This window comes from Malaclemys terrapin, chromosome 9 (assembly GCF_027887155.1).
Source record: "Malaclemys terrapin pileata isolate rMalTer1 chromosome 9, rMalTer1.hap1, whole genome shotgun sequence".
Taxonomy (NCBI): domain Eukaryota; kingdom Metazoa; phylum Chordata; order Testudines; family Emydidae; genus Malaclemys; species Malaclemys terrapin.
The window spans coordinates 89,860,526-90,132,328 of NC_071513.1; the positions used below are offsets into that span (position 1 = coordinate 89,860,526).

The 271,803-nt window shown below is 42.1% G+C and overlaps 7 protein-coding genes and 1 long non-coding RNA gene across 12 annotated transcripts in view; 7 read left to right on the plus strand and 1 right to left on the minus strand.

Moving 5' to 3' along the window:
- SAMD7 (sterile alpha motif domain containing 7) overlaps positions 1-3,459 on the plus strand; it is a 16,218-nt gene extending 12,759 nt beyond the window's left edge. Inside the window, exons 6-8 of the mRNA XM_054040878.1 lie at positions 1,151-1,272; positions 2,035-2,145; positions 3,187-3,459. Coding sequence (XP_053896853.1) covers positions 1,151-1,272; positions 2,035-2,145; positions 3,187-3,459 — 506 coding nt within the window. The remainder of the gene's footprint in view (positions 1-1,150; positions 1,273-2,034; positions 2,146-3,186) is intronic.
- A 14,727-nt stretch (positions 3,460-18,186) lies between these two features.
- On the plus strand, positions 18,187-46,709 carry SEC62 (SEC62 homolog, preprotein translocation factor). 2 transcript variants are annotated; one of them, XM_054039179.1, is made up of 8 exons: positions 18,187-18,263; positions 26,971-27,079; positions 32,728-32,833; positions 38,201-38,417; positions 38,831-38,923; positions 42,407-42,467; positions 44,283-44,402; positions 46,109-46,709. In XM_054039179.1, the coding sequence occupies exons 1-8, from the start codon at positions 18,228-18,230 to the stop codon at positions 46,579-46,581; spliced, it is 1,215 nt and encodes a 404-aa protein (XP_053895154.1). In that variant the 5' UTR covers positions 18,187-18,227; the 3' UTR covers positions 46,582-46,709. The 2 variants fall into 2 exon arrangements, with proteins under 2 accessions (XP_053895154.1, XP_053895153.1); XM_054039178.1 differs by lacking the exon at positions 18,187-18,263 and adding an exon at positions 26,087-26,173.
- Positions 46,710-75,492: 28,783 nt separating this feature from the next.
- GPR160 (G protein-coupled receptor 160) lies at positions 75,493-86,018 on the plus strand. The gene is made up of 2 exons (XM_054039591.1): positions 75,493-75,720; positions 83,837-86,018. The coding sequence occupies exon 2, from the start codon at positions 83,891-83,893 to the stop codon at positions 84,896-84,898; it is 1,008 nt and encodes a 335-aa protein (XP_053895566.1). The 5' UTR covers positions 75,493-75,720; positions 83,837-83,890; the 3' UTR covers positions 84,899-86,018.
- A 10,734-nt stretch (positions 86,019-96,752) lies between these two features.
- Positions 96,753-192,856, minus strand: PHC3 (polyhomeotic homolog 3). 3 transcript variants are annotated; one of them, XM_054039587.1, is made up of 16 exons: positions 192,816-192,829; positions 189,425-189,572; positions 186,320-186,478; positions 183,124-183,201; positions 179,852-180,010; positions 175,539-175,637; positions 126,971-127,211; positions 124,390-125,264; positions 118,818-118,968; positions 116,898-117,151; positions 115,746-115,905; positions 109,057-109,171; positions 102,347-102,497; positions 102,024-102,255; positions 101,738-101,855; positions 97,035-97,155 (listed from the first exon to the last, which is right to left on the minus strand). In XM_054039587.1, exons 1-16 carry the CDS (start codon positions 192,827-192,829, stop codon positions 97,134-97,136), a joined length of 2,976 nt encoding a protein of 991 aa, XP_053895562.1. In that variant the 3' UTR covers positions 97,035-97,133. The 3 variants fall into 3 exon arrangements, with proteins under 3 accessions (XP_053895561.1, XP_053895563.1, XP_053895562.1); XM_054039586.1 differs by lacking the exon at positions 101,738-101,855 and having other exon boundaries at positions 96,753-97,155; positions 192,816-192,856; XM_054039588.1 differs by lacking the exons at positions 101,738-101,855; positions 175,539-175,637 and having other exon boundaries at positions 96,753-97,155.
- Positions 137,554-139,926, plus strand: LOC128843073 (A-kinase anchor protein 4-like). Its single transcript, XM_054039590.1, has one exon. The coding sequence runs from the start codon at positions 137,554-137,556 to the stop codon at positions 139,924-139,926; it is 2,373 nt and encodes a 790-aa protein (XP_053895565.1).
- Positions 157,122-161,098, plus strand: LOC128843075 (uncharacterized). The gene is made up of 3 exons (XR_008446178.1): positions 157,122-157,237; positions 157,724-157,834; positions 159,386-161,098. It is a non-coding gene; the product is annotated as an uncharacterized LOC128843075 (long non-coding RNA).
- LOC128843072 (A-kinase anchor protein 4-like) lies at positions 165,456-168,108 on the plus strand. The gene has a single exon (XM_054039589.1). It carries the CDS (start codon positions 165,625-165,627, stop codon positions 168,106-168,108), a length of 2,484 nt encoding a protein of 827 aa, XP_053895564.1. The 5' UTR covers positions 165,456-165,624.
- Positions 192,857-206,872: 14,016 nt separating the features above from the next.
- PRKCI (protein kinase C iota) lies at positions 206,873-263,224 on the plus strand. Of its 2 annotated transcripts, none has more exons than XM_054039674.1 (18): positions 206,873-207,296; positions 227,246-227,367; positions 231,794-231,883; positions 234,306-234,356; positions 236,539-236,624; positions 238,671-238,811; positions 240,008-240,062; positions 242,704-242,762; positions 243,174-243,350; positions 243,840-243,937; positions 245,224-245,310; positions 247,352-247,487; positions 252,873-252,960; positions 254,597-254,722; positions 255,556-255,635; positions 257,902-257,991; positions 258,308-258,423; positions 260,303-263,224. In XM_054039674.1, exons 1-18 carry the CDS (start codon positions 207,166-207,168, stop codon positions 260,388-260,390), a joined length of 1,821 nt encoding a protein of 606 aa, XP_053895649.1. In that variant the 5' UTR covers positions 206,873-207,165; the 3' UTR covers positions 260,391-263,224. The 2 variants fall into 2 exon arrangements, with proteins under 2 accessions (XP_053895649.1, XP_053895650.1); XM_054039675.1 differs by having other exon boundaries at positions 207,220-207,296; positions 227,290-227,367.
- The last annotated feature ends 8,579 nt before the right edge of the window (positions 263,225-271,803 follow it).

Genomic DNA, 271,803 nt, shown 5'->3' on the forward strand with positions numbered 1-271,803 from the left:
AATGAATTCATTAGCTTGCAGACTTGCGTTACATGTTTGTTTCCTGTCTGCAAAATGAATTTAGGTTAATGCAATGCCAAACAAATCAAACAAAAATTGCTGAAGTTTCTGAACTAGCCTCTCTCTTCTGCCCATACTCTTTCTGCATGCATTTACAGCAGATATTAGTTATGATGGGCTGAGTCTGGGTGCATATATAATCTGTGTATAACAGCGGTTCTCAAACTTTGGGTCGGGACCCTGAAGTGGGTCACGATCCTGTTTTAATGGGGTCGCCAGGGCTGGTTTACACTTGCTGGGACCCGGGCCAAAGAACAAGCCAGAGGTCTTCAACCCTGGGTGGCTGGGCTCAGGTTACAGGCCCCCTACCTGGGGCTGAAGCCCTTGGGCTTTGGCCACCCAGCCTGGGGCAGAGGGGCTTTGGCTTTGCCCCCCTCCATCCAGGGTGGTGTGGCTTGGGCAGGCTCAGGTTTCGGTCCCCACTCCTGGGGTCCTGTAGTAATTTTTGTTGTCAGAAGGGGGTCGCGGTGGAATGACGTTTGAGAACGCCTGGTGTATAACATGCATTCTGAGCTTTGTTATATTTTTTATGAAGTGCTGTTTTGTCATTTTACAGAAGATGTCCCTAGTACAGTGCTTCACCTAGAAACTGATGTGCCTTCAAACAGTATAGAAGATGTTGCCTTTTAGTATTTACCTGGAGACTGACACACATAATGCAGTTCATGCTTCATCAGTACCGTGATATGAATGAGTGTGACACAGAGCACTGTTATCGGCTTGCCTATTTGTTCACTTGAAATATTAGTCAGTCAAGTTAAAATAGTGGTAAGGTATAACAAACCAAAAGCATCAGATAATGTAGTCTTTAGAGAAAATGCTGCGGCGCGGTAGGCATGTACAGTACCATCAGTAGAGAAAATAAAAGTAATCAAATCAAAGAAAACACCAAACCCTTCAGAATTAGAAAGTGATGAGTGACTATTTAGTATGTTGCTTAGGACTATGCTATATGTTTGTGACCACATTGTATTGTTAGTATATGAAGTAGGTCCTGTAGATGTGTATAAACTCTTATTTTTAATAAGATTTTCTATTGTTTTGCCTGTTGAGATCATACAAACACAACATTTATGTTTCCTTCTCAAAGGAGCGCATGGCCTGATTTTGAGTGGAGAAGATATTTCTTCCATTGAAGATATTCGCAAATGGACGGTTGATGATGTATACAATTTTATTATTAGCCTTCCAGGTTGTTCAGATTATTCACAGGTGACCACAAGTATTAATCATACTTACATTTTTAGATGTTTAAAGATACATGCCCTGGATTTAAAGTTCTGCTAACATTATTTTATCTACTGAAATTAAATTATTATTACTATTTATTATTTGCAGTAGAGGATCTTGAGGCCCCTTTGTGCTAGGCAATGTGAAACCACGCAGTAAAAGATAGCAAACAATGTAGGTTAATGCTCGTTTGTGGTTGTATGCTGCAATACAGAGTGTTCTATCATGGCGTAATATGAGAATGTTAATAGGAGAGCAACTGCATAAGGAAAGTGTTTTAATACCCCACCCTCTGCCAGTATAGCACTTGCACAACTTTCAAACAGGCAGAAGCAATTGCATGTTCCTGTGATGTTAAGCAATGTTTTAAGCAATAGTGAAATTACTTCATTCAATTTCATGAAAAATCATAAGCAGTGTAAACAGGAGGCTGAAAATCTGCATATTCATGGATAAAAAATGAATGACTAAGATGTGAGCCTCCCTTTAATTGATCACTTTTGTTAAAATAATAAAACTAAATAATGTTGCAACATTACACAGCTGGAACTCTCTGAGAGCAAGTGGATGTGCTGCAGGCACAGATGACGACAGCCACATCCATCTGCTCTCAGATTATTATAAAGCTGAATTACTTCCATGTTACTGTTTCCTTCCTTTATTGTCTGGGTATCACGATTAAAATAGAAGTCATAAAAGAGTCTGTTTTAACAAGCCATTGTGTGCATTTTATTGTTTGATAAGATATTTAAAGATCATGCTATTGATGGAGAAACCCTGCCACTACTCACAGAAGAACATCTGTTGGACACAATGGGATTAAAGCTTGGACCAGCACTAAAAATTCGATCTCAGGTACTGAAATGCTAAATGGAGGGAGAATGAAAGATTTGTGTTGCATGGGAAGGTGACAAAATTTTGTTGATTTTCTTTGAAGTTATATAACACTCTTTCACCCATAAAATATCTGAAATAGTATTGTGACAGGGTGCACTATCTAGTCCCAGTGGACAGCGCATTAACTCCAATTCAGCTTCCCTTTCATTTTCATGTGTGCCCCGGGGAAGAACTATGAACAGCTGCTTCAGAGACAGTGATAGAAGAGAATGCCTTTGGGAAGGTTGGGTTCCATAGCCAGGGTCGTAAGATTGGGTTGAAATTAGAAATGAGGAAGACTTGTCTGATCAATTAGTCCATCTCCCCTTTTTTCCCTCCTCCCCCGACCAACGGAGGATTGTTCTCTCCTGTAGATTCTCCAATAATTTGACCTGTCCTTTAAAATAACCCGAGTGATGAAGCTTCCATCACTTTGTTTGGGACAGTATTCCACAGTGTTACAGATCTCACTGATAAGAAGGTTTTCCTGCCCATCAGTTACAAATGTCCTGTTCTTAATTTCATCCACTGACTTCAAATTTGTTCTCATTTCTATTTGTCTCATCTATCTTTCTCCTAACCCATGTTCCTTTTCTTCTTCTTAATCCATGTATATCTCTCATTCTCCTCTTATTAAACCTACTTCTCTCTTCTCTTAATCATTTGTCTTATGTACCACCAATAGCCTGCATTATGCATGCTGAAGTGCACCACCTACTGGGAAGGATGGAGCTTGTTGTCTAGAGTCAACAGGGTGCTTGCTCTCCTTCCCCTACAGATTGTGCTAAACCAATTCAGCAGAAGCTGGGGCAGTGGAGGCCATTTCTGAATTTTTGCTAACCATCCTGAGATCTGGCCCTATGAGATGGCTGGAGGCCATACAACCTGAAGGCTCTGAGGTCATATCCCCATCAGCCCTGTGGATAATCTGGACCTACATTCAAATTTAAGGTTAAGAAGAGCAATTAGTTAAATTGACATTATTTGAAGTAATTACTGTAATTGCTTATGTCTTTAAAGGTGTCTCGGCGGCTGGGCAATGTGTTCTACATGATGAATCTTCCTATGTCCATGCCCCTTCCTTCTGCTACAGGCAAACCATCAGAGCAGCCCTCCGACATGGCCTCCCCTATTCACTGCAATAGCAGTGGTGATACACTGGGCAGTCCCTGCTCCCAAGACCCAGAAACTTCAAAAACAGTGGAGCAGACTGTTTCGGAAAACAGGGAAAATCCATGTGACACAGCTGGAGCCCAGGCTGACTTTCAGATGATCAATTTTCAGAAGAGCTGAGCTGGGTCCAACATGTACAGTGTTTTCAGTAATACAGTAGAACCCCTATGTTACAAATGGTTTCAAGGAACATCTGAAACCTTCATAAAACCAGGGATGGTGAAATAACCTCCAAATGCAGCAGGACTCAGTAAGGTATTTTTAAAAGCATTTTTTTAAAGTGCAAATACACATCAGTGCAATTAATTTCAAGTGCAATTCATACAATTGAATATTAATGCAATTAAAGCCTAAATTTAAATCAAAACTCCAAAATTATTATTCAGAACTGTTGGGGATTCAAAGAATACTGTCTTAGGGCTTGATCCTGCAGGCTGCTGAGTGCTGAGGAACTAGCTGTGAGAGGGAAAGGGGTGGCACTGAACAATTGGCTTTTGCTCAGCATCTCTTAGTGACTTCCACTGAGAGCCCAGTTCTGCTTTGCCAGTCAATGGCAAAATTCATATGGAATTTAATGTGAGTATATGGGAACAGTTTCAAACTATAGAGAAATTTGCCTAGTGCTCTGCAATTTGAGTAAATCTCAATGCCCTCCCTGAACTGAGCACTTGTGTGTAGTGGAGACGTGGATGCAGGGTGTGGGCATCGCAAACTGGTTAAATCCTGGACATTAAAATGATGCATGGAACTGCCATATTCCTTATTCTGGGATATGCCTGCTGCTGCCCTTGAGTGCTGCTTTGCCTGATTGCACATATGAGCTGAGTTTCGGAGAAAGTGAGAGCAGAGGCTGTCATGAAGACGAGCCAAGAAAGAAATGTTTCCCAGTTCTTGCAGCTGGCTGGCTCAATGCCTCAGAGTCACAACCAACGATGGGCTCAGAATTCCTGCTGGCCTATTGACCTGCAGCAGCACCCATTCCCCGTGTCTTAATTTACCTTATTAGACCACTTATTAAAAAGCACCATGCTCAGCAGCATATCTTTTGCGTATAACACATTTCAAGGGACATCACTCATTTTAATGCCAAAGTTATCTATCTTCTGCACTAATTTGGTGTCCCCTCACTTGTTCTGTTGCAAATGATTTGCAACAGAGCAAATAAGGATCATGAAGCTGAGGTTTTAGAAAGGGATAAATCTCACAGCATTTTGTGATGTTTCCTGCATTCATTATTTTGTGTGTTCCTCACTGCAGGTTTTTGTCACACATTTTGTCCCACATTCAGGTCTTGGCAGGCTGAGAGATATAGTCAGTAGCCTGCTGCCTTAATGGTGGCTCTGCAATGCTCTCTCCCAGTCTCATCCGTATCCCTGCAGGACTGAGCCCTTATGTCTGGAAACACACATATTTTTTGGATAAAATGGAGTTTTGTAAATTGAGGGTTGATAAACTGGGGTTCTACTGTATGTCATTAACAGAGAGTCTCTTCCCCCTAGTCTAGTTGATGTGGCCTTGAGTAATTAAACAAAAGGAAAACTGATGCTTAGGATAGTAAGTGTATAAGTACGTTTTTAATTTACCATGATTGTGGGGGGAAAGTAATTTAACATTTTAAATTAGGGGAACCTGTTCTTTTGTTTTATCTTTAAGTAAATCATGTTATATTATGTCTTTGGTCTTGTAGATCACACCTTTGTGCATTAGATAATGTGTGACAAGATGCTAACAGCAGCAACTAAATGAAGATGCTTATCTTACTGTATTGTACTGTTCATACTGGGTGGCCTTTAGGAGTATTCTCTTTCTGAAACAGCGAAGTTTGGGGCTAAAAAGAGTAGGGGCCTGATTCTGCTTTCAATGGGAGTTCTGTCATTGATTTCTATTGGAGCAGGATTGGACTCTAATACTGATATATTTGTGTATTCCTCTACATACTAGAACTAGGGTTTCCGGTTTTAGGGCTAAATTAATAAAACCCAATAAATCCTACCAATGCATATGTCTGATATATACATAGCAAAATACCCCAAATTTGCCATTTTTGCAGTATGTAAAACTATTTATAGTGCCGAAGGACCCTACAGTCCTCTCATACTCATGAAGGCCCCGATCCTAATCCCATTGAAGTCAATGGGAGTCTTTCTGTTGACTTTGGTTTTTAGATCAGATCTTTGGAGATCATCCCTTGGAGTAAAGGGCTACAAAGGGGAACAATTTTTGATATAATTCAAAGAAAACAATGTTTTAAGTAGAGATTAAAAAAACCTCATATTGTTTACTTCTAAAATATGAATAAAAAATTCCCTAAAAATAAACACCTATAATCAGGAAAAAAAATAAAAACCTGAAGCCGGAAAACCTAAGTATAACTCCATAAGGTTCTCTACAAAAAAAACAAAGAAAAAAAACTAAGTGTTATTAAACTTAGAATGGCAATTAGTTTGCTGTTCAATTTTTCTCAAATAACTTTAGCAAGTATTGACCTCTACCCTTTTCATTAACTTTTCTGTATTTTTCATGGCTAAAAACTTTCTAAGAAAGGATTTTGGTTTTTTTTGTAAAATAATCAAAATTTACTTTTAAAACTTTTGGATAAAAGGGCACTGTCAACTTAAAAATCACATTCTTCCTGAAACATCTTTGCCTAATATTCTAGTCAGTAATGCCTATGATTACTAAAAGTGAAAGAGATTAGAGTAAAAAATTATTCTTCATTCTTTCACTTGTGCTCTTGACTGCTCTTTATTCGTAGTAAGTTTCACTGTAGTCACATTCCCTTTTGTTTGTGTAGTTTTTCAACACAGCAACAGGAAAGACCATTTTAAAAAATGCAATTGTAAAACCACAAAAATTGTCAGGGAGACTCAGGGGCAGGTGTAGTACCTGAAGCTATTTTAAAATTATTTATTTTTTTGTAAAATCGACTACATTTCCTGTTGGCAGTATCCCTTTATCTTATTAAAAACAATTAATGCAATGGTCTTCCAATTGCTCCCTTCCTTCTCATTGTTTGGAACATTCCATTTGTGACTTAATTTTAAGTTGCAAGACTTTCAAACTTGTACCTTCATGAAAGCCTTACTGTTTTTCTTTCTAGATAAAAAGAGTTTACACAGTCCCCATGAAATTCTCCTCCACATGGGAGGGTAGAGCTCTGCTATTCTCTCAGGTCAATTGGTCACGAAATATCACTGCAAAGCTAAAAGAGGCTAAGATGACATCTCTTTGCAGCTGAGCATAGCACCTTTGCAGTACCTATTAAGGATAAGGATAGAAAGGAAGCCAGATTTATTTTTAAAGAAACCAGAGGGGAATTTAACACAATATATCCCATACCCTAGAATAAGAAGATTTCAGATCTGGAGCTGAATTTTGGGGTATAGGCCTATCTTTCTAAATGGGCTCAAATCTGAATAACTCCAAAAGGTGGGGAAAATTGGGATCTGAACTTTGCACTTGGACTGTGAAAGAAACGTGATCATTTTGCACATATGGGATTATTCTGCCCATTGCTAAAAAAAAAAGAATTATTTATCAGTTTTCTATGCCTGAGAAATTTCACTTAGGGCAGCCAAAATATAATGAACACAGGTTTGCAGGGTGGAAATCTGTGGTGGGATGAAGTGGGAAGAAAGAGGGTTCGTATAAACAGACACATCCATTCTCTTTATATACAAGGAGAAACCTCTAGTGATGAATGTTCTCTTCCAAGAGTTCCCTACCAGCTCCTGAAATAAGAATGAAGAGCAAAAAAAAATTCTTCACAGCACTACTAGACAGGGCCACATATTCAGCCCTTGCTGTGTTTTTCAGATTATTCTTATATATATAAACATAAGAGGCCTTATTGATTCTCAATACCTGCACATTCTTTCTATATTTTTAACAAATATTACATGCTGCACCAGAGGTGTAACTAGCAGTCTCAAATATGTACCCACATTGGCTGAGCTTTGTTACTTACTGGTGTTCCAGTATCCATGCCACCTCTGTGTTCTTTTGTTCTGATGTGCCACTGAAATCACAATTGAACACAGATGATGCACCTGAATACATGTGGTAGCACTCGAAATTATTTACTTAATATATCTGCCACATTCGGCAGCAGTGAAGCAGTTAATGAAGGGGTGTATGTCTTATATGTGTCCAAATTATTTTGCCTGTGTCTGCACTAGATGTGTAAGCTAGTAGGGGCAGGGACTGTGAATTCTTGTTTGTACAGAGCCAAGCCCAATGACAAGGCTTAATAAATAAAATTTAATACTGGATGTGTTGAAAATCAATCTGTGCTAGGAATAACTGAATTAGAAATACTTCTGACAAGAAAAAAAAATAGAAGTTGGAAGGTCCATCAATACCAGTCTTCTCTCATCCCATATTGCAGAATTTGATTATGTGGACTATGCCCATATAGTCTTAATAGATGATACCATTCTTAATAGTCCAGAGTAAGGTGAAAAAATCTCTAAAGGAAACTCCGTATGATCAGTGAGAGGAATTCCAATCTGACCCCAAATCAGGAAATTATTGTAATTCAGTGCATCAAAGAAAGAACTGCCAGTTAAGAATCACGTGCCACTGATGTTTCAGGCTATTCAGTGACCAAATAATTGCCCATTTTTAAAAAAAGAAATCCTAGAATTGTGGAATAGTCTTCACAGGACAGAGAATTCAAAATGTTAATTTTTTGAGTGTGGAGGAAAAAATAGCATCTTAACTTTTTAACCTAGATTTATGTTTTCTGGGCTGTCCACATATTCTCTTAATGTAGCTTAGTTCAAACAGAGCCTCACCTACACTTTTTAGGTCTCCTTTAAGTACTGTATTATGATCCCCATAAACTTCTCTACAAACTCTATAGGCTTCTGCTCACCAACCTGTTGTCACAGCTATGACCTTACATAACTTTTAGCAGTTGAGCCGCTCTCCTTAGAATCTTCTCCAGAATTTGAGCATTCCCACAAACGTTTTACAGAAGGTTACTGAAAACTGGACACAGCACTTCACATGGTACTTCCCTCAGATGCTGTACAGTGGTATAATGCAGGGGTCGGCAACGTTCGGCACGCGGCTCGCCAGGGTAAGGACCCTGGTGGGCCGGGCCAGTTTTATTTATCTGCTGACGCGGCAGGTTCGGCCGATCGCGGCCCCCACTGGCCGCGGTTCGCCGTCCCGGGCCAATGGAGGCGGCAAGAAGCGGCGCGGGCGAGCGATGTGCTGGCCGCGGCTTCCCACCGCCCCCATTGGCCCAGGACGGCGAACCGCGGCCAGTGGGGGCCGCGATCGGCCGAACCTGCAGCGTCAGCAGGTAAATAAAACTGGCCCGGCCCGCCAGGGTGCTTACCCTGGCGAGCCGCATGCCGAACGTTGCCGACCCCTGGTATAATGGCTTCTCTTGTTTTGTTTGTAATACTTCTGATGCAGCTCAGGAACTGACTAGTCTTCTTTGCTGCAACTGAATAACACCTTCCCATACAGCTGACTTGAATCCCTATCAGCATAGGCAGCTGGTGGCTAGGGCTAGAGGAGGTCAGTCCCCACAAATTGCGCTCTCTGCCAGGCGCATAGGATCTTGCTGCTCCCCGTCTCTGCCTCTGACCTGTTTTCCCTGGATACAGGATCAGTCGCAGGGGGCAGAGCCCGGGACTAGGAGCAGGAGTCCACGCACTGGGTCGCAGTGTCACCCGAATTTGGTCTGGCTGTCCTTTTATTATGCCAGCAGGGAACAATCAGTCTACGGGGAGGCGCTAACTGGAACTGGGTGGCATGGGGCAGAGTTGGACTCAGTGCTGATGGGAAAACAGCTGAATGGTCTGAGGGAGCAGCAGCTTCACTAAAAGAATGTGCCCCTCAGTACCCCTGCTCAATCTGGGGTTGCGACCCCCACCCCCTTACTTTAAGCACCTTCCTGGTGCTCAGATTTTGCTGGGCCTGGGTGCTAATAGGAATGGGCCGTGGCCCACCTGTGGCTATCCCCTACTCAGACCCAACCCCAAGAATATTTGCACCAGTCGTCTATGCCTGTCAGTATATTCCAGCTCTTTACACGGCATCATACGGGTTGCTTTATGATTCTTAGAACCAAAATGTCTCACTTTATGTATGCATACATTAAAATCCACCAATCATTACTGTTTAAATCTCATGGAATATACTACCAGTTTTACCATTGGTTGTATGTAAAATCTCACATATGGGATGTTACCCCCAATTCCTAGCACCTATTTACTTGTTTTTATATGTAAAATGTGCCCAACACATTGTGTCCAAGTGCAATATAAAATTACTAAAGTCATACACAATTTATTGACCGATATAAACAAAAGTAGAATAAATTCGCACCTCCACACTGTGAACTGTGTCCATCCCTCAAAATCAGTTCCTTGAGATAAAAGCCTATGAAAATAGATCCTAAAATGGTCAACAAACTCTGTTTCTGTTAGACTAGCAGAAATATACATATTAGAAACAAAGGCCCTGACTCCAGCTTCAAGCTTTTTAGAGCTAAGGAGGTACCTGGCTCACCTCAACATTCTGAATTACAAATAGCACAAGGTGTGTCATCTCAGTTAGGCAGATCCCAAACAGGAGTCGTACATGGTTTTATAGATCAGGGGTTCTCAAACTGGGGGTCAGGGCCCCTCAGGGGGTTGCGAGGGTATTACATGGGGGGTCGCAAGCTGTTAGTCTTCACCCCAAACGCCACTTTGTCTCCAGCATTTTTAATGATGTTAAATATATAAAAAAGTGTTTTTAATTTATAAGGGGGGGGTCGCACTCAGAGGCTTCCTATGTGAAAGGGGTCACCAGTACAAAAGTTTGAGAACTACTGTTATAGATCATTGTCAATAATCTGAATTTCACTTGGAAGCAAATAGGAAGCAAAATCAGTCTGGAAAACTGGTGTTAAGTTCTCCTTGGAGGTGGTCAGTTGCTTTCTGCAGCTGTTGTAGCTTCTGAGTTGTTTCTTGAGGGTATCCCGTCAGGTGCATTGCAATAATTAATCTTGGAGGAATGGGTAACAGCAGCAAGGCCTACACCACAGAAAATGGTTACAGTTTCAGTTTCCTAACCAGACTTGGATGAAAAAAAGCATTTTAGGCTGTAGATCTCTCCTGAGAATTCAGGAGCAAAGTGGGATCCAAAAGTTTCCTCTGCCCAAACTGCAAACCTCATTGACAAAATGTAGTCAGTCCTCCTCAATCATGGAGGCAGGCATCACCCCATCTTGCCTTTTGCTAGATGCTGCCCCATTCTACCAGCATCAACAACTTGTCTGGATTGAACTGCAACCACCTCACCCTATCCACATTCAATCCTAGCCAGGGACTGGGAAATGGATACACTACTCCATCTATGCTCAATGAAAATCAGATATAGCGCTCAACCCAGCAGAAGAGTCTGTCCTATCTCGGGGACTCTCCTTTTGCCCCAGTACCCCCACGAACATGATACAGTTCTGTGGTGATCTGGAAGCCTACTTTCGCCGCCTCCGACTCAAAGAATACTTTCATGATAACACTGAACAGCGCACTGATACACAGATACCCTCCCACCAACAACACAGGAAGAAGAACTTCACATGGACTCCTCCTGAGGGTCGAAATGACAGTCTGGACCTATACATAGAATGCTTCCGCCGACGTGCATAGGCAGAAATTGTGGAAAAACAACATCGCTTGCCTCACAACCTAAGTCGTGCAGAACACAATGCCATCCACAGCCTCAGAAACCACCCTGACATTATCATCAAAGAGGCTGATAAAGGAGGTGCTGTTGTCATCGTGAACAGGTCTGACTATCAGAAGGAGGCTGCCAGACAACTCTCCAATACCAAATTCTACAGGCCGCTTTCCTCAGATCCCACTGAGGAATACACTAAGAAACTGCACCATCTACTCAGGACACTCCCTACACTAACACAGGAACAAATCAACATACCCTTAGAGCCCTGACCGGGGTTATTCTATCTACTACCTAAGATCCACAAACCTGGAAATCCTGGATGCCCCATCATCTCGGGCATTGGCACTCTCACTGAAGGACTGTCTGGATATGTGGACTCCCTACTCAGACCCTACGCCACCAGCACTCCCAGCTATCTCCGTGACACCACAGATTTCCTGAGAAAACTACAATGCATTGGTGACCTCCCAGAAAACACCATCCTAGCCACCATGGATGTAGAGGCTCTCTACACAAACATCCCACATACAGATGGAATACAAGCTGTCAGGAACAGTATCCCTGATGATGACACAGCACAACTTATTGCTGAGCTCTGTGACTTTATCCTCACACACAATTATTTCAAATTTGGTGACAATATATACCTCCAGACCAGTGGCACTGCTATGGGCACCCGCATGGCCCCACAATATGCCAACATTTTTATGGCTGACCTGGAACAACGCTTCTTCAGCTCTCGTCCACTCATGCCCCTTCTCTACCTACGCTATATTGATGACATCTTCATCATCTGGACCCATGGGAAGGAGACCCTGGAAGAATTCCACCATGCTTTCAACAGCTCCCACCCCACCATCAACCTCAGCCTGGACCAATCTACACGGGAGGTCCACTTCCTGGACACCACCGTACAAATAAGCGATGGCCACATTAACACCACCCTATACCGAAAACCCACCGACCGCTACGCCTACCTTCATGCCTCCAGCTTCCACCCCGGTCATACCACACGATCCATCGTCTACAGCCAAGCACTGAGGTACAATCGCATCTGCTCCAACCCCTCAGACAGAGACCAACACCTACAAGATCTTCACCAAGCATTCTCAAAACTACGATACCCACACAAGGAAATAAAGAAACAAATCAACAGAGCCAGACGTGTACCCAGAAGCCTCCTGCTACAAGACAGGCCCAGAAGAGAAACCAACAGAACTCCACTGGCCATCACCTACAGTCCTCAGCTTAAACCTCTCCAACGCATCATCAGTGATCTACAACCCATCCTGGACAATGATCCCTCACTTTCACAGACCTTGGGAGGCAGGCCAGTCCTCGCCCACAGACAACCTGCCAACCTTAAGCATATTCTCACCAGCAACCATGCACCGCACCATAACAACTCTAACTCAGGAACCAACCCATGCAACAAACCTCGATGCCAACTCTGCCCACATATCTACACCAGCAACACCATCACTGGACCTAACCAGATCAGCTACAACATCACCGGCTCATTCACCTGCACGTCCACCAATGTTATATATGCCATCATATGCCAGAAATGCCCCTCTGCTATGTACATTGGCCAAACTGGACAGTCACTACGCAAGAGGATAAATGGACACAAGTCAGATATCAGGAATGGCAATATACAAAAACCTGTAGGAGAACACTTCAACCTCCCTGGCCACACAGCAGATGTAAAGGTAGCCATCTTACAGCAAAAAAACTTCAGGACCAGACTCCAAAGAGAAACTGCTGAGCTCCAGTTCATTTGCAAATTTGACACCATCAGATCAGGATTAAACAAAGACTGTGAATGGCTATCCAACTACAGAAACAGTTTCTCCTCCCTTGGTGTTCACACCTCAACTGCTAGCAGAGCACCTCACCCTCCCTGATTGAACTAACCTCGTTATCTCCACACTGATATATACCTGCCTCTGGAGATTTCCATTACTTGCATCTGAAGAAGTGAGGTTCTTACCCAAGAAAGCTTATGCTCCCAGTACTTCTGTTAGTCTCAAAGGTGCCACAGGACCCTCTGTTGCTTTTTACAGATTCAGACTAACACGGCTACCCCTCTGATACAGAGATATAGCGCAGTGTGTCACCTGAACACTGATGGCAACATAGTCCAAAATTTCTCACTATCTTCCTGCAATGGCCTCACATATTGTACACATTAACCAGAGCAGTGACAGAATAGTACTGGAACAGTGGATCCCATATGAGAGAACTTTTAGGCATTATGAACAATTCTGTAACCCCACAATTTAGGATATATTTGAGAAGAATAAAATCTTCCCATCTATCCTAGTATCTGCAGGTGTGTTAACAGAACTTCATGGGCACTGGTATCAAAAACTGTTGACAAATCTTTAAAAGAAAAGAAAAAAATGAAAAATCAGCTTCAACATGTACTTTGTCTATTTCTAGGAGATCGTCAACCAATGAGACCACTCTTCCTGACATAATCAGGTCCAAAGCCAGACTGAAAGAGATCAAGGGAATCTGACACCAGATGACACCAAAGTAGCCCAGCTATAACCTTCTTAATAACCTTCCTGGAAAGAAAGGTTAAAGACTGGCACAATAGAGTATAATTCATTTGCAGTCATGGCCTTCTCTTTATATTTGATCTATACTTGTAACGCAATGCAGAATATGCATTTTAAAATATATTTCATGTTTTTTGGCACATCTGCATTTATTACTTCAATATCAAATTGCACAAGGATTTTTTGTTTTAATATGGAGCATTACTGTTGAGGTTGTCTGGAGTCTCTGATTAAAGACTCCCTTTCTATACATTGATACAATACAGCTTTAAAACAGCTGGTAAGGCTTAAAGTGCCAGTGATCTGCAGATTAAGTTGTCCCGAAGTATGTGTTACATGATGGACCATACTGGTTCCATTCTTTTGTCTGGGCCCTGTAGTGGGTTACTGGGTGACTTCTGAATCGTCCCTTTCAGTCAATTGTGTATTATTTGTCTTAAAGGATACAGAAAGATGTGTTAGGATTTCCCTTAAAAAGAAAGCAGACCAGTTTGAAAGTTCATATCATTGCAAGAGCTTCACACCATGTATAATCTGTGAAATGTATTAGAAAATAGGTTTCTAACTAAAATGGACAAATGTGTGTATATGTGTAGTGATAACTGTGACGGGTTAGACCCCCTTTTTGGGATGCCACCTGATGTACTTGGGTTTCACTAAGCCCCTTCTGTTCCACCAGCCTGGATTCCCTCTCCGTTTTGCTGAATTAGGCTCTCTGGATTTTTGCAGCGCACACACAAAGGTAGGGCCACACCCAGGTGCAGACACAGACCTAAGTCAGCTCTGTGTGAGAGTATTCACCTAGCACTCACATGCACACCCCCTTTGGTGAATAAACCCAAAATAATATTGTCTTGCGCTGTATAGAAAGATCTGCACAGTGCTAGCTCATAAAAATTCACCCTCTCCCTTAATGTGAAGAGAGATATGCACAACTTCTTGCCCCACCCCCAGTTAGAAATTGGACAAACTGGGTTTAATAATAAACAAAACAAATTTATTAACAATAAAATTTATATTAAGTGATTATAAGGGATAACAATAAAATTTATATTAAGTGATTATAAGGGATAACAGAACAAAGCAGATTACTAAGCAAATAAAACAAAACACGCATACTAAGCTTAAGATCTTAAAGAGACTGGTTTCAAGAAGTAATTTCTCACCTTAACTGTTATTTTAGGCAAGTTGCAGAGTTTCTGTAGCTTAGAGTTCCAGTTATTTATTCTTACAGACTGGACCTGTCTCAGTCTGGACTCACCCCTGCCTTTCCTCTCAGGTTAGTTCCTTTGTCCCTTCAGGTATTTTCAGCAGTCTTTCTTCTTGGGTACACAATGGAGGAGAGTCCAGATTAACCCCCCCCTCCCCAGCCTCAAAAAGGATTTACCCCAGGCGGGAAACCTTTGTTTGATCCCCATCTGCCTACGGAGGAAAAGTACCAACAGTATCCAAGATGGTATTTTGTATCAGGTGATCTTATCACCTGACCTTGCAGTGTCAAAGCAACTATGAAACCAGGTTTATTTGCAATGTCCACAGGAAGGAACTCCAGGCCTTATTGGAAATCCACATCTTCAAAGACTCATTGTCATTTTCTAATGGCCCATTAAGGCTGATTGCTTATTGTCTGATGGGCGTTTCCCAAATTTACACACAGATGTAATTGTTACATAGTCAATATTCCTAACTTTAGATACAGAAATGATACATGCATACAAATTTGATAATCACATTCAGTAAATTATAACCTTTCCAATGATACCTTATATGAGCCATCTTGCATAAAATATATCTTAGTTATGCCATATTCATATCATAACCATCTTTCTATGAAGAATATGGGATGTAGCGTCACAATAGCCATCTTGATTTTTAAGAGCAGCAGCATTTGTAAAATCAGAGAACCCAGTATTATAAAGAAGTCTGTAAACACTGGTTCCATAGTTGTGGATGACATTTTACAAAGACACTGTCTGTGCCCTATGCAGCTTACTATCTAAATCAGATAGATACAATACAGAACAATCTTGACTATTTGAACTTCACACATCCAAAACCCACTTTGTAAGCTGCTTGTATTCCCGCTCTACTCCTAACACAATACACAAAATTCAGAACCTAATTCCTGAAGTCCTATGTTGCTGCCAGCATATCCAGTCTCCTCTTTACCTACAACATTTCTCTTACTATGCCCTATTCAAACTCCAGCAAGGCAAGAGCATGATCCAATCTCCTAAAGACAATAGGCCATTGGAATAAGTGAGATACTCATTTGAGTATGAATTGAGCCATCTGACTCCTTTTACTTGTTGGGAGATAACTACCACCGTAAGTTATACATCTGGAATCCACATGAACACAGATCACCTTGAAAGGTTCTGCTACCTGCAATCACTCAATTTTGACTAAGCTTGATCATACTAATGTCTGGACACACCCCAACTCCATGAAGGTTGATACCATCTCTTTCAGCTGCACTGGCACAGGATGTCCCCTGGCAGCACTGGACTTTGTGACATCTGAAAAACAATCTCTCTCCATGGTCAGGTTCCACCATGGGAAATAATTGTTTTATATTCCACATATCCACCACAATAGAAGGCAATTATAGGAAAGGCCAATAGTTCCCTCCTCGATTCTTGGTATGCATTCCTATTCCTATTTGGTTCATTCCTTGGAGTTCCAAAGTCACTTCGTTCTTCTCTGGGATGGCTCTACCATCTATCACTACCACTCCTTCAGTTCAAGGTTGTGGCCACAACAGTTCCTCTGTTTTGTTGGCCTTCAGGTAGTCCTCTGTTTGTTGCAGAGCCAAGTTCACCTAAGTCTCCATTCTTCCAGGCAGACTTTCCAAGTACTGCTCCAATACCATGAATTTCCCTACTATACAGGTTCCAGAAATTGTGTAAGATGCCTCTTAATGAAAGATCAGTATGTAGAATGAATTAAGAAACTTCGTTGTTCCACTTATTTAAATTCCTAATGTGCTGATGACTCAGTTAACAAGTCTGCTGTTAACAGCAGATACATGCTACCTCACACACACGACAGAGAGGTATAGCACAGGACATAGTTTGCTGTTCCAGGGAGTGAGAGCATTTTCTTTCTAAAGTGTTTTGTGTGTGTATGAATATGTCTCTAACCTGAGTAGCCAAAGCTTTCTTGCAGTATTAGCAGAAGGCTTCTCATAAGATAGATTTAAGCATTACATCACATGCCATTTGTCATTATTCTGCACATCAAGTCATGTTTCCACGTCAGTGTCCTATTAGCACTTGTGCATTTCACCACTTCTGTGCCAAGTAAAGTGTTGTTATTCATTCAGGAGATGGGCAAAACCTCTTCCACAGGAAAGTTAAATCAACAGCCTCAATTTGAATCTACTGTTTTGTAACTTCAACAGCTAAGCACATAAAATAATTATGAAAAGGCTACTGTCAACCTAAACATCACACTTCTGTCTGAATATATTTTACCCACTATTTTTAGAAGAAACACCTAATTTTCCTCTATCTAAAATAGATTAAAACTTTATTTCCCTATATTTTCAATTTATTTTGTGTATAGTCCCCTCTACAGTCAGCCAGTTTAACTTGTAGCTTGTGTGGATCTGTTGTCCAGCACCAACGGAGAGAAAAACGTTTACAAAAAATAGGAAATTGTGATTCTAAAATGCGCAGGATGATTCAGGGGCAAGTATATTTGAAAATATTTTAAACTTTTTTTTACTGTTTTCAATTGATAGTATAATTTTCATTTGCACATGAATACAAACTGAGACAGGCTGAGCGCTTCCAGATTAGCAGGAATAACCAGGTACAACAAGGTTTGGTGTGGGTTGCATATTCTGGTACAGAACTAAACATGCTTTGCTAATATATATGGCCTATTAGTAAAAGCATGTGGTTAAACAATCTCAGATAAAAAGGTATTTGATTTTTATGTAAGGTGTATATCTGCACCTATCGCTTAAACTATGGGAAAGGTTGTAATGCAAATGTAATGTAAAGCATTACAGCCCTCGACAGACTAAAAAAAAAACTATTGTGTGGCACAGGAAGAGACTAGCAGGGACCGAGGGGCACGAATGCCCCAAAATGGTGATGACCCTGGCCACAAGGGTGAGAAAAGAACCCCAGGGATACAGCCACACTTGAATGGTTAATGAGTTAATTAACGTGTTGATTAAGACGTGTTAACTAACACCACTGTGAGCGCTAGTGTAGACACCACACCAGCACCTGCCATCGGTGGCCCGTCCAGGGGCGCTAGGTAAGATGCAGGCACCACAGCTACATTCCCCTCCCCTCAGGCGGGGCGCTGAGGGAGCAGGGAGCGCGCTACTGAGGAGGCCGCCTAATACCCAGCGGGGTGCTCGCCCCCGCCGTGCTGGACAGCGGGAGCGCAGGGCACGTGTCCTGGCTCGAGCCCCGCCGGGAGCCCGCCAAAACCGCCTCCGCCCCCGTCCGGCGAGCCGGTCCCTATCCCAGCCCCCACACTACCCCTAACCCCTCCCGCCAGGCGTGAGCCCAACTGAGCTACCCGTCAGCTCCGCCCCGCTCACATAGCGGCTCCCGCGGCCTCTCGCGAGGCTCCCGCCCCCACGTCACCGGCAAACCAGACGGCGACAACATGGCGGAGCGGAGGAGACATAGGAAGCGGATCCAGGTAGTGCAGCTTCCCTCGGGGACGCGTTGTGTCCTCCTGCCCCGCCTCTACTCCCGCTCGAGCCCCCTGCGGCTGGCCCTGCTCCCCACCGCCGAGGCCTGCCCCCCCCGCCCCCCCCCCACTAGCCTCTCGCCCCAGCCCGTCTCCCTCCCGTACAGCCCCGCCAGCGTGCCCCTCTGCTCCCTGGAGCACCCCTGCCCTTCTCCCGCCTGGAGCCTGCGCGCCCCGCCGCATGCCCCTCTCCCCACCCGCCTGCAAAGCCCAGCCCACCTGTCCCGCTGGCACCCTGCATCATGTGAGCACACGCGGACCACCCTCGCCATGCTACCCCGTCGTGATATCGTAGTAATACATCACCCCCGCCCTGTCTGTGCTGGCCTGCGTGCACCCACCCACCTCCTGGGCATGCTCACTGACCCCCTCTCCCCCCACACGCACAAACACACCTGTGCAGAGGTGCACACCACCACCCCCCCCCTGCGCCTCACCTGTCGCAAAAGCGCGGCTGTGCGCTGCCCATTGAATTAATGGGAATGACCATTTTCTTCTCTTGGAGGAGGGGACAGAAGGGGTTTCCACATTTAAGAACCGGTATTTTATAAAGAACGTCTGAATTTCTCATACCTTCTTGCAGCTTAAAGACCTATTCAGTTGTAAACAAAAATATGTGGAAGGGATTTTCTTCATAATATGGTTTAAAACGTTTCATTACTTTTCTTAGAGACAAGGTGGGTGAGGTAATATCTTCTATTGTAACAGCTTCTTTTGGTGAAAGAGATGAGCTTTTGGGAAATTTAGACAAATGATTACTTTTGTGAATAGTGGGTGTTTTTTTCAGGTACAGTAAATCACCCCTCCTCCTTTCCTTCTCTCCCCCCCCCCCAAAAAAATCTTACGTATTTAAATGTTTGTTTAGACAAATACTAATGGGGGGGGGAGAGGAGTAAATACAGTTTTTCAGTAAATATTCAATTGGGGGAATAAAGTATTTATTACAACTGTAACAATAAAGGTATCTGTAGTTCAGGTTGCCAAAACATATTGGGTGGGATCCAAGGTACTTAAGTTCCTAAATCGCAGTTTTGGTGCCACTGAGATCCATAAAACACCCACTAAATGCTGTAGGTGTCTAAACTCATTTGGCACCTAAGTTTTCAGGGTAAAAGTTCTCCTTTGTGCCTATGTTTATGTCTCTGAGAGTGTGCATGTCTGCCTTCCTCAAGGTGTTGAGACACCATCTCCTGCCTAAACCGCAGAGCGATTCACAAGCCCAGGAAAGATAGGCATTTGGCTGCCTATCTCACATGCATGGCCCAAACTGGTAGGTGGCCTATGAATGTGCCTACCAGATTGGGTCCCATTCAGAATCTGGCCGGAGGAGGAGGAGGAGATGGTGCCCATCTTATAACTTTAGCCCCATGGTTAGAGCATTCACCTGGGACGTGGGAGATCCCGGTTCAATTCCCCCTTCTCTAGCAGAGGGAGAGGGATGATTTGGACAGGGGTATCCCACATCTCTCAGGAGAGTGCCCTAATCATTGATGTGGGGTTCCCTCAAAGTCTCTTGCTGAAGCTTGTCCACCGTGGATAAATAATAAGTGAGTGGAGCAGAGGAACTGAAGCCAGGGTCTCTGACTTCCCAGGTGGACGCCTTACCCACTGTACTACAGTCATTCTTTCCCTCTGTCTCTGGCCCAATGACTATTTAATGATTTATCCACAGTGGAACAGTCATTGAGTGAGAGAGAGTTTCTGAGAATTTACAAGTTATTTTGTTAAGTTAGTTTACGTTAATTAAAGACAATCCTTTAAGAAATTAAGCAGCTATCAATCTTTTCTCTGTCCCAAATGATCTTAACAATGGAATAATGCAGGCATTTCAGACTTCCCATATAGTTAAAATTAATTGAAATCTTGTGCAAGAGCACAGGGGGAACCGTGGAAGCACAGAGAGTCACCGACTAAGATCTCTTACCCTCCTTCACATATCACCAGTTTTGCTAATACAGCCCTCTCACTTAATAAGTCAATTGCAAATTAAGGGTCAGATTCTCCAGTATGCTTAATGCTGCTCTGATGATGCAAAGCAGCTGTAAAACCATCTTAACTAGCTGATGTGCTCTGGCTGTTTTGGTGTACTGTTGAATTTGCCCCTAAATTTAAAATTTCAAAAAAAGATTTTGAGGTTGATATTACAGATCTTCAAATAATTAGAAATGTTGTATGGTAATATTCTTCTCCTGACTTTACAGGAGGTTTCTTGTTTAGTATTCATGTCTGAAAAAACCTTAGAGAAATGGAGACAAGAAAACTGCATTAACATGGAATTAAGTTTGAGACTATATATCAAATATATCAGTAACTTCCCAGTTGAAAACATTATAGAGAAGTTGTAATGTTCCTAAACCCAAGCATTACAAACCCAGAAAATGATGCCCTGCAGGGAGGGGAATATGTGAAAAAATCTGTCTTTAAAAATAAATTTAATCTGGGATCACAAATACTACATTACTTTAGAGCAGAGATGAGGTTGTTTAGATTTCTTCACCACGTATTTTTTTTTTTTAACCTGAATATGTTTGGAGTTCTTCTAAATGTAACCTTAACTCTGAATTTCCTGGGTTTGTAATGTATCTTTTGGGAATAATTACGCCATCCCCGTAATGTTGTATTACTGATATATCCTCTCAACCTTAACTTCATTTTAGCATATTTTGTCTGGGAATATATATGTGTGTGTGTGCACATTTGTGAACTCATGGACGCAGTGTTCATGTAATGAATTGTAGAGTCATACAATACGTCTATTTATTCACTTTGATCATCTCACGTGCCCCGTGCTCACTAATCTATCACACTGGGACTTATTCTAGCATGCCATGCCTGTGATCAGCGTCAAACAGCCACCATTAAAAACCACCACCAACAAAAAACTGTCAGAGAAACGTTTCCTCTTTCTTCCTCCCAGTGTGGAATTTTCTGGGGGGTGGGGGGCAAATCATACCTGGTTTGAGGCCCAAGAAGGGCAGGATTCATTCTTATGCTTGTGATCTGTTCTTTTTTTTAACTTTTTAAAAAAATTACTATTAAAAAAAAAATAAACTGGAAAAAGCATAGATAGAACAAGAAAATAATCAGGTGCTTACAAGTTAGAACTGCATCCATTGCAATAATATGATACAATACTCTAAAGTGTCAGTGATTGAATTATTCTTTATATAGCAAACAAAATACAAACAAATAGGATTAAATACAGTCCAGGAAAACACTCACCAATAACAATTTACATATGACATTTAATGTCTGGTGTAATAACAACCTAAGGCTCCAATCCTGCAAACACTCATACACGAATTTAAAGCATTTAAGAAGTACTCCTGAATTGAACAGGACTATTCACATGCTTAGAGTTAAGTATGTGTATAAGAGTTGGCAAGACCAAGGCCTAAATTTGTAACACAAATACGTAGGTAAACATATGTTGCCTTCTTAGCAGTTTCTCCATCATATATCAAACAGAATGTTGGAGATGAGTCCATGAAGAGAGTACTCTTTAATTTGCAGAGTTCTTAATTGGCCAAAATGAGTCAAATGGTCAATTGTTTTTCTCAGCTTCTTGGACTGTCTTGGCATAGTTCAAAAAGGATCACCAGTTTTCAAAGTAATACTGCAAGCTGCCTCTATAAGAGAGTCAATTTTTCCATTATAAGGGTATATCAGATTTTCTGGAACCAAGGGTGGAATCCATGAATCAGTGTAGGCTCCTAACTTCTGTTTAATCGGTGGAAGTTAGGAACCTTAATATAAGTTAGGAGTAGACGTTGTTTTGTGGACTCCACCCTAACTGTTTATTATAGGCCGGTGTTTAAGCTTCCGATTATCTGCCAGTGAATAGCTATAAAAAAGCCTGACTTTAAAGTCTGGCATTTTGTGGCCTTGCTGGGCAGTAAGCAGGAGCTTTATCCCATTGAGAAGGGAGAGAGTCCCAGCAATGGGACATCTAGCCATGGAAGGTGCAAAGGTAACAGTATAGTCAAAACAATTTTATGTTTAGAAAAACTATTTAAAATAACTTCTTGGAGGGTTTTATGTGTCTGACATTGAATTCATAATAATTAAGTCAAACGACTTTACAGGAGGAGAGAGATGAGATGAAAATAAGCTCCAATAAAAACTTTTAAACTTCTGTAAAATGTTCTTAAAATAGTTCTTTGCTGGTGGCTTTCAATAGAATGCAATGGCTAATAATATATATTCATAGGGTTTTAAAGAGGAGACTTTGCCTGGATGCGTGGCATAGAGAACAATGTATAATTAACCATGGCACACATTAAATGGATTAAAAGCTGGCTAACTGATAGGTGTCAAAATGTAATTGGAAACAGGGAATCATCAAGTAGGTGTGTCTTTAGTGGGGTCCCACAGGTATCTGTTCTTGGCCCTACACTGTTTAACATGTTTATCAATGACCTGGAAGAAAACATAAAATCACTAAAAGTTTGCAGATGACACACAAATTGGGGAAATGGTAAATATTGAGGACAGGTCACTAATACACCGCAACCTGGATTGCTTGTTAAACTGAGGACAAACAAACAATGTGCATTTTAGTATGACTAATGTAAATGTATTCATCTAGGAACAAAGAATGCAGGCCATACTCACAAGAGAGGGGAACTCTATCCTGGAAAGCAGTGACTCTGAAAAAGATTTGGAGTTGTGGTGGATTATCAGCTGAATATGATTTCCCAGTGTGATGCTGTGGCCAAAAGGACTAATACAATCCTTGGATACATAAACAGGGGAATCTCGAGTAAGAGTAGAGAGGTTATTTTATCTTTGTATCTGGCACTAGTGCAACTGCTCCTGGAATAGTGTGTCCAGTTCTGGTGTCCACAATTCTAAAAGGATGTTGAAAAATTGGAGAACGTTCAAAGAAGAACCATGAGAATGATTAAAGGATTAGCAAACGTGCCTCATAGTGATAGACTCCGGGAGCTCAATTTATTTAACTTAACAAAGAGATGGTAACGGGGTGATTTTGATTTCAGTCCACAAGTATCTACGTGAGGAATACATGTTTTTATAGTGGGCTCTTCCATCTAGCAGAGAGAGGTATAACACAATCCAATGGCTGGAAATTGAAACTAGACAAATTCACACTGGAAATAGGGTGTAAATTTTTAACAATGAGAATAATTAACCACTGGAACAATTTATCAAGATTCATGGTGGATTCTCCATCACTAATAATTTTTAAATCAAGATTGGATGTTTTTCTAAATGATATGCTCTAGGAATTATTTTAGGGACATTTTGTGCCCTGTGCTATACAGGAGGTCGACTAGATTACTATGGTTGGTGTTCTGGCCTGGGAATCTGTTTTATGTCTAGATTAATAATGAAGGAGGTTAGGCTCTTGATTTAGGCAAAATAAGAAAAAAACAAGTTTCTCATATCCCACCAGGATTTGTTTCCTTTCCATAGTTATGTAGTCTCTCATTTTCCCCATATCTAGTTGTGTTGTTTCTCTCCCTCTTGAAATCCCACCCTCATCTCTTTTCCTTTTTGTTCTGTTTCCACTCAGTGGTGTTTCCCTACCACACAGTTCTCTTCTGTGTAGTGTTCTGGCAGCAAGGTGAAATTTATTAAAATTTTGGTCTTTGAAGGATCAATAAAAGGGATTTTGGAGATAAAAATTCTAGTAAATCTTACTTGGGTGGCAGTTTAACTGAGGTAGTAGGAAGAGCACTATATTCAACAAAATGTTGAAAAGAGAAAATCCTGAGGGAATCAGATTGCTAAAAATGGTGTGATACTTAGTGATATTGAGGTTTCTGAAGACCCAAGACTTTAATTTTTCTGAGCAAAGTCTATCTGTATATATATAAAAAGGATGTATTTAAAAAAATAAAAAACTTCCTTTACAGACTCCAGGTTAATATATGTTTAAGAAAAAGTCTAAATACATATGGTCAAAAAAGAAAAACACCACCACAATCCTCCTCCCCCCCCCACATACCTGTTACCTAAGAAACCTGATCCAATGTGCTCTTTCATCTCTTGTTAAAAAAACAAACATGTTTTATAACGTACAATGAAAGTATTCACTTAAACACAAAGTCGTCTTAGTCCAGTTCATTTGGACAGGTGTTCAGTTGAACATCACAGCTGGCACTTTGTTGGCTGTTTCAGAGGCTAAGCTGTTGACTGAATAGGCACTTAGGTTGAACTGCACTGGCCAGATTCTAAAGTGGATAATTTTATGGTGCCTACCTAAAATTGTGCCTATACTTTCATTTGGATAAATAATTAATACTTATTAAATGCCTCTCATCTTAGTGTCACTGTATTTCACAAATATTAGTGTATATATAACCACTATTACATAGATGGAGAAACTGAGGCAAAGGTTGTGGTTGGCCAATGGCTCAGTGCAAGTTGGTGGCAGACATGGAAATAGAAATCCAGATTTCTTGACTTTCAGTCTGTTTCTCTAACCACTATACACAGGCTTTTGGGATTCAACTAGATGAAAGATGTGTTGGTTGTTATTTTTATGAAGACTTTTAACATCATAATCCTACAGTTGGTGGTTCTACATTTGGGTTGGAATCTGTGGGTAGGACATTGTACAATAGCTTGCACCACTGTTTCCGTGGTTTACCCCTTTGGTGGATGAATAAAGGACTGATCTTCAGAAGTGACAATAGAACACTTTTTACTAAAACTAAACCAATTTTCCCATTTGTTAGGGCTCTTTTCAGTTAGTTTCATGGTGATTTTTTTTAAAAAGAGGTCAGGTGCTGAATGGAGAGACAGGGAAGGAGAATGGCAAGAGACAGAGGAGTGTACGCATAAGAGATGTCAGATAGTAGAGGAGGAAGAAAAGAAGAACAAGAAAAACAGGAGATGTAGCAAAACAGGATATGAAGACAAAAATAATTTATTCCATGATGACAGCACTTACTGTCAGTCAGACAAGTAGTGTGGTCTTCAAAAAATCCAAGTCAGGTGTGGGGAAAGGACCAAATCACCTGGCATAAGGTTAGGAGAAAAAATTAGGCATGACCTTTGCTTTTAAAATGTTGTCTCCTACTATTTTATCATTAAATATTAATTTTGAAATGTGATGCTTTTAGTTGTTGCACAACAAAATTAAAGCTATGACTGAATACAATAAAGTGAAAAAATAGAGGATTCTTTTTTAGTGAGAGAGATTTATATGGGGACACAATGTCAATGATCAGTAGTAGAGAGAGAGAAGGTTGGTGAGGTAATATCTTCAATTGGACCAATAACAGATATTACCTCACCCATCTTGTCTTTCTATTAACCTGGGACCAATATGACTACAAGAACACTGCAATGAGCAATATTGTTTTTTCTTAAAGAAAGGATGCATGTCTTACAGTTAAAATATAGTACCCTAGTAATCTGGAGATCTTACTTCTAGGCCTGGTTCTGTAACAGGCTTCCTTTGAGGGACCTTGGGCAACTCATATACCAGTCACTTAGTCTACAGTTAGTCTTAGTCTTAGCTCATCACTTGGGGCTAGATTTTCAGGGGTATTTAGGTGCCTAAAGGTGGAGATAGGCACTTTTGTAAATCCCACTAAAAACTTGAAGATGTAAGATAGACACTTAAATACTTTTGAAAATCTGACCCCTTAGCCTTTGTGTCTGAGTTTCCAATACTGACCTGCTTGATGGGTCTAAATGCTAATTCATGCCTGTAAAGTGCTTTGAGATCCTTGGATGAAATGTGTTATAAAAGAGCAAATGTGGTTTGTTTTTTTTTCCCCAGAGTGATATTTTTACTTTGACAGATTTCTTAAATGAATGCTAAAGATGTTACACAAACCAACAAAGACAAACAGAAAATAAATGTTCTCTCTCTAGGACACAGTGTAAGCTTTAATTTTTAATTTTGTTATTGTCTTCCATCTTTCATATGATTTAGACAAGATAATTGAGTTTCACATGCTGTGTGCTTGAGGTCATTTGCTTGAATTTTGTATAAAAATGTGTTCTGAATGAGTACATAATTCTTTGAAAAAGAGTGAAATTAACTTGTTAAATATAAATAAATAAAAATTAACTCATAAGTGAAGCCTGTCCCAGGTTCTAGGCACTCATGCCATGAGTTAAAAATACTCTTGGATCAAATACAGTCCTTTTCAGACTAAACAGGAACACATTCTTTTCTCCACAAATGTCTCCCATCAGACAGCAAAACATCTGGACAGGCAAGTGAGTGAAAATTGGGGTTTACTATAAACTCAGTAACTCACAACTGTAACTTGAGCCTCTACATGCTTATATACTTTTATAAAATATCCACTACCGTAATTCCTATTAGGAGACCCATCTTGCAATGATTAATAGCTTATCTAAACAAATTTCTTTCAAATTCTTTCAAAATAGTACAGATCCTTAGCCCAAGCTAAGTCCCATTTGTGCCATTCCACTTAAAGATGCTGTGAAGGTGTAGTTGGAGAATACCCTTGTGAGACAGAACTGGTATAATAGAATGCCTGGGGGACTTTTGGGGGATAGCATGATGCTATACTCTGGTGATCCTATGTCAGCAGAACAACCCCTGAGGACCGCTGCTTTAATTTATGCCCCCACAAAGTGGGAGGAGGTGGTGGAAAGGAAAGGAGGTGGTGGAAACCAGTATTAATTTTATATTTTTATATTATAGGAAGTTGGTGAGCCGTTCAAAGAGGAGAAAGCTGTAGCCAAATACCTACGTTTCAACTGTCCAACAAAATCTACCAACATGATGGGCCACAGAGTTGATTATTTTATTGGTAAGATTACTTGTAACCAAATAATGATGCTGCATATTTACTAATATTGTACTTTTTTTAAAATTTAGGTTACTAATATTTTTAATTAGTAAGCTGTATATCATTTATAGCCCAGGGAAGTTAACAAGGCACTTACTAGTCAGAAGATTACATTTACCAACTTGAAGTAGATGCAGAAGACACAGTCAGGAAAGCAGAAGTGAGGTCCAGAGTAAGACACCCTGGTGAAAAGCCCTATCTGTCTTCCACCCCTGTCTGCTGGTAAGGGAGGAGGACTGAGATTTCTAACAGGGAGTTATCCCTGCACCCTGCTTGGGGGGTCTAATGTTCACATCAGTCACCTAGTAGCAGGTGGCTGATAAATCTGATACCACATCCTACCTCTAGCTGCTGAAAGGGAGAAGTAGCTTTCTGTCTCTTCCCCATCCTCTTGAGTATCCTGGTTGCTGTGAAAGGGACTCTGCTACTTTACTTCTCCAAAGCCTTCAAGCTGCTGCAGGGAAAGTGGCAGCAAGTTCCCACTACACAACCCCTCTCTTAGTCTCCAGTTTTTGGGTCTTTTTTCTCTGTGAATAAAGAAAGAGCTTTGTCAAACAGCAGTAGCAGCATTAAACTAACATGATTCATGATAGCTTCACAGTATTCCTGTAGGTTCTGAATGGAAGCAGGAAACTAACCGGAATCTTGTTAATTTCACTGTCTTGTTGCCTCACTGAGCTATGAAGAGGAGTAGAGGTACTGTGTGCAGACTTGGCAAGACAATACTACATTGGCTATTCTGTTCTCATCCGGAAACTTATCTTTGTAATGATAAGGGGTATAAATTATCTTTTAATATGAAATTGATGGCTTAGTCTCTCATAATAGCCAGGGAAACCTTCCCATGTGCCATGGCCAGTGATTTTTTTTCAAACCCTATTTTTAGTTCACTTTTCATTGTGAAGTAATGTTACAAAAATTCTGAGGTGTTTTGTGTGGCATTAGGACTATTAGACAAGAAGTCCTACTTCTACTTATAACTTCATACAGACTGCTTTCTGTAGCCTTGGACGAGCTTCTGGATTTCCTGCCCTAGTTTCTCTATCTGTAAAATGGAAATGAGGGTAATAATTACGTACCTCAGATGGGTGTAGTGAGGCTCAATTAAGCTTCATAGTGTTTTTCAGATATAAAGGGCTATGTAAGAGCTATATACTTGTATTATAACTTTCTTGGTAGTTTGAATGGTTATATTTTATATTTTTCAATCACTTATTTTCCTTGTAACTTTTGGAGATGACACCCTATCCTCCTGATCTTGTATTCACTGGTAAAATTTTATACAAAAATGGCAGTAATATAACAGCAAATTCTACTCTCATAAAATGAAAGCATTTCTTGCTTGAGTGTTCAGTAAGTCATGTTGATGTTTAAAATGTTTATGCTAATCATTTTTTATTTTTTGAAGGGTGTCCGTCACATCCTTTCTCCACCCCTCTCCCATCACCACCCTTAAAAGCCCCAAGTTAAGGTGACCTTCCTGGCTGAGGAGAGCTGGATTTTGTTTCCTTCCTCCAGGGGCTAAGGATACTACTTTAACTTGTACCCATACCCTGCTCGCTTAGGGTCATGTGATATCAGGAATACTCCACCTGTATTTGGTATGATGGTGCTGTAATACTATAGTAGTTCAAAGTCTCAGTTTTGCCTGGGTAGAAACAAAGTGCTCTATTGTGTATCTCTCAGTGTTATAGGGAAACCTCAACGTGGGCACCCTCCTGCTGCCAACATTAGAAGCACAGGCATAGCTCGCCTCAGTTTCCATTTCAGCTGCCTATGCAAATGAATATTGTCTCTCTCAACAACAAATTCAGATGCTTTTATTCATATCAAGTGCCACAATCTTCACATCCCTCATGGTAAAAACAGCTTTTCCCAAAACCCCAAAGTAGAACACAGAACGCTTCAAGGTTACAACATAACACTCTTCAATCCCGTTCAGAGGTCACCATTCTCTGGTTGCCCACCTGAGAGTCATTAACGCTTCAACCCCAGTTTCTTTATCCCTGTTCCAGAACCTTCACTCTACGGGGCATTCACCTGAGAGTTCCAAGACCAGTTTCTTTCCCACAAGTCCTCTTCTATAGCCGCACATTAGATGCCTGCAGCATTCCACTCCCCAGGCCTCCTTACCTATGAGTTTTACCTCTGGTCCTGCGGATCTTCCTCTAGAGTCAACTCCTTGCATCTAGGTCTGGCTTGCACTGATCAGACTGGTTCTTTCCCTCATTCCTAAGGCCTCTGCACAAGCTTTCCTGCAACTCATAAAGGTTCCCCAGCACTAGTCGGTCCTCCCAACAGCTTTCCTCAGAACTAAGCAACAGAGGGTCCTGTGGCACCTTTGAGACTAACAGAAGTACTGGGAGCATAAGCTTTCGTGGGTCAGAACCTCACTTCTTCAGATGCAAGAAGTGAGGTTCTGACCCACGAAAGCTTATGCTCCCAGTACTTCTGTTAGTCTCAAAGGTGCCACAGGACCCTCTGTTGCTTTTTACAGATTCAGACTAACACGGCTACCCCTCTGATACTCCTCAGAACTAGTCACCAGCAGCTCGCGGTTACTGTTTTCCTACTGTTCTTTCCCTCTAGCCACTCTTTGCTACTCTTCTGTTTCTCCTCTGGTCTCAGGCTGCTCATGCCTGCTGCCCCTTCCTGACTCTGACATGCTCACACTCTCTCTCTTTGTCTCAGTCTCCTCCTTTTGATATGGTCCTGCTCTGAAGCCCAGTTGGAAGGCACCTGACCAGTCACAGGTGCAGTGAGCCCCTCTCTGTCTTAAAGAGGCAAGTCTCCCTGTGACTCCCAGAATACAGCCAAGATGAACTGTTTTTTTTTTTTTTCCTTCTTTTGCTTTTGATTCAGGTTCTCCTTCTAAACCATTTGTCTTATGTTGATTAGGAAATAATTTAATTCTTACTGTGGGATATAAAACAGAATTGTAAATAGTTTGTAAAAAGGATGAAATTCAAAAAGGACAAATGCAATGTACTCCATTTAGGAAGGAACAATCATTTGCACACACACAAAATGGGAAATCACTGCCTAGGAAGGGGTACTGCAGAAAGGGATCTGGGAGTCATAGTGGACCATAAGCTAAATATGAGTCAACAGTGTAACACTGTTGCAAAAAAAGCAAACATCATTCTGGGATGTATTAGCATGAGTGTTGTAAGTACAACATGAGAAGTAATTCTTCCGCTCTACTCCGCACTGATTGGGCCTCAGCTGGAGTACTGTGTCCAGTTCTGGGCGTCACATTTCAGGCAAGACGTGGAAAAATGGGAGAAAGTCCAGAGAAGAGCAACAAAAATGATTAAAGATCTAGAAAACATGACCTATGAGGGAAGATTGAAAAAATTGGTTTTGTTTAGTGTGGAAAAGAGAAGACTGAGTGGGGACATAACAATTTTCAAGTACATAAAAGGTTGTTACAAGGAGGAAGGAGAAAAATTGTTCTTCTTAACCTCTGAGGATAGGACAAGAAGCAATGGGCTTAAATTGCAACAAGGGAGGTTTAGATTGGACATTAGGAAAAACTTCTTAACTGTCAGGATGGTTAAGCACTGGAATAAATTGCCTAGGAAGATTGCGGAATCTCCATCATTGGAGATTTTTAAGAGCAGGTTAGATAAACACCTGTCAGGGATGGTCTAGATAATACTTAGTCCTGCCATGAGTGCAGGGAACTGGACTAGATGGCCTCTTGAGGTCCCTCCCAGTCCTATGATTCTATGATTGACAGAATAGTTCAACAATATATTTTGCCATGAAGCTATTCTAGAGTTCCAACAAACTTGAATTTGGAGTAAGGACTTAATTGTGTTCCATGTGATTGGACTGGATTTTGGAAGTGTTTTCATGAAGTCTACACTTTACTGGTATGATGCTCTGGCACTGTACAGATTATAGTTCTATGACATTATGCTTTTTTAAAAAAAACCCTCAATAATAAGAGATTGTTTAAAAAAAAAAAAAAAAGTGATACACCAGACTAAAGAGTGAAAAAATTGTTGCTCTTTTCCTAGCTACACACACAAACAGTTGCGTTTGTGTTTTACATTCATACAACCTCAAACTGGGAGATCACATGGTATAATCAATAACATTAATAGAATACTTCAGTAATGATCGGCTGAAAGCAAAGGCTTTCAGTTTTGAAGGGTTAAAATTGGAGTCCAGATTGGCAGCCTGTTTATGCGATAGCTATTGTACCAAGTGTAAATATTAAAACAGAAGGGGGAAAAGGATGTATGATCAGCTGTGCCAGAGCTCCAGTCAGTGCAGCTGAAGAGTTGGACAGAGGTAGTTCTGCTCTAAATTACCTTCTCACTAAACTCCTGACTGCAGTGGCCCCCACAGCCATTCTGTAGCCAAGGAGTAACAGAGCACAGCAACACTCCAGCCAGGCCTTGTTTCCCCAAAATGCCTTCTATGATGAGACTGGGAAGCAATGCTGTAGGGCTGGCTACATTATCTTTCTGCCATCTGAATATTCCACTATGCCAGAGAAATTTCCATATACTGGTATCTGGTTAAATTGGCTTGAAGCTGCATTGTATTGCCAGTGCAAAGTAACTTTATTGGGGGCCAGGATCTGTGCTGGAGCCTTTAAACTGCTAAAGTAACTAATCGGATCACTCGGAGAGTTGAGTTATAGGAGTTGGGGTTTGGTTTTGATTGGTTGTTTTAAGCTTTAAAATCTTCATTATGATTTCAGACACTCTTTCTGAGCCTGTGTGCATATGCTTACACCTTCGTACATGTTTGGACATTTGGTGTCTGCAGGCCAGTTTATATAGAAGGTGTGGGACAGCAATTTCTGGGAATAGGATAATCAGAATTTTCCAGGATAAACAAATAACTCTACGCTTTTCTTTTTATCTTATCTGCTCCATGATTAGTGTGTTGCTGTTCCTTTTAGAGCCTGGACATAACAATCCGTTTCATATTTTGTGCCAGATTTTTGCTTTAGATAGTCACATGGCTTCCTTTCATAGAATTTGACCAAGAATATTTAAAGATTGAACTGTTACATTAAAAAAATCATGCCTTGAAATAAATTTTAAAAATCTGACTTTTTTTTTTTTTTAACTACTTACATGTTATACTTCCTGCATTTCAGCATGGATAGTAAAAATGGACTAATAAGTTTAACTTTTTTATTTTCATTCACTAGCAGCACAAACTACTGTAGAGGATAATCTCTTTTTTTAAGGTTCCATTGGAATTTCTTAAAAAAACAGAAAATCCTCACACCTTAGTTTTGGAATTATAACAGAATTCTTCTTTGGGATAGGATTTGATCTTGCAATGTCCTGTTAAAATTGGTTTGTAATATAATATTGTAAAAAGTATGCATCTGAACCTGGATTCTTTATGCAGGCAAGGTTCCCATTGGCATCAGTGGGAGTTCTGTTGCAACACTGGCATCTCTCTCTCTGAGAGTGGGGTGTTTTTGTTTCATTATGCAGGTAGGGTTTTGTTCCTGTATTTAGCAAAACTGAGAACTAATTACAGATTCTGTTTTTGTAGTATTTGGGCGGATCAAATATTGAAGTGAGCTCTTCCTATATTTTATCACAGGTTTGTTTTTCCTTTTTTCCTTTCAGCCTCAAAAGCTGTGGACTGCCTTTTGGATTCTAAATGGGCAAAAGCCAAGAAGGGAGAAGAAGCCTTATTTACAACTCGAGAGTCTATAGTTGACTATTGCAACAGGTAGGGCCTTCTAGTCAAGATAAATAGTCTTAATAAAAAGTATAGTTTTCAAAAGCATTAAAGTCCCATTTTCTGAAGGCCCTAAATCACTTGGACCCTTTTGAAAATGGGACAGATACTTTTGAAAATTATATTTTCACTATTTTTCTTAACCTTTTGTGTGTACATTATAGTTACTTCAAAATAGACTGCTGAAGCAATGTATGTTTTTGATTAGAATGTTTGAAAAAATATTTGTGGTGTATCAGTAACATAGAAATAATGTAGTTTAATCATTGTAATTATATAGTCATTAACAATTAGAAGAACTTATTGGGTCCAATCCTGTAATTACTGGTGGCTTTGCCACTGGAGCAGCACCCCTGGAGGAAAAAGGAGACAGTAAAATAATAGCAAAGTAAGTATCTTTCTCCCAATTCCACAAACATTTTATGTTTATCTAGTAGAATAGCTGCTCTTTCAGATGAAGAAAGTATTTTTTCACACAACACACAGTCAACCTGTGGAACTCTTTGCCAGAGGATGTTGTGAAGGCCAAGACTATAACAGGGTTCAAAAAAGAACTAGATAAATTCATAGAGGATAGGTCTATCAATGGCTATTAGCCAGGATGGGGAGGGATGGTGTCCCTAGCCTCTGTTTGCCAGAAGGTGGGAATGGGCAACAGGGGATGGATCACTTGATGATTACCTGTTCTGTTCATTCCCTCTGGGGCACCTAGCATTGGCCACTGTCAGAAGACAGGATACTGGGCTAGATGGACCTTTGGTCTGACCCATTATGGCCGTTCTTATGTAAGAATTCTTGTGGGACTGCTGCTCTGAAGGCCTGGGCTCTATAACCCACAAATCTCCAGCAGCAGTCAATCAAGAGCCTATCGGCTGCATCGGAGGGCAGCAAAGATAGATTTTAAGTTCCTACTTTATGACTTGTAGGAGCAAAACAAACCTTCCAATAAAGACTGAAATTGGGAGAAGCTGTAAATGCCTTGTTGTTCTTCAAGTGATTGTCCACGTGGATTCCACCTTATGCACATCAGATTGGATTTTTTTGGCCAGCAGTGCTTGTTGGGGCTGGACCTGTGCTCTAGATGTCCTCCAGCCCCTGCACTCAAGGGCATAAGGGCAGAGTGGGCCCAACAGTTCCTCAGTTCCTACTTATCAGTCACGGCCCTACTGGGCTGCCTGGTGTATGCAGCCATATGCCCTCAAACCAACGTCCTCTGCCCTCACGTCTAGGGTAAGATCGTCTTCCCCTAAGAGGGAGGAGGCTATAACAGGCAGGGGCAGAGGAACAGTTGATCCTGGCAACAATTTCATCCTCCTCCCCTGATATGGCAGCCAATCTTTCTACCTTGTCCAACAGATGACTTGAAGGCATTCCAAAACTGAAGAAATGTATGGCCAAGACCCTTGACATCCCACTGAAATTAGTGCAAGAGAAATTGCAAAAGCTGCTAGACATTCTGCACCCTTCCATGTCTGGTAGACTCTATGCTTATTAACAAGGGATTATTAGAACCTACAGTGGACTTGTGGCAGGCTCCAGCATCGATACCTGCCACTTACAAAAGCGTGGATAGACAGTATGAAGTTCCTCCTAAGGGCTTAAAGTATTTTTATTTGCTTCTTAATAGGCATCAGGTTTAAAACAAATATAAGGAAGTTCTTCTTCACACAACACACTGTCAACCTTTGGAACTCATTGCCATGAGATGTGGTAAAGGCTAAAAGTATAACTGGGTTCAAAATAGAATTAGATATGCTCATGGAGGACAGGTCCATCAATGGCTTTTAGCCAAGATGGTCAGGGATGCAACCCCATGCTCCCGGTGTCCCTAAACCTCCAGCTGCCAAGTGCTCAGGCTGGATGACAGGAGATGGATCACTCAGAATTGTCCTGTTCTGTTCATTCCCTCTAAAACATCTGGCACTGGTCATTGCCAGAGACAGGATATTGGACCCTAGATGGACCATTTGTCTGACCCACCATGGCCGTTCCTGTAGTGCCAAATTCACTTGTTATAGTGGCTGTTACAGAAAGATCCAAGCAGAAAGGGCCTCCAAAAACATCACCAAGGAAAAAGGCCCCTAAGAAACTAGATCTGTTTGGCAGAGAAGACAATTTTTCTGCTGATCTCCCAACTACCAGCTTTGGGCAAAATATGACTATCTGAACTGGGACAAATTCTCTATTTATGGAAAGACTGCTGTAGGAGCATAAGGAAGAATTAAAATCCATCATGCTAGAGGCGCAGCTGATAGCTTTAACTTCCCTGTAGGCTGCTTTGGATGTATCTGATACATCCACATGCACCATGATCACATTGGTGGTGGTTCCGAATTGGAGAGGTCCAAAACACTAATCAGAAATGGATGAGGCCCTCCACTTGTTAAAGGACTCCTGAGTCACTTTGCGTTCTCTGGGTTTGTATAACTCAGCCCCGAGAAGAAAGCAAACCAGACCTCAAGATTCCTTCAGACATAATCGCTCTGCTCCATGCTGTTATAACTTTCTGAGGGCATTGGAGCGAGTACGGGAGAAGCAGAGTTTCCAGAATAGACAACCCATCGCTGCTTCCTCTGAACAGCAGTTTTCATGCCATAGTTGAGCCCTTTTGGCGTCTTTCTTTTTTCGGGGACGCCTGGGCTGGGATCGCTGTGGACCAGTGGGTGTGAGAGATTGTCAGCAAGAGGTATTGCATGCAGTTCCAGTTGTTTACTACCTTTCAGGTACCTTCCCCATCCTCTTCTGAGATACTGTTGAAGCAAGAGTTGGTTTTTTTCCTGCATCTCTGAACAGTGGTAGGAGGTGCCCTTTAAGTTCAGGGGAAGGAGTTCTTATTCACATTATATTTTCATTCCAAAGAAGAAAGGTGGCTGGCATCCTATTCTGGACCTTTGATGTCTCAACAACTTCATCTACCATTTCAGGTTCAGGATGGTGACTCGAGCTTCCATTAGATCCTCAAGACTTTCATGGCTCTAACCTTTCAAGACACCTATTTTTAGATATCCATACATCTGGCTCATAGGAAATACCTCAGATTCCTAGTAGGAACATCTCATTACCAGTACGGTATCTTGTCTTCTGGTCTTTCCACAGCACCAGTACTGTTCAAGGACTTGGCAGTTGTAGCAGCTCTCTTAAGGAGAGAAGGGATCCCATGTCTACCAATATCCTAATGATGGGTTGATCCAGGAAAGATCACCACAAGTGACCAACTTGATTAAAGTAGCCTTAACTTTCTTTGCCACACTGTCTCAAAGCAGAGAGTTCATAGAAGTCTTGTTAGATTTCAGGTCAGCAAGAGCCATCTTCTTCCACAAAAAAGATTTTAAACTATTGTGGTGCTCAACGACTTGCATTTCAACTAATTGGACTGTTTACTAGACCTGAAACAACTTTGGCTTCCTATTATTTCCATAACGGTTTATCTAGCAATAATATCTGCACAGCACCCTGTTATCCAGGGCCAAACTGTATTTTTTCCATCCTAGAGTGGCTAGATTCCTTAATGGCCCTATTCATTAGTTTTATTTTTTTTGCCCCCTCCAAGTCGGGAGTCACCTGCCTCTTGGGACCTCAGTATAGTTTTAACAGGATTGATGGGTCTCCTTTGAGGGTCCTTAGGTGGTATAGGGAACAGCTTGTTATCAGTGAACACTGCCTTTTTAGTTGCCATTACATCAGCTTGAAGGGTTGGGGATTCAGACCCTTATTGTGGGGACACTTATTCTTTGACAAAGGCTTCCAGAATGGATGCCTATCTTGGTAGGGCTGTCTTGCCGTTTTTGTTTAAGTAGGACACCTACAAGCAAATGGATTGTTTTGTTACTCACCAAGTGTAGAATCTGTGTGAACAGTCACTGAAAGAAAGAGCGCTTACTACCTTACAGTACAGTAACTGGTTCTTTGAGATGTGTTGCCCAGGTGAATTCCACACCCCGCCCTCCTTTTTTGCTATTAGAGTCCTACTCTTCTGGGATTCTGTTTTGGCGAAGGACCATGGTTGGGGTTGCTCCACCCTTATGCCTCAGGTGAGGGGTGGATGGGAAGCAAGGAGATCTAGGGCACAGGTGTGGCCCCAATAGACACTGCTGGCCAAAAGAATCTAGTCTTACAGGCATGAGGAACATGTGCACCGAGAGTGGAATCCATGTGGAAAACACATCCCAAAGAACTTCAGTTACTGTAAGGTAAGTAACTTTTTTTTTTTCTTTTGAATAAAGGATTGAGGACCTGATTCTACTGCTATTTTACATTAAATATTCCCACTGGCTTTAGTGGGAGTTTGTGTGCATAGGAACTGCAGGGTCAGGCTGAAAGCAATGTAGCTTAGGATCAGATTAGCAGAACTGGACTATTTTTCAAACATATTCTTAGTAAAGTTACTCTGCCTTAAAAAGGAAAAAAGAATGAAACCATGCTTTTCTTTTCTTTCTATCTGTTTAATTTTTGTTGTGCCTCCAGCTGTGTGTTTTATTTTAATATCATTCTGCATATAGTTTTTCCAATGAAGTAGTTCAGCTGATTTCTTTCCCTATAAAATATTTAGGTAAATAGCTGTGACAAAGGTACCTGATCTTTAATAATAGATAAATGAAAGGACGAGAATCAATTACCGGGTGAAGCGATGGCAACAATTCAAACTAACTAGACCACAAAGTAAGGGCCAGATTCTCTGGTGTTTTAATCCCTGCCTCCCGCAGTCCTAGCCTGACCTGCCCTTGTCGTGGCAGAGGCCATGACCACAGTATTTTATGCTCTGGCTAGCTCAGTTGGCAAATACTTGGTTTCTCAGATGTAAAAGTCTCCCCAACACTTTCCCCCTCACTTGGCACCAAGTTTCTGTTTGGACCGCACAGAATGTGACTGTTTAAGTGTGTTATCTTGGTTCCAGTAGTACATCTTGAGTCAACTTACAGCTCTGAACCACATAGCCTGATAAGTTGTATGTCCACTTCCCATATCTCCTGCTGCTGTGAGTAATGTTGACATGTAATTAAAGAGAAATATTGAAAGGAAGTGTATCAAATGAGAGAGTGTAAGAAAAATAATTTGAACAATGTACCCGATTTTCCACTCTCTTGGTTCTGGTGTTGTCATTTACATCTCTGCAAAATGCAACCGAATCAGGAATGTAGAAGTTTTACTCCCACTTTGCACAGGCATACAAAGAAGGCACACAGGTGTGAGGCAGAGGAGAATCAGGCCCACTATGTTTATTAATAACCAGTCCTGCTTGGTGTGACACCGTCTTTGCATCATGTTGTCACAGATATCCAATAACATAATTGTGTTCTAAACATATAACCACACCAGTAACTCCTAAATGATTTAGTAATATAACCTTTTTATTGTAAGACTCCTAAAGAAACAGTTCTTTCACCGAGCATTGAAAGTGATGAAAATGAAGCCTGATAAGGACGCAAAAAAAGAAAAAGAGAAAGAGAAAGGAAAGACTGAGAGTGGGAAAGAGGATGAGAAAAAGAGCAAGAAGGAAAGTGGCAAAGATGAAAAGACTAAGAAGGAGAAAGAGAAGGAAAAGAGAAAGGATGGTGAGAAAGAAGAGTGCAAGAAGGTAAGTGCAACCCAAAATAGAAGACAGTCAAACCTATTAGCAGATACTACTAACTACTGTGAAAAACCTAGTTTATGCATCCGAAGAAGTGGGCTGTAGTCCACGAAAGCTTATGCTCTAATAAATTTGTTAGTCTCTAAGTTGCCACAAGTACTCCTGTTCTTTTTGCGGATACAGACTAACACGGCTGCTACTCTGATACTAGTTTTTAAAGGGTAAGGTTGTTCGATCCAAAATGGGGAGTGCTTCTGCAGTAGTATTCTTGTTGTTCAGCACTCGTAAGCAACTTTGTAATAATGATATATAGATGCAGCCAAAATTTCAAAATGGGACCTGTGAATCTGGGGCCTTTTACAGTCTCTAAATTCCTTTTTAATTATTCCTTCTGTTTCATGATTGATATATGTTCTTAGGATGAGAACCCAGGAACACCCAAGAAAAAGGAAACCAAGAGAAAATTTAAACTTGAGCCACATGAAGATCAAATTTTTCTGGATGGAAATGAGGTGAGGTTTGTGTGTAACTTTTATTTCTACACTTCCTATATTTATCGGTGACCAGTACATTGACAATAAAATACTGAACCTGATTAATTTCTTCAGACTTTCCTTCTGCCCTCTTGATAGTTACCAGCATGGGTGGAAACTTGCTGGCCTCTGTTGCTAGTAGGTCATGCCATTTTGAAGTATTTTTAAATACTTCAAATTCAGCTACAGGGAAGGGAGTCCAAAGTGGTTGCCATCTAGAAGCCTTGTGGTCTGAACATGGGACTGGGAGTCAGGCACATCTGAATTCTAAACTAGGCTCTGCCACCAAATTTCTGTGTGGCCTTAAGTTATTTAACCTCTCCGTGCCTCACTTGCCTCTTCTTTAAATCAGATGATTTACTTCTCTAATAATACCATACTGTCTGGATTCCTGCCCTTGCACTTATCTCTTGAGACAAGAGGGAATTCCTGTACTTCTCAGTGATTTTACCCATTTAAACAGAGGGAAATGTGTCTCATACATAGACCAACTGCTGTCTCTCATTGGGCCCCTGGAATGTTTCCTTAAATTCCTTTCTGACGGTGGTCAGCAAAGGAGTGTCCCATGAGGACTGTGACTGTTATGACTGGTTCCAGTTCTCTGCCTATCCTGCAGACTATACATCGAGAGAAACTTACTTAACAAAATTGGTGAGTACCTATAGTAGTAGGTTTGTATATGTCTGGTATGCAGTTGATGTAACAGTCACCTTCTTTTCAGCTGTGAAGGTCACCAGTTACTGCTGTCAGGTACTTTGAATCTTCACTACTAGATGCAGATACTATCTGGCTTTAATGACATTCATTAATCATACTAGTTCAAAGTACTCTACACTTTGGCCAGAAGTTTTTTCCTTAGGGTGAGTGAATTCGTGGTTCAAGTGGATTGTGTAGTTCCCATGAACACCTTTGGTACAATGTGATGCAACAGTGGGGATTAAGATGACACTGTACCCTGGTACTGGGTATAAATTATTGCTCCTAATTGCCATTTGTTTGAGCCTATCAGATAGAATTTATCTCCCTTACTTAGTTTATTCCTACATTTGTCTTCTTTTGAGCCTCCTGGCTTGCTGTCTGTTTTCCCTTGATCTCTTTCTCCTGGGTGCCTCTTGGCACTTAGAGCAGTATATATTTTTTCCCTTTGGGAACATGAGTGAGTTTGTTTTTTACTGGAAGTTATGGCTTCATGGCCAATACCTCCAAAGCTCTATAAACCCTTTGATTTAGTGTTATTTCTGAGGCTCTTTCATTTCCGTGAGTCTGTTACCTAATGTGAACTCATAGAGAAAACATCTTTCATAAATTATCCTTGTCTAAAGCTTCTTTTAAGAAGTAACGCTTCTAGGAATCCATTCAGGAAAGTGATTTTGTTGCTTAAGAGAAGGGAAAATTATTTACCTGTAATTTTCTGAAGATATCCTTTGATGTGTTCCTACTTCCTTACAGTTGGGAAATGAACCCTTGATGACTTACCTTTTGTCCATTTAGCTAATTTTTTGCTCACAAATGATTCTGAGAGGTTAGAGAGCTCCATGCTTCCCACTCATTCAAGCATTACAAATGAATGCTCAAGTGGGACATTGAGGCACCACTGGTTGGTCAGTAAATGAAACACAATTACCAGCACCAGAAAATGTCAGTCTTTGAGAGCTAGGGAAGTTTATGCCAGTCTCATGCTAAACTTCAAGTCCTCAGTAGAAATACACAGCTAAATGGTATTTTCAACTAAGCCAGGTGAAAGTAACTTTCCTTTCTTTACCTCTGATGGAGCTATGAGGATTAATGTTTGTAAGAGGCTGAAAGTGTAAAGGGCTATGTATTATTAGTGGAAAATAATATGCTCCTGGGGGACTTCTGCACCACTGCACATGCACAGAATTTATGTCCCCCGCAGATTTCTTCCTCACAGAAAAAATGACTTTCTGACGGGGAAGCCACAAGAGCGGTCATGCGACTCTCCCCAGCAGTATGTTTTGGGTGCCCAGGGCAGTTGGCACAGAGGTAAATCACTGTGGGGCAGAGGGCGGGACTGGGGAAGACCTAGCTGGTGGCTCTTATCCTGCACTGGGTTCAACTGCTAGTCCCAGCTGGGCTGGGGAGGACTTCCTCTTCCCCTGCATGGCATCTGGGACTGTGTTAGACCTACCCCCAGATTTCTCCCCTGGCTGTAGGAAGCTCTGCAAACTCCCCGCTTCCTGCACCCATCGCTCCTCAGCTGCAGGGGAAGGGCTCACTGTACAGGGAACAGCTCCCCTATCCACACAACCCCCATGCATCCAGACCCCCTCATACCCAGACCTTCCCGCCAAGCCTCACTCCCCCACACCCAGAATCCCAACAAGTCCCACTCCCCCTGCACCTGGACTACCCCAACAAGCCACCTGCACCCGGATCCCCACCCTGCTGAGCCCAACCACCTTCACCTGGACCCCCCTGCAGACTTCCATTACTGTTGCAACCAGAACCCCCCCAACAAGTGCCTGTGCACCGAGATCCCCCACTGAGCCGCCCGCACCCAGAATGCCCCACACAGAACCCTCTCAAACCACACCAAACCCCTCCACACTTGGATCCTGCTTTGCTGAGACTGCCTGCCCACACCTGGTGCACATGGCACTGAGGGGCATGGTCCTGGGGTGTTTCTGGGGCAGGCCCAGTCCTTGTGCAGTGTCAGGGTTGGGTGCAGCCTTACTGCTGAGTCTGTCAACTGGGTGGGAGCTGCACAGTGATCTCCCACCTCTGTGCAACCAGTGGCCTGTGCTTCCCAAAGCCATGCTGGAGCCTCCACATTTATTTGACAAATAAAATTTGCAGAATTTTAAAATACTGTGCACAGAATTTTTAATTTTTTGGGCACAGAATGCCCTCAGGAGTAAATAATACTAGTAATTCATTAAAATCATTAAAATATTTTAAATAAAGGCACCAACACCAGAGTGTGAGCAATATATTCTAATAAGAGCATTCATCAGATGCTGGAAGCTCCCAGCCTTCATCCTTGTGCATGACAAGATATGGCACCAGTGTAATATTAAATATTTATATTATACATCCTTCTCCAGTAAAAATACTGTGCTTAGGCCTTCTGCTCACTGAGTCAGATTAAGATCCGTGCATTGCTGAGGCAATTTGTGTAGGCTTAAAGGGGTGGTAGTGACAAGGTTATATATGTGCTTCTGCAGCTACTTCACTGAGCAGAATTGACATAGACCTTGGCTTCATGTCTCATCCAAAAATACAGAACCTCCAGCAATGCAGTGCCCCTCACCACAGTGCTGTACCATGGTTCAGTGCTGACTTGGAGGGCAGAGTGGCACCTGGTGGTGAATGTAACATAGTACTAGAGAAATATGGTAATAAAGAAACATGCAGATGAGGAAACGAATCTGAAAGCTCTTACCAAAGATCTTTATTTGGGAATATAATTTGTTAATTTTAACCTGATTATTCTTACTGCAGGTGTATGTGTGGATCTATGACCCAGTTCATTTTAAAACATTTGCCATGGGACTTGTTCTTGGTAAGTAAGAATAGATGTTAATGTTCCTCAAGACATCTGTCTCTTTCCCATGGACAAACCTTTTAGTGTTTACACTTTGTTCTAATTTGATACCTGCTTCAGCCTTGGTACCAATGAGAGAAAAGGTGCATGCAGTAAAAACCTCAGAATAGTGAGGCTCCTTTTAATTCTCTCATATTAAGACACAGAATTAACATTTTTATCAATTTGCACCTAACTTACAGTTACACCTACTAACTGATCTGTAGATTTCAATTACTTAACACTAATAGATCGTGTCCTTAATAGGTACTGAACACTAATAATTGATACCCTTTCCCGTCTACCTCCCAATATTATTTATGTAGATCATTGGCCCAAGCAATTTTTTTTTTTTTTTTTTTTTTTTTTTTTTTTTTTTACACAGTCTAGACCAATTTTAATGTTTACACACTGGTCTATTCTTCTTCATTAGCTGCTGCTGTGTAATGGGGAAATGGAAAAAGTTAGGGCCCAAAAGGCATCCAACTTCCCTGAGTTTAGAAATCATGGTAGCACCTTTCTAAAGAATCATGTTGACAGTTTATGCCTAACCACTATGGTGATGGGCATCTTGGAAATACCTAAGGTAGATGGATAAATATTTTTGATCAGTATATAGAGGTCCTAACCATGTTACATGCTACAACTGGTGGGAATGTTGTGTACGGTATGCTCTGTATATTGGGTTCTGTCTACACTTACCAGGGAATACTTATTACTTATATGGTGCTTTTTATCTTGAGAATTATACAAATCATCTTTTCAAACCCTCTCTGAGGTAGGTAAATATTGTTTATTTCAATTATAAGATGAGGAAAACTGAGGCAGAGAGGTAAAGTGACTTGCCAAGGCAAGGCAACATGGGTAAGTCAGGTGTCAGAGCTGGCATTAGAATGTAGGAGTTGCTGGCTCCCAGTTCCATGTTCATATCCTCTCTCTATCAGCACAATTCTCTATGGAGATGATATAATTTATATGACCATGATATATTTAGGGCTTTGAAAGATAATGTGCTTAGCTTCTAAAGTGGTGTTGGGAGCCAGTTATGTGTTTATGCAATCGTGTTGTAGACTTCAGCAAATAGCAGGAGGGCAGAAACTGCACAACTGTAAGGAAGACAAAGGGGGTGAGGGTGGGGACTGAAAAACAAGCAAAAAATGAAAGGGTAGGGATATTCACTTGCTCTCCAAACTTAAGCATGTTCTGTTGGGTTTTTATAGCCTAAGCTGGTAATTTATATATGTGTATTTGTGGCCAACAGAAATCCTACTCTGTTTCTGAATGGCAATCAAATAATGGGAATGCCTGGCAATGGCGTAGCCAGGTGGAGGGAACGATAAAAAAAGACGCCACCCGCTGCGGCGCTTTTACTCACCCGGCGGCGCTCCGGGCCCTTCACTCACTCCAGGTGTCTTCAGGAGCACTGAAGGACCCGCCGTCGAAATGCTGCCTAAGACCCGGAGCGAGTGAAGGTCCCGCCGCCAAACTGCCGCCGAAGACCTGGAGCACCGTCGGGTGAGTAAAATAAAAGCACCGCAGCGGGTGGCGCCTTTTTTTTTTTTTTTTTTTTTTTTAAATTGCTCCCCCAGGCGAGTACAAAGGCGCCAAGAAATTGACAAGGCGCCACTTGTGCTCAGTGGGGGAGCAGCCACTGCCCCACTCCCACCCTAGCTACACTACTGATGCCTGGTCAAAATGCTGTACGAACATTACTACATGCAACAACACCAGAGCACTACAGCCCTTTAATTGGTATCTTATCCATGTTTCTCAAACTCTTATCTTCATTTTTAGTGATTGCGGTTATAGCTGCAACTCTCTTCCCACTTTGGCCTGCAGAGATGCGAGTAGGTGTTTATTACCTCAGCGTAGGCGCAGGCTGTTTCGTAGCCAGTATTCTCCTCCTTGCTGTTGGTAAGTTTCATTTGTTTTCAATAGAAGTTAGATGAACAGGACAAGCAGGGTACAATTTTCAGAAGTGTCTAAGTGACTTAGAACCCTGTCTAATTGTAAAAGTGGAATAAGTACTTAAGCTCCTAAATCTGTCAACTTAACTTTTGAAAATGTTACCCCTATTCTTTAAAATAGCCATAGATTAGTGGTCCCCAATCTGTGAGGCATGCACCCCTTTGGGGAGTGTGGAGGAATGTCTGGGGGGGCCCAGGCCAGCTCCCACAGGGAAGAAAGTGCCACCCAGCCCCACTCTGCCCTCAGCTTTGCTCCCGGCCCTGGCTTGACCTCCCCACCACAGCCCTGCTCCTGGCCCTGCCTCTGCTCCTGGCCAGGGGACTGTGGACACATTCCATTACTGGTAAGGGGGGTGGGGGGTGGTACGAGGGGAAAAGTTTGGGGACCACTGCCATAGATTAATCTTATGTGAGTAATTCCTTAATGGCCACTATATGTCACTATTGTGGCATTGGAAAAAAGTGTTCCTCAGGGTTCATTTCAGGCTGCAGGCTTACACCAGGATGTGCACTCTTGATCTTGCACAGTGGAGATCAATGTCCTTAGGACAGCACAAGCGCTCTGTTTTATCAGAGCTCTCTGGTCCACTGTTCGTGTTAGACCTCTCTTGCTGCTAAAACTCTTGTTTTAGGCGCTAGATAGTAGCAGCGGCTCTAATGTGAGACATGTTAGTAAGGTTGGGAGATGAGAAAGGTGGCCACGGTGGTGGGGTCTTTAAACTGGAGGAGAAACAGTGGCCAAAGTGAAAAGAAAAAGTTTGAGACAACAGGGAGGGGGAAAAAGGACCATCATCTACAAATTAGAGGCAGTGCTTCCTTCTGAAAAGCCAGTTCAGGCTTTTGGCAGAGGTGGAATCACCAGACCTAGAAACAGTGTGCTACTTATAAACTTATGGGCATTGCTTGTAGATAGAATACAAAGGAAAGTAAAAACAGCTTGAGTCACATTGCATCTTGATATCAGAGGCCTGCATTTTGACCACCTGCCTTCTAGGCAGAATTAGATGCAATGCCCTAAAGGAATAGCTCAGGACCAACACAGACACTTGCAAAAGAAATAAAACTGAGATCATGACTCACCTGTTAAGGATTTGGGCCCAGATCCTCACATCTGAAATCAGTGGAAGTTAGGAGCTTAATTACCTTTGAGGAGCTGGATGCAGGTAATCAAGCTTTCTTTTTGACTTGCATGGTGTGTAACTGAGCAAAACAATGCTTAAAAATGCAGATGGGAGATCACTGACACTCTTATTTTTCATGGAGACTTACAAACTAATAGAGAAAACTTGGTCTTTGGCTAAGATCAAATGATTGTATCCTATTGCAGGGAAATAGACTCTTCTGTCTATTAGCTCTTTACCATTTCTAACTTTTATCATCAAACCTTGTATCAGACTTTTGTTTTTGGAAGGGTGTTGAAAGATGGCACCTTTTAATTCTCCCCCTTGCCTACTTCTTGATCACCACCATTAAGTATCAGAACACAGTGTTAGACCCATCCTTCCAGCTCAGGATTTGGTTGCATTTGTATTTTGTGTTTTTTGTCTGTCCTCAACTTGATTTTGAGTACAGCAGGGGAGAGGCATCTAATAAACACAGTTGTTATATGTTGTAAATATTTATATAAAATATTTGGACTCTCTCTCCTCACAGCCCGCTGCATTCTCTTCCTTATTATTTGGCTGATAACTGGAGGAAGGCATCACTTCTGGTTTTTGCCAAATCTGACAGCAGACGTGGGTTTCATTGACTCCTTCAGGCCCTTGTACACACACGAATACAAGGGACCAAAAGCAGACTCAAAGAAAGAGGAGAAATCAGAGTCCAAAAAGCAGCTGAAGTCTGACAGTGAGGAGAAATCAGATAGTGAGAAAAAGGAAGATGAGGATGGAAAAGTCGAAGCAACAGGCAACTCAGGAGCAGATGGCTCTGGAGGGGAGCGGCATTCAGACACAGACAGTGATAGGCGTGAGGATGACCGATCCCAGCACAGTAGTGGAAATGGAAATGATTTTGAAATGATCACAAAAGAGGAACTTGAACAGCAAACTGATGAAGGAGATTGTGAGGAAGAGGAGGAGGAGGAGGAAGAAGAAGAAACTAGGCCTTTACATGAAAAATCCTAACTCACTAGTTTTGAGACTGAATATGTGCAAAACAATTGGATTTTCTTCATTGGCTGATCACCAAAATGTAGTTACAGTAACGTTCTTTCCATTTGTTTGCTGAAATACACGTTATCCAAACAGTTTTATATCTAGTTTCTTCATTTTAAAAAAACTATTAGCTTGATTACTTGGTACAATCTGAAGTCGTTAATACACATTTACAAAAGTTGTGTCAATTTGACAAGTTTTCTGTCAGATCCTATAATTTGTCTAGATAGTCCTCAAACCTTCCGAAGAACATAGTTTCCCTATTGTCATTTTCTGGTACTTGCATAACTTTTCAGTAAGTATAGCCTATTCAAAATAGCTTTGTAAAATGGTAAAAGTTGAATGACCAAATCTCACATTATTCCTAGTATATTCATTTGATAGCTAGTTAAGTAAAGCACTTCTTAGCTCATGGCTCTCTTGACATTTTTCTTGATCTTTATAAAATTGTAAGGAAGAACTTTAAGACAACTAGTTTTAGCAGAAGGTAATGTTAAAGTATTTTGCTAGACATACAAGCTGGTAGTGCTTATTTGGCTGCAGTGTTTTCAGTTGTGTACAAATTGTGTACCACCAACTTAAGAAATCCAAACTGTTTTGTACATCTGGTTCAGAGAAAGATGTCATCTCGAGGAGGCAAAGGGAACAGCATAGTTTGGAAACTAAGGCTGTCTTCTTTTCCCCCTCATGTCCCCCACCATCATAATTCAAGAAGAAATTATTCTGTACGTAATTTTAAAATAAAGCAACCCCTTTTTTTTTTTTAAACTGTTACTTATTATTTAGAAGTTTTATCCAAATTTCAATTTGTATAATTGAAGCCATTTCAGGGTGTGTTTATTAGAGAAATGCAAGATGGAGGACTTCACAGAATCTGTTTGATTGGTAGATTTGTCCCAGGAGCTGTAGTTTCCTGCCAACATTCCATGTATTTGACTGAGTAAATTGATCCTTATTAAACAAAAGCAGATAACACAGCTGTCTGTATGCCTTAATGTTAATCTTAACATTTTCTGTATTTAGAAACTGGAGTACTATATTAACTGATGAGTAGGCACATCTTGAGAGTATTCACCTGTTCAGAAGTACAGATAACAAAAAAGCTAATTCAAAAGATGACCAAGATCAAATTGTTTTTAAAACTGCTGAAGCAATTTGAATGTTCAGTTTGTTTCACACATCTCTTATTTGCTAGACTGTTGGAGGACATTTTGTGTTTAGTTATATAAGCATTTAAAAAGTTAAGACGACATAATTCCTCTGAATCATTCAATTTCAGACGAACTGAAATAGTGAATACAGATATTATTCCTCCCTGACACCACTGTGAGGAAAGAATGCTAGTTATTGCTTGAATTTTCAATAGCTGACAAAAAAAATGTCTTGAATTTTTTTTCCCCATTACCAGTGTTTTGAATGAAGATGTTAATTTTTCTGACTGTGCAAATATATACATTTTACATGTGCATTGATAAGGTCTAATTTGCATACTATTTCTGAATATTTATTGTATGGGGAACAGAGATTGGATCTGTTACGCATTTTTCTATTAATACGGAAGAAATTTTTATTAACCTGTTCCCTGGCAAACTTTGACATTTGTGTGTTATTGCTGTTTACAGTGACTTGTTTTAACAGATCCGTCACTACCATCCACTACCTTAAGATGTGCATGTGTAATGGGATAGTACATTGGATCAAAAATCTTCTCTCCACTCAGTTTAGCAACTATTTTGAACAATATACTGCCTTCAGGCAGAAGCTAATATCTACCATGCTTGCAGTGCCAATCTCCGTTGCTAGCATTGGGAACTGAACTGCAGTCCTTTGTGTACAACACTCTTTAGCTATTTGGTTCTGTGATGTATCTCCGTACCCCCCCTAAAACACCCACTAGTATCATATATAAAATGGTACACATGCATCTTTCTTTCAGATGAGCAAGAACAGCACGGAACCCTTGCTTTTACTATAAAATGCAGGGTGGTAAAACCATTTTGTAGTCTACACTGAAGCTAACTTTTGTCTTTATTCAGGTGAAACTTCCATTGATTTCAGTGAATTAAAATCAAGACAGACTGACATTTGGCCTCTATCTAGTTTTTAAAAGCCAGTTGGAGAACAGCACCTGACATGTGTAAAACAACAAAACAAAACAAAAAGGTGTGTAATACATAAGTTGAAGATGGTTTTACTAATATTTGAAAATAAGGTCCAGCATTTTTCCAAGTAATAAACAATTGGGCTACCCGCGTTTGAAGCCTTTAGGGCAATGAATTTCTCTATTTCCCCAGCTAAAATGAAATGACATCTTAATAATCCTGTTGAGAAAATTGTTTAATCATTCTAAATTGCAATAATATTATTAAATAACTGTTTAGTAAAGCTGTCACCTGCTGTCTGTGCAATGACCTATTTGAAATGAGCTTGTGATGGCAGTCCATTTCCTAGTACGCAGGTGTCCAGATCTCAAAACCCCTGCCAACCCTGGCAAGAGAATTCCTAGCTTAACTAGGCACGGAAATAGAACTATCCTCTAATCCACTGACTCCCAAACTTCATTGGTTCATATAACATCTTTAAAAAAGAACTTCGTGAAGTGGATGGAACATCCAACTCATGTACACACTGAACTCCTGATTACCCTTAACCCTAATTTGCAGTGTTCAGCTCTGAGACACATTGACAGGGTAACATAAGAAAGGGTGCACTATTGTTGGGAGCTGTTCTGTGGACATAAAGCATTTCATTGCCCACTTCTATTAGACATTTCCACAAATACTAAATTCACTGTACTTGTTTTAAAAATTTTAGGGTTAGATAGGAGATGAGTGGCTACAATTTGATATGCCAGCAACAACTAAAGAGAAAAAGAATCAGTGGACATGTGACATTTTGCATATGCACTTCCAAAACAGACACAGGGTCCAAAACATAGATATGGAAATAATAAAGGTACTGACCAGCCTTAGTTCTCTTAAGATATGTGGCAACTTTTAAAATCAAAGTATTTCAGAGTAAGTTGCTTCTACTCCCCTTACTGGTTTTGACTTAAACTTCGTAACTTATATGCTGTCTAGTAGGATGACTTTAATGGGAACAGTTTTATTTATATTTAGTGGAACATTTAAACAGTTACTCTATTAAAATTTCCTTATTGCAATAAAATGTTAGTGGTCTCATTGATTTTTCTCCCTATAGCTATATAACAAGTGTAATAAAGTTACTCTTTTCTGATAAAATGTGATTACCATTAGTTTAACCAATTTTGAAAATAAATTATTCAAAATTTTAAACTTAAGCAGAAAACTATGCAGGTTAACATCTAGAGGTAATGTTATACCAAAACCTGCTCTGGGTACAGAGTAGACGAGAATTTTCAACTTAATTTCTCTATCAACTAGTGCACATTATTTTTTTTCAGATCTTTATCTGGTAATGTATAAGACTCAAATATTCTTCAATCAACTCATTCTCAAATCTGTACTGTATGCATTAGAGAGTATGGCAGTGTGGGGGAGGCTTACTAGTAGCTGTGGAAACTGAGCAAATATGATTACTAGAAATTTAGTAGAATTTTAATACATATTAGACAAATGGAACCATGATGTGTATCTTAGATTTTCTCATATAAATATTTTAAATATTAAAGTCTTTGTTGTTGCCCCAGTTGAGGCCTGATCTAACTTCTAGTGAAGTCCATGGGAACTGGATTAGATCCATAGAGTGTAATGTAGCTTCAAGGGGAGACAAAAAGGAAGGGGAATGACTCAAATGACTTTAGTCATAAGCCTTTTTTATGTCTGATTAGGGAAAGAGCCTAATGGTAGAGATGCTGTAGGAATACAACATTCTGACTCCCTGAACCTACAAGTTTATAATCCAGCTATCTTGACTTATCGCAGGGGTAGGCAACCTGTGGCACATGTGCCAAAGGCGGCACGCAAGCTGATTTTCAGTGGCACTCACACTACCTGGGTCCTGGCCACCGGTCCAGGGGGAGGGGGAGCTCTGCATTTAAATTTAAATGAAGCTTTTTAAACATTTTAAAAACCTTATTATTTACTTTACATACAATAATAGTTTAGTTATATATTATAGACTTATAGAAAGAGACCTTCTAAAAACATTAAAATGTATTACTGGATGTGAAACCTTAAATTAGAGTGAATAAATGAAGACTTAGCACCCCACTTCTGAAAGGTTGCCAACCCCTGACTTATCGCCTCAGCTTCCTGAGACAGCTAAATTACTTATCATGCATTTTACCATATTATGCTAAAATACAGAAACTTATTGCAAGTAATTGTTGGTCATTTCCAAATGAGATTTCAAACTTGTGCTGCTATCTGCTGTGAGGTGTTAAAAGTATCCATGCCTTGTTTCTAAGAAAAGGGAGTCACCCAGTGTCTTAACCAAACTATCCCCTCTCCCTCCCTGCTGCCATTGTGAGAATACTGAGACTTTCATCCTATTTTCAGATGTGTTTTAGGAGTGCTGTATAGGAAACCTTCAGGTTGAAAGATTTTATGTGAATATTGTTACTGTCAGACCTCTGGAAACCCCACATACTTAACTTTTTACATCTCTTTAGCTGGAACCAAATTAAATTTGGAATCACACTGGTATCAATCCAGAGTAGTTCTGCTGTCTTCAGTGTAGCTGAGATCAGGATCTGTACCTGCTCCTGCATCCCAGCCACTCTGCCTCCGCCTGTGATGGACAGTCAGCAAATGCTGCTTTATAATTGGTCAGAGATTGGTGCCAAAGCCCATTTCTCTTGGAGGCAGCATGTTCATTTGCTAGTGTGGCTTTTTAAATAATTCCTAATTACATGGTTGACTTGAGTTTCATATCTGATGCCTTTTAGTACATCTTAACAGCAATCCCAGAAACACTTGCAGAGGTGCTGGAACAATTTTTAATAGTATGGGCTGAAAACCATTAGACAAAACTGTAACCCCCTCTGCATGATGGAAACCATGCAATAGGTTGCTATTATTACTTCAAGCTAAGGGGTGCTGTCACACACATCCCCTAGCCCTCTGTGATCTTGGTCTACTTGGAATTATAAACTCACTTGTGCTGTCCTTATTGAGGCATATTTATCAACCATCCAATGTAAGGAGAGTCTTTCTACAGTTATGATCCAAAAAGATAAAATCTAGTAGCTACTCTAGGCTGTAATATTTTGGATTATCAAACATTGTAGCATTATGTTTTGTGGGTTTTTTTTGTTTGTTTTTTAATTAAAGGGTTCCTATCTCCATTGCTAGCATTAAGAACAGAACTATAGGCTTTTGTGTTCAACATTTTTCATTCACATGGTACCTTACTATTTAAAGCAGCTGTTAAACCTTTTGAATCCAGAACAAAAAGGGGATCATTTCTATTCAATGTACAGAACTGGGAACTAGAAACTCCTGTATTCTAATCCCAGCTTTGATACTGACTCATTCTATGGCACCAGTCAAACCACATAGGGCCAAGTTCTTCTCTGTCAACCTATCCAGCACCATTGCAAGTTAGAGGCATGACTTGCAACTCCATTCCAAGTCATATGACTGAAGGAGAATTTGAGTCTTAACCTCTCTGCAACATGAGAGTAATATAGTAGTTATTTACCTGCCATACAGGGGCACTGTGAGGATGTACGAATCATCCTTTGTAAAATACTTGGAAGTCAAATTTCATTTTATTACTGTGCACATTGGTATGTATGTGCTTTACTGCTGAACTCAGTTTATCATTGATTTTGATCATGTGCCTTGAAAAGTTTGTGAGGAGAACAGAATAAAATGGTGCAAGGCTGCATTGTACACTGAGTTATACTGTAGCTTTCTCATTTACAGACAAAGAGCAGGACAAAATAATCCAAGCAATGCAAATGAACTGGAGTCTGTTTTCAATAGACTGCCTGTAACAGCTGGTATAATTTCACAGTTGCTTCCTGCTTTACTTAATAAACATTATGAATAAAATCAACCAATGTAGCAACTGAACAAATATGAAAACAAAAAGGCATAGCTCCTGATTGTGTAGGCAGTCCATTATTCCATTGGTTGACATAGTGGTCATTAGTGCTGAACTTATGTTTATTTAATGGAAGAAATGATTTCAAAGAACATTTATTCCCCTGCAAAGAACATTTTTTCTAAAGTGTTAGTGATAGAATCATGTAAATAATTCCAGTATAAGTCTCAAGTGTGTGTGTTGGGGGGGAAGTACTGTACACTTGTCATGTTTCAGAGCGAGATCAAACCACTTTGCAAAAGATCATAAGTGCCATTATCCTTATTTTACAAGATGGGAAAAAAAGGCACATGGGGCAGATCCTTAAAGATACTTAGGCATTGCTTCACTCAGCATTGCAATGCCTAAATCCTAGGCAACTGCCACTCGGTGGAATTTTCAGCCCCACGCGAAGTACCCTGGCTCCCCCATACAATACACAGGGAGAGTTAGGCACCTACAGAAGGCATTTTTCACAAGCCAGCCAGCTGAGGGGGAAGCTACTGAAGTTAACCAGGAGTAAAACGTTGAGGAGAGGGGTTTAGGCACCTACATTGCTGACAGGCCAGAGACAGACACCTCCCTCTGTTTGGGGTCTTCAGCTGTGAACCCTATCCTGAAATAAGGCACCTAAGCAGCTGAACTGACTTAGAGACCAATGTCCTAACAGCTATTTCTCTCTCTCCTGCTCACATTTAATACCTCTCACACTTGCCCTATGTTTCCCTGTGCCCCCAGCTTTCTTCTGTATAGTTCTCTGCTGTCCCTCTACCTATTAGTGGCCTGCCTCCACCCACTTGATGAGGTGGCTGGTTGGTAACAGCTGGTAGACATTCTCTGAGTATGCCTGCAGGTTCAGGCCTGTCTGGTGAGACAGGTACTCCCCCACCCGCCTTGTTTGAAGCTATAAGATCTCCTGGCCTTTGGCCTGTGGTTCTTAATATAGCCAGGTGCTTATGACAGGCAGCAGAGAAATGTGCAGAATTGTTTATAATGAACCCGGTTTGCTAAATCCCTTATTATGTTTCCAAGATATGTAGTGCAAATCAGACATGTATAATAAAATATAAAGTACATATAGGGCAATTCAGCCTATCTGCTATCCATACAAAATGTTCATGTGACAGTATTAAAGATTAGAAGACAATTCTCATTTGGATCAACAGACAACCCTGCCTTATATCAGTGATGCACTGATTCTTCTTCGAGTGCTTGTTCTTAGCGATTCCAGTCAAGTGTGCGTGTGCCACGTGCACAGTCGTCAGAAACTTTTTCCCTTAGCAGCTCCTATCGGGTTGGTTAGGGAGCCACCTGGAGCGGTGCCTTCATGGCGCTCAATATAGGACATTGCCGACCTGACCCCTCTTCAGTTCCTTCTTACCGTCTCTGGAACAGCGCTCAGCAAGTGCTCCCTTAGCTTTTCTTAGTAGATTTAATTGGTGTTTAGTTTTATTAGTAGTTTATTGTATAAAGTTAGTTAGTAGGTGTGGAACGGGGTACCTCCCCATTCCCTATCCCCTCCCTGGGCTCCGGGGCATGCCGCAAGCCCACAGCTTTAAGCCGTGCAGCACTTGGAATAAGCCTATGCCCATAAGTAGACCCCCACAACTCTTGCCTAAAGTGTCTGGGGGAGGCGAACCAAACGGAAAAGTGCAGAATTTGTAAAGCTTTTCGGCCAAGAACGAAGAAAGAGCGTGACTTCCGCCTGAAACAGCTTTTAATGGAGTCCGCTCTTCGCCAGCAACTGGCTGCAGAGCGCCAGGATCCAGCACCAAGCGCATCCGTACGGAGTGCTCCGTCATCTGTATACGACACGGGGCTGAGGAAGGACTCTAGCACAAGCGACCCTCGGCACTGGTGGTCTCCGGCGCCACAACCAGGATCAGCGAGCCGGCACTGCTCAACTTCTCCAGTGCCACACAAGAAGGCCGAAATCATGGCACTGAGCATTGGCACTTGGGACCTCAGCACTGCCGTGGTACTCAAGATCAGGCTTGGCCTCTTCAGAGTCTGATGCCGACTCATATTATTCAAGACATAGTCGGCATAGATCCTAGAGGCAACAAAGGGAGCTGCCACCGAACTGGCAATCCCCACTGCAATGGCCCTTTTGGACCCCGGGGCGTATCATCAAGCCCAGGGCACTTTGTCAAAGCGATCAAGGTCTGTTGCGTCAGGATGCTGGCAGCACCACTCTCCTGGGGACAGACCCCACCCTTGAAGATCCCAGGCCACCCTGTCCCAACCATGCCCTTAACCTTGGGTTGTGGCCGAGACATCTCCGCCACAGGACCAGCCCCAGGTATCGCCTGTGGTGGCCACAACAGTCTGTACTGACCAAGAGGAGGTCAGAGACTTAGAGGGACAGCAGGACCCAGTACCTCCACTAGCCACCTTGTCTTCTTCCCAAGACAAAGCTGTAGCAGGGGCATCAGCTTCGGGCCACCTCCAATAGATCACAGGGCGCACCAAGACCCCTTCAGGTGAATCGCCCGCAACATGGGGTTGAAAGCGGAGGAGGTTGTCAAGACCAAGAACCCCATGGTGGACATTCTCGCCCCCGAAGGTCCATCACAGGTGGCTCTGCCTCAATCAAGACGATGCAGAACAATATAAAAACTCTGTGGCAGACCCCGGCCTCAGTCCCATCGACTGCTAGAGGTGTTGAGCATCAATACTTCATCCCTTCCAAGGGATCTGAGTATTTCTTCTTGCACCCACAGCCATGCTCGCTAGTTGTATTGGCAGTCAACGAGAAGGAGCGTCAAGGACAGCAAGGGCTGGCCCCCAAGTCCAAGGAGGCGAAAAGGATGGACCTTTTTGGCAGAAAGGTCTATGCCATGGGCGGCCTACAACTGAGGATAGCCAATCAACAGGCTATCCTCAGTAGGTACAACTTCAATTCATGGACCACCATGTTGAAGTTCAAAGACATGATACTGGTGGACTCCAGAATGGAATTCTCCACTATAGTAGAGAAAGGGAAAGCGGTTGCACAGATCAATCTGCAGGTGCCCCTGGACTCAGCAGATTCGGCCGCCCGTACCCTCTCCTCAGGAACAGCCATTCAATGAACATCATGGCTCTAGGCGTCTGAGTTACCCCCGGAAGTGCAGCAAACCCTGCAGGACCTTCCCTTCGAGTGCACGGGGCTTTTTTGGAGCAGACTGACTCCAAGCTGCACAGTTTGAAAGATTCCAGGGCGACCATTAAGTGTTTGGGGATGCACACCCCTGCAACCACTTTAAGCCCCAATCACTGCAACAGCAACACCCATACCCTCCTTGGTCGAGGCAGGATTTTTATAGGCAAAGGGGCAGAAATCACAGGCGCAAGCCTTCAAACCCGCCTTCAGGGCAGGATCAGGGCCTAACTAAGCCATTGTTGGGCTCCAAACAAAGATTTTGAAGGGACACCCGAGGACGGCGTACCCTCCAATATCCTGGATCCTTCACAGTGCTTCCTGAATCGTTTGTCCCACTTCTACCATGCTTGGTCGCAAATAACATTGGATCGCGGGGTGGTTCGCATGGTAGAAGTGGGATATTCTCTCCAGTTCTGCTCCTCCCCTCCTTCATCCCCCTTCCCTGACCCTCTTCAAGGACCCATCTCACGAGCAACTCCTTGTTCAGGAGGTGCAATTTTGCTCCTTGCTATAGGGGCAGTGGAGGAGGTTCCTCAGGAGCTCAGGGGAAAGGGATTCTACTCCAGATACTTCCTTATCCCCAAGGCAAAGGGAGGTCTCAGACCCATTCTAGACCTCAGAGGACCCAACCAGTTCATGGTGAAGTTGAAGTTCCGCATGGTCTCTCTGAGCACGATCATACCTTCCCTGGATCCGGGAGACTGGTACGCCGCCCACAACATGAAAGATGCGTACTTTCATATAGCCATTCGTCCGGCCCACAGACGTTTCCTGAGGTTTGCGGTCGGCCACAAACACTATCACTTCATGGTGCTCCCATTCGATCTATTGACGGCCCCCAAAGTGTTCACCAAGTGAACTTAAGTGTCGGTGGTTGCGGCCTTTCTCCAAAAGAGGAAGGTACAGGTGTATCCCTACCTCAATGACTGGCTGCTGCGGGGGTGCTCCAGGGAGCAGGTGGAGTCCCAACTCTGGTTAGTCAGAGACATCTTGGAGAGACTAGGACTCCTCCTCAACGTGAACAAGTCCACACTTTCACTGACCCAAAGAATAGAATTCATCAGTACAGGCCAGAGCAATTCTGCCAGAGTCCAGATTTCTAGTAATGACAGATATTATCCAGACTCTCGGGCAGCATCCCACCACAACTGCAAGGGGATGCCTGAGTCTCCTCGGTCACATGGCAACCTGCACCTATGTGGTCAGACATGCCAGACTGAGGCTCAGGCTGCTCCAGGCATGGCTCACCTCAACTTATCGCCCAGGTCAAGACAGCTTGGACTCGGTAGGAACAGTACCAGAGCAAGTTCTAGAAGCCCTTCGCTGGTGGTTAGACCCTTGCATGGTCTGTGAAGGGTCTAGCACCCCTCACCCCTCCATGACCCTAGTAACGGACACGTCAGCTCTGGTCTTCCATAAGGACAAAGTACAACTCAGGGCCCACCCAGCCTTCCTGCCCAAGATGGTATCCCAATTCCACATTGACCAAGACATTTTTCTACCAGTCTTCTATCCCAAGCCACATGCGAATGCGCAGGAGCAAAGGCTTCACTCACTAGATGTTTGGAGAGCGCTAGCATTCTACATTGAGCGCACAAAGCCTTTCAGGAAGTCGAATCAACTGTTTGTAGCGGTGGCAGACCAGGTGAAGGGGCTTCCGGTCCCCTCATAAGGTACTTCTTCCTGGGTCATGGACTGCATCCGTACCTGCTATGTCATCGCCAAGGTCCCAGCCCCAGCTATTACGACCCACTCGACATGAACTAAAGCCTTGTCCGCCGCTTTCCTGGCTGAGGTGCTCATCCAGGAGAGCTGCAATGTGGCAAACTGGTCTTCGGTGCATACGTTTACCACCCACTATGCCATCACCCAGCATGCTATGGAGGTCACAGCTTTTGGCAGGGTGGTTCTCCAATCGGTGATTCCTTAACTCTGACCCCACCTCTGGGGGAGAGCTTGGCAGTCACCTGATTGGAATCAACATGAACAAGCACTCGAAGAAGAAAAAACGGTTACTCACCTTCTTGTAACTGTTGTTCTTCGAGATGTGCTGTTCACGTCCATTCCAATACCCACCCTCCTTCGCCTCTGTCGGAGTAGCTGGCAATTAGGAACCTGGGGGGGGGTTGGGTCAGCAGGGTCATATATTGAGCCATGAAGGTGCCACTCCAGGGGGCTCCCTAGCCGACCCGACGGGAGCTGCTAAGGGAAAAAGTTTCTGACGACCATGCATGTGGTGGGCACACAGCTGATTGGAATAGACGTGAACAACACATCTAGAAGAACAACAGTTACAAGAAGGTAAGTAACCATTTTTTCTGCTTGCAGTGAGTATAATGCAATAGCTCTCAAACCAAACTATCTCAGTTCCTATATAGCACCCATCACCAGACAGCAACTTCAGAAACAAAGAAGGAGAGAAAAGTTATTGGTAAACTAGTTATCTGAGTTAATGCTCCAGCTGTTGAACAAACAGCATTATAAATAACTGCACCTCTCATTTAGGCCTGGTCCACCTGCCAGCTCCATCTGTGTTTACCAGTATGATTCTCATCGCAGGGGAGGCAGAGCCTTACAGTATGCACCTCTGCCTATCCAGCTACCAAAGCTGTTACGACCAGATAAAGACAAGCAGAGAAAACTGCAGTGTCATACCATATAGGAGCAATGGTTACATCACAGATGGGGAAACATGCTGCAGTTATAAATATTAAAGAAACTTGCTGGTTCAGTAAATGAAATACTGATCATGATTCAAAGCTGGATTTGAATATCATTTGTGACCTGTGTGAAAGAGAAGCTGCAACATGCAGCAGAAGAATACACCGATGTACAGTAGGGTTTACTGGTCTTCAACTGAGGCCTGGTCTACACTAGGCGTTTATGTCGAAGTTAGCGCCGTTACATCGAATTAACCCTGCACCCGTCCACACCGCGAAGGTATTTAGTTCGATATAGAGGTCTCTTTAATTCGACTTCTGTACTCCTCCCCGACGAGGGGAGTAGCGCTAAATTCGACATGGCCATGTCGAATTAGGCTAGGTGTGGATGGAAATCGACGCTAATAGCTCCGGGAGCTATCCCACAGTGCACCACTCTGACGCTCTGGACAGCAGTACGAGCTCGGATGCTCTGAACAGCCACACAGGAAAAGCCCCGGGAAAATTTGAATTTGAATTCCTTTTCCTGTCTGGCCAGTTTGAATCTCATTTCCTGTCTGGACATTGTGGCGAGCTCAGCAGCACTGGCAATGATGCAGAGCTCTCCAGCAGTGATGGCCGTGCAATCTCAGAATAGAAAGAGGGCCCCAGCATGGACTGATCGGGAAGTCTTGGATCTCATCGCTGTGTGGGGTGATGAGTCCGTGCTTTCCGAGCTGCGCTCCAAGAAACGGAATGCAAAGATCTACGAGAAGATCTCTAAAGACATGTCAGAGAGAGGATACAGCCGGGATGCAACGCAGTGCCGCGTGAAAATCAAGGAGCTGAGACAAGGCTACCAGAAGACCAAAGAGGCAAACGGACGCTCCGGATCCCATCCCCAGACATCCCGTTTCTACGAGGCACTGCATTCCATCCTAGGTGCGGCCGCCACCACTACCCCACCAGTGACCGTGGACTCTGAGGATGGGATATTGTCCACGGCCGGATCCTCGGACATGTTAGCGGACGGGGAAGATGAGGAAGGAGAAGAGGTGGACGAGGCAGTCGACAGCACTCACAACGCTGGTTTCCCCGACAGCCAGGATCTCTTCATCACCCTTACAGAGATCCCCTACCAACCGTCCCCAGCCGTTACCCCGGACACAGAATCTGGGGAAGGATCAGCCAGTAAGTGTTGTAAACATCTAAACATTTATTTTTAACAGAACAGGAATATTAACAATTAAAAAAATGGGTTTCTCATGATTAGTTTGCCCTAGGCGCTTAACGGTTCAGTCATGGGCAGTGCAACTATTGAAAAAAAAATCTAGCAATGTCCATTTTGCATGATTGTCCTGCCCAAGCCGCTCTACTGTTTAGTCACTGCTACAGCAGCTAGAGTAAAATGCGGTCTATATGTCCGGGGATGGAGCAGAAATCCTCCTGTGACATCTCGAGGAAGCTCTCCTGGAGGTAATTGGAAATCCGTTGCATTAGGTTCCTGGGGAGAGCGGCCTTATTGGGTCCTCCGTAGTACGACACGTTGCCGCGCCACGAGACAAGCAAGTACTCGGGAATCATTGCTCTGCACAGCAGGGCGGCATACGGCTCTGGTCTTTGGAGGCTTTCCCGGAGCATTCTCTCTTTCTCGCTGTCAGAGATCCTCATGAGGGTGATGTCGCTCATGGTGACCTGCTTTGAATGAGGTAGGGGAATGTTAGTGTTGGGACTGCTTTACCGTTCCTTTACAGAACTGTAACCGCTGGTTTGCAGCCGGGGCAGCCGAAAGGGATCGTTCCCGGGGACAGCCGCGAGGGTGTGGGACAGGAGCAGAGTTCCTGCTTGCCGGATTGCTGGCAGCAGGGACCGACATTGATTTCAATGTGAAATGAGGCCATTGCTAATATTAAAGTTTTAAGCTGCCACAAGTCTACGGCTTACCATGTCTGCCTGCAACAGAAATTCCGTTGTCCTGACACGGTTCTCAAATGTGCTGTGCAAGACCCCAGGCACTGAATGCGAAGGCCGAGAATTCGACCTTGTGCTGAGTGCGCATGTGATAGGTGCTGTGCATGGTCTTGTTCACAGAGAAAGACTATGTTCTTTGTTCACAACTACATTTATCTTTCTGAGGAATTCACTCCCTTTTTCCCATTCCCACAGCCCCATCTGCGACTGTCTCACAACCTAGCCTGGCATCACACTCCCAGAGGCTAGCGAGGATTAGGCATAGGAAGAAGAGGACACGGGAGGACATGTTCTCAGAGCTTATGGCCTGCTCCCGAGCCCAGGCAGCACAGCAGACCCAGTGGCGGGAGAACTTGTCCCAAATGCAGCAAGCAAACATGGATCGGGAGGAGAGGTGGCGGCAGGAAGACCAGCAGGCGACTCAAACCCTGCTTGGACTACTGAGGGAGCAAACGGACACGCTCCGGCGCCTTGTGGATGTTCTGCAGGAACGGAGGCAGGAGGACAGAGCCCCACTGCAGTCCATCTCTAACCGCCCTCCCCCGCCACCAAGTCCCATACCCCCCTCACCCAAAGTGCACAGAAGGAGAGGCGGCAGAGTCCACGCAAACTCTCACTCCACCCCTGCAGAGAGCTCTAGTAGCAGAAGGCTCTCATTCCCCAAAATTTGACAAGTTCTTTCCTTCCCGCCTGACACAAGCCCCCGTCCAAGTTTCACCTCCCAGTTCCATGTGTAGTTGATAATAAAAAATATGTTTCTGTTAACTAATGTTTCCATCATGTTCTTTTGGAGGAGGGGGGGAAAGGGGGATGGTAATTGGACAGGACAGTCACCTTTGGCAGGGTACATAGGCGGGGGCAGGTACAGCAGCAGGGCACATACACAGTGCAGTGACTAGTTGCCCTGGTCAGTCTGGGAGGTGGTTTTCATGTTCTGTAGTGGGGGGTGGGTTGCTCTGTGACTTTGTGGCGGGGGAGGGCAGTTACAGATCTTAAGCGGCGGTCCTTATGCAGGATCACAGAGCCACACAGCAGGAGATCTGTAACCGTCCTCCCCCTGCCACAAAGTCACATAGCCCCCCCATACACACAGTCCCGATCAGGAGGGGTGACAGGCTCCGTTGAAAGAACCAGCCCACCACAGCGGAGCCTGTCAATCCTTGAGTTTAGAAGCTTTCTTTGCGTCACTACACTACACCCGCTCCGCACCACAATCCGCGTCCCAGTTTTAAAAAATTCCCGCGAAAACAGTAGTAAAGAAAACGGTGTTCATTAACAAAGTAGAACTGATTTTATTTCGAAACGTGTGTTGGAAGGGGGGGAGAAGGGGGTATGTAACTGGAGAGGATAGTCAACATTAACTGGGTAAAGAAACGGGGGCAGGTTCGGCTTCTCTGTACACAAACTTTACAGTCACAGGTTACCCTGCTCACTCAGGAACCTAGCTTTCAAAGCCTCCCGGATGCACAGCGCGTCCCGCTGGTCTCTTCTAATCGCCCGGCTGTCTGGCTGTGCGTAATCAGAAGCCAGGCTATTTTCCTCAACCTCCCACCCCGCCATAAAGGTCTCCCCCTTGCTCTCACAGAGATTGTGGAGCACACAGCAAGCTGCTATAACAATGGGGATATTGGTTTCGCTGAGATCACAGCGAGTCAGCAAGCTTCTCCATCTCCCCTTGAGACGGCCAAAAGCACACTCCACCACCATTCTGCACTTGCTCAGCCGGTAGTTGAAGAGTTCTTTTTCACTGTCCAGGGCGCCAGTATAGGGCTTCATGAGCCAGGGCATTAGCGGGTAGGCTGGGTCCCCGAGGATGACTATAGGCATCTCCACATCCCCAACAGTTATTTTGTGGTCCGGGAAGTAAATACCTTGCTGCAGCCGTCTAAACAGACCAGAGTTCCTGAAAACACGAGCGTCATGAACCTTGCCCGGCCATCCGATGTAGATGTTGGTAAAACGTCCCCTGTGGTCCACCAGTGCTTGCAGCACCATGGAAAAGTAGCCCTTTCTGTTAATGTACTGGCTGGCCTGGTGGTCCGGTGCCAGGATAGGGATGTGAGTTCCATCTATGGCCCCACCGCAGTTTGGGAATCCCATCGCTGCGAAGCCATCTATGATCGCCTCCACGTTTCCCAGGGTCACTACCTTTGGCAGCAGTACATCAACGATTGCCTTGGCTACTTGCATCACAACAACCCTCACAGTAGATTTGCCCACCCCAAACTGGTTCGCGACTGACCGGTAGCTGTCTGGCGTTGCAAGCTTCCAGAGGGCTATGGCCACTCGCTTCTGGACAGTCAGGGCTACTCGCATCCGGGTGTCATTGCGCTTCAGGGCAGGGGACAGCAACTCACAAAGTTCCAGGAAAGTTCCCTTCCGCATGCGAAAGTTTCGCAGCCACTGGGATTCATCCCAGACCTGCAGCACTATGCGGTCCCACCACTCAGTGCTTGTTTCCCGTGCCCAGAATCGCCGTTCCACGGCATCAACATGACCCATTGCGACCGTGATGTCCTCGGCGCTGGGTCCCCTGCTTTCTGAGAGGTCTGTGCTACTCTCAGACTTCAGGCCATCACCGCGGTGACGTAGCCTCCTCGCCTGACTTATCTGCATCTGCCTCAGGGAAAGGTGTATGATAAGCTGCGAGGCGTTGAGAGCGGCCACAACTGCAGCGATGGTCGCAGTGTGCTCCATGCTCGCAGTGCTGTGGCGTCCGCGCTGTCACTGACTAGAAAAGTGCGCGAACTGATTTCCCGCCGGCGCTTTCAGGGAGGGAGGGCGGGAGTGATGGACGGATGACGACAGTTACCCAAAAGCACCCTGGACACATTTTTTTTACCCAGAAGGCATTTGCGGCTCCACCCAGAATTCCAATGGGCAGCGGGGACTCCGGGAACTGTGGGATAGCTGCCCACAGTGCACAGCTTCCAATGTCGACGCTTTCCCCGTTAGTGTGGACTCACAAAGTCGAATTACTGTCCTTAGTGTGGACACACACGTTCGACTTTGCAATATCGATTCCAAAAATTCGATTTAAGTAAAATCGAACTACTCTCGTAGTGTAGACAAGGCCTGAGTATCTGGAAACAGATTACGACTAAGAGAAGCTTTTTGAATTAAAAGTTGACAACGGAAATTGTTGAAGTATCTACTTAAGAAAAACAGCCCAGGAACAAATGGTAGGAAATAGGTCTGAACAGGAGCCCTAATTAATAGCAATAAGGAATCCCTTAAGAGACAGATTATAAGAAACAGAAAACATCCCGTTAATGGAACAGTAGTGCAGTATTTTTCTTAGATGTAACAAATTTTTTTTATAAACACGTGGCTCTTTTTTTCTCTGTCAATTAAATAGTTTATTAAGTTTCCATTTAATACAATAAAACCTTTATCACCACATACTGTCTCAGCCCAACCTTTTTTTTTTTTTTTTTTTTTTTTTAAATAAACATACTAGTTTCTCATACAATACTCCTGACAGAAGTTCCTGCCACTCTCAGGTCCTTTCATTTCTCCCAGTACACGCTTACATTATTAATCTCTTTGGAAGCTTGAAGCTTAGATATGCTTCTGATCCTATATCTTGCTCCCTGAGGGACAGATTGTAAGATGTCCAATTGCGGGGAGAAGACTCTGTGAGCCTATGCAGAGGCCAGTCACAACTGCACTTACTGTTCTTTTCTGGGTGCAAGAACTGTTATCAACTAGCCCCTTGAACACAAGACACCACAAAAGGAGGGGAGGAGAGGAGATGAGGCAGCCATGAGGAGAAAACAGCTTGCACCTTTCTAAAGCATGGCACTGCAGCTGGGCTCTTTAGGAAGTTTAAGGAGATGAATAGTTCCATGCACTATGACCCTACATTACCTTCAATGTACCCCAGTGCCTAACAAGAATAACCTGGCCTGAACCAGCCAGAGCTGGGGATGATGCAGAAGCAGCACACAAACTTCTGATCATGGAAGCAGGGAGTCCATTCTGTTTTTCTGTACTAGTCCTTTGGAGCAATTTCAGAACTGTCTTAATGAGCTGCAAAGGGACTCTCATCGGACCAACCATCTTTTGCTGGAAAGTTGGAGGCTGCAATATAGCGCCTTGTTGGTGGAAGGGTTAAAGGGGTTGAAGACATGGAGGAGGAGGCTCACTGGATAGATGTAAGTCTGTTTCTTTTCCCCAGTGTTTTTCTTCCACTGGGGCTGCATGCTGGTTTGCTATTGTAGGCTTGTTGGCCCTGAAGTGTTTGTTTAGCGGGCAGGGGAGAAGGAAGCAAACAAACTCAAAGGACTGCATGAATAATGCAGAGAAAACATTGACTGCTTCCAAGATGGAAGGCGGAGTTCCCTGTCCATTCCCCAGCATAATCTCTAGTTCATTCCCGGGAGAGGAAGAAACAGCAAGGACTCAGCAGCAGCAGGGAAGTAAAATCTGTTTCTATACAATGGTAAACAGGAAGCTGATCAACCAACACACCACAGCTTTTCTCTTGCAACAGCCTTTTGTGCTTTCTGCACTCCTTGCAGGACAATGACAGTTTTTAAACCACACAAATTTGAGGAAGCTGTGACATGAAACACACTAGGGCCAGATTCACTGCAGAACCCAGGCTGTGAGCTCCCAGTAGCATGCTGTGCATGCTAACTGCAACCCTGGCTCTACCAGGGTCCTGCCTTGCGCCAGTGCAACAGTACCTGGATGATGCACTGATTCAGCACTTCCCCCACTCTGCTGCTGGAAAGGTATCTGCTATGAAGTGCCAGCCAACATTTAAAGCTGCTCTCCCCTGGCATAGGTGGCACCACTTCCCGCATGCCACAAGCCCGGGTGAATTCCCTCTCCTGCACAGCTACCCCTAACTGCCACCACCCTAAAACGTGTCCACAGTTGCAAGCAGGTGTAAATGCCAACATCCTAAATCTGGAGGGGCAATCCAGCCCATTATTTACAATACTTATTGATAGATGCTTAACAAAAAGCTTGTGGGCTTTGTTACATAGTTAAAATCAACATGGTGCTAAAGAAAAGATAGTGAAGAAGGGGAAAATCCTGTGCCACACTTAGGGCTCTCATCTCTCACTGCAATCAAAAGAGGCTGGCAGAGCTCCGCTCAGCACTTCACAGGATAGGGCCCAAAATGACCTCTCTTCTCAAGTGCAAGGTATTTCATTTTTGAGAAATTTTATTCTATGTGATCTGTTTGTTTGTTTTAAGCACTCGGACATGAGACACTGCATATGGAGTAATAGCAATTACCAGATTAATTCAGAGGAGATTAAATAATGAGCAATAAACAAACTTTCAAGCACCTACCACACTGACTGCTGGGGGAAGCGATGGATAGGGACCCATGGGAAGCAAAGTGGAAGCAGCCTTAAGGTCATATTGCATGAGTACCTAGTAAGTTATGATAAGATGGAGGATAATGCATGTGGCATATCCACTGATCGGTTCCACTGGAAGGTGCCTTTCCTCTAACTCATTTCTCAGTGTACTGCTTTGTTACATTTTGAGATTTGGTAATAGGAAGCAACAGGAAATGTCACAATGTAAATAAGTCAATGTTTCAGGTGACAACAAGAAAAGCCACACCAGTTCCTGAAAAGCAAAATATCATCACACAAACTTCCTATGTAATTCGGTATGTTTTGTGAATTCAAGAATACAGAGAAAAAGAAACTCTGGTGAAGAGGGATTTCAGAGTTCTGATCACTGATGTCATCCAGGTGTGTGCGTGCAGCCAGTTATATTCTAGGAGTTAACGCCAGGATATATAACTTGCTCTGGTTTGTATCTAATTGCAATTAAACCTGAAGCACAATACTAAACTCTATCAGGGCCCTATCCTGCAAACACTTACTTGTGGCCAAAATGCTTACTACCTCATAGTGTACAGCAATACCCAGTAGTAAGTTTGCTTGTTGCATGGCTACTTTTTGTAAGAGTCCATGGAAATGGTGATCAGACACATGACTCTCACTAGGCTAGCTTGTGGCATCTTTCCAAACTATAAGAGTAATCACCTTTTTAAAATAAAGAATTATAGAATTTCTCATTTTTCGCAAGTTTATTTAACCCCTGAAATGGAATGAAACAGCAAACACAATAAAATTGAGCACCAATTGCTTCTGAATTTACCTCCTGTGAGTGCCAGAATGTCACTTGCCACTGGTAGGTGCTCTACTGGCATTAACAACTTTCCACACAGAGCAAAACATGGACTCTCAGTCTAAAGTAATAAAGTCGTCATGAGAGAGTGGAGTGTCTCTCCATTCTAATAGGCTACACCAACCCTGAGTAGGGTTGTCAGGTACCCAGTTTTTTACCGTAACGCCCAGTTGAAAAGGGACCTCAGCGGCTCCAGTCAGCAGTGCTGACCAGGCAATTAAAAGTCCAGTTGGCGGCACAACGAGGCTAAGGCAGGCTCCCTGCCCGCCGTGGCTCCACAACAACAGCCAATGGGAGTTGCAGGGGCGGCACTTGCGGATGGCGCACTGCACAGAGCTGCCTAGACACACCTCCATGTAGGAGATGGAGGGGGGACATGCTGCTGCTTCCAGGAGCTACTTGAGGTAAGCGCCGCCCAGAGCCTGCACCCCTGACCCCCTTCTGTGCCCCAACCCCCTGTCCCAGCCCTGAGCCCGCTCCAGCCCTCTGAACCCCTCTGTCCCAGCCTAGAGCACCCTCCTACACCCCAAGTGGTTAGAGTACCTGTGACGGGTTGGATCACAGAAACCCCCTTGGGAGCTGCCACCCGATGTGCAAAGACTACCCCTGCTTCTGTTTTCCCTGCCAGCTCAGGACTCCAGCACCCTGTCTTGCTGAGCCAGACACTCCCGTCTGACTCCAGACACAGACCCAGGGTCTGAATCACTTGTCCCAAAGCTGCAAGTTTACCTGAAAACAGCTCGCAGTAGCGTGCTTGTCTTTAGCACTCAGATGCCCAACTCCCAATGGGGTCTAAACCCAGATAAATCCGTTTTACCCTGTATAAAGCTTATGCAGGGCAAACTCATAAATTGTTCGCCCTCTATAACACTGATAGAGAGATATGCACAGTTGTTTGCTCCCCCAGGTATTAATACATACTCTGAGTGAATTACTAAATAGAAAGTGATTTTATTAAATACAGACAGTAGGATTTAAGTGGTTCAAAGTAGTAACAGACAGAACAAAGTAAGTCACCAAGCAAAATAAAATAAAATGCGCAGATCTATGCCTAATCAAACTGAATACAGATAATTTCCTCACCAGTTCCAGAGTGCTCCCTTTTACAGGCTAAGCTCCTTTTAGCCTGGGTCCAGCAATCACTCACACCCCCTGTAGTTACTGTCTTTTGTTTCAGTCTCCTTCAAGTATCCTGGGGGGGGTGGAGAGGCTCCTTCTTTAGCCAGCTGAAGACAAAATGGAGGGGTCTCCCACAGGTTTAAGTAGACTCTCTCTTGTGGGTGGAGACCTCCCTCCTATGCAAAGCCCAGCTCCAAGATGGAGTTTTGGAGTCACCGGGGCAAGTCACATGCCCCTGCGTGACTCAGACTTTGCAGGCCAACGCCATTGTCCACATGGCATCTTGCATGTCTCCAGGAAGACTTCTCATGTGGATTGGAGCATTCCAAGATGCATTGTTCCCTAAGTGTCTCCTGATCAGGTACTTAACCTGGCAAATTCCTTCCTAAAGAAGCTGACCAAATGCCTCACAAAGCTTACTTAGAAATCAGGCAAGCATACAGCCCATATTCTTAACCTCGAGTAGAAAATGATATATATGTACAAATAGGATGAATAGATATAGTAGACCATAACCCTTACGGAGATATGTTACATGGCACAGGCAGCACAAAACATATTCCAGTTATGTCATACGTACATTTATAAGCACCCCCTCCCCATAAAGCCTTATGGGGTACACTGTCACAGTACCCACCTAGGGGACAGGAGTCCTTTGGTCAAGTCTCCCTGCTCCAATCAGTCTTTCATTATTTCTCAATGATACAGCTTCAACAGGAGAGACTGAAGGAATCCCATGTCAGAGTATCCCTTAGCTCAGTGGTCAGCGCACTCTCCTGAGAGTTGGGAGTCCCCAGTCTCCCCCTACTTCAGGGAGGGGAGAATTGAACCTGGGTCTCCCACATACTAGGTGAGTGCTCTAACCACTGGGCTTAAAGTTATAAGATGATCACCATCTCCTCCTCCTTTAGCTGACTTCTGAATGGAGCCCAATATGGTATGCATACTCAGAGGGCACCTATCAGATCGGGTCCTGTGGGCAAGACTAGCAGTCGAATGCCTATCTTCCCCTGGTTCATGAATTGCCCTGGGGCTTAGGTGGGAGATAGGCATCCAGACACCTAGAGTGAAGCAGCTGTGCATAAGCCCAGAGCAAAAATCTTAGTTAACCCCCCTTCCTGTACCACCCTCTACCCTGCCTCCAACCTGTTCCATCCCCACATAGGAATCCCTATTCTAGTCAAAGGCCCTCTGGGAGGTTCAAGGACAAAGGTATGATGTTGCAGAGGGAACCAACCTCCTTGTCTAGACACTCCTGCTGGTTTTCTTCCTCTTCTCAGGCAGAGGGGATAATTTGGCCCATTATTATTTAAACAGCACAGTAGACAGTGCTATAAAACATATAAAAAGACCAGCTCCCAGCCCTATAGCACTTATACTCCGACAAACATGATGCACAGGACAACTGTTATTAAACTAACAACACTTTGCACTCCTGTACTTAAGGAGGATTTCAAAGGGCATTTAAAGCATTAACTATTAGCTATGTAGTTTCACAACATCACTATGAGATGAGTAAATATCACTATCCACCTCATATAGAAGAGGAAATTGAGGAATGGAGTGGACTATTTATATCCAAGAGACCAGCATATAAGCATCCTATGATGAAATCAGCACACATTAACATCACAAATGAAGGCCAAGTAGGCAGGCCACCAACAAGAACCAAAACATTTACCACAAGCACAATAGACTTCCTGCAACCTTCCTAACCACAAAAGCGGAAACTATTCCCAGTTAATGTAAGGAATGGGATTAATACATTGTGGGGAGGGGAGAAAAACACAAGGGGAATCAAAAGCCAAATAGGAATGAACCTGACATAGTACATGGGCTTTGCATAGTGCCCTAACATCAACCCTAAACTGAGAAAGCTGTGTTGTAGATTTGCTCCTAAGAACCAAAAGCCAGTCCCTCCTAGCTGACTGTAACTTCAGGGCAGAGACAGAGACATTACTCAATTACTGAGGGCCTAGATTATGAAAGGCCATTTATAGCAGTACCAGAATTGCAAATTAAGTGAAGTGAGGCCAGAATTGCAAATGTTAAGTGACTAAAGGCATAAGGAGTACAGCTCCCAGTGAAGTCACAGAAGGAGAAAATGTGGCTCACTTGTAAGGTTCACTAGAAAGCAACTTTCTTCCTGGGAGCAGCCAGCGTAGGTAGATTGATATCACCTCACTTCTCTCAATGAAAGGAATAGAATATCAGCATGACAGCTTTCACAACAATGCAAAACAGACACAGAGCTTAAACCATCATTCCCATTTGAGTTCAGTGGAAAGATTCCCATTGACTTCAGATCAGACACAAACACAAGAGGGCATTGCCTGGTCCCGGTGACAAAAAATTAACTTTATCTCACCTTATATAGGTGTCCAAGGAAGATTTTAAACAGTGGCTTCTTGGGAACCAGAAGGGAGAGAATGCCTTTCAGAATGCTGGGCTCTACAGCTGAAAGACACAGGACCAAGCTGAACTCCAGGAAGGGGCACTTTTCTGTTTACTCTAGTTAGATTAATCTAATTAACTTTAAATGCTGAAGCTCATGCTGTCAATCAGTGGCAAAACTGGGACTAGAATACAGTCTTGGCTCCCAACCCTCAATTCCATTTCTTATCCTTCTTCATGTCAGCTAAGTGCTCTCACTACTAATCCCTATCTCTCCCTTATCTTCACTCTCGCAGAAGGATTCTATAGCCTCTTGCTGGCCCTAGGTTTTGTAAGTCTAACAGGGTGATCATCCTCAAACAATTAGAAATTGCTAGTGACACTTGATCTCTGAGGGGTATTTCATTCATTTGAATAGTTCATACTTATGAAGCTCATTTATCAATATAAAACTCCACAGCTATATCTTATATGCTGTAGTAATGCCAAGTTTGTTCTCCAGAAAAAATCAGAAGAGGCTTTTCAGAATAATGTGGAATTCTTGTCTGACATGCTTAGGGTACAATCACTTGAGGTCATTATACAACTAGAAATTCAGCTCATTGAGTTGCTGACAATACAGCTATGAGGGAGGCTACAGGAGGATAAACTGAGTTATGACTAGAAGAAATTAAGAAAAAGAAGGGGGTCATGGATAACTTGACTTGAGAAGATGGAACCTACTTGGCTCGGACCAGGCCAGTGTTAAACAAAACTGTAATGTTCTTTATAGATAGACTCTGTATTGAATTCTGTACTGTCACTTTAATGCAGTGGAATCTGAGCCAGTGTCTCAATTTGCCGTTGAGAACAACAGGTGGTCAATCTAAACCTTGCAACTTCCTAATAATGGGCCAAATTCTTTCTTCTCTAGGAAGAACCTATATAGGAGAGGAAACTATAAAAGGTCAACTACCTGCATTTATTCCCTTCTAGCTCTGTTGTGTGGTGATGAGCTCTTGTTGGCATGAGGAAATGGAAATGGTATTGGGAATTAAGTGAGTTTGTTCTCTGCATCGTAAGATAGTTTAACGTTTCTATTTTGCAGTGTTGATTTGAAACCTGCCATAATGATGTTTTTTCCTTAAGTTAAGAAAAATGAGGTAATCTCAGTGCAGCTAAACAGGTTGCTCCCAGAAAGAGAGAGCTAAGAGTGACACTTGTAATTAGAAATCGTGAGCCATGCCTGCCCTGCAATAAGCAGACATAGCTTCTATTGATTTCACTGGGAGCTGTGATCCTTATTCCAGAGATGAATTTGGTCTAGTCTCCATAGTGTAGCTGTCTGAAAATTCACTGGGTATGTGATGTTACAAGAATGTTCCTTATTTGGTGCCTTATATCTTAGAGTGAAGCTCACTTGTCCCTTTTAATAAGGGATGTCCTCTGATGCCTAACATTCAGCATCAAGAATCAGATCAACTAGTGTAGATTGGTGTAGCTATCTGTTATTACTTGGAACCACTTAAATCCTACTTTTTATACTTAAAATCACTTTTGCTTATTAATTAATGCAGAGTAAATAATTAATACCTGTGGGAGCAAACGGCTATGCATATCTCTCTATCAGTGTTATAGAGGGTGAACAATTTATGAGTTTACCCTAATAAACTTTATACAGAGTAAAATGGATTCATTTTGGGGTTTAGGCTCCCAGAAAGACTGAATACTGAGTGTTGGGAAAGTCCCTGTTAACTGAGAAGCCCCTGGGATAAGTGAATCTTAGTCTCTGTGAACTGCAGGGTGCGTGCCCCCAACCTCTTGGTCTGCGCTGTAGCGGACTGGTGTGTCTAGCTCAGCAAGATGGGAGTGGAGGGAAGGCTTCTCTGGCAGGGGAGTTTGTTCTCAGTGGTATCCCAGCACATCTAGTGACAATCTTGAGGGAATTTCTGTGACCAAATCCATCACAAGAGGTTCTATAAAAGTGCAAAGAAGTAGCTATAGGCAGCAAATCTACAGGACTTTTTATCTTTAAAGGAGTTAAGTATTTGTAAACTTTCCTGAAAAAATATTAAAATAGTAATGTAATGGGTTAAAGACTCAGCTTTTAGCTATACTAGAGTATATTAAATAAGAGTTTGTGCTTAAAGAGAAGTCAAAGTTTCCATATGCACTGAAACAATCCCAAAAGACTTTATTTCTGAATTTCTATAGACAATCCAAAATACCGTAATATCTTTAACATACCATATCAGCAAGTGGCTTTAAAAAAAACACAAAAGTCAATAGCTTGATCTGGAAACAGGAAGAAAGTGGTTAAGGAAAGTTCTTAACTCGATTTAAAAAAAAAAAAAAAACAGAAGCTACATCAAAGATAATATGCAATCAAAGTCAACTAGCTTTAAATCTGACACATTTCCTTCCTGAAGCCATTGCAGGAGCTTTTGTGGATGTTCAAAACAAGCAACAATCTCCTAGCTTCATTACTAAAGAGACCTTAATCTTTCAGAACATCAAGGACGGGAAAAGCAGCTTGCTTTTTGCTTTTAATGCTAACCATTCCTCTTCTAAAGTTATTATAAACTGACCTCTCAGAGTAGTTATTGTGTTATAATTTGAAATACAGTCGAGGGTCACCCTGTCCCAAAACCACTGACTGGTATAATTTACTTGGCAGGTGAGAGCTGGGTGGGTGTTACACTGTAAGACAACTCCCACCTGTTCATGCTTTCTGTATGTGTGTATATATATCTCCTCTATATGTTTCACTCTATATGCATCCGAAGAAGTGGGCTGTAGTCCACGAAAGCTTATGCTCTAATAAATTTGTTAGTCTCTAAGGTGCCACAAGTACTCCTGTTCTTTTTGTGAAAAAAGGTTATTTAACGGTAGGTAAGACAATACAATTGGTTGTCTTTTTAAAACAAAAAAACACGTAACAGGGATTTTATGTAAACCAGAACAAACAGAACTGGATTCCATCTACCTCCAATAACATTAAATATATTAATAATATATATCATAAAAATGATTTGAATACACACACAATAACTTACTACTAAGTGTACTTAACTATATATAACCCGGTCCCTCAATATATATGTGTATGCACAGGCTATTATCTTATAGATTATTATTATTAGTTCAAGGTTCCCCTTTTCCCAATCTTTCACTAGGTGCTGTCTAATGCCCAAATGAGTCTTTGAACCTCAAGCGCCTCTGAGAACTTCCTGTGGAGATGGACTTGACTCCAGTGGTGTTTGCTTACAGAGGTACACAGTAGACCGAACCCATGGGATCTGAAGGACCTTTGGTTCTCTGGGACAGTATGAAGGAGTGATAAGAGATAGCTGGATCTGATGCTCAAGGAACATGCCATCAAATATGGACTGACTTGACCAGACAGCTCTAAAACTGAAGGGCCCCTCTCCTGCATGTCTCTCTGTCTGTCCTGCCCAGTTTAAGCCTCTCCATCCACTCTTGGTTTCTCTCAATCCCGGTTTCCCTCTGTCTAGCCCCTCCCCTTGTTCTCTTTCTCTCAGCTACTCCCAGACTGTTTCTCTGTGTCTCTCTCAGGTTCCCCCTGCTTGCCTCTGTCCCTCAACTGTCCCCATTCTTCTCCAACTCACTTCCCCTCCTCCTGAGGGGAGGAGCCACCTCCCACTTTCCCAGAGGGAGGGGCTACCTCCTTTCCACAGAACAATGACATTGTATTTGCCCTGAACACACCCTAAATCATATATCCCCAGCTAGAGTCAAGTCCTGTCTCTTTACCATATTTACATTCTATTCAAAGAAAGATTCCTGGGGGAAATATCTTCTCATTTGTATACACAGTATTGTTACATGTAAAGGTTTACCAGCTCGCTATGAAGTTCTCCTATGAAAGAACAAATATGGTTATGAGATTAGATAACATTTGAGCTGTACTGTGGATATGAAAACATTCAATAAAAGCACTATGTAATGGTAATAATTTTAATGCCATTGTAACCAGGACACTAGGCAGAATTCCCAAATTTGTTTCCTGGTTTTTTAATGAGTCTTAAGTGTGGAAACATGGTGCAAAAGGGTTGATTTGTCAAGTATTCAGAGGCTTTGCTCTGTAATGGGGAACAGACTCAGGGCCCAATCCTGCCCTCTTCTCCATGGCTCTAATTCCCATTGACTACACAAGAATGACAACATCATGATCATGTTGGTCCAAATATATGAGGTGGGAACCAGCGTTATGCATTCTGGAAATCCTCAGTTAGATTGTTACAATTCCTACCCATCACGCTGTAGGAATAGAAGTCGCTAGCAGTGGAGCTGCCACAGGTTCCCCTGTGCTGAGGGCAGGGGGATGTGGAGAGCCCATGAATGGGATAATCACCTCATGTGCCAGTAAGCCCAGCTGCCACACACAAGCTTGGGGTTTGAGCAGGCATATTAATTGTTAATCACTAAGCACATCCACTGGCCATCCCCACTGTATACAAGACTTCATTTATGGCAACTTATTTTAAAAAGCACCTATTATGGGCTCTAGGTGCTAATATTTTATTGGGAGTATGTCCTCCACTTTGATCAATCACAGTGGGGTTTAAAATTGGTCTCTTTTCATTGCCTTCAATAGACTTTGGATCAAGTTCCTACTGCGCTTCAGTAATTACACTTTATAAAATAAATCTTCTCCTGGACCAACATCCTCACCCCTCACTGTTTGGGTCTCAACATGTTTCCCTGGCAAATGCTGGCAAGTTGCAAACTAAGGATCACTGTAACACAGTAGGAAACAGTATCCACATTCACCTGGAATTATCTTCTCTATCAGCTGAGTGCCAAGAAAAGGAATATAACAGCACACTAAACATTCAAACTCCAACAAAATCATTTCAAAACAAAACATGTACACTCCATATTCCAAACTTGAAAATTCCTGGAGCCTGATGCTGTAGGTTGCTGATTTCACTTGGACTTGACTATTCATAGGCCCCATGACTGACCCCTAGCCCACTGGTTCCCAAACTTTTTACTAAGGCAACCCTCCCCCCGCCCCCAATCTGCATTTTGTCTTTTATTGTGGCCCAGCCATGGTCCAAATTCATGATGGTGGCCCAAAATCATAGTGATCAGGGTCCTTTCCCTACTCTTGCCCCTTGCCCTGTCAAGGGAGCATCCACCACGCACAACAGCACCTTGTGCCTCAGCACTGCAAACCTAATCCCAGCCCAGCACTGAGGGGAGGCCCCTGTATGTGGGGAAGAGGGGAGGGGGGGAGAAAGTGAGCTCATCCCACAACAGCACTCACTCAAATGCCCCAGGGAAGCGGCAGAGGGGCCCTGCGGTGCGGCTACACCCTGTTCTCGTCGGACCCAACCGGCTCTGCGGGCCCGCCCAGCGCCGCGGGCGCCAGGCAGGGCAGTGCTGTGTGCGCTGTTCCGCACCAGCAGTCCCCTCCCTGTGGGCGGCTGCTCCTCCGCCAGGCCCGTCTCACGTCCCAGGGCGGAGCCCGGGGGGACCCCGCCAGCCGCAGCTGCCCCCCCAGGGAAACTGGGGGAGCAGCCACGAGCCCCCAGAGCGGCACGGGACAGCGCCGACCGGGGAGCTGTGAGGCAGCCCCGTCCGGGGCTGGGGGGAAGGAGGCTGGGGCGCAGCAAGCCACTTCCCTCGGGCTGCCAGGCGAGGAGGCGGCGTCTGCAGGTGGGTTTGGCTCCTCCGAGCTCAGCGAGCAGGGGCTTCCCCCCATCCCTAGAGCTCCCACCACCGGCACAAACCGCCCGCCCCATTGCCTGCATTGCCCGCCCCGGCCGGTTGCGGGAGACACTCTCCCGCCCCCCTGTGTCCGACCCCACCTCATTCGCGCGGGGAGAGACCCTGGCTCGCCCCGAGACCCCACCTCACCCGCCAGTGGAGGGACCCCCTCGGCCCGACTCACCGGCGACTCCACCCCACCCACCAGGAGAGAGACCCCGAGACCTCACTCCGAGACCCCACCTCACCCGCCAGGGGAGAGACCCCCTCGCCCCGACTCACCCGCTGGGAGGGAGTCGCTCCGAGACCCCTCTCACCCACCAGGGGAGAGACCCCACCCACCCCGAGACCTGTGATTTCTAAGAGAAGCGATGTGTTTAACAGTCAGAGCAGAGTATGCAATGGAACGCCAGGGTTTTACTCCCAGTTCTAGTGTTGATTTTCTGTGGCCAGTCACTTGCTGGCACGAATACTGTTTCTTCCCTAAACACCACTCTCTGGCCCATTGCTCTCACCACAAGATCAAGAAAAAGAAAAGATTAAGTTTTCTACTCCGTGCAACCCTCATCCCTTGTCTCTAATATATTTTAAAAAACAACTTTGTTTTGCTGGCAGTTATAATACAGTAAGGTTTGTTTTAAAGTGTTTGGAGAGCGCAAGAGTGGAGGACTCCTGCCTCATACTGAGAAAGCAGGATGATCAGCGAGTTATCTTAAGTGCCTATACACAAATGCAAGAAGCCTGGGAAACAAGCAGGGAGAACTGGAAGTCCTGGCACAGTCAAGGAATTATGATGTGATTGGAATAACAGAGACTTGGTGGGTTAACTCACATGACTAGTATCAGAGGGGTAGCCATGATAGTCTGGATCTGTAAAAAGCAAAAGTGTGTCCTGGGGCACCTTATAGACTAACAGACGTATTGGAGCATAAGCTTTCGTGAGTGAATACCCACTTCGTCATACGTCTGTTAGTCTATAAGGTGTCACAGGACTCTTTCTCGCTTTTCACATGACTGGAGTAGTGTTATGGATGGATATAAACTGTTCAGGAAGGACAGGCAGGGCAGAAAAGGTGGGGGAGTTGCATTGTATGTAAGAGAGCAGTATGACTGCTCAGAGCTCCGGTATGAAACTGCAGAAAAACCTGAGAGTCTCTGGATTAAGTTTAGAAGTGTGAGCAATGAGAGTGATGTCATGGTGGGAGTCTGCTATGGACCACCAGATCAGGGGAATGAGATAGACGAGGCTTTCTTCAGGCAACTAACAAAAGTTACTAGATCACAGGCCCTGGTTCTCATGGGGGACTTCAATCACCATATCTGCTGGGAGAGCAATACAGCAGTGCATAGACAATCCATGAAGTTTTTGGAAAGTGTAGGGGACAATTTCCTGGTGCAAGTGCTGGAGGAACCAACTGGGGGCAGAGCACTTCTTGACCTGCTGCTCACAAACAGGGAAGAATTAGTAGGGGAAGCAAAAGTGGATGGGAACCTGGGAAGCAGTGACCATGAGATGGTAGAGTTCAGGATCCTGACACAAGGAAGAAAGGAGAGCAGCAGAATACAGAACCTGGACTTCAGAAAAGCAGACTCCCTCAGAGAACTGATGGGCAGGATCCCCTGGGAGAATAACATGAGGGGGAAAGAAGTCCAGGAGAGCTGGCTGTATTTTAAAGAATCCTTATTGCAGGAACAAACCATCCCGATGTGTAGAAAGAATAGTAAATATGGCAGGTGACCAGCTTGGCTTAACAGTGAAATCCTTGTTGATCTTAAACCCAAAAAAGAAGCTTAGAAGAAGTGGGAGATTGGACAAATGACCAGGGAGGAGTATAAAAATATTGCTCAGGCATGCAGGAGAGAAATCAGGAAGGCCAAATCACACTTGGAGTTGCAGCTAGCAAGGGATGTTAGCAACAAGAAGATGGTCAAGGAAAGTGTGGGCTAGTGACAGAGAATGTGGAAAAAGCTAATGTACTCAATGCTTTTTTTGCCTCTGTCTTCACAAACAAGGTCAGCTCCCAGACTACTGCACTGGGCAGCACAGTATGAGGAGGAGGTGACCAGCCCGCTGTGGAGAAAGAAGTGGTTCAGGACTATTTAAGAAAGCTGGACGAGCACAAGTCCATGGGACTGGATGCCTGCATCCGAGGGTGCTAAAGGAGTTGGCAGATGTGATTGCAGAGCCATTGGCCATTATCTTTGAAAACTCATGGCGATTGGGGGAGGTCCCAGATGACTGGAAAAAGGCTAACATAGTGCCCATCTTTTTAAAAAAAGGGAAGGAGGAGGATCCGGGGAACTACAGGCCAGTCAGCCTCACCTTAGTCCCTGGAAAAATCATGGAGCAGGTCCTCAAGGAATCAATTTTGAAGCACTTAGAAGAGAGGAAAGTGATCAGGAACAGTCAGCATATATTCACCAAGGGCAAGTCATGCCTGACTAACCTAATTGCCTTCTGTGACGAGATAACTGGCTCTGTGGATGAGGGGAAAGCAGTGGACATGTTAGTCCTTGACGTTAGCAAAGTTTTTGATATAGACTCCCACGGTATTCTTACCAGCAAGTTAAAGTAGTATGGGCTGGGTGAATGGACTATAAGGTGGATAGAAAGCTGGCTAGATCATCAGGCTCAACAGGTAGTGATTCATGGCTTCATGTCTAGTTGACAGCCAGTATCAAGCAGAGTGCCCCAAGGGTCGGTCCTGGGGCCAGTTTTGTTCATATCTTCATTAATGATCTGGAGGATGGCGTGGACTGCACCCTCAGCAAGTTTGCAGATGACACTAAACTGGGAGGAGTGGTAGATATGCTGGAGGGTAGAAATAGGATACAGAGGGACCTAAACAAATTAGAAGATTGGGCCAAAAGAAATCTGATGAGGTTCAACAAGAACAAGTGCAGAGTCCTGCATTTAGGATGGAAGAATCCCATGCACTGCTACAGACTAGGGACCGAGTGGCTAGGCAGCAGTTCTGCAGAAAAGGACCTAGGGGTTACAGTGCATGAGAACCTGGATATGAGTCAACAGTGTGCCCTTGTTGCCAAGAATGCTAACGGCATTTTGGGCTGTATAAGTAGGAGCATTGCCAGCAGATCGAGGGACGTGATTATTTTCCTCTATTTGGCATTGGTGATGCCTCATCTGGAGCACTGTGTCCAGTTTTGGGCCCCACACTACAAGAAGGATGTGGAAAATTGGAAAGAGTCCAGCGGAGGACAACAAAAATGAATAGGGGGCTGGAGCACATGACTTATGAGGAAAGGCGGAGGGAACTGGGATTGTTTAGTATGCATAAGAGAAGAATGAGGGGGGATTTGATAGCTGCTTTCAATTACCTGAAAGGGGGTTCCAAAGAGGATGGATCTAGACTGTTCTCAGTGGTACCAGACGACAGAACAAGGAGTAATGGTCTCAAGTTGCAGTAGGGGAGGTTTAGATTGGATATTAGGAAAAACTTTTTCACTACGAGGGTGGTGAAGCACTGGAATGGGTTACCTAGGGAGGTGGTGGAATCTCCTTCCTTAGAGGTTTTTAAGGTCAGGCTTGACAAAGCCCTGGCTGGGATGATTTAGTTGGGGATTGGTCCTGCTTTGAGCAGGGGGCTGGACTAGATGACCTCCTGAGGTCCCTTCCAATCCTGATAGTCTAGGATTCTATGAAAACAAAATGTTATGACTACATGAATTGAGTTTCACCCCACAGTGAACCTTTTAGGCCTTTTGAAAATAGAGGTTTATAATAGAAATGCTGACACAACTTAACTAGTAGCTGGAGAGTTGAAAGTGACAGCAACAACATTTGGGGCAGGGGCTATGGGCAAAAGTTCTCTCTCTTTGAATAAAGGATTGGTATTATTGTTCAGGAGTTAATACCACTAACCCTTTTGATGCTGATTGACCATAGGTCCTTCCTCACATGTTCAGCAGGTAGGAGAATTGATGTATGCAGAATAGTACAGGTTATTTTTTCATCCATTCATAAGTGCTTTAATTTATATTGTATAATGTTCTTTGCCTACACACACACAAAATTGCTCCAGCCTGACTTGTGCACATGCAACAGCCAGTACACAATTACAGAGTGAACTCTTGCATGATGTGCACTTTTGAAAATGTGGGCCATGTTGCACACAGTAAATTGAGTTAAAGCATGAATGCACTAAAAAAAAAATAAAAAGTAAAAATGTAGAGCCTACAACTCCATCCAGTCAGTCCTACTTCTAGTTCAGCCAATTGCTTTGTTTACATTTATGAGAGATAATGCTGCCCGCCTCTTATTTACGTCACTTGAAAGTGAGAATAGATGTTCGCATGGCACTGTTGTTGCCAGTGTTGCAAGGTATTTATGCACCAGTGACTAAATTTGCACATGCAAACAACATTTATAGGTGATGGTGCAAACAAAATTAAGAGCCATTTGTTAAGCTTGGACCAATATTTGCCTCCTGATTGAGCAGATTTTCAGTTCACCTGTAAAGTATTTTCATGGCTGTTTGATTAAACGTGGAAAGATCTGTCCAAGTGTAACCAGGTTAAATGTGTCCTGAACTTGACAATATGCTTTCAAATGTACAATTATTTTAATAGTATAAATGTGTGTATAGTATATTGAAAGCCTTAGGGCTACCTTCTAACCTGAGGTATATATCCACTAGCTATCATTAAAGTTGGGGAGACAGTAAAATTCAAACTCCAGACAACCCTGTCTTCTCTTCCCATTGAGAGTAGTATTTAAATTACACCTAGTTCACAAATGTTGACTATTTATGCAAAATGGTCACAAGATGTGGATGGCGATTTAAATATAAATAAATCAGGCATAAAAGAGAATGGAAGAATAATTCTTTATTTATTTACCTTAATGGCCCTGGCATGAGTTCTGGGGTTTTCCCCTGCAACAGTTGATCACACCACCCTAATGCTGGGTGAATGCTTGCAGCTCTCTTTCACCTGAAGCAGGTGAAAGTACTGACAGACAGATGGGTGTTGCAAGAGGAACATAATACCCCGACTAAAGTCTTGGCAGGTAAAAAGTTTTTCAGCTCCCCTGGAAAGATTTTTTTTTGGACAATAGATTTTTTAACTTGTTAAAAATAGAATGTTGGAAGCAAAAGTTGATCTGTAGCAGCTGAAAAAAATTGAGAACTGAAGCAGAAACCTCTGAGGGGAGAATTGGGATAAGGAAGGAGAGAAGGGTAAAGTGTAGAGAAGATTAATGAAAATGTTTCATGAAAATGCCTAGATCTGATATATGAAGTTATATTAAGATAATTATAAGTGTTATATTCACAGTATAATAGAGACTGCAAAGATTCTTATTTGTGGAAAAATGCAAACTGATCATTCTTACTGAATGAAAGGACAACTTATGTTCTCTCTCTCACAGGGAGCTATGGACCATGCTTTCAAGAAACAGGAGGCTCTTTAATAAATGATGATACAGTATTTATAAGCACCCTATTAGAGTTTAGTAATTCAGGATGAAGTTAAGACTGCATATCACAATAACTAAAAACATGACAAATTAATGGGATCCAGAGGTGAAAGTAAGCCGGTACGCCCCAGTACGGCATACCGGACCAGCTTCCCCAGGTGGCAATTTAAAGGGCCCGGGGAAGCTGCCAGAGCCCCTGGGTAGCAGAGGTGGCTAGGACCCCTGGGGCTCTAGCGGCGATTTAAAGGGCCCGGGGCCCCACTGCGGTAGCGGCAGCTGGGAGCCCCTGGCCCTTTAAATCACTGCTGGAGCCCTGCTGTTGCTACCCTAGGGCTCCAGCAGCAGGGCTCAGGTAGCAATTTAAATGGCCCAGGGCTCCGGCCGCCGCTACCGCCCCGGGCCCTTTAAATCTCTGCCGGCTCTGGCAGCAATTTAAAGGGCCCGGGGCAGTAGTGGCGGCTGGAGCCCTGGGCCCTTTAAATCACCGCCCAGGGCTCCGGGCTCTGAAGCTGGTAACTCTGGCAGTGATTTAAAGGGCCTGGGGCTATAAAGGTCCCGCCCCTTCCAGTTGAGGCCCCACCCCCTGTTCAGGACTCCGGCATACCGGTAAGTCCTTTAAGTTACTTTCACCCATGATGGGATCCTACACAGGATGGAGAATGGGATTAGATTAGTTACAATAGGGAAAATATAAAACGATCTTGGGAAAGTGGTATTTAATTATGTGTAAAAGCTGAGAAAGATATGTTTAAAGATGAGTTTAACTATGGAAGCGGTAACATACAAGTTCTCTAAGGAAATAGAACCCCTGTTATTAAAGGCCAAATCCTACTTACCTTACTCAAGTGAGTATTATTGAAGCTAATTGAACTAAAAGGTCCAATTCAAAATTAATTGAAATCAGTGGGAGTTGAATTGGAACCTCACCCATGTGAATATGGCAAACACGATTTGGCACTAGTATATGCCCACCTTTGCTGCCTCAGTTTTTTAACACAGGAAGATGCATGTTTTCAAAATGGCCACAGCCTCCAACTGTTCCCAACAGAAGTGAAACCAAGATTCCCTCAGAGTGATGATGGCCCCTGACACCCTTGAGGACAGTTGGTAGCCTTAGTCTCATAGTGAACAAAAGGAGGAGATGGCTGCCATTTTGAAAGAGGGCAATTCTTTGTAGAATTCTCTATAGTGGAATATTATTTATCAGTCTCTGCTGAAGGAGAAACTGTTATGAAGAATAATGTCAAAAAGTTACCATTAATTCTCCCCAAAATTCTTCAAATGTAGCCGATGTACAAAATTTGAGTTTTAATGATTTGAAGTGTCATACTCTGTTCTGAAACCATTAGACACAAAATGTCTGACACCCAATACTAATTTTTTAAAGGACCCACTTCTGATTATTTAACTCAACCTAGTTAATGGATTTACTTGTAAATGTTCAGAAAATTAATTCTAATTTCAAAGTACTGTAATTTAGGGAAGGATACACTATGTTCTTCATATGTAACAAAATAGTTGAACATTGGCTGAAAGTGCAAAACTTAACTCTACCTTAACTACAACTGGTACTTCCATATTACACATGCCTCTGTGCACAGGGGCCTAAGAGTGCTCTAGACTTGGGCTGCTTCAATCTGTAAGGCTTCCTCAGCCGATCAGGAGGAGCTACTCCTGGGGAAACTGTGGCTTAAAGCACCCCACACCCAATTTTCTCCGAGAAGCAGGCAGAGGAGAAAGTAAGCGAGCAGACATCACCCACAGGGTTGTAGTGACTTCTTTGTAGAAGATTGGGTGAGGAGAGAAAGCCACTTTTTAAAAAAAAATGAAAAAGGGATAGTTATTGGCTTTGTGGGATTAGGAAACAGATTTTTAAAATTATATTAGGTGGCAATCTAATTCACTTACTCTTATTCACTTCTCTAAACACACAGATAAGGACAGTTGATCTTACCACATCCTGATTCTCTAGGAAAAATGGAGGAAAGCAAAATGACTTCTTCCAGAGGACAGCATAAGCATGAGGATGTTACCATGCCGATATAGGTGAAGCAGCCACTCCAGGCTCACTTTGTATAGAAATGAACCTATGCAAACAAGTTATAAAAAGAAACCCAAAAAATCCAAATGGAAAACAAATAGTGAAATCGCTCAGTAAAAATAAAATCTAAATTTAAATTATTTAAGATGACAGATCTTTTAATTCCCAAAACTAAGAACATGTACAGAAGATAAAGGAACTTGCTGTCAATAAAATGGTGTTTCATTTAAGCTTTATACACAAAGACTTTTGAAAATTCAAGTAGGAGTTTTATAACTGCTCGACTGACAACAAAGTTATGATTGTATGCAGTGTTGTTGTAGCTGTGTTGGTCCCAGGAATTAGAGAGACAAGTTTTGAGATTACACAGAGCTCTTCTTCAGGTCTGGGAAATGTACTAAGAGTGTCACAGCTAAATACAAGGTGGAACAGATTGTTTAGCATAAGTGGATTACACATTTCAAGGGACCATTGAAAGTCAAGTGGCTTGTAACATCTCTTCCGGGGGGGAAGTTATGATTGGCAGGAGAGTTACAACAGTAATCAGTTAATATACTTTCCAAGACTGTCATTAACTCTCTTTTCAGGTATGAACCACTGTGTCCTGTAAGATTTATTTTGCTGGCTCTTATCCTTGAAGAATGGCTGCCATGTCTTGTGCAAATTGTTCCCTTCAATACTACAGCCAACTCAATCAACCTCTTGAAGCTAGCTGTATGCTGCTCCTGATTATGCTTGGAAAAGTGTCGCTCAATCTCTTCATGTTGCGAGTTAGAAGACTGGATGTAAAACAAAGTTTTATGGGATATTTCTGTATTTCACTGGCACTCCTTGATTTCACACTTCTGGTGAATATAGCTTTCATCTCCTATTTTGAGGACTTTGCACTTTGGGGTGTGAGATTTACCAAGTACCACATTTGTCTATTCACTCAGATAATTTCCCTTATGTATGGTGTCTTGCATTACCCAGTTTGTCTTGTGTCTGTTCTGGATTATTACATGACTATAGCTCAAACCCCTAAACCTGTTAGCATAGGTCAAAGACTACTTTATATACTTGCTGTGGTTTTCATATGGATTTCAGTCCTCTTTTATATTCTGAAAGTTCCAGCTGTCTCTGCAGAATTAGAAATACAGAACCACTTTTTTACATGCCCTTTCTATATCAGTGTTCAGAGCTACTGGCTGTCATTAACCATCCTGTTTGTTATAGGCGTGGCTCTTGTGATTTGTTGGTCAGAAGTTATAACTATGGTGCGGTCCGTCCGGATTATTTCCTTTACAAGTGTGACTGTTTTAATCTTTTCATATGCATCTGACTGCGATTGCACTGTCTGTAAAAAGCAGCTTTTGACAAGACTCCTCATCTGCTTTCTTGGCACCTGGACACCTTTTGTTTTCCTTCAGATGATCATCTTGTTGCTTGGTGCTCAGATTCCAGCCTACATGGAGATGAATGTCCCCTGGCTATACTTCATAAACAGCTTTCTAATCGCAACAGCATACTGGTTTAGGTGTCATGACATTCAATTGACAGAGGGGATGTGGTCTGCAGATCCATTTGTCAGCTGGAAATTCTGCTTCATCCCATTTAACAATCAAAATACAGAGCAAGCTGAAAAGCCAGGCACAGTAATCATCTGTTAATGAACTGCTGTGTGAAAAGAATACAAATAAGTGCTGTGCATCAGAGGTGTCTGACTATGCTATTTTGATGTCCTCTGTGAACACATGTAAATAGATTATACAAGGAAATTCCTCAAACTACAATATGAAGAAAAATTCACCAAAATTCTCCAATGTATAATGGAATATTGCACTATAATGTGGAATGCTGCACTGTTTTCCAAGCTACACTTCACATAAAAATGAGTGCTTAATGCACAAAATATTTTAATGGAATGTGTTATATTTTCAAAATATAGTTGAAAATAGGTAAATAAAAATGTCCAATACTTCTGCAAAAAACTGCCTGATTTTAACATTAAATGCTAATAAACAAAGTTGAGATTGTTTAAAATAAAGCAGGTCTGATGCATGAACTTCCATATAAAGAAAAGAGAGGAGTAAAATCTTTAGCTAAACTTGAGACTTCTACAGCTATGGACAAGTATTATTTATTGTCAAATGTTTTAGCTTTAAACACCTCCTTTATAATTTATCAGTTCTAAAAAAGTTTTACTATTTCCTATTAAAAACTGAAGTTTCCCTCTCTGCTTAAGGAAAAAGAAACTGTCTAAAAGGAATGTTTAAAACTGTCCACAAAAAAGGAAAGGTGGGTGAGGTAATATCTTTTATTGGACCAACTTCTGTTGGTGAGAGACAAGCTTTCGACCCACACAGACCTGAAGAAGAGCTCTGTGTGGCTCAAAAGCTTGTCTCTTTCACCAATAGAAGATATATTTTATTGGACTATTATCTCGCCCACCTTGTCTCTCTAATATCCTGGGACTGACACGGCTACAACTACACTGCATACACAAAAAAAGAAAGACCAATAAGACGCACAATTACCAGGGTGACATTAAGTGTGACTGTTTAAACTTTTTGTAAGCACTAAATGTAACTTATACATTCACAACATACAATTTGCACTGTAGAAACAAGTGTTATTTATTTGTGTTACTTTCATTTCAGTCTTTACATTCTAAGTGTTTAGCATTGCAGTAACTTTACCAGTAACTTTAGCATTGCAGTAACTTTACCAGTAACATCAGAATGCAGTGGCTTTCCTTAGTGTGCAAATAAATATAAAAATTTACTTTAATGTCAAAGGTTATCTTGTTTTCCATACAGTTATTTGGTACAAATAAATTAAACTGCTGATAGTATCAAAAAATGTGAAAGAATGACTTATCAAAATGCACATGGTAGGTGTGAAAGATCTGCAGCTGTATGTAAATCTATAGAAAGAATCAATGGATAAATATAGGAGCTTTAGCAGAAAAATATTTTTCTGCACATTGTGTTGCTTAAGTAATTAGGTGGCCAGTGAGAAAAGATAAATGGAATATCTTCACAGAACATTAATAAAAACAAAATAGTGATCAGTGGATAAAACAAATGATTCACCACTATATTACAGTAGTGCTTAAGGATACCAATGCTGATTGTTCCAGGCACTCTGCAAACACATAGTAAGCACTATGAAGAACATCGTCCAAATAGAGTTCGTGGCCAAAGGAAGAAAGAGAAGTGACTTGGTTACAGTGACACAGTAGACCAATGGCATAGCAGATACTTAGGTAATGTAAATTGTCAGAGCTCCATAATTTACATCAGCTGAAGATCTGGCATCTGGTGTCCTGACTCAGTCTAGTGCTCAACCCACTGGACGACACTGCTTCTTTGTACTCGTGAGTGGAGTTGACATAGGAAACTTATTCTGCCTGTCCTTTACATGCACAGTATGTATGTATGGGATGCTGTTCTGGGAAGGAGGAGTGCTGGGAAAAGATGGGATCCATCTAAGAAGGGGAAGAGCATCTTTGCATGGTGACTCACCACGCTAGTGAGAAGGAATGGTAAATTACTATAGAGTCATATGAGCAACAGGATGGAATTAAGTGAAGGAATCTGCTTTACATCTTAGATGTATATACACAAATGCAAGGAGTACGGGAACAAACAGGAAGAACTGGAAGTTTTAGTGCATAATCTAAATTATGACTTACTTGGCATCACACATTGGTGGGATATGTCTCATGAGGGGAATGTTGGTAAATAGGGGTATAGCTTGTTCAGGAAGGTCAGGCAGGATAAAACCGAAGGAGGTGTTGCATTATACATCAAGAATATGTACACTTATTCTGAGATCCAGAAGAAGGTGAGAGGCAGAAAAGTTTCTGGGTTGAGATAAAAGGGGGAGAAAATAGGAGTGACACCATGATAGGGGTCTAAATCTGGAAGAGGAGGCGGATGAGGCATTTCTAGAATAAACAGAAATATCCAGAACACAAGACCTGGTAGTATTGGGGAACTTTAACTACCACAAATATCTGTTGGAAAAGTAATACTGGAGACATTCCAGAAGACTAGAAAAGGGCAAATATAGTGCCCATCTATAAAAAGGGAAATAAGGACAACCTGGGGAATTACAGACCAGCTTACAGCTTAACTTCTGTATCTGGAAAGATAATGGAGCAAATAATTAAGCAATCAATTTGCAAACACCTAGAAGATAATAAGGTGATAAAATAACAGTCAGCATGGATTTGTCAAGAACAAATCGTGTCAAACCAACCTGATAGCTTTCTTTGACAGGGTAACAAGCCTTGTGGATAGGGGGAAGCGGTAAATGTGGTATATCTTGACTTTAGTAAGGATTTTGATACTGTCTCGCATGACCTCATAAACAAACTAGGGAAATACAACTTAGATGGAACTACTATAAGGTGGGTGCATAACTGGTAGTTATCAGTGGTTTACAGTCATGCTGGAAGGGCATAATGAGTGGGGTCCTGCAGGGATCGGTTCTGGGTCCGGTTCTGTTCAATATCTTCATCAATGATTTAGATAATGTCATAGAGAGTACACTTATAAAGTTTGCAGACAATACCAAGCTGGGTTGCAAGTGCTTTGGAGGATAGGATTAAAATTCAAAATGATCTGGACAAACTGGAGAAATGTTCTGAAGTAAATAGGATGAAATTCAATAAGGACAAATACAAAGTACTCCACTTAGGAAGGAACAATCAATCGCACACTTACAAAATGGGAAATGACTGCCTAGGAAGGAGTATTGCAGAAAGAGATCTGGGGGGTCATAGTGGATCACAAGCTAAATATCAGTCAACAGTGTAAGGCCGTTGCAAAAAAAGCAAACATCATTCTGGGATGTACTAGCAGGAATATTGTAAGCAAGATGCAAGAAGTAATTCTTCCACTCTACTTGTGCTGATTAGGCCTCAACTGGAATATTGTGTCCAGTTCTGGGCGCCACATTTCAGGAAAGATGTGGACAAATTGGAGAAAGTCCAGAGAAGAGCAACAAAATGATTAAAGGTCTAGAAAATATGACCTATGAGGGAAGATTAAAAAAATTGGGTTTGTTTAGTCTGGAGTAGAGAAGACTGAGAGGGGACATGATAACAGTTTTCAAGTACATAAAAGGTTGCTCCAAGGAGGAGTGCGAGCCGCGATCAGCTGAACCTACAGACGCAGCAGGTAAACAAATCAGCCCGGCCCGCCAGGGTGCTTACCCTGGCGAGCTGCGTGCCAAAGGTTGCTGACCCCTGCTTTAGATGATATTGATTTACAGATATGGGGAAGGCAGGCAGGCTGATGTAAGGATCTTGGTTGTACAGAATGGGTAAAGAAACTAGAGCTGTGTTTTGTTGTTTATGCCTTTTTTAAAAAGATGCTCTTAGTGACATTTTTAAAATGTTTCATGATTTGCCAAGATAAATAATAATATATGGAGATATACCTATCTCATAGAATTGGAAGGGACCTTGAAAGGTCATTGAGTCCAGTCCCTGCCTTCACTAGCAGGACCAAGTACTGTCCCTGACAGTTGTTTTTTTGCCCCAGAGGCCTAAATGGCCCCCTCAAGGATTGAACTCACAACCCTGGGTTTAGCAGGCCAATGCTCAAACCACTGAGCTATCCGCGCCCCCCCCCCCCCCATCTGTAAGTATGCCTACTTTACATGCACCAAAAACAATAGATATGTGCATACATTTAAAAAAACTAAATTGCAATCTGATAGCAGTCAGAAAGGATAGTTACTTCCTGGTTAAAGCTAGAAAGAATTTTTTTTATAGTTGGAATATGAAAGCAAATGTTTTAACTAAAAATTATATTTTAAAAAGAGCTACATTAGTGGGAAAAATATTAACTTGTAAGTGCTAACCCAACTCAAGTGAATAGATGTTATTTGTTCTTCTGTCCTTAAAGCTTTATGTAGCATTTGATTTTTAATTTTAAAGTGAAAAAGTAAAACAGATTAAATAATCAAAGTAAACAAATGGAAGTAGCTTTTATTTTTGAAGCACTGAACTCACACTACAACATAGTATTGAAATATAATGATATAAGTAAATGATGCTGTAGGTTGGCTAATTTTCCACTTAGACCCACAGGGAGCAATGTTATCACGCAAGAATGTTCAATAAGGAAAAATGTGCCGATAACAAAAGGTGCAATTACAAACAAATTTAAGCAGCATAGTATAAGGTGCTTTGATTCAACATTTGTATAATCAGATTATCCATTCACAGACATGTTGTTAAATGTAAATTTTACTTCACTCTGTTACAGACTAACAAATATGAGAATCTATAATTCATTCACATGCTAGCTAATAGGAAAGTGCTTTTTCTTTGAAAATGATACACAAAGTGAACATAAAATATTTTACATAGATCACTGTGCTCTTCAACTCTAAAATTTCTTTAACTTAATTTTTGGATTAACATTTACATTATTACACTTTAATTATAGACACTGATATTACATTTTAATTATAGACATTGATCTAGGTGCTGAATTTGATGCTACATATGCTAAAACTTCTTGGTAAAGAAGAATCCAGTATGATATCACTCCATGAAAAGAACAAACACATATCATTCTCTTTATATATATATTAATCTAAAATTTGTTTCTGCAAACAAAGTCCAATTGTCAGTTTTAATACATGACTTTACCTTGCATAAAGCTTCTCTCATCCACCGCGTGCCACATCTTTCTGAGGTTTCAATAACCAAAGTGTCCTTTTTTAAAGATGTAACCAAAAGGAGGAGCAAAATTTTAAACATATGCAAAATGGGTTGGGGGAAGTATGGTTAAAAAGCAAGTGAAATGACTGGTGTCATTTGCTAAATTACCAACAAACAGTTGAATTTTAAGAACTAGTGCAAATAGGAAAAGGCAATAGTTAACAATATGTAGTTTGAAATGTTTGGCACCACAATCACAGCTTCATCCCTTATGCTGTTTTACACAGCATGGAAATGTTATTATCTTTTATGTTAAAAATAGGAAAATAACTAAAATACCTTCAAGAACAACCCTGAAAAACACCAACCAATACATTTAATTTCTAGTTACTATTTGAAAAGATATAGGGCAAACCCTGCCCTACTACATTTCTGAACACTGTTTCGTCAGCCTATATAACTGGATACACACCTAAAAGGGCTGATAAAATATTTACAAAAACCCAATGGAATTTAAAAATCAGCATATATCTCAAATGTATTCATGCACCAGGCATTTAAAAAGATAATGAAATAAGTAAAACTTTACCGAATCTACAGGTATATGTATGAAAATACTTCATTTTAACTTCATATGACAATAGATGGAGATTATAAGGTTATGTCCTGTCACATCCATTTTAGCAGCTCCTGTTTAATGAGGTTAATCTAATCTCTAGTCCAATAACAATTCTGAAACATCAACTTCTCAAATGGAACTGGAACTATAGATGAAATTGTAAAAAGTTAGATAAGGTTGCTAACATATTGACAAGTTGGATTTGGTTTTTAAAATCTAGATCTAATAGTACATTATATGCATTTTTTCTGTCCTGAGATGGCAGCATTCTTTATATTTGCTGCAATCATTTTAAAGCTAATGGCAATTTTTACAGGAAAACGTGACATCAAAGCAAATCAATTTCAATTCACAAACATCATATTACAAAGAACACTTTTAAAGCAAGATTTGGAAATAGAATAGTTCTTTTTATTTTACCCATACACTTTGGGAAAAGGTATCAGATAGGATTTCAACCTTCAGTGTTGCCAATGTATCCACTGAATAGATAACAGTAGGAAGACAAGCTTCCACATACCATCCTCCTACTGTGCTTTAACCCAGTGTTGGAGGAACCATCTTTAAATATGAAATGGTAGTTTTCTCTTTATGCCCATTTAATCCTTGTCTTCTTATTTAAAGAAAGCAATTAGAATGTGGAAAAATTGTTCACTAAACCCTAGACTGAAATCATAGACTCATGTCATGTAGGATACCAGCTCAAGGATAATGATTTTTTTTTAAATCATAGTTGAATCCCAGCGTTTTATGGTAAAACTATCTGTATCCCATTACCCTTCCATAAGATATCTGTTCAAATAAAGGATCTTCTCTCTATAGCCCATCTTCTTCTCTTAGCTGATACTACAGCAAAGCTATAATGCTACATCTTTGATATAACAATACAACCGCACACCATGATATGATCAGGGCTGGCTCTAGGTTTTTTGCCGCGCCAAGCAAAAAATTTGCCGCCCCAAGCTCAGGTGGGGCTGGGGCTCACAGGCAGCACTGGAAGCAGAGGGAGTGATGTCACCTTCTCCCAGCGCCTGCAGGGGCTTTACTCCCTCCCCCACCCGGCCGTGCAGAGAAGCCCAGATATAAGGGGTGGCACAAGGCAGCGCAGCAGCCAGTGCGCAGATGAGGTTGCGCAGCCCCGTCTCCCCGGCAGGACTCGCCCTCTCCTCCCCAGGTAGTGGCTGGACCCTGTCAGCTCAGCATCCCGGGGCTAGGGCTTCCCCTTCCTGCTGCGGATGTGGGCGCCCATATAAGTGGCGCAACTCCGAGAGCGCAACTGCCCCCCCGCCCCCAAAAAGGATGGCTGGAATGCGGCCCCTGGAAATGTGCCGCCCCAAGCATGTGCTTGCTTTGCTGGTGCCTAGAGCCGGTCCTGGATATGATTAACAGGATTACAGATTTGCTGCAGAATCCAATAGGAAGAGAAACTATGTTGAGAAGGTGGTAACTGCAAATATTTCAAATCCTGGCAAAATAACTATAGAAAAATCACTGCCAAATAATGTGCTTTGTGCATTACTTGATGTGCATGCTTGTGTCAGCATTAAAGTCCTCCTTTAACAGGCCACATGCCACCCAAATGCTGTATAGTCATCTAGCCATCATCATCAACATCCAATAAATTCATGATGATGAAGGTGCTACCCTTATTAAGACTCTTCTGTACCCATCTCATCTTAGATTCCATTAAGAAACCAAGGAATGGACTCAGATGAGACAGTGTAAATCTGCTCTTTAATGAGATATTCTATTTGCTTTTCATCTCCAAATGGAAATATTAGGTACTTATTAATAAACCTTTTATTTTTCTTACCAATGCTAACCCACATCTCTCCTGGGTCAAACTGGTTTCATCTGCAGAGCAGTTGTACATAATAGACCATTCTATACTTGTGTCAATTATTTTTGTGCTTCTATTCCTACTTCCTCATCAGGAGGCTGAAATATCCTGATTTATTAGGTGTTAACAATGCTGTACTTTCCAACTACAGCTATATAAGAATACAGTACTTTAAAAATGTTCGTTAAGTATGAATTAAACATTGTACTTATTTAATATTTATAATCATTGTACTAAGATATCTGTGCTCAAATTATCATTCATATAAAAATCTCTTCAAAAGGCTCCATTTCTAGATGTCTATTTCATAGCTAGATGCCATTTTGGATAATTTAGCAGCAAGCAGCTTGCACTGGAAGTCAGTCTAAAATTTTCACTCATCCTCGCAATTTCTCTTGAAATATGTTCACACCACTGATTCTTATGCATGTGTTTTAGGAAAAGCTGAATCCAGATCTATGTCAACTCCAAGTGAACTGCAAGCTTATTGAAAAATTTAAATAATATGCTGCTTATATATGATCTTTCTTCTCAAAATTTCACCATTTCAACATTAATTTGCCCTATAATATTACACTCACTTTATAGAAGTGTTTACTGAAGTGTAGAGAAGTTAACCAAAGTTACACAGCGATCTTAATGTAAGGGATTTGAATAGAACCCAGAGATCCTAATGATCAGTCCCTTGTTCTAACCACTACACAAGAGGCACTGGTGCACACAGCCTACACTCATGATGTAAATATCACATTTTTTAATCTCTGTGGTGATGCTTGGGGAGGAAATCTGGCATAGTTTAAAACTTCTCCTTAAGATGTGTGGTACGAGAAGACAGCACTATTTCTCTCACTCAGATATAATAATTTCTTAAAATCCAGAACATTTTAGTATTTGCAATGCACTGAGAACACAAATTAAACAAATAGAGTCATATTCTTCTCTTCCATAAACAGCTACAACTATAGAGTTGAATTTGCTTATCCCAGCATTGACTAATTCCCTTAATCTTTCAAGACAAATATTAACGTATCTAATTTTAGTCACCTTTGCCATTAAAATAGTGAAACTCCCCTCTCTCTTTAAAAATATACTTGGCCATGTTCTCTAAATTACATTAAAACAAACAGGGGGGAAATGACCTTTTAATCATGTTTACAAAGACATTTTTGGCAAAACTGATAAAACGTTCTTACCTTGTGGCTCAACCTTACCTGATAAGCACACTGCAAAACCTGGCTCAAACTATAACTTATTTCACTATAAATATATATACAGAGAAATCTTCAACAAATAAGAGAAAAGACTTGCAAATACTAACAGTGAGATTTCTTGACTTACTAAATTAAGGTTATTTGGTAGTGCACAGTTCAGTGGCACTTTCAAATCTTTCTCTGTTTAGCTTCCCTGAAGGATCCAGCACCCACTGAAGTCAAGAGGAATCAACTTTCAAAGAGTGCTAGACCAACCTCTAAATGCCAAAAGGTACATTCTTTTAGCAAAATAAAGCACAAAACAACTAACTCGTAAGTTATCACAATAGTAAATAAACAAACAATGCTCGTAAAAACCCTACTATAACAACTGTACTCACAACTTGAATGTAGGTGTTGACAGGACCTACTGCATAATGAATACAAATTAATATACGAGTATGTCCAAAAATGTATAGAGCCTTTATAACACAAAAATCTCTCCTCTGGTTCCACACAATTATTACACACGTAGGGCTCAATACAACTTCCCTTGTCTCCAGAGATAGTTGGAACAGGCCCTCTTACTCTTAATTTGTAAGTCATTGGTATTCTAACACTTTAACCTGATGTACAGTGGGAAGGTTTTATTTAATGTGCATCCTACTGCTTTCAATCAAAATAATAGAGTTGTCTTTTAAAAGGCCTCGCACATGAGAAAACAATAAAGCTTTTGTTAGTATGAAGATGCAATAACACCCCTCAAACATGGGTCTAACATTTCAATGTATAGAAGAATCTGAAAATGATACTGGGATTAAACTTTTTAAAATGCCCCCACATTTTCAAAGCAATCTGCAGGGATATAACCACACAGAGTCTACTGGCTCTAATGGAAGTCACATGACTTATACCCATATTAATTCCTCTTAATATGTAGAAGTTTTATTCTATTTTAAATCTCTTTAAAATATTTCCAAACTGAAACTATAGCTTATTGTGCAAAAGTGACTTTTTTAAAAATTACAATTACTTCTATAGGAACAATAAATAACATCTAAGACCGAAAAATATTAATTTAGAGCTCTGTTCAGCCCCATATCCCAATCAACATTCAATAGTAATGATTAAAAAAAAATACTCCAAAACCACACACATTAGAGAAAACCATAAGCTTCTCTTCCTTTTTGATCAACTAGTTTTGAAGCAGCATCAATTAAAAAAATGGACTTACTGAATACATTGTGCCAGGAAAAGCCCCAGCGTGTATGCAGTTATACCAATATTAATTACTGTATTCCAAGATAGCTTATTGCACTTTGCCAAACCAGAATAAGCAATATTTTTATACTAATATAACTGTATCTACACTAGGTTTTTTTGTTTGCACTGCTTTAATTATGCTAGCATAGTTAAAGCAGCAAAAATTTTAAGTGTGGACCAGGCCTACAATCCCCAGTTCTCCCATACATGATATTTTAAAGCATACATAGTGTTTTGTGGCTCTCCCTGCTCTATAAGGAATTATGTATAAAAGTGTACCTCAGCAAAAGAGCCAGAATGAACGTGTACAGAAATCTGGGTTACTTTGAGCTCTTGGCAGTCTGTCAATAATTACTCAACAAGGATTTATACATATAAAGGCTAATATATATAAAAATCCTTGTTGACATAGCTGATTGATAGATAGATAGAGATAGATAGATATAGATATCTCTCTCTCTCAGCTAACTGTAGAAGTGTTTTTTCTGAAAACTGTCCAACAATTCAAGATTAAAACAATAACCAAACTAATATGCATTTAACACTATAAACAACTGTAGATCTAGGATATAAGCCTCACAATGTAAGATCACACTTTCTAACATCATTATCAATTACATGTATAACACATGTACTTTCTACATTGCCAAACAAAAAACACAATAATCAGACAAAGATTAAAAAATAACCAAGTAGTATTTTTGCATAATCAACCCTCTCTAGTTTTGACAAATCCAAGAGATAACTATCAACATATATTTAGTCGTCTACTAGCTTATCAAACCAGCACAGATAAGATTAAAAAAAAAAAAAAAAAAAAAGCAGCTAAGGAGAACTCAAAGTATCCATTATTTTATCACTGAAATGAACATCACCAAATTCAGTACAGTGCACTCTCAGTTAAGGAGTTTGATTTAACCACACTGTGATTAGCCAGATTAGACTCTCTTCCCCACACCATCAGGTGTGCAGAAAAAAGTAAATCTAAAAGTGCTTAGCAAAAAAACCCAGCTTTTGGCTGTGTATGTTTCTAAATCTTTTGGTGCCCCACAGGGTGTTAAACTCTCACCAATACATTTTGCATTAGTAGGTAACTTTGGGCAATCCTAACTTCCAGCTTCAGAGGCTGATAGAAAATATCAGAACAGAATCTTTTCATAGAGTCAGTTCCTGAAGTTATAATTAAATGCAGTGGCTCTAATGCTGACCTCTGTAGATATCGACAAAGTCTGCTGATAGAAACAAAGTGTTATATCTACTGAAGGAAAGGGAAATACACATTTTTCTGCAGGTCCAATTTGCTCTTCAAGGTCATCTGTGAAATAGGAGCCAAGTATCAGCACACCTTTGGCTAATTCTTTTCTTTTAACCAGCAACTGTGCATTGGTCTAGGTTAACTAGCAGCAAGCAAACTAGAAGTATAACAACTTAATGCCCTCTTTGTGCATACCAGCATACAAACAACAAAAGTAATGTATGTGCTTCAGTACTCTCTGGGAAGAGTGTCATGCCATTTGCATGTCAGTAGCTCTACCATCGCAAATGTCAGGATTATGATGAACATCCTACATTTTACAGAGTGCTTCCAAACGAAGAAAATACTACAATGGCATACAGATAAGCTTTAGGCTATAAGAAGAGGTTTGTTACAAATTCCCTTCAAACGATATGCTCAAGACTAAACGAAACTCAGAGAGCATGTCTAAATGCATAGCATTTTACCATAATACATGCTTCCACAGACTTTGTGGACTCTTCTGTTATTCCATAGTCTAAAAAATGCTTCTGTGGGAAAATCTGTTTTTCTGAACATAATTTAAATGATGATCAGATTGTGTTAAAAAAACCTTAATCTTGTATGATACAGACCATGGGGTTTTTTTTTTTTGGGGGGGGGGGGGAGTGGGGGAGAATAGTATCATCCACCACAACATATTACATTTTATATGTGCCATTCATCCTACCTCACCCTCTGCTTTATTCTAACGATTCCCCAGCACTGCTTATACATCTGCTAATTACTGGAAGTTTTGGAGGATTATATGATACAGCTGGAGGAGTAAATTTTAAAGTCTTTATGTGGAAAAAAAAGGTATTTAACAAAACATCACAGTAATAGGTATGCCATCGTGTGTATCAGTCTGTTAGAGAGAGGCTACTGTCTACAGCTTCCCACTAGGACTCCTTCAATGAGTTGATGCGTGCACAAATTTTCAGTGCAGGTCCCAGCTTAATGTTCATTGCACTCATAAGGTGATCCTCTTTCAACAAGAGAAGGGCCTGTCCATCAATCTCTTGTGCTCTAAATTCATCTGCAATATCTTGACAACCTGAAGTGGAATAAGAAATAGTAGGTTAGAAATAAATGCTGACAGATGCAATGGCCTTGTATACACTTGAATTTTTCTGATTCAGAATTCCTAATGGCTGTATTTTTCATTGGTGGAAGTTGTAGTATAGATGAGAATTAGACGATGATTGCAAGAGGTCCTGAGTTCAGCTGAGTCCTACCTACATCACATCATAGACTGGTGCTAACATTGGTGCAACTGTGCCCATTAGAAATTAAAAATCCTAGTCTAAAACAAGGCAATTTTTTACTATTTTGTTTACAAGAATGAGTGCCATGATCTCAGAGTCCTTTGAAAGGACCCGAGATGCAGACTAAAGAAATGACTATTAAATAAAAACGCAGAATCCATCTGGATTCTCTCCAGCAAGAAAAGACGACATTAATATTCTGCAGGCGCAAACAGCTCAAACCTCAGAGGCTCAGAAAAAAATTACTTACCTGTAATTTCTGAAATATCCCCAATTTTTGGGTTCCCGTGTGCAACTCTGTCGACTTAAATTTTCAGCATTTTTAGCTATGAAGTTTTATTAGAACTTCCCCAACAAAAATCATTAATATTACAGGCATTGATCAAAGCGCATACTCTATGTCTGAAGGAGGAAAGATAGCAGATTGGCACATCAATGGAGGTGAGTTAAGGTAGTTAGGTGCCTTGTTTGAGGACAGCCATAATGCTGCATTTCCCAGGTTTCTGTTGTTGGTTTTTCTTTCCTTAACTAACATTCTTGAAAGGTAACAAGCACTCAGCTCACTGATACATGGCTGCAATCTTAACACAGAAAATTGGGATGTTCAATGGGAAAGACTGTTTCAAATAACCAACAATCTCTCCTACAGATTGACATTGGGGGAAAGAAAATGATTCTCTGAGAGATGTCCTGATGAACAGTTTTCCTAATCCAATTAGGTGGGGAATTCTGTTATATTTCAACTCCAGCCCAGGCACCTGTTAAGCAGAAACTGTCAACTATGCCAAACTGTATGGTAGCTGTATCCTATAGAGAATGTATAAATGTCCTCTAGCACCTAGAAGACCACTCATTTTCAGTTGTGACTTGAAGATTTTCCTTTCCCCTATAATTCATATTTTTATTGTTTTTAAATTAATATACTTATTTTCTTAATCCACTTGTCTGACACATTTCTCCTTATAGTCTTTCAGATGTTTTCTCCCTTAACCTTCCACCCCTCACATCCTGATTTTAAATTATTACTCAATAAGTTTTACTTTCTTGATTTAATTTAATGTTTTTGGCCTTTCCCTTTTATAAAAAATCTGTACAGTTAATGGGGAAATCCTCAACATGGAGAAGTCCCTATTTGTGTTCCCAACAGAATTGCGCACCATCGTCTCTAGGATGAGAGCAACTGACTAATTCTGGATTTAGTTGTAACTTCATATTTAAATTCTATAAAATAATGAATATTGTCCTCTTTTCAGTCTGATTTATAAATGAGCAAAGGACAGGTAAATAGAAAGTGGTGAAGAAGTGTTAGTTCAGCTTGAGTGGAGTGATATTGCATATGAAAGCAATACAATTCATAAGCTGAAACAGGAAGCCCTCCATAAAGAGTAAACCCACTTTCTACTTCCTTTTTAGTACTCTATACACAGATTTGGTTATGTACCAAATCAACTGACAATTTATTAAGGAGATGAATGAGTTACGGTCCAGGGTGATGCAGATTAGAGGATCGTTGAGTTAAATGGTTAGGAAACAGGAATGTCTTGATGGGGAATTCCATAGCATAAACTAGGTCTTCAGGAACTTCAAGCTACAACTCAGTATCACAATAATTAAGATAGCTACTGTAAAGCGGCAGATTGTCTTCTGTGTTAACTGTCTATATAGCACCTACCACAATGGGGCCTTGATACCTGATTGGGGTTCCTGGACACTAACATGTATAGAGTGGCATAAAAAGGGGAAAAGAAAAATTAAGCATCTCATAATAAGGATTTATACACCCTGATAACACATCAGAAAAAGGATTACATATTCTATTATGTGCATTAAGTGATAGAACAAGGCGTTTTTTTAGGCTTAGGTCACAAATGTATTACATAACTTCTACTACACCACTAAACATTTCAGCTGTAATACAGTGATGCTTTTGGGGCCCTATCTAACAACTAGATCACAACCTGTATGTTAAGAACCATTGATGTAGCAATAACATACTTTCACCATGGATTCTTGACGGCACAGACATACATAGAGAAATAACAAGTTTTAAAAGCATCAGAAATCAACCTTTCAGCTATGAATTGAAGACAATGGCCTCAATAAGCAGAAGTGAAATTAAAACAGCATACACTACTGGTTCGCACACAAATGACTGCCAAACTCACACCCTTGATGATATAAATATTGCAGACAGATGTGATGTTTTAGACATCACTATAAAGGTTCTTATTTATTGATTGAATGTAGCTAAAACTGTCACAAGTAAACTGGAAAGTAAATACTTCTGAGAAAGGATATCATCCTACGTCTGGCATGGGATCTGAACATGGCAGTTGACAGACATTTACATGCATTTACAGAGATGAACAAGAGCAAATGATTATTTTTAAAAAACAAAATCAATTAATCCTGTTAGAAGAGTTTAAGAGGTTAGCTTTACGAGGCACCTAGATAAGAGTTTTACTAAGAAACTTGTTTTAAAGTCAGTTTTGGAAAATTGAGGAACTGGAGTTTGGATTATTTCAATTCCCTTATTCAAATATATACTAATATTTAAGCTGCCAAAAGAGTGAGTATACGGTATATACCTTGTATTGCACCCAGCTGGTAATAAGCGCTTGGAGTTATATAAAGACCACTGACCTTGGAACAGTATATGTGAAAGTGGAACATCTTTGGAGGAGCATAGCAGATCCAACAGTTCTTCCTCTTCTCCACGAGAAATTAGTGGCAGTAAAAATGTCACAGAAACCAACTGTCCTTAAAAAAGCTCCAAGGGAATTCAGGAAAAGCTATGTATTGAGGCCAGATGAGACCCTATTCTGTGCTTAGATTTCAGTTCATGGATTCTATTTAGAAGGCTGTAATCCAAAGGTATCTAATGGATTACCAAAGACAGAAACTGACAAATCAATGTTGTATAACAAGACTGATGGCCTGTATGGAGTGCATTTGATTCATAAATCCAAAAGTCCAGTTACTATCCTGATACTTTCCTGTACAAATGTCAATCACCTCTGCCAATTGTGTTAACAATCTAGGAGAACATCTTCTAGAATGCTGCTTGAAAACATATTGAAGGTGTGACGAGAACCTGAAAGTGCCCAAAAAGATAAGAAATGTAGCCATATAGTAATAAGGAAGCTTTTTGGTATGTTGGGCCCATCATTTGGATATCTAGAAGATAAATAATTTCCAAGGAGGGCAGAAAACAAGAGCTTAGACTGGACTGAAACCTAATGTTAACTGTAGAAAAAAATTTCTGAACAAGTGTCATTTAAATTCAGAAATCAACATGTTTACCAAACATATATGAGGAACAGATTCAGTATCCTGTAGAAACTTCCTCAGGTAATTGTTTCAAAGTAGAGAACTGTACATTAAGATTTTAAAAACAGTGTCCTTGTTTAACACAGTAGTACAGGAATTTCTCACGCCTAGGCTGCTCTGCATGTTTTAAAAACATACTGTAGGGTGATCCAAGGTAGATAATGCAGCTTAATATACTTCCACATATAATAGTCACCAGAAGGAATGTACATCAAGGGTAATTTCTGTGGATTTAAAACTTCCACCTCTTTATAGAAGCATCATTTACTGTCAGAGATTAAATTCTTCTACTAAATTTGATTTACTTCGTAAAAGACTAGTGGCAAAAAGGCAAGTTTTATCACCCAGGGATGAAGATACTTTCCCACAGAAAATCATCCTACTAAAATGTTTGTGTTTCAAGAGAAATTGTTTGATATCACTATAAATCCCAGAAGCGAGTAAGCCAATAAGAACAGAGCCAACCTGAGTTTCAATGCGCAGAGATGTAAGTGACATGTTTTGGTGAGAGAAGAATCTTAGATTGCTTCAGATAGTGAGGTGGGCCTCATCACCAGCAAAGGGTATGATATGTGCTTGGGAAAAACTACATTCCCCAAGGGGGAAGCAGATATGGGAGCTAGTCATGGAAGAAAATGCCAAACAAATGTAAAATCACAACTATGAACACTGAGCTAAAAGAGAAAATATGTAAATAACGAGACAGGAGACCCATCCTAAATATTAGAATGGAATATTACAATTGTCCGTATGATTTCTAATACATGCATACTTAGAGGCTACATAGAAAAGGCTCTCTGTATTTCAGGTCCTCTGAAAAGTCATACAAACTATGGATTTAGTTTTATATAGGAAAAAAAATTTAAATCAGTCTTTTATATTATAAAAGATCTTTAATGTTAATCTTTCAATAATATATAAGGAAAGAAGAGCCCCTTTCTTGCTTTCTCTTTTAAATGAAGAACGAGTAAGGAGGGAAGAGAATAGAAAGAGAGAAGCATAAAAGGGAGGAAGTGTGTCTGATTCAATCTCTCTACTGACCTCTTGAGAGAAATCAGACTGAAGGGAGGAACACCTTTACTCTCCATCAGCTGGGATGCCACAGCAGAGGTGGGACTAGTTCTATCGACATGGGGCTTGGAGGGGAAACCCGGTTGTGCTGAGGGAACAAGCAAGAGGAAACAAATCACATTCCAGCCTCTACTACCAATTAACTAGCATCTGAGTGCTGTTACAGTACCTCTCCATCATAACCATGCTAAAAAAAGCAAAAGAGCTTTATTGTTGCAAAACTGTAAAAAAGTGAAAGTACTCTACATTTACATACCAGGCAAAGAACGTATGAAGGCCCAAACTTCATCAACTGTCCACATTGATGGGTCAGCTTGTACAGATGGTAGCAAGTCAACATTCTCTGGCATTTTCCTAATTTTTAGTTCCCTAAGTTCACGCTCTCTTTCCCTCTCACTTTGTCTTCGCAGACGAGTGGTCATGGCAGCTGGCACAGCATCATCATGAGAAGCCAAATCATTTTCTGCAGATGGATAAGTAATTGGAAGCTGGAAAATGTAATACAAATAAACAACTGTATTATATTTCTTTTGCAATTCTTAAAATGGTGCTCTAGTTTTAAGCAAGTATTCCACAGACCTGTCTAAGGAAGTGCTCTCGTGATGCCCCATCAGAGCCACTTGGTCGACGCGCACATCGTCCAAGACTTTGGCTATCTGACTTCCGATTCCAACGACTGTTCTTGTCTGATGTAAACAGCCCAAATTTTTTAGTGCAACTAACGTTGTGCCTAAGGAAACAAAATATATTCAATAGCATACTGATAACACAGTAGAATTAAGTTAAAAAAATCAGTATAAACAACATTTTATGCTTCCTACGGAACTGTAGTCTACTTGGTGGAACATGTTTGTTTCAATCCTGTTTCCCTAGAAAAGTTGGAGAGCTGCAATAAGGCTTGGCCTGCATGCTAATACTTTAGTACTCCCTGAGCCAGCTGTAACCATTATTCAGATTATTCTTAACTTTTAGTAGGGGCAGAATGCCCATTGTGGCTATACATATAATTGCTATTATCCAGATTACAGGCATACATTAGCACTGATTTTGCAGTGTGTATATTTTGGGGATAACTACACCATTTTTCTGTCCCTTATCAGAATTTGGCCATATTAAAAAACAAATAAACAAAATAATATTTTGAACAGGTGGCACTAAATAAATAAATAAATAAATAAATAAATTTTATATATATATATATATATAAAATGCCTTGACAGCTTATGACCAAAAATGATAGGACAAGGTTACTTACCAATAACTGAAGATCTCCAATATATTTTCTCTGCAGAGCCACACCGTAGGAGCCACAAACTTACTTCACAGATCATCGAATCATAGCCAGCAGTAGCAAAAATCATCAGTGCTCAGTGCATTTCCCACCCAGAGATGTTCTGGCAGGTAAATCTTGTCTACACTGGGAAATTTATAAGATTAACACAAGTGGGAGAAGTCCCAGTACAGACAATCACTGTCTACACTGGGGCTCCAACTGATACCGCCTTTGGGTTTGAAAGGTCCTGCCCACTAACTGTCCCATTTCTCTCAATTCAGAAGAGCCTAACACAAATTCCAAAGGTGGTGGGGAAAATGTCTGGGTCCAGTATGGAGTGGCAGAGGTAATATAATTGGAGAACTTCTGTTACTATTATGAAATATACTTTTTTCACCCCTCGCATGAAACCAGCTCTACAGAGCAAACAGGGAATCCTCAGGACAAGGGCTACATGGTACTACATGAACAGAGACAAAAGCACTGGTCCCCTCACATGAATATCCAACCTTGTTGCCAAATAGAGACAATTCTTTGTAAAAGCATGAACTGAACTTCAAATGGCAGCCTTGCCAATTTTCAAAAATGACATTAGTTTAGCCAAAGACCAGTGGCTGCCACTCTTCTAGAGAAATGGGATCTAATGAAAAAATGGACTCTTAAGGTGTGTCTTTCCTGTGGAGGTAACTGAGTTAGACACTCAAGTTGCTTCTCTTGAATTAGTTTAGCATGAGTGAGAGTAGCCATACTGCAAAATTAATCTCAAGTTGTTGTGTCCATATTAGCATTGCACTCGTTCATGTGTTGCACTAAGACTTGTAGAGGCATATCCCATGGTTCTTTGGACTGCAAAAAGCTGAACTGCTCTGTGACTTCTTTCCCAAAGAATTGTGGGAGAACATGTCTATTCTTTCTGGGCACAGGAGGAAATTATGGGATGCCACTGAGGACTAGTGACACTGAAGTGCAGTATGGACTCAGACTAGTCCAGAATGGTCATGTTAGCAGATGTTGTGCTAACTTGAGCTGTAGCATGAACCCCTGATGAGCCAGCCAATTCAAGTGAAAAGCACCACCACACTTGAGTTAAGGGGTTTTGTGTTTGTGTGTGGACAGGAAATACTCAAGTTATAACTCAAGTTAATGGCAGTGAAGACAAGTCCTAAGTCATTCTGGCACTGGAACACAACAAATCTGAATACATAACTTGATCCATTTTGATGATTTCTAAACTTCAATGGAGACTTTAGGTTTTCTCACTAATGCCATGAACAAATTAGGTGACTTATAGAAAGGTTTATATTTCGATCTACATTTAAAAAGAGAGACACAGCATCCTTGTAATATCTAACCAATGGATTCTGAATGTGGCCTCTCAACATAAGTCACAAGGTCTACGAAATTAAAGGTTACAAACAAAATAAATGGTTTGGGATGAAATTTCCTGTAAGGTACCATAAAGAAGGATCAGCCACAAGGGCATGGATTTATTGACCATTCTAGCCAAAGTAATGGCAATAAAAATGCAAGCTTCAAAGGATAATGGCGAAAGCAGCCACTTATCAGCAGAGCTGGTCAAAATAGTTCAAATTTTGATGAAAAATGGCAAAGAAATTGATGCATTTTTTGTGGTTCCTCCCCCCAACTTTTTAAAAATAGCTCAATTTATCAGTATCCAAAAGAGCTGGTCGGATCAAATTGAAATCCTGAAGACTTCTACAGTTAAAAGTTAATAAATACAAGTGTGACAGCCCCTTAAGGAACAGTTTTTCTGTCTCTTCTCACCCCTTTGTATAGTAACCCACAGGTGCATGGTAAACTTAAATGACTGCCAGATGTACCTTAGCCAGAAATCATACCATCTTCGTCATAAAGAGAGGGTAACCAAAAGTAACTGTGATTGGACAAGTAGCAGGAGCAACATTTTTAGGACTTGACTACTCTTTTAAACATTTCCACTTCGAAGTATAACAGTGCCTAGTGAAATGCTTTCTGGATTTCAAAAGAAACTTTCCAACCTCTGTTGAGACCAGAGATGGAATTCTATGCATACTATGAATGACTAGATTGTAAAGAGAATTTAGCCAAACCCCTAAAGCAGATGCATAAGAAGTCTCATAAATGGCATTATGAAAGCACATGAAGCCATCAGTCCTACCACTCTAAAGAGATGCTTACTGGGAAGTTGTGATACAACTACCTTTCGTAGAATCAGCCTTGAACCAGAGAAGCAGGGATCCTTCTGGAGTCCAAAGAAGCTCCTATAAATTGTTGCATTTGAGCTGGACTTAATACAGACTTTTCTACATATATCCTTCAGCCCAAAAGGGTTGAAGAAGCAGCATGTTATCTTGCTGATGTGACTCAAACCTGATCTGACAGAATTCTTATGAGCCACTTGTATCCTTGTTTGGACACATCTGTGATCCTTAACAACAAAGGCAGATAGCCACAACTGCTTGAATCACTAGGGTGAGGAGCAGAAGGCTTTGGAGCCTCCTCATCATGAGGCATCATCTGAGGTCAGCGGAATCAAGAGGTTGACAAATATTCCTCCACTAAACAGATTTTGAGCCTACAAGTTCCGTTGCCTCTGGCTTGGGATGTAAAAGCCCAAACAGCCTGTAGAGTTATAGTGTATACGCTCCTCACGCAGACACCAAAGGTAGTAGTAGGACCTAAACTGACAAAAGAGAGAGGTGGAGGACCCATGGCAACCCTTGATGGCAGAAAAAGGAACAGAGGGATGATTAGGAAGTAGGGCCTTTTACCCATACTGCTGTATTTCGAGGAAGTCTGGGGTACGCGTGCCCCTTAGTTTTGTTTCTACTGAAATGATTCAATGGCTTGTAAGACAAAGCAAGGCACTCCTAACAATGGGTATCTGCACAAATAATTTCAAAAGGAGACCTTTGCTATGAAATTTTGTTTTTCCTCACTGGCAAAAGCTTAGTAGGGGCTCACCTCAGAAGCTTTTTGTGCATGTTCATATGAATCTTTTAACAGAATCTAAACAGAATGATTGAAATTAGACATGGGAAAATCTATCTCCCATCCAGTGTAGGACTATTCCCTACAGTACATATTCCAGTGCTTTATTCTACCTATTTTTAAGTAGCTCAAGTACTGGGGCTTCATTCAGACCATGTTGGGAGACTATTCCACAGACTAACAAACCACACCGTCAGACTACTTCCCTTGACATTTAAGATTTCTTTTTTACTTTAATCTCATGGTCCCTAACTATGCCTCCTTGAAGAACATCAAATAATTTTTCTCCCTCTTTGGCCTTCAAATATCTGTAACAGTTATATTCTCTTCATAATCATGGGTTAGTTAGCCAAGCTATACATGTTTAGCTCTTTTAAAATTTCATCATTAAGGTCCAGCTCCTTAATAATTTTTGTTGCTCTTCTCTCATTTCTCTCAAATGTATCAATACTGTATCATTTTGATAATGTGATGCTGAGAGTGTCCATTACTGCCTTGTTCCTCTGTGTACACAGCCCAAAAAGTGCATGGGACATTTTTCCTGCCACATCACATGTGTGAACTCATTGAATTTGGTTAAAAAAACAAGTTCTCAAATTTAACCTAAAGGGTTCACCCTTGTTCCATTGCTTCAGAGGGTAGATAAATAATGGAGACTGGACTTTTCTACTTTCAGCTCAACTATAAAAATTATCATTAACTGGAAATTTTAATTCTGAGTATTTTCATTAAATTCTTAATGCTCTTTACACAAAAAGGAGTTTAAATTCTTAGCATCATGCAAAAAAATCCTGCAATATTGTAATATCTGTAGTTAGAAATGGAAGATATTTAAGATCATCTAACATTTCCCTTACAAGTGAAGGATTGTTCCCTACATTATGGGTCAGATTCTCAGATGGTGTAATCAGTGCAGCTTCATTGATTTCAGTTGAGCTACGTCAATTCACATGGACTGAGAATCTGGTCCTATATTTTCTAATCTGACAATCACATGTTCTTTAGATGTAGGGTTGCCAACTTTCAACTCACACAAAACCGAACCCTCTTGCCCCACCCCTCCTCCGAGGCCCTGCCCATGCCCCGCACTTTCTCTGAGGCCTTGCTCCTGCTCACTCAACCCCCTCCCCTTCCCTCTGTTGCTTGCGCTCCCCACCCTCACTATCACCAGACAGGGGCAGGAGGTTGGGGTGCGGGAGCGGGCTCTGGACTGGAGGTGCGGGTTCCAGGGTGGGGCCAGAAATGAGGGGTTCAGGGTGCGGGAGGGAGCTCTGGGCTGAGGCAGGGGGTTGGGAGTGGGGATGAAGAGTGAGGGCTCCGGCTGGAGGTGTGGGTGTGGAGCCAGGGATGAGGGATTTGGGGTGCAGGAGGGTGCTCCGTGCAGTGGCTGGGGGGTTTGGAGTGTGGGAGGGGGCTCCGGGCTGGAGCAAGGGCGCGGGTTCCAGCTGGGGGTGCGGTCTCTGGGGATGAGGGATTTGGGGGGTACAGGAGGGTGCTCTGGGCTGGGATCGAGGGGTTCGGAGGGCAGGAGGGGGATCAGGGCTGGGGCAGGGGCTCGGGGTTGGGGGTGCAAGCTTACCTTGGGTGGCTCCCGGTCAGCGGCACAGCGGGGTTAAGGCAGGCTCCCTGCCTGTCCTGGCTCCGCGCTGCACCCTGGAAGTGGCAAGCAGGTCTGGCTCCTGGGTTGGGGAGCCAGGAGGCTCCGAGCATGGCTCTTGCCCGCAGGCACCCCCCCGCAGCTCCCATTGGGCGCAGTTCCTGGCTAATGGGAGTGCGGAGCCAGTGCTTGGGGTGAGAGCAGTGCACGGAGCCCTGTGGGCCCCCCCAACCTTGGAGCCAGACCTGCTGGCTGCTTCTGGTGTGCAGCACGGTGCCAGCACAAGGCAGGGACTAGCCTGTCTTAGCCCTGCAGCACCGCTGACTGGACTTTTAACAGCCCAGTCAACAGTGCTGACTGGAGCCGTCAGGGTGTCTTTTCGACTGGCTGTTCTGGTCGAAAACCGGACACCTGGCAACCCTATTTAGATTCCTCCGTGCCTGGAATCCTGAATCCAATAGAAATCAAAAAGAGTTTAAGTTCTAGGAAAAGCAGAGTCACCAAATCTCCTCTCTCCTTGGATCTATAGTACCTATGTCTAGTCTTGAGTTTAATGGATTCTATCTATTTACACAACTAATTTGTGACAGAAACGGTCTGACTTTTTTGACTCATGATGATCTCATTCAGCCTTCAACAATTTCAAAAGAAGATCAAATTGGAGAAAAATTACACATACTTTTCTGTCAGTGGATAAATCATGCTTTCCTCTCTATGCTCTGGAATTAATGAAAGCAGTTCTATGAAAACTTACAGTAAAATGAATTTAGCTTGCTTTTTCATTTTAAATTAAAACTGGTTTTAAACATTCAAACCAGCAAAAAAACACAAGATAAAACTTCCACAGCAAAAGACCACTGAAAGATTAATACCTCTAGCTAATTAAGTGTAACAGTGTATCTGTACACTTCAATATTAAATTTCTACCCCAACAGCACTGACTGAAGAGCTCACAAATAAAAGTTTGATTTTTTTAAAAAAACAAAGTCAAATATAATCAGACCAGAGAAGGACCTGAAACCATCTGTTTACTTAATTAACAAAGTAACTGCTGTGCAGCTTTGTTTATTTGGAACATCAGAGCAGCTTTGGAAAACACCAACTTAACTATACTTGCTCATTACATTTTTTATTTCTCTTTTATGTATGTAAGTAAAGACTATTCCCACTCAGTCTAATAAACCTCTAAAGCCCTACCTATTCTGAGCAGCATTTCAGCTATGCCAGAACACATCACTCTGTTTTCTGAATTGCTTTTTAGTATATTACACTGTATCCCCTCATCACTGTAGATTGTAAAATCTTTGGGGCAAAGACCCTGTTTGTTATTTAGCATGGATGGTTTAACTATTTTTCAGGGCCATATACAATTTTAGTGTTATATCCTGATTAATAAATAAATACATTAATAATAATAATGCAGAATACCTTTTGGCACAGGACATGGAGCAGAATCGCTTTGACCGTAGGAACTTATTAGCATATCCCATTTTTCCACAAAACTCACACTTCAGGAGATCATTTTCCATTTCATCTAGTCCCTCTAAAGAAAGGAGTGACACACACAAGAAGTCAGTTTGAACAATTTAAATATGATGCCATTTAATTTCTCATCTCTTAAGGAGGCACAAAGTAAAATTCAAATATCAATATCAATACATTTAACTGAATGCCTTTAGGAAACTAAACAGACAATTGATGCCAAACCAGTAGATTATACAAATCATTGTTTGACCAGAGTGAAGTGTTAATTAATTTATCTAACGAATTTAGCCTCTTTTGTTTTGTTTCATTTCATGTCCTCAAATTTAATCAACCTTTTTGTCCCCTTCTATGAACTGATCATAAACAGTTCACTGTGAGCATTTGACAATCCATATTCAAAAGTCAAGCTCTGTCGCTTAGCTGTAATATGTCACATCATTACATAGTACTATTTCTCTTCCCCGAATGGATGAGAATAACTCTTATAATAGGTGGAGGATTGAGGAAGCCACTGAAGCACTGAATCTAATCTATAGAACAGATAGCAATTTAAGAAGAGAATAAGCCTACAGGGAATTAATATTATTAAGGTATTTTCCTTTTTAAGCCCCACAGGCCATGCCCAAGCCAGGATTCCTAGAAATATTAGGCTACTGTAAGATGTATTGCCTATGTTTAGCTTATTTTTCCTTTTCAGATTGCATAATGTAGTGACATATGTGACCAAATCTTTGTCAGCTCATTTGATTGTCTTTGTGCTCTGACAAGTGGTTCGGGAAATCCTGTTCTCTCCTGTATTAAGCAGTGTTCCCATCTTATATAAAATATACTTCATTTACTGTTTTAATAATAATATGACTTCACATATTCTATCACCATAGTTATTAATGCACACTGATCACCACACTCAGTGATATAATTATATGTGAATGTATGGTCCTAGTTACAAAGGGACTGGTCAGAGCCGCTGAAAATTTAAACATTTTCCAGTACTATACTTTGATTAATTTCAACAGCAAATTTTCCAATTTACTGACACACAAGAAAACTTAAGGCATTGTACCTAACCATATCATATAACCCACAGAAATTATCCTTCAGCTTCCAGCCCTCTCACCTAGGAAACTTAACTCCCCAAAATATTATAAGAGAAATCAAACTTTAAATCGTGCCTGGAAAGTTAACAAATCCAGGTTCTGCTGGAACCAGGAGGGAAGCTAATTCCAAAGATGAGGACCTGTCATGCTTTAGACATTGCTAGGTCGACCTAGCTACTGCCTCTTAAGGGGCTGGGCTTACTTAAGTGATGAAAAAATCCCTTCCATTGCTGTAGCAAGTGTCTACACTATAGTGCTGCTGCAGCTGTAGCCCTTGTAGTGCAGACATACTAATGATGCAGTGACATCTGCCTGCTTTTGCAGCATTGGAAACTGCTTTTAGAGGTGCGATCTGCCCCATTCATCTCAATGGATGCTAACTTGGATGCCAGTGAAAATATTCTAAATGTCACATTGTCGTTAACTTCAGAGCATGTAAGAAAGGAGAGGGGCTGATCATATTATGGAGAACTGAACAATCTACTTCGACAGTTTATTTTGGTGTACCTTCTTCCCACTTCCAACCGAAGGGGAGCACAGCAGGGCCTCTGAGCCCCTAAAGGGGGAGCCAAGCTCAGGAAGCCCAGCAGGGCACACAAGCCTTATTGAGGGGAAAATAAGCCTGAGAAGCACAGTAGATCATGTGTTGTGCAAATGGGTGTTTCCAAGTCCCACTGAAGAGGAGCCAAGACCAAGAAGCACAGATGGCATGCCCGGTCATATTTTGAACATCTGCACAATGTACTGTGAGCAGCATCTTACACGGGTGGAGCCGGAAAGAGTACCACCAGCTTTTTTCCCCCCCACTCCCTTCCAGTCTGCCCTCAGACAAATTATCCTCATGCACAGTTATTGAAATATAGCACTACTGGTGCTAATGATCAGGAGACCAAATTTAGCATTTATATTCTGCATGCATTCATGTGAGTAAAGCTCAACAGCTTACAAAACAGGTGCAAGCATGTTCAAAACAAATTCATTTTAAAATGCAAGTGAACATATAAAGGGGGGGGGGTTGTTTTAGTTTCTAGGTCGTCCGCCCCAGCATTTAGCTATTTTCCCCCCAAATCAGGCAATTCACTGACTACATCTTACTTCTTGCTCTTTTCATTCATATTTAGCGACACAACATTTCCACTTAGTTTGCAACCATGGTTGCTATTTTTTTGGTTCTAGACTGTTCATGGAACTCGAATACTAGCTAATAAAGACTCTGGTATGGTAGTTTAACATAAAGATCAGGAATCTGAACTTCTGATATTCTGACTCGGTTATATTTACTCATCAAGAATCATGCCCAACACCCTGCTGCATTGTCAATAGGATAGCAAACTGGTAAGCACTACTTCAACAAGAAGAAATCAAACAATGCTGAATAGATTAATGTGGGGGAGGAAACGTTGAAGTCCCAGGATCCTAATATATTATTAAAGCTAAACTCATCTTAAGAATGAAAATATTACCATGTTATGTACCAGTTTTATAAACCCATACAGTATTACAACTGCAGTAACAATGGAGAAAGGAACTCAATCTCATCTGCTTAAAAACTGCAAAATGCATCAGATCTCATCAACTTTGCAATTGAAGTAATGAAAACCACGCAAATGTACCCTTAAAATCAATCTCTCTTCCTACAGGAAAAAGGAATATACTGATACAATTCAATCTACACGCTCCCTGCAAAAAGACGACGACTGCTGGGAAAATGGGTAAAAAAGAAACTCTTCTTTTGCATATGAAGCACTTCTTTTTACCCACATCTTAGCTGTTGAATGATGGGAAAAGGGATTAAATTATTTGATCTTGGTGTTTGTGAATGGCTCTCAATGCTGTGTAAACGTTTCCTGGCTCATCAACCGAATAACTGCAGAATGTTTACGATACAATAACCAACTGTCAAAAATGAAACTACAAATGGTAAACAACAATGCAAATGTTTGAACAGTGCTGTAAAACAGATACAGATGCTCCCCGACTTACGCAAGTGTTCCGTTCCGGAACACCTTGCGTAACTCAAATTTTGCGTACGTCGGAAACATATACCCGACCATTACGCAACCCCCCCGCTCCCCCTCCAAAAAACCCCCAAAACTATTTCTAGTTTATTGAACTTTTTCCGTAAGTGTGGATTTGCGAAAGTCATGTTTGCGTAACTGGGAGGCGTCTGTAAACCGTCTGCTTGACATCTGCTCAGGAACAAATGTTATTGTTAAGGCTAAGATTTAGTCACGGAATCCATGACTTCCAGCAACCTCCGTGACTTCAGCGGCCGGGAGCTGAAGAGTCCCCCACTTCCCGTGGACTGGGAGTTGTGGGGTACCCCTGCCACCTCTGGCAGCCCCACAGCTCTGGCAGGCGGTGGGGGGAACCCAGAGCTCCCAGCTGCAAGGGGAACCCTTGAGCTCCCGGCTGCAGCAAGCCCCTGGAGCTGCAAGCGGTGGGGGTACCCCGCAGCTCCTGGTCCCCACAGGCAGCGGGGGACCCCTGGAGCTGCAGGTGGCAGGGATATCCCTCAGCCCCCAGCTGCTGCAGGAGGCTCCTAGCCCCTGCGCAGCTGCCCTGCTTCAGGCAGGGTGCGGACCCGCAGATCCCCATTTTGTCCCAGATATTTTTCGTAAAATCACAGACAAGTCATGGCTTCCATGAATTTTTCTCTTTTGCCCGTGACCTTTTACTAAAAATATCCGTGACAAAATCTTAGCCTTACTTATTGTTAGTACACAAAGAACCCTAGAGAGAGTCCTGTGAAAAATGAAACAGACAGTATTCAGTGTAACTACCAAATTTAAGATGACTTGCAAATTACTCCACAGAAACTGCAAACACGCTAAAGCATACATCAAAAGAAAGTAAAAGTCATGAATATTTTAAAAATATCTCACATGAAGTAAAAAATTAGTACCGGTAATTACCAATGAGTCAGGTAATTGCCATCTTGATAGTCTAATAGCTTAATATAAATCAAGAAGTAGAGCTCTCCACACAAACATGAGGTAGGAGATTTACAAAGCTGTTGCAAGGTAAGTTTTGTCATTTATTTGTCTAGAAGGGTATTGTATACAGTATTGTTAAATTAACAAAAAAAGTCAAAAATAACAGAACTTACCACATATACAACAACTTTGAAAGCCTCCTGTCTCTCTTATGCGTCCATGTCATCAGACTGTACTTCCTACCGGAAGAATCAGTAAAATGCAGCTCTCACTGAGAGACATCGGCACCATTCACAATTATGAAGACAATAAAACAATGATAGATATTTCTAAAAGCTTTTGTAAAATATTCTGTCAATTATCTTTTCCTTTACCATACTCCATATCCCTCAAAGGTTAAGCAACATGCAAGCCAAGGAGTTAAGTCACTTTCTCAGGGAAAAAGACAGGACTCTGAAGAATCTTGCCTACATACGATACAGAAAGGCCAGGGGCTCAAATCTCATTGGTTGTACACATTATAGAGTACAGAATGTTCCATTGATGACTACCAAATAGCTGAACATGGTGAAATTTCTGTGTTTTTTAATTTTTATTTTTAAAATATGTAGGAAATGTAATTTAAAAAACAGCATTAAAAGAATGTTAAGGTTTCAAAGTGAAGTCCTCAAACATCAGGAAATTAGTAAGTTAAGGCTGTCCTTGAAAAATGCAAAAAGGTTTTGGAGGACTTTTATGAGCCATATCAGCAATTGTGAGCTCTCAAACTAAAACAAGTCAGAAAACCCTGAACTGGAAGCTTAGAATAAATTTTGTATTTAATTTGTAGATACCATCTCATGTGTTTTGACTTGCAATAGGACTGCAAACTACTATATCTCATTTCAATAAAGTGTTTCCAAGATAAATAAGTTATCAATGTGTGTCTGTTCCAATGTGTTACTGAAATGAACTACTAAGATGAGGTTCAAATTGGATGTAAATTCTCAAGGCATCTGGCCCCAAATATCATTTGAGCTGTAACCTGAATCTCAGCTTTAAATAAAAATCCAGTAGTGATTAAATTTTCTATTATTATATCACCATCAACAAATATTCTTCTTAGCTTCAGAACTGTTAGAAACACTATGCTTTTTCCCTCCCCAAACACCTGCAATTCTCCTCTCTTAAGCAGTGGCAAACCATGATAGTAAAAACAATGTTCCAGAAGTTAATAATTAAATAAGTTGAATTTTGAGCTTGTTTGACATTGAGATATACTATAAATACAATATGTTTTCCCATCACTTCTATATCGGTTTCACTAGTGGGAGAACCACAGATATGAACCATTCTAATTGCTATAGAGTTCTCTGACGCCCTTATGAGGAGAGATTAGAAAAATATGTACAGCTTGGCTAACTAACAACTCATTTGGGGCAGAGGAGAGGACAAGGTAGCAATATACGGATATTGCAGGACAGAAAAGAATTATGGTACAAGGAGGTATAAACTAGAAGCTGAGCTGGAAAATTAAGAAAATCATAGGCTGAGTACCAAAAACAACTTCCTGACAGCGTCAGCTGTATTAGACTGTGGAAGAGACCCCAAGAGGAGATGGTGGAATTTGGGACTTTAAAATTAGACTGAAAATATATTAGAAAATGCAAGGCAGAGAATAATACACCATTGACTGGCGCCTGGACTAGGAGGTCTAAATCTCTTCTCTCTTATCATCTATGATGCTATCCATACTAAGGCTTGAAGACAGAATGTTGATAAATTGGAGAGGGTTCAGAGAAGAGCGACAAGATTGGTTAAAGGATTGGAAAACATGCCTCAGTGATAAACTAAATAGACTGAACACCTGGAATCTAACAAAGAGAAGGCTCAAGGCTGACTTAATCACAGGCTACAAATACCTACCATGGGCAACAAATATTTGATAATGGGATCCTCAGTGTAGCAGACATAGGTGTAACAGGATCCAATGGTGGGAAGTTGAAGCTATACAAATTCAGACCAGAAATAAGGCAGCAATTTTTAACAGTGAGGGTTATTAATCATCAGAGTAATTTAACCAGGGCTGTAGTAGATTCAGTCTTGATTTAAAATTTGCCAGCGATGGAGAATGTTTTTCTAAAAGATATGCTCTAATTCAAATAGCGGTTATTTTGTAGAAGTTTTATGGCTTGTGTTATGAAGGTCAGACTAGATGACCACAGTGGTCCCGTCTGGCCTTTGAATCTGTGAACCATGGTAGTAAAATAATCCATATTAAAAAAATGTTTGATAACCAGGGTTCTAACAAAATTGTCTGTAACTGTTTTGCAATGGACCTATTGTCAGCATTGTTTCTTTTTTGAGAACCATGCTAGCCCAAGTTATGCTATACTACTTAGGTAAGTCAATGGCATAGTTTTTATAAAACAGTGTGCATCCATACTGAACACCATTATAATCTGTGTTTGGCTATAACTGTTTGAAAATAATTTCAAATATCATCACTAGATATAGTGTCGAAAGGATCTAAGATAGAGAAACAGTCCAGATGTACAGACTACACAGTCTGTGCCATAGCATTGACTGGAGTAATGTGTATTAAATTAAATCTACAAACCTTCAGTAATTATGTCCTCTATCTCTGTGTCTGAGGAGTTCTCTGCATGTTTTGTATTGTTCTGCAGCTCTGACTCAACACACATGACACTCATGACCTGACCCTCGATTAGGAGCCTTTTTTTTGCAGGTTGCTCAACCAGCAGAGATGAACGACTTACCTGTTATAATAAAAGCAGAGCAGTATGAAACAACAATTAGAAAAAATGGCACTTGGTATTTAGCAATTGTAGCTGTGCCACTACAACAGTGTTTGCATTCTTTATCCTGTTTATTGTTATGATACATAGAGCCAAACATGCACACATCATTTTATAGACAAATAAAATGATAGATTCCCGCCCTTCAGATCTTACAATCAAAACTAGATTTAACACAGGAAGACACTATAGTAAGCAAAGGGAGATGAGGAAGGTGAATGAGAGCATGAAAGTTATCCAGTAAAGTGATTAGCAATGCAGAAAACATCACACTTTTCAAAACTACAGACCCAGTAGTCTGCAACTGGCCATTTCTGGCTTTAAAAGTTTCCATTGGTTAGCAACAATCTGCTCTTACAGGGCCAACTCCTGTCAGTGTTTTGTCAGTGACTTCAATGGGATCAAAGTTTGTCCAACACATCTTAACACCAAAGTCATAGTAGATGCAGAGCACCATCTCAGATATCTACACTGAGTAATTTTTCTATAAGATGGATAAAAGTAAAACTAAATATTAGAAACAATAATACTAAAACAATTTCATCTCACTATACACATCTCCTCACAAAAAAAAAAAAACATATATACTTTTTAATAGCCCTTTCCCTCCCCCCCTCCAGAAAAATTCTCTGCTATGGTTCTATTAAAAACTAGTAACCTGCCATTCAATTATACACCTGGATGAAAAAAGCAGCATGAATCTGAACTATACACTTAAGATAAACCCGATTCACATATGCTGTAATACATGTAAATATGCATATAACATATGCATATATAAAATATGCTGTAACAAATTGGCTATAAAACAGAAGGAAAAGAAGGTCAATCCCAAAATTCTGAAAAGTTATTCAGAATATAAAGAACTTAACTACATAATAGCCACAAATAACTAAACCAGATTTGTTTGCCTTTTAAAACATATGTTAATAGCTTTTAACTTTTACACTTACAGGAAATGGCTCTAAACCCTCCTGAATCACAAAGCCCTCAATAACATGGGTCAAGATCTGTGGTTTAACGATAGCCTGTGGAGGTCTGTTTTCTAGGCTAGGGATGCTATTAGGCATTGATGTGATGTTACTCCTTGTGGCAGCTGCTGGAAGCAAAAGAGGTGGTGGTGGAATAGAGGCATGTGAAGGGTCTGATGGAGATTTAATTACTGAGGCACTGACTGATGATGCCATTGCAGGAAGTCCCACTTGTTCTGAAAAAAATAATTAAAAATAATATATTATACTTTTAATCGGTGTGTCCAGATATTTTCACAGAGTTATAGAAAGCAGAGATGGAAAACACCTACATTACTGCATTCATGGTCTTGTCAATGAAGATTTTTTTCTCCTATAATTTATATTATAAACTTTAAATTATACCAATGATAGGACAACTTTACTTTCCATGGAACAGTCTTCCAAGGAAAGGAAAGTTATCCTAATAGCCTGCACTATTAGGACATTTTTCCTGAGATTCAACCTAAATTTCCTTTTGTTCAGTATCTCCTAGCTATACTCACCCTTGTCTGCAACAAACATTTTTCAAATATGTGTATCAGATAGCCCTTAGCCATCCATCTAGATTGTAAATCCACAAGGCAAGAACAGAGACCAACATTTAAAACTTGGGCGTCTAAAGCTGGGCTCCTAAAACCATATTAAAGCACTTCAATAGAAATGGCCTGATTTCCAGTCGTGGTGAGCAAACCTTGTTCCCCCTGAGCTGCAAATTCATAAACACATTAGAAAGTCAGGCCACTTCTATTTAGGTGCCTAAATATGGATACAGGAGCCCAACTGTAGGCACCCAGATTTGAAAATGTTGGTCTGTCTCTCCTAATGGCTGTGTAAGATGTCATGCATGCTTATGGTATATAAATAAATCCACTATTATTATTCTAATCTTCATCTCAGCAGGTTAATTATTTGTTACAGTGCATCAAGAATATTCACTTCCTAACTCTTATTTTATATAAAAAACCCCAAAACTAACTCAAAACCAACAAGGTGTGCATATGCCTTAAACTGAAAAACCACAAGTATATTGCTGTTTCCTTTGTCCTTCCATGCCTGGTCCCTCTTTACTTGTTGTCACTCTCACTTCCTAACTCCCTTATAAATTCAGAGGGGTAATGGTTCTCTTGCCAGATACTTCCTCTAATCTTTCCAGCCCAAGAAGCTGATTGGACTGATACAAATCTCCTAAGAGGACTTAATTAAAATAGTAGAATAACTTGATGTTAAACAGAATTGTAAATGTGTGATATATATTTGGATTTTTAATTTACTCTGTATTTGGAATAAAAGTGTTTGCATTTTCCAACTAGAGACCTTGATCCTGTAAGAAGATCAGCTTGTATGATAAGGGCTGCAGTGTTTTGGGGGCAGTTCACAAACCAATGAAAATTGCTACTGTTATTAATTAATTGTGGTAGTGCCTGTGGGCCCCAATCAAGATAGGTGTTCCATTTGCTAGGTGCTATACAAACACATATGGAAGCAGAGTCACTGCCACAAAGACCTTGTGTCCAAGAGGTCAAATGATATACAAGCTGCAAGTCATTTATCTTGGTTTGTTTTTAATATAAAAATCAATTAAAATTAATAAAAAAACATATTCTCACTATATAAATAGCTTTCTTAATATTAAATAATTGTTCATACATTTCTTTATAACTGAATACATCATTCTACCATCCTGCTTTCTAGTATATTTCATGAAGCTTCATTAACTTGGAGAACTATCCCATTAAACCATAAAAACAGGTGAAAGTCACATACTTTTGCTTTAAACATTTCAAGGAAAAGTATCTGATCAGAAAGAGATTCAGGCAGAAAAGCTGACCTAATTCCACCAGTCTCTGCATTTGCGCTCACCTGACAACGGCGCCTCTGAAGCAAGCTCCTCGCCATTCCCTAAGGTTATGACTGGTGGAGACAAGGTTGGTGGGGTAGGGGTTCTAACCATACGGACGCATTCAGACTCCTCTGGCATCTCTTCCTCACACATGTTCTCCACTTGGTAAATCTGCATTGAACAGATCATTGCTTTAAGAAAGATTTCCATTCTACCATAACACCCCAAAACAGATACATGAACGTAATCTTGACAAACAATTGATTTTTAAAAATATATTATCACCTGTTAATAATATAATTCAATTTTCCACACTACAGACACCTCTCAGCCCCATCTATCTATGATTGGATTCTGATGACATAGTAATAATGAGAACAAAACCACAGCATTTGTAATATGAGCCAAATTCTAAGACATGTGTACCATTCTCTTCACAGACAGGTGGTCCCGAGAACTTAACTGGCCCTCCCCATCTCTAATCTCTCTAGTCTTCCATGTTTTATTATATATATTTAAAGATTACCACTAGATTTAAGCAATAAAACAGAATGGCAATCTCAGTAAAGAGGACATGGATTGAAGTCGCAACACTTTACATTATAAGATCCCTATTTTCATTTGTTTATAACTTTGCCAAACTAATTGTTTCAGCTGAAATTTAATGTGCCAGGCATGTCTGCCTCAGACCGAATGTTTTTGGAAACTTTCAGCAAACACTGTTCACCTATTTCTCAGAATGAGTTTAAGGGAAAATGCAATGTTTTGCCCATGTTAAAAGAAAATCTTACAACTGTTTCATTGAGAAGTTCTAGCAACTCCACGCTTTGGACCAGAAGTACTTGAAATTTGGAGGCGAGGTCACCCAGGAATGAGGGACATGACTTTTACCATCCTCATGAAAATCCACCCAAATTTGGTCAAGTTATAAATCTCTGAAAATTGCAGTTCGCACATGACCAGTGGAGATTTGTTAGAGTTAGGCAGCTAAATTCTCTGAAGATTCTGTCTGTACTGAGCATGCTCCATCCTGGGTCTGCAGCGTCTGAGTGAGACCTTCCCATCAATTTCTCCTCCCAGCTGTTGGGGCACCGGGCACAAGAACAGAGAGCAGGATAACTATCTCTCCTGTGCTCACAATGCTCGCCCTGCTGGCGTTCAGGATGCATAGAAAAGGCGGGGTCCTATGGGAAAAATGTGAGATCATTCCATTAAAGACTATCACACAAGGGGGTCAAATTAAAGGTGGCACAGGCAACCTTAATTCTGCCATTTTCTAACTTTTGAGTATTTGACTTTTCAAACTTAATATTCTTTTAATGTCATTTTTTTGGATACAATTTTAGGTAGAGTTTACAAATTATACCTTTTCATTAAACATACAGAGATTCAAAGTATCCCATAAAAAAGGCTTCATGTTCATAGGGGAAGTTATATTTTACAATTAGTATTTCTGAACTGAGAGGAAGAATCACTTCAGTTTGGAGTCTTTAATGTACAAGATCTTCAAAGTTATGTGCAAACACCAGAGTGCTTTCCTTCTCATACAGCTGCATACTACAGTAAGCAAAACAAGGATTTCAAGAGAACATGCCAAGTTTATCAGCTAAAGTTTTTATAAATGATTTTCTCCAAAACTATAATGTAAATTGAAGTGATTTACTGATTTACTGACAGTCAGCAGATATGGGAGTTCAACGCCAAGCTGTCAAGAGACACCTTGCTTCCATCCACGGGCCTTGTCCCTGCCTAAACTAACAGGGGACTAGGATTAATATTATCTTCCAAATGCATATGAAACAATAACTACAGTAGTGTTTTCCTCAGTCGGGTGACAGTCTGAAACAAAGCCTCTGAAATTCTCCTGCACCATTAATCTCACTGGGGTGTTATGTCTAAAGCCTAATGAGGATGATGCTTTAAATGTCAGTATTAGCTATTTCACAACTGATCATTTTAGTAGATGGTGAGAGTGAAGATCATGAGGGTAGAATTGAGAGTTGTAGCAGAGATGAAAATCCAGAAGGAAGACAGACTGAGTTGAGGATGGAGAAGAGAGAAAGAACAAAACAAACAAACAAACAGGAGGATAGAGAAGATAGAGAAACAAAAAGGAAGGAACACTGGTAGTCCTGAATACATAATAAATAATGATCATTGGTGGCCCTCCTCAGTCCTAAAAGTTTAGTTCTATATATAAAGGTCATTTTCTACACTTGCTCTTGGTGCAAACCTTCCATTCACATCAAGGAGTTCCACTGATGGCAGTATACAGTCCTAAACGTATACTCTGGCCCACAGATTATAAATTAAAAATAGAATTCAGCCCTCCCCATGGAAGGAGTCTGATGCCCCCGTTCTGGCTTCAGGAATATTAAGCACGGTCATACAGACAGATAATAGTCCTTTTCCACATAAAAGGTCTGTAAGAAAAATGCATATAGTTTCCAAATATTTGTGGGCAGGGAAGAGGGAAAGAATTTAGACAAAGTCCACGGTATAAATAATACATGTCTGAATATATCAGAATAAAAGATTAGAAGCAAATAATACATAATCTTGTTCACATTACAGTTAGGATTGTCGATTAATCGCAGTTAACTCACGCCATTAACTCAAAAAAATTAATCACGATTAATTGGACTGTTAAACAGTAGAACACCAATTGACATTTATTAAATATTTTTGGATGTTTTTCTACATTTTCAAACATATTGATTTCTATTACAACACAGGAAACGAAGTGTATAGTGCTCACTTTATATTATTTTTATTTCAAATATTTGCACTGTAAAAATGATAAACAAAAGAAATAGTATTTTTCAATTCACCTCATACAAGTACTGTAGTGGAATCTCTTTCTTGTGAAAGTGTAACTTACAAATGTAGATTTTTTTCGTTATTGAGCAGAACCTGTCATCAGCATGGACGCATGTCCTCTAGAATGATGGCTGAAGCATCAAAGGACATATGAATCTTTAGCACATCTGGCATGTAAATATCTTGCGACTCCTGCTACAAAAGTGACATGCCAATACCTGTTCTCACTTTCAGGTGACATTGTAAACAAGAAGCGGGCAGCAAATTGTAACTAAACTTGTTTGTCTGAGCAATTGGCTGAAGTGGGACTGAGTGGACTTGTAGGCTCTAAAGTTTTACGTTGTTTTATTTTTGAATGGAGTTTTTTTTGGTACATAATTCTACATTTGTAAGTTCAACTTTCATGATAAAGAGATTGCACTACAGTACTTGTATTATGTGAACCGAAAAATACTATTTCTTTTGTTTTTTACAGTGCAAATATTTGTAATAAAAAATAAATATAAAGTGAGCACTGTACACTTTGTATTCGGTGTTGTGACTGAAATGAATATATTTGAAAATGTAGAAAACATCCAAAAATATTTAAATAAATGGTATTCTATTATTGTTTAACAGCGCGATTCATTTTTTAAAATCACTTGACAGCCCTAATTACAGTAGCACTAATCCTCTTTGGAAATGTACTTTGGACCAGATACAGTTAAATTGCTGGCCCATTAGAACTCAAGCTGTGATGGATACAAGAGACGCCTACTGAAAAACAGCTGGTCAGAGAATAGGAAGCTGGGGCGGGGACAGAGGTGGGACATCTTATTTTGTTATGTATATTGAAATCTAATCTTGTACAATCCAAAGAAATTAAACACAATTCTGGTTCAAGTCAAATATTTTTCACAAGCTCATTGGGGAAGTTCCCAGCTGGCTGAACAGTGATTTATAAATCTGCCTCTCTTACACATAATCTTTAAAAGGTAATGAAGCTTGTCACAGTGTTTCCCTTATGTATTTTCACCATTTGTTTCAAGTCTAAATAAGCTTAGGAACATTATTTATCTAATAAACCTTCTCTAAATTATCTTCCCTCCTCCACCATCATATGAGCATAGAGGGCTTATTTATTTTCCTTATGTGTACTGGTAAACATAGATGTTTGACTTGACTTCCATTCTTAGTTTTTCACCTTTGATGCTCTTTTTGGTGTAAATCCTCATCTGTTTAATATTTCTAAGGATACCAGTTTGAAACACAACACCACCCTCTCAATATTTAATAGATGGACACATGTAACACCACAAAGAACATGTGAAGAAATAAATGTATTTATGAATAAATAAGAAAAGATGCCTGAATGAAAAAGAATATTTTGTAGGTGTGAATGAGTGAAAAATCAATGGAAATGCATGGGTGGATAGTAAGTGAGTGAATGAGCAAGTGTTTTAATTATGATAGCAATAGGAGCTGTCAAGTAGGCGCACATCAGGAAAACCAGATGACAAAGGCTCTAATCCAGCAAAACACTTAAGCATGGTCTTATCTTTAAACATGTGAGTAATTCCACTGTCTTCAATGGGACTACTCATGCCTACTGTTAAGCACATTCTTAAGTGCTTTGCTAAATCAAGGTCAAAATGAGTGAGCCACAACTGAAAACAGCAACTAAAAAATAATAAGAGCTAAGACTAGCAAAGAACTACTTGGTTAGGGCAGTGGCTGTAAACACAAAGGGGGCATAAACATTCCCTAAATCTCTCTTGGTGGAGAGCTTTTCAGTTACACTACCAACTGAACTATCCAAAATTCAGTTACCCATAACTTCCTCTTATGTTCCCTGAAAATTCCTAAAGCCTTGATTAGACAAATCTATTTGAATATTTAAAATTGCACTGTATTTAATATAGAGGGCCAAGATTTCGTAGTCCAGAGGGGAACTTTCCACCGGCATAAACCTGGTGGAGGCAGCTCTTGCACCAACTGTTCCTCACCCTCGCATAAGGGGAAGAAGGGATTATGTTAATGACATTCCACGGGTATGGTGGAGCTCCTGATTCCCTGAGGGACTTGGCCCTGTCAACACTGGTTCTCCACTTGTGAAGTAACTCCCTGCTCTCCATGTGTCAGTATATAATGCCCGCATCTGTAACTTTCACTCTATGCATCTGAAGAAGTGAGGTTTTTACCCACGAAAGCTTACGCCCAAATAAATCTGTTAGTCTTTAAGGTGCCACCAGACTCCTTGTTGTTTTTGTAGATACAGACTAACACGGCTACCCTCTGATACTATGTCAGTGGTGTAAGTTACAGCTGGTCCTGTGCAGTTCTCGGTGTCCCTCCACCTCCTTCAAATGCACTCAAGTGGAATTTGGGGTAGGATGGAGAATATGTCCCAAAAGGCTGTATGGCATTTGGCTCATATTCCTGGACTTTCACTCAATTTTCACTTGGTTTTGAAGAACAACAAAACATTTTCTTCAAAGGATACAGTTTCAAAATGGAAAAGTCAGTTCTGCAAAGATAGTAATATTACTTGCTTATCCAGCAATAAAATGAGTGTCAGACTGGGAGCCAGCTTTTCAACACATCACTTTGTTCAGACGCCATGCAGCAATGCCAGTTTTACCAAACCTGTAAATGATTTTGAGAACAGATTCTTCTTTCCTTACACACACAAGAGATTTGTGTCATCTACGGTCGTAATAGAATGTTGTTGGAGAAAGGGTTTTTCACTTTTAGTTAAATATCAAAACCAAAAAGAATTTTCTGAGGGCTTACCACAGGGGTTTCAACAGGTACCGATGGTTGTACTTGAAGGTTTACTGCAACAGTCTGTGGTGGCGGAAGAGTCTGAAATGGCAGCTGGACCAAAGCTTCTGCAGCAGGAAGCTGCTCCTCAGAAACCAAAGTATTTTGCACCAAAACCTGGCCCTGGGATAGAATTTCAGGCTGCATTTGTAAAGATTGCACAGACTGCAAGGGCAGTTGTTGAATCTGGGTTGGAGATGTTGACAGCTGTGGAGGGGTTGCAATTGGGATTGGCATGGACTGTAAGGTTGGATATTGCTGGTGTGGTGTTGGAGACACTGTCTGCTGGCCCGGGGACATCAAGTTCGACTGATCTACTGGTCCAATGTGTACTACTGGGGAAGGTGGAACTGTAAGATGGGATGGAAGATTAAGCTGTTGTGCTACTGGTCGTACTTGACTAGTAGTGGGCTGCTGTGGGTTCTGCTCCGACTGTAGAGCTGGTGGCATAAGAGGATGTGGTTGTGACTGAATAAGTGCTTGTGGATGAATTATTATGGAGGGCGACTGACTAGGTGAGTGAGCAGGTGTAGGAGACACCACTACTGACTGCTGGGCTGACGATGATGGAGTAGGAGATATTGTTAAAGGAGGAGGATGGATGTGAACAGGTGAGCAATGTTGTGACTGGACACTATTGGAAACTGGAGGAAGACCATGGCTTTGGAGTGGAACATAGTGTTGTGATGGAGGTGGTTCCTGATTAAGAGGAGTCTGAAGTGTGATTGGCTGAACTTGCTGCTGTTGTAATATCAGCTGATGATGGGAAATCTTTGGAGGTGGTGAATGAAGAGGTATCTGCTGATGTTTTATTAGAGAATGAGGTTGAATTGCAGAATATGAAGCTGTGAGGGGGAAAAAATGACAATTAGTATTTGTTTACTTAAGTTCAAAGAACATTACAATAAATGTTTAAATGAGGAAAATTTTCACATCAGATGACTAAAATCAGCACAGAACTTGACCAAGCCTTTCAGACGAGCACAACTTAGAAATGCCTTAGAAAATACCCTCTTCAAGTGTCTCAAATATAAACACATGAATGGAATGCATTTATTTTGGTAAATTCCAAAGTGAAATACAGCATTGAACAATTAAACAAAGCATGCTTGGTTTAGGTACACAAATGCTTCTAGAGAAAGACATCTATATTTCTGCCACCAGTTCTAAGACTATTGTTAATAAGACTTTTAGTTAAAAAAATACTACCCTCAACTTTGAAAAGAACGGCATTTGCCTGCTTTAAAATAGTTATAATATAAAAGAGGTAAGTACTTTAGAGTCAATAAGGTTGGATGAAAATTTCTAATTTTATGTCGGCAGTGAAATTTAAAAATATTTTTTTTAAAAATAATGGGCTCAAAAAGTTTTTAATTAGAACATTTAGATTAAACCTATAAAAACTAAGTGCCTAAAGTTATGCAACTAATAAATAATTAGGAACCTAAAAAGTGGTCTCATTTTCAGAGATGTACTCCCCTTTCTCCCAAAGGAGCCAGTGACTCCTTGTCATAACTGCCTATAATGGGAAATTGAAATGCCTGAGATTTTCCTCTGGGGCATACCCTTCCTTTTCTCCATCCCTCTTCCCAGCCCTACCTGTTTTCTCTTTCATTTGAAAAATAATTATCATTTGATAGCTATTTTTTTTTTAAAGTAGGGGATGGATTACTTTCCTGATTGACAACAATGGGGGTCAAAAATTCAAGAGCTGTCTGCCTTGCAGCTCTCTCTCTCTCTCGAGAAACCTGAAATTAAGCAGATCTGGCTCACCAGCCCTACTCAGCCCACTTACTATGGCAAAATTTCTACTCTTTGAACCAGCAGGAATTATTAAATTATGCAATAGCCAACCTAAGTGCATAGTCTTAGTTTGGTTAATCTCATCCTCTAGCTCCCCACTTTTTTTCCCTTTTAAAAAGAAGAACAGGAGTACTTGTGGCACCTTAGAGACTAACAAATTTATTAGAGCATAAGCTTTCGTGGACTTGAAGTGGGCTGTAGTCCACGAAAGCTTATGCTCTAATAAATTTGTTAGTCTCTAAGGTGCCACAAGTACTCCTGTTCTTCTTTTTGCGGATACAGACGAACACGGCTGCTACTCTGAAACCTGTCATTTTTCCCTTTTGTTTGTCACACTCATTTTCTTGACTTCTTGTAAACTAGATTATAAACTCTCTGAGGCAGGAAGAGGTCTACCTCTGAAGTTTATGCACTGTTGAGCACAACGGTGTCCTGATCATGACTGGGCGTTTGGGTGCTAATGCAACAGAAATATCGTAACTACCACCACTCTGGACAACACACAGACACACACACACACACACTCCTTTTTTAATTCTTTTCTCTCTCTCTCCTGCCCTTCTCTGTGAAGGCATAGAGAATTCTAAGATACAAATATTTTAAGCACCACTGAAAATAATTATTTATTTCCAAATGATTTAAGACCTCAAACATTCAATGAATATTTGAGGCATTAGAAACTTGTTTGTGGGCTATAAATTACAGGATAAACTTTAACAACCTTTTTAAAGCTAAAGATTCATCGCACCTGGTGCTATTAACTGATGTATACTTGATGTCCGTGTGACAGATGTACTTCGACATTCAGACGTTGGGCTCTCTCCTTTTCTGTTGCTGTCTGGAGAATCCGGTTGGCTGGCCTTGGTACCAGTTACAGTTTTATTAGTACATAGAGCCAATGACTGAGCTTGACTACTGCTCTTTGGTGGGCCATTCTGTGAACTACACAATACGCCCAATTTCTGACTGCGCAATGTTAAGTTCTGAACCTGAGAAAAGAACCAAATATGAAAAGTATAGATAGAAATCTAATACATTAAAGACAAAGACAATAATAATTATTGACTTTATATGATGCATTTCATCAAATGATACCAAGATATCTGTAAATAAATAAATAAACAAACTACCCAAGTTAGTATCAAGGTATTTTACAAATCCCATAATTTCAAGTAAAAAAAAAAACGGTTACCTACCTTTTCGTAACTGCTGTTCTTCGAGATGTGTTGTTCACGTCCATTACACATTAGGTGTGCGTGCGCCGCGTGCACGGACGTCGGAAACTTTTCCCCTGAGCAGCTCTCGTCGGGCCGGCAGGGGAGCCCCGCCAGAGTGGCGCCTCATGCTGGTGCATATATATCCCTGCCAACCCAACCCCCCTTCGGTTCGTTCTTGCCGGAGACTCCGACAGAGGGGAAGGAGGATGGGAAGTGTAATGGATGTGAACAACAAATCTCGAAGAACAGTTACGAAAAGATAGGTAACCGTTTTTTCTTCTTCGAGTGATTGTTCACATCTATTACACATTAGGTGACTCACAAGCTTACCATAGGAGGAGGGTAGGAGTCATGGAACAATTGATTGAAACACAGCCCTGCCGACTGCCGCGTCCTCTCTGGCCTGTTGATGGACTGTGTAGTGGGCTGTGAATGTGTGCACCGTCGACCAGGTGGCTGCTTTACAGATCTCCTGGAGTGGAACCTGCGCCAGGAAAGCTGCTGAGGACGCTTGAGCCCTAGTCGAGTGAGCCGTGATCGCCGGGGACGGCACCTTGGCAAGTTCATAGCACGTGTGGATGCAATCTACAATCCATGACGATATCCGCTGCGCCGAGACAGAGAGTCCTTTCATTCTCTCCGCAATGGCAACGAACAACTGTGTCGACTTGTGGAAAGGTCTAGTTCGCTCCAGATTGAATGCCAGGGCCCTATGGACATCCAGAGTATGTAGGCTACGGTGACTCGGGTCCGTGTGTGGTTTGGGAAAGAACACTGGCAAAGAAATGTCCTGTCCCAAATGAAATTGTGAGACTACTTTAGGGAGGAATTTAGAGTGTGGCCTAAGTTGCACTTTGTCCTTATAAAAAACTATAGAAGGGGGCTCCAAGGTGAGGGCCCTCAACTCGGACACCCTCCTTGCGGACGTAATGGCCACCAAAAATGCCACCTTCCAGGAGAGATGAGTGAAAGAGCAAGAGGCTAGGGGCTCGAAAGGGGGTCCCATGAGCTTGGTCAGGACCAGGTTAAGGTTCCAGGGAGGGACCAGAGGGTGTGAGTAAGGAAACACCCTCTCCAGCCCCTTGAGAAACCGGGCTACCATGGGGTTAGAAAACACAGAATGCCCCGACTCCCCTGGGTGGAACGCCGAAATGGCAGCCAGATGCACTCTAATTGAGCAGGGAGTGAGACCTTGATGTTTAAGGTGCAGCAGGTATTCCAGGATAACTGGAACGGAGGCCTGAAGCGGCTGTATATGCTTTGGTTCACACCAGCAGGAGAACCTCTTCCACTTAGGGAGGTACGTCGTCCTAGTGGAAGGTTTCCTACTGCCGAGGAGAATTTGTCACACCTGAAAAGAGCACTGGCTCTCCATCACGTTCAACCACAGAGTTTCCATGCCATGAGATGCAGAGACTGCAGGTTCGGGTGGGGCAGGCGCCCGCAGTCCTGCGTGATGAGATCTCGGTGCAGGGGCAGGGCAATCGGGTTGGCTATTGACAGCTTCAGCAAAGTCGTAAACCAATGTTGGCGGGGCCAAGCTGGGGCGATGAGAATCATCGCCGCCTTGTCTCTGCGAACTTTGAGGAGAACTCTGTGGATAAGCGGAAGCGGTGGAAAGGCATACTTCAGGCTCCTGCTCCAAGGGATCGCAAAGGCATCTGCGACCGAGCCCGGACTGTGGTTTTGGAAAGAGCAAAACTGTGGGCATTGACTATTGTCCCTGGTGGCAAAGAGGTCCATTTGGGGAAATCCCCACTTCTGGAAGATTGACTGCAAGACATCTGGTCGCATCGACCATTCGTGCATGCGGTACGACCTGCTGAGGTGGTCCACCAGCTCGTTCCGCTCCCCCGGGAGGTATGACACTACGAGGTATACTGAGCGGGCTATACAAAAGTCCCATAGGAGAAGGGGAGAGGATCGGGCTCCACCCTGCTTGTTTATGTAGAACATGGCAGTAGTGTTGTCTGTCAGAACTGTCATGCTGTGACCTTCTAAAGCAGCATGAAAGGTTTGGCAGGCTAGGCGAACCGCCCTGAGCTCCTTCACATTGATGTGGAGCAACATTTCGTCCTTGGACCACAAGCCTTGCGTCCGTAGGTCCCCCAAGTGCACTCCCCAGCTGAGGTCTGACGCGTCTGTTACCAGTGTCAGTGTGGGTTGCGGTGCGGTGAAGGGGATCCCTTCGCAAACTACCTGCTGGTTGAGCCACCAACGCAGGGAGTCCAACACCTGGGCAGGGATTGTCACTTCAAGGTAGATAGGACTGGGCTAGCCACAATTGCAAAGTCCTGAGCAGCAGTCGAGTGTGTTTGACTATGTGGGTACACACCACCATGTGTCCTAGGAGCTGCAGGCAGCATCCGGCCGTGGTTGTGGGGAACCTCAGCATTGAGTCTATGGCACACTGGATGGCCAGAAATCTGGATTCTGGGAGGCTCACTTGTGCCTGTACGAATCCAGGACTGCCCCCAATGAACTCCAGCATTTGCGTAGGTATCAAGGAGGACTTGAGCACGTTGACTAGAAGGCCTAGCCTGCGGAATACATCCAATGCCACGCGCCACATGGGAACGGACTTCCTCCTCGGACCGACCCACGAGAAGCCAGTCGTCTAGGTACAGGTATACTCCAATTCTCCTTTTTCATAGAAAGGCTGCCACTACTGACATGCATTTTGTGAACATGTGGGGGGCTGCCTCCAGGCCGAAGGATAGAACCGTAAACTGGTAATGGTGCTGGGTTATGGTGAACCGCAGGAACCGCTGGTGAGTGGGATGAATAGCGACGTGAAAGTACGCATCTTTTATGTCAAGGGCAGCATACCAATCCCCCGGATCCAGGGACGGAATAATAGTGCCTAGGGAGACCATGCGGAAGCGGACCTTGACTAAGAATTTGTTGAGTCCGCGCAGGTCTAAAGTGGGTCAAAGACCCCCCCTTTGCTTTGGGAATAAGAAAATAACGGGAGTAAAACCCTTTCCCCCTTAGATCCCGAGGGACCTCTTCTACTGCCCCTGCCTCGAGGAGCGTCTGTACCTCCTGCATAAAGAGTTGCTCATGAGAGGTGTCCCTGAAGAGGGACGTGGAAGGGGGAGGGGGAGAACTGAAGCGTGTATCCCACTTGTACCGTGCGTAAGACCCAACGGTCTGATGTTATACAGGATCACGCATGGTAGAAGCGAGACAAGTGGTTCAGGAAACATAGGGAAAGATCTGGTAACTCACTGGGTACGCTGTCCTCGAGCGCACCTTCAAAACCCTTGCTTGTTGCTGGGTTGCGGCTTTCCCTGGCCCTGGCCTTGGTTAGGCGTGTTGTTCCGCCTCCACCTGTTGTCTCTGCCTCTCCTATGATATGGCTTCTGCCTAGGGTGGGGCTGGTATTGTCTTTGCTAAGGCGGCTGGGGCTTGAAGGGCTTCCTTTGCGTCCCCGGGGTGTGCATTCCCAACGACTTGAGGGTTGCCCGGGAGTCTTTGAGGCTATGCAGCCTGCCATCCGTTTGGTCCAAAAAGAGACCAGACCCTTTGAAGGGGAGGTCCTGAAGGGTATTCTGGACCTCTGGCGGAAGGCCTGAAGCCTGCAGCCACGCTGAGTGCCTCATCATCATGCCTGAGGCGATTGTTCTGGCTGCTGCATCTGCCGAGTCGAGAGAGGCCTGCAGAGAAGTCTTGGCTACCGCCTTTCCTTCATCCACGAGGGCCGCAAACTCAGGCTAAGAGCCTTGGGGCAAGGAGTCTTTAAATTTGGAAACTGCCATCCAGGAATTCAAATTGTGTCTGTTCAGGATTGCCTGCTGGTTCAAGATCCTCAGCTGGAGGCCCCCAGAGGAACAGACCTTCCTGCCGAATAGGTCTAGATGTTTAGCCTCCTTGGCCTTAGGAGCTGAGGCTTGCTGATCATGTCATTCCTATTCATTGACTGCTGAGATGACCAGCGAACAGGGGGCCAGGTGACAAAAGAGGAAGTCGTATCCCTTGGAAGGGGCAAAGTACTTCCACTCTACGCCTTTTGCTGTTGGCACACTAGAGGCCGGGGTTTGCCAGACCGTCTTGTAGTTGGACTGGATTGTCTTTATGAGCAGGAACATAATTCTGGAGGGGCCCTCGGGGCTTAAGATGTCCACCATAGGATCCCCCTGCTCTACTGCTTCCTCCGCCTGTAGGCCAAGTTCTGGGCTACCCTGCGGAGCAGCTCCTGGTGCGCTCTGTGGTCTATCGGAGGAGGCCCCGACACCGCGGTGCCCGCCATGGCTTCATCTGGGGATGACCAAGAGGTGAGGGCCTTCTGCATCTCGTCTTCCAGCCCTTCTTGTCCTTCCTCGCATGCTGGGGGCTCCTCTGGGTCGTGCCTGCCTGCTTCTGGGACGGCACCGGGCTTGGTGCCGCTTCCGCTCTCCTGTGTTCCGGAGAAGCATTTGGTGGCCTGTATACCGTGGCTCCCTTGGGTGCGGAGGGGTGCCTGTGTGGGGACCGGGACCGATGCACCAAATAGACGGATCTCGAGGCTGTGGAGGAGGGTCCCTGCTGTTGGTGATAGGCCCATGGTGTCCAAAAGGGCCACTGCCCCAGCGGGCCCCATTGGGGATACCATGGGGCTTGAGGCTCTCTGCTCACCAGTGCCCTGCGGGCATAACTGGAGCAGCCTGAGTCCACCTCAGATTCTAAGGATGCCAACCTGGAAGGCCAAGGTGGTGCCGTAGAATGGTGCCGCCGGGGGGCTGGAGAATGGCTCCTTGCCGACCGGAACCGGGACCGGTATTGATACTCCCGGGACCGGGATCGTTGGCTTCTGCTCGGGCTGGGGACTTCGATTTTGTGTCGCCTCTGAGCCAGCCCGGCGATGGCGCCAGGGAGCGGTGCCCTGGCGGGGCCGGTGCCATAAGCTGGCTGGGATCCGGTACCCTCAAGTCCCACTGGGTCAGGGGCAACTGGGAATCTGCAGAGGCTGAGCTCAACCAAGACCGACGCTGGAAGCGGTGCTCGGCTGGTGACCTCGATCGGCGCACCATTGCCGGCACGGCACTTGATGGGGCCGGAGGTTTCTCTTTGGCAGGGAAGGGGCTTGCCGCCAACAACTGAATGAGGTCCTTTGCCACCTCAAAGGTGTCTGGTGTGGAGGGCTGTTCTAGGAGCAACTCCAGCCCTTCCTCCGCGCTAAAGGTGCTTAGCCCGGGGCTCAACAGGCTCTTCAGCGACGGAGCCACCAGAGCCGGAGCAAGCCCTGGGGCAGCGCTTCCCTTTTGAGCGCTTATTTGCTTGGGCGGTGCCAGCTTCTTACGTGGGGAGTGCCCTCGGCTGGTAGGCTGGCCCTTCAACCGTACCGGTGAGGTCCAACAATGCCGGGGGTTTTCTTGTTACCTCGGTGCGGCATGCTTGCGGTGCCCCACCAGTGCTGGATTGCAAACTGACGCCGGGGCACTCCGCACCGAGGACACCGGTGCCGAGGACAACGGAGACACAAGCCCTGGGGGTCACTAATTGGCATAGGCTTGCGGCACATGGCGCAAGGCTTAAAGCCTTGGGCCTGCGGCGGGCCCCGCTGCCCAGGGCTGGTGCTGGAGACAACTTCCAACACCTAAACAAAGAAAGCTTAACTAACTATTATTAAGAAATGCTAACTACTGATAACTGCTGATAACTATGCTAAGGGACACTCGCAAGTAAAGATAGAGAGCTGTTTCAACGCTGCCACAGACGGTAAGAAGGAACCGAAGGGGGGGTCGGGTCAGTAGGGGTAAATATGCACCAGCATGAGGCGCCACTCTGGCGGGGCTCCCCTGTCGGCCCGATGGCAGCCACTGAGGGAAAAAGTTTCCGACGTCCGTGCACGCAGCGCGTGCACCTAATGTGTAATGGACGTGAACAATCACTCGAAGATGACTACCATTCAATTCAGCTTTAAACTGATGACAAAGGAAGTATCTTTAAAGTACCAAAGTGCTGATCTTTAAAAGCTTTATGGCAAAGGCCTCCATTCTTTCCAGTCTTTTGAAAAGAAACTGTAATGTTTGAAAAACAATTTTACTCTAATTTGATTTGGAATCTGACAAATTGCTCCAATATTGCTGTTTCTTTACAATTTAAAGAGATACATTACTGCATTTTCTTGCTACTGTAACGATGCAATCACCAACATGTGTATATTAAGAGAGGTTGTTTAACTTTAGTCAGGGTCCTGTGTCACACAACAAGACCATATTCTTCTGAAAGCACCCTTACATTCTGTCATAATGAAATACCCTTTATTCCCACCCCAAACCACAATATACACAACTATGTCTCATGAAACATTAAATTAGTCAATGATTGTTGTCAAAAATTATTTTTTTGACAATGGATTTTTCTGTTATGTTCTCTAGGTAGCCCTGTCTCTGCACAGATCTCAGCTCCCACAATGTTATCCAGGCAATCCAGCTCAGAAGCTTTTTCTCTGCAATTCGTGCTGGAGAAGGGAGAGTTGGTAGCCAGCATCAGTAGCTCACCTCTCCAACTCTCCAGTTGTTAGTTGCTGTGCCATTCTCCAGGTAACCCAGCCAAATGCTCCAAGATTGTAAACTGGACTAACCTGTCTCCTCTACCCCTGGCTGCCTGAGGGAAAGCTAGAAATCAAGAGGCAGCTACAGAAAGGTCTAGGCAGGACTGGGAGACAGAATAATACATCAGGCACATGGCTGCAGCAAAGTGGCCAATTCCATGACAAAAATGCCAAATTTTGCGGCATCTTGGAAAAATATCTGAGTTAATGGAATCATAGAGGCCATAGAACCCTGACTGAGATTAACAGTCATAGTTCTGTAACCCAATGGCAGTTCACATTTCTCATAGCTATTTTTTCAGCCTCTCTGCATCAGACAAGCATCGATTTTAACTATTTGCTATTTTTGCCACCACGAAGGATAGAAACCATTTAAAAAAAATGAAGATGGATTCTGGAGCACAATGCTGCAAATGCCACATTTGCGGAACTGCAACCTTAATTCAGCCTTCTTGTGCATATTCATAACAATACACTCTTTAATTACGTGACCACATACTATTTTTCTTCAGGAAACTGTTTCATTCAGTCCACAGGATAGATGGCACTCAGTTAATGAGCAGCCTTTCAATATTTTTCGTCTTCTCATTATTCACTGTGTGGCCCCCACGCCTTAGTTACTGCACACTATTCAAACCCTGCTCTGAAGACAGAATTATTAATTTCCTCCTGGGATTTTCTATGGTGTTCATCACTATAATATCTGCATGCTTCACAAATAACTAATCAATCTTCACAACACCCATGTGAAGTGAGGGGGTGCTGGTATCCACCATTTTACTGGTGAGGAACTGAGGCACAGAGAGATTAAGTGAAAAGTTTCCATTAAGTTTGGGAGCCCAATTTGAGACACTTAGGAGTTGTGGTGTCAGGGCCCAGCCCTGCCTACAGCAACACCCCAGTACAGATTTGCCCCTTCAACTCTGCTTGGAGCAAGGAGACTCTTTGGGGAATTTAGTTGAGAAGCTCTAGCAAGTCTCTAGTGAGAACGTGAAAACTGATTGTTTTTCCAAAGGCTTATACTTTGGCCAAATTTGAGTGGATTTTCACAGGGACAGCAAAAGGTACATCCCTGATATAAAGATTACCTCCATTCAAGTCCCTGCTCCAAAGCATGTGTACTCTAGAGCGTCTCAAATAAAATATTTCTCAAGAATTTTTTTTACTGTTTGGACTGAAATTTCAACAAGAGAGCGACCGACACACACACACACACCATGGAAAATTTCAGCTCAAATGGTTAAAGTTTCGCAAAAGGTATAAGCAACTGAAACTAGGGTCTTACAATGGGAAGTTTTATGCAACCTTAAATCCCTACCTGTAATAGCCAATCCTTTTGTGAATCCTATAAAGCCCTTAGCCTCAATGATATCTCATAGCAATTTTGAAGTATTTTCGTACACCTATTTCAAATGTGTTGTTTTTAATTCCATCTAATGTCTCCTTGTTCACATATTATGCGAAAGAATAAACAAATGACCAGTTTATCTTTGCTAAACAGTTCACTATTTTATACATCTCCATGTTCTCTACTATTCTCCTCTAAACAATCCCAAACTTTTCAATCTCTCATCCTTCCAAAAGCATTTCCATGCCTGCAGTCAATTTGGTTGCCCATCTCTGAACCCTTTCTGCTACTGTGGTATTGTTTTGAGATTCATTATGAGAACTAAACACAGTATCCCAAACAATTAGATCACTTTTACCTGGATACCTGTGCCTAGCTTCAGGCAACCAAATTGTATCAGTTTGACATCAACCTGAAATGGATATATGCATGGTTACTGGGCAACGAGAGGCATTTTCCACATATCCAGTGAACTAAGGTATCAAAGAAAAGGAAAAAAAAACTACTACTTCAAAATACAAATGATACTTTAAATTATTTAATTTCAGAGAGTATTCATTTATGTTAGTGGTCCCAGAATTTTGTCAGCTTTTAATTCTTATGGAAGCTTTTATTTTTTTATCTCCTGGGTCTAAACTACTCTACTACCTGTACTTGACCAGGGTACCCCACTGTGAACCCTTTTTCTGCATCATCTACACCTGTTATCTGTCAGATGAACTATAATCTACACATTTAGTTGGTATCTGGTACTATACACTGAAAGTAGTTGTGAAATATTGGGCAATATTTCTGCACAAATGTTTTATACAAGGCAAACTGAGCTGGAAAAAAAAAATCACATAATGGAAGGAAAATTGCTGCAGTGATGAATATTATACAAAATACTCAACTGCAGACTGTCACAGATATGGATGTATGTAATTATTATTTGTAGTATAATCATATCTAGAGGACCCAACCTAAATTGGAGTCCCATTGTGCTAGGCATGGTACATATACATAGTAAGACACAGCCCCAAGTTGGAGCTTACTATCCAACTAGACAAGCCAGGCAAAAGGTGAAAGAAAGGAAGAATTATCATCCCCAATTTACAGATGGGGAACTTGGAATTAAGAATCAGACTGGTTAAGTGACTTGCCCGTTATTTAACAGGAGATCTGTGGTAAAGCTGAGAACTGAACCTGGATCTCCTGAGTACCAGTGCAGTGATTTAACTACAAGACCATCCACCCTTTCCAGAGCTACAAGGTATGAAATAATCTACAAACAGAAATGTCATCTGGGAGATTTAACATTAATCTCACATACCTATGGTAAATATTTTATAGGGAACAATCCTGCACTGGCAGAGAGATAGATCAGATGACAAAAAGTCTTTTCTATATATAATTTCTACGATTTTATGATTTTTCAACTATCTTATAATACGGGGGTTAGGAGCTAGTTTGGTTTTATAATCTTAGTCACACTGCCTGTGCTTAGATTTACAGATTTTATTTTATTTCAGAGTAGAGTGAAAAAGAAAGATACACAGGCTAGTCAAAGAGAAAAAGGAAGGAAGAAGACAAAAGGAAAAGTGGGGAAGAGAAAAAGCAGGGAATGAAAAGAGAAATAAGACACTTTTCAAGTCTAGAGGTTTTTTGTTCAACTATTATTGGTGAGCGCTGATCTTTGTGATGTCACCACTTCAGGGAGAACATCATGAGACTACCGCCATCTTCATTCCCAACTCTCTCTTCTAATAAAAAGGTAACCCTCTGTCTTATACTATCAATATATTCACTGTATATCCAAAAAACACAGTTTAATGCTAGTTTCTTTGTTAAGTGATGCTGACTCCTTGTTTATGTTTATGAAAAAATGTTTTTGTTTATATGGAAAACAAAGACAGAGCCTCCATTCCCTCAGCCCACCAAACAAAAAACACCTTCCAACCCAAAGGACACAGATTTAACACAGACTAAAGGGGAAAAAATGTATAGCAGCCCACTGCTAAAGCATTGCCAACACATCACTGGTTGTTAGTGAAACTGGTTCTTTGTGATGTCACTGCTGCTATAGAAACCATGAGTCAACAGAGGTGAAGAGCCCATCTGACAGTAGAAGAGCATGGAAAGCTGAGAGAGGAGGCAACATCTCGAGTCTGGCAGGGTCATCACAGCAGCCCAACTGATAAAAGAACACTCTACGGTCCTGGGTACGGTCCTATTCTCAACCTGCAAAGATGTCTCAGGAAGTTGACTGGTTACACAGTCAGGCAGGTGTGTGTAAAGTAGACCTCTACAACCCTGATGAACAGAAGGACCAGGACCGGAAAGTGATCTGTTTTGTAGACGTCTCCAGCCTGAATGTAAAAGACAAAGATTCAAAAGCAAAGAAAGCTGCTAGCCAGTCCAGCAGCATCTCTGAACCTTCAAATGAACTTGATCTGGGAAATCTGGAGGAAAAAGAAGTCATTGTAATAAAGGACAATGAAAAGCATGATCATTCTAAAACTGAAGGAGCAGTATGTCTTTTCAAACAAGGTTCAACTGATGAACTCAGCGTTGTGAGCTGGCTCAACAATGACCTTCAGAAATATGCAGTTGGATTCCAGCATGCACTGACCCCTTCAGATGCCCCTCAGAAACGCAAAGTGAGCGAAACCTTCCATGATCCATCGTTGTCCCAGAACAGTGACACATCTTTAAAGTCTGCCGGTGCCCAAAAGGGAAAGAGAGATCCAGATGATGTTTCATACTATGTAAATAAGCTCTGTTCTTTGGTTGTTCAAATGGCACGTAAAGAGATCACAGATAAATTGGAAGGTACTGCCAGTAAGTTTATACGTCAGGGGATTCATGGTTCAGCTGGTGAAGGTAAAAATAATTCCCGTGGTTCTGTGAGCAAAATTGCCTCACAAATGGTGAATGAAGCCGTTGAAGCAAGCACACAGGACCCCCAGGGTAAACTACCATCCCCAAGACCATCTCAAGAAAAGACTACCAAGAAGGAAGATACTTCAGGTTCTAAGAGAACATCACTCTTCTATGGTGAGATGTCTAATCAAAATGGTTGTAAACAGGGAGGAAAGCCTGGAGATAAACAAATGTGTCAGCAAGCAAAACAGTCTGGGCAGGATGATTCTGGTACTTCTGTAAGCAAAGGGTTAATGGTTTATGCAAATCAGGTTGCTTCAGACATGATGTTCTCATTCATGAAGACCATGAAAGTCCAAAGAAAGGATGGTAAGACAACCCCAGCTTGTGTAGTTTTGAAGAAAGTAATCCTCAAACATACCAAAGACGTCATATCAGACTTGATAGACTCAACCATGAAAAATCTGCATAATGTCACAGGGGTGCTCATGACAGACTCTGATTTTGTTTCCACGGTGAAAAAGAATCTATTCAACATAGGAAGCCAAAAGTCTACTGAAATTTTGGAAGCAATGGTGAAACGCCTGTTTAAAGCCCTAGCAGGGGATGATAAGCAGTCTAGGTCTCAAAGCCTAGCATACACATCACTTAAAACAGGCTCCCAAGACAGCAAATCTCAAGGCATGCAATTTACAGCAATGAAAAGTGAAATGCATAATCAAGGGAAGGACAAAGACCGAGGAGCAGGCAAGTGTCAATCATCATCAAGCAAAGCTTCGGAAAAGCATTGCTCAATGGATAAGTATGCAAAAGACCTCATTGTGACTGCATTAATGTTGATACAACAACATCTATTACAACAGACAAATGGCAAAGACTCAGCACGTGAATCGGGCGCCACTTCGTTTGGATATGTTTCTCGTGATTCTCATTTTGAAAAGGCTGGGAGCAGCCATAGTTCCAAGTCCCTTTCAATGGCTGCTGGATCAAGGCACTCAGGGGCAAAGAATGACCACCAACAACTTGACTCCCAAAAGGGGGACATATCAAGTATCCTGTTATCAATCATCCAGAAGGTCTTATGTGAGGCTGGTTTCAATATAGATGACAATTCCAGTGAAACAAACAGGAATTACAGAGATGCTGCCACCACTGATAGCAAGTCCAGCAAAAAGTCCTTATCTAAACAGCCCAATTCATCCATGGATCAGTTTGACAATATGGATCAGGTGAACAAGCAATTTATTGATCAACTGGTGGAATCTGTGATGAAGTTATGTCTATTCATGGCCAAAAACAACAGCCCAGATTTAGCTATAGGTGACCTGTTGGATGAACAAAATGCATTCGGTGCTTCATCCTCAAAAACGCCAGCAGTACCCAGGAGAACTTCACAATCCAAGGGTAATGGAAAACAGTTATCAGGTTCAGCATCTGGTTCTGAAGTGATAGTGAACAACCAGAATGCCAACAGCAGCTCACTGAACAAAGAACTCCAGGCTATCCTCCAGTGGATGGCTGCTTCCCACTTCAACGTGCCCAACCTGTCATTCATGAATGAAAATGAAGGGGATTTGAAGAAGCTTCCTCTGTTGGCTGAAAAAGCAGCCAAGAAGGGCTACAGCGTTGGGGATATTCTCCAAGAGGTAATGAGGTACTTTGAAAAACAACAGATGGCTGCTGCTGTGGGAAATATGCCTCGTTGTGGGCTGATGGACTGGTTGCTTGCTACCCTGTAAGCAAGTGCCGACTCTTCCTCCCTCTCATGTTACTTTGACCCAGCCCAAGCGCCCAAATCAAATCTTTGCTGGCGCAACAAATAAGAACATCACAACCCATTTGCAAGAGGCAACACTGCATTGAATTCAACAGGTTGTCATACACTAGCTGGGCAAGATCATCAATAAAAAAATTTAAAAAAGGAAGACTATTTTATTAAGTACTTCAGCAGAGTGTGAGATAAACAAGGCACTAGTCAGAGCAATAAACCTGCTTCCCCACAGGTAGATATGAAAACTAGAGTAGGGTGAGGAGGAAATGAAAAGATAGGAGGCAAAGAGAAGCAGTAAGCGGGGAGGGGGGGGGGAGGGGGTGGTACATCAGGGAGGTCTGTTGTTAGAAGCCTTTCCAGAGCAGCTTGAAAAAGGATAGGTGTTGTGATTTCTACCAAGGTGTTGTCTTTGGACACTGATTGGACATTTATCTTTCATATCAACCTTTGACTAGTAGGGGGGTCTGATAGATTGGAAACTCCACCCTCATCTTAGACAGAAAAGGAGCTTTCTGTGTAGGGTTACCATATTTCAACAATCAAAAAAGAGGATGGGAGGAGCCCCACCCTAGCCCCGCCCCTGCCCCTTCCACTCCCCGCCCCCTCAGAACCCCCAACCCTCCCCCCCACTCCTTGTCCCCTGACTGCTCCCTCCTGGGACCCCTGCCCCTAACTGCCCCCCAGGACTCCACCCCCTACCTAAGCCTCCCTGCTCCTTGTCCCGACTGCCCCCTCCTGAGACCTTCCCCACATCCTAACTGGCCCCCTAGGACCCTATCCCCTACCTGTCCCCTGACTGCCCCAACCCTTATCCACACCCCCACCCCCTGACAGCCCCCCCACCCCCCGAACTCCTGACCCATCTAAACCCCTCTGCTCCCTGTCCTCTGACTGCCCCCTCCTGGGACCCCTGCTCCTAACTGCCCTCCAGAACCCCACCCCCTACCTAAGCCTCCCTGTGCCTTGTCCCCTAACTGCCCCCTCCTGAAATCCCCCCACCTGTACTCTGACTGCCCAAAACCTTACACCCCCAACCCCCAGACAGCCCCCCCCGAACTCCTGACCCATCCAACCCTCCCCCTGCTCCCTGTCTCTTGACTACCCCCTCCAGAACCTCCCTGCCGCTTCTCTGACCCCCTGGTCCCCTCACCATGCCGCTCAGAACAGAGTGCTGCAGAGCAGCGCGCTCGGCAGCAGGGGGAGGGGAGCAGGGTCGGAGCTCCAGACTGCCGGAGGCCCAAGGCGAACGGCCGGCCGGCGATCTGCGAATGCGGGGGGGGGGGGGGGGGGAAGAGGAGGGGAGTGGTCTCAAGTTGCAGGGGAGAGGAGGGGGAAGTGGAGGAAGGGCTCTGGCTGCCGGAGCCCCGTGCGAGTGGCACGATCCGGCCGTCTGCCCTGTAAGCCGCGCATGCTCTGCATGGGGGGGGAAATCCAGACATTTACAAATTCCCCCCGGACGCTATTTTTAACTCAAAAAAGCCGGACATGTCCGGGGGAATCTGGACGAATGGTAACCCTATTTCTGTGTCTTCTCCCTTTCAAAGACTACTAGCTCCTGCAAGGAATAAGGGGAAAATGTCTCCACCTCTCTGTCACTCTCCCAGACTATTTTTAAAAATCTTCCTTCCCAATGAATAACCCCAGGGCAGTTACTCAGAGCTTCCTCAAGCAGTAGCAGCATTAAATTAACATCATTTTTACCAATTTAACTGCTGTCCACTGTCTTCCAAATAGTAGTAGTGAAACTGACCATAGTCTTATTAATTTCACTCTGGTACTGTTTAGCAAAGTACATGTCTTCAAAACTTTAAGGGCTAGAAATTTCATTATTTGAAAAAAATGAAGGTTTAGATTCTGTGGAAGATGGTTTAGATCCCTTCACAGTAAGCTGCTCACTTGCCCTGGTGAGTCTCTATTTCAAAGTTCTTACTTCTGTAGATGGCATGTATTGTAAAACACTGCAAAAATGGAGTTTAGAAACACATCTGAATTTTGGGAGAGTGAAGAGATGAGAGAATGCAGAAACCGATTCCTAACAAATTTCAAGTATCAGAGGGGTAGCCGTGTTAGTCTGAATCTGTAAAAAGCAACAGAGGGTTCTGTGGCACCTTTAAGACTAACAGAAGTATTGGGAGCATAAGCTTTCGTGGGTAAGAACCTCACTTCTTCAGTCTTGCATCTGAAGAAGTGAGGTTCTTACCCACGAAAGCTTATGCTCCCAATACTTCTGTTAGTCTTAAAGGTGCCACAGAACCCTCTGTTGCTTTTAACAAATCTTTGAAGATTTCCCAAGTAGGAAATAATGCAAAATAAGGATTAGTTCCTGCCTTGACTTTTATAACTGACAGTACAAAACTATTTCATCAGATACTTTCTAAATACTGTTCCCTACCCTGACTACTGCCTTCAAAAATCCCTTCCACTGTGTTAAAGCTTTTTGTGTGTCCAATTATAACATTTTCTGAGCACCAGAATTTCTTTTTTATTAGTTAATTACACAATGGATATTCTCCAGTAGGCATCCAATTGGAATAAATCTGGAATACATGTTTTGCTTCCATCTTTTTGAACATTGTATTGTTGATATTTAGGAATGAAATTAGCCTATCCTATTTATATTGTCTATTATTATTTATACTGTGGTAATACCAAAAAATGCTGGCCACTTTGCAAATACAGAGAAGAGATAGTCCCTATCCTGAAGAGTCCCTACCCTTGAAAGATAAAGACAAATCATGGGGGGCATAGGATATACCATGCAAGCAAAACTATCAATGGGAAAATAGGTACATGTCATATTAGTTAAATGTTTGGTTTTCTAAATACTAAACACACTTAAATTCCCCTCCTCCCTCTACCATTCAACCTCCTTCTGATGGGATATATAACTCACACTTGCACTAAAAGGGTTAACTGGAGCTAGAAAGTTCAATTAAGGTACCTGGAGGGTGGGCCAGGCCAAATTGAAGATGAAGCTCAGCAGGGGGAGAAGTTGGGTGGTGAGCATAAAGGAAGAAAGATGAGAAGGAGGGTTACAGGGAGAGAGGAGAAGAATTTTGCAGTTCCTCTCTGGTTGCTAGAAAGTAGAAGAAAGATCTAGATCCAGCACGCTCATGGTGTGGCTATGGGAAAGGGCCTGAAGACAGGCCAAGTTAGTAAGACGTCCAGGGAGTTAGAGAGGAGTCTGAGTGAGTAGAAATTAGTTACTTGCCACAGGTTCCTGGACTACGACCTGGAGAAAAAGGAGGGTCTGAGTTTCCCTACTTGTTCACTGGAAAAGTTGGTACAGAAACACCCTGGTGAAAGGGGGAGGAGGACTACTGAGTTTGGAGCTGGGCCTCCTAGGATGCATTGCTCTGCATCCTGCAGAGCCTGAGAAAGGGTGAAGAGTCTGCATGGGGTGAGCCCAGACAGAGGAGAAGAGTTATATTGTATTTCTTGGAATTTACTGGACTCTCTTTACCTTGGAAGGGGTCGATTAAACATGTCATGGACAGAGGGCTGAGTCATGGGAAGAGGCAGACCACCACAGGGCCAAAGCAGCTGTTGGCAGAGGCGGAAGCCTACAATGCCACTTCCAGCCACAAGGGGGTGCACCAGCAGTTAAGTCCATACCTCTACACTCCTCAAGTTCCCTCTCACAAGTCCCCAATGTCATGTCCAGTACCCTTATGTCCTTTCTCTCCAAAGAGACGAGCAATTCACTCCTAAGATAAATAGATGAAAAAAACAGAGTTGAGATGATGTAATATCCTGTAAGTACTGTGGAAAAAAATGGGACTTCTGGAAGGAATTAAATAAGGAAAGTGGTGGTGCTCAGAGGAGATGTTCTATATATAGCAGCAGACATGGAAGTTTTAACTTTTTTCCCCTCCTCCAACGGGCAGTGTACCTTTAACAATTACCTTTTAAAATTATAGGAATCAATGTAACTGCAAGCACCATACAAAAGTTTTAGGAAAATGACAAGACAACCACCTACTGGACCCTGGTTTCATAACAAATTCCTTTATTAAAGCAATAGAATATTGATGTTCTCTTCTGCCTGATACCAAACTGTATAATGGGACAAAACCATTAACTTTATCACCTGAGAACCAAAGTAAACACTCTCTCCAGCCTAACAACCATAGGTTATCTCTGTAAATATGATTCTTACAACATTTAAACTCTTAACAGAGATTGAAAGGAGAGATGCTATGGGAAAGTTGTCCTGGAACTTGAGGTATTTTTCAGTCCCATAAACCAGGATTTTAGGAAAAGTAAACGATATATTAACATTCATCTGAAAACTAATGTGAAATGAAATAGTTTTAAGAAGGTTGCCATTTAAAAGCTTTTCAAATCTTTATACCAAAGGCATACTTTCTTCCCAAACTTTCAGAACTACCCTCTCCCTGCCCCGCACAATAATTTCAAGTAAATTACACAAGTTTGCTTTGGTTCTGACAAGTTACACCTGTATCACCATTAATTTGACACTGTACTTAAACTACTATTTGTCATTTTGAAAGAGATCCAGAATAGCACTGTTTAGAGATGTTGCATATGAGGAATAGTTAGCAATCATATTAATAAAGATTGTTTAACTTTTTGATACATTTTTGTTCAAGACCTTTAATCCTACTTTAAACAGAAAATATCTCCATTTTATTAACTCCCTTTATTCTCATCTTTACGTTGCAGTATAAGATGCTTTTCTGAATTGCAAGGAAAGAGAAAGAGCAACAGTAACAACATTTAATACAGCAAAAGCTCTTAGTTACACATTAAGCTGTATTTTCAAAACGTCTGCACACTTAAATACAAAACACAAGTGGGAAGTATACCCACTGAACATTTTCAAAGAGAAGTACAACCAGAGTGCAGTCAGCAGCATCTGGCCAAACATGCGCTCACTAGGAAGGAAAGGACAGGTAAAAACATTGCAGTGAGCTTCCTACAGTAATTCCTCATTTAAAGTCATCCCGCTAAAGAGAAAAAGGAAGGAAGAAGACAAAAGGAAAAGTGGGGAAGAGAAAAAGCAGGGAATGAAAAGAGAAATAAGACACTTTTCAAGTCTAGAGGTTGACGTTGTTTCAATGTTACATCCCTGCTCAATTAGGGAACATGCTTGTTTAAAGTTGTGCAATGCTTCCTTATAACGTCTTTTAGCTGCCTGCTTGTAAGATTCTGTGGAAGAGCAGTGAATTTACAAGGGAGCATTGCACAAGTTCCGCTTCTCCGCCTCCTCCTCCTCCCTCCCAGCGCTTCCCCCACCGCTGAACAGCTATTTAGCGGCGCTTAGGATTTTCTGGAAGGGATGGGGAGGAGTGGAGACGTGAGGCTTCTCTGCTCCTCCCCCTCCCTCCAAGCACTTTGCGCTTAGGACTTTTTGGGAGGGAGGGGCAGGAGCGGGGAGGGATGTAGAGTGCTCTGGATAGGAGGTGAAGTGGGGGTGGGAAAAGGTGGGCCTGGAGTGGAGCAGGGACAGAAAGAGGCGGGCCTGGAGCATTCACGGCAAAGTCCAAGCCTGTTCTTCTCCGGGGAAACCGCCGCTGCTGCAGCAAAGGTGTTTCCTAGTGTCCTCGCCTGCAGCGGGCTGTGCCTGTGTGGAGTAAGCCAGAGGCACTTCCCAACCACAGTACAGTACTGTACTGTACAGTATATAATGCCTTTTGTCTGCCCCAAAAAAAATTTCCTTGGAACCTAACCCCCTGCATTTACATTAAACCTTATGGGAAAATTGGATTCGTTTAAGGTTGTTTCACTTAAAGTTGCATTTTTCAGGAACATAACTACAACGTTAAGTGAGGAGTTACTGTACTTAGTGACCACTTCAAACCACCTGCCCTTCAGTGGTTTATTAGACTAGCTATTTTACACACAAGTCAGACACACAGTCATTTGAAAGCACATCATGGCTGCTGGGCACAGCACCAGCAATATCTTTACAGCTCACATGTGAGCCAATTCCTAACAGGACCAGGAAAGGAAGCAGAGATGAAAACTCTCAGGTCTTGTATTTGGAATAACATCCAAACAAACTCCTAGCAAGAGTCACCAAACACAAGTAAGTAGAAATAAAACCAGTTAAATTGTCATTTTGAGTTTCCAGGGGGTGGGGAGACACACAAAGGATTTATGCTATGCCAGTCAGGGGGAGGGAAGGAGAGGAGCCATCACTGTATGTAGATAGTGATGAGAAATATGACTAATATGTGTACCTAGATGGGAATTTGCAAGAAACACTGTTTGCATCAGAAACCATTTTATTTCCTTCATCTGTCTAGAACAGTTCAGGAGTTATAGTCCAAAGATATCAATTTATTAGGGGAAGTGTCTCCAAAAAAACCCAAAACAAACAAACAAAAAGTGAAGTCCAAAGAGAGTAAACTCATAGTGCAGAGTGGCTATTCAGTCCCAGGTGACACAGACTAAATTCATTTTTTAATCAGGTGAGTTTTCAAGGACCGAGGAAACCTATGGGAGCAGGAAAGGGCTACTATCTATGAATATATAGCGCTCTTGCAACACTAAACACCCAACACAGAAGCAATGGCACAGATACCAGGAACATGTCATGAGTAGAAAGCTCTCAAAAGGTAGACACTGTCATGGCAGTTGAAAACCAGGGTGGTAGGGTCTGAAGGATTATTAACACAATGGACTCTAGTCACAGTAGAATCCCTATGTGGGATACCACTGGGAACAGTTCACTTCAGAAGAGAAATGATGCACAAGACACTGCTCATCCTTTAAAAACCGTGATAATTACTGTTGAATCACATCTTCTCTCACAAAAGAGTCATTCTACAATTCCACATACTGTGCAGTTCAACAACCCAATACTCTGGCTAGCTGCTATGTTTTGTCCAAAGGTTTCTATGTCAGAGGTGAGAGCAGGCCATTGTGGGCTGCTGCCTGGCTTGCTAGAAGGGATTCTGACTACTTCTGCAGGGATTTGCTAGCTATTTGAGTTGTCTGCTGTTCCCTGAGATATATTTCTCAGAGGATCCCTCACTCAACACCTACTAGCTCTTACTCCCCTCATCTCGAGTGGCAGTTTTTCCTGGTGGGTCAATATTTGTTCTGTGGTCTTTGGGGTCCCTTCCTTTCAAATTCATCCTCCTCCACTGTACAGAACTGGGAAAGGGAGAAATGGTTAAATTAAGTGGAAGGTAGGCAGAAATATAAAAAAATATAAACCATGTAAGTCACCCCAATCTTCTCCTCAAAACTGAGGCAACAGCTGGTGCTGTGCCCTACAATAATGTACTGAAATAAAAGTATTTGTGACTTGTGTAAATGAACTGCTTTAGAGGGATGTCCAAAGCAGTCTCACCATTTATGAACCCAGACCAATTTTTAAACTCTCAAGTACAAGTGGTCTGATATACAGAGGTACTGAGCATTCACTGCTCACTCTGATGACTGAGAATTGCTCAGCATCTCTAAGAATTAGGCCACTTTTATTTGAGTGCCTAAACATGGATTTAGGTGCCTACATTTAGTTCTATCGTTTTGGCCTCTGTCTCTAAGATTCACGCATATATGGTCACCAGGCAGAGTCATTTCCCATTTTAACCAGTTAACTAAGGTAACAGAAAGAAAAGAAAGAGAATACCATTTCAAAATATAAAATAATGCTTTCCACTATATTATTTCAGTGATATGGGCTAGTAAAGAGCACTGCACTGGGGGCTAGGAACATTGAATTCTAATCCTGGCTCAAAGACACACTCCCTTAGTGGCCTGGGCTGTCCAGTCTAAAAACAGAGATAATACCTACCCTCTCCAAAGAGCTTGAGCAAGGGGAGAAGCCTCTTGGAGGTCAGGGAGACAAATCTGAAGGTTCAGATAAACACTGAACTCTTGGTGCCTATCTAAATTGAATCACAGCCTTTTGAGGTTCATAGATTGCTATGTTAAAGCTTAAGTGAGGACAGAAGAACATTCATACTATTACTACTACTAAACATTACAAAGAGCTTCACGTTTTACTGACATATTACTAATGAGTATTACTAGTTAAACAAAGGCACAGCTGAGCCATTACTAAACACAAATTGTTTACCAATGACTCCCAATGCAGTGTATTTAGTCCAGTGAAATATCACCTCCTCAAGGAAAAAGGAATGTTTTCATCCTTGTGAGCATGTGGCTTTGAGCAGAAAACTGGTAAGCACATAGACTGATTCAGGTGGAAATCAGATACTACTTTTGACATAAACTTAGGGTGTAGCCTAACCAGACTATGTCTCTGTAGAGCATTTAGTTTTCCCCACTCTCCTGCTCAGGTGATGGCCACTAAAAAGGCTAACTTCGTGGACAGGTTCAGTGGAACGCAGTTGAACCGGGCCCTGTGGATGAACCTCCAGTTGGCAAACCAGGTGAAACTGCCCCTGGGGAGGAAGTGGTTGCTGGCGTCCCACTTGCACATCACCTCGAACGCCTTGCCCTGGTCCAGCTTCTGCTTAACCTTTCCCACATACTGGCAGCGGATGGCATCCTTCAGGGTCCTCTCCAGCATGGTTCTAGCTTTCAGAGTGAGGATTGTGTGGTCTGTGTTCTTCACCTGTGGCACCAGGACTCCCAGCTCCTGGCGTTTCTTGCATCACGTCCAGCGGCAGCCGATACGCTTCTCCAGTCGTTACATAGCGTTGTGGACACGAGTCTAGAGTGAAGCAAAGTTTCCCCCATCTCTTCCAAATTCGCCTTCCAGCGAGCCACTCAGGTAGGTGGCAACATCTTGGTTGGAGGGGGTCCTGGTGATTCGCTTCTTGATGACATCCTGCATGGCACTTTCTGCGATGTTCCTCACCACGGCATCCGGGCACGTCAGAATGCGGAAGGCATGAGTGATCACTGCAACGTCGTACAGATCACCCATACGAGGGATGTTGGTGCTGCCCTGCATGTGCGAGATGTACACCAGTTCATTGCTGGCTCTCTGAGGAAGAAACATCCATTTCTTCACTAGCTGCCTAATGGCGTTGCTGCCTTGTTCAGAGGTACCTTCACCATGGCAGATCCTCTCAGGATGAATGAGATACGGGGGATCAGGAAGGTGTTCAAGGCATTGATCGTCTGCCATGGTGTCAGTAGGGAGGAGTCGATCCTGGCCACATCTCACAGGATCTCAGTGATGGTATCCTCAGGTGTCTGCTGGACACGGAACCCGTGGGCATGCCGAGATGTTGGTATGCTTGTCCATCCTCGAGGAAGATCATAGGTTCACCCTAGGTCTGAAAAGGTGTCACCTGGACCATGTCTCTTCTACTGCCATCAATATGCAGGGATGCGCACTTCCTACCATTGAAGCGGAGTCCCATCCAGTTGGCAGCCTGGATGGTGATGTCAAGCATTTGTTGACGATACTCAAGGTTGTCTGCGATCAGGACCAGGTCACCTGTGTAGCCCAGGATATTCACACTGTTACCATACAGGTCGAACCGCCTAGACTGCTGGAAATGGCTCAAATGAGCGACTCCATGGCTAAGTTGAAAACAATGGGGCTGAGGGGACAACCCTGCTTCATGCCGCTACAGATAGGAATTTCAAGCCTCTCTTCTTCCAGGGAGTGGATGGTGGTGGTGCAGCCTTCATAAAGTTCCTGGATCAGTTGGAGAAAGTTTTCAGGCATCCCAAACTCTCGCAGCGTGGCAAAAATGTGCTAGTGGGGCATCAAAAGCATTAGCCAGGTCGAGCCATGCTATGGCACACTGCCTCCGTGCCCTCCTGACCATGTGGATAGCAGCCTGAAGGACAAAGTTGTGTTCGTAACAGCCTTTGGATGACATGAAGCCTTTCTGGATGGAGCTGAGCCATTTGAACACCTAGCAAGTGAGAGGCCCTGAGACTGACGGAGCTCCAACATACAGAAATTCCACAACTGACTGCTTCCTGGCACAGGCTGTCTGACCTAGCACACATAAAACACCACTATAATGTTGTTAGAGAACCTGGACAGTCCTGAATACGAGGCAGGAACTGCTCACAGACACAGAATATTGCACACAACTCAAGAACATATGTGTAAACTGAAGCACTGTTATCAAAGTGATTGAAGGGAAAGGTTGAGAAAAAGGGACATCCCTCTCCCCCATATAGTCTTGGCTGAATCTGAGAGTGACAGACTCACGTTAGCCACCTCTACTTTTCCCTGAGGTAGAGCTGGGCATGAGAGGTCACATAAGTACATGCTGCCATGTGACCTATGAGCCTGAGGCAATTCCTTACTGTGGTTCGTGGCTGATCCTTGAGCAATGCATAGAGGTCTAATATAATCTGGATTCTGGGGAAAGGCAAGAAAGCCCTGTCAAAAATTGAATCCAGGACCATTCTAATGAACTCTATTCTTTATGAAGGTCATAACGTTGACTTTTCTGTCTTCAGGCCCAGGATGCTGTATGTTCAGAGAGTGCAATGGATAGCAGCCTCTTCTTGGTGTCTGGAGTGATCCCAAAGCAACCAATTAGCCAAGTTAGGCTATACAGACACCTTGCTGGCAGAGATAGGCAGCTATCACCATATATACCACCATGCTGAAAATCCACAGTGTTGATGATAGACAGAAGGACAGAACAGAATGGTGAACTGTAATGATCTCATACCACGAATCTTAGGAACTTCCTGTGACTCAGGTGGATCGCCACATGGAAGTAGGTATCCTGTAAAGTTGAGAGTACCACACCAGTCTCCTGAATCTATGGAAGGGATAACAATAGCAAGAGACACCATATGGAACTTTTACTTCTTCTTGTATTTATTTAGGTTCAGAAGATCTAGAATGAGTCTGAGACTCCTTTCTGGCTTTGGGTATTAGAAAGTATCAGGAATAAAAAACCCTGCACCCAAGAACATAGTATCTTACACTTCCTTGTCTTAGTGGAGACTCGTGAGAGGGGGCCACGAAGAGGGACTGGGAGGAGCGGGAGGGAAGAGGGAATAGAAAGGAATTTCAGGATGTGTCTCAATACCACTGTGCATAGCAGCCAATTGTCCAAGGTGATAGCCTGCCATGCATGGCAGTAAGTGGGACAATCTGTTCTGGAAGGGCAGGGAAGGAATGGCAAGCTCCTGTCAGCAACACAGGAGTCAAACAGGCTACTTCAAGGCCTGTGGTTGCCCAGATGACAAGAAGAAGGGGATAGAGAGCAGAGGCCTTCTTCTCTGAGACCTTTGCCTCCTCTTGAAGTGATCAGGCTGCCTGAAGGTGAAATACTGCTGCCTCAGCTGGAACTGAGGACGATATTTAGTCTTTTTTGTAGCAAGAGTGTATAGACCTAACAAATTTAGGACTGCTCTAGACTACTTAGTGTGCATAAAGCTTCATATATTTTGGATCAGAATAAGGCACATCCCTTGAAAGGGAGGTCCCTCAATAGTCTATTTCACCTCTGAAGGAATCCCCAAGGACTACAACCAGGAGGAATGGCACGTAGTCACTGCCATCCCCCTAGCCTCAGAATCTCATGAGTTCAAGGAAGCCTGCAGAGCTGAACGAGAGACCAACTAACCTTCTGCAACAAGGGGATGGAACTGTTCCCTAGAGCAGTGGTTTTCAACCTATGGTCAGTGGACCCCTGAGGGTCCGCAGACTGTCTAAGATTTCCAAAGGGGTCCACATCTCAATTTGAAATTGTTTAGAGATCCGCAAATGAAAAAAAGGTTGAAAATCAGTGCTCTCGAACTTTCTGGCAGTTTATTTGCAAACTGAGAGATTGCCTCCCAGGTAGGATACATATATATTGTACACAGCAGCGTGTAAAGTACATATGTAGATAAATCTCTGATAATTTTCATATGACTTTACATTGTGCCTCTTCATATAACCTTGTGGTGGGTCTACCCACGTGTGACCTCTGTTTTCATGGAACTTTGTATCAAAGCCTCATTTAGAAACTTTGCATTACCCTTGGTATAATATTATAGCCCCTAAGGATAGAATAAGATAGAAGAAAATTTTCTTTTTGCTAGCAGTAGAACAAGAGTTCTCCCCCCCCCACTCTTAATCAATTGCCCTGTTGAATGAATGAGGTGTGGATGAGCAAGGCATGGAAGGCAGCACCTCCAGACAGCCTCAACTGTTGGAGAGGGGCTGGGAGCCAGACCCAAGAACAATAAAACATGTCAAGTGGGCTCATTAAAGACAAGCAGACATACCGACGGCCTCGGGGGTTAGAAGCAAGCACCTTCTTTTGGAAACACCCTCTTTGCAGCATTGGGACAACACTCAAAAGAAAGCAGCACAAAGGACCAATGGACACAGACACAGAGTTTGAATCTGGTATAGATTTGCATAAGAGAAAAGCTGCTATAAAAGTAAGGTGTCTTGCAGAGGACCCCGGGTCTCGTCTTGTCAACATGGGAGCATCGATCCGGATCGGCAGAAGCCCGGCTCCACCCCCTCCCCCATCTAACTCACCTGGCCAGTGAAGTTAAGGGGAGCAACTAATTGGTAACAACAAGACGGAGTGTGTTTGTGTGTGTGTGTGAGTGTAAGTGTAAGTGTAATATATTATATGCATATAATACAGTGTTAATTAATACATGTATTACTAATAAATGTGGCGTTCTGCCTTATTCCCCCTGAAAAGATCCTGTGCAGTACTTTAAGTACAACACATATACCCATGCTAGAGGGGCATGCAGTGTAAACATCAGTGTAGACAGTAAGGCACTTCTTAGGCAGATAAAGACATAGCTGTATAGGGTACATAGCTTAAGGGTTCAGCTCTCTACATGCTGAAGCAGTGCCTCCCCAGTCTACACTGTTATTTTCAGCAGTGTAGTCTCCCATTGCCTCCCTACTACCAGAGTCTTGCCATGCCACAGAGAAAAGCTCCAGCAGCAGGGAAAAGCTCTGGCAGCTCCCGGCTGCTGGAGCCACTCCCTGCCACAGAGGGCTGCAGGAGCCTTTTCCCGCTGCAGGAAAAGACTTTAGCAGTGGAGAAAGTCTCTAGCAGGGGGAGGCAGTGGGGAAAGAACCCACTCCGGGAGTCTTTCCCCTCTGCCTCCCCCTGCCAGAGCCTTTCACTATCATGTGTGAAAAGCAGCCTGTAACTACGCGTACCCTATTCACCGCTATCAGTTGTGTGTAGCATATACCTACCCTTAGAATAATCATATCTGGACATTAAAGCGCAGTGATTGGCCATGTGGAGTAAATTTGCTGTGGAATAAGCCTTTCCCCCAAAGAGATCTAACTTCTTTGTATCTTTCACTTTGGGAGTAGCCTTAGTGCAGTCTTGCCGCTGCTTCTCATTTACTGAAACTACTACTAGAGAGTCCAGCAAAGGGTGTGAATAAAACTGCTCAAATCCCTGGGATGGAACCTGGTATTTACATTCTGTTTGTGGAGTGGACAAAGAATTATTGCATGGGGTCTTGATAGATCTACCCATAAAATAGGCCATCATGCAGCCTACCTTTCATGCCACGGCCATATGTAAAATATCAATCAGTTTGTGCAGGGGTTCTCAAACTGGGGGTTGGGACCCCCCAGGGGGTCACGAGGTTATTACATGGGGGGTCACGAGCGGTCAGCCTCCACCCCAAACTCTGCTTGGCCTCCAGCATTTATAATGGTGTTACATATATAAAAAAGTTTTTTTAATTTATAAGAGGGGGTGCACTCAGAGGCTTGCTATGTGAAAGTGGTCACCAGAACAAAAGTTTGAGAACAACGGAGTTTGTGGGTATTCTCTTCCACTAGCTTATGAAGAGAAACAGTCATTCGTCAGAGGAGTTGGCATACTTTAAAAGTCATCTAGTATGGGAGAGCATGTTTCTGGAACCAGGACCTCATCTGGTGATGAGATTTATGCAATAGAGGGAGGCAAGGGAGGAACCTCTTGAGGTTGGTCCTACAAAAATGTTGGAGTAGGCTGCTGTTCCGAAGCCGGCTGAGTTAAGTCCAGCAATGTTGAGTCAAAAGGTAGATTGGTACTGAGCATCACTAGCATTTCTCATACATAATCTGCTCCTGTGAGAGAGTGGAGATATTGATTTGGATGATGAGGGCATCCCCCAAGGCATTCAATACAGCCAGTGAGGAGGCTGGTATGGCCCCAGACCCTTGTTGTGCCTGCATCAAGTGTCCTAATCTCTGGCTCGAATCTCCTCATATCTCCTTTTGTGGGTATGAGAACAGGCCCTGGAGGAAGCCCTAGACTGTCAATAGCATGAGACCCAAGAGCCCACCTCGGATTCTGACAAAGAAGTGGAATATTCTGAGAGCCAAGGTGGCTCTGTACTGGGAGCAGCTATCGGAGACTGACCAGGATCTATTCCGGGAACGTGGTACCAGAGAAAGCATGGACAGCTTCCTAGCTGCTGGTATTGTGTGACAAAACAGAGATAATACAGAAGTGGAGGAGCCTGAAGAAAGTGTAGCAGGCCTATGGCTGATGTGTCCACAGCATACTGCCAGAGCTGATGAGAACTGTACCTGGAATGGTGCTGGATGAGGGTCTTCACCCTGAATTAACAGCAATGGTGGCCTGCAAGGCATAATAGGTCTCTCACTGCCGCACAGGCCTCTAGCACGGTCAGTACCGATAAAGGCAGATGTTCTACCTTGATCAAAGATGCCTGATGTAGCGTCAAAACAGAGGAAGTAGCCAGTCTCCACCGTCCCTTGGAGGACACCAGAGTTAACGTCTAAGGTCAATGAGAGTCAGTATGAACTAATACCAGAGAGTGGGGCGCCAAAGGGCATGCTCTACCATTTGCACCAGAATGAACCTCCGTGGAGAAATCTTGCACTGTAAATACCGCCAGTGTAATGGACATATGCAAGAACTCAAAGAAAGTATATTGTATTGCACAACATATGTGTGCACCAAAGACAAATTGGGTTGGAAAAATAGCAAAATAAAAGAAAAAATACTGCAGTATCTGCTGTATGATATAAAATACTTAACAGAAGTACAAAAGGGGTTATTGATATACAAGAATTTTTTAGTTCTGGGCATCTCAGAATCTGGAAGAATACTGACAAATTGGAAGGAGTTCAGAAAAGAGCAAATTATTGGAAGGCTGAAAGAAATGATTTATGAGGAAAGATTAAAAGCACTAAATATGTATCTCTTGGCTATGTCAGACATAAGAGGAACATGTTGTATGCAGTGTAGTTGTGTCTCTAATATCCTGGGACCGACATGGCTACAAGGTGGGTGAGATAATATATCTTTTATTGGACCAACTTCTGTTGGTGAAAAAGAAAAGCTTTTAGACCTGAAGAAGAGCTGTGTGTGGCTCGAAAGCTTGTCTCTCTAACCAACAGAAGTTGGTCCAATAAAAGATATTACCTCACCCATCTTGTCTCTGTAATCAGAGGAACATAACAGTTTAAGTGTAAGAGTGTCAACATCAACAAATGGAGAGGAATTATTTAGTGTGATACTGTGCAGATGTAAGGGATGTATTTTAAGAACTGTCCTAGATTAGAGTTTTTGGTTGTATTGCAACTCGAATTAATTGGTTCCAACTAACTCAAATTAGCATTGTAAATGCTAGTCTAGACACTCACAAATATTTGGTTTTGGTTAACCTGAGTTACATCACAAACAAAATTGCAGTCTAGACAAACCGTGGAAATAACTGGATAAAATTAATAAAGGAAAACTCTAGTCAGATAACTAACTCCCTGACAGTGGCAGGTATTAGAATATGAAGTATGTAGCCTAAGCTAAGTGGTAGAAGCCACAGCATTTGAGACATTTAAAATGATCACTGAAGAGAGTACTATAATCAATCAGAAACAATCATGCATTGACAAAGGAAAGAACTAGATAGTCAAAACCTATTTGGTTATCTGAGATTGCTGTGATTTACTGCACCAAAAATACAACTTCACCAAAAGTCACATAATCTTCCTTAGGCTATATAGCAGCTGGGAGATGCGATTCCCAGCTTGGGTTAACATACATGTACTAGCTCTTCTTGAACTAGTATGCTAAAAATAGCAGTGTGACCACAATGGCCATGGCAGTAGCTCCAACTAGCCACCTGAATTCCAGGTTAACCTGTCTGACGTTCTAGATATGTACTTGAGTGGCTAAACCAGGCGTGGGCAAACTTTTTGGCCTGAGGGCCACATTGGGGAATAGAAATTGTATGGTGGGCCATGAATGCTCACAAAATTGGGGTTGGGGTGCGGGAGGGGGTGCAGGCTCTGGGGTGGGGCTGGAGATGAGGAGTTTGGGGTGTAGGAGGGTGCTCTGGGCTGGGACCAAGGGGTTCGGCGGGTGGGAGGGGAATCAGGGCAGGGGCAGGGGTGCGGGAAGGGGTGTAGGCTCTGGGGTAGGCTGAGAGGTTTGGCGTATAGAGGGTGCTCCGGGCTGGGATCGAGGGGTTTGAAGAGCGGGAGGGGGATCAGGGCTTGGGCAGGGGGTTGGGGTGTGGCGCTTACCTCAAGCGGCTCCTGAAAGCAGTGGCATGTCCCTTCTCCGGCTCCTATGCGGAGGAGTGGCCAGGTGGCGCTACACGCTGCCCCATCCACAGGCACCGCCCCTGCAGCTCCCATTGGAGCGCATAGGAGCCGGAGCGGGGCCATGCCGCGGCTTCCGGGAGCCGTGTGGTGCGGCCCCCAAACCAGTGCCCGGCCGGAGCGGGGCCGAGCCGTGTGGTCCGGATCCTGACCCAGCGCCACAGCCGGAGAGCTGGAGTGGAGCCGAGCCGTGTACTGCGGCTCATGGGCCAGCTTAAAACGGCTCGCAGGCCGGATCCAGCCCATGGGCCGTAGTTTGCCCACCTCTGGGCTAACCCAAGCTGTCACCTGTGCTGCCATGGCCAAACTTCTATTTAACATACTAGTTTGCGCAGAGCTAACACATGTATGTCTACCTGATCAGAGAATCACACCTCCCAGCCGCCATGTAGACATACCCTTAGGCTTTTTAGGACACCAGAACTTGATGAGCCAGACATTTCTGAAAAAACTAGGGAAGACATAGCAGTTCATTGTAACTGGGTTCACTGTTGCTATGGTCACTAAGAAACCAAATGAGCTAACTCCCAATGTTCTTATGTCATAAAGCCAAATCTAACAGTAACTGGGCTCCCTGCTGGTAGTCTAATGAAGTCAGTCTTGATAATCATCATCTTCTCTACGATGGAGGGAGCAGATTACTTTCTTGCCTCTTACTGTTGCTTTGTATTGTATTGTAGGGTGGCCTGGGTGAAGACTGAGTAGCAAAGTTCTCTAACATGGTGAAGAGGAAGAGCCACAATAGCTTCAGCAATTCCACAACAAATTTAGCTTCATTTTGGGCATGTCAATTCAGAAGAAGGTAAGTGCAAGTTGCTGTGTCACAGCCAGCATCGTGTGCTGTTTTGTCTCCGCAGCTGTAGTCCTGCAGTGGTAATGGGAGCTGGGATACTTTCTCACAGCCTATTACATTATTCACTTTGCTCACTCTGGCATCACTCAGAACGCTACAGTATTTATCTTATGTCACTGAGAAATTGTTAGGACTTGAGGATTGAGATCTAAGGATGTGACAAAGGGTTTTAAAGTTGCAGTCTAGCTAATACGTGGGTTGAAATATCCATATACTTTTGGGCACCGTAACAAAGTTTTCAAAAATTGTGAGAATATTTTATCTTGTAAAAATGAACAAATGAAAGCCTGAAGGATGCCGCCAACATGCTGTGGCCTGTATGGAGGGAGACAGTATTGAGTCATAGGCCTCCAACAGAAAAGGCCAAGACTTCACATGCAAGATTTTAATGTGGGAACAGGGACAGCTAATAAAATCTGTCTTGTTTTTCTACAGAAAAAAGCAGAGTGGTGCACAAGGGACGAAGCTGGAGGAAGGAGAGACGAAATAGCCACTGTGCCAACTGGAGAGTCCTACAATGGGCAGCAGCAGGAGGGGCAGAACCACGTGAGTGATGCTTCATGGTCTATGGCCTTTAAGGAGAGTCAGCAACAAGAGTCTCAGGACCACCCACCCCCTTTTTTCCACAAGAACAACCACCAACACAGTGCAATCTCAGGCTGTGCCCAAAGAGGAGAAGGGGGGGGGGGGGCAAGAGAGTACCAGGCTTGTACGGTGTCTTCAGAGGAAGAAGAGGACCTTAAGCAGTGGCAGGCAACTCCAGTTACCATCACACCCTACAGGAGTGAGGTAACAGATCCTCAAACATTGTACTCTATCGGGAGCACTGCTGAGCAGTTGGTGGATGAAGTCTATCATAGGTGGAGAGGTACGGTTTTTACCTATTCAATAAAAAAGGGAATAGTGGATGAAATTAATGTAGTAAATGTAATATATTTGGGTTTTATACAGTTAAACAATCATGGATTTGATATTCTCTCCTGAATTCATACTCAGAAAATTATCAACATTAGTTTGCAACAGACAGTAAAAATGGTGGAATTTGGTACTGTACACTCAAAAGCATCTAAATACAGAAATATAAATAGCTAAACAGCTCTGATGAGACAGCTAAATTCTGCACTCAGTATTGAGAAGATATTGACAAACTAGAAGAATTTCAGAAAAAAGCAACAGCAATGAATAAAGGACTAAAGGGAGAGGTTTATGAGGAAATATTAAAAAAATTAAATGTATATAATTTGGCTAAACAACGATAAAAAGGATAAATAATAAGGATATAGATTTTCTTGCATAAATATAACTAAAAGAAATTAGGTGAAATTAAAAGAGAAAATGAGGGCACAAACACTTCCTGCTAGTTAAATGATCTTGCAAGGGAAATATGGGAAGCCACATAATCTGAGAGATTAAAAATTATCCTGGACAAAGCCCTGGAAAATATTCTGAGGGATCAATCCTATTTTGACAGAAAAACCGACCAGATGACATCATCTCCACCTCTGACATCTGTTTCTATGACTTTTCAGTAGTCTGAGAACAGGTATCTAGAGAATAAGATAATTTAGTTTAATGTCCTAGTCACTGTTCCTCTTTCCCTTTAACACGTTTTAATTTTATGTTGCCAGATTAAAATATAGAGTGCAGACAATGGAATTGCATTGTTAGGGACAAGAAAATTTCTCTGAGATGTTATATTTGAGGTGTTGGATAAGGCACTCTGTCCATTCAGAGTACGCCTTCACTGATGAAAGTGGGGGGGGGGGGAAAGAGAGTGTGTTCTTAACTCAGGTTAGCTAATCAGCCAACTCAGGTTTAAAACAACAGTGAAGACATGGCAACTTTCCTGTTAACTTGGGTTAGTAACTCAAGTTCCATCCCAGGCTCCCATATAGGTATTAACTCAAGCTGCTAACTTGAATTAAAAGCAGAGTCACTGTATCTTCACTACTACTGTAACCCAGGTTAGCTAACCTGAGTTAGTTAAGAACATACTCACCCCCCACAAAAAGTGAAGACATAACCTAAGAATCAGGTTTTTCTACGATGTCTTGTTCTGTGTATCATCATCACTTATTGGTCTTTGCGTTTCCCTAGGCACAAACCATGAAGAAGATAGGGATAAAGAACTTGACCAAGAAAGCTTTCCAACAATGGATGACTTCAGCTCTGTGGATGGAGAGCTGAGACCTGGGATACTCAAGGAAATGGGGGATCAAATCATTCAAGTTGATAGGTTCCTAAGTATGTGCTATAACTCCCAACATGAGCAACAACAAGAAGAGGTCTGTTCATGCCACAAAGGAACATCCCCATCACCCTTCATGGAAGGATGCTCTGAGGATATAAATGAGGGGCACATCCCTCCTAAGGAACAGGAAAATCACCCATGCTCTCCAACATCAGTCTAATGGAGCCAAGGGAGGAAGCTTGTTGCACTTTCCCACCATCTAACTTCTTTTCTGGTCTGTCAGAGCAACCCAATGATGCCCTGAGGCAACCAGGATCAATCACCTCACCAAAACACAGCTCGCTGATCCCATTCCACAAAATTTAGCTCTTTTCATTCCAATACTCATTGGCACATCTTTCATAGAATCATAGAATATCAGGGTTGGAAGGGACCTCAGGAGGTCATCTAGTCCAACCCCCTCCTCAAAGCAGGACCAATCCCCAGACAGGTTTTTGCCTCCTCAAGGATTGAATTTACAACCCTGGGTTTAGCAGGCTAATGCTCAAACCACTGAATTATCCCCCCAATATGCAACAGCTATTCAAATGGCACTTGCTGTTCCCAAATCTGCCTCAAGACAACCTCAACAATGCTGTATTAGTTAGATAACCAACTCAGGTTTCATAATTACAATCCTGTTGAATTTATAAAAATTAACTGCTTTTCTTAAAAATCAAATAAATACGTGATTGGAAATGTGATTTTGATACATAATAGTGCTTGTTAAACAGTATTCAGAGCATTGCAAACCCATCAAATATTGGCTCTTCTTTGATTCTTGGTTCATGAATGCTTCATGAACCAATCTCAATTTTTTTCATATCTGTTCACTTGAAAATATTTTGCAAATATTACAAACTATTGAGTTTACAGATTATTTACAAAATCTCTTTGGTCATCATTGGCAATTCACTTCAGTTACCAGAGTTTGGGTCTGGACCGTCATTGAATGACCTACCTTTTACAAATTGGAGCCATGCCTCCAGAACTCATTGTGGCTTTGATTCTCTCAGGTAGAGGATGGACTCTGGGGTGGAAGATTTCTCTTGCTGTTGCCAATATTGAATAGCAGTATCTTCTGACCACCACCACTATGTTCAATGCCATCAAATTGGGCACCCACCTATAGCCTATTGGCACTTGTGCATGCATAATGTTTTCCAGCTGTGTTCTAATGGTGCCTCTGGCTCTCACATGTTCAATTGTGTGCTACGTAAGTCCAACTGTTGCTACTGATAGGCAGGTGTCTGGCCTTGTTTTTCTGGTTTAAACTCAACTATGTATATTATTTAGTTCAGTGATATTGAGACTGAGGCATTGGAGCCACAAGTGGCTCTTTAATGAGTCTCCTGCAGCTCTTTGCTACACATATTAAAACACTGTGTGATTTAATTATTAACCAGTCCAAGTTATTAACCAAATCAAGATGTTTTTACTATGTTATTAACCAATTGTAGAATACCTGGTCAGTGATTTTTCTGTGAGTATATAGTAAATGAAACAATGAATTCACACTACTGTGGCTTTTTTGGGTAATATTCATCACTAATTTGGCTCCTGAGCCACTGTCTATGGTGGTTCCCAGCAGTGAATAGGGTGGGAGGAGAGTTTTGGCCCTTGTCCATATCTGCCTTGGTAGTGTCTACATTAAATAACTGTATCTTTCACTGCCAACCAGAGGATTAACTCGGCTTTGTAGCTTAACTAATGTTTTGTTCCAATAAAAAAAAAAAAAAAAAATCTTTCATTATTGGTGATCATATCAACACCCAAGCCACATCATGACTAGAAAAGTATTCAGTGGAGGAAAGAAGGATTCTGTTACCACAAAGACAAAGTAATGATGCCATGCAGAAGACCACGACCATTTGTAACATGGACACCACCAGCTTAGTAGTACAGTCATCCTCACAAGCAAGTACTGCTGCAAGCAGTAGACTGCAGCAAACAAGCAAAACAAACACCACATCATCACAGCCATTTCTGGATACAGTGACAGAAGAAAAAGCAGAAACACTGAGGAGATAGCATATGGTCAACTCCCAAATCCAGTCCTCACCCAAGATGAATAAAGAGGATTCAGATGTATTTGGCTTGTATCTGAACAAGTTCAGATGAATATGCACTAGGGCCTGCTTCTGAAGACCATATGCTCAGCGTTTTGTATTTGCATGCTTTTTGAATCTGCCATATTTTGTTTGTTTTAATGAATGGCTGTCTCGCCACATGGCCTATGAAGAAGCAAGTATGCCTACCAGCAAGGACAGAATCCACAGCATCGCAAAGCCATTCAATATACACACTAGGATCCCAAATCAGCAAAACTTAAGCACATGGGTAACTTTACACACAAATAATCCCATTGACGTCAGTGGGACTACTCATGGGCTTAAAGTTAAGCTCTTGTTTAACTAGGACCTAGAGCAGCAATCATCTCGGTGGTGGAAAATTGTGATAAGTGAGGCTTGCTATGCACATCTTTTCAAATGCCACCACAGGAATGGGTTTGTATTGGCCGATATCACCTAGTGTTATGCATATCCCTTCACCACCCATGAGGCCTTAGACTTGTCATCCATGAGGCTGTCACAGCATTAGGTACACCAACTGCATTTGGTGAAGGAGGGTAAATATCACTTTATGATAGAAATAATTTATAACATCACAGTAGTGTTATGACCTTGGCTTTTCCAACACACAGATGTCCTTTGTGATTCAGGTTGCATCTGCAAATACACATTTTTACATTTTGACAGTATATGAGAAATGCAGTGAGAAATCACTGAGTGCTATTACACCTTGCATACGTTTTCTTTAGATTGCTACTGCTTCTGCAAATGCAGCCTGCATCACAAAGTGCATTTATGGGACTGTGTTGTTCCTTATGAGGTTATTATAAATCCCACATAATGTAATTCACTATTATTCAGCGAACACACAATGTGTGTGTACATGTTGCTGCTGCTGGCATCAGAGATATGCACTCTGTGATCCAGTGAAAGAAGGGTGCTCATTTTCTGTTGTCAGTGTGTTTCACTGCAGCACCCAGGCCATTTCACATAGTGTAAGAAACTCTGTTGGGACTGTGCAGTTATCATGCAATATATATCATATCATTCAGCAAACATGTCACTATGTATGTGGGAGTTGCTGTTGCTTCCTGCAGCAGTGTACCATCCTGTATAAGTGATGATGACATTGTTTCAGGCTTGTATAATAAAAATTTTGGATTTTTCAGAATAGGAAAAAAGGTCTGTCAGAAAATTGTTCATCATTTCATCATCCTCACCTACAAATAAGTGTGTATCACTGTGAATGAATGTTTAAAACTACACACATCATCTGAACCCTGTAAACAACAAATCCATGTATTTCTGGATGTACGTCCACGAAAATAAATTGACCATTACCTTCTATCCAGATGATAGTCATGGGTGTGTATTGCATAAAAGTGAATAAAAGTATATTCTGAGTGTGCTGCAATCTTTCCCCTACCAAAAGCTTTACCCTTTCTAAACATTTAATTTCAGAACACACTGTACTAAGAAGAAGATATTGCATAACTTTATATATCAAAATTTAACTGGCACTTTGTCTTTATGTACTCTGCAGAGAGTACCTTCCCTCAGCAGCACTTATAAAACACATGAAAAAGCAGACTGGTCAAGCCATCAGTAGTATGAGATGAGGGATACCCCATCACAAGGAAGACCCTTGCCAGAATCTCCACTAGCAACTATGGCAGCAGCCTCAGCCAACTCTGTCTCAGTGGGAGCAGGTGCATCCATGGCATGGTCTTCCTCCCCAGCCACATCATGAACAGGAGATTTTCACCCAAAATCAGAAGCAACCTATTCTTCCAAAAACCCAACAGAAGAAGGAAATTTGTCAGCACAGTCTCAAGGAACAATGGCTGACCATCGACAGAAACATTCAAATAATCCAGAAATGCATCTAACTGGTCCTCTCTGTCTACACTTGCCCACTGCCGGATATCTTCAGCCAGCAAATTTCTGTTTCCTCTCTATTTGCTGACTGGCATTGGAAACCACCTGAAGTCTGCACTTCAGGCTGTGCTACGGCCTTGCAAAGTAGCTATTCTGAGATATGCTGTGTAATATGATCACTCCACATACACATCAAATTATGGTCCCAGAAGTTGATGGAAATGTCATCACCTAGGCAACATCTAGCCTCAATCCTCCTCTTGACTGCTGATCAGTATGTGTCTGCTGTATGAAACTGAGTGACAAAGAAGTATACTAGTGAGTCACAGGAAGAATTTCTTCCAGTCTCCCATAATAACTTCCTATCTAAGTCACCTTCCTACTCCCATACTGTTCTTAGACAAAGACTGTGTATATACAGGGTGGCAGGAATGGGACTCCTCAGCAATGATAAAACGAATACGTTCATATGTAGACAAGCACATGTAGTCATATTGAATCTATTCATGCACACTTGTATTCATTTCAAATAATATTGTTCTCTTTCAGAACTTTATATATTCACAACAACTAAAGGGCACTGATTCTGTTGAAATAAACCAGAGCTTTAGTATTGGTAAATGCAATATTTTAGTATTGGCTCAGCTCTATAAGAAGTATGCTCTACCTTGAAAAGTGACTATGTAAAAAGAGCACCTTCTTAATTAAGCATAAGCCAGTGTGTCTATTCAGTCACATCACCTGACTTCAGTGAAAAAAGTAAAGATTTGAAGGGTTGGAATTTTCTTTTTGTCGTTTTTCCCCCTCAGCTTTTTACATACATACACACACTCCACAGCCTTGCAGAGGCAACATAACTAAGAATAAAGATTCCAAATGTAAAGACCCCAACTGATTTTAATGGGATTTTACTCAGACCCCATGCTATCTTCCTCATCATTATAACTTTTACTAAATTCAAAACAGCTACACCTGTGCAATCACTAAAGGCAGAGAGGCTGCACAAAGCATAATGTGAAGATTATGGGGTTGCACAAGCATCACAGAACATAATTGACCTTTATTGCTAGTTGTGGTGATCAGGAAGGAAAGCAATCAGCTTGACTATCAGATTCTAGACTCGTTGCAGGACAGGCAGTTAGGAAAAAGCTTTTTACTTGGAAATTGGGCACATTTCATCTAGAATGAAAGTAAAACAAGAAATATAGAATCCCATAACCCCAGTCTTACAAAGTAAGTTTTCAGAGTTGAACCAGATATTAATAATGCATGGCTGTTCACCATGTATTTTAAGGTAGATAAAATGAAAGCTTGTGTTTGAACATGCCAAAAGTGCTAGCATGTCTCATGAACATCTATCCTTTCAATACATACAGGAAAATCCGTACGTATTATTATCCATACAACTGCCTCCCTGTTAACACCACAACTACTACAGCAACTATACTATCATGGGCACTTTGCCCTAGCCCCCAGTCTCCACTGAGTAGAGTAAGTTACAAGGAGAGAAGTAAATTTTGCTTTGGTTTTTGGGACTAATAAAAATGTTTTTTTAGGATTGGACAGGACAACAGCATATGTCACATATTTTAAAACATATTTTTCTGGAGGCCATCCTGAGACTATCTACAAGGTGTTTGTCTCCAGAGGTCTCTTCTCCTTTAAAGCTGAACTCTGTGTTGTACTATCAATATACAGATCTATCTCTCAGGTGAAAGTATAAATATTTCCAGCAAAAATGCAGCTTAATGCTTTTTTTGTCAAGTCGTGTTGCCTTCTTCCTTGGTTATGGTTATGAGAAGTGCTTCTGTTTATATGATGAAATAGACCACCCTCTTCTCTTGCACCTCCTGTATCTAAATCCAACTTCCCCACAACGCAGGACAGACTTCTCACAAGCTAAAAAGGAAATAAAAATTATAGCAGCTCCTTGTTAAATAATTGGAAACACACCACTAGTTGTTGGTAAAAATCTCTTCTTTATGATGTCACCACTACTATAGAAACGATGTGTTAACAAAGGTGAAGATACCATCTGGCAGTAGAAGATCATGGAAAGTTGAGAGAGGAGGCAACATCTCGAGTCTGGCAGGGTCATCATAACAGCTCATCTAACACAAGAACACTGGTTACAGTTCCATTTTTAACCTGTAAAGATGTCTCAGGAAGTTGACTGGTTACATAGCCAAGCAGGTGTGTGTAAAGTAGATCTCTACAACCCTGATGAACAGAAGGACCAGGACCGGAAAGTGATCTGTTTTGTAGACATTTCCAGCCTGAACGTAAAGGACAAAGATTCAAAAGCAAAGAAAGCCGCTAGCCAGTCCAGTAGCATCTCTGAACCTTCAAATGAACTTGATCTGGGGAATCTGGAGGAAAAAGAAGTCATTGTAATAAAGGACAATGAGAAGCATGATCATTCTAAAACTAAAGGAGCAGTATGTCTTTTCAAACAAGGTTCAACCGATGAACTCAGTGTTGTGAGCTGGCTCAACGATGACCTTCAGAAATATGCAAATGGACTCCAGCATGCACTGACCCCTTCAGATGCCCCTCAGAAACACAAAGATAGCAACACTTTCATTGATTCATCGTTGTCCCAGAAAAGCGACACATCTTTAAAGTCTGCTGGTGCCCAAAAGGGAAGAAGAGATCCAGATAATATTTCATGCTATGTAAATAAGCTCTGCTCTTTGGTTTTTCAAATGGCACGTAAAGAGATCACAGATAAATTGGAAGGTGCTGCCAGTAAGTGTATACACCAGGAAATTCATGACTCTGCTGTTGAAGGGAAAAGTAACAATTCCCGTGGTTCTGTGAACAAAACTGCATCACAAACAGTGAATGAATGCACTGCAGCAAGCACACAGAAACCCCAGAGTAAACTACCATCCCCCAGGCCATCTCAAGAAAAGACTACCAAGAAGGAAGATACTCCAGGTTCTAAGAGAACATCACTCTTCTATGGTGAGATGTCTAATCAAAGTGGCTGTAGACAGGGGGAAGACTCTGGAGATAAACAAATGTGTCAGCAAGCAAAACAATCTGGGCAGGATGATTCTGGTACTTCTGTGAGCAAGGGGTTAATGGTTTATGCAAATCAGGTTGCTTCAGACATGATGTTCTCATTTATGAAGACCATGAAAGTCCAAAGGAAGGATGGTAAGACACTCCCAGCTTGTGTAGTTTTGAAGAGAGTAATCCTCAAACACACCAAAGACGTCATATCAGACTTGATAGACTCAACTATGAAAAATTTGCATAATGTCACAGGGGTGCTCATGACAGACTCTGACTTTGCTTCCACAGTGAAGAAGAATCTATATAACATGGGAAGCCAGAAATCTATTGAAATTTTGGAAGTAATGGTAAGACGGCTGTATAATGTCCTTGTAGCAGAGCAAAACGATAAGGGACAGTCCAAGTCTCACAGTCTAGCGTATACCATACTGAAAACAGCCTTCCCATCAGATTCAAAATCTCAAAGCATGCAGTTTGCAACACTGAAAACACAAAAGAAGGATAAGGAAAAAGCAAAGCCAAAAATGTTTACCTGTGCTGAGAAAGTAAGTGAGCACATAATTAAGGAGGGACTAACCATGTTGCATTCCAAACAAACGGCAAGCAAAGTTCCAGAAAAGGTAAGAGGGAGTCAAGAAAAAAAGCCAGAAAAGGTCAGCACCTCAATAGAGTCACTAGCAAAAGACCTCACTGTGACAGCATTAATGTTGATACAACAGCACTTAATCCAACAGACAAACAGTGGCAGAGATTCAATCGCTCATGATTCGGGCACTTCTTCACTTGGGTTTGTTTCTCGTGAATCTCATTTTGAAAAGGCTGGGAAAAGCCAAAGCTCCAAGTCTCTTGCAATGACTGCTGGGTCAAGGAATTTTCCCCAAGAGCTCAACTCCCAGAAGGGTGATATATCAAGTATCCTCTTATCAATCATCCAGAAGGTTTTACGTGAGGCTGGTTTCAATATAGATGACAATTCCAGTGAGACAAACAAGAGTTTTAAACAGGTTGCCACTACTGATAGTGAGTCCAGCAAAAAGGCCTTATCTACACAGCCCAATTCAACAATAGATCAGTTTGACAACATGGATCAAGTAAACAAAAAATTTATTGACCAACTGGTGGAATCTGTGATGAACTTGTGTTTATTCATGACTAAATGCAACAATTCTGATTTAGCGATAGGTGACCTATCAGATGAGCAAAATGCATCTGGTGCCTCATTCTCAAGAAACAAATCCACAGCTTTTGATAAGGAAGGGTCAAGGGAAGCTTCACAAGTGAAGTCAAGTGGAAAACAGCTATCAGATTTATCATCCGGTTCTGAAGTGATAGTGAACAACCAGAATGCCAACAGCAGCACACAGAACAAGGAGCTCCAGGCTATCCTCCAGTGGATGGCTGCTTCCCACTTTAATGTGCCCAATCTGTCATTCATGAATGAAGAGGAAGGGAATTTGAAAAAGCTTCCTCTGTTGGCTGAAAAAGCAGCAAAGAAGGGCTGCAGCGTGGGCGATATTATCCAAGAGGTAATGAGGTACTTTGAAAAACAACAGATTGATGCCGCTGTGGGAAATGTGTCTCGTTATGGATTGATGGACTGGCTGCTTGCTAACCTGTGAACAAGTGCCAGCTCCTCCCTCTCATGTTACTTCAGCCCAGCTAAATGCCCATCTTAACTCCCCGCTGGAATAACAAGAACAATACAACTGATTTTCCTGAGACAACACTGCATTGAATTCCTCGGGTTGTTACACACTAGCTGGGCAATATCATCAATAAAAAAAAAAATACCATCCCTATTGCCATTAATTATTTATTAAGCACTTCATCAGACATTTAAAAACTGCCACACACCTACTAGCCTGAGGACAGTACTGGAACAAAGGTAGATATGATAGATAAGGTGAGGAAGGTATCCACCAGCAAGATGCAGGGGCAATGCCCTAATGAGAAATCTAGCTCCCCTGCCATAAGCAGGAAGGGTGCTGGAGTTTCGACTAGGGCTCTGCTCACAGGTTTGTCTTTCATATCATCCTCAAACTAGCAGGTGTCAGATAAAAACTTATCTCCATCCTCCATTAGTTGCTGGAAGGAGCTTTCTGTCTCTTCTCCCTCCTCAGAACTTGCTGGATGCTGCAGAGAATAGAGGGTGGGATTGAAGAGATCTGTGTTCCTGTAGCTACTTCCCAGTCACGTTTTTGTGTCCTCCCCAGTGAGTTTGCCTCTGCTCCTGCTTAGAGCCTTCTAAAACAGCTGTAGCACGGAATTAACACAATTCTTGTCAGTTCTGCTATCCACAGGGTTCAGAACAGTAGCAGTAAAAATGAGGAGAGTCTTGTTAATTTCACACTGCTGCTGTTTGGCAAAATTACCAACAGCAGCAGAAGCACCAGATCCAGCTCTTTGCAAAAAGATGAAGCAACATTAGTTTATGCTCTGTTCATATTTGAAAGGTTTTTTTCCACAACCAGAAAGGCTAAAAAGGTTGGAAATTTTAAAATAAAAATGTATATTCTGCAGAGGTTGATGGCTCCTTCTTGCCCAGAGTGAGTAGATTTTTCAAGCCCCGTACTTGGAGGGGCACAGTTAACTTAAAAATAAAAAGCATACATGTATCTTTAAAATATATATGTAATATTACAATAACTGAAAATTTAGAGATTTTTTCCTATTTATTTACTTTAACTGTACAAAAATGGCTGTCAAATGAAGTTTCACTATAGCCAGTTCCCCATTTGTTCAGATACAATGTAATTGTAAAATCTCAAACCAGGGTGGCACAAAGACAAATGTAATCCCTAACATTACTTTTAACTTTCTTTTCCCCTAAACAATTAATTGATTTCAAGTTGGCATTGTCCCTTAAAAGCAATACTGACATTTGCACCAAACTGAAAAGAGAGATAGGGACTATTAACCCCAGTCTCTCTGCTTGTCATGATACTATATACCATACATGATTATCGAAGGAAACATTCCCCATGCCAGAGACAACAGGCTATCACAGAGAAAATATTAGGGAGCATAATCCCGGAATTTAGGATCTCCAGGTATTTTTCAGTCCTATAATTCCAGGATTTCAGGAAAAATAAGGAGAGATAAAGAACTATTGTGCATCTGAAAACTGATCACAAAGAAAATAAGTTCATTGAGGGTTTTCTTTACAAACATATCACGTTTCCAAGCATTTATAGCAATGGCCTCCCTTCTTCCAAATCTTTTGGACAGAGAATAACTTTCCACATTTACTGTGGTAGTTTACAAATTACTCCAATTTTGTTGTTTCTTTATGACAAAATATTAAGATAAATGTGGTATCCTTTAAAAAAAGGATTCAGAATAACATTATGTAGAGATGCTTCAATGTTGCATTTTAATGTTTAACTTGGATTATTATAGGCACAGGTGGTAGCACCATCTATTATTAAGGTTGCCCAACACTTGCATTATAAATACCTTATTTTGAGTTGCATATAACTTTGTCAGACTTTAAACAGTTTGAGCTAAATTTTTCGATGCCAGATGTCTACCTCTGACTTTTTTTTTGTTGTTTTGGAAAATTTTAGCCAAAATGGTTCAGCTACTTCTGAAAGCAAGTGTAGGGGAAAATATATTGTTTTGCCCAAGTTAAAAAATTCTGGCAACTTTTTCTTGGAAAAACTCTAGTCTCTCTATGCTTTGGAGCAGATACATGAAATTTGGCTGGAGAGTGGACTTTGTTTCAGGGTTGTGCCTTGTGCCCAAATGTGACCAATTTATAAGCCTCCAGGGGAAAAAATTACAGTTTACACATGCTCAGCTGACACGGCTTAGCTTTTAGCAGCTAAATTCCCCAAAGATACCATAGACACTGGGCATACTCCAGCCCAAGGCTGAGTTGTAATTATGCTGCAGTTATAGCTCCAGACTGCTGCGGGTTATGCTAGGTCCAGATCCGAGCACCTGAGCTGAAAGCAGGGAGACTGTCTTTCCTGCACTGTCACTGACTCACCTGCTGGGTCCACGCAGGTTGGGGACAAGGGCCAGACCTGCAGGAGGACTGAGGGAAGAGGCTGGAATAAGGAGACTAGGGGTGGGGGGACAGAAACTGGGACACAATGAGAAAGGTGGGGGAAGGAGATGAAGACAGATCTCACAAGGAGACAGAATGGTGGGGAAAGAACTGGGAATGGCTGGACAAGGAGCTGTCGGAAGGCATTCAGACTGAATCAGGAGCCCAGGGAGGGAGAATGGGACTAGGACCCAGTGGGAATGGGGAATGTGGGCAGGGGGTGCACGTGAGACTAGAGTGGGGGAGAGAAACAGATCACATGTGGGGCTGGGAAGGTGGAATGGAAACTGGGAGTGTAAGAGTAGGAATGGGATGAGAAGCCTGAGGAGTGGAGTTTGGGATTGGCTAGGTGATGAAAATGAGACTGGGACAAGGAGCCAAGGGGGCAGGAAGAGACAAGACTGAAACAGCGAGAGTTTAGAGAGGATGGGGCAGAAGGGGTCCCAGTGAGGAGGGGATCAGAGTCTGTGCCCACTGGGGAACATTCCCATCCAGAGCTGTCAGTAAATATCTATGAAACCCACCAGCTAACTCCTTCCCCTTCTAGTGCTGCTCCACATAGCTGTAATAGGTTGTCATCCTCTACCAGTTACTCCTTAGCTTAACTGGCAGAGGTTTGTGTGGTGAATCTAAAAGTTCCATCCCTGCTGACCACCAGTGTGGGCGTCAATATGATGCCAAAATGATAGAATTTTTTTCCAGTCTGTTTTTTTTTTTTTAAACTAGGAAATTACACGCACAAACTACATTAAAAGAACATTAAGATTGCAAAATCAAGCTCTCAAGTTAAAAAATGCCAGTATTAAGGTTGCCTGTGCAACCTTAATTCAGCCCCCTTGTGCACATGCATTCTGAGAGTCTTTAATTACTTGAGCACATACTATTTTTTCCAAAGGACTCATTCAGTACACAGAATGGGCCTGCTCTGGGGATGGAGCAGAGTTGTGAAGTGAAGGAGACTGTTGAGACAGGCATCCTACAGACATTTGTTGCAAAAGTAGGAAGGTGCGTAGTGAATGAGACAGGGAAGTGCAGGAAGAGAAAGGATGGTCTCACGATTAAGACAGCTGAATGCTGCCCTACAGAAATAATGTTGATCCCTACCTCTACCACAGAATTCCTATGTGATGCCAGTCAAATCACAGTTGAGGAAATTATAGGGCGAATCAGATAATTATTTAATGTCAGTAGATGTTGAAATTCAAAAAGTTAAAGCTACATAATCATTAAAACATAAATTTTCAGCATCGTATGTCAAAATGTACAACGTAAATACCCTTAAATCACACTTTAATACAGGGGTTCTCAAACTGGGGGTTGCGAGGTTATTACATGGGGGAGGTCGTGAGCTGTCAGCCGCCACTCCAAGCCCCGCTTTGCATCCAGCATTTATAATGGTGTTAAATATATTAAAAAGTGTTTTTAATTTATAAGGGGGGGTTTCACTCAGAGGCTTGCTACGTGAAAGGGGTCACCAGTACAAAAGTTTGAGAACCACTGCTCTAATAAGTTCTCAAGCAGCATTTTTCTTATTTTGGTTATCTGCAAATTCCAATTACCAATATTTATATTTTTGTTGGTTTGTGTGTACAGTGAAATTGACATTTACCAATAAAAATCTAATCCTTCCAAGCCTTATTATAATGCTAAGCATTCTGAAAATTACCAACAGGCACCCAGAAGAAGTGGACATTTTTCACAGAAATGTAGGGCTGGATAGCAGCTTGAGAGGTCACCTAGTTCTGTTCCCTGTGCTGAGGAAGGACCAAGTAAACCTACACCATTCCTGACAGGTGTTTGACTAATCTGTTTTAAAAACCTCCAGTGATGGGGGACATCGCAACCTCCTTTGGAAACCTATTCCAGTGCTTAACTATCCTAATAGTTAGGTTTTTCCAAACATGTAACCTAAATCTCCTTTGCTGCAGATTAAGCCAAATACCTCTTGTCCAGCCTTAACATATTTGAAGACTTATCAGGTCTTCCCCCACAATCTTCTTTTCTCAAGACTAAACATGCCCAGATTTTTTACCCATTCTTCATAGGTCAGGTTTCTAAGCTTTCTATCATTTTTGTGACTCTCTTCTGGACTCTCAGTTTGTCCATATCTTTCTTAAAGTGTGGCATCCAGAACTGGACACAGTACTCCAGCTAAGTCCTCACCAGTGCTGAGTAGAGTGGGACATTTATCTCTCATGTCTTACATACAACACTTCTGTTAATACACCCCAAAATGATATTAGCCTTTTTCACAAGTGCAGCACATATCTGAATCGTAGTCAAATTGTGATCCTCTATAACTCCAGATCCTTTTCAGCAGTATTACTGCCTAGCCAGTTATTCCTCATTTTGTAATAGTGCATTTGATTTTTTTCTTAAGTGTAGTACTTTGCACTTGTCTTTATTCAATTTCATTTTGTTGATTTCAGACCAACTCTCTAATTTCTCAAGGTCATTTTGAATTCTAATCCTGTCCTTCAAAGTGCTAGCAAGCACTCACTGCTTGGTGTCATCTGCAAATTTTATAAACACACTCTCCACTCTGTTATCCAAGTCATTAATAAAAATGTTGAACAGTACCACACTCAGGACTGACCCCTGCAGAACACCATTAGATATGTCCCCTCAATTTGACAGCAAACCACTGATAACTTTGAATATGGTCTCTGAACCAGTTTTGCATCCACTTTATAGTAGCTTAATCTAGACCACATTTCCTTAGTTTACTTATAAGAATGTCATGTGTGACTGTGTCAAAAGCATCACTAAAAATCAAGATATATCTACTGCTTTCATCCATCCACCTTTCACCTGCCACACCTCACCCCAGAGAGGAGCAAAAGAAAACTCCTCCAAGTGGCCTGGAATGGCTGCAGGGGAAGCAGCCAATCAGAGGGGCTGCAAGAGTGGCCAATCAGGGGCCAGGAGGGCCACATAAAAAGGAGCTGCAGAGACAAAGGGTTGGCCTACACGGGGGGGGAGGGGGGAAATCGATCTAAGATACGCAACTTCAGCTACGCGAATAGCGTAGCTGAAGTCGAAGTATCTTAGATCGAATTACGGTGCAGGATCGACGGCTGTGGCTCCCCCGTCGACTGCGCTACCGCTGCTCGCTCTGGTGGAGTTCCAGAGTTGACGGGGAGCGTGTTCGGGGCTCGATATAGCGCGGAGACGCGCTATATCGATCCCCGCTAGATTGATTACTACCCGCCGATCTGGTGGGTAGTGAAGACGTACCCAAAGGCAGTCAGTTGCTCCAGGAGCTGGAAGAGAGAAGACCAGGTTCCTGGCTGCTGAAAGAGCATCAGAACCATGGACAGCTCAGTGCAGGCAGGGACCAGGGGAGCTAAGAAGGGACTCCTGGCTGGTTGTGGGGATTGAGCCAGGACTGAGCCTAGGGAGGGCTGCAGGAAGACAGTTTCCAAGGAAGAAGCCCAGGGGGTATGGCCCCATACCAGGGCCAGGAGAAGGCAACGACTGTATACTCTGGAAGGGGGTTGTTCTGTTGCACCTACAGACAGTGCGTGTGACTCAGCCACAGTGCTGAGTCATTGAAGACCTATCTAAGAAACCATTGACCAAGGACAGGAAGCACTCACAAGATCTGGGTGCCACCCCATTCCACAAACTGAGAGACTGCACGTGCATGCACTTGACCAGGGGGGCACTTGTGTGAGGTGAGTGGTGACCCTGTTATAGTAAAATAATCATTTTCAGGGCTTGAGTACTGTACAGTAAATAGCACACAGGCTACACATTGAACAATGAGCAGAAAATAAAATATTGCATAGCTGCTCATTAAGTGAGTACTATCCACTCTGTGGACTGAATGATGCAGAAGTCCTATGGAAAAATAGAATGTGGTCATGTAATTAAAGACTATTATAATGCATACACATAAGAGGGCTGAATTAAAGTTACACAGGCAACAAGTAACCTTAAATTGTGGCATTTGCTAACCTTTGGGTGATTGACTCAATGTTCTTCTCACATAATTTTGTGTGCAATAGGTTTATACAAATTTTTTTCAACCTTTAATGAGTTTGAATTGCACACAATGCATAGAATGAGAGTGTTGCATATCCCCAAGGACAAAAGCCTTTGAGTAGCTGTGCTTCCACATTCTTTACCATTGTATTCTGAGTGTGGGTTGTGGGGGGTTTTTGAGAGTCTGAAAAGATCATTGTGGCAAGTCCAATGCAACATCAGAATATTCTGCAATTGAAAATAAGCCTTTCTTGACTATTGTTGAAACCTGAATTTTTATGTTCATTGTATGGTAAAATTACATCTAGCCACCCCCAAACAGAATAGCCCAAACAATAAATCTACCACCATGCAAGCAAGATCTTCTGGACATTTTCTCCAACCTGTTAGTAATACCTCCATCTTATCCAAGATTAGTTTCAATCAGCTCTGCCATTAACTCATCAACCTTGATCAAACAAGGAGAGGGTACTGAGGCTGAATGCTGGGATCTGAAAGGATGGTCCAAATAGATCCAGGTTCTATTAACATACTGACATTACTGAAAATCCTGACACTTTTCAATTCTCTGTGGTTTCATACACATTGAACAATAGTAACACATGCCAATATGTAAATTAAAATTTGTAAGATGTAATAATCCTTTCTATTAAATTACTTTTTTTTTTAAATTAGGTCAGAAGTTATTGAATGATACAATGAAACTATGTGAAGAACTGTCATAAATGTAAACAACATGAGAAGCAAACAGTAAGGTCTTGATCTTTAAAGGAATGCATCTGCTGCACAGGAAAGCAAGACAAACAATGTAACCTACAAAATAACTATTACTAGGTCAGGTAACATCTTGAAAGCCAAATATTCAATGTATTATGTTATGACATTAAAAGAGCACATTAAGGACTTATAGATACTATTACAATATAAACACAGAAAACATATGCACATTGATATTTCACTTAGAGCTCTAGCTCAGTGAAGTGGATATACAATAAATCCAGGCAACCTCACCTGAGTAGCTGCAGACTGACAGGAAGAGGAGGAAGATGATGAGACAACAGGAATGTCAGACTGGACAGCAGCCACAGTGGTAGCAGGAGTAAAAATCAGCTGGGAAGACAGAAAAAGAAAACTGAAGAAAACACAATTCACAGATAAAAGAAAGTAGTCAGGTAACAGTAAAACCTTGAAATTTATAGTAGGGAGGAAAATGTTACATAGGGATGCATGAATTCTAATTTAAATTCTTGTTGCCTTTAACTCCACTTTATTTTTTTTTTAAAGCAAATGTTTGTGGGATCTCAAACAATATACATTATATAAACATAAGTAGTAATTTACAAAATGTGTTCTGCATTTTAAGGATAATAATACTTCCGCACTGATGTTGCCTTCCATCCAAGTGTCTCAAAACAGGCTTACTTAATCTTACTTCCATTTTACAGAGCAGAGGAGGGGGGTGAACAGAGGCATAAAGTCAAGCAACCAGAGTCAGATAAAGATATGGAATGAAGCAGCAACAAAACCTGACATCTCTTGACTCCCAATAGTCTGCTCAGACAACTGGACTACACTGCCTCAAAATGAATTTTCAAATTAGAGAATATCATATTTAGTAACACAAATAAGTGACTTTTTTTTTTCAAGTATACAAATTGAGTGTTTTGTGAAAAAACGGTCACAGCTAGAGACTGAAATCCTCTGTTCATTAAGATAACATATACCATACAGGTAACACCAATGTAAGCTTCCCCACAAAACACCACCAATGTGTCTGTCATGACCTGCAAGGACTTCCTTTAGGGACAGTTCAGACTCTGTCCATTCAATCCTCCCTATATCCAGGTGCTGAGATTGCCAACTAGTTCTAATGGTGGCGGGGTTTTAGTGTGACATATTGTCAACATTACTTTAAAAATATTTCAGTTCATCCCACAGAGCGACAGAATAATTTGTAGGAGTAAGACTAGACTTGATACATGTGTTCCTCACCTCAGAAGAATTACACTTGCAAAAGGCAAGAAAGAATGCTTTTAAAAAGATAGCCAAAGAGGTTGAGGAGGAGAACCACTCTGAACCAAGCAGACTACATGTCTGTTAATTCAACAATCAAGGTTTCATAAATATAAACAATAAAAATATAAGGGCCCAAACCTGAGGTTATGATTCAGGAAAAAGTCTTCAAGATTGGGCCCTGTAACAGAGTCCTGGCCCTTTAAGGCCAAAGGAAGTAACATGAGAGACCAGTCACCCCATTCCATGTGTCTAGGGATGGCAGAGGAAGGCTGAAGGAAACCCAAACAACCACTGGGTCAGAGGAGGATAATCTCAGAATAATTAGTGTCTGAAGGGGGCAGGGATAGGAAAACCCAGGTCATTGCTCTCTATGGTAGCAGGAAGGCCCAGGACCATGAGCCTTGTAGAGGGGGAGGAGCAGGGCTCTCCACCCAGGTGTTTAGGATAATTAGACCCACATGGGAAAGGTCAAGGGAGCAGTCATATGATAGGGATGGATGACTCAAAAACAAGGTTCCAAGCCCAGTCAGGGAGAGCTTGCTGAAGGGAGGATTTAAAGGACACAGTCCTACAAGGAAGGTTGTGAAAAGCGCTGAACTAAACAGGTGAGTTTGCGGATGGAGGAGGCCAGCACTTGAAGCACACAGTCCCAGAAAGGAGGATTTTGGGGCCCTGAACCTAGGGTTGGATGAAAAGGCAGCTCTTTTGAGAGCTGGGTTATGTTTAATAAATTAGAACCCAAAAGAGTGAGAATATTGTTCCCAAAGACTTTGGAGTGTAAATTAATTATATCCAGAAACTGAGGTAGGGGACTGCAGTGGCATGCCATGCTGCACGAGGGTGTGCTTGGAGACTGCACTCTCTTACAGGTCTTAAATAAACAAATACTATTTTACATTATAAAGAGAACTGTATCATAACTAAAGAGACATGAAAGTCATATGGCATCAGAGTATCTTCTGCACTTTCCACATCACATCTGAATCTCCCAAGATTCACTAAATAGCTGCTCTCAAATATATAAAAGGGAACTGAAATGAAAAAAACTGCTGATATTGTATTACTGCTGTACACTACAGTATATTTCATTATTTACTTAATTGAGTGTCAAATGTTGAAATACCAATTTCACTGGCACTGAAAAAAAAACCTGAGTAAATTAGCTGTTCACAATAGCTAGACAACACATACTGAAAAGTTTAATAGAGATACATGTTGTGACGTTATCTGTTTAAAATATGACCATGCAAATCATTGTTGCTACCACTGTTGTATAATTGCAACACATCTTATGCAAAGTGTGACACATGGCCAGAAAAGGCTAAACATTCTACAAGCTAAATGACCCAGAGTCAACCTGTAGAGACATGTTAGAAAAGTATGAATGGTAATTAGGGCCACTCCATGCTACATAGGCTAGAACTTTGAAATGCAAACCTGTATTGTTAAGAATTGGAGGTGATACCAATGGTATGTATGTACTTATAGCATGTTAGATGTTAGCCATGTAAACAGACAGTTCCTGTCTGTCACTAACTATAACCCGTGAACTAATTCTGAAAGAACTCTTTGCAACAACAAAGCTCACCATCTCTACCATGAAACTGAAGAACTATACTCATGTCTGTATGTATACTGATCTTTTAACCAATACACTCTCTCTTTTAATAAATTTTAGTTTAGTTAATAAGAATTGGCTGTAAGTATGTATTTGGGTAAGATCTGGTATATTCATTAACCCGGGAGGTAATGTGTCCGATCCTTTGGGATTGGTAGAAATTTCTTATATGATTGATAAGATTTTCAGTAATCCTCATCATATTTGACTTGGGTGTCTGGGTGGAGACCTAAGGCTGGGTTGCTTTAGGGGAACTGTGTTGTTAGCTTCTGGGTAACCAGTAAGGTATTATAGAAGCTGTTTTGTGCTGGCTTGGTAAATGTAAATACTGGAATATCCACCAGATTTGGGGATTGTCTGCCCCATTCTTTGCAGCTCACCCTAATTGAGTAACTACAGTGTGGCTCCCCTGGGACTCCGGTTACACATGTATATATTGCATCTTTTTCCATCCTATTCAATATATTATGTATCCACCATTAGCTTTACACATCAGTCTCTTTGAAACTTCCTTTATTTATTTTTTGGCAAATTGGAGACAGCTCCTTCCAGGTGTCCACAAAACACTGGTAGCATATACTAGATTGCTGCATCTACAGTTTTAACTACTTTCTCAATAAGTATGTAGGAAATTTAATAGTATAAGAAAAAGCTCTACCAGCATATATCTATATTGTTTAACAAATCTCAGGGGGACGAGGGGATTTTTCATGAATATAATTATAGGTCCCAATCGTGCAAGTCTTATGCATGTACTTAACTTCATGCACTGTGAGTAGTCCCACTAATATCAAGAGCCCCGATTGTGGAATGAGATCTGAAATCAGTGGGGAGTACTCAGTGCACAAAGCACATGCATAAGTCTTTGCAGGACCTGGGCAATAGCTTGTATGCAAACAATAGAAATATCTATGGCCCCACACCAGCACTGAATACCACCTGGATGGATCTGTGCACTTGTGCAGAGCCCCAATGCCTTCAGTGAGGTTCCGCACAAGGGCAGGGGTCTGCCCATGCAAAGCTCATTGCAGGACAGGAGCCTGTGTTTGCACTGTGAACAGCAATACATTTTTTAAATCTCCATAATTAAGGTTTTACAACAGTCATTTTCTTTTACTGTAGAATTATTCAAACTTTGAAAATTACCCTTTGTTTAAAAACATGGAAATACAACGCTGAAAAGAAATTTCAAAAATCAAATGAATCCCATATGAATCTTAACAGAACGAAATCTATAAACCCAACTCAGTCTCCAGAGGCAATACTCCATCAAAGCATATTCTTAGTTAAATGTGAGAAAGCTTAATCAAGAGCCCGTGAACTCTGATGTTAGAAACACATTAGAACAATCTGCGGGGAATACAGACAGCTACAGTATATCTTGTCACATATCCACTAAGCAAGGACAGATATTCTCTTCCTATTTTACAAATGTTCAGTCATCTCATTAATTACAATATGTACCAAGCATTGAGCTGTTTCTAAAGCAGAATTTCTTTTTTCTGCTCTCAAAGGACTAAGCAGTCCCTTTGTCTCTGTGGCTCATGTTGCTCTAAGAACTATTTATGTATAAAAATAAGCTACCAAATTCCCAACACTGCCTGAAGCTAAAGATACCTGAACCATTTACCAAAAAACACAGTAAAATTTTCAAAAATTAACTGAGAACATGGCAACTTGTGAAACTTACCATTTGTGCTCGGAGGTACATTTGAGCCTGGCTTGCACTCAGGGTAGGAGAAGTGCTCCCCAGCAACATCGTCTGTTGGGTTATACTGCTGCTAGTAGTGTTGGAGGTCTGCGAACGGCTTATTAATTGTGGAGGTGTAGGAGAGGTGGAAAGGTTAATCTAAGGAAGTAAAAGTGTTACTTTGGTCATGGCCCTTCATCCTGGGTTTTAAAGTCAATCAGCCTTACCAAATACATCAAGGCAGTTGTAGCATCCAAGCTGTAAAGACTTCAACAATATTTTGATCTGAAGTCTATGACTGCTACAGATTCTCATCAAAATAAGTCAGCTACTGTGTGAACGCTCATACAGTACCTTTTTTTATAAGTAGCAATATTAATGTGGCAGTATTATACATTTTCATTATAATAATGCAATTTACATGCAGCCATGCTTGGGCAGTTCAATCCATGAATTGAAGAGTTACTTGTCACCATACGTTTTATTTTTAGTTTTGCATTGAACATGAAACAGAAATAGCTAAAGCGTACACAATACAGAAATATGTGTGGTCTGTCACTAGTTTAAGGCACCAATTCAAATCAGTGGCATCAATAATCCACACTGCAACACTATCTACTCCTTTTCTCACACCTTAATACTCATGTGCTGCCCCTGTCTAAATTAGGATGGAAAACGAGTTGTTTACATATCACTACAGAGGTGCATGGTTTTTATATAAATGAAATAAACAACAAAAGAAGAGTTCAGACAGGTACATTTTCAAATGAAGAAATTCACAGTATTTTGGTATAACTGTAAACTCGTGAAGATAATAAGGAATTAAATTTTAAGCCAACATTTTCACACAGTGTCAAAGATAACTGACTTCAAATAATTGTGTGTTGGCATAATTCATCAGAATACAGGTTCTAAATAATTAATGATTAATGTGTACATAAAAAAAAAAGTAAATGTGGGGCTTAGGTTGCATGAATGTCATTTGGAGGAAGACAAGGCCATTACAAACAAATCCTTAAATACCATTGCCAATTTAAAATTTACGCCATGCATTGTATTCTTCACATGAAAATGCATAATTCCCCATAATGACTGTTTGGTTTAATGTAAGCATTCTTAATGAATGATAATCTGTGATTGTTGGATCAATAGGTGTTTTGTTTTTGTGAGCTGTGAATGGAAGTTCTAGCTAAAGAATGAATGCACTGGAGAAGACAACAATTAATTTATTATGGTTGAACAGAAACAAAACTAATTAATAAAAAGGTTATTTTCCTCTGGATAATTTACCAGAGTTACCATGAAATGAAGAAAAGATAGCACAGATTTCATCTGATGATGCCAGTTGTTTGTAATATCCAAAGAATTACACTTATTTTATGCTAAATGGCCACAGAACGTTAAAAGTCAAAGATTTAGTGTGAAGTGTAGTTGTAGCCGTGTCAGTCCCAGGATATTTAGCAGGGCTTTGGAGCTGTGCTCCGGCTCCGCTCCAGCTCCAGGCAAAAACCCGCAGCTCCACTGCTCTGCACTCCAGCTCCGGGCTCTGCTCCAAAGCTTTGATATTTAGAGAGACAAGCTTGGTCTCTCTAAATATTTAGTAGTCTATTATAATTGTTAGTAATCCTACCAATTACTATAAATTAAGTTTAATATAAAGTGAATTACTACAAAGTGAAAAATAAGATTAGCGGCTCAGAATTAAGCTCACAACTATGAAAAACATTAAGATAAAAATATTTTGCAAGCATATTAATCTGTCACATCTAGTTTTTCAAAGCTATTCCATTATACAATATTCAAAAGTGGAACCTATTGAAATAGTTAAATCTGTCTTCCTGAGACTTACGATGTTTAGACTTTGAAGATGTTACACTTTCCAGCATCGCCACATTAAAATTTTGTTATTCTTGCATTGGCTTTCAAAGAATCAGAATCTCAAAATTATGTATAATCGCTTGTCTGATTTCTGTATACAGTTATCATGAATGCATACACAAACCAGATATGAGATGGCCAGAAATACTTAACTGGCCAATTTGTATACCTAAATGCTCAATTTAAATTCACAATGACAATACCTAGTGTTACAAAATTAGAAATTTGATGCAACAGTGGGCTTCTGAGATTTTGAAAAATTAAACCTTATGTTTACTTTAAACAGTCCTCAGCATTTCCAGTTAACAGATGCAAGTTAACAGACTGACAAGCACTTGTGTAATAGCTCCCTACTAAACACATCTATTTTATGAGAACATAACGGCAAAAAAAAGTATGTCATACAAATAAGGTGTGGTATTTTAAAGGAACAGCATTGAAAAATCTGTAATTGTAGAGGCCAAACAAAGTGCTTCTATTTTTGCACTACGCCAGTGGTTTTCAGCCCCTGGGGGTCCACAGACTATGTCTAAGGGCGCCACAAAAGGTTGTGGTTACCATATAACAGTGGTTTTCAACCTCGGGTCCGCAGACTGTCTAAGACTTCCAAATGGGTCCACACCTCCATTTGAAATTTTTTTAAGGGTCCGCAAATGAAAAAAGATTGAAAACCACTGCACTACACAGTGGCCTGTAATTAATAAATAATAATTGGGTACTTTAACACTGTGTCTCAATCAGAATATGAAACAATAATTAGTATAAAAGGTAATGTTGCGGAAATGGATTAATCTAAACAGCTACCATGAATAGATACTTACTGAATGTGGTACAAGCCAGCAATTAATATTTTAAGAAAAATATTAACTTTAGACACCCAAATATTTAGACACACAAATAAAATTGGCCTGATCTTTTAAGGTGCTAACTACTCACAGCTTGCTCGACAGCTCTGATGATCAAGCAATTTTATTTTATCTACCCACATATGGGTTTAGTTGCCTAATTTTAGATATTCAAGTTTGAAAATTTTGGCCAATAACTCTAAAATATTATGCAACTTAATGTTAAATTGTGCTTCCTAGAAATTGTACTTAATATTTTCTTAAGATAAAGGTTGAGATTTTCAAAGGGTAATTGGGCAACTAACTACCTTGGATTCCTTTGAAAATCACAGACTAATTGGGGTACTAGTTGAACACATGATGTCCTTTTAGGGGAGTGTCACTTACATCTTTTTACCTCTAACTACTACAGTCTCATTATGCACCTACTTCTCATTATGTTGCAATAATTTTAGTCAGATTTATTTATTTTAAACATGAAAAATGTTTTTTCTTTACAAGAAGTTGCATTATAGCCATTGAAGGCTAGGATGGGATACAGAACCTTACCGAGGTCTGTGACATGCTTGACTGCTGAGTGACGCTCCCAGTAGGGGATGAACACTGCCTTCCACCCGACAGGCTTGCCTAAATAGCAAGAACATGTGTTAAATATGTCATCTAAGTGGAAATAAAAAATGTTTAAATAACACTGATATTGTTACATGAGCCAACAGAAACCCACCTCTAGTTTTATCCTTTCTCTGAATTACCAGTAAAAATAAATAAATTTTACCCAGTAGAGTTAGGGATACGTTTACAGCATAGTGCAATCCAAACTATTGGCCCTAAACTGCATGGTGCCCAATGTCCTCAATTCACATTAATATGAAGGCACTCAGAACTTTGCAGGCTTAGTACCTCTGAGAGGAACACAAACTAACAGAAACCAGGAAAGTGTTAATGATGAAGCTGGGTGTTTAATCCACCACATACAGCACTGAAAACTTACATGATAGGTCACTGATGTTGAAATACAATAATTGAATGGCATAAACTCTGAAACAAGTTTCACCCTTCATTTTTGTTTAGCACCCAAATGTTACTCTGAAACTTGTCAAAACTACTTGGTCATTTTTAAATGATAAATTCCAAAACACTAAAAGGTCAAAATATTTTGAAATTTGAGAGGAAAAAAGTTTATTTCCAGCAAGGCTTTGCATTCCTGGTTGCAGCAGGAACCAAATTTTTATGGCTAAGACAAAAACCTCTCACAATATGGGGTAGAGAACATCAGCCTTTCCATTATAAATTATAAGTGCATAAGCATTTCTGTAATTGTATTCTGGATGATTTTTTCTGCCATATAGTTCTTAATACTAAAACTAAATCCTGTGGAGACCCATTTAATGGCCAAAAACAAAATTAAGTTTTTCAGGAGCAGATCATGTAAATAAATGAAGGTTTCCCTCAATTTTTACAGCTTCTGCCTGTCACAATTGCTTAAAAATTGTATTCGTCTCTCTATTGTTGGCTACCTTTGAATTTGGGGGTGAGAGGAGGGTTACCTGCAATGTGGATAAACAGCCTAAAACATATATGAACATCAAGGAAACAGGATCCACTTTCTAATTAAGAATGCAATCCCACTATGCTTACTCACATGAGACGTCCCCCATAAATTTTAATATGTAGTCACATGAGTAAGGATTACATGGTCAAGTCCTGTGTGGATTATATTTAATTGTCTTAAATTCAAAGTCCTTTATTGGATGCAACATCAGTTACCTTCTTCTGAGTCATCTCAATTTTAGGTTGAGATCATGTGACTGTCTCAGGCAATCAGCATGATCCAGTGGAAGAGGTACACGACTGTGATCCATCAACTCCCGAGTCCTAATCCTATGTCTGACAAAATGAAGCTGTATAGCCTTGAGGTCTTTAACTCTTCATGTCTCAGCCTCTCCATGTGTAAGATGATAATTACTTCTCTCACCTGGATACCGTTCCCTTTCAAATAACCACTGAGGACAATGGAAGTCTTTCTATTAACTTTAATGACCATTGGATAAGGCTTATTGTGATGATTAATGCTAAAGCCTTTGCAAATGGGAACAGAATATGGTATTGTCTCGTACTTTCTTTTCCAATTTCAGAATTACAACTAAGATTTGTTGTAACTTATTATGTACCCATATTCCTTGGCATGATTCACTAAAATTAAGTACCAAAATAAGATATAAAACACTAATTATTTTTATTTTATCTGTATTGGGGAGTAGTATGTTCCTTCCCCCCCACCCATATTTGGGAAGGGGGGTTGAGGGTTGGAGAAGTTTGGATTTTTTCTGTTAACATCATTAAATCCTTTATTGTACTATATAAGTATCTGTATAGTTTATTTTAATATATGTAATGGACACCCAGAGCATTGGATGAGCGCCTACTGAGATTCTTACAAAACTAAAAATATTAAGTGGGTTTGCAGTCCACACAGAGACAATTAAAAGAATAAAGTTATTAAAATACTACAATGAATTATTGTGAGGTATTTAGACATGCACAGTAAAGCTGTTATTAGGTTTGGTAATGGTTTACGTTTTTCATCCTAGAACATTAGTTTTAGACATGTGATCCAGAGAGCCCTCAATGCCAACTGACAGAGGGCCCATCACACTGTAGTTCATATCAGGCCGGACACACACACTATGCACTATTGTCATAATACGTATCTAAATGGTGTCTTGTAAGGTATTATATGTAAACTGATGACACGCTGGTTCCAAAAATTATTGTGTGATTATATATTTTATATATATATATACACACACACACACACACACAGTTTGTGTACAAAGTGTTGTGTGTGTGCTAGAAATATGTGCTTATGATGTGCCTGGGAGGCAGTGCATACACTAAGTTGACAGCCTAAACAAAGGAATGTGGATTTGCCTGTCTGACCATCTTGATTGCAGGCAAAGGACAATGAAAGTAAATTTACATATAAGGTAAACAAAGCCATCAAACTAACAAATGGAAGGAGGAGGTTAGTGAGCTCACCAGGGGACAGAACCTGTACCCAGGATGCCTTCCTGGCTCTTAAGGCAGAGACAATGGGCTTTGGGTAACATAAGGGGAGCAAAAAGACCTTTTAGCTATCCATTACTTAGGGGACATAGCATACAGTACACTTTCAGCCTGTGAAAGTTGGGTCCCGTCATCTGAAAGGCTGGGGACGCTGGTAATCTGATATAAGTAAGAAAACTGCTTAGGCAAAGATTGTATCTTGCTAAAATTAAGTTTTAGCCAATAGAAAGTATGTTTTGTTTTGTATATAACCATACCTGTCTCCTTCTCTTGCTTAGTATCACTAAAATCTCTTCTTTGTTAATAAACTTTTTTTAAATTTTACTATGAATCATCTCAGTGCCGTTATACTGAAGTAAATGCAAGTCTTCAGCTAAGTTAACAGAATAATATATATGCTGTCTCTTTGGAGGGAGAAAACAATTTCTGTGAGTGTCCAGTGAGAGAGACCACACACTGAGGGAGGAACTGGGGTTCATTGATTGTTACCTGCAAGGCAAGATTAACACTGGCAGAGTCTTGAGGAGTTTGCTGATGAAGCAGACAAGTTGCTTTGGCAGGGAGCGGAGACACAGTTTAATCTCCAGCAAAACTCACTCTTGCTGAGGCAGAGGGGTAACATGGTGGCTCACAGTTCTGGGTGTCCTAAGCAGAACATCACAACATATTTAAGTCTCACCTGCGGAACAGCTGCCAGACTCTGAAACTGGGTACTGCTTAAGTGCTGCTGTTGTAGAGCGGCAGTCTGCAGCATTAAATGCTGCTGTTGGGCGGCATACATCTGCTGAAGATACTGAGCAGCTGAGCTAGGGGGACGATGCAAGGCCTGCTGAATAACCTGCAATATACCAATAAATAACAAATCATAATTACAAAATACTAGGGCTGTCAAGCATTTAAAAAAATTAATTGTGATTAATTGCACTGTTAAACAATAATATAATACCATTTATTTAAATATTGTTGGATCTTTTCTACATTTTCTAATATATTCATTTCAGTTACAACACAGAATAAAGTGTACAGTGCTCACTTTATATTTATTTTTTATTACAAATATTTTGCACTGTAAAAAAAAAAAGGAATAGTATTTTTCAATTCACCTAATACAAGAACTGTAGTGCAATCTCTTTATCATGAAAGTAGAACTTACAAATGTAGAATTATGTACAAAAAAAATAACTGCATTCAAAAATAAAACAAAGTCCACTCAGTCCTACTTCAGCCAATCGCTCAGACAAACAAGTTTAGTTACAATTTGCAGGAGACAATGTTGCCCACTTCTTATTTACAATGTTACCGGAAAGTGAGAACAGGGATACTCCTGGCACTGTCGTAGCTGGCTTCCTAAGATATTTACGTGCCAGATGCGCTAAAGATTCATATGCCCCTTCATGCATCCACTACCATTCCAAAGGACATGAGTCCATGCTGATGATGGGTTCTGCTCGATAACAATCCAAAGCAACGTGGACCGATGCATGTTCATTTTCATTGACTGAGTCAGATACCACCAGCAGAAGGTTGATTTTCTTTTTTGGTGGTTCAGGTTCTGCAGTTTCTGCATCTGAGTGTTGCTCTTTTAAGACTTCTGAACGCATGCTCCACACCTCGTCCCTCTCAGATTTTGGAAGGCACTTCAGATTCTTAAACCTTGGGTGGAGTGCTGTAGCTATCTTTAGAAATCTCACATTGGTACCTTCTTTGCATTTTGTCAAATCTGCAGTGAAAATGTTCTTAAAATGAACATGTGTTGGAGTCATCATCCAAGACTGCTATAACGTGAAATATATGGCAGAATGTGGATAAAACAGAACAGGAGACCTACAATTCTCCCCCAGAGAGTTCAGTCACAAATTTAATTAAATCATTCTTTTTTTAAATGAGCGTCATCAGCATGGAAGCTTGTCCTCTGGAATGGTGGCTGAAGCATGAAGGGGCATATGAATGTTTAGCATATCTGATACGTAAATACCTTGCAATGCCAGCTACAAAGGTGCCATGCAAATGCCTGCTCACCCTTTCTGGTTACATTGTAAATAAGAAGAGAACAGCATTATCTCCTGTCAATGTAAACAAACTTGCTTGCCTTAGCAATTGGCTGAACAAGAAGTAGGACTGAGTGGACTTGTAGGCGCTGAAGTTTTACTTTGTTTTTGAGTGCAGTTATGTAACCAAAAAAAAAAAAAATCTACATTTGTAAGTTTCATTTTCACGACAAAGATTGCACTACAGTGCTTGTATGAGGTGAATTGAAAAATACTATTTCTTTTGTTTATCATTTTTACAGTGCAAATATTTGTAATCAAAAATAATATACATTTTGATTTTAATTACAACACAGAATACAATATATATGAAAATGTAGAAAAAATCCAAAATTTTTAATAAATGTCAATTGGTATTCTATTGCTTAATAGTGCGATTAAAACTGTGATTAATTTTTTGAGTTAATCACGTGAGTTAACTGCAATTAATCGACAGCCCTACAAAATACTAAACTATTTTACTCTTGATAGTGCTATAATGGAAGTTAACCATTGCAAGAAAATAAAAAACAAACAAACACTTCCCCCACCCCCCCAACACCTGCATAACTCTAAACTTCCTACATAATCATTGTTCAAGTGAATTATAGATTGTAACTAACACACACATTCTGGTCTACAGTATAAGCCTGTTCTTTGACAATCCACATTATATAGCGCCTTTCAGCTCAATTGTTCCCAAATCATTTTACAAATAAAATACATACTATACAGCACTACTGAAATGCTAGTTCTTCTGAGGTGAATGACAGATAAGCAAAGCAGATAATGGCACTAAGAAACGTTACACAACAGCCGGGATTGGAGATAAAAGACTGGCAAGAACACTGGGGCTACCTTCTACACCTACTCTTCAAAAATGTGTCACAGGCCCTTTAGGATACAATTCTAGCTCCAATGAAGTCAATGGGAGTTTTACCACTGACTTCAATGAAGCCATGTTATTATTAATGTCTATGCACATTGGTTTTTAAAGGTCTCGTCAGAAAAACCTCACATACAACCTTATAAAATACATGGTACGCAATTTATTTATGCAAAAGACTGGTGAGCTGATCTGACCCTTGTCATGACAAGGCTGTGGTTCCAGGGAATCTAGATATTTCATCCACTGCACTACTTATGATCATGATAACAAATCTAGTCTGTATATTGTAAGATTCAAGTCAGCAGCACTGTTTCTACCACTGAAAGTTTTTGTAGACAATCAATATTTCATAAAAACACTCAAACAAGCCAGACAGTAAGAACCAGAAGGGAAAGCAAGAGTGAAACTTTTAACTTACTAGCATGCAGCACTGCCCAATTTATTTTTATAAGCCAGTACTGTTTCCTATGTTTGAGTTTTTAATCAGTAAACATTGGTTATGAATTTCCTTTCCATTCCTCTGTACACTGCATCAGAGGTTCTCAACCTTTTTCTTTCTGAGGCCCCCCCAACATGCTATAAAAACTCCCCAGCTCACCTGTGCCACACAACTGTTTTTCTACATATCCAGTAGATTAAAAGCCAGGGCGGGTGTTAGGAGGTAGCAAGCATGGCAGCGGTCACAGGGGGCCCAAGGTGCTTGGGCTTTGGCTTCAGCCTCGCATTCAGCTTTCTGCCCTGGGCTCCTGCAAGTTTAACACTGGCTTTGCTCTTTTATTTTGGAGGCCCCCCTGAAACCTGCTTGTGGCCCCCTAGGAGGCCCCAGATCCCTGGCTGAGAACCTCTGCACTACATCACAGCCCAGTACCTGTACAGCATGTCTGTCGGAGCCACTGTAGACAGATATGTGTGGTGGTTGTGTCCGAGAGGAGGAGGTGGTGGTGATGGTAGTTGTACATGCAGAACACGTCGTTGCATTTGATTCATTCTCCATAGCAGTGCAATGTTCTTTCAGTCTGGCAGGAAATTCAAGCAGTTCATTTATACTAGTACATGATGTACTGAATTTAAAGAAAAAAATCTAAATGATTCCAAAAAAATAATCATGGACAATTTATGTTAATTCCTAAGAAAAGGACTCATTGTATATCACTTGTGGACAGGCAGACATAGAATACCTTCACAAGCTTAAAACTATTTCAAATTATTAGGTATAATACACGTAAGCTACATTAAAAACTTCATCAATAAACTACTACTTTAGGAATCACCGTCAAAACTGTATACCACCAAGCTACACATTATATCACCATCCTCCAAAGAAGAACAGTGGGAAAGCCACTGTGCTACTCACATCATGCACCAGAACCAAGATAAAGTTTCTGAAACAAAAATCATTGATGGTTTGCTTTTGCCCTCAGGAGACAAGACTGTGGGAAAATTCCTTTTACTTCTCTGCTGCCTTATAAAGAAGAGCAGTATTGTATGAAGGGAGTCTTCTTATCTATTCTGGCCTCTCTTTACCCACTAACTGAAATAGCAGATTCCATTCACTTAATGCAGATCTCCTCAGCTCTCCTAACCAACCTTTCTTTCTTTCTTCTGTAGAAGATGACTTCTCTTCATAGAAGTCTTGTTTAAAATTTAAGTAAACTCACTATGAGTTTCTGGTAGAGTTAACATTTTTGTTCCATTTTCTGTTTCAGTACGGTCAGAGCAACAATAAAGAGGAGGGCTAGTATTTTTGGAAGGAGTAGGATCATGGGAGAACATACTTTTTCTTTTACTTTATGTTTTTAAGAGAAGGTAGCAGAGCACAGAAAGCAGTCCTTTAGAAAGTTGCAGACAAACTGCATTCTAAGAGCATAACAAAGCTCTGTAGAGTGCTATCCTACAGCACATAACTTGTAATAATCAATATGTTCTAACAAACGTGATAATCTAGGACTTCGCACTTGTCACTATGCTGCTTCCCATGGCCATTATGAACCTTATGGCAGTAGTGGGAAAATAACTCAGAATTCTTGCTCCAAAAGCATAGGCCTCCTACCACTTGAGCTGAAAGAGAATCTCCTTCTGTAAAATGGGAATAATGATACTTGTTTGCAAAGTGCTTGGAGATCTACTAATGAAAAACGATATGTAAGAGTTAGGTACAGTATCATCATCACCAGGTGTTATGTATAGGGCTTATGGTACAAAGCTGACCAGTTCTGATACTCTCCAGCAGAGGACAACAGCCCTATGTGCACATGCCAGTATCATTCAATATTAAGAAAAAAAAATGTAACAGGTAATATAAAGGCAAACTGTACAGTATTGTATCTCCCTCCTGTCCAGGATCTTGGGTGCACTTCAATGAAACATTTACATTTAAAATTTCTCTTTCCGATTTGAGCAGAATCTTGTATAATTCAACTAAGTTATCATGAATACAGGGAATCACTCAATGTTTAATTTTCATAATTGATAAGTATTTTGGAGGTACAACACTGGCTATATGTGTGATGCATCCGCCTCTAGTGGCTGATCCACAGGAGGCCAACAGGCTACTATTTCTGCGAGATAATAGTTACTCCTTTATCTTAAATTAGGGTGACCAGACACCAACTGTGAAAAAACAGGGGGGGGGGGGGATAATAGGCACCTATATAATAAAAAGTCCCAAAAAACGGGACTATCCCTTTAAAAACGGCACATCTGGTCATTCTAGCTTAAATGGTCCCACTTGCTCAAAAAGAGTTTATTCTTCCAACTTTCCCTAGAATTAATTTGTTGAAAATGAATTCAATTATTATATGAAGAAAATATACTATAATTATGCAGAGTTTTTGTTATGTTTAGTTTGAGATCCAATCTTAAACGCAGTGGGCACATAACTCACTCAAATCAACCCTGCTCTGGTGTTTTTGCCAATGGTTGCGGGGACAGGGCTTAACAGAACAGGGTCCTTCATTGGTGGCACCTAGGTGCTATCACAGTACAAACAATAGTAATGGAAGCAACATTTAGACATTTTATGTGTGTCTGAAAGAAAAAGAGAACACTATCTTCTCTACTGATTGGTTGCAGCATAGAAAGAACTACATGTATTTCATTAGGTGACAGCTAACATGATCTTTTGTTAGCTCAAGTAACATAGACCTATAATTTTTGAGAAATTTGTATTTTTGGGGCTGAAGAGGCTGGAATCCAGAATCAGTTCAGCAGGTGGATGATAATTTATGACACAGAGGATAACCTCTCCATACTGAAGGTTGAAACCATAGTCCCTTTATAAGACTGACTTGATCCCGTTTGCATAAAGCAGCTTGATCCCATTTGCATAAAGTCCCCATCGGCCTGGAGCGGCGAACCGCAGCCAGTGGGAGCCGCGATCAGCTGAACCTGTGGATGCGGCAGGTAACTAAACTGGCCCGGCCTGCCAGGGGCTTTCCCTGAACAAGCGGGGGACCGGCTTTGAGAACCACTGCTCTAGTGTAGACATAGCCTTAGACTAGAATTTGGAGCAACCCAAGCAACAAGCAACTAAGTGAACCCATAAAATTATCAGATGACAGAGGCAACAAACACCAGGAACCAGTAGAACCACAGTGTTAAGGGGATAGAGTGAAACCTGTTCAGCTATAGCCGGTGGTACTTCAGTTTTGCCAAGAAGATCCTATGCAGGTTAATCACAAACCCAAGTAAGCTTAAGAGTCCATAAAACTGCCTGATGAGGCCAAGCCACCCCAGCAGTCTCCACCCTCCCCCACCCCATGCCCTCAGCAGATTGCCCTATGGTAGAACCCCCCCCCCGCCACTGCCCTCCCCGTGCCACCCCCCACTTTAAGACACACCACACCGCTGCCCTGAGCCACCCACCCCATGACCCCAGCGCTATACAACCTCCCACCATGATACTGCCACCTCTGGGCCAGGCCACCCACCACCGCATCCCACTTCAGGCCAGGCCACCGCCCCTCAGGCCACCCACTGAGCCACCGCCCGCTCAGTGTGGCGGGCTGGCCAAGATGGGGCCCCTGGCGGGGGCAGCGTGGCAGGCAGGAGCCCTAGAGCCAGGAGGGGCCCATGGCCCAGCGCCCGGCGATGCCCTGCCTGGCACCCGCTGTCAGACGGGACAGGGGAACAGCTCCCTGCATGAGAGTGGCCCAAGATCGCCGCGTTATCAAGTCCCAGTTCCCGGCCCCGCCCGCAGCCGCTTCCCCCTCCCCCATCCACCCCAGCAGGACCGGATTCGCCTCCACCGAATTACTCACTCCGCTTCCGCCATCTTCTCTCCTCCCTCACGGGGAGGCATTGCGCATGCGCCCCGCCGCCGGGCGGTCGGAGTCGGGGGAAAGGAGGAGTTGTGAGCCCCCGGCTCCAGACGTCCCGCCCCACGGCTGCGGGTACCTCACCTAGCAGTGCGGTCCTCGGCTCTGTGTGGGCGCCATAGTGTGGCAGACAGCTGCTCCTCCGAGTCCTACTCCCCTCACGCTGCCCAGCCGACACAGCTTGTGTTATCAATAAGCTTCTCCTAAGTCGCCACAGACTTAGAGGGGGCGTGGGAGGCGGAGGGCTAATGGCCGTGGCCCAGGGTCAGGGGAGTTTTTAGGGGACTGTTACCTTTTTAATCAAGTCCTGTATCCCAAAAATGCCTCCAGCCAAGGCCCATGAAAGGTTATCGGGGTCATGGTGAAATGGTGGCTGCGCTTTAGCCCAACACAACTGCACTTTCTCCAGTCCTCCTCCCCAATGTTTGTTTTTGGAAAAATCTAAAGAGGGTACAGGAGACAGGTTTCCGAGTAGCAGCCGTGTTGTTCTTTTTGCGGATACAGACTAGGAGTACTTGTGGCCCCTTAGAGACATGAAAGCTTATGCTCAAATAAATTTGTTAGTCTCTAAGGGGCCACAAGTACTCCTGTTCTTTTTATGGGAGACAGGCTGATCAGAATTAGAGAGTAGCTAGAGCATGGGACTGAGACAAAGGGAAACCTGGATTCCGTTCCCAACCCTGTCGCTTAAGGCCTGATTTTCAGAGGTACCAGCCTTCACATCTCCCCCTGAAAATAATGAGACCTGCAAGAGGTCGACAACTCTGAAACTCTTTGCACTCAGTTTCCCCCTCATTAAATCTGTATAAATAAATGTTCTTCTCAGAGATGTTGAGGGGTAAATTAGTTAACATTTGTAAATCACTTTTAATTTGAAAGTATTTTAAGATCCTTGGATAGAAGGCACTATAGAAATGCAACTAATTTATTTTTATTGTTGGATGAATATATATAATATATTAATTTCCCCTTTGATATCACACATTCAATGATGTTATTGTGACTCATGACCACAGAATGGGGTGTGGAGTGTGGGAGGAGGCTCAGGGCAGGGGGTTGAGGTGCAGGAGGGGTGCGGCAGGGGGTTGGGTGCAGGAGGGATGCGGAGTGCAGCAGGGGGTTGTGGTGTGGGGTGCAGGAGGGGTTTGGGGTGCAGGCTCCAGCCCAGCACCACGTCCCTGCAGCCCCTGGGGGTGGGGAGCAGAGGGCTCTGTGCGCTGCCTCCCCCCCCCACGAGTACCTCCCCCAAAGCTTCCATTGGCCACGGTTCCCCGTTCCCGGCCAATGGGAGCTGCAGAGGGCAGTGCCTGCAGGCAAAGGCAGCATGTAGAGCCCTCTGACCCCCAGAGGCCGCAGGGACATGGTGCTGGCCGCTTCTGGGAGCAGGGCCCATGGTCAGCGGCGTATTATCGCCTGGGCCGACAAGGCCTAGGCCAGCAAATTTGAGCACCCACAGAGAAGCGCCCCTGCTCCAGCTCACCTCCTCCATGAGTGCGCCGCCGCGTCCAGTTTCTCTCCCCTCCCTCTCAGTGCTTGGGAGGGAGGAGGGGGAACGCGGCACGCTGTGGGAAGAGGCAGGGCCGGGGGCAGGGATTTGGGGAAGGGATCCTATAGGGGCAGAGTTGGGGCAGGACTTTGGGGAAGGGATTGGAATGGGGGCGGGAAAAGGGTGGAGTCTGGGCGGGGCCAGGGGCGGGCAGGGCGGCAATTATTTCAGGGCCTAGGGGCGGCAAAATCATTAATCCACCAATGCCCGTGGTGCCATGGGGGTGGCAATCCCGTGGGCCGCAGAAGCGGCTCTTATGTATTTTGCCGCCCCAAGCATGGCAATCAGGTGGCTTTCGGTGGCACGCTTGCGGATGGTCCACTGGTAACGCAGATTCGGCGGCATGCCTGCGGGAGGTCCGCTGGTCCCGCACCTTTGGCGTACCCGCCGCCGAATTGCCGCCGAAGCCGTGGGACCGGCGGACCTCCCGCAGGCATGCCGCCAAAGGCAGCCTGACTGCCGCCCTCACGGCGACCGGCAGGCCGCCCCCCACAGCTTGCCGCTCCAGGCACGCGCTTGGTGCGCTGGTGCCTGGAGCCACCCCTGGTGGGCCGGATCCAAAGCCCTAACGGGCCGGATTCAGCCTGCAGGCTGTAGTTTGCCCAACCGTGTCCTACAGATTCCAAGAGCCCTCGATTCTCACTGGGTGAAATCCAGATGCCATTGAAGTCAATGGGAGTTTTGCCATTTATTTCAATGGGGTCAGGATTTCACCCATTCACTTCAAAGGGAGTTGAGGGCAGTCAGTACTTTCTAGGAGGTGCTTAGCCCGCATCTCATAGGAGTGGTTCTCATGGACCTGATTTTGTATCCACTGATGCCAAGGACGAGGGGGGTCTTTTCATTGACTTAAGTGGATGCCTAGATGGGCCACACTGAGAATGCCACACTCAGGGCAGACTGCAAGAAACAGGGCAGACAATCCCCAAAACTGGTGGTTTATTCTGTAATTATATTAGCCAAGCCAGTAACAAAACAGCTTGTGTAATGCCACAGTGGTTAACAAGAAGCCAAATACAGTCACCATTAGGCAATCCAGCCCCTGGATCGCATCTAGACAGCCAAGTCTAATATAGAGAGGGGTTAATGAAAACTTGATTCACCATATGGGAGACTGGTCCTTTTGGATTGGTTAGACACTTATCTCCAGGTCAATATGAGTCTCAGATCTTACCCACTAATCATGCTGTGCCAATCCTTTAGTAACTAAAGCTAAAGATTTAATAATAAAAGGAAAAAGAAAGCAGAAAGTTACAAATGGTTAAAAGATCAATATACATACAAGTGACTTCCAGTATTCATAGTTTAGGATCACAGCAGTGATGGAATAAACTGCTGGCTTGTAAAAGTCTCTCTGGAATCTTCCCAACAGGTCAGAATCCAAAGGTAGCTTATATGTAAAGTCTGTTTAAGTCTTTCTATGCATTTTCCAGAGTATTCCAAATAATTATTTGGAAGATCTCCATCTTACGACTTACACTTTCTCTGTTCACAGTTTAAGCAGACTCGACATGGCAGGATCAGGCCTGGGGCCTATCTTTTAGGACCCTACCAATTTCATGGCCAAGGAAAATGTGTCACGGGCTGTGAAATAAGCCCTGCCCCATGAAATCTGCTCTCCCCATGCTGCTGGGAGTGTCCCAGCTGGGGATCTCCTAGCCGCTAGTCCGCCAGGCCAGGGAGGGACAGGACTTATAAGAACATAAGTACGGCCATACCGGGTCAGACCAAAGGTCCATCTAGCCCAGTATCCTGTCTACCGACAGTGGCCAATGCCAGGTGCCCCAGAGGGAGTGGACCAACAGGCAATGATCAAGTGATCTCTCTCCTGCCATCCATCTCCATCCTCTGACAAACAGAGCGTAGGGACACCATTCCTTACCCATCCTGGCTAATATCCATTAATAGACTTAACCACCATGAATTTATCCAGTTCTCTTTTAAACACTGTTATAGTCCTAGCCTTCACAACCTCCTCAGGTATGGAGTTCCACAAGTTGACTGTGCACTGCGTGAAGAACTTCCTTGTATTTGTTTTAAACCTGCTGCCTATTAATTTCATTTGGTGACCCCTAGTTCTTGTATTATGGGAATAAGTAAATAACTTTTTCTTATCCACTTTCTCCACATCACTCATGATTTTATATACCTCTACCATATCCCCCCTTAGTTTCCTCTTTTCCAAGCTGAAGAGTCCTAGCCTCTTTAATCTCGCCTCATATGGGACCCGTTCCAAACCCCTAATCATTTTAGTTGCCCTTTTCTGAACCTTTTCTAGTGCCAGTATATCTTTTTTTAGATGAGGAGACCACATCTGTACGCAGTATTCGAAATGTGGTCATACCATCGATTTATATAAGGGCAGTAATATATTCTCAGTCTTATTCTCTATCCCCTTTTTAATGATCCCTAACATCCTGTTTGCTTTTTTGACCGCCTCTGCACACTGCGCGGACATCTTCAGAGAACTATCCATGATGACTCCAAGATCTTTTTCCTGACTTGTAGCTAAATTAGCCCCCATCATATTGTATGTATAGTTAGGGTTGTTTTTTCCAATGTGCATTACTTTACATTTATCCACATTAAATTTCATTTGCCATTTTGTTGCCCAATCACTTAGTTTTGTGAGATCTTTTTAAAGTTCATCACAGTCTGCTTTGGTCTTAACTATCTTGAGCAGTTTAGTATCATCTGCAAACTTTGCCACCTCACTGTTTACCCCTTTCTCCAGATCATTTATAAATAAGTTGAACAGGATTGTTCCGAGGACTGACCCTTGGGGAACACCACTAGTTACCCCTCTCCATTCTGAGAATTTACCATTAATTCCTACCCTTTGTTTCCGGTCTTTTAACCAGTTCTCAATCCATGAAAGGACCTTCCCTTTGATCCCATGACAACTTACTTTACTTAAGAGCCTTTGGTGAGGGACCTTGTCAAAGGCTTTCTGGAAATCTAAGTACACTATGTCCACTGGATCCCCCTTGTCCACATGTTTGTTGACCCCTTCAAAGAACTCTAATAGGTTAGTAAGACACGATTTCCCTTTACAGAAACCATGTTGACTATTGCTCAACATTATGTTTTTCTATGTGTCTGATAATTTTGTTCTTAACTATTGTTTCGACTAATTTGCCCGGTACCGACTTTAGACTTACCGGTCTGTAATTGCCGGGATCACCTCTAGAGCCCTTTTTAAATATTGGCATTACATTAGCTAACTTCCACTCATTGGGTACAGAAGCCGATATAAAGGACAGGTTACAAACCTTAGTTAATAGTTTGAGTTATTTCAGAACTCTTGGGTGAATGCCATCTGGTCCTGGTGACTTGTTAATGTTAAGTTTATCAATTAATTCCAAAACCTCCTCTAGTGACACTTCAATCTGTGACAAGTTTCAGAGTAACAGCCGTGTTAGTCTGTATCCGCAAAAAGAAGAACAGGAGTACTTGTGGCACCTTAGAGACTAACAAATTTATTAGAGCATATGCATCCGAAGAAGTGGGCTGTAGTCCACGAAAGCTTATGCTCTAATAAATTTGTTAGTCTCTAAGGTGCCACAAGTACTCCTGTTCTTCAATCTGTGACAGTTTCTCAGATTTGTCACCTACAAAAGCCGGCTCAGGTTTGGGAATCTCCCTAACATCCTCAGCCGTGAAGACTGAAGCCAAGAATCCATTTAGTTTCTCCGCAATGACTTTATTGTCTTTAAGCACTCCTTTTGTATCTCGATCATCCAGGGGCCCCACTGGTTGTTTAGCAGGCTTCCTGCTTCTGATATACTTAAAAAACATTTTGTTGTTACCTTTGGAGTTTTTGGCTAGCTGTTCTTCAAACTCCTCTTTGGCTTTTCTTATTACATTCTTGCACTTAATTTGGCAGCGTTTATGCTCCTTTCTATTTGCCTCACTAGGATTTGACTTCCACTTTTTAAAGGAAGTCTTTTTATCTCTCACTGCTTCTTTTACATGGTTGTTAAGCCACACTGGCTCTTTTTTAGTTCTTTTACTGGGTTTCTTAATTTGGGGTATACATTGAAGTTGGGCCTCTATTATGGTGTCTTTAAAAAGCGCCCATGCAGCTTGCAGGGATTTCACTTTAGTCACTGTACTTTTTAACTTCTGTTTAACTAACCCCCTCATTTTTGCATAGTTCCCCCTTTTGAAATTAAATACCACAGTGTTGGGCTGTTGAGATGTTCTTCCCACCACAGGGATGTTGAATGCTATTGTATTATGGTCACTATTTCCAAGCGGTCCTGTTATAGTTACCTCTTGGACCAGCTCCTGTGCTCCACTCAGGACTAAATCTAGAGTTGCCTCTCCCCTTGTGGGTTCCCATACCAGCTGCTCCATGAAGCAGTCATTTAAAGTATCGAGAAATTTTATCTCTGCATTTCGTCCTGAAGTGAAATGTTCCCAGTCAATATGGGGATAATTGAAATCCCCCACTATTATTGGGTTCTTAATTTTGATAGCCTCTCTAATTTCCCTTAGCATTTCATAATCAGTATCACTGTCTTGATCAGGTGGTCTATAATAGATCCCTAATGTTATATTTTTATTAGAGCATGAAATTTCTATCCATAGAGATTCTATGGAACATGTGGATTCACTTAAGATTTTTACTTCATTTGATTCTACATTTTCTTTCACATATAGTGCCACTCCCCGCCCCCCCACACGACCTGTTCTGTCCTTCCGATATATTTTGTACCCCGGAATGATTGTGTCCCATTGATTGCTCTCAGTCCACCAGGTTTCTGTGATGCCTATTATATCAATATCCTCCTTTATCACGAGGCACTCTAGTTCACCCATCTTATTATTTAGACTTTTAGCATTTGTGTACAAGCACTTTAAAAACTTGTCACTGGTTATTTGTCTGCCCTTTTCTGATGTGTTAGATTCTGCTTTCGGTGGGGAGATCAGACCCACCTCCAGAGGCAGTGCAGAAGTGAGGGTGATATACCCTCACTTCTGCATTTTAGCAGCTCCAGGGCTTAGCCCAGGGCTTTCACCCTGGTGGCTTCTGTCCAGGCTCAGGGCTTCCATACTCCCCTCCCCACTCCTGCCGGGGCTCTGGGCACCTGGGCTTGAGGCTTCTGGCCCCCGTGGCTGCAGCTGGAGCTCCATCACCTATTTGGGGGCCCCCAAATTGGCCAGGACCCCTGCATTAATGTGCTAGGGGACTAGCAGCTAGGAGCCCCCGGCTGAGGGGCTCCAAGCAGTTGGGACCCAGCTCTGGGAACCTCCTCTAGCTTCAGGAAGGTTGGTAGCTGCTGCCTTCAGAGCCCAGCTCTGAAGGCAGCATAGAAGTGAGGGTGGCAATCCTGTGACCCCCCTACAACAACTTTCAAGCCCCTCCACCCATTGTCCCATGTTGGGTTGGATGTAAACATCTGAAATGGTTACATAGACTAATTTTTAAACCCTCTGGCCATGAAATTGACCAAAATGGTCCCTGAATTTGGTAGGGCCCTATTTATAGCTCTTCTAGCAGACTGACAAGCCTCCTAACAGAAATTGTCACAGAAGGGCCTTCCCCCAAGAAAGAATAGGCCATGTATATAGTATGTGGATCATTGCTTTGAAGCTAAGCTTCTGCTTCCTATGCATACCCAGGTAAACTAGTTACACTCATTCACATAAAGCAAGTAGCTGGTCCTTCATTATAACTAGGGCTGTCATGTTATTAAAAAAATTAATTGCGATTAATCGCACTGTTAAACAATAATAGAATACCATTTATTTAAATATTTTTGGATCTTTTCTACATTTTCAAATATATTGATTTCAATTACAACACAGAATACAAAGTGTACAGTGCTCACTTTATATTTATTTTAGATTACAAATATTTTGCACTGTAAAAAACAAAAGAAATAGTATCTTTCAATTCACCTAATACAAGTACTGTAGTGCAATCTCTTTATCATGAAAGTAGAACTTACAAATGTAGAATTATGTACAAAAAAATAACTGTATTCAAAAACAAAACAATATAAAACTTTAGAGCCTACAAGTCCAATCAGTCCTACTTCTTATTCAGCCAATCGCTCAGACAAACAAGTTTAGTACAATTTGCAGGAGATAGTGTTGCCTCCTTCTTGTTTACCATGTCACCTGAAAGTGAGAACAGGTGTTCGCATGGCATTGTTGTAGCCGATGTCGCAAGATATTTATGTGCTAGATGCGCTAAAGATTTATTCATATGTCCGGTCATGCTTCAACCACCATTCCAATGGACATGCATCCATGCTGATGACGGGTTCTGCTCAATAATAATCCAAAGCAATCCGACCAATGCATGTTCATTTTCATCATCTGAGTCAGATCCCACCAGCAGAAGGTTGATTTTTTTTTTTTTGGTGGTTTGGGTTCTGTAGTTTCCGCATCGGAGTGTTGCTCTTTTAAGACTTCTGAAAGCATGCTCTACACCTCGTCCCTCTCAGATTTTGGAAGGCACTTCAGATTCTTAAACCTTGAGTTGGTTAGAAATCTCATATTGGTACCTTCTTTGGATTTGTGAAATCTACAGTGAAAGTGTTCTTAAGATAAACATGTGCTGGGTTGTCATCTGAGCCTGCTATAACATGAAATATATGGCAGAATGTGCGTAAAACAGAGCAGGGGACATACAGTTCTCCCCCAAGTCAGAAATTTAATTAATACATTATTTTTTTAACGAGTGTTATCAGTATGGAAGCATGTCCTCTGGAATCATGGCCGAAGCATGAAGGGTCATATGATTGTTTATCATATCTGGCACGTAAATACCTTGCAATGCTAACTACAAAAGTGCCATGCAAATGCCTGTTCTCACTTTCTGGTGACATTGTAAATAAGAAAAGGGCAGCATTATAGCCTGTAAATGTAAACAAACTTCTTTGTCTTAGTGATTGGCTGAACAAGAAGTAGGACTGAGTGGACTTCTAGGCGCTGAAGTTTTACATTGTTTTGTTTTTGAGTGCAGTTATGTAACAAAAAAAAATCTACATTTGTAAGTTTCATTTTCATGATTGCACTAGAGTACTTGTATGAGGTGAATTGAAAAATACTATTTCTTTTGTTTATCTTTTTTACAGTACAAATATTTGAAATAAAAATAATATACACTTTGATTTCAATTACAATACAGAATACAATGTATATGAAAATGTAGAAAAACATCCAAAATATTTAGTAAATTTCAATTGGTATTCTATTGTTTAACAGTGCATTAAAACTGTGATTAATCTCAATTAATTTTTTTAATCGCAATTAATTTTGTTGAGTTAAACGTGAGTTAACTGCAATTAATCGACAGTCCTAATTATAACATAATTAAACTGAAGACAATGTAGATAATATTATTATTTTCCTGCAGTATCCTAGATCTTTGGTCTTAAGGTTAACTGGACACAGTTGCATACATAATTAAGGTAATTAAGTAATGAAAGGAAATTAGTATCTACAAGCTAATCTGATTACATTGCTAAACTTCTAACAAGATATAGGTAAACACAGGCCTGGTCTACACTGGAGAGGGGATCGATCTAAGTTATGCAACTTCAGCTACGTGAAGTCAACGTACTTATACCTACTTACCATGTTGTCTTCACTGCAGTAAGTCGATGGCTGATGCTCTCCTGTCGACTCCACATGCGCTTCACGCCCTGGTGGAGGACCGGAGTCAACAGGAGAGCGCTCGACGGTTGATTTATCGCGTCTAGACTAGATGCGATAAATCGACCACCGCTGGATTGGTCGCTGCCCGTCGATCCAGCAGGTAATGTAGACAAGCCCACAGACAAATACATTTAGCATCTACTTTTGATTTCTTTTACTACAAATGAATGATGATGATGTACTAGTCTAGTACAGGTTTCAGAGTAGTAGCCGTGTTAGTCTGTATCCGCAAAAAGAACAGGAGTACTTGTGGCACCTTAGAGACTAACACATTTATTGTAGCATAAGCTTTCGTGGGCTACAGCTCACTTCATTGGAAGCACGTAGTGGAAATACAGAAGGAAGATATATATATATATATTATATATACACACACACACACAGGGAACATGAAACAATGGGTGTTACCATACACATTATAAGGAGAGTGATCAGTTAAAGTGAGCTGTTGTCAGCAGGAGAGAAAAATAACTATTAGTGGTGGTAATGAAAATGCCCCATTTTCAGCACTTGACAAGGAGATACAAGGAACTGTGTGTGTGTGTGGGGGGGGGGGGAGATAAGCATGGGGAAATAGTTTTACTTTGTGTAATGGCCCATCCACTCCCAGTCTTTATTCAAACATAATTTAACGGTGTCCAATTTGCAAATTAATTCCAATTCAGCAGTCAGGGCCGGCTCCAGGCACCAGACAACCAAGCACATGCTTGGGGCGGCACCTGGTAAGGGGCGGCGGGGGGAGCGCAGCGCGGCATTCCGCGGGGAGGGGGGAGCGCTCCAGCGGCACGGCGCTGGGCGGGGGGGACAGCTCGGGGCTTGGGGGGGGGTTCCGGCGGCGCTTGGCGGGGAGGCCGCGGGGGGGCGCGGCACTGGGGAGGGTATTCTGGCGGCGCTCGGCGGGGGGGGCGGCACGGGGCGCGGCGCTGGGGGGGGGCACGGCGCGGCGCTCGGTGGGGGTCGGCGCTTTTTTTTGCTGCTTGGGGCAGCAAAAAAAGTTAGAGCCGGCCCTGTCAGCAGTCTCTCGTTGGCGTCTGTTTTTGAAGTTTTTTTGTTGTAATATTGCGACTTTTAGGTCTGTAATCGAGTGGCCAGGGAGGTTGAAGTGTTCTCCAACTGGTTTTTGAATGTTATAATTCTTGACGTCTGATTTGTGTCCATTTATTCTTTTATGTAGAGACTGTCCAGTTTGGCCAATGTACATGGCAGAGAGGCATTGCATAGTCTAGTACAGCATTTGTGGCCACCAGGGGCTTTTCTTGTGGCCACAGCCTCTTGGGCAGTGACTAGGGGGTGGGGGCGAGATGCAAAGCAGTGGCCCCTCCCCCAGGGCCATCAGCAGGGGTTTGGCACTGCCCCCTCTCTGGAGCCACAAATGGCAGAGGAACAGGCAGCCAGTGTGAGTTCCCCACCTTCCCAGCAGCAGTGAGGCTCAAGCTTCAGCCCTGGGGTGGCAGGTAGCAGGCTCTCATCATGGGGGTTTGGGTTCCAGCCCTGGACCCTGGCTGCGGTGCCAGCCCTTGGCTCCCCCCACACACACACACATCACCTCTGGCCCCCACTGACTCCCCTGCTCTCCATCCATTGCCCTTCGCCCCTGCTGTCTCCTTACCCACCTTCCCATCCAGGGCTTAATTTGTCCCCTGGCTTGCCAGGGCTGAGTGAGTCTACTGTGAAAATTGATATTCGTATGTTTGTTAATATCACTTTTCACAGCCTCTCATCTAACTGGTAAATCTGCTGTGGAAGTTGATCTGCAGTACAAATTGATAACAAATTGATAACAAATATTACTTTTCGCTGCAGCAGACTTACTAGTTAGCAAGTCTTTTAAAAAAGCAAACAAAAAGCAAAATAAACAACAAAAGAGACAAGAATGTGCAAAACACCTTATTTGTGTTTCTATTCTGTTTAGGGCCAGTAAAGAATAGAGACAACTATATATTATTTTTAATTATTGAGTCTGCCAAAAAGCCTTGGCATAAATAAATTACAATGATTTGGACATGTATATATGCATATTTATTTGTTTTTCCTAAAGTTAAGTATTTTAGGAAAAATTGTCAGAACGGCCACCAGCAAGAGTCGGTGGCTGTACTCTGAGACCACCAAAAAATGTATTGTGAGAACCCCTGGTCTAGTACATCTTGAAATTTACATACAAATAAATTGACTTGATTACAATTGTAATGCCTTCTGTTAAATTGTTATGGTCATACAATATGGGTCATCAGGTTGGTTGGTCTGTCAGTGATACAATGACAGCATGGCATAATTTAAGATTTTGCATTACAGAAGCATGGCAGGCTGATTTTGTCTGGTGCCTGGCAAGCCAAGGGTTAAAATCTTGTTCCAGGTATTTAGCAACTAGATTTGTAATCATTCCCCAGGAAACAACTGTTTTCTTATCAAAGCTAATTGGCTGCAGTCACATGATTCCCCTCACAGATAAGGTTGTAAATTAACAATAGAGAAAGAACTAGAAAACAACATACTGGGAGCTTGAAGAAGCAGTAGACGAAGCATGTGTTTGACTAAGAACTTGTCTACACTGGCAATTAAGAGCACTGCAACTTTCTCACTCAGGGATGTGAAAAAACACTTCCCTGAGCACAGCAAGTTGCAGCGCGGTAAAGCGACAGTGTAAATAATGGCTCCCAGTGCTGGGATCTACACCCCACGTTGAGGTGGTTTTTTTAGAGTGCTGGGAGAGCTCTCTCCCAGCGCTGCGCCGTTACCACACAAGGCACATTAAAGCGCTGCTGCAGCACCACTTTAGCATTGCCAGTGTAGACTAGCCCTTAATTACAGGTATTGTTACCCTATATTATTTGAGGTGTAGTAAATGCAAATTGTTGGGAATGGCTATACTACAGAGGCTATACCAGCATAGCTAAATTGCTGTAGTTATGCTGGCATTACCCCATAGTGTAGATGCAGCCTCCACCGAGCGAACGGGTTTTTCCCATTGGTGTGGGAACACCACCTCTCTGAACGATAGTAGCTACATTGACAGAAGACGACATAGTTGTGTCTACACTGGCAGTTAGGTCAGCATAGCTACATCAGTCAAGGCATGGATTTTTCACACCCTTGACCAATGTAGCAATGTTGACCTAATTTTTAAGTGTAGACCAGGCCTTATTTATTTGTTGAATGATGGTGAATGGAAGTTCTAAATTAGGTTAGGTCCATAGCTGAATGTGTGGATTCCCCTTTTTTTTCTCCCTTGGAGGTGATTAACAAGTGCACTGACGGGCTTGTCACAAACTGTTAAATTATCCTATAATATTTCACTCCGCCTACCTAAAAGCAGTGGCAGCAGGAACAAGGTCTGTAGCTGATTGTCAGGAAAGAAAAACAGATCTAGAAACCTCTAATTGTAAGATTGCTTAAAAGAAATAATTTAGACAAAGAGCTACCATAGCTCTATGTAGCCTTCTGGTAAATTATTGATGACTTGTTTTGCTGCCTACAGAAACAAGTTTAAAATTACACCCATATTGGGGGGGAGAGGAGTTGGGAGGAATGAGAATAGATCACCCAGGCTTCCTGAATATTCTACAGTACTGCAGAACACTCCTCACCAAATTACTTATCTCCCTTGAAAACTTGAGTACATTGTCCTAGCAAATTATTGCTGACACTATATCTTGTTGCACCTGAATGCTGATATGAACAGTGTAGTACATGCAGGTTTCAATCATTTGTTGAATTCAACCCCCCCGTTAATTAATCATGACCTCAAAACATTGGCAAATTATATCAGTGTGCTAAAAAAGGATTTTTGCAGTGAGTTTCAGCAAGTGCTGCTCTAGGTGTCACTTCTGCTCCCAAAACAACTGATATATTACCATTAAAATACATAGAGAGATACAGGTCTGGTGAGGTAACATCTTTTATTGGACCAATTTCTGTTGGTGAGAGAGTGAGCTTTCAAGCTTACACAGAGCTTGACTCTCTCACCAACAGAAGTTGGTCCAATAAAAAAATGTTACCTCACTCACTTCATCTCTGTAGTATTCTGGGACCAACAAGGCTACAACGACACTGCATTAAAATAAGAATTGGATTAGGCTCAAATCCAGCAAAGCATTCAAGCATGTGCTTAACTTTAAACAACAGAGTGATCCCCTTGACTTCACACACCACATGAGTGAGGAAGAGGAAGTAGCAGTTGTTCTGGCACAACCTACCAAAGGTAGCAAGCTCCCCATCCTTAACTCCTCCACGTGAAGAGCACTACAACCTTAAGAAGCCTATATCAGACACTGCTATTTCACCCCAGGTAGATCCTTCCCTAAAAAATCCTAACACCCTCTACACACGTCACCTACACATACCACTCAACTATGGCAAGGGTAGGGAACAGCCGCCGCGCATGCCCCCTGATTCTGAAGCGTAGTGACTACAAGCCCCAGAATTCCGTATGGATTTTGCCCGTTCCTCTGTAATACCCCCAATAAGCTGTGGATTGTACCAACTGCGGATAGCAGAGGCATCACTGCTGTTGCACGCCTTCACTTTACAGGATGCGAGAGAAGGTGGTGGGAATTCCTGTCTTTTTCTGCACAGTTGGTCTTCGGATAAATCGCTTCGGTGCCTGACAAAGGAGATTCGCGTTTGTTTCCTCCCCTTCCGTCCTAAGAGCGTAGAACAGTCCCCTCAACAGGTGCGCACTGGAGGAGACTAAGGAGGCAATTGATAGGGGGATTGGGTGGGTGGTCTCTTCCTGCTCTCTCCGGAAGTAGTGGTGTGTCCTGTTCCCCCCATTGCTGTGGAGTATAGGCTGATCCCGCCTCCTTCCCTCACCGGACTGGTTTGTCCTCCTCTTGCTTCCCTCCCTTTCGCTCTGAGAAGTGGTTTGCCCCAGCCTCCCGGTATGGGCCCTTGGTTCGGCCCGTCCCGGGCGGGGCTGACTCTGACTCTGAGGCGCTCGTAGCGGCTGGCCAGAGGCGGGACGGAAGAGCTTCCTGAAGCCTGTGCGCTGCGCTGTTTGTGCCACTACAGGGGCCGCTCCCGGAGTCGCTCGTTTCCCCCCTTACTGCTCCTCTGGCGCCTTGGGGGGCCGGGGAGATGCCGACTCAGCGGGACAGTAGCGGCGGCAGCACCAGCACCACCACCATCATGTCCCACCCGACGCTGGGCGGGAGCAGCCTCGGCGGGGATAGCGCCCACCAGGTCCGGGTGAAAGCCTACTACAAAGGGTGAGTGACACGGCCTGGGCGGGGTGCCTGGCGGAACGGAGCTCGGTGGCTGGGGGGTGCCCGGGTGGGGCTCGGTGGCTGGGGGGTGCCCGGGTGGGGTGGGGTGAGGGGGTGGGGGGCTCGGTGGCTGGGGGGTGCCCGGGTGGGGTGAGGTGAGGGGATGGGATGGGGGGCTCGGTGGCTGGGGGGTGCCCGGGTGGGGTGGGGTGAGGGGGTGGGGGGCTCGGTGGCTGGGGGGTGCCCGGGTGGGGTGAGGTGAGGGGATGGGATGGGGGGCTCGGTGGCTGGGGGGTGCCCGGGTGGGGTGAGGTGAGGGGATGGGATGGGGGGCTCGGTGGCTGGGGGGTGCCCGGGTGGGGTGAGGTGAGGGGATGGGATGGGGGGCTCGGTGGCTGGGGGGTGCCCGGGTGGGGTGGGGTGAGGGGGTGGGGGGCTCGGTGGCTGGGGGGTGCCCGGGTGGGGTGAGGTGAGGGGATGGGATGGGGGGCTCGGTGGCTGGGGGGTGCCCGGGTGGGGTGAGGTGAGGGGATGGGATGGGGGGCTCGGTGGCTGGGGGGTGCCCGGGTGGGGTGAGGTGAGGGGATGGGATGGGGGGCTCGGTGGCTGGGGGGTGCCCGGGTGGGGTGAGGTGAGGGGGTGGGGGGCTCGGTGGCTGGGGGGGTGCCCGGGTGGGGTGGGGTGAGGGGGTGGGGGGCTCGGTGGCTGGGGGGGTGCCCGGGTGGGGTGGGGTGAGGGGGGCTCGGTGGCTGGGGGGGTGCCCGGGTGGGGTGGGGTGAGGGGGGCTCGGTGGCTGGGGGGGGTGCCCGGGTGGGGTGGGGTGAGGGGGGCTCGGTGGCTGGGGGGGGTGCCCGGGTGGGGTGGGGTGAGGGGGTGGGGGGCTCGGTGGCTGGGGGGGGTGCCCGGGTGGGGTGGGGTGAGGGGGTGGGGGGCTCGGTGGCTGGGGGGGGTGCCCGGGTGGGGTGGGGTGAGGTGAGGGGGTGGGGGGCTCGGTGGCTGGGGGGTGCGCCCGGGTGGGGTGAGGGGGTGCCCGGGTGGGAGTGGAGTCTGGGGGGTAGGGGCTTGATTGCGGGAGGGCGGTGCTGGGGCTGTTGGGCGGAAGCGTACTGGAGTGGATGGGGGGGTGTGTGTCTGGGAGGAGAAGCAGCCTGAGAGGGGGTGTGGGGGGGGGGAGCTGAAGGGTAGCAGCGGTAGGTGACATTTGTAGGGCCGTGGGGTGGCGGCTCCCGGCACTGAATGGGCAGGTAATGGAGCAAGGCCTCAGGGGAGAGGGTGTGTGGAGGGGGCGAGTCTACAGAAGGCAGTATCGGCAGTCTCTGAAGAAGCTTAGCGTTAAGGGAAATTTGGGGTGTCAACGGTTGCCTGCAGTGATTATGGTGGCATTCCAGAGTTGCATTAGAATGGGAAATCAGAGGACGCAGGAAGGAGTATCTGGTGAAACTGAAGGGGATCTAAGGGAGATGGGGCTATGTGGGGAGCACCCACGTTAGGAGAAAACTGTGTTCAGGAGTTAGGAGAGAACTGTGTTCATGCTAACTAGATAATGTGGACTTTTGGGCTGGCTGGCTTTGAGTCAGTGATTTGAAAAGATTCATGTTTTTCCTCCTAAGAGTTGGTGAAATAATGTGAATGTCTCATTTTTTGGAATGTTGTTCTTGGCTGGGAGGGAGGGGAGTGTGAATTCTGCCCATGCTGTTGCTTGTAACAATGGTCGGGGTGGTTTTCGATGCAAAACTTATGTCCCTTAGCTTATGCAGTATGTCTATAGACAGTGTTAAACTGTGCTGCAGCGCTGGCAGTTAAGAATTTCTTCTAATCATCCATAAAACGCCAGAACTTGCCAGCTGCAGCATTTTTGAGAAATGGTTCTTAAGCACTCTTTTGAACACAGTTGTAACCAACAGGGATTGTGCTCCAGGGAACATCTTGGGGGTGGTGGTGTCAGGTTTCATGAAGCTGCTTGTGGGAAGAGGCAGTCAGGGGAGAAGTGGAGAGATGAACCCATTCTGGCTCCAGATCTTCAGCTGTGCTCATTGCAGTGGCATTACTCATAAATATGAATTTACCTGTGATAACCTTTCCCTTTTGCCTCTTCCCTCCCAAATACTCTAATCCATTTTATAACAGCTGACAACTGTTCAAAATGAGCACATTCTGCTTGATTTACTTACAGTATTTTTAGAAAGCTTTGAATGGTTTACTTTATGTACTAAGGTAGCACGTATAGGTCCCAACAGAGATTGTGACCCTATTGTGCTAAAGAGTGAACAGACATGTGCCCCAAAGAAATCGCAATCCAAATAGACAAAACATAGGTGAAAATTCATTTCAGATAGAGGTACACATGGAGAGACCATCACATTTCTTGACAGACAGCTGGATGAAGGTATAGCAGCAATTTTGTTAAGTTTGTAGTGCTTTCCATTCAATAATAGTGAATATTTAAGGCATGTCTGCAGTTTCATAATTTTAAAGAAAAGTTAAAAAGTCATGTGTAGACTGAGCCCCATAAACCTTTTCTGCATTTGTTGTCATTCCATTTCATTCCTGACCTAATGTGTAAAGGAGTTTGTTTCTGGGCTTCTCTTGACCAAGGTCTGTATTAATTATGCCAATTGGTGTGATTATTTGAATTGGCATCACTAACAATTAAATTCTTCCTTTTTGAATGTCTCGTTTATTGACTTTTTACCTGAGTGGTGATAATGCAGTCAGTAGTTCATTACTAAACCTGGAACTAAAACGACTCACACAGGAAGTTGGTTATAAACAAGCTATCTGACTGGAATGCCTTAGTCATGATTTGTATTAAGGTCTTAAATTCTGACAGGGTTTTTTTCATCATGGGATCCCCTATTTTTTGATTTCCCCTTCCCCGCAGCCAAAATACTTTCGGCTAACCTACACACTGGCAGACTTTTCACTTTGCACCAATAAGAAACTGTTGTTCGTGTGTAAGATATTACCTACTCCTACTCCAGGCCTTGGAGCTGAGGACCTGAAACTCTGAACCTTTGTGTGGCAGCATAGCTTTCTTCAGCAGTGACAGTAACTCAAGATAAAACAGATCTTTTACTCAAACACATACTCACTAGAGTGGTCATTGCAGTTAGAGCATAAAATAAATTCCTAAGAGTGGGAGGTGGCAAGAGATACAACTGTTGCTAATAGGACTATGTGGCTACGTTAGGTACCTTAGCCATATTCTTATTTATTTACTAGTAAAAATTTTTTACTAGTACTTGCACAGTGACATTCATAAGGAATTCAGATACAAAAAATTAGAAGAGCCAGCACCCATCAGTATAAGTACGTGAGCTCTCATGTACATTTTCATCACTTTGTGTTTGGAAGTTTCTTTTGATAGGCCCATACTTTAGTACTTGACCTATTGTATGATACCAGTTATCAGTGCTGTACAATAATAAAGCTATATGATCTCAATACTGTAGAAGTAGATGAATAAATTATTAGTGAAATGGTTTAGAACAGCTAGAAATAGGTCATGCCGTAATTATGCTATTGTATGCAATGATGAATCCTGTAGATCTATCATTGTTAAAGGCAAGTCCTGAGGAGGAACCATTATCCATCCAGTTTAAGATGAAGTACTTAGGAAGTACTGAGTAGTTCTTACCTTTAATGATTGGTGTAGATGGAGTGTCAGAAAATTCTTTATCTATTTTTCAACAGCATAAACTCTAATTTAGACTAGGCTTAGAGCACAGTTAGATGACAGGGTAAAGATACTTCAGGCCCTCTCAACTGTATAACTTATACCAATGATAAGTTAGATTCCCAGGAAAATTGGTAGTCCGTTTATAATAGATCATGAAGATCTCCTAAGTGAATGCATAGTAAAATAAACTGAATTCTTGTTCTAGTATCAAGACTAATTCATCATTAAATACTGGGGATATTGGAGGACCACAGACCATAAGTAGTCTTGTCCCAAGAATAAGCAAGAAAATATTTGTATCATGAGCTTCGTGGTGTGTTAACTTGCCTTTTCTTTTTTACATTAATATAGTAGCATTGAGTAGGAAAGGGAAGTAACTGTTTAATACAGGGGTAGGCAACCTATGGCACGCGTGCCGAAGGCGGCACGCGAGCTGATTTTCAGTGGCACTCTCACTGCCCGGGTCCTGGTCACCCGTCCAGGGGGCTCTGTATTTTAATTTAATTTTAAATGAAGCTTCTTAAACATTTTAAAAACCTTATTTACTTTACATACAACAATAGTTTAGTTATATATTATAGACTTATAGATTTTTAGTGGTATTGGGCAAATTATAGCACGAGTTAGTATGGAGTTAGTAGAGCAGAAAGTTTTTCTCCATTGTTTTGACCAAACTTCTTATGGTCTTCTGTGAAGGAATATCTTAAGAGGAGAAAACCTTTTACTCTCTCTCTTCATAAATATCTGTCCATGCTGTAAATACTGCACTGTAAAAATTAATCTAGGTAGGAGGATGACTGTGTCTTCAGGCATGGTTAGCAATTAAATCCTACTGTGTAGGAGTGGGTGATCTCCAGACCTTGCAGTGTCCATTATGATAAGGGTCACTTTAAATCATGCTCTAAAGAGTTCTGATTTAGTACTGGATGAGAATATTGAAATAGCACACTCATTCTGGGAGTCAAATATTGTGTGACTTTGAGTGATGTAATTAGACCTCCTCAAAAGCATAAATGTTTGACGTGGGAGCCTGATAAATGTGTGGAGGAGTTTTTTCCAAAGCATCTAGATGTAAGATTCTGAAGAATTTAGTCTCTCTCCCCACTGTGCATAGTAGTTAATCTTAGGCTTCTATGGGAGACCAGTGGTATAATAAACAATGGGATAAATGTATCCGTTTGATTACCTTTAACCGATAACATTGATTTTTTTTTTTTAATCGAAGGATGTATATAAAGTGATCTTTAAGGATAATGAAGAAAAGTCATTTGATCTCGATTGAAAAGTGGGAGGGCCGCAACAAAGTCTACAGCATGCCTTTTTAGATACTATAACAAATTAGTCTGTTTTGAGTCTTTACTGCACTGAACTCCAGGAAAAACAATAGTAATAAACACAATTTTGCTGTAGCTCATGATTTACTAACTCTGTTGGAGAGGCTACTCATGTGAAATTTTGCTTTAAGTTTTTTCTTCCGGGGTGGAGCAGGCCTCTTATTTACTGAAGGAGGATCCTATTCATCTTAAATGTTTACAAAGAGAGCTTTTGAATATTTGTTTTAAATGCAAGGTATTCAGGCCAGGGTATCTCTCTGACTCTATTTGTACAGGTTCTTGTAAAATAAGTCCTTGATTTGGGCTTATGGATAATACTGAAATTAAAATAATAAACTCTGAAAAATAGAGTTTTTATAGTAGAGGTGTTTGCACCACCATTAAGAGTTAGCAAATAATAGAAATGTAGGCCTTGAAATGGATCTTGAGAAGTCATGTCCAGCCACCTAAGCAGTGGCAGGACCAAATAAACCTTGACCACCAACCAGTCAATTGTGATCTCTGGTGGTGTAGCAGGGCTGTCGCTAAGGCAGGCTTGCTCCTTGCCTGCCCCAGCCCCACGCTGCTCCCTGAAGCAGACAGGGTAGACCCGGGGCAGGGGTCTCCCTCTGCACGCTGCTCCTGCCTGCAAGCGCTGCCTCCGCAGCTCCCATTGGCCACAACTCCCAATTCCCAGCCAATGGGAGCTGTGTGGGCGGTGCTTGCAGAGAGGGGCAGCATGTGAAGCCACATGCCCCCCTCCCTGGGGCGGCAGGGGTGCATTGGCCTTTCTGGGAGCAGCGTGGGGCTGGGGTAGGCAGGGAGCTGCCTTAGTAGCAGCCACGCTGGGCTGCCAACTTGGAGCCGCCGGAGGTAAGTGCTGCCTGGTAGGAGGCCACACCTGAGTACCCTCCTGGAGCCCCTTCCTCTACCCCAAGCCCACTCCTGCACTCTAAGCCCCAGCCCTGACCCCCCTCCAGAGCCAGCACCCTGTACCCCCTGCTGCACCCCAACACTCTGCCCCAGCCCAGAGCCCCCTCCTGTACCTGAACCCCCTCCCAGAGCTTGCATCCCTCACCCCCTCCTGTACCCCAACCCCCTGTCCCAGGTTCATCCCAGAACCCCCTCCCACACGGCGAACCCTTCCCAAATACCCTATCCGAGCCCAGTGAAAGTGAGTGAGTGAGGGTGGAGGACAGCAAGCGACAGAGAGAGGCAGGGATGGAGTGAGTGGCATAGGGTTTTGGGGAAGGGGCAGGTTAGATCCTGTGTTGCGCTTAAATTCAAAAAGTGATCTTGGGCGTAAAAAGGTTGGAGACCGCTGACCTAGACCATCCCTGACAGGTGTGTGTTCAACTTTTTTTTTTTTTTTTTTTTTTAAAGCTTTCAATGATGGGAACTCCACGATCTACCTTGGAAGCCTATTCCAGAGCTTAACTTTATAGTTAGAAAGTTTTTCCTAACAGCCAACCTAAATCTCCCTTGTTGAAGATTAAGTCCATTATTTTCTTGTCCTATCTTGAGTGGACATGGGGAACAACTGATCACGGTCCTCTTTATAATAACACACTTCCAATATGTTTAGGATTATCAGGTCCCGCCTCAGTCTTTTCTCAAGACTAAACATGCTCAGTTTTTTTAACCTTTCCTCATAGGTCAAGTTTTTTAAACTTTTTATCATTAATTTGTACACATTTTTCCTAAATTGTGGTACCCAAAATTGGATACAGTATTCCGTCTGAGGCCTCACCACTGCCGAGTAGAGGGGGGCAATTACCTCCCGTATCTTACATACAACACTCCTATTAATACACTCAAATTAGCCTTTTTTCAACTGCATTACATTGATCACTCATGTTCCGTTTGTGGTCCACTGTAACCCCAGATCCTTTTCAGCAGTGCTACTGCCTACACAGTTTTGTAGTTGTGCATTTGATTTTTCCTTCTTAACTACTTTGCACTTGTCTTTATTGAATTTTATTTTGTTCAATTCAGAGCAATTCTCCAGTTTGTCAAGGTCACTTTGAATTTTAAACCTGTACTCTAAAGTGCTTGCAATCCCTCCCAACTCAGTCTCATCAGTAGATTTTATAAGCATATTCTCTATTCCATTATACAAGACATTAATGAAAGTATTGAATATTACTGGACCCAGGATTGACTCCTGTGCGACTCCACTACATACGCCCTCCAAATTTGACAGCAAACCATTGATAACTACTCTTTGAGTATGGTCTTTCAACTGTTGGTGCACTCACCATATAGCAGTGGTTCTCAAACTGTTGTACTGGTGACCCCTTTCACATAGCAAGCCTCAGAGTGCGCCCCCCCTTTTAAAAAGTGTGTTTAATTTATTATATTTAACACCATTATAAATGCTGGAGGCAAAGTGGGGTTGGGGTGGAGGCTGACAGCTCATGACCCCCCATACAATAACCTCATGACCCCCTGAGGGGTCCTAACTCCCAGTTTGAGAACCCCTGCCTTATAGTAATTTCATCTAGATCACATTTCCCTTGTTTGCTTATAAGAATGTCATGCAGAACTATGTCAAAAGACTTACTAAAATCAAGGTATATCATGTCTACTGCTTCCTTCTATCCACTAGGTCAGTAATCCTATCAAAGAATGAAATTAAATTGGTTTGGCATGATTTGTCCTTGACAAATCCATGCTGACTACTCCTTATAACCTGGTTATCCTTCAGGTGCTTACCAATTGATTGTTTAATAATTTGCTCCGTATCTTTTCAGGTATTGAAGTTAGGCTAACTGGTCTATAATTCCCAGGGTGTTCCTTGTCCCCCTTTTTAAAGCTAGATACTATGTTTACCCGTCTCCAGTCTTCTGGGACCTCTCCCATTCTCAAAGATAATTGTTACTGGCTCAGAGATTGCTTCAGCTAGTTCCTTAAGTACACTCAGGACAAATTTTTTGGTGGCCTCAGAGTGTGGCCACCAACTCTTGATGGTGACCGCTTTCACTTTTCCCTAAAATACTTAATTAGCTTTAGAAAAAAAATAAATATGGACATATACATGTCCAAATCATTGTAACTTATTTATTGCTAGCTAATAAGCCTGTTGTGAAAAGTGATATGATGCAAGTATCACTTTTCACAGCAGACTTACTCAGCAAGCCTTTACTCGGCAAGCCTGGGGACAAATTAAGCCCTGGATGGGGGGAGGATGGCCGAGGCAGGCAGCAGGGGGCTGCAGCCTGAAGCCCTGTGGCCAGACGATGGAGCCCAAAGCTGCGCAGCCAGGAGCTCAGGGCTGGAGCCCGAAGCCCCACGGCCAGAGCCTGCCCCCCTGCAACCTCAGGACTGAAGTTCAAACCGCTCTTGGGAAGTTGGGGGAACTCACCGGGACGCCTGCTTCTCCAATGTTGTGTCCTAGGTGTCTAGGGAGGGGGACCCCTGCTGGTGGCGCATCTAGGACAGGGGTTCTCAAACTGGGGGTTGGGACTTCTCAGGGGGTTGTGAGATTATTACATGGGGGGTTGTGAGCTGTCAGCCTCCACCCCAAACCCCGCTTTGCTTCCAGCATTTATAATGGTGTTAAATATATTAAAAACACTTTTTAATATATTTAATTTATAAGGGGGGGTTGCACTCTGAGGCTTGCTATGTGAAAGAGTCACCAGTACAAAAGTTTGAGAACCACTGATCTAGGAGCACTAGAGAGGCGAAGGGGCTGCTGCTTTGCTCCCCCGCAACAGTCCAGGGGGCTGTGGCCGCAAGAAAAGCCCCTGGTGGCTGCATGTGGCCACAATAGCAGTATTTGAGAAACACTGCCTTAGGATGAATTTCATCAGATTCGGCATATCTAAATATTCTTTAACCTGTTCTTTCCCTATTTTGGCTTGCATTCCTTCCCCCTTGTTGGCATATGCGATTGGTGCCGTCCCATAGTGGGGGGGCATAAGTTAAAGGGGAGGACATGCGACTACCCCACGTATCTCCTCCCTGCCCTGCCCCCAGCCTGGGGCATTGTGCTCTCCCTACCCCCTCCCGGCCCTACATTACCTGCTGGGGAGTAAGGAGGGCCTCTGTCCTCCTGCTGCACTGGCTTCCCCCTCCCCACCACCTGTATTCAGTTTCTCTCCTTGGCAACCAAGCCCAGGCAGGATGGAGCTGTTCCTGGTCACCGCTCTGTACAGCATAGCCAGCTGCCTGGGGAGGGGTGTCCGCAGCAGCCTGTTTCCTGCCTGGGCTCGCTCGGCTTTCAGGGACAGGGGTTGTGTGTGCCAAGAAGGAGAGGGGGAGGGCTCTGGCTGGCTCGGCCACTGTCCTCAGAAGCTGAGCCTGGGCGGGAGGCAGCCTGCTACAGCTGCAGCCAGGTGCTGTCCCAGGCGGCTGGAAGAGTCTGTGGCCTGGCCCTGCCCCTTCCGGGATGGCTGCTGGGGGGGCATTTGATCCTGCATTCCTTCCCCCCCCCCCCCCCCCCCATGCATCACCTCCATTTGTGAGTATTAGTGGTGTTGAGTATCTGGTCATCATTAACCTTTTAGTGAAGACTGACGCAAAATAGGCATTAAGCACCTCAGCTTTCTTGATATCATCAGTAATTAGCTTTCGTTCACCACTAACTTAAGGACCTTTCCTTTGTCTTTCTCTTGCTCCTAGTGTATTTAAAGAACCTCTGCTGATTGCCTTTCGTGTCACTCATTTTGTGGCTTTGCCTTTCTGATTTTGTCCCTACATACTTGTGCTGTTCTTTTGTACACCATCAGTTTTACCATGTCTCAACTTTTTGTAGGATTCTTTTTTGATTTTTCAGGTCTTTAAAGAGATTCTAATTCAACCTGCTTTAATCAGGTCTTTATTTACAGGTTTCATGCTCAATAGCACCATCATTCTGTAGGAAATGTGCCCAGTTCTAAAGCACCTAGCCTATAAGTCCTGCCTTTAAGTGAGGAGTTACTGTAGACTATCTTTTAAAGTCATCCCGGTTAAAGTTGTTTCGTTGCTGATCAATTAGGGAACATGCTCGTTTAAAGTTGTGCAAAGCTCCCTTCTAACATCGTTTGGCAGCTGCCTGCTTTGTCCGCTATTTGCAGGAAGAGCAGTCTGGTGGAGCTAGCTGGTGGGTGGTTGGAACCAGGGTGGACTGACAGCCCCCCTATTAGCTCTCCGCTCCCCTAAGTTCCCTGTGCAGCAGCTGCCCAGCAGGCTAGCAGTTGCAACTGTCCCTCCCCCCACTGCCATGTGCTGCTCCTGCCCTCTGCCTTGGAGCTGCTCCCCGAGACTCCTGCTTGCTGGGGGGGGGGGGGAGGGAGGAAGAGGAGGGCTAATGTCAGGGTGTCCCCCTCCCCCTGCTCCTGCACCCTGCTTACCCCATCTTCCATAGAGCAGGCGGGACACATGACAGAGGGAGCTTCCAGGCAGCTGCAGCTGTGGTCTGGTCTCAGCTTGCTGATCTAATTAACAAGGCAGTGTACTTCTGACCCCACTCTTCATATTTAAAGGGGAAATGAGCCTCTCTCTCCCTCACACATACGAACATGGTGTGTGTCTGTTTCTGTCTGCCCTCCCTCCTTTCCTGCTGCCTTGTACAGTGGAGTGTGAGAGTTAACCTTTGAGGGCTCAGCCAATTGCTAGTTCATCATTTAGCAGTAAGGCATTCCCTGGAAATATCCCACCCTCTGACTACTCCACCTCAACCAAGCTTCACAATCATCATCACTGTGTACCAGTATTAAATTGTTTGTTTAAAACTTATGCTGTGTGTGTCTATATATATCTATATAGTGTTTTGTCTGGTGAAAAAAAATTCCTTGGAACCTAACCCCTCATTTACATTAATTCTTATTGGGAAATTGGATTTGCTTAACATCGTTTTGCTTAAAGACGCATTTTTCAGGAACATAACTACAACGTTAAGTGAGGAGTTAGATTATTTTTTCAAAATACAGCATCAACATTTACCTTGTTGAACAAGATAGCTGAAGGAGTTAATCATCAAAATGTTCAGTATGTTTTAAATTTGTGGACATCTTGTCAGAATAATTTTCTCTGTTTAATGTAAACTGCGGTTACGATAGTCTGAGTTTTTTGGTTTCTTAACCTCTAATTTTGAGCTGCCTAATGCACTCTTTCAAATGGAGTGTCTCATCTTTCTTCTAAATAATCCCTTTCCATTTCCTGCTTTTCCTGTTGCTATTGATGGCTCTAATATCTCAGGTTCAGAGTCTCTTCTCTTTGCTTCTCACTCACAAACATCCAGTTGCTCGGAGAATCTTGTCACTGCTTTAATATCAAAACCTACCCTCTCTTTGCTATCTCCACAACTCAAATCCTTAGTCAACTTTTTCTGTGGTCTTTCCACTTCTTGCCTCTTCTCTTGTCTATCCAAAATGCTGCAGCTGAACTCCTCTGCTCCTCTGAATGCTGGAATTCCCTTTAGCTTCTAGTCTGTTTTGGGGTTGAAGTGAGTCAAATGTTGGTATGCAAAGCTATCACTTCTTAGTTCCCCCTTCATTTCTACAGAATTTAATCTTTCATTTTAAAAAATGAAACAATAGGTTTCATAGTCTTCATGTCTGCAACAAACTTTTCAACTGTAAGTCAATTAAATGCCATCAAACTTTGTTAACACAACTAACAAAGTGCTCAGTGGTGCCTCTTGCCCTTCCAGAATGCAGAGAGCTGCTCAAATGTAAAGTTCTGAAAACCAGCAAAGGCAGAGTTGAAGCATATGCGACCCCTGCAACACAACTTTAACTCTGCCCTTTGGAGCTGGCAATAGCTTTGGAAGTGGTTCAGTGAGGTTGGTGCTATAATAAGTAGACATGAAGCACTGTGACAAGGTGTCATTGTTTACATTACATTCCAGATTAAAATTGCAGCATTTATTTGCTTTGCACTCTTGCTGCATTCACTCTTGGGTGTAACTATCATAAATGGTGGCAGGATTAGTTAGAGCAGGTTGGAAGATTTGTCACTGTGAGGAGAAGTGCACCTGTTACTTTAGGGCTCAACTATGCCTCACTTTAGCAGTGAGTTCTGTAGTTGTTAGTAGTGGTTCATAGCAATTGTCTTGTCATGGAGAGTGTCAGCAATGTGGTGGCATTACATGGTCTCTGGGACTTCGCATGGGGTAGGTGTACCCAATGTCTTGCAAGTGATCCTCAGGACGTTGAGGGAAATGTTTAGAAAGTCTGGGGTGGTTCATGTGGAGTAAACTCGGTATTTGACTTTTAGAGTTTAGAAACTCCTGTTTGCTATGTCTGACCTAAACCAGAGTTTTGTCTTATCAAAGTGAAGGTGATAGACTCTGGGAATAGAGCAATGTAGGACAGTGTTCTGTTCTCAATAGCACTCTCCCTTACAATGTGGTATTGGCATGCTGGGACAACATTGCTTTGTTCATTGGTTTCTACAGGTTTAAGACACTCCCATTCTGGGAGGGCACCAGGCAGCATTGGGCAACTATAACTTGGCATTAATGAAGTTTTTGGGGGTTAATTTCCGTGTGTGTGTGTGTTTTTTAATAAATAATTTGTCAATATCCCAATAGCATCTCACCCTCTACTGTGTTTGGCTCCTTGGCAATGACTATGATGACCCCAGAATGCATTGGTTGCATGTTAATCCCTTAACTGCCCCTGCATCTTCTCCTGTCTAGTCTCTGCTTGACTAGGCCAGCTGAGTTCTCTCTCCTCAGCTCACCTCCCTATACAGAGGCAGGCGTTGACATGAGACCCACAGTTTGAGGAGCTGCAGAGAGGATGCTGGGACTAGGATGGAGTCAGTGGGTATGCTTTTTGAAGTGGTGGACAGGTATAGGGAGCATGGATATGAGAGATTTGGAGGGCAGACAGAAGCCCTCAGCATCCTCCACTGCACTGTTTGACCCCCTTCCTCTTCTCCTTGCACTCTCCTGCTGTTACCTCCCCTTTCTTCATGGAAGCAGCAGCACTGGCGGGAAGGGGAAGCCTGGTGTCCCTTTCCACCATCCTTATCCTGCCTACAGAAGTGGGGGAGTTCTGGATTCTTTCATCTCATTGGGTAGCAGCTTAAGGAAGGGGACCCCTTTGAACTGCCTCCCTTGGTCTGGTGGACAGTTGAGGGAGAAGCTGTGACAGATGTAGGGTATTTGTGAATGAGAGTTGCAGTGCCACAGATGTGCCACTTCCCTTGCCCGCTCCCCCCAATGTGTCCTTGAATGGGAAGTTGCACAACTTTTCCCGTTTCTAGTTCTTGACTTTTGAGCTCCCAGAAAGCAAAGATCCCTTTTGAGAGCAGTCCCTCATTCATCATGGAATCATAGGAAAATCTATGTTTTTGGAAACCCAAAGCTCTGCTAATCAAGCTGGGTTTTGAAAGTGTCTGAATGATCCGTTGCATGTAGAGTCATTGTTTAGGGGCGTGCTGGCCCCTCAGTAGCAGTGCCAGAGCACAGCCCTAAGGGGCATAGGATTGGAGTCCCTGGCCTGCAGTGATCCAACACCACCTCACACACACTTCCCTCTCACTGCTCTGACCCCTACCACAGCCTCTGCACCAAAAAAGCGAAAAAAAATGTGAATATTATAAGCAGCTCATGTTAGGAGGGCTGTGCATCAGGAACCCCTCAACCAAATGACCCAGCAACTTGCTTTCCTTTGGTCACACTCAGTTGCATTGTTCAGGGAAGTGTTTAAGGACCAGGATTATGTTACTTTAATCAATTTCCTTGATAGGGCTTCTAAAATAAAATCTGTCTGCTTGGGGATTTTAGAGTTCCTTAAAATATTGTACTTAAACCAGAAAACTTGGTCTTGGGGCCAAACTTCCAAAAGGAATCCCAGAAGAATGCAGACAGGAAAGCTGAGAACACCCTTTCTCTGAAAAATGCCTAGAATAGGACTCAAAGGGGCAGTACATGGATGGATGGTGGTTGAGGTTCAGTGACCACAGCATGTCACCTTGAGCCCCAGCTTCTGTGATAAGACTGTCTGCAAATCCTCTGGTTTTCATAGAACTTAGTGTTGCTGCATATGCTCGTTTCATTTCATTTGGTTCATCAGTTTAGGTCATGACCTGAATTTCTAAATGTAACCCTTTAAATATTATTTGGTGATAATAATGAAAATGTTTAGTGGGTGCTGTGCACAGAGAAATCCTGAGTGACTAAGATCAGTTTGAAGATAATTAGAGCCTAATAGTTTGAGTCCCAGTTGTGTGCAAAAACAAAACCAGGTGATTTTGCAAATGGCTGACTTCTAAGGGAGGGGGGGTGTTGTGTCTTAGGAATCCCTTGTTTAAATTTGGACCAATAATCCTACCCCACACTGCCATGAGCCACCCCAAATGTCAGGACAATGCAAGCTGACATACGGATTTCAGAGGCTTAGAATAGTTGTCTTCTGAAACATAGTTGACTCTCAATCTTAATTGTGGCAAAAGCTGCCACTCCTGTATGGCAGAACAGCGCTGTGTTACAAAGTCTGAAGGTAAATACAGGCAATACCACTGAGTGTCCCATTCATTTCCACAGGGTGTTTACTGTGAAGCTTCAGTTTTACTATTTGCATTATAGAAAGGCTTACAGGCTCCAGCTAAGGGCTTGTCTATATAAGAGATGTCTATATGAGGTATTTCCAGTTATACTAGTATAAACTATTATGGTTATACCCAGGGCTTAAATTCTCAAGAGTATTTACCAGAGCTTCCCCTCTTCTCTCCCCCCCCCGCCCCCAAACTTACCAGATAAACAAAAAGCTACTGGAGGAGGCTCCACAGCTGTGTCAAGTTGTCTTCATACTTTTTTTCTTCTCCGACCTTGATCCTGAGATCAGTTGCAGTGTGTCTTCCTTTTCTGACCCAGGATCTCCAATATGGCTCAGCATTGAACATTGTGAGAGACAGTCCTACCAAGCTAATGAAAAGTAGTGTTGATATGGTCTGCACTTTCAGAGATGACCACAAAGGAATCATGATTATGCTCATGTGCGAGAAACCCCATTCACTTGATGTTATCGATAGCTATTGATGAACTTTACAAGAGATTTTACAGGAGCTGGCATTGCCTTCTGGTTACTGTACTTTTACTCTCTGAACCCACACATACCGCTCTCTCATCCAGTTGCAACCTATAGCAGAGAGCCTGGACTTCACCTTCTCCATGGAGTATGTCAGCATCCTGCGGCTAGTTCCTAGGATATAGAAATTTGACATCAGCAGCAAGTTGCTCATCCGTTTTGTCTGAGCCTATGCTGCAAACTTCTGTAGAATTGGGATTGGCTGATTGATGTGATGCCTTGAAATTCCATCACAGCTTCAGCTTTTCACTCAAGCCTCTCTTGCTCCCCTGGTGCTTGCACTCTCTGCTCAAAAACACGAATCTGCCTCCAAATTTTGTCTTTTGCAGTTTAGATGTTGATTTCCATGGACTGTAGCTCAAGTGACAGTTCTACTAACTCTTGTAGAGTGTCAGAAAATATGCCCAGGTTGAGTACAAATTATGTAGATGTCAGGTGTTTCTGGAGTCTGCTGAGCATGTCTTCCCCCCACCCCCTTTTACTTTGTGCTTCTGCTGACTGCTCTAAGTGAAGAAAGAGACTAATTCTTCCAAACTGCTTTCAGTCCATGGCTACTTGATGCAACCCATCATGTTTCCAGAACAGGCCCAATTTTCAAGACTTCTACATGCAAAGTTGCTGCACGTTCTTGGAAGTTCCTTTGCCCTTTTAGGGAAGGCATGGTACAGAGTACAGTTTGTCCATAAACACTTAAAAGTGGTTGACTCCATGAATATCCTGCATGGCAATGTGAACAGAGAGTTCCAATCGGTGGGCAGAGCAGTGCAAGACAATTTGGGAAAACGCAGCTGTATCAGAGTAGCCACTCTGCTTTTCTGACCTAGCATGACTGCAGCTCCATCACAAGCAAGAGCCACCAAGTGCTCCTTTAGGTAAGCCTCTGTGAATTCCATTGCATCCAATTTTTGTAGCAAGATTCTGACAATGATCGTGGCATCAGTGGCTGGAAGTTCAATGAGGTCAACAAAACTTGTTCCCAGGCTGCTCCATCTCCTCTGTTGCAAACTATATGTAGAGGCTAAGAGTGGAAGCCTGGCTCTAAGTAGTTGACTCATCAATCATTACTGCGATTTTGCACTTACAAGATATTTTTAAATATTTTTTTCTTCATTTTCTCCACAATGTGCTGCTGTACGCTAGTGCAGGTGACATTTGAGTAGAGAATTTGCCCCATAATTAGTCTGTTTAACTTCTGCAGATCAATTTGTTTCAGAATTTCAGGAGGGACAATTTTGTTTCACCAGTTTGTACACAGTATGGATTATTTTGCACGTTGGTTCAATATGTTGTGACTGCCCTTGCACTTGACATGCTATCTATTTATCTTTCTCTGCCTCACTGTCAATACTTTCTGTGGCTTTGTGACTGAGACTTTGAGGAAAAAGATACATGAGCACAGAGACTTCATTTGTTTTCGTTTGCTGTCCCCATAGCTTGAAATATAAAAATTAGCCCAATCTTCAAGCCATGATCTCTGCTGATAGCTCTGAGAAACTGTACTTTTGTGCAGATAGTGCCACCCATTTAACCTTTTTTCTAACATTTACTCATGGGTTTACCCCTCCCCCCATCTTTCTCTTGGTTGTCTGATCAACACAGCGGTATGTCACTCCCGCCACATTACTGTTCTTCATAGTATTGTTCTGGCTTGTTAGGGATGCTCTGCGCTGCTGCTTCATCCTGATGAACAACAGTGCCACTAACTTCCCCACTCCTCCTAATCAGTTTCCTCTTGTGAAAAAAATAGTGCATTTATTTTTTTGACTCATGTTGGAAAATTGAGTACAGGAACTCCTCGCTTTAAGTCGTCCCAGTTAACATTGTTTCGTTGTTCAATTAGGGAACATGCTCATTAAAGTTGTGCAATGCTTAACTCTTGCATTGTTTGGCTGCCTGCTTTCTCCACAGCTGGCAGCCTCCCTACGCCCAGCGCCTCCTGCCCGCCGGCAGACCCTGCAGATCAGTGCCTTCCCTTGCCGTCTGCCCGCGGCTATCAGCTGGCTTGTGGTGTTGAGGGGGGAGGAGCGAGGACTCGGCGCACAGGCTCCTCCTGCCTCCCCAATGTCACAAGCCAGCTGATTGCCCTGGGCAGGAGGCAGGGGGAGGAAGGGAGGAGCCTGTGTGCTGTGTCCTCGCTCCTCCCTCCTGCCCCCTAAACACTGTAAGCCAGCTGATTGCCCCAGGCAGGGGGAAGGAGCGAGGACTTGGTGTGCAGGCTCCCCCTCCCTCCCCTGCCGCCTGCAGGTGGCAGCTGGCTTGCGGCCTTTAGAAGGGAGGGGAGGAGCGAGGATGCAGAGGGGGTGGAGGGGGGGGGAAGAGGCAGGTCAAGGATGGGGGCTTGGGGGAAGGGGGGGAGTGGGCAGGCTGAAGATTGAGGCCCTCTCTCTCTCCCCTTCACCCCCCCCCCCCCGCCCCTGGTGCTTGCAGAGTAGGGGAAGCTGCCACTGCTGCACAATGTGCTTCTCCTAGCCTACAGCACCTTCGGCCTCCTTGCCTGCCTCATCTCCAGTGCCACTGGGCTGTGCCTGTGTAGGGTAAGGCAGGGGCACCTCCCAACTATAGTAGTGTACTGTATGTACAGTATGTCTGTAAACACACAGCATGTGCACACTACTCCTCCCTCCCCAGCGTAGTATTAAATTGCTTATTTAAAATTGTTTAAAATGTATATGCCATTTGTCTGGCAAAAAAACCACACTCCTGCCGCGCGCCGCCCCCCATTTACATTACTTCTTATGGGGAAATTGGATTCGCTTAACATCATTTCACTTAGTCGCATTTTTCAGGAACATAACTACGTTGAGGAGTTACTGTACTGTGCATAGAAATTAACCACACATGCAAATCAGATGTGATTACCCACTGACTTTTTTGCCCTCATTGATTATGTCAGAAAGGAGTGGTTGTTTACATTCTGTCAGCAGCCCATATCTGTGGTCTGCCAGCCTACAAAGGGCTCTGCTGCTCTCCATATACAGTGTGGAACTGTTAATTTGTCATAATTACCAAGGAAATAAATTGCACAGTACTCATGAAAATTGTCACATAATTTTTATTAAAGCTGTATTTTATATTGTTTACACCAGGGGTTCTCAACTTTTTTCTTTTTGAGCCTCTCCGTCCCCCACCCCAACATGCTATTAAAAACTCCTGGGCCCACTGGGGTTGGGGTGGCCTCCGGGTTTCAGTTGCTGGGCTGGAGGAAAAGGGGGCCAAGGGCTTCTGCCCTGTGGTGGGACTCTAGGCTTCAGCTGTGGGGCAGCGGGGCTCTGGGCTTCTGCCCCACGGACCCCTGAAACTGGCTCATGGACCCCAAGAGGGCTGCGGCTTTCTGGTTGAGAAGCGCTGGTTTACGCCACACTGCATCAGGCTGGAGTCAAGGTTTGAAAATATTTACTGGAGCTGCACTCTGAACCGTCTGGCTGATTATACCAGTATAGACTTAAACTGAAAAAAAGCCAGTCTTATTCCAGAATAACTTAAACTGCTTCTGAAAGGACATAATTTAAACCAGAAAAGGCACACTGTTTTATACCAGAGTAAGTGTGTCTACTCAAGCAGTTATACTGGCATAACTTCAGTGGTTTAAATGTACACCCTACTTTGTACCAGTATAACTTTTCTGGGTAGACAAGTCCTCAGACTTGGGCCACGTTGTGCTAAGTACCATAGATTGTTCCTGTCATGAAGAGTTTAAGGTCTAAACAAGGCAGAAAAAGGGTAGCAGAGGGTGATGGCTTAAAAATTTCATGTTAGATCATTAATATATAGAAACCACCCACTTACTTCCACAATTTGTTTGTGGTTGCAGTGCTATTAGTTGCTGGTCATTTTAATAAAAATACTTGGCTTCTCTGGGATTGCAGGTAGAGCTTTGTTACAATACCACCACTGTTTCCTACCCCAGCTCTTCACTATCAATGGCTCATGTAATTTTTTCTTACATATTTTTCCTGCTACTCCCCTTTCTCCTGAAACACACTTTTTTTTGTTCCTCCATCTGTGTTCCTGTTCTTTGCTTCACTGCTTTATGCTTTTTTTCCCCCCCAAGCTGCTTCCAATAGTTGGAGCTGGTTTCCCACCTATCTGATAGGTTACCCATTTCAGATACCTTCTTAGAACCCACTTACTTCATGAATCCTTCATTTGCTGGCCTCCTGCCCAGTTATTACTGGAACGGTTAATGTCTTGTTTCGTCTGTCAGTAGTAGCTCAAAAAGTAGGGGCGATGATTTCTTCTGTCTTGTCAATTGCCATGTACATCTACAGACTATATGAACATTTCATAACTTGTTACACATTTGTTGCAGAAAGAATTTATAGATTTTATTTCACTATAATACGCATTCATGAAACAAACAAGCTTCTTAATGTACTGCTTACCTAACCTTAACAGAGTGGTTTTGTTTTTTGTTTTTTCTCTTCCTAGCTATAAATTGTAGCATTTCCCTCTTCTCAATCCAGCTTCTGTTGGTACTGATTACTTGCATGTATAGCTAAAGTCTGTCTTGTTCTGTTAAGTCATTGGTGTTTTAATGATGTAGCATGCATGTTTGAATGATATAGCATGGCGCGATACATCTTAATCTTTCAAAAGTAGATCATTATTCTTTCAGTTTTCAAACAAGTAATAAAAATCATTTTGACGCCCAGGTTCTAAATTGCAGAAAATAAACCGGAGTGCTTATTAATTCTGTTTTAATGGCTTACAAAGGCCAAATTATTTCCCTAGCACTGGTGTATTCATGTTACACACGGATTAAAACAGATAAGAGTACAAGGAAGCACTTTAGTATGATCAACTTTTTTGGGAGACTTCTTTGGCATTGGCAAACAAAAAGCAATAGAGTTCAGGAAATGAACATCTCTGTAGTCCTGCATACAACATTGTAATTTCTGAGTTTGAATAATTTTGTTAAACTTATTTCTCATTCAGGGACATCATGATAACCTATTTTGAACCTTCCATCTCGTTTGAAGGACTGTGTAATAAGGTTCGAGACCTGTGCTTCTTTGACAATGAACAGCTCTTCACTATGAAATGGATTGATGAAGAAGGTAAAGTGACATCAAGTAGTTATGTCTTGTGGAAATTTAGATCTCCATCCTTCTCCTCCTACATAAATTAAGAAGGTGTAACTGAGTTCAGAAGACAACCAGTCATCCCTTTCCTCTGTAAACTTATTTTCTTAATGAAAATATTTATTTAAAAAACATCCATTATGGTGGCATCTGGATTCTATACTAAATAATTGGTTCCAAACAAAAAACATAATAACCTTAAATTCATAGCCAACACTAGGATCAAATATTGCAGAACCTACCCACCCTCCCTTCCTCTGACCCTAGTCTTAAACTATGGAAATGGTCTTAAGCATTTTATCCACAATGTCAATGTAACATTCAAATCCTGTTGAAGTCAAAGAAGAGACACCCCCCCCCCCCCCGCCCCATTGTTTTCTGTGAGCTGTCTATCAGACCCTTTGACTCAAAACCTTATTTCTTCAGGGGAGAAGAGTGGTGCTGTAGAATGAAGGAACAGTAGTAACAGTTCAGCGCACAAATCTTTCTGAGGAGCAGACTTGTAGAGCAGTAATATACCTCTACCATTATACTGATGTGGAAACTTTGTTATGAGTGCTGCTTCCATGCTAGGGACGGATACTAGTGACTCTGACTACAAATAATTTTCTCTTCTTTTTTTAAAGAGAAACGGACTCTGTGCACAAATATCTACAGCTGTATGTACAAACTAGATAGATGATATTTCCATTTTGAAGAGAGGGCCTGAAAAACCTTCCCCTTCTCCCCCTTCCCCCACCCAAAAATGTGCAAAGCGAATAGTTTAACGTCTGCATATAAGGAATTTACTTAGAACTTAATTTTTGTACTCCATCTGAATTGTAATATTGGTATTTTCTGCCAACGGTCTTTATCCCTATCCTAAGTTAGAGAAGGGTGAAAAATTGGGCTTATTAATGGTGCTGTGGTTAGGTTGAAATCTTTTAGTTTCATATGTTATGTACTTTAGTACATATAAGGTGGGATTTTTCAAAAGCGTTCAGCATTGGCCTGACCACTGACTTCACTGGGAGCAAAGTTCGTCCAATGCTGATTGCTTTTGAAAATCTCATCAATGTGTACTAAGTATAGCTCTTCAGTATACATTGTTTGCCTGCCTGCCTGCCAAAGAGAATCCTTAGTCATGTTAGTTTTCCTAGAAACTTGTAATTTAGTTTATTGCACAAAAATTCCTTTCCCAAAGCTTTTTAAAAAAACCTTCAATACAGCTTATTTATACTAGTATGTAAACTGACAGCTTATAATGCACACGCTTTTACTTTCAATTATGTTAGACTAAATTATTCATGCTTGTTGGGAATAGAATACAGGCAATATGGTGTTTAATAAGCAGTGAAACTATGGGTTAAAACTACCTGTTGAGTAAACAGTTTTATTGGAGTCACACACACTTATGCGATTTTTTTCCTTTTGTTGTTTGTTACTAGGTCTAATTTTTTTAGCTCTTGTAAAATAAAAAGCTTGATGCATTGTAACTTCTATTTTTTTTACACAGGAAGCTAGACCTACCTTAGTTGCTAAATGACGAATTCAAAATTTCTAAAGGGTTTATGAATGCATACTGTTATACAATTCATTACTTCCAACTTTCTTTGAATGCATACAAAACAGCAAATGTTGACGTTACTCCTGAAAGGATACTTGCTGCTTATTCCCTGTAAAATCCATCTCCTTTTTTTTGTTGTTTTTTTTCTCCCTTCATGGCTTTGTTCATATGTGCTCTTATGAGATTTCCTCTACTTATTTAATAGCACTTAATTGAATAATCTGCCATGATTCTTAGTGTTGGGAGCACACAACTGAAATCTGTAGGTTATGTCAGAGCGAGCATAATTTTTTTCAGAAAAATTTACTCACTGTTAATGCTCTATTAGTCTCTCACTCTAGACCTTGGGTGTATACGAGCGGATGGGTGACCTATTTATGTTGTGGTGCAATAAGTCATTATGCCCTTTCGTGAATGAACATTTTTATTGTTCCCTTTAGAGTTTAAAGGAAAGACTGTGTGTGAATGTGGTGGAGAGGACAGCACGTTGTATTTCCTTGGCACCTAGAGAAAGCTTAGTACAGGTTCCTAGAATGAAACCTCTATCTCAAGCATTATAGGCATTAAATCTCCTTAGAGATATTTAATAGCATCTGCCCATTCTCTTTTTGTATTTTTGAAACCTGTGCCACAGTTCTCTGTTCCTGTTTGGTGGTAGAAAAACTGGTTTGGTTGATGTTGCAACACCATTGAATAAAAATAGTTGCTCCTTTTTAAGCCTCTGGAGCACATGCATTTATGCAGAGAGTGGGTAGTTCCATGTCCCACAGAGGAACTAATTTCTCACATTGAATGTAGTGAGACGTGACAAAATCTGGCTTTAAAGAGCCTATAAATTATTTTAGTCTTGACGGATCATAGCTTGCAGGAAAGAGGAAGTTTAAGCTCTCTGTTTTAACACTTGCTGCCAAAACATTTTAGTAGGTGATCACTAACAACAAAAATTGCAAAGGGTAGGGACATTAAATGCCATATCAGTGATAAAATATAGTCAAATCCACATTTTCTGTAGGTAAGTGTAAGGCAAAAAATGGTCAGGTCAGTTATGTCTTGCAGTGAATGATTTATGCCCTTTCTGTTCTCTTACAATAGCTAATTAGTCCCTGTACAATTGTGTTAACATTTGTATTACTGATTTGCCTATGATATTGCATTCTCATACATTTGAAGAAACTAGTCATGTTAGTAATATGAAGTTTATATAGCTTTTCTAAACTTCAAAGCGTTTTAAAAATGTTAACTGATCTTCACAATGTTCTTGAGAGTTAGATCAGTATCGTCCAAATTTCTCAAATGTGGAATCTGAGAGAGAGAGCGCCTGTAACTTGCCTATAGTTCAGAAACAAATCTGTCAGAACCAAGACCAGAACTCGGGAGCTCCTGGCTCGGAGTCCTGTACTTGGCCTATCTAACTTGATTTCTCCCATAGTGTTAGGCCTTAGTTATAAGAGAGTTTCAATAGTTTAACTTAAAATGTTGGATTAGTCACACTTGTGCAAACCTCTTATTTCTTTAAGAGAAAGCTAAATCAGAATAAGCCATCTCTGTACATAAATAAGAGTGTGCACACAGATATTTGCACCAGGGTAAGTAATCTATCACTTTTAGTTAAACCAGTGAAACTTTACCATGTAGACAAGGCCTTAGATTGGTTCTAAGTGCTGGTATGTGATGATTTTGTCCTTTTCAAAGATTTAGAAAAGGCTGCCTTTATTAAGAATAAACCTCATTCAGCTGTGATTCATGCTGCAAAAGTTAGGGCAAATAGTCCCTTGTGGGCAAAGGGAGGGTGAACAACTACACATTTATCATCCTTCAAATTTTGGGTTTAAGACTATCATTCATTTTATATCTTCATCCAGGTTAATCTGAGGAAAGTACTAGAGTATTAGCAGCCTGTTTTTTTTTTTTCACTTTAAGATTTTGTGTCTGATAGAAAGGATGGAGAAAATATAAAGGCAAAGTGAACCCAGTTTTAACATTGTGCATTTATGAAATATTAGAATGTGTGTAATCTTGAGCAAAATCTTATTAATCTTGTGGTGAAATAGTACATACTCAAGCTTGTGAACCCCCAAACCACTCAATATTTGAGAGATTTAGTGTGCCTGCCTCTTACTGGGCATCCCTTTTGAGGCTGAGGCAGCCCTGATTCTGATGGAAGTTGGAAATAGTTCAATCTGGGGGAGGAAAAAGACACCAGTTTGTTGAAGAATGATCTAGAGATAGCAGACAGCCTTCCTATGGGATTCATAGCTCCCTTGAAAGTAATGCTGTGCTACAGGTACAATAATCTTTTCTAGCATCATAGACACCAGATGTATGTGCAAGAACTACATGATGTTTAAGAAAGAAACTCAGGGTTTGTCTACACCGTGCCAGTACTGTTTGAAATATGACCACATCAGTGCGCACTAGGGAACTTTTAGTGCACACCAGCAGGGCCCACATGTACAGTTAGTGCATGACACACTAGTGCACACTGAAGTTTACATCCCAGTTGGTACACACTAATGCACAGTGTAGACAAGCTCTCAGATCTGTAGCTCACATTTAGTCCTACCCAGTCTGAATGGGTGTGATGACAGGTCATGTGTGTACAGACTTGTAAGTCAAAATAGTTACTGTGAAAATAGGTCTTAAATTCTTATTTATCCTGGAGGGAGTTCAGATGCTGTGTCTGGAATATGAGTCTTTCAGAATGACTGTTGAAATATTAATATTAGAGGCTAATATTAATCTGGATACTAGCATAAATATTCATAGTATTACTGTGATTTGAAATTAAGTGTCGTTAGTCTTGGGAAGACTCCATAACAGTGCTGTATTCTAAAATTGAATTGATCCTTTTTTTAGGAGACCCATGCACAGTTTCTTCTCAGCTGGAGTTAGAGGAAGCCTTTCGGTTGTATGAACTAAACAAGGATTCAGAGCTTCTAATTCATGGTAGGCTAGAACTTTGTCTTTCTCCTTACACGCATGGGCCAGTACATATTCTTTTCTATATACGGTGGTATTTTATGGCCTCTCTCATAATCTGAATACTGAGGATCCTTCTCTATTTTGCACTTTTCTCCATCTCAAACATCAAAGCCTCATATGGCATTCAATGGCCTTGTGGCAAAAAACTGCCCCAAACTCCCATTGTAGTATGTCGGCACTTCCTTAATTGAGGGATACATACTTCTCATTGTACTACATTAAATACACAAAAATGGAAGATGGAGGGTCTGATCATCACTACTGCTTACCTGTTTATATTCACAGGAGACTGAGATGTATATCATGCAACGTCCTAACATATGTTTCCTGTTCAGTGCTTTAGAGGAGGGGTTGTATTATTAGGAAAAACAAATTTCACTTAGCTCCGTTCGCAATCCCAAACTAGCTTTTTGTTAAACTTTAAATTCTTCAGAAAGTGATATGTCACACAAGAAATGGTGTTACTATGTGCCACAGAGTATTTGGCCCCTGCTTCAATGAAAGGTGAGACAGCCCCAAAGTTCAATGCCAGTCTGCTTGGAAGGAGGGGGAAAATATCTTCACAGTCCTGGATTTGGGAATCTATTTATTTCTGTGCACATGAGCAAGAATCATAACTTCTAACTCCAGTCATACTTGGTTATTACTGTTGTCCTAATTACTGTTTCTATTTTCTGTTTTGTTTTTCAAGATTCCTAAAATGATGGATCTTTCTATCATTCTAGGACAGAATTCCTAATGCTAATCATCTTCACTATGTGACGGCATGGGGGGGGGAGGGAAAATTCCATGTACTCAATGTAGTATCTGGCATTCACTTCTGAGAGTGTCTATAGGACAAGAAGTAATGGGCTTAATCTGCAGCAAGGGAGATTTTGGTTAGCTATTAGGAAATTGCAAACTGTAAGTGTAGTTTAAGCTCTGGAATAGGCTTCTGGGGAGGTTGTGGAATCCCCATCATTAACGGTTTTTAAGGATCTTTCAGGGATGGTCTAGATTTAATTAGTCCTGCCTGAATGCAAACAGATGGACTTCTCAGGATCCCTTCTAGTTTCCACTTAGTTCAAATAGATTACCCAAGTCTTTGCATACATGGTGACATACTGTATTACAGTGGCTCTCAACCTTTCCAGACTACTTACCTTTCCAGCGCACACTTACTGAAAAATTGCTTACTTTCTCATTTTTATCATATACTTATAAAATCAATTGGCATATAAATATTGTACTTACATTTCAGTATATAGAGCAGTATAAACAAGTTATCTGTATGAAATTTTAGTTTGTACTGACTTCGCTAATGCTTCTTATGTAGCCTGTTGTAAAACTAGGCAAATATCTAGATGAGATGGCATACCCCCAGGAGTACACTTATCCCTGGTTGAGAACCACTGCTGTAATATGCTTTCCCTTCTACCTTGACTCCACTTCAGTTGTGACAGGCTGAAGTGATTAAACTAGCACCATGTCTAACTCTGCTCAGTGGTCTACACTAGTGCTTCCTCTGTTACTATTTCCAGTGTAGAGTCCCAGGTGCTTGGCAAACTAAGAAAAGTACTAGTGTAGGCAAGACCATAAATGCCTGGTTATTAAAACACCATAACGTGGGGTATTTATGGTTGAGGTTCCCAAACGCGGGTCCGTCGCCTCTGGGTGGTCTGTAGAGAGCTGGCTGGTTACATGGTGCTGGCTTCTCAGTTTCTGTTGCTCAGTTACCTTATTTGACATATAAAAAATACACTAAACAATTTCCTAATGTTACTTTGCCACGTAGGCAACTGCTGTAGCTGCCACATGGACACTACAACTAAAAATGAGTTGAGAAGTAGCCATCGAAATCTGTTACAATGTAGTTCATCTTATAGAAAAAGTTTGGAAAGTTTGATCTGTAGATCTGGTAGCAATACAGCCTCTTCTGATGAGTACTTGAAGCCAGTTTTTGTGTCCATGATAATACCAGAAGAACAAACTTGCATTAATCATTCATGTTCTTGTGAGGGAGGTATCCCCCATTTTACATGAGGAAATGACGCCAGAATGGTGGTTACTTGCCAAAGGTCACAGAAGAAGTCAGGATAGTCTGAGTGTGGAAGTTCCTGGCTCCAATTCTTTGCTTAAGTCTAGTCTCTAGCATAGCAAGAGGTCTGCAGTGGACTAATTCAGTACCGGGTGGCTTACGGAATGCAGGAGACCTCTCAGGCAGTTGTTTAAAAGAGCCTTCTTCAAGGAACCTCATTGGCTGTACACCATGGATCTTACATTGACCTTGACATCTACTTTCTTCCCAGATGATGCAAGTACTTTTTGTTACTGTTGTATATCTTGAAAATGTATCTTTATATCTGAAGTAAAAGATTAATCTGGTGCATTATTGTTTACCTTACAGTGTTCCCTTGTGTACCAGAAAGGCCTGGCATGCCTTGTCCAGGGGAAGATAGTAAGTAGGCATTTTTGTAAAAGAAATACTTTCTGTAAATGGTCATTGCATGGATATCCAATAACACAAGCTGAACCGATTAAAATAGCAGCTTTTTGTTTTTCCTCTTGATAAGCTTTGATCTAGAACCTATCTAAGAAATTGAAACTGAAATGTGGCTATTACTCTTCTCGACAGGCTGTCCGGTTTTCCCCAAGGGTGAATAGCCATGATGACTAACAGTGCTGTCCAATTAGCTTTGCCCTTATTAGCTGAAATGGCCAAAAATCAAACTAAATTTCAGGCACCTTTCAGGCCCTCTCCCATTGCTGTCTTTCCATGGACTCTGAAAATTGTATATGGTGCTGAAAATGCTTTACAATTCAATGAAATGGTGGAAGAGGGAGTTACTGTTACCTCTTAAATTATACTCTTGGGAATTCCTAGTCATGCCAATTGAAATTACTATTTCTATTAAGATTGGATTTGCCCAGATAACTTTTGAATGGATTATGCAGCTCGGGGTAGCAGGGGCTTTCCTTCCCCATGCTCCCCAATATATTTGATTTTACAATGGTTTGCATTCAGCCGTTGCTCTTAAATTAAGGTTGCAAACCTGCCCATTCATCCTTGGATGTGGTCCCACCAGGTCAGGCTTGTCATGTTCATAAGGCAGTGTGAGGAATCTTGCAGTGTTGCTATGGTGACATACCTCTTCTCTGACACCACAGAAAGCAAGTCTCCCAGAGATTGGGACTTTCCCACACATTCCTACACAGGTTACAGAAAACTAGGAGTTTCCTGTATTTTTGCAGTTAGCTTCCTGTGCTGGGAAACTCTCTTGAGAACCAATTCAAACCTTTACAACAGAAGTAAACCCACTTGACACAAGTTGCGTGTTTTCATCCAGCATGAACTTGTTCAAATTTTTGTGCTGGAAGGCACATTGAGTTAATATTCAACAGAGGGTCCTGTGGCACCTTTAAGACTAACAGAAGTATTGGAGCATAAGCTTTCGTGGGTGAATGCCCACTTCATCAGACGCAAGTGTTGCTTTTTACAGATTCAGACTAACACAGCTACCCCTCTGATACTTGAGTTAATATTGTAGGTCTTGCTGCACTCAAAGTTGTGCTGTGTGTTGTCACTCCTGGATAAGCATTTACCTCATTTGTAACCACTCATGCCTCTTTGTATTGCTTGCTCCATACCATGACAACTTTCTTTTACATGTCTGCTTCTCTTGGACAGCTACCATTTTGCTGGTTGAATATTTGTGGTCCTCGTCAGCAGTAATGAAGTGTCATGTTTTTGTCTTCCTGGGTACAGCAGTGGTTGTCAATTTATAGACTCAATTCAGCTGCTGCTCTTGAAATTTGAGGTTGTTACCCAACTGTTGCTAACTAGTTAGTTCTCTACTAGCCCTTAAGAAAAGCCTCAGCTTTAACTTGGGTGCTTAAAGCTATAAAAAGGCATGCTATTGGTACAAATTTTGTATAGAAAAGTAGCTATATTTTTAGCTATCAAGATATCAACACTACATTTGTTAGCATGGTATCTGAGTCCCTGATAGATTGAAACACATTTAAAATGATTTGATTTGCTTGACTATACACATGGAGAGTAAGTGTGACACCAGTCAGTTTTTTAAAAACTGGCATTGCCAAACCATAAGTGGGTTTGAAAAACAACTTAAGATGCAGTTCTGTGTGGTTCAGTGTTAATCCATTGAGTTCCTAATGTGGTACTGCCAGTGCAAAATGCATTGTGTGTTGGCAGCTGTGGGCCTAAAGTATCAGGGGATTATAGTGCAGCAAAGCAAGTGTAAATCAAGGCAATCCTCTTTATTCTTTCAATTTAAATAAAATAGTTGCTTTTTTATTCAAATATTTGTAATACCTGGACAATCTCCCTTCTCTTGCTCAGTCCTGAAGGCTTTTAGACAATAGCAATTATTTGTAATTACCATCAATGTTTGGGGGTTTTGATTGGTGGGGGCAGCACTCACCTCAGTGAAGAGGTTTTAGAGTCTCAAACTGTAGTTTCTGTTCATGGCAAGACATTCACATTGACATCAAATTCTGCCTGAGTGGAGAATTACAGGATTGGGCCCTTTATTTGTAAATTAGTGTGTATAAAGTGCCTATGAATATGGTGTAATGTTCACACTTGCATGGATATAATTGTATTTTACTTATCTTAGAATCCATTTATCGTCGTGGTGCCCGGCGGTGGCGGAAGCTCTATTGTGCAAATGGTCATACTTTCCAAGCTAAGCGATTTAACAGGGTAAGACTTTCCGTGGGTAGTTGAATGCAATGTTTAGTTGTACTATTACTGCCTCCAAAGATTAAAATGTAGATTGTCTAGAGAAAATGGACTTTGCCCTCAGTATATCAAATAAGGTGGTTCCATTTATATAAGTTCTGATAACCAGAATGTATACTGAAGTAACTCAAGTTTACATGTCTAGCTTCAACATCTCTCCTTTGTCTATAGTATAAGTAGTTTTTTTTAACGTAATCTATAGCATTTGGTCTTTTGATAACCCTGTGCTTTCAGTAAAATTTGCCACTTGGGCTATTTAAATGTTACGCACTTAAATAGGTAAATTATAACCCAAATTCACTGATTATTTTTTTTAATCCAAAGCACGCCAAAAGATGTACTGTTGATATAAGAAGTAGTTAACACTGATATTATTTTTAATTTTGTTTGCAGAGGTTAGATGCCAGCACTGATTTTAAATGGCTGTGAGCTGGCAGAGCACTCTGGGTACTGAGCTCCCAATAGGCATTGTCAGTGTTTTGAGCTCTAGGAACAAACAAGTTTGAGTCACTTGTGTTACAGGGAGTTCTCTTTTTATGGTTTCCCAATAAGAACTGAGGTGTTCAGCCAGTCTCCATATGCTGAAGTAGGAGCAATCAGAAGTAACAAGCATGTATTTGTCATATTAACTGTAAGAAATTAGGTACTTTTTTGGTACTTTTTTCAGATTTGTTTAAAACATGTAACAGGGTGTAAGAGAATCTGCAATGTGTAATGAGTAGTATTTGTATAATACAGGTCCATACACAATATATCTTCTCCACCTTCACCACTGGACTCATTAAAAACCTGTCATTAAAAACATGGAATTTCTCTCCAACTCTCTCCTTGACCCTCTCCAAATCTGGTTTCTGCTCTTCATTCCACTGAAGCAGCTCTTTCCAAAGTCTCTTGAGTGACCTCTAACTAGCCTCCTCTATGGTGGTTTGTCTCCAGTTGATTTGTTAGCGTCATTTTGTGGACTGCCCAAAGCTCAGTCTTTGAGGCCCTCCTACAAACACCTCTAAGTGTATTGAAACTGCTGCTTTATGTTAATAGTTTTATTGCTACCTTGTGCTCCTCCTCCATTATATCCATTTTACTCCTGGGAGAATTCTTCACCAAAAAAACCCACCTCTGCGCACAATATTTTAAAATTCTGCATATTTTGTTTGTCAAAATAATACAATATAATTATGCTAGTGACCAGTATTTTTGAAATAAATTACCAAAATAATTGAAAACAAGTATGTCTGTAATAATACAGACAACAAAAATTCAGGAAATGTTTTTTGACTGTTTTCTTACTAGGCATATTAATACAGAACTTTGAGTAGTAATTCATTTAAACTGCAATACAGAAATGTATTTCCTGCACCCCTCAAAAGCAGTGCAAAGGGAGTCAAGGATAATGAGGGCTCCGGCTTGGGGTGTGGTCTCTGGGGTTCGGCCGGAGATGAGGAGGGGTTCAGGGTGTAGGAGGGGGTTAGGGGTTGGGGCCAAGTGGTTTGGAGTGTGGGAGAGGGCTCCAGTTTAGGGCCCTGATTAGGGTTTGTGTTCTACTGCAGAAGTTCTCAACCTTTTTGTTAGTCCCCCTCTTCTCCCCGCCCCCCCCCAATGCTATAAAAACGCCACTTCCCATCTGTGTCGCAACTATTTTTTTCTGCATATAAATGCCAGCGCCAGTGTTAGGGGGTAGCAAGCAGGGCAATTGTCCGGAGCCCCATGCCACAGGGGCTCCCATGAAGCTACATGGCTTAGGCTTCAGCCCTGGGTGCAGGGCTCAGGGCCCCGGGCTTCAGCCCCATGCAGTGGGGCTTAGGCTTTCTGTCCTGGGCCCCAGCAAGTCTAATGCTGGCCCTGCTTGGCAGACCCCCTGAAATCTGCTCGTGCCCCCCCCAGGGGCCTGGACTCTTTTGGTTGAGAACCACTGTTCTACTGTAATATAAACAATGAAAATGCTGCTGGTTGCTTTCCTGTTTTTAGTGTTGATTTTTAATCTGAATTTTGTTGATTTTGTCCTCTTAGCGAGCTCATTGTGCCATCTGCACTGACCGAATTTGGGGTCTGGGGCGTCAGGGATATAAATGTATCAACTGTAAACTCCTTGTTCACAAGAAGTGCCACAAACTTGTCAACATTGAATGTGGCCGCCACGCACTACAACCAGTAAGTGAAATTGTTATCTAGTAACTATTCTGAAACAAAACTTTATAGCATAGTGGAATGGTAACGAGGGCAATGGTCCCCAAACTCTGCAATGCTGAGGACCTCAGTGGCAATTGGACTGGAGCCTGATACCGGCACCCAACTTGCATATCTATATATCAAAAATAAATGTACATCCCTGCCTGTTGCTTGTATCTGTATCTTAATTGATGCTATTTACTACTTGTATAATGCTCTACATCTTCAAAATGCCATGGGGGAGGGCGGGAAATGGTTCCTCACATATCACTGAGTGGGGAAAGTATAGCTCCCATTTTACAGATGGGAAATTCTGAGGCACAGACGTTGCAGTTTGGCCAAAGCCACACAGCGAGTCAACTATGCTTAGCCCATTATATCATGATAACTTGGATTACCTGTCAGACATCATCAAAATATTTCAGATCAGTTTGTCTTCACCCTGCTATTAAAAAGGAGACAACTAAAGCCACATCTTAAGAATTCAGTAGGCTGTATTTTGGGCATCCCTGAACTAGTCAAATGACTAGTAAGGCCATTTGAACTTTTCTTTCTTTCCCATTCCCACTGCTGTATTTTTCTCTAGTAAAGTGGGTTGCTATTTCAGTATATGTCTGAAGTATGAATACATCTAGATCTATGTAGAATAGGTCCCAAGTAGTTGCCGCTGCCTTGCTTTTCTGATGTACATTTTTTTGTAGTGAGGATAATTAACCATTCAAACAATTTACCAAGATTCATTGTAGATTCATCACTGGCCATTTTTAAATCAAGATTGGATCTTTTTTCTAAAAGATATGGTATTGGAATTATTTTGAGGCTGTTCTATGGCCTTCGTATAAAGAGAGCAGACTATCACAATGGTCCCTTTTGGCCATGGAATCTATGAATCCGTGATAGCTATTTGAATTATGCCAGTATGGATGGTGTTTAGTCTAACTTTAACATAACCTAGTTAAAATTTAAATCCGATAAAGATCGTATATGGTAGTCTAGTTTTTAAAGTAAAATGTGAAAGGAATAGGAACTGGAGTCCCCTGGTTAAACTTGGCTCTGTCTGAATCTCAGACTTGAAGGGACAAGTGCCTCTGCTCTTTCATGTTCAGTCATAACAATATAGTTAATTGTTACAAACTGTAATAGTCAAGAAATGAACCATTACTGTGAACATTTTGTAGGAGCCTGTAATACCTATGGATCAGTCATCAGGGCACCCAGATAACATAGAACCAGGTAAGATGAATAAATGTATTTTTATATAAAGTTTCTGCAATTTCAAGTACTTTAAACTGAATTAATATATTATTTCAGAGTTGGTTGATTTGTTAAAAAATGTAAAACATTTCATGTGAACAAACAGAATAATTTTATGTAGTGTTGTTTTGGCCATGTTGGTCCCAAGGTATTAGAGACACAAGGTAGGTGAGGCAATATTTTGTATTGGACTAACTTCTGTTGCTGAGAGACGAGCTTTTCGAGCTACACAGAGTTCTTCCTCAGGTATGGGAAAGGTACTTAAGGATTGTTTTCATGTATAGCAGCACAGCTACAGCAGTGGACCTGCGCCACTGTAGCGCTTTAGTGAAGATGCTACTATGTCTACAGGAGAGTTTCTCCCATCAGCGTAGTTAATCCATTTCCCTGAAGGTGGTAGCTATGTCGACAGGAGAAGCTCCCTCTTCAACATAGCACAGTCTACACAGGGGGTAGGTTGTATAACTACGTTGCACAGGGGTGTGGATTTTTAACACCCCTGAGCGAAGTAGTTATATCGATCTAGGTCTGTAATGTAGACCTGGCCGTAGAATGTTATGGCTAAATACAAGATCAAACAGATAGTGTAGCATAAGTAGTTAGAATATGTGCTAAGGGACCTTTGAAGGTGAAGTGGCCTATTAACACCCCTGTAGTCATAGGACAAAAAGGAGGGTTAACTGGTTAAAGGTTGTTGTAAGAAGCCATAAATCTGCTGTCTGAAGACCATGCTTCTTTTTAAAGTGTCTAGCAAAGTTATGAATTTAAGCTCCCAGGCTTGTCTTTTGAAAGTGTTGTGCAGGCTTTCCATTCAGGATGAGGACTGAAAGGTCAGATAGAGTGATCAATTATTATGCATAAGGCTGCAAGTTTGTCACGGAGGTAAATTGATACAAGTCTGTCTTAATTTAGCCTAAAACTAGATGCAAGATGCATCTCTGGGCTAGGGTCCTGATTGGGTGATGTGGTGTTTTTTGTCTTTTATCATTTCTTGTGATAGTTCATTTGAGATCACAGTGATTGTTTGGTTTCACCCAAATAGTTGTTGTTATGGCATTTAGTTCACTGGATGAGGTGTGCCATGTTGTGATAGGCATGTGTAGGACCCATGGATCTTGAAAGGTGTGTTGGGGGTAGTGTTGATTATTGAAGCAGTGGAGATGTCTGCAGGTTTTGCATCTGTTCTGGCAGGGCCTGGTGCAACTTTGAGTTGGTGTGCCCTGGTCTGTGGGGAGCTTGCTGCTGATGAGGTTGGGGCATTGTTTGAAGGCCAGAAGAGGAAGTTCAGGAAAGATTTTTATTTTTTTATTTTTTTTCAGAATGGGATATATGGGTGTTAGCTGTTTGATTTCCCCATATGGGTTCAAGTGTGGGGTAGAAGGTGACAACTAGGGGTGTACATTTGGAGGGGTTTTTATTTCTAAATTGAAGCAGGTTGTCTTGGGGGTATTTCAGTGGAGTGTCTTTGTTTGGTAAAGGTGATTTTGAGTGTATTAAGGTGTATTCCCTGGACTTTCTCCTCAAAGCATATTCTGTGGTATCTGAGTGCCTGGGTGTAGATAACAGATTTTTTGGTGTTTGGGTTGGTTACTGGATCTCTGAAGGTAGCTGTCTGTATGTATGGTTCCATTGTTGAAGCTCATTGTGTTGTCCAAGGACTTGATGCTAGCGTGGGAGTGTTCCAGAGAGAATTTAATGGGTGGTGGTGGTGGAGGGGGGGGTTGAAGTTGTGGTGGAAATTTGAGGGAGTTTGTCATTTGTCCAGAGCACAAAAATATCATCCATGTATCTCAGGTGTCTCATTGGTTTCATGGTACATTTGTGTGGGGTATCATAGCTTGTAGTTTGATACTTGATGGGGACCCCATTTTGAAAAGCTATTAGGAAAACATCCCTATTTTTAAGCCTGTTTATTTACATGCTTGTGCACCGATGTTTGTATTACACCTTAATCGCCTATCCTGCTGTTTAAATCAAAAGTTAAAGATAGAGAACAAATATTTCCCTATGTTTTAGATTTACTCTTCTCTGTAAATAGGGTAGCTCTTCAAAAGAATGTGGTGGTTGTGGTTTGATTTTGTACAAAAACAGAGAATAAGGTTAACTAGTAGTTAGCATCATGGCAATGTCTTTTATACAGAAATCAAGTTGGAGGGGTAGCTAAGTAGGAATAGTAATCTTCACTTTCAAACTTGGATCTAGTCACTGTTCTTACCATTAAAACCAAAATTTACCAGACACTGTCTCTTTTTTTTCCTCTTTATCATTCTCTGTCTGCAGAAATCAGAGTTTGTATCATCTGGGCTGATCTCATGCAGTCATACATTTTAGAGGTTTAAATTTTTAACTTGCAGTCTTGTATTAATTATGAATGGGAGATTCTCAAACAATGTGGGGGTGAAATAGTATCCAAAGCTTTTTAGTTGGTAAACTAACTTTTAAATCAATATGCTTTTTTTTTTTTTTCTTGGAATATTTGCTGAAATCTTTTCTGCTACACTGTAATCCTCTCTAGTTTTTTAAACTCCCATGCACAAAAATAGAGAATATCTGTCTGTCCTTCATTTAATAGGGTGAACACCTTCATATTTTTTTTTTTTTTTTTTGCTTGTTCTTTTAGTGATTCCATATAATCCTTCTAGCCATGAGAGCTTGGACCATGTTGGTGAAGAAAAAGAGGTAACGTGTTTTAGAGCAGTATACCTAACTGTTCAAAAGTCTGGAAATCTTAGCAGTTTTAAATGATACTGAAACTTAGCACATAGGTCACTATGTACAGATTACCTAAATTAACTCCTGTACAAACTCAGGTTAGTCCATTTGTGAGACACAAAGTTTGTGATCAGACACAGAATTCAATATGCAGTTAAAACTTTAATATGAAACTGACAGGAGAGAGTAAGCATTTTAAAGTACAAAGCTGTTCTTAAAAAAGGGGGCGGGATAATTATTAATTACTACTGCAGCACAGTAAATGAAGTATTTGAACCCCCAGTATCCTTAAAAAAAAAAAAAAAAAAAAATCTCTAGTTACCAATATTATAATATTGGCAAGGTTGCTCACTTGCGTTTAAAAATCTTTATTTATAGGCGATGAGTATTAGAGAAAGTGGCAAACCTTCTTCCAGTCTGGGCCTTCAAGATTTTGATCTGCTCCGAGTTATAGGAAGAGGTAGTTATGCTAAAGTACTACTGGTTCGATTAAAGAAAACGGAACGCATTTATGCAATGAAGGTTGTGAAAAAAGAACTTGTCAATGATGATGAGGTAAGCAATGTTTCTACCAATGGACTAAATAATTCTTCCTTTAGAAAGAACTTGCACATAGTACCCATAAGACCTAGATTTGAAACCTTACTGTAATCGCACTATATATTATGCATAAGGCTGCAAGTTTGTCATGGAGGTAAATTGATACAAGTCTGTCTTAATTTAGCCTAAAACTAGATGCAAGATGTAAACATTTCAGTGTGTCTGACTGCATTTCTTACGGGGGTGGATAGCTCAGTGGTTTTGAGGATTGGCCTGCTAAACCCAGGGTTGTGAGTTCAATCCTTGAGGGGGCCACTTAGGGATCTGGGGCAAAATCAGTACTTGGTCCTGCTAGTGAAGGCAGGGGGCTGGACTCGATGACCTTTCAAGGTCCCTTCCAGTTCTAGGAGATAGGATATCTCCATTAATGTATTTATTGGTGAAATACTATTTAACTGTATCAAAGACGACAGTTTTCTAAGCTTGGCATGTTTTTATAAATAGGATATTGATTGGGTACAGACGGAAAAACACGTCTTTGAACAGGCTTCAAATCATCCTTTCCTTGTTGGCCTACACTCTTGCTTCCAGACAGAAAGCAGGTAAGGTCAGAAACTAACAGAACAGAACTGTCTATTTGTCACACTTCTTCGTGACATTTTTCATATTGGTAGGTATCCCAAAGGGCTATTCAAATATTGAATGCAGAATAATTACTAAAAACTATAGCACCAAAAACATCTGTGGTGATTTGTAAACAAAAGGATTCTGAGAAGAAGGGAATTTGAAGGCGGCGTGCTTGGTGAAGAAGGAAACCGTCCTAAGCACAGGAGACAGTATGATAGAAGAAAAAGCACAATATAGGAAAAAAGTAGTAGAAGCATAGAGGATGAGAGGGGGTATGAAGAAATGAGAATAGATGTAATAGGGGATGAGGTTACATGAGGTCTCGATGAGGGAAAGGAGCCTGAATATGGTGCAGTTAAATAGGAAATGAATGAAGGAATTCAAAAAGGAGTGGTGAGGTGGCAGGAGAGATTACTTTAGTAGTGGTATTTGATAGCTTGGATATGAGAGAGAAGGTTAAAATAATAAAGGCAAAAGATGGCTTAAGCAGCAAGGATAGTGAGGAAACTGCATTTTGTTTATATTGTATTAGAGGGACCTTGTGGGAGACTGGATATATGGGTGGAGAGTAGTCAAATACAACACTGGATAACTGAAGGATAGTTGGGTTGTCAGTGATTAGAATCAGGAGGAAACAAGTTCAGCTTTGAAGTTTGTGATAATCTTTGAGATTTCTGAGGCAATGAGAGGCACAGTTGGACTAAGTGGTGGGATTGGGTGTAGAGAGGTAGATTTGGGAACCAGTCACATAATTGGTGGGAGTGGGTAGTTCAGACAGAGCATTGGTTGTTCACTAGTAGAATTCTTGGTTCAAAAGGAATTATTTTGGGAAAGTTCTACAGGAGGTCAGATTGGATGCTCACAATGGTCCCTTCTGGCCCCAGAATCTGAATAATTGTTTTTGTATAACACTTATAAATGTTGTTGTTAAAGAAACTTAGAAGCCCTGGTGGTTTGGGAGCATGGGAAGAGTTAATTACCTTCCTTTAATAATAAAAAGCCCCAGGACAAATTTTGTTGAATATTCATTGTTTGACTATTGAGAGAGGCCCTGAAATATGGAGACCTGAACATAAGATGATGGAATGGGAGTAACCCATTCCAATCCATATTATGAGAGATGGAAGGAGAGTCTTTGCTAGACCCTGTCAGTTCTACTGTTCAGAAGATATCAAGCTACAAGGACTCTGAGGGTAAAAAGGAAGATCAAACGTAAAGTTGAAACAATCCATTTTTGCATAATATACCTTTTGTGTTTCAGATTATTTTTTGTAATAGAGTATGTAAATGGAGGTGATTTAATGTTTCATATGCAGCGGCAGAGGAAACTGCCTGAGGAGCACGCCAGGTATGTTTACTTTGAGAGAATATTGTTCACACGAAATCTGCGTTTCTGACATGATGCAGCAGTGCAAAGTTTATGTTGACACTGGCCTCCCAACTCTTGCATTCCCCACATGGAAAAGAGTTGAGATGGAAATATTTGGGTCAAGAAATTCTCCTTTTTCCGTGAGATGAGTTCCTATAATGTAATTTAATTTTTAGTGCTGCAAGCTACAGATACCTTTTTTAATTCAGAATAAATACAGTAATATTAACCAGAAGTACTTGGTCCTGTTCACACTAGAATCACCCTGAAGTGATTCTGTAATTTAAAATTTTAGAGAATAGAATTGAAGAAATGTAGTGCTGGAAAGGACCTTGAGAGGTCATCTAGTCCAGCCCCCTATGCTGAGGCAGGACCCAGTAAACCTAGACCACACCTGTTTGTCCCGCCTGTTCTTAAAAACTTCCAAAGATGGGGATTTCACAACCTCCCTTTGAAGCCTATTCCAGTGCTTAACTAATTTTAAAATTACATAGTTTTTCCTAATATCTAACCTCAATCTCCCTTGCTGCAGTTAATCTTTCAGTTACTACTTGTCCTACCTTCAGTGGACACTGAGAACAGTCAATCACCGTCATGTTTGTAACAGTCTTCAAATATGTTAAGAGCTATCATCAGCTCCCCCTTGCATTTCTTTTCTCAAAACTAAACATACCCATTTTTTAACTTCTCCTCTTACATCAGATTTGTCTTAGCCTTATTGGTTTTTTCGCTCTGCTCTGGGCTTTCTCCAATTTGTCCACATCACTCCTAAAGTGTGATGCCCAGAATTGGACACAGTAGTGCACGTAAGACCTCATCAGTGCCAAGTAGAGCGTGACAACTACTTTGTGTCTTAAACCCCCTGAATATTAGCCTTTTCTGCAACTGCATCACGTTGACGACTCTCATTCAGTTTGTGATGCACTGTGATTCTCGGAGATCCTTTTCACATTACTACCACCTAGCCAGTTATTCCCCATTTTGTAGTTGTGCATTTGATTTTTTTTTTTTCCCTTCCTATGTGAAGTACCTTGCACTTGTCTTTTATTGAATTTCATCTTATTTATTTCAGATCAATTCTCTAATTTGTCAAGGTCACTTTGAATTCTAATCCTGTCCTCCAAAGTGCTAGCTACTGCTCCCAGCTTCATATAATCTTCAAATTTTGTGTGTACTCTCCACCTATTATCCAAGTCACTAATGAAAATATTGAATAGTACCAGACACAGAACTGACCCCAGTGGGATCACACTTGATACACCCTCCCAGTTTAAGTGTTACATATAGATTGTATATTGATAAGATAAATTTGTTCCCACAAAGGTAGGGTGGGTGTGTGTGTGTGTGTGTATGTATAAATCTTCCCAACTTCCATCTCTGCAAACTACTTCTATGATCTGAGGATTCAGAGTTCTTTCTATTTATGTGTCATCACTACTAAGAAAATTCTTCAGCCCCAATTTACATCTGTGCCGCTTCAGTGGGGTTACAGGTGTGATTGAGGTCAGACTTTGTCACTGCAGGATGAACATGGTCAACAATTCTGATATGCAAAAGGAATAGAATCCAATTTGCTCTTAGCCCTGCAGAGCCAATACATCTATCAGCAATGAATGTATTTTTGCACTTATAAGCAGCTATGACTGAATAAACAGTTTCAGAGTAACAGCCATGTTAGTCTGTATCCGCAAAAAGAAGAACAGGAGTACTTGTGGCACCTTAGAGACTAACAAATTTATTAGAGCATAAGCTTTCGTGGACTACAGCCCACTTCTTCGGATGCATATGCATCCGAAGAAGTGGGCTGTAGTCCACGAAAGCTTATGCTCTAATAAATTTGTTAGTCTCTAAGGTGCCACAAGTACTCCTGTTCTTCTTTTTGTGAATAAACAGTATTGGTTTTCAGAGTAGAATTACACTAAGGACACTTCATTGCTGCACTATTTATTATGCTGTGTTGTAAATCTATTTTGCAAAACTAAGGGACCTTGTGTCATCAATGTGTCTTACTTCATTCTAGGTTTTATTCTGCAGAAATCAGTCTAGCATTGAACTATCTTCATGAGCGAGGGATAATCTACAGAGACTTGAAACTGGACAATGTGTTATTGGATTCTGAGGGGCACATAAAACTCACAGACTATGGCATGTGCAAGGTGAGGGAGAATTCTTTCCAAACAGATAAAATGTGAAACTTCCTTCTTGGGTATCTTGTAACTTATGGTAGCTTATTAAATGAATAAGTCTGTAATCAACTTGTATACACCTCATGTGGAAACAGAAGGCTTTATCCCATCTGCAACTAGAAGGAAGAACAAGAAATGCTGAACTACTCAGATGTGTAAAAACACACCTCCTGCCTTCTGGTTCTACAACCCATTGTATATTAGGATCTAAAGTTTATCACAGAATGTAGCAGGATAAAAAAAATAATAAACTGAAAATGGAAAAACATTAAATGAGGGAATTACCCCAACCCTCTGCCCATGAATGTTTCAGCCTTCTGTTATTTTAAACAGATGAACCCTAATACATGAATTCAGTGTACATGTAGATGGGAGTAACAGCTTCCTGTGTCTCTTAGCCAGGAGATGTGTCCACTCGGTCTTCTGAGAATGGGAAAGAAGTCCAGTGCTATAAAGGGCCTTGGCCGCCTCTCCCATATCCCAGCATGCCTCAGCCCAAACAGAAGGGACAGCCTTTTGATATCTGTCTTGGAGGCAGGTTAGGAGCAAGGCCCTTTCTAAAATGATCATCACTAGGCTGCTGGTCATTGCTTCCACACCACAAGAGAGCTAACTGCCTTGCGTAGTTTTTCCCCACCAGAGGAGTTAAATGTTCAGACCAGACTGAAGATAATTCCAGGAAAAAAATTAAGGCACTACTTTGCTTGCAGGCAAAGCAGACAGATAAGTATGCTTGGGCTACAGAATGAGGATAACAATTCTTTCAGACACTGGAGGGGAGAGAGGTCTCACCCTAAAAATAACCGGAAAATAGGTCATGTAAGGAATATCAGCATGTTTCTTAAAGACTGCTTTGCTTTCCCCTTTCCAAAATAGCATTGTCCACGTTCATGCTGTGGATGTAATCCTGAAACATGAACTTGTCTTTCCCATGTTGTGCACTTTTCAGATGTAAGCTGATTGTTAGGCATTGGAGGAAAAATAAGTTGCATAGCAGGTGCTTGTAGGGAAATACAATCACAACTTACTACAAGTGTGGAATTCAGCTTTCAAAATGGTCTAGTTTACTTCTGATTTAAATGATGTTCTTATACCATGTTTAGGATCGAAAGCCCTGTGTCTGCTTGCATGAATTTGTTCATTCAATTAAAATGACTGGCAATTAGAATTTCCTCATTGACCACCATAATGGGTCAATTCCCCTAAACTGGATCCTCATCTCAGAAAGTTTTACTTGTGCTTTTCAGGTGCTTCAGTTTTACAGGGTAGAGCATTCAAGTTTCAACTATCGTATTAAAGGCCACGAGTGGAGTTCTGCATATGTGCCACTTAAACTGGGCTCTGTGTGTGTGTTTTCAGGGAAGAGTAAGAACTACATTGTCTTAAACGTAGTATTAAAAGCTTTTAAGATTGGCATTTGTCTTCTAAATCCATGGCAGTTTATAAAAGTGTTTTTTGCTGCCAAGTCATTGTTTATGGGGAATGTCTCTTATTGTGGTGGGTCAATTTAATGTATATAGAATCTTCCACCAAATCTAGATATACGTAAGACAAGCTTTCCTAAAAGAGTCATGAGAGCCTTTCCTTCATCTTTTTGACAATTGAAGCAGCTTAATTTTTTTCGTTAAGCTTTTGTTTCAGTGGTATGAAAGGTAACTGCTTCCAACAAATGATTGAAATTTGACTAGAACGGCTACTCAGCTGTTCGCTCTTCAGAATCACCATCTATTGGGCATTAAATGCCTGGCTGAAATGTTTCACTCCCTTCCGCTAAAATCCTCCTCCTGTTTAAGAAGTGTAGTTGTGAATTCCTGTTCCAGTGCTGTTTCTTGTTCCTGTCTTGTTTAGGCTTTTAGTGTTCCTTAGGTTGCTTTTTAAGGTCTGTTAGAAATTCGCCAGAGTTCATCACAAATATACCTGTTCTCACTATATTCAAACTTATTAATGTGTGTATTTCAGAGAGCATCCCTATAGATCATTAAATTTAGTAACCTCAAGAGAGTAAAGGACCACTACTTGAGTTTTTGTGAAATCTTAACCTGATTAATAACTTGAAATAAAAAGAGCAGCTTATGTTTGGGTTGCAGGCACTCAGGTGAATCTTGATTTAAATCCAGACATTCGTTCCTGGACTGTGGTGAGTCTTCAGGAAGCCTAATGGATTACAATGCAGTATTTAACACTTGGACAACTATGAAGACTAACTTGATTTTCAGCACCTGTAGAAAAATGAGCCAACTCAACACTTTATCTTGTTTACATAGTAAAAGTGTGGAGAATTGTCAGCCATTTGTAAAGAACAACATACGATGGGGCAGATTGTAAAGGGGCAAATGGCTTACACAAAGTAAAGAAGCTCACTCTGTGGGACCTATTTAAAATATCACATCACTATTAAATAAATTGCCTATCACTAAGATATTTCAATGGTAAATCTTGCATAATATACATCTCAAAACAAAGCCACAACAGAGCAAAGTAAGCATGAAAAGCAGCTTCATTTAAAAGGGTTTTTTATTTCTGTGCCTGATTGTCACAGGGCAAGTGCACCCCGTATCTTCTTGGGGCAGGGTGAGGGTAATTACTTCCCCACAGCCACATCTTTACAACCACTCCTTTTCTTGGGGTAGCGTGGCCTAGTGGTAAAAGTTAATATGGCCGCTCTCTCTCAAGGTTGTGCGGACTGATGGCTGGAGTCAATCTAACTGCCCACTTCAGTAGGGCTGTATAGGCTAGCGGTCAGAGTCAGTATGGACTCCTGGTTCAGGAGGGCTGTGTGGCCTGGCGGCTAGAGTCAGTGGAGCTGCCCCCTCTCAGGGCAGCATGGCCTGATGGCCAGAGTCAGTATAACTGCCCACTTCAGTAAGTCTGTGTGGCCTAGTGGTCGGTCAGGAAAGTGGACCACCACTCCGGGATGAGTGGCAGCCGGGTAGGGGGACCCGGGCCATCTCCCGCTCCACTGGCTTGTAGCTCAGTGCCCTATTAGTGGCAAGTATGTCTGCCAGTGAATCAGTGGGGAATCCACCAGAAACACACTGACCCCACTCGGCACAATAACTAGTCCCCCTGAGCTACTTCCTACCCTGTCCCTGGTGCAGCAGTCCCGGGGACTCTGGGCTCCTCAGTCTGTGTGGCTCCCAGCAGCTCTGTCATTCCTTGGGCATCCTGAGTCTCAGGGTCTCTGGCTTCTGCTGTCTGGGGCTTCTACAGTTCTCGAGCTGGAGCTCGCAGTGTGCATCCTCCCTCTTTGGCGGTCAGCCCAGAATGAGCCGAGTTGCTCCCTTTTATACCTAATCTCCAGACGGAGCATGCCCAGCAGGGCCGAGGGGGCGTGGTCTCCTCAGCCCAGAGAGTAGAGTTACCCTCGCAGTACCAGTGCGGGGCAAGTGCACCCCATCACACTGGTCCTCAACCTCAGCTACAATTTCAAGTTTAAACTTAGTTTTGAAAAATATCAAGTGTTTGGCCCACATAATGTAGTTCAGAAAGTGAATGTTTATAATATGGAGAAAATAGTGTCTGAAACTGGAAGTGAATTTCCATTAAAACTGTTTAAAGGATTAATAGTCCACAGAAGTCTCAGACATAAAAATTAAGTGTTAGGCCTCTTGGAAATATCAGAGATTTAGCATATGTCCAGTTGCTTACTGTACCCCATATTTGGAGTGATCTTTTAAAAGTTACTTAGCGTTGGTGTACTTTTCTAGAAATAGGGATAATGCTTGACTGCTTCTCAGGAGTTTTGTGAGGATTTGAGCTGCAAGGCTCAAAGTGCAAAGGTGTATTAAGTAAGTTATTGAACCAACTCTAATTGCAGCAAAGGTGTAAATGACTGACATTTAGGGCTTTAATTCCACTATTGTTAGCATAGGATTGCCCCACCCTCACTGCAGGTGGAGCACATTGAAATTTTTAGGAATGCAAATGATAAAATATTCAACTTTCTTAGATTTTTGGTCCTTTGGAGAAGTTATTGGTGGTGACAAACAGCTGTGCAGAGCTGCCTTCCCTCTCCTTGCCTTCTCTAGCGCATAGTCCAGTGAGCGTATTTGCCTTCAGATTAAGCAAGTTTCAGCCTTTCAGGGTCTCTCCTTAAGGCTATTGGATGCCCAAATAGCCATGGCAGCAAAAAATACCCTGTCCATATATGACTGACCTGAGGATTGTTCTCCAGTCCATTGGACGGAAATCTGGACATGGCAATCAGGGCTGTTGCCTTCAAAATCCTGAAAAAACGCTACTTTTTTCCTTTGTGTTTTTTCCTCAGTTGGGAAAATAAAAGGCTTTATGAAGTGAAACACAACACATACTATGACTTAACGCCATACATTTATTTATTCATCAAAGGTAAAAATGCATGCACTTTCTAAAACAAAAGATAATTCCCAGTCTACTAATTAGTTAAATCTGCCACTCTTTTGTATCTGTTCTTGCATACCAGTACTTTTCTATTTACTTGTTCAAGCAGTAGGCTGTTAGTTTCACCCAAATCAATACAAATGTGCTAAGAGCACACTCTGATGCTGAACTGGCTGGAGAACAGTGCAGGTCTTTTTTTAAAATCCTCAAAATTCTGAATTCGGTGGTGGCCTGGTCAGGAATGTCACTTCTACAATTTCCCACCATTTTGATGCAACCAATTGTGATATACCACTTCTGCAAACAAAGGTTTGGGATAGGAATCTGGAGTCTGTTTTAAATGCTAGAAGGAAAAAAACAAACTCATTACTTTCCCTCAGCCGTACTTCAACATCTTCTGCCTGTCCTGGGTTTAACTTCTGACCTTCATTGTTTGGATCAGTCATGCTGACTGGTAATAGGAACAGAAGCTTCTCTGAATTGTGTTTTGACTATCATTTTGCGGTTTTTAGCTTTTTAGATTAGATGAAGCCAGATTTCCACTGACACTGCAATTGCTTTAAATTGTTTTAGATCGATGTTGTGCCTTGCATGCCATGGGAAAGCATTGCAATACATTATACCTAAACACAGATTTCTGATTGGTAATTAAGGTATTGTTGCCTAAAACATGATTTGGTTTTTTAATGAACATGCATTTAACATAGTGGTTTTTTGTAACTTAAACATCTAGTGTGCTATAAAGGGAATATACAATTTCATTCTTTGACCATTATTAGAAAACAGTGAATGTAAACAGGTGCAATGAAGACACTCTACATACAGATCTATTTTTGTAGAAGTAATATAGTGCTTTGCATGCAGATTACATGCATAAATCTAGTAATTTATTTTGGTATGGGTCACTTCACAAAGTATAGTTTTATAATGTGACAGCAAGTAGAAGGCATTTTTAGCAAATGATGTAAAACTTTTCCCCTCTGTTTCCTTTTTCAGGAAGGATTAAGGCCTGGAGACACAACCAGTACTTTCTGTGGAACTCCCAACTATATTGCTCCTGAGATTTTGCGAGGAGAAGATTATGGTAATTTAATCATCATAAAATACTTGAGCTGTAATGCATTTCTGTTAACTTCCTTGTAAAATGATTTGTGGACGAAAACAAGAATCACCATACTAGATCAGACCCATGGTCCAGCTAGTCCAGTATTCTGTCTCCAGCAGTGGTCGGCACTAGATGTTTCACAGGATGGGGCAAGATACCTCATTTTACGCAGATATGGGATAGTCCGTTCCCCCCTGTTAGGTAGTGGTTTTAATATTTTCCACAGTTTATTAACATTAGCTATTGTAACTCTGGATTGTTATCCATATAAATGTCCAGTCAGTCCCTTTTCAATCTTGTTAACTTCTTGGCCTCAATGATGTTTTGTGACAGAGTTCCATAGTTTAGTTATGTATTTTGTGGGGGGAAGGGGAGAATTCAGTTTTGAATTTGCCACCCTTTAATTTCATAGAATATTCTCTTGTTGTGTCATGAGACAAGGAACAGAAACTCCTAATCTACCTTTTCTATACTATTCATTATGTATTTTCATCACATCTCATCTTATTCATCTTTCTTCTAAAGTAAAGAATCGTTCTTTTCTGGTCCGAGATAAATTTGCTTCTCTCCTATGTCTGTGGTAAAGCATCTGTTACTAGGACTTGATCATTTGTTCCCTTTTTCACTGTAGCTCGCTATCTTATAAATCTAAGTATTGGGTCTCAGATACTAAAGCATTTTAAAATGCTTTATCCATATAAACAACGAAAATGTATCTAGTGACCTGTAATAGCTATTAAAATTTATACAAACACAGTATGTAGAAGTTCTGTTGTAGGTGTAACACTTTTTTTCAGTATTAACTTGGCCACTTTTAGTTATACAAATGCAAAAGGGTATTTTGCTAGTTGCAGAAAGTTCTGGAACATTGCATTACTTGGGTCTTATATTTCTGGCAAAAGCCTGAGGCTCACCCTGTGACCTATCACAGTCGCCTTCCTTCCAGAGCAGGGAGATGGCTTAGTATTGTCTTCAGAACTAATTAGGTGTGCTTAATTTTCTGTGACACAAGGCCCTTCCTCTTTGCTTAGCCTGGGGAGAATCTGGCAGAAGACTATCTTTATAGCAGTCCCAGCCTTGAGGAGAATCAAGATACTAGAACTGTTAATTGATACCTGTCTTCAGCAGTGAACAATAGAACATGTGATGTCACCTGCATAAATAACTATTTTTATTTATTGCAGTGTTTGACACTAATAACTATGTAGCCTTCCACCAAAAAATGCTGTCAATACACAGCTGAGATTGAGTGTCTTTTTTTATTCCCCCTTAAATACTAAAATTACTATTTAAACTTGAGAACCTCATCTTTAAGGTTTCAGCACCAACCTTTTAAGTCTGCTCCTTCTCCTTTCTGAGTACTGCCCTCCATCCTGCACATAATGAACAAGAGGACTCCTGTTGCCATTGTCACACCCACCTTAAATGTACAGTAGTCTTTAGGTCATAACTTGACTATTGCATGCCTTTCTGACAGTCAAGACGTCTGATTATTCATTAGTAAAATATACCTTGTTCTTCATATAGTTAGCACTGATACTTATTTTAATAAGTCCTCCCTGATAAAATAGTTTATATTCTGATGTTTATTTTTTATTTTTTTTTTAAATTCTAGGCTTCAGTGTTGACTGGTGGGCATTAGGTGTACTTATGTTTGAAATGATGGCTGGCAGATCCCCATTTGATATTGTTGGAAGCTCCGATAACCCCGATCAAAACACAGAAGATTATCTCTTTCAAGGTGAGGAGTGGTGAAGTTTTAACGTACAATAGATTCTGCTTATTGGCAATCCTTTGGCTGACAGCAGAAAGTTACCATTATCTGACAGTTGCCAAAAAGAAGTTAGGTTTGCAGGGCTGCAGCTGGAAGCACTGGAACGTGCTTTCCCTGGCTGCAGCCCTGCAAATCTATCTGTGGGGAGGATGGGTGCAGCTCAGATGCTAGGGCTTTCCCCATGGAGGGAAGGCTGTGGCTAGGGCAGCAGTGGGGGTGCTAGAGGGCCACTGTTCTGCACAGTACCTATCTCCACTGCTGTCCTGCCCACAGCCGCCTCTCCCAGTCCGCAGCACTGGGTCTCTAGCAGGGTTGTGGATGTGGGCGTCTCTGCCCCTTATCTCCTGTGCAATCCCTGGGCACAGGCAGGTTTGCAGGATTGCAGCCAGGAAAGGAAGCACTGGTACATGGCAGCACCAGCTGCAGGCAGATTTTTTGGGGTTGCTGCCAGGAAAGGCACCTTCCAGTGCTTCCTTCCTGGCTGCAGCCCCACAAACCTGCCTGTGGTTATGGCCTTTCTCCCTTCTCCTCTCTCTCCCCCCCCCCCCCCCCAAAAAAAAAGTTCAGTACGTGGCATGCCATTGCCAGTATGAAATCCCATTAACATTAATTAATGGGATGGGATTGGTTCATTGGTTCCTGGCAAAATGTTGCTGTTAACAGAAAGTTGTTTATATTAGGGTTGCTATTAAGCGGCATCCACTTTATTTAGTGTGTTGTTTTCTCTACAAAATGTTTTACAAAGAGAAGAAACTTTAACCATACAACGTGCTGATGTCTTAAATTCTCTATTCTTCTAGTCATTTTGGAAAAACAAATCCGTATTCCACGATCCCTTTCTGTTAAAGCAGCAAGTGTTCTAAAAAGTTTTCTTAACAAGGTAAGAGCTAAAGCCCTATATTTGGACTGAGGTTTTTCAAGAGCTCTGATTGTCAACTTACACTTACAAGGGTGTAACTGAAATTAAAATTGCCCCTAAGCTGAAGCTCAGCAGACAAGGTCTGAGCCTGGGAGCGGCTTTTCTAAAACAGAATTCTTAATAGATGGAACTGACATATGTTTGGCTTTTTTTACTGTTTAACTGTTTTTAAAACCTGAAACTTTGCAGATATTCAGACCTAATGGGTAAGCCACAAAATAAAAGGCCTAGAATGCACAGAATGGCCATATTGACTAGGCATTGGGGAAACAGATTTTTACCATAATTTTTGAAACATCACTTCTGAAATTCTCTGGTACTGTGTGGTCTGCTAGATCATAATTATTCTGAATAGTTGGAAGTAGGTGGACTTGATGTGTGTTTCCATGCAAAATTCCACAGAATTGCCAGAATATTTCAGAAGGGAGAGATCTGAGAGATCACTTAAGACTTATTTCAGAACAAAATGCCTCACCCCATGTTAGTGAAGGACTTGAATGCATGTTTCTGGGCTTGACAAACTTCACTTTCAAATGTGACAACAAAGTCTATCTCATTTAGTGTCTTTGGTATTTAAAAATAAATTGCTTGAAAAAATGACAGGAACTGGGTAGATGCTATAGCAGCGGTCACCAACTGGTCGATCCTAGAGGATCTCCCAGTCGATCGCGATCTCCAGTGGTGCAGTGTGCCTGCCGCTAGAGCAGACTCCCTGCTTACCCCGGCCCCATGCTGCTCCCGGAAGCAGCCAGCGCTGCCCCATTGTCTCCCTCTGCACGCTGCTCCTGCCTGCAAGCACTGCCCCCACAGCTCCCATTGGCCAGGAGAGCTGCAGGGGCGGTGCTTGCAGAGAGGGGCAGCATGCGGCGCCACAGGGGCGCGTTGGCCCCTTCCGAGAGCGGCGTGGGGCCGGGGTAGGTAGGGAGCCTACCTTAGCCTTGCTGCACCCGCCACTGACCGGGACCCACTGGAGGTAAGTGCTGCCCGGCGGGAGGCCACACCCAAACCTCCATCCCTGAGCTCCCTCTCAGAGCCAGCACCCCAAGCTCCCTCCTGCACCCCAGCCCTGAGCCCCCTCCCAGAGCCAGCACCCCAAGCCCCACCCCTGACCCCCCCAGAGCCCACCCCCTGCACCCGAACACTCTGCCCCAGCCCGGAGCTCTCTCCTGCACCCCAACCATCTGCCTGAGGCTCAGCCCAGAGCCCCCTCCCACACTGCGAACCCCTCAGCCAGAGTGCCCTCCCAAACCCCTGCCCCAGCCTGGTGAAAGTGAGTGAGGGTAGGGAGAGCGAGTGGCAGAGAGGGTAGATGGAGTGAGTGGGGAGGAGCTTTGGGGAAGGGGCGGGGTAGATCCTAGGTTGCCCTTAGATTCAAAAAGTGATCTTGGGCGTAAAAAGGTTGGAGACCACTGTGCTATAGCATTGCTGCAGCTCATCTACAACTAACCCACAGATTTGTTCACAAACTAGGCTTGTTAGGATTGCTTCATTTAAATTTGGAGCATTACCAACTCATCTGAGCTATGGAGGTTTTTGTTAAACAAAAATAGCTGTGGAAACCTAGAAGAAAAACACACCTTGATGCTGACTTTTGGACTTTTTATTTTTTTAAATCTTTTTGTTTAAATGATTAAAATTTCAGTGGTATTACATTGGAAGTAGCCATCCTTAACAGTACCCAACTAAGCACTACTTGGCTTAAGTAATGAAGCATTTTTCAGGGGATGCTATTATCCTTTGAAGTTCCATTGTTCATCTCTTTCCCTCTTCCTGTCCTATTACGCTTGCTGGAGCATGGTTGTCTCTGAGCCGAGGAAGTCTGTAGGAGACTCCCAGTGAAACCAGCAATATAATCTTCCATCAGTTAACTTTATCTGTGACCTGGGTCCCAAGCATGCAATATATTTTGATGTTTGCACATCTTAACTAAAAAAAAAAAGGGGGGGGGGGGCAGGGGAGAGGCGGCATATAACCAAATACAGAAGGTTGTAACTGAATTACAGCGTATATTAGGCGATTTTTCTTATTTCTGAAGGTGGAGTAAAACACTTGCAATTTAAATTTGAGACTAGGGCTACTTTGGCCAGTGCATTAGCCTTATACACCTTACAGCTTTGACATTAGTGTGTCTTATGACATCTATAATGAGTAACTTTATCATTGTGTGCTAGAGATCACACATTCTCCAAATGATTTTTCACTTTGAAACATTTTTGTTCTTCCATAGGATCCAAAGGAACGTTTAGGCTGCCATCCTCAAACAGGATTTGCAGATATTCAGGGACATCCATTCTTCCGCAATGTTGATTGGGATCTGGTATGTAAACACTGCTGGGTTTTTTCTGTTATATGCAGTATAACCCTGATAGCTTGTCTTAACGGAAAATTAAAAGGGATGCCAAATTTGATAACTTCATAATTTTTGTAACTGTTTTTAAACTATACTGTGAAGAGAGGATGTAGATTCCATTAGCCCTTTTACACACAGTAACCACAGAAATTTAATTTGCTGGAATATTTGTAAGATACAAACAAGAAATTTAAGTAATCTTTTCAGAACTCAGTTCTTTTTTTAAAACATAAATATAATCTCTGATAGGCTGTTACTCATACTTACTTTAATTTATTTCTAGATGGAACAAAAACAGGTGGTTCCTCCATTTAAACCAAATATATCAGGTGAATTTGGTCTGGATAACTTTGATTCCCAGTTCACTAATGAACCTGTCCAGCTCACTCCAGATGATGAGTAAGTAACTCAAACTTAAGAAAACCTTTCTTTAAAAAGTTAGTAAATTATAAAGGTGCAAGATCAGTTTGATTGGCTTCATAAAAGATGTACCTACAGGGTTTTTATTGCAGTCTGCTGCTGGGGTGTGGGAACTACCATTCACTGTGGTTCTCTCTAGACTTGGAAAAAGTGAACCAAATTTTACACCAAGGCATCATTACAAAAACTTTGGGAGTGGAAAAGATGCTCTCAAAGTGTTTAAAATGTTTATGGAGACAGTCAATGAGTGCTCTTGTGGAGGTGGAGTCTTGAGGGTATCCTCTTCAAAGAGCCATTTTGCTAACACAAGCACAGGTGCTGACTTTCAAGTGTGCTGGGGTGTGCTCGACCTCTGACTCTGCCCCAGACCCCACCCCCATTCCACCCCTTCCTCCAAGGCACTGCCCCCTTCCTCTCCCCCAGCAGGTTGCTCCCTCGCTCCTTCCCCTCCCTCCCAAAACCTCCTTCATGCCACGAAACAGCTGATCATGGTGGGGAGGGAGGGGGAGGTACTGATCAGCAGGGCCTGCTGGTGGGCAGCAAACACTGAGGGGGGCAGGGAGGGAGCTGATAGGGGGGCTGCCAGTGGGAGCTCAGCACCCACTGAGTTGGTGCTTATGAACACAAGCCATATTTTGCAGTCTGGTCCATCTTTAAAACCAAGATTTTTGGGGTTGTTTAAATTTCATCATTTGATTTCTTGGGACACTACAGTCTAAGAATTTGTCTCTCAAACACTCTTGGTATTTGACAAGAAAAAAGGGTGGGTTTTGGGGGTTTTTTTTGTCAGTCTCTCTCATCCCTCCCCCCCACCCCCCACCCCCCAGTCATCTTAGATATAGTTACCTTAACAGGATTGAAAAGTCCCATTCAGATGCTGGTTAACTCAGATAAAGCTGGCAGTGTAACTTAGACTTCCCTGCTGTCCCAGTAGGGCCTGAGGGAGAAAATTCAGTCACAAGTAAGATTTGCCTTTCCTGTCTCCCTTAGAAATTAGCCTAAAACAGACTGCTCTCTTTATTTTAGGAGCTTGAGGGCTTTCTATAGTATTTAATGAAATAACTTTGGAACATTATACATGAGTAACTTGTAAGCACTATCAGCCGATACAAATGTTCCATAATGATTATTGTTCAAATATTGAGGACGTCTTAAAGACTGACAGCCTGACTCTCCCCTCACGCTTATTGTAAATAAGTATCTTGCTTGAGATAGTTAAGTGAAGATACACTGAGAGGAGTAGTAACTAATTTCTTAATTTTTTTAAGACCCCATCCATTCTAGAAGGGTTTAACCTAGCAGACGTAGGTAGAGAGCGCTGTGCCAGAAGGACCTAAGGGCAGGAGAAGCCAAGTCAGCTCTCCTAAATGGAGCCAGCCTCATACCTTTTTTCCTTCAAGTTTGGAACACCACCTCTGTATGCCGTGTCCAGCCCCCACCTCTCTTTGATAAAGAGCAGGGACCGCAGCAGCCACTGGGAGGGCAGAACATGGTTTGAAGCCAGAAGTAACTTTGTGTTTAGAGGCTGGCAAAGAAATAAGTTAGTGTGAGACAGTTTGCTGCACTGAGATTGACTGACTGGCTGGGCCTACTTTGTTACCTGGATGAAGACCAGAACAGGGCTGTTGCCTGTTCTCTTATGCATTTGTTTGTTGCTCGCTTCCCTGCAACTTCTTGACTCCACTTCCTCAGAGGACTATGAAAGAATGTCCTCCTTAGGGTTCTAAAGTTTAAGACCAATTCTTTATGCTTTAGTTTCCTAATCCTTTTTATACAACTTTGATACTCTTAGTCGAGTAATATTGCAAGTAGCAATTTTCTGTTAACTCAAGATACTAACTAGTTTTTATTTTAACAGTGATATTGTGAAGAAGATTGACCAATCTGAATTTGAAGGCTTTGAATATATTAATCCTCTTTTGATGTCAGCTGAGGAATGTGTCTGATCTTTCGTTTCTGGACTGTGCCATATATTGCATCTATCACTTGTTTTCTGCATGGATAAACAACTTGCCATTTGGTTGCACTTGTATCAAATGAAAAACATTTTATCTTTGCCACCAGCTGTGGAGTCAGATTTTTAATCTTGGTTGTTACAACTTGCTATCATGCCGAACTTTTTGTGTTAGGTTGCAAAAAAAAAATTTGAAATGTTAATCTACCAGCAATCTTGCCAAAGTCTAATTTTAATATAGAAGTAGCCATTGTTGCTAACTCTTAGCTAGTGGATTTTTCTGTTTAAACTGCTGTAAGTAATGTAGTTGTCTGCTTAAAGAAAAATCTTCTTACTGCTTTAAGAGCATGTGTTGCATAAAGGCACATAATGAAACAGCATTAAAAGCCATTAATACTTGCATTTTAACAGCAAGACTGACAAGACTTCAGTTCTGGTAATTTCTAAAGCCTCTCTCCTCCAACTTTGCTATGTACACTGATCTTTCCACGTTTACAGTTGAACCTGTAGTGTTTCCTCATACACTCAAAGGACAGTAGGACAGCAGTTCTTTAAAATGGGTAGAGCGAAGGAGAGTGGCTGCTTTCTTGGACTATGGAACATTGATTCTGTTCCAAGAGAAGATAATGCTCATGTAATTGAATGAATAGATTCCACTCCTGAGCTACTTCTGATTGATAACCGGAGGTAACGCACACACTTTGGCATGTGAAAAGTGAGTGCCTTTCCAAGCCTGTCCCTTTCAGCAAGGGCTGTAAGTGATGTAAAGTATCAGTTTAAATGAGTGGAACTCACTTCATACTTTTTTTTTTAAGGAAAAAATCTGCATAGAGAATTCTTTTTAGCAGAAATGGGCAGCTAATATTCAAGAATGTAGGACCTCATGCTATTTATTCCTTAAGTTTTGGTAGATCTGAAATGGTTATCTTACAGCTACAGCCTAGCTAAGGAGAAGACAGTAAAATTAATAGAATCTTATTGCCGTGCTGTTGGAAAAGCGTTCCATCTTCCCAGTGGAAAAAAGAGTGCATGTTTTTTATTCATGTAACCCAGTATCTGAAAAGTGGAAGGACTAGTCACAGTGACTCCTGAACTTTTTTTTGGTGTCTTTCAATTTATGAATAATCTCTTCCAAATCTTAGGTGTCCACAATGGACTCGAGCTAACTGGCAGGAAAAACTGGAATAAATGAAAGTAATTTAAACAAGAAGTGACTTGATTGGAAGTGAGATTCTTATAAATGTCCATATGGATAGCTAAATATTCAAATTATTTTTTTGGATCTGAGGGATATACTGGCTGAAGAGATGCCAAATATATTTTATGCTTCCTTTTAAAGGAAAAGGGATGTTAAGAGACATTGAGTCAAATCTATATAAATGGCTAAAGCTAAACTGCTAAGTATTAGTAAAAGCAGACTTAATAGAACACTATTCTGAAAACGCAACATACCTTAGGGCTTGCCTACACTGTGCTGGCAAAGCACATTAGGGGGTGTGATTTGTAGAGTGCACTAATATTCTGCACTGTGTACACCTTGCTGGCCTGCTCTAAAAGGTACCTAGTTTGCATTGATGTCATTGCAAGAACCATGTAAACAAGCCTTTAGCAAGAGTTACCTAAGGTTAATGAGCCTCCCCTCTGCTGCTGTTTTTTCCCTTGAACGCTATAGTGCATTGACACTATAATTTCAGTTTTGGTGGTGTGAATTATCTTCATTTGTATACTTAAACTGTTTCGGACACTGACTTAGTAGCTTTAATAAAAGAGATTGACACTACTTGGTACATGCCCATAGTACAGTACCTAGGCCACTTTTGTTTACAAGATACATTGTAGGACTAATATTTGAAAAAATATATTAGGCTACATTTTCAAAACTGACAAGCTGTTTTGGGTGCCTCAACTTTTGGGAAATACTGAGTTTGCGCCGCCCACCCCTCTCATGAAAATAATGCTCTTGTAAGATGTCTCAAGTTGGGCCCTTAAAATCAGAAGCTGCTTTTTAGGCTTTAATCTATTTAAATCTTAAAGGTTTTTTTCACTACACAAGTTAAATTTGGGATAATCTTGAAGTATTTAGCCTTTGACTTGTAAAGCCGTCATCTGTATAGAAGTCTGGAATTTGTTGGTATTAAACTCAAAGGCTGCTATCAATGAGGAATGAACTGGGCTCTGTACAGTGACTTAAATTCATAGGATATTCAGTGAAAAACGGTTTTATATAGGGAAGTGTATTTTCAGATTTTCATCATATACATAAAGATGAATGGAATTCTCACTTTGAAGGTTTTGTGCTTGATGCAAAAACATTTTTTATAGATAATGTTACAGAAGATACACATCTTTTTATTTATGTATTTTAACCTTAAGATCTGCCTTCTGTTTTAGTATCAACTTAGTTAACAAAAAAAAAGTGATTGATATATATTTTAAACAATTGTCACTGCAAGTCTATTTTTTACTTTCTCTTCTAAACTCTAAGTGCCATGACATTAACTGTTAATTTTTTTTAAGTTGTTAAATGTGTAGAGGCTATCTTAGCATATTTAGCAGAGAAATCAGGCATGGACAGTCAAGTACAGTAGGTTGTATCTTGTAAAGATAAACTGTCTACATCAGAATCATGATGTGTTTATGTGGAGTAACCTCATTTTTGTATACAAATTGGACTCTGGGTGCTCTTCTAGTTGAATACTGTTGCTACTGTATTTTTCTTCTTCACCTAGAACGCTATTTTGAACATTATACTGTGTAATCATTTCCTGCATTTGTGCACACATTTTTTTACTTGTCTTTTAAATAAAAAATTTATATTGGAGCATATTAATATTGTATTAACACTAGAATAACTCGAGGGATGATGGATATTTTCATGTAACTGGATTGTATGCTGTAGTTGGAACCTCTCTATAGTTTTATCCAAGCAGTCCCACAGCACACTGACTTGCATTTCAGAATTATATAGCCATAAACCTTCACCCAGGGCAGTCCTAAAATAGTGATCCGACAAAAGAATCAAGTTTGTGTGCAAGAAGAAGGAGCAAGGCTTAGGAGTACTTAGTGATGCTAGCCAGTGAATGAACTGCTGGCATATATGACAGGTTTGGGGATAAAATTTTGACAGTTTACAGTGCTATTTCAAATCCGAAAGAATGGGATAATTTTGTAGCTCTCATATGGAGATCATGTTGCAACTGTAACCAAACAATTGATTAGTGCTGTTTACAAAAATATTACATTAAGAGGATAGGGCAAGGATAGTGTGGCTTTTTTTTTTTTTTTTTTTTTTTAATTCAGTTCAGCCCAGCCCAGCCCAATTGTGTGCTTGGGTACATCCAAGGCCCCCAGCAAACAGGTTCCATTCTGCTACAAGGAAAACATCTTTTTCTGGTTTCTATGTGGACTATGTTGCACTAAGGCCCTTGGAAGATTGTACTTCTCCCTAGGTGAGTGCTGCAGCCACCTCCTACACCACCTAACTGCCTCCACTAAACACCATAAAAGCAAAAAGTGTTCTTTCTCACCAGGAAAGCATCTCCTTCTCAAGATAAGTCTGACCAGCTTCTCCTAACCTGTGAGGCCAAAACATAGGCTTAGACTATGTCCCCCCTGCCCTCAGAACCTGTCACTTTCCAATATTTGAAGTTGAACTTTGATGCTAGAGCATTCCCCTGGAGTTTTAATGAAGGGCTCAAAAGACACTTGCCCTCCTTGTGTGATCCTATGGTTGATTTCTCTAGAGCAGAGGTCTCAAACCTGCAGCCCGCGGGGTTCTTTCGTGCGGCCCGCCAAGCTCCCCCCGCCCGTGTGCTCCCCTGCCCCTCTGCCTACCCTGTGGCGCCGCAAGCCCCGCCCTGCTCCCTGAAGCGGCTGGAACTATGTCCCTGCAGCCTGGAGGTGGGGGGGGGGGGGGAGTAGAGGGCTCTGTGCTCTCGCTTCCAGACACTGCCCCCCACAGCTCCCATTGGCTGGGAACGGGGAACCGTGGCCAATGGGAGCGCTTTGGGGGAGGTACCTGGAGGACCAAGAGCAGCATATGGAGCTGTCCGTGTCTCTCCCCGCCCCCGGACTCCAGCCGCTTCCTGGAGCGGAGCAGGGCCAGGGCAGGCAGGCAGGAAGCCTGTCCTGGCCATGGTGCGTGGTGCTGCCATCCCGGAGCCCCTCTAGGTAAGCGGCGCCAGGCTGGAGCCTACATTCTCCCGCACCCCAACTCCCTGCCCTGAGCCCCCTGCCACACCCTGCACCCCAATTCCCTGCCCTGAGCCCCCATCACACCCCACACCCCTACTGCACCCCCTGGGGGCAGGGAGGGGGCAGAGTTGGGGTGAGGACTTCAGGGAATGGGTTGGAATGGGGGCAGGGAAGGGGCCTCATGGAAGGGGTGGAGTGGGGGCAGGGCTGGGGGCAGCAAGGGGTGGGTGTCAGTGATGTGGCCCTCGGGCCAATGCACTAGTCCTCATGCGGCCCTTGTGGTCGTTTGAGTTTGAGACCCCTGCTCTAGAACGTGAAGTTGTCAACCTGGGTCTTATGACCACCACGCCCTTCCCACATTGTTAAATGGAAGAGGGGTTCTGCAGGGGTCCTATTGTGGAAAAAGTTGAGAACCATTGCTCTTGAATTTCTTTCTAGGTGTGATTTTGAGTTGCAATGACATCAGCTATAAGGATAGGTGAAACCACAGATTTGCTTGCAAAATTCTATTAATTATATTTTGCTGTGACACATACTGGTGCTGAGAACTGATGCAAGTACCAAAAAACCCCTCCATGTTTCTAATTGATCAATTTCTCCTGTCCTTGTGTCCCATCATGAAATGAGATTAAAGGATATACATAGGTATCTAAACTCAGGCTTCAGTCATTTTGCTAAAAATAACTTATTGTATATGATTCACATTGATACAACCTGACATTTTCTCCTTCACAGGTTTTTTTTAAACAGTCTCTTTTTAGGTTGTCAAGTGGCTGACACGATTTTATATGTACATTGTAACATTCTAGTTACTTACTATAATTTAACAAATATTTAAATTGTCTGAGATTACATTGCCTTCTGAGGGGTGGCTTGCGAAGAATATCAGGTTGTACGTTGGAAATACGCACAACAGAAAACAAATAATGCAACTGTTCCAGATTTCTATTCTAGATGGAGTTGTGAAGATTTGAGAATATTCTGAGGACAAATATGCAATCTTCTGCATAGAAATATTGGCTGTGCTGTCATTTTGCCACAGATGAGGAAATTGATCTAAATGACTTGTAAAGGAAAAATTGGCTTCTGCTTGTTTTTGCCGTGTCTAGAGAGAAAATTCACCTTCAAGTTTTGTTTACTTTAGAAATTCACATGGCTGAATACTCTTATGGCTGATCTAGTAAGCACTACTAATTAAAACACATGGAATAATAAGTTCTCTGAGCTCAACACCCGTTCTTCAATTCAGGGCTGCACGTTCCTGCACACATTTGAGATATCCAAGAGCCCTCCACCAAGACAGACAAGTCTTCCTCGTATTTCAAAGAGGAAGAAAGACCTGTAGAACAATTTTTGGGGGGACACTAACAAAATGAAAATGCATATTTTTGTCCTTTGCCTCTGTTCAATTACATTTTATTTTTTGGCAATTTCAGAGACTATCAGGAAACATTAGCAAATGCTAAATTTCTCTGTAGAAAACTCCCTTTGTTCACACATGTGCCACTTGAATGAAATCTGATTCAGAAAACAGTGTGACAAGATTGTTTTACACATTTAGCAGTTTGACAAACAGTTTTAGTATGTGTGTTAACCAGCTCACCTGAAAGATTCTTTTATTTTAAGTCTTAGTACAACGTTAATTGACACGTCACTTTGCAGGCAGTAATTTGGAATGAAATGTTTCACTTACGCATTAGAAATGCAGATCAGTTGTCTCACTCTCTCCCCTGCTTAGGGCGTGGGTGAGAGGTATCGCCTACCAGAGCCTACATTAAAGAATATTAAAGGTGACCTGTAATGGATTTTTAAAGTCTTTTTTTGTTTTTGTTTTTTTTTACTTTATTACATTGAAGGCCTAAATTTTTGTGGGTGTGCTCTGCTTATTTTTATTTTAGAAATACAGTAGCAGGAATGTCATCTCTTGTCTTCATGGCTTTTGTAGGACCTGTTGGATATCTTAGATATGGATCTGTTATCCCACTTCAACTGAAAAATAAACACCCCTTTCAGGCTATATCGATACATCATAAAATACAGAAAAAATCCCCCTTACGTATTGCCTTTAAAGGTCTCACATTAAAAACAAAAAAATCAGTTGAGGCTGCCTTAGACTTAAATATCAGTATGTTGAATACCTGAGCGTGTCCAGTTTTGCATTGCACTGTAAGACTGCCTTAAATATGAGTTTCCTAAGCATCCTAAGAACTTGATTAATTTTAGTTTGCATACAAAGAGGCTAGTAAGTTTAAAAAAAAAAAAAAAAATTCTCCATGTTTTTTTAACGCAACTCATGAACAAGAACTGTAGGCTAATGTCTTAGCTATGTAGCACCATTTGTGCCAAAACACTTTACAAGCTTTTATATGTACACGAATTAATTTACAGATAAAATGTGATGGCCAGGCATCCAAGTGAACTGTACAATAGGACAGAAGGCTAGAAAAGTTTTGGACAAGGACCGCACGTGCTAACTCTCACAAATTCATGCAAACTAATGTCCAGGTAGGACAGTTCCCATACTCCGTATCCTTCAGGCTCAGCCCCAAAGACAGGTAGATCCAAAATATTTCTAGTTGCTATAATCCATTGCTATGGCCCTGAATCCCTACATGTTACATGAACACACGGTACTAGTACTCTTTCAAAGTTCCCTCCATAGAACTAATTAGTGTCCTAGCCATAAGAATTTACCTAATGAAGAGAAAAAGAAAAAATCTAAATGGGGATGATCTCTATCTTTTAAAAATGCTTTGAGATCATTGAATGCTTTATAAGTGAAAGGTGGTAGAAGTAGTAAGTAGTATTTCAGTATTTCTCTTTCTCTGCCACTTTTTCTGAATTCTGTTTCACTCTCCTTTTTCTTTTGTCAGCTCACATTCACTTCACTTAGGAAGGAAGAATCATGCACACAACTACAAGATGGGGAATAAGTGGCTAGGTGATAATACTGGGATCTGGGGCTTATAGTGGATCACAAATTGAATGAGAGTCAACAATGTAATACAGTTGTGGAAAAGATTAATATTGTGGGGTATATTAACAGCTATATGTAAGGCATGGGAGATAATTGTTCTCTTCTAGTCTGCACGGGTGAGGCCTCAGTTAGAGTATTTTGTCCAATTCTGGGCACCACACTTTAGGTACGTCCCTCAGCCCATGCTGCTTCCAGCAGCTCCCATTGGCCTGGAGCAGCGAACTGCGGCCAGTGAGAGCCGCAATCAGCTGGATCCACGGACGTGGCAGGTAAACAAACTGTCCCGGCCCACCAGGGGCTTTCCTTACACAAGCGGCCTACCACTTTGGGAAACACTGCTGTACTGTATTTGCTTTTTTTGGGTCTCTGCTGTTACCTAACTGCACATTTCTAGTTCCAAATAAGGTGTGTAATTGACCGGTCACCTTGTAACTCTGGTGTTCGTAACTCTGAGGTTCTAGTGTACTAATTAACTGAACTGCAGCATGGAAATGTGGGAAGACAGACAACTAAATAATAGAAGTTGCCTTCAGCTTGAACTGTCAAACTGGAGAGAGGCAATCAACTTTGTTGGGAGAGTAGCTTGTTTGGGAGAGTAGCTTGGGCCCATTGCCCTGCACATTGAGTAGTCATTTATACCAGTGCAAAGTTGATTGCCCACTGGCTGTACAACATTCTTTTACTTTTCTGATTTGGTAGGGTTTACCAAATTATTACACAAGATAAATTAGGTCCTGCCTCAAACTGCATAGAAGACCTGCTTTTTATAAAGGACAAGGCTATCCTTTAAGCAGATACTTCAAGCTCACCTCATTCTGTGGAAACTTGTAATTCATGAGTCAGCTGAACATAGCTCCCTGGCAGGAAACCCCCTATATCCAGCCCTCCATCAACAGGCCAGGAATGGGAGGCAACTTCTAAACTCATCTCCTGTCCTGTAGTGTTTTTGGGTGCCATTTTTTTTCCCTTCTCCCACATTGTAATTGATTTCTGTTCACGGTGAATACCCCACTAGGGGCAGGGGTAGTATGACAAATTTGGGATAAGTTAGTGAAATGTTTCTTTGGGGCATCCTCAAATTATACTGCTTTATTGTATAGGAAAAGGTGTGTATTTCCAGGTTCCCTTCCTTCCATCCTACTGTTGCAGAAATGGAGCTGAGCTTCTTGTGTAGGGGTCTGTGCATAATTGCTAATATTTAAAAAAACTTTAAGGGACAAAAAAGGGATTTTTAAATAAGCTAAAAATCTGGGACTGCTGGTTTTCCAGCAACTGGTCGGGTTTTATGTGGATTCTGATTACCCGAATCACCTATCTAGGGCATTGCAAATATTGAATAATTAATCAAACACTTCTGTGGTAAGTATTATTATCCCATTTTACGGAGGAGGAAGGTGAGGTAGAAAAGTCAATGTCTGGTTTTCAGAGGTGGATCTTCAAAAGGGAGTTGTGGATCTGCGAAAGCTTCTAGGCAGATGCTGTACAGTGAGGTAGAGAGACAATAGATTTAGGGTGCTACTGTTTTTCCTTATTCTAACAAAGTTCCTTGTTCAGTGTTAGAAGAAAATGACTCTTGAATCTTTACTTTGTCATGTGACAGACCCCAAAGCCTGTATCTGCCTCTCCAGCAACTTGTGTGCTGGCAAGTTATTAAACTGATGGAAGAAAGGGAAGTTCCTCTTTATAGGAGAAAGCTTTCAGGTCAACGCTGAAAAGAGGGTGGCGTTATGTATTTGGGACAGAGCATGCCTGTAGGCCTCTCAGTGGAAGGGGAGATGTTCTGGTGGGATAGAGGGCTTGGGTTGCTGGATCAGAGAAATCATAGGACTGGAAGGGACTTTGAGAGGTCTATAGTCCAGTCCCCTCCATTCAAGGCAGGACGAAGTATTATCTAGACCCTAACAGGGGGTTATCTAACCTGCTCTTAAAAATCTCCAATGATGGAGATTTCACAACCTCCCTAGGTAATTTTTTCAGTGCTTAACCACCATGACAGGAAGTTTTTCTAAATGTCCAACCTAAAGCTCCCTTGCTGCAATTTCAGCCTATTGCTTCTTGTCTTATCCTCGGAGACTAAAGAGAACAATTTTTTTCCCTCCTCCTTCTAACAACCTTTTATGTACTTGAAAACTGCCCTTCCAGCTTGACTGTGAACCACTGATAACTACTCTCTGGGAATGGTTTTCCAACCAGTTATGCACCCACCTTATAGTCGCTCCATCAAGGTTGTATTTCCCTGGTTTGTTTGAGGTCATGCGAGACAATATCAAAAGCATTACTACAGTCAAGATATACTACATCTACCACTTCTCCCCCATCCACAAGGCTTGTTACCCTGTCAAAGAAAGCTATTAGGTTCATTTGACGCTATTTGTTTTTGACAAATCCATGCTGACTGTTACTTATCACCTTATTATCTCCGAGATGTCTGCAAATTGATTTGTTAATTATTTGCTCCATTATCTTTCCAGGTACTGAAGTTAAGACGACTGGTCTGTAATTCCCTGGGTTGTCCTTAGTCCCCTTTTCATAGATTGGCACTATATTTGCCCTTTCCCAGTCCTCTGGAATCTCACCCACTTTCCATGACTTTTTGAAAATAATTGCTAATGGCTCAGATATCTCCTCAGTCAGCTCCTTGAGTATTCTAAGATGTATTTCATCAGCCCCTGGTGACTTGAAAACATCTAACTTTGTTTAATGGCAGGTCTACACTACTGCTTATGTTGATATAAGTTATGTCACTCAGAGGTGCGAAAAAACCATCCCCCTGAGCAACACAAGTTACAACAACCTAAGCGCTGTCCATACGAGTGCTATGTCGGTGGGAGATGCTCTCCCGCCGACATAGCTTCCAGCTCTTGCAGAGGTGGAGTAATTATGCCAACGGAAGGGCTCTCTCCTATCAGCATAGAGCATCATCACCAGAAGTACTACAGCCGATGTAGCACTTCTAATGTAGACTATCCCTAAGTAATTTTTAAAGTATTCTTTCCCTATTTCCTGGCATTCATTAAGTTAGATGTCCAATTGCTACTAACATTTTTGGTGAAAACTGAAACAAAAAGTCATTTGGCATTTCTGCCATTTCCACATTTTCTGTTATTGTTTTCCCGCCTCATTGAGTAATAGGCACACCCTGTCCTTGGTCTTCCTCTTGCTTCTAATGTAGTTGTAGAATGTTTTCTTCTTACTCTTTATATCTCTAGGTAGTTTAATTGTGTTTTGTGCGTTGGTCTTTCTAATTTTGTCCCTATGTACTTATTTGTTTATATTAATCCTTTGTAATTTGACCTATTTTCCACTTTTGGTAAGATCCTCTTTTGAGAATCATTGAAGATCTCCTGGTTAAGCCAGGGTGGTCTCTTGCCCTACTTCCTATCTTTCCTATAGTTTGCTCTTGTGCCCTTTTCTCTTTGAAAAACTGCCAACTCTCTTGAACTGTTTTTCCCCTTAGACTTGCTTCCCAAGGGATCTTACCTACCAGCTTCCTGAGTTTTCTATTTCCGCCTTCTTGAAATCCATTTTCTTTATTGTGCTGTTTTCCCTCCTACCATTCCTTAGAATAATGAACTCTTTATCATTTCATGATTAATTTACCTAAGCTGCCTTCCAATTTCAAATTCTCCCTTATTTGTTAAAATCAAATCTAGAACAGCTTCTTCCCTAGTGGCTTTACCTTTTGAAATAAAAAATTGTCTCCAATGCATCTTGGTTGGATAATCTGTGCCCTGTTGTGTTATTTTCCCAACAGATGTCTCCATAGTTGAAGTCCCCCATCACTGCCAAGTCCTGTGCTTTGGATGATTTTGTTAGTCGTTTATAAAAAGCCCCATCCACCTCCTCTTCCTGGGTAGGTGGTCTGTAGTAGACCCCTACCATGACATCGCCCTTGTTTTTTACCTTTTATCCTTACCCAGAGACTTTCAACAAGTGTCTCCTATTTCCATCTCACCCTCAGTCCAAGTGTATACATTTTTTATATATAAGAAAACACCTCCTCTTTTTTTTCCCCCAGTTTGTCCTTCCTGGGCAATCTGTACCCTTCTATACCAATATTCCAGTCATGCATATTATCCCACCAACTCTCTGGGATGCCAACTATGTCATTCCTGTTTATCGACTAGCATGTCTAGGTCTTTCTGCTTATGCCCTATACTTCTTGCATTAGCATACAGACATTTGATTTCCCCCCATGTTCTCTCTTCTCTCTTCCCCTTATCCCTGCTGTAAC

Excerpts from the sequence above, each read along its gene's own strand:
- LOC128843072 (XM_054039589.1), top strand. The coding sequence starts at position 165,625 with ATGTCTCAGGAAGTTGACTGGTTACATAGCCAAGCAGGTGTGTGTAAA.
- PRKCI (XM_054039674.1), top strand. The coding sequence starts at position 207,166 with ATGCCGACTCAGCGGGACAGTAGCGGCGGCAGCACCAGCACCACCACC. Across the intron at positions 252,961-254,596 it reads TTTGCGAGGAGAAGATTATG|GCTTCAGTGTTGACTGGTGG; the intron begins GTAATTTAATCA and ends TTTAAATTCTAG. Across the intron at positions 254,723-255,555 it reads AGAAGATTATCTCTTTCAAG|TCATTTTGGAAAAACAAATC; the intron begins GTGAGGAGTGGT and ends CTATTCTTCTAG.
- LOC128843073 (XM_054039590.1), top strand. The coding sequence starts at position 137,554 with ATGTCTCAGGAAGTTGACTGGTTACACAGTCAGGCAGGTGTGTGTAAA.
- PHC3 (XM_054039586.1), bottom strand. The coding sequence starts at position 192,856 with ATGCCTCCCCGTGAGGGAGGAGAGAAGATGGCGGAAGCGGA. Across the intron at positions 102,256-102,346 it reads GAGAGCACTTCCTTAGACAG|CTTCCAATTACTTATCCATC; the intron begins GTCTGTGGAATA and ends TACATTTTCCAG. Across the intron at positions 97,156-102,023 it reads CTTCATACGTTCTTTGCCTG|GTTGTCAAGATATTGCAGAT; the intron begins GTATGTAAATGT and ends ATTCCACTTCAG.
- SEC62 (XM_054039178.1), top strand. The coding sequence starts at position 26,102 with ATGAATGCTAAAGATGTTACACAAACCAACAAAGACAAACAGAAAATA. Across the intron at positions 32,834-38,200 it reads ATAGTTGACTATTGCAACAG|ACTCCTAAAGAAACAGTTCT; the intron begins GTAGGGCCTTCT and ends TTTTATTGTAAG. Across the intron at positions 38,924-42,406 it reads TTTTTCTGGATGGAAATGAG|GTGTATGTGTGGATCTATGA; the intron begins GTGAGGTTTGTG and ends TTCTTACTGCAG.
- GPR160 (XM_054039591.1), top strand. The coding sequence starts at position 83,891 with ATGGCTGCCATGTCTTGTGCAAATTGTTCCCTTCAATACTACAGCCAA.